Source organism: Lonchura striata, chromosome 15 (genome assembly GCF_050655825.1).
Source record: "Lonchura striata isolate lonStrDom1 chromosome 15, ASM5065582v1, whole genome shotgun sequence".
Lineage (NCBI taxonomy): Eukaryota > Metazoa > Chordata > Aves > Passeriformes > Estrildidae > Lonchura > Lonchura striata.
This window is the reverse complement of record NC_140717.1, coordinates 9055004-9296175: the sequence shown is the minus strand read 5'-3', so window position 1 is coordinate 9296175 and position 241172 is coordinate 9055004. Positions and strand designations below refer to the sequence as shown.

Below are 241172 nucleotides of genomic sequence, written 5' to 3'. Positions count from 1 at the left end.
CCAGGCAGCAGGGCTCAGCTTCTGCTCCTCAGCCCAAACCTGTGGGTGCCTGATTTGTTTCTAGAGGCTGCAGGGATCCCTTTACATAGGCAGAACATTACACAGTACGACTGAACCTGCTTTTCTTATTCCAGACAGATCAAGGTACAACTGCCCTTTGGTGAGGGATCCAGCATCACAGGCTGAAATCCACTTGCTGGAGAGAAGGAGGAATGCTTGGCAGGAAAGGACAGTGCCCCAGCTGAGGTGGCCCCAAGCCATGTAGCCCCACTGGCCACGGCTCTATGTAGAGATGCACTAGAAGCCCACAGCTCATGGGCTCACTGTCCCCCAGCAGCTGCTGCATGCAGAACACCTTTTCTACACCTGCTACAAGTCCTCGGGTCATTCCCCACCCTGCAAGCCACTGTTACACACACTGTAGCAGGAAGCCAAAGCAGTTGGTCCCCTGGCCATGGCCGTGTGTACGTGTGCTTGAGACTGGCTGAAGAGATGCCAACACCCCAGGATGCTGAGAGGCAGCTGCTGGGGACTACCTGCACAGTTCTAGCCAGAGAGTTATAGGGCCTCCCTAAAGACAAAGACTAAAGAGATCATCTGTGAAATGTGTAAAGAGTGTGCATGAACACTGCAAACACACAGGAGTTTCATCCCCATGCTCCTATCCTACATTGAATTGAGTCAATTCCACTAGCAAGGACAGAATAAAATCAAATGCAGAAAGCCATTTCTGAAAACTGCAACTGTCCTCAGTATCTGGGTTAAGTGATTAAGCAAAGGCCACCCTTGTTCCACCTGCATGGAACAAGGAACTAATCCTGGATTTATCCATTGAGCTAGGTGATGTGGTTTTCAGACCTCAGAAGCAATCACTGAACTCAGCTTGTACCCCTAGAAAATAGAGCTAGGTGGCTAATTTATTCTCTAGCCCTATTTGGAAAAGACAAAGGATGCTTGTAACTTCCACACCTGGGCCTGTTTTACAGGTGCTTTTAAAAACACACTTTGTGTGCAAGTGCTTTGTGTGACTTGAGGTAACCACAAGTGGAAGTATTGCCTGGAAATGTGGCCACCTTCTTTCCTAGAATGTGCCATGGACCTTGGTGACAGCATGGGCTGAATGAAATTTAACCAGACATGTAACCAAATCATACAAAATCATTTGTCAAATGAATCTACAATATACAGATAATGCATAGCCTATACATGACATATCCTGACTAACAGGCTGACAGGTAATATGACATTAGAATGTTACAAATTTTTCTGTGATTTTCAAAAGCCTTCTACTAGTCAATCTGCAGCAATATGGGGTTTTGTTTATTTGAAGTGGATTTTTTGTTGGGATAGAAAAATAACCCTTTTTGCTTTCCATATCTGTAACACTCCCATCCGGTGAGCCAGACATTATTATGGAAGGAGGGACACCAGTCAAAGCCCTGAAGAATCTTGATTTAAGGATTAAAACACAACATGAACTAGACTGCTAACATGCTTTAATGTGAACATGTCTAAGCACCTTGCATGCTAATGGACTAAATGCATGGTTAGAAATACCATTTTCTCAGACTGTAGCTGCATGCTCTCCTTCCCATTCAGCCTCAGGACTTCAGCAGTGGTTCTTTAGCACAGAACACAGAGCAGTGATCCTGAGGGCCCACTACCCACAGCTTGAAGTTCTGTGATTTTATCTTCTTCTAACAAATATAAAATTGAAATTCCTACAATCAAGGAAAGGATCTTGAGCCACTTTCATTAAGGGCACAGTTTAGTCCTGGCACCCTGGGTCATTCTATGCGTGTTTGAAGAGAACAGGTGCTTATCAATACAAACAGATCTGTTTTCACCTGGGAGCCCCAGCCTTGCAAACTGTTGTACTGTGATAGATTACCACAACCATGGGCACCTGTGGCAACCAGGGACAGAAGAGAAGGAGCAATCACCTGTGGAGAGTCACTGTTTGCTCAGAATAAGAACTCTCCTTATTTAAATAACTGCATTTTGTTGGGGGAGCTTAGATTTCAGGGCAGACAAACTGACAAATATACACAAATAATCAAACAAGAAATGAAGGAAAGAAAGAAGAGGAAAAATATTTATAAATGTCACTGTCCAATGTCTTTTCAATTGAAATAAGATTATCTACATATATCTACAAATATCTACATGTATCTACACTTTGCAGATATGATTCTTTGGTTGTCTTCACTTTTTTTCCTACACTGCAACTATCAAGAAAAAAAAAAAGGGTTTGTATAATCTTTTAAGGAAATAATAAATATAACAACTTCATTAAACATTTGACCAAAGCTTTGGCACTAATCAGTTTACAGATAACAAATCATACTGAAAATTCTGAAATAACAGCGGCAAAGCAACAGAGCACATCCAAGAGCCATTTCCCACTGACTAATAATAAGCACAAAGCTATTTTACATCAACCTTTCTGAAAACATTATGCTTTAGTCAGACACTAAGAATCTCACAATTCACTGCAAATGTCAAATAAAATACATATTTCTTGCACGAGTCTTTTTTATGGATCCAGATATATTTTTAACAGAAAAAAAATTACATAAAATATTTATGGTAGCTTGTATGCCTTCTTAAACCTTTCCAAAAAGGTTTTGGAAGCCCAAAGCCCACTGCCAGAGACAAAATAAACATTGCTATTAACACTGCCACCTGCACCAGGGAAAGAACATGTTTTAAAGAGTTTGTGAGTGAAAATGCACATGGATGAATAGATGACTTTAAAAGAAACAACTCCCATCTTTTAATGGAGTCATGTGGAAGAATTAGGAAAGTGTTCATAATACTGTACCCCAACACAGCTGAGGAGCTGCTCAATACCTTCTCTGAACACAAAGGGACTGCCTTTGGTGAGCATCCAACAAAACACAAGCCAACTATTCAAAACACATCACTGGAGAAACTCTGATGAACAGGGCCATCTTTTTAGCAGTGAGGAACGACTACTGAATGAAGACACTAAATGAACAAGAAACAGTACTTACCAGCATTAAGAGGGAAGATGCAGCAAGCAGGTAATAGATGCTTTAGAACTACTTGAGTTTGGGTCAGCCAAATATAAAGGGTGAGCCAGTTTGAGAAAAAGACCCTGAAGTCCCTTTAAAAGGCACCTCCATGAGAGAGTATTCAAGAGCTCAGGAAAGGATGCAGGAACGCAGAACTGTTAAGGCTGCCTGAGAAGCATGTGGGAAACACACAGCCTGAAATCTGCAGATATTCCCCCACCCACAGGCTGGTTTTTAAACCTTTGCAGGTATTGTTGAGAAAACAAGATGCAAACACAGCTGCACATGCTGTGCTCTTGGCCTTCTCAACAGCTCCAGAAAATGCTGCTATGGCTAAGGCACCCCAGTGAACCCCGAAACCTGCGAATGGGTCAGGGCAGAGGAGAAGTGGGAAATTTGTTCTGGCAGTAAGGATTCAAAGCAGTCCTTTAAACTAAACTCTGCTTCCCCAAGAATCTCCTCAAAGAACCACCTGAGCCACCTGTGAACCAGCCCTCGGTGTGCCCCGGGTTGGGAAAGGCTGACAGCGACAAGCGCAGGACGACACGCGGCTCAGGGCCCGGCCCACAGCCCCTGCCCGGTGCCACGTACAGGCCCGCGGGCACTGCCCACGCCGGCGGTAACACCAAACCTCCATCAGAAGACCCGGCGGGCGAGTGAGAGGGGACAAGTCACTTCACCGCTGCCGCCTCACCGTCCTCCCACCGCATCCCAGCCGCCCGACGGTCCTCGGTGCCCGGCACGAACGGAGGCGCGGGGGAATGGGGAGATAAGGACATATGGCTTCATTTATCAAAGTGCAGCCGCGGGTCACGCCGCGATGGAGCTCCCGGCGCCGCCGCCCTCACAGCCCCCACAGGGCGGGGCGCGGGGCGGGGCCCGGCCGCCGGCGATTGGGCTGTCTGGCTGTCCATCAGGTCACGCTGGCCAATCAGCTCACTCGTAAGGCGGGAGGTGGGGAAAGGCGGGAAGGGGGCGGGCGGTGTCTCTCGTGCCGCCGGTGCCCCGTTACCGGGGCCCGTAGTCGTAGCCGGCGGGTGCTCCTGCCGGCGAGTACATGTTGGCAGCCGCCGCCGCCGCGGCCGCCGCGTTCATGTGGTGGTGATGGTGGTGGTGGTAGCTGTGCCCGCGGATGCTGGGGAGGGGGTAGGGGGCGGGCCGGCTCTTCGCCCCCAGGTAGTGGTCGTAGGCGGCGGCCGCCGCCGGCGGATACTTGTAGGGATGGTGGTGCAGCGGCTCCGACGCGGCGGGCTCCAGGCGCAGTTCGTGGTGCGGCGGGCTGGGCCGGCCGCCGCCCGCCCCGGCCAGCGGCACCAGCCCGCCGCCTCCGCCCGGCAGCGCCGGGCTGAGCACGCGGGACATGAGCTGCTGGTGCGCGGCCTCGGCCTGGTGCAGCGCCGTCCCGCCTGCCTCCCGCTCGAACTCCCGCCGGCTCTCGGCAGCATCTACGGGGGCAACGGAGTCAGCGCGGCCGCGCCCGCGGGACGCGCACCCGCACACACGGGAAAGAGGCGCGCGAAGGGAAGAGCGCGGCTGCGAGCGGGGCGTGCAGCAGCGGCATGCGGCAGGAACGGGGCTGGCGGGACGGGACCTTCTGACTGCGATAAATGGAGTTGAGTTGACTGACAAGCTAGTACACGCCTGACATTTTTGCAATTGTGTAACACTAAACAAACACAGACTTCCCTTTATTTTGCAGACCCGCAGTGCGTTGGAAGAAAGGCCTTCGGTTGTCTTTGCAGTTGTTTGCTCTGGGTAATGGAAAAGCAGTCAATGGGCAGAGGTGCTGTTCGACCTGACTGCAGCTCCTGAATGGAGTGGGTTGGCCCTAAGTGCACTGCCGAGGCGCATTAAAAGGGCAATGCGAGAGGGAACCTGTGGCCAGCACTGCATCTCTGCCTGAAAAAGCTGAGTTTGTTGCTAAAAAGTCGAAAATGGGACTCTAAAGGCAAGGGGCTGTGTTTTTTAAAGCAGCAAATTTTCTCAAGCACACAACAACAGTAAATGTTGTAGTCCAAGGAAGAATTAATTAGGCTATGAAGGCAGGTATTTTTCTTTAAAAAATAAGTGGTAGCACAAAGCTCATGAGCTATGGGCTGTGCAGCACCTTGGTGAGCAAGGCTGGCCTCAAGCATGCATGCACAGGCTGTGCAGGCCAACAGGGAGATGGGCTGGCCCGGCCACTGGGGGCTCTCACCTTTCTCTGTCCCATTCTGGTGGGCTGGAGAAGAGACTGGATTCCGGGATCTGGCAAAAGCGCTCATGAGAGGAAGAGGCCCTGGCCTGTGGTTCCTGGGCCTGGAAGAGGAAGGGGAGAAGTGATACAGAGTTGCTGGTCCAACAGAATGAGCAACTGGAGTATTGCTTCTCTGAGCTGCAGCTGGCAAATGGGGCCCGATACAGTGTCCCCCTCCATGAAACCTTTGTGCAAATGTAAGCTGGGCAGATGCATGTGAAATAGGGTGAGTGGAGTTATTGCCATAATCAATAAAGGCATATCCTTACCAGTCCTCAGGGTCACAGTCTCTGAATCCTTTGGCAAAAGGGTTGCTTGCAATCTTCAACTGCGTGATCTGTAAGAAGAAGTGGCAAAATGTTTCAAAGCAGCACACAGGGCTCCCTGGCCAAACAGCGAGTGTGTCCCTGAGCAGGCTTTGGGACTCAGCAGTGCTTGGTGTAACAGAGGGGATCCAGGTGGCTGGTGGAGCTAGGATGTTCTCTGCCACAGAGCACAAACATGTGCTTTCCCTCTGTTAGAAAATGCAGGCTAATATGCTACCTAATATGAGTTCAAGGTGAAGGGAAAGGCAGTTTGAGTTGGCTGCAAAAGCTGAATAAATGCACTTGTAAGAAAATGCCACATTATATGGGTCACCACTGGAGCAGTTAAGACAAATCACTGGATAAATCATACTTATGTATTTATTTAATTCACCAGGGAGAAGGCAGGACATTTTCTATATTTAAGCAAATCCACGGATAAAGTATGTGATTGTGAGTTTCCGGAATGGGTTGAAAAACAAACTTTAAGCCCCTCAGTGACAGTTCCAGCCTTAGAGGTCAAACTGATAGAAAGCAGGAGAGAAAGAGCAGCTGTCCGGAGCCATCAGGCAAATGCCAGCTGGGGAGGGACTCCAGAGCCCCTTAAAGGCACAGCCTTTCTCTGGCCTCGCCGCCTCCACCGGGGCGAGGTGCGGCCCGACCGCAGCATCCCGGAGAGACCTCAGGTCTCAGGTCCATTTGCTCGGACACACTGCACAGGGTGACACTTGAGCCGGTTGCTCAGGGACAACCCCGGGACACATCCCCGGCCTGTGCGGCATCGTCGCGGAGCGAGGCGGTTCGGAGCAGCACTGAAAAGCCCCCGCTATGAAATCCTATTTCCACTCGCTGCTGGGATTCCTGCTCTTTACATTACAGTGATGCGATTTAAAGGAGTAATTGGATTAACTGCTGCCCAGAGATCCGCATTAGATTGGGGTGGGGATGTTGTGTTTCGTTTTGTTTCGTTTTTAACGTAAAATTGTATTCTGAGGAGAGATAGACCGCTAGGAGCTTAAAGAAGTAAAATCGCCGATTTATCCAAACAATTTGTGAGTGACATTTCACAGCGGGAAACCTGTAGTTTCCCCACTAGCCCCAGTCTCGGCTTTACATAGGTAATGAAGTCCCCCGGGCGGGGGGGAAGCTGGCGATGGGGCTAGAGCCCACGTCGCCTCCTTGCCGTACACCGATGCAGTTCCGCGCAGCTCCCCGGCTATCGGGTTCCTAGCGCTGCCCGGAATGGGTTTAGCAGATGGGGAGGAGGGGGTGGGAATCCCGCCGCCATCCCCGCCGCCGCCGGACACCCGGAGCCGGACGAAGGGGCTGAGCCAGCACCGGATGCACCCGCACCCATGGTACCTCCGGAGCGACCCCAAGCCCCGCTTTCTGTTGCCCCGAGCTCCGCTGCTGCCTCACCCGGTGGTTCTGGTAGGCGGTCACTGCCGTGAAGCGCGTCTCCTCGAAGACGAAAGTTTTGAAGTTCTCCTCCGCGTACTTCTCGCTGTCTTTCCGGGGGTCCACGTAGACCACGTGAAAACGCGGCTGGTATCTGTGCATGGAGTTCAAAATGATCTGAATGATAAAACGAGCAAGGAGACAATGACTGATCCAGGCGGAGCATGGAGAGAGGAGAGCGCGGCCCCGGCCCTGCCGGCTCCACTGCCCGGGACAGCCGCGGGGCTGGGGCAGAGCCCCCGGCGAGGGGCGCGGGCAGGGTCACCCCACGGGAACCACAGCGCGGGGAGTTCCCACCCCGTGCAGCCCCGTGTTGGACATCTTCTCCCGGGAACACTTACATGCCCGTTGTCATCCAGCAAATTGTTGGTTAGTTTGAGCTTATCGAAGGAAACGATCTGCTTCATCCACTGCGCCCCTTTGGCCGGGGAATCCGGGTGGTAATGGACTCTCCCGGGGGTGGCGGGGTCGGCTTTGCCGGCCACCAGCCAGGAGGAACTGTGGAAGGCGTACCTGCGGGAGGGGAAGGCACCTCAGCCGCGGCCCGGGGCTCCCGCCCGCATCCGTGCAGCGGCGCTCCGAACGACTGCAGCACCCCGCGCCCCGCAGAACCCGGCCCGGGACAGTCCCCCTGGCCCGCCGAGGGGGAAGCACCGCCTCTCCATCACTCCCGCTTCCTACGGCCACGAGAGGAACGAACTCTTTTCTGCAGCCAGAATTGCTGCGAAGGGGATATACTATTTTATCAGGTCGGCGATGGAACTGTCGTGAGAGAGATCTGCAGGACGGAGGAAATTTATAGCTAACCGTGTAGATTTGGGAGAGAAGCCACAAAAGCCTCCCCCTTCCTCTAAAAAATGGGTGAAAAAGAACCCTCTATACAGTAATATTCTCGCTTTAAGTGAAGAGTGGAAAGTTATGCGTAGATTAATAGCAGATTCAGAATTTAGCAGTCTTGTTTCATGCTTTCAAAGTACATATTCAACAGTAACATTTAAAACAGAGAAACCAATCTTCTATACACGTGTTTACTTTAAAAGCCAGTGTTTGCACAGGGGGAATTAGACACCATTGGACTTGAGCAGAAACATTACTTTTTAAAGATATACTCAATTGGATGTTATATATCCTACTTCCCTTGACAAGCAAACATTTCTAGGACGCCCTGAGAATTTGGATATCTGTCTAAATATTTATATATCAGACCCTGCGATTCCTATGTGGGCTGCCTGCTCGGCGTCATGATCTGAAGCTAAATACATAATGCGCTTTTCACTGTCTTAAAATTAAAGGGGTTCCAAACCAGACCACATCGCTGCCTTGTGAGTCGACAGTTTCCAAGGCCTTCCTACACTGCCGCGGGAAACAAGGGCAGGGTTTTGTGGCTTGGGTGGCTGGTGCCTTTCCAGAGCACAAAACCCACTCTCTTCACCCAAGCACCCAGGAAGCTCCCCAGCAAGCATGGCACAGCTTTGGGACATGCACTGAGGGGCTACAGCATTCAAGGAGCACCGAGGGAATTTTTGTTAAGTGGCAAAGGGTGTTTGCCGGTGGAGACGTGTAGCAGTACAACAAAGAGAGCTTTTCTGGGCAGGACAAGGCAGCTCCTGCCCTGTGCCCTGTGGAAAGCTGTCCTTCTGCCCATGCTGGTCTGGCCCCAGCCACCTGTGAGCCTGCTGCAGAGGCTGAGGGGGCCCTGCAGTCCCGTGCAGCCGCTCCTGGCCCCAGACTCATTGCAAGAGTGTGAAACAGACCCCAGGTCAGCTGCATCCCGTGTCCCCTCCCTGTCTCGCACCGACAGGTGTCATGCCCAGGGGCACATCCCGAACTCCCGGAGGGCAGGAGCAGGGGTAGGCAGCGACCCACCAGCCCCTACGGCTCAAAGAACCACGAGACAGGCCAGGTATTTGTTACTTGCCGGTATCGCTTGTCATCCACCGGGACAAAATCCATAAGGAGCATGTAATCAGCCATAGGGTCCATCCCGAATATCTTCACCTGGAAGGTGGGGAACATGCGCCTGGCACAGAGAGGAGAGACAAGTGCTATGTTGAGGAGCAGCAGGGAGCCCCGAGGGGCCGGCACGGGTTTCTTCCCCTCCAGCTGCTCCGATACCCTCCCAGTTGTGATGATAAGTCCTCTCGCAGAAACCACTGGCTAGAGGAAGAGGCAGATATGCCCAAGCTGCACGGGGAGACCGGCTGCCGTGTTCCCCAGCACTCGGCAGCATCCCGAAAGGCGAGCCGGGGGGGTCCTGCCTCTCCCACTGGCTCCGGGACCCTTCATGTCAGACACCCGAAATGCCCCACCGCGATGGAACTGAGAGGACAGGGGGAACAAGAGCATCCTCGGCCTTTGCTGTGTGGAGACCAAGTGAAAATAATTTCTTTCCCATGGTTTCCCCATCATTTTAGCTGACCTGACTGGAGGCAAATGCAAGGCATTACTCTGTCTGCGGACCTGCACTCAAGCCTCAGGAGTCTCAGGCAGCCCGTGGGGGTCAAATCTAAAAACTCCAGCCAACGGCACGAGGTGATCGAGTTCCCACCTGTGCCCACCAAACTGCCCGTTTGAAAGCAGTGGTTACAGCAGCAGCCCCTAGGGCCAGCAGGAGACCTCTCCCAGCCCAGGGGAGCAAACGCTCTCCCTCGGCGGGCAAGGACTAGAGGGCAACAGGGGTGTCCCAGAAAGCTCTGTCCCAGATCCACTTCATTGCAAGAGCCCGGTCGGGCTCCCGCCCCCCACACCTTTGCGGACGAAAAGGAGAGTGGAAAGGAGCCCAGGGATCTGGAGCTGGGCAGGCCAGCCCCCGCGGCTGCTCCCCCAGTTCTTCTCTGCACAGCACCCCCGGGAACCAAAGCTAAGCCCAAACGTGGATCCCACGCTCAGGGAGGGCACGATTCCTTCAAGGGGCTGCAGTACAAATATGATCGGTGGTGGGCTAAGGGAAGGGGCCGGGATGGTCCACCCATCCCTCCCTCCTGCATCTGCACACACCGCGACCCGAGCCTGGCCCGCAGCTCCCCGGCTGGACATGCCGAAGGTGTGCCCTGGAGTCGGGGCTCGTTATGGCTTCATTTTGTTTTACAGAATAGTAAACCAAGTGAGCGACTATGGGCAATATTTCGTGAAGGGTGTTTGCAGCCATTGAAAAACCAAAGTCCCAGCCGGCCCCTGAACAAACAGCCCGATCAAACCCGGACACAGAGAGGCCCCCCGGCTCGCTCTCGGGGCACATGGCCGGACCTGCACTTATGTGCCTCTTCCCCTCTCTGAGGGCCGATGGGTCAGCGCGCCTCTGGCTCCGCAGCTTTTCCACATCGGGCCCAGCACTGCCGGGCTGCATCGGGTTCGGGCGGCTACGTCTCCTTCTCTGTAAGGCTTTTAGCAAACTCTGGAGGACGTGTTCAGTCACTAACTCTGTTACTACTATTTTTAAATGTGCAAAAGCCCCCATTAGCTCCAATTCCGGTGTTTCTTGTTCTAAAACTTAGTTTTAAAACAAACAACCTGAGATGATAAGACCCATCTAGACAAACAGCAGGACCAGCCCAGAGGTGCTGGAAGAGAATAGGCTTTGCAGTGCCCTCCCCGAGCCTTTTCCTGCTGGTTTTACCCCGTTTTCTCCTGTTTTTACTCTCCTGTCTGGAGTTTCGACTGTGTCATAAAGTAAAAAAATAAAAGGGTGGGAGGAAAGCCCCCGATTCAATTCGAATTGGTTATTTCCGAAACATTTTGAAATGGGGTATTTGCAATCTTTTCGCTCTTCTTGGAGAGCTAAGAAAGCCAGATCGAAGAACTCCTGTTTGCAGAGAGCCTCCGCCTGGAGCCTGAACGACCTTTTCCGCTAAGGAAAGCAACGCCGAGCCCGGCGCCGGGCTCAGGGGCCGCGGCCGGAGACTGCGGGCTGTGCGACCCGGCGCCGGGGCAGGCACCGTCTGCGGCAAATTCCGCCCGGGTCCCGCAACGCAGCGCCGGCTGCTTTTGCACTGGGCACCACTGTGATCGTTTTATTTTAGGAAATTGCTAATATTAAAAAAAAAAAAAACCAAACAAAAACAAACCCAAAAACAACTTAAAAGGCCACTGCGTACATGTAAGTTTTTGGTTTTGTTTTTGTGTTGGTTTTTTTTTTTTTTTTGCACTCTCGGGACCCTCAGAATCGCTGATGGGAGAGCGGGAGCGCACGGCCGCGGTCACAGCTTTTGCCAGACCGTTCGGAGCGGAGTCCGACCCTCTCCCGCGGCCGGCCATCCCGCCGCAGTCAGCCCCAGAGTGAAGTGAGAGCGAGCAACGGGGGATTCCTTAATTTGTTTGTTTTTCTTTTCTCCCCCGCGCCGGATCGCTTTAAACCAAGGGAGGACTCAGAGCCTGGACAATTCGCAGCTCTGCCGGAGCCTGGCGGGGAAAGCCTCGTAGCTCTGCCCGAACCACCGCGGCCGCGGCGCTTCCCGGGGATCTCCATTAAATGCAGTAACTAACAACTGTAATTGGGACTCCTCTTCCCCCCATATGTTTTGCTCGTTCCTAACGTGATCGCATCAGCCGCTTTCTTTGTTCCCTGCCCAGGAGCGGGGTCCTGGCCCCGGAACCGCGCCGCAGCGGCCGGAGCAGAGCCAAGAGGAGCTGCGTTCAGCCGGGCTCCTTACTCAATAATTGGGAAACGCAACAGCCCTAGAACACGTTTCAAGGTGCAGAATTAGGGTCTGTTCGAATCTCTGCCGGAAGGAAAACATCTGCCCGTGCTAAGAACGTATTTAGCAGGTTTTGTACAGTTTGTGTGTTGTTTTTTTCCTTCCCCCGTATCGTTGCTGTCCGCCCCGGGAACACAAACTGTTCTCCGTAAACACGGAACGAAGTCCCGTGTGGGGTCACAGCCGAAGGCGCCTGGAGGAGCACAGCGCCCTTTTAAGCGAGAGTGAAACACAGTGCCCTGCCTGCCGTCCTCCGCACGCCTTCGCCGTCAGCCCGCAGCAGCAGCCGCGCGTTCTTCCGCAGCACCGAGGCCTTCGGGCCGCAAGAGCTCGCAGATTTCGCCCCAGGAGAAGCGCAAGGATCAAATGACGGCGACCGCTGGGCCGAGCCGCTCCGCGACTCCCCCTTGGGCAGCAGCTTCAATCTCCCCCCAAACTGATAATTCAACCACTCGCATCGGACTCTCCCGCCCCGACTGGCCTGGGAGCCCGGGTCCGGAGGGAGCGGCTGGAGAGCCGGGGCCGCTCGGGAGCTCCGCACTGACCTGCCTGCCTTGGTGACGATCATCTCGGTGCCCAGCTGGTTGAACTCGTCCCACAACGCCTTCATCTCTAGTTGGACGCTCACGTTTGCCACCTTCGGGTTCTTCTTCACCGGCGCCTTGGCCGCGGCGGCAGCCCCCGCAGAGCAGCCCGAGACTGCGTTCGGCCCGGCAGCGGCTCCACCGGCGCCCTCGGGCTGCTCGGGGCCTGGGGGCGGCGGGTTGGTCCCGGCCGCCGCCGCCGCCCCGCCGAAAGGATAGCCGTGCTGGGGCTGGGGCGGCGGGTGCGGGTGCTGCTGAGCCGTGCAAGGCTCGTAGTGCGGCGGCTCATGCTGTCCGTACGGGTCCCCCGGGGAGGGGGAGAGGTGGTACCCCCCGGAGGCGTTCAGGCTGCTCAGGCTGTTGGCCGTGAAAGCTGCAACATCGCAAAAATGGGACAGCTGGGTGAGCCAGGGGCTGGAGATAGCTGAAATCATTCCAAAAACAAGCGGTCAGGGCTCCGCTCCGGCTCCCGCTTTTCCCCCCAGCTCCGCGCCGCTCCGCGCGGCCCCCGCCTCCGCACCGGCTCCGCGGGGTGCCCTCCGCCTCCTCTCCTGCCCCGCGCCCAGCCCAGCGGGGCGCCTCCCCCTTTCCGCTTTGCTTGGCCCCAGCCCCGCTCCCCCCGGGGCAGGCGGGGAGCTCGCTGCTCCCGCTGCCTGCCTGCCTAGCTTCTTTTTTTTTTTTTCTTTTTTTTTTCTTCTATTTTTTTTTTTTCTTTTGCAAACCCGAGAGGTCTGCCAAGAGCCTCGGCGGTGCAAAGCCCGTACTATCTCTGCAGGCCTCCCTCGCCACACATCACTTGGGAGAAAGCAATCTCCCTCCTTTCACCCCCTCTTCAAAAAAAGGTAAAAAATAAGCAAAACAAAACAAAACAAAAAAAGAGGACTGGAGAAACGCAGAGAAAGAAATCGGCTCTTATTTCCGTGTAGCTACGCTGCTGCAGGTAACGTCCTTCATTCTGGAGCCGCGGGGCTGCGGCTGACAGGGGAAGTTGGATCTGTTTTGGCAATGCCCCATTCCTTCCATCCCCGAACGAGAAAGAGGAAGAGGCCGGGAGCAGAGCAAAGCTCCGGGTCCGCGCCGAGGAGCACCGGGACGAGCCCGGCTGCGCAGCCCTCGGCCGCCGGCCCGAGAGGGCCCTGCGGCTCATGACAGGCCGTCCGAGGAGCGGCCGGCTCCTTCGGATCCCCTCCCATGCTGAAAAGCTTCTCGAGGTCCCGGGGGTCTCTTGCGTTATTTCCGACGCAGCCCCCAGGCCGGACAGGTGGGGACAGAGCCGGTGGGAGCCGAGCCCCGGCCTGCCGGTGCCTCAGGCACGGCCGGCGCTGTCGGGGATGCTTTCAGCACTCCTGAGAAGACGCGAGTCCCAGCGGCGGAGCCGTCGAAAGCAGCTACCGGGCCACGGGCAATGCCTTTCTCTAAGGGAGGGCTACAGGGGCTCAGGCGTGCCGGGAAGAACGGCACAGCGTTCTCCGACCGGCTCCGCGGGCAGGCCGCGTTTTGTGCGCTGCCCCTGGCCTGGCTGCCGGCACGGGCCGCGTGAAAACCCTCGGATACGCGGTGGCCGGTGGTCCCGTCCCCGCAGCCCTGCGGGGCCGAGCACGGCACTCACCTTCCATGTCCCTGGTGACGGTGCTGAAGTGCATCTTCTGAGGGCGGCAGCCGGGGCGGGCGGGCGCGCTGCGGCCGCCGCGGCGCTCCTCCAGCTCTCCTTTCCCTGCTTGCTCGGCGGCGGCGACTGAAATCAGAGAGGCGATACTGAAAGCATTTGCCTTGGGAGACAGAGGGCTGTTTTCGTCCATAGGGGAGACACCAATGCAGGAGCAGCAGGCGCGGCAGCCTCCCACCACGAGCCCCCCCCTCCCACCCCCTTACTCCCCTCCTTTCTACCGCACCATCCAGGGAGGTGCGAACGAGACCCCCTCCTTCCAGACCGGGGGGGAGGGGTGGGGAAGGGAAATAAAAAAAAAAAATAAATCAAACAGAAAACAACCTAAACCCTCTGCCCCCTCGGGAAGGGCGTTGGGGAGCAAGAAACTTCCCCGGGTCCTTTTGTAGCCAGCACTGACCACAGCAACGGCGGACCGAGCTCTGTCAGCGAGATGGGACCGGGGGGCAACAAATAAATAACCCCACGAATTTCTTTCCCGAAATGTCCATTTCTCACCACCCCCTCCCCTCCCCGCAATTCTTTCCCTGCGATTTATTAATTAATTTTCTGTCTTCCCTTCCCCTCAACCACCACCTCCTGCTTCTGCCCCCCTCATCCCCTCCTTTTCTCCTGCACGAAGGGAAAGTGTGTCCCTTATAGGCGCTTTCCCCATTCAGTGGCTGGGAGGCGTCACATGGAAGCCGGGGGTGTTTGCCTGCAGAAGTGGAGGCGACGGCGGCGAAAGCGAAGTGAAACTCCTGCAGAGACGGTGTCAAAGGGCTGGGGAGGCCCTTCCCCGCCTCCCGGGCACGGCGAGCGGCCGCCGGGGAGGGATGGGATGTGCTGCGGGGCGGGCGGAGGGGCCGGCGGTGTCAATCACGGCGCCGGGAGCCGACCGACGGGAAGGGAAGAGCCGAGCCGAGCCGAGCCGAGCCCGGCGTCACGCTGCGGATGTCCGGCACCGAGAGAAGGGATTGCTCTTTTCCTCCAGCCCGCATGCACCGTGGGTCTGGGGGCGGCCCTCGGGGCTCGGTGGCCGCGGGGACCCGCAGTCTGAGCCGCCGCAACGGGCGGGGTCTGGGCACGTCAGGGTGCACAGCGGGTGCAGGTACTGCCGGCCGCTTCTCTCGGATGGGACCCCCTTAGCCCCGGGCCACCAAACTCTCAGCCAGCGCCCGCCAGCGTTCCAGCATTTCCTTCGCCAAAAAAAAAAAAAAAAAAAAAAAAAAAAAAACAAAAACACAAAAGCGGACAAAACGGAAAGCAACGAACGAGGTGGCAGGCGAGCTCCTGCCCAGCCCAGCGTGAGAGCCCGCTCCGTCGGCAGCACCTGCACGGCCCGTCTGGGCCGGGAGCCGCGCCCGGTTCCCGTCCCTGCCCCGGCGAGGACGAGGCGCTACTCACCGCCCGCTACCGGCCCCTCGGAGCGCCGCGGCGTTCCCCGGGCCCTTCCTTCGCATCGGCGCGGGGCACGGCGACGCGCCCGCCCCGCCGGGTCCGGCCCGGCCCGGGTACCAGTACCAGTCTCGGTCCGCGCCCCGGTGCCGGTCCCTCCGGGCGGGTAGCTGCACCGAGGTCCCGGGGAATTGCCCCGACGGGGCGGGCGGAGCTGTGGGGCGCGCCGGTGGCTACCGTCGCGGTGGGGGTTGCATAACCCGAGCGATGCGCGGAGAGCCGGAGTGAGCAAGCGGGTTATATATAGCTGCCCTGTCTGTAGCCTGCGGGGCTTGATTCTTCTGTTGAAATATTATCTTTGGATGTGGTAAAAATATTTGCAGAGAAAAATCTAGACTACTCTTACATATTTGAGCATATGTTCCTGCAGCTAACGGCATAAGGGCAGAGCGTGACACGATCGCTGTTTTGTTTCTTTGCTGCTGCTGCTGCTGCTGGCAGCGCGGTTCCTGGCCGGGGCAGCTTCTGTCGCGAGCTCAGGGACACGCCACGGAGAAGACAGTCCCGGTACTGACCCGCGCTGCTCACCTGGCGGCAATACAAGAAGGAGGGGAAGGGATTTCGTTTGGGCACCCCGGGGCAATATCGGAGGAAAGCGAGGAGCCGCGGGTGTGAGCTCCAAGTCGCCTCCGGGAACTCAAGGGTTGATGTGAGCGGGACGCTGATGCCCCTTCCCCGAGGTGTGCTTGGCTCTGGACAGCCTGTGCTCCAGGAGGAAAGAAAATATTCCCCCTGGGAAGCAAGAAAACCCCCGAAACCAACGCCCCAGCAGAGTTTGGGGTTTCAGTCCCTGCCTTAATTGCCCGCACCGTTTCCCAGGTTTATTCCTTTCTCCTTTCTTGCTCCTTACATAAAGCTCCAGCTGTAAGCGGCGCCACGCTGGGGACAGCCCGGGGGCAGACCGATCCCTCGGCCTGTCCACCCGGCCGGCGGAGTCGGGGCTGAGCGGTGTCTACCAGGAGCAAAGGACCCGCCAGGAATCGTTGTCATCTGGGCGGCAGCGGAGCAGGTCCTCGCCAAATGGCGGGGCTGAATCCTCGAAACCCCAAATCCCTGGGAGAAGACCCCACCGCCCCCCTCGCTCATCCCTTGCCCGGCCTCGCAGACACGCAGGGTTCTCACACGCGTGAGCGGCACTGGGCAGAGCTGAGACAACGAAGGGGGAAACCAACCCTGTCTGACCTGCAATAGGGACCCCGCAGGGACAGAACCACCCAAGGGAGAGGGTGGCACGGCGTTGTGCAGCAAGCGGGGTCTACCCCTTTCCTGCACCCCGAAAAGGGCCTATACCCAGAGGTCGCGTTTGACAGAAGTCCCCAGGATACATGTCCCGTTCCTAAACCGCTCGGCATTGGCAAAGCGCTACAAAGCGCATCCCGTCTGGACGCGGCGTTGCTAACCCCGCCGTTAGCCATTACTGCTGTGCCCCTGGCTCTGCATTCGTCTAGAAGACGGGTGTGTTTGTTAGGATCGAGCCCAGAGGTTCTGCTCCTCGCAGCTCACATTTCGCCCGAGCAGGTGGGAACAGAGGTCGAGGGTGTCCCGCCGTCTCTCCGCTGGAACGGCTCCTCGGTGAGAAAACGCCAGGAGCTCGATGCGGAAGGGTTGGGAAACCTCTCCCCCTTTTTCCTCATCCTCCATGGGCACACACATCTGCCTCGTCCCGAAAAGATGTAGCCCAATGGCTCAAAAGTCTGTGGTGGCACCGAGGAATGCAACGCGTGGCAACGATCACGCATTCCCCACGGCGGCAACCCCCAAGTCCCGGCCCTCGAAACCGAGCATCGCCGTGTCCCCGCCGCTCCACCACCTTTCCCGACCCCCCCACAATAAATATCTGCCGCAACCCCCTCCCCTGTTTGGGCTCCGCACACCATCATCCCCCAGACCTTTCAGGCGAGACGGAGGCGGACACCAGTGGCTGCTGCCTTCGTCCTCCCTCGCACGGGACTCCCTGTCGGCACCGTTCCCCACGGGCCGGGCTAGGTGCCCATGGTCACGGACGCTCACACTGAGCCGTGGCCCTGTTACTTCAGAGGTGCCCGGGTCCCCCAAGCCGGGTTCCTCCGTGCACCCCGAGTCCAGGCTGCGATAGAGGAGCGTCGCGGCCCCGATGGGCTCTCCCCGCGTCCCCGGGGCCTGACTGAGACACAGCCCCACTGTGCCGCTTTCCCTCCGTCCGCTCTCCGCACTCACCCCTCCGCCAGCATCTCTCCACTCGTCCCTCCCGCGATCCCTCCTTTCTGCCCGCTCTCCCGGCCCCTGCCCGGCCCCGCCGTCCCTCCCGCCCCCAACCTCTGCACCCCGGCTGGCCCCTGGCGAGCCCGGGCTTTCGGGGGGGCGGGGGTGTGGGGGGGACGCAGACTCTGCAGGGGAGCTGGGGGCGGCCTCGCACGGCCCGGCTCGGCTCGGCCTTGGCACGGCAGCCCCGACTCCCCACCAGGGAGTTATTTGCGGGGCAGCAAATAACTATCGGGAGGACGACGGCAACGAGCCGGGGCCGGGAGCCCGCGGGGCCGGGAGGCGGCCCCGGACTCCGCGCACACAAGCGCGCTCGCCGCCCGCCGCTGGCGTGAGCAGCCCAGCGGCGGAGCCCCGGGCGGCCTCTGACGGCCGGCCCGGGAGAGCGAGCCCCGCGGCCCCGCCGCCCCTGCCCGCCGCAGCAGCACCGCCCGAGCAGCACGGGAAAGGCTGGCGCTGCCTCGCTGGTGGCGATTCTGCTGCAGAAAAAAAAACATTATTCGTAGGGATTCAACTAACGGGAACCGCGGACGTTTACGGATTCGTTGGAAAGGTGGAAATAAAGAGGACACCGGGGACATTTCGGCAGGTGAAAAAAGCCTGAAGTTCCCGCGGGTCCTGGGAAAAACGGGGATTTTCTGGCGTTTAGAGACCGTTGTCGATGAGTACTTTTTTTGTATTTACAGCCATTCTCGTTATTACTCCGATTACGGCGGCTATTAGAATGGTTGTGCAACTGACGTTTGTACCGAAATAAACGAATCTCTTAAAAAAAAAAAAAAATCAAATGCGTGAATCACGGCTCACCGAAAAAGACAGACAGTGAAACAGAAAACAGGGCAAAACAGATGAAAGACAGAAAGACAGACAGACAGAAAGACAGAAAGAAAGAATAGTAAGAAAATAATAGAAAAAATGAGAAGAGAAAGAAAGAAAGAAAGAAAGAAAGAAAGAAAGAAAGAAAGAAAGAAAGAAAGAAAGAAAGAAAAAGATAAAAAGAGAGAAAGGAAAGGAAAGGAAAGGAAAGGAAAGGAAAGGAAAGGAAAGGAAAGGAAAGGAAAGGAAAGGAAAGGAAAGGAAAGGAAAGGAAAGGAAAGGAAAGGAAAGGAAAGGAAAGGAAAGGAAAGGAAAGGAAAGGAAAGGAAAGGAAAGGAAAGGAAAGGAAAGGAAAGGAAAGGAAAGGAAAGGAGAGGAAAGGAGAGGAAAGGAAAGGAAAGGAAAGGAAAGGAGAGGAAAGGAGAGGAAAGGAAAGGAAAAAGGAGAAAGAAGAGAAGAGAAGAGAAGAGAAGAGAAGAGAAGAGAAGAGAAGAGAAGAGAAGAGAAGAGAAGAGAAGAGAAGAGAAGAGAAGAACGGAAAGACAGCCAAACCGATAAAGATGAACGAACGAAAAGCCAGGCAGGGAGAGCCCGAGCTCCTCTGCAGCCGCTTTGCCCACCGGGGCGGTTTGGGCTGGGGGCATTGGCACCCACGGCCCGGTGCCAGTCGCCGTCCCTGCGCGGGGCCCCGCGGGGTCCGCCGGGGTTCGCTGTCCCTCTGAAGCTCGCTGGTTTCTCCGGGCCGCCGGGTGCCGAGCGGGGATTTCACTCGCCTGGCCCGTCCGGCGGCAGCGCGGCAGGTGCGCGGCCCCGCGCAGCGCGGCCCCGGCGGCGGCAGCCGCGGGCGGCACCGGGCACCTGAGAGCGCACGGCAGCGGCGTCTGCCCGGGCCGCCGCCGCCGGGGCAACCGTGCTGTGCTCCGCCGGTGGGCGTGTGAGCGAAGAGAAGAGAAGAGAAGAGAAGAGAAGAGAAGAGAAGAGAAGAGAAGAGAAGAGAAGAGAAGAGAAGAGAAGAGAAGAGAAGAGAAGAGAAGAGAAGAGAAGAGAAGAGAAGAGCATGAGAAAGAGTGAAAGAGAAAGAAAAGGAAAAAGAAACGAAAAAGAAAAAGAAACGAAAAGAAAGAAACTAAAAGAAAAAAAGAAAAGAAAAGAAAAGAAAAGAAAAGAAAAGAAAAGAAAAGAAAAGAAAAGAAAAGAAAAGAAAAGAAAAGAAAAGAAAAGAAAAAAAAGAAAAGAAGAAAAGAAAAGATCCAAACGAAAGAATTGTATAATCATCTCAACCCTCATGAACAACAGTGGTTTTCATGCCAATAGACAGTGATGTGTCAGTGAAAACTGGGACTTGTGGGACCCCATGGGCTGCCTGACTGGTGGGGAGTCAGTGGGGCTCCATACAGTCCAGGGGAATGGGACTGGGCTCCCGTATCTCTCACTCTGCCCACACCCCCCACTGGTTCCTGCTTGCCAGCCTTGGCTCCATGTTATTTGCCATGGGGATTTCAGGCTGCTTTTACAGGGTCACTTGCCTGCAGATCCCAATGTAGAGATCACGCACGGGGAAATTCTCAGAAATAAAACTGTCAGCCACTCTCTCCCAGCACACAGCCGGTGGAGTTTCTCCCTTTCCCTTCCTTTTTCCTTTTACCTCCCCCTGCCCCACCCCCAGGCCCCCACCCTGACAACTGCTCATGCTTCTCCAGTGAGATATCCATGCTCTCCTGCAGTGCAGCTGCCCTGTGTGGTCCATGGTTTGGGGCTATAAAGTTTTTGGGACCCTCGCCCAACCCCAGAATGAAGAGCTCCCTTGAGAGCTCCTGGGGTGGCCTGGGCAAGGGGACCTGACAGTTGGGATCATTGCCTGGAGCTCTGCCAGGAGCAACCCTTTTGAGTGCACCAGGAGCTACCTCTAAAACCAGTCACTCTCTGTCACTCCTGTCCTCATTATTGTTCAATAATGCTTTCAAAAAGCTCTGTACAGGGATGCTACTCTGCTGCCTGGGGCTGACACACACATCTGCCGCTAATAATGTGAGAGAATTAGTGCCCATCCCCTCCTGCCTAGGGAAGCTCTTGTCCAACTGCCTGTGCTCCCTGGGTGCAGGGAAATGGGGCTGCAGATACAGGGTAATGAAGTGCTATTAATTTAGTTTGAAAGAAGGATTCCCCCCACACCCCAGAGTACTGAGGTACCAAAAATGGCTGAGTTGAAATGTATTCATTATCTCAGCATAAATTTGGGGGAAAGGAGGTGAGAAGTCCCATAGAGAAGAGAAGGACACTTCTGCTATCTGCATCCAAAAAGGAAAACAGCTGCCTCACTGCTTCTTGCTAGATCCCTTCTGTGGACACAGAGCCAATTTCAAGCCATCCACTTGCAGTCATGTCGCTAGAGGGAAAGTCAGGCATTTATCCACAACTCGGTAGTGGTTGTTGTGCTGAAGGTTTATATTCACTCAGTGCCACTGCAGCATCCTGTGCAGACATTTATTTTGGCTAAAGGCAGCCTGGTTCTCATTTGGATGCAATTTTTGTGTCCTGACCCACACAGGCACCGAGTGCCAGCAGAGCCACTGTGGCCGTACAGGTTTGTCTGTGTGCACTCATTTCACACAGGGGGGCCCAGATGGCTCCATCCCACAAGAGGCTCCAGTGAGATGAGCACTGTGCTTGCATGGAGAGGGCTTCATTGCAGAGCTCAGTCATTGTCAGGACATGAAAAGCTCCAAAGCTCCCTGTTTGCAGTTGCTGTAGACTGTCCTGAAACTATTTTTTTCCTTGCAGTAACTTTTCTCCTTTTCTCTTAGGCAACTAAATAGCCTGGACATTCCTTGTTGTTCTACCTTGTTTCCTGGCAAAACAAAGAACAGATTGACATCACTTGTTCTGGAGCTCAGATGTTTTCATGGGGTTTGGTGTGGCAGATGATGATATATATTAATCACTAACATAACACAGTATGTTAACATAAACAAATGAACACAAACAACAAACCACAGGGCTCAGCATGCTAATGGGAGGCTGCACAATTCACAGGAGATCCCACTGGGATAAATCTTCTCCCTGCATTGCTGGATGTTACATCAGACCTGTTGCAAACTAAACCCAAAGGCCATAAGGAGTGGATGCTTCAGCCAATGTCAGCTGCTTCTTCAAATCCAATCCAGCATAAAAACTGGCTACATCATGGAGATTTTTCTTCTTGCGTCACTGCTGGAGCTGAACCCTCTGGATTGCGTCCAGCTGAGAGCCAGCAGGCTGTGCACTGCCACTGAGGGCAGATCACACATGTTAAAGTCATATGGGGCAGTGCAGTCTATGAGAGCAGAAATCAGACCTGATGAGCCCAGGACCCTTCTTGGAGCTCATATTTGTCTGAAAAAAGCAGAGGTGCTTCTACCAGCCTGGTCTTTTCTCCTTTGCCTCCTTGTCACTTTACCCACTTGTGGATGTGCCTGCTAAGGCATTTTGTGATCTGTCCACAGTTCTCAGCTCCACTTGCTATTTCCTCATGCCCCGTGGGAGATCTTGTCCCTTTTCAGAGTTCTGTGGCGGGGCAGGTGAGACAGGAGTGGTGGTCACTTCTGCCTGCCCGCAAAGCCCCAACAGTATTACTGACAGCACATTCCTCTCCCAGGCAGAAGGATTTTGAGGATTTCAGAATATTGCTCTGACTCCTAACCCCACCACCCAGGCAGATGCCCTGCTGAGGGTGCTGAGGATGGGCAGGTTTTCTCTGCTGGAGACCAAGGCTGCTGCAAAAGTCAGCACTGCAGTCAGAGCCTGCCAGGCACAGAGATCAGCAGGACAGGTGAACCAGCGCTGCCTGGAATGTGATGTACCCTGCACCCTCTGTGCTCCTCCCGGCCTGCAGAGCCCAGGACAGAGACCTGGCACCCCTTAACAGCCATCTCAGGGAAAGGAAAGAGCAGGGACTTCAGCAGCCCTTAAGGAAAACCCTTACAATACGCTTTGTAATCCCTGCACAAGCCCTGCTAAGGACAATGGTGTGTTACTAAATAAGCACGGTGAAGCAGAGCAGAGCAAGCCTCAGAACTCCCAATCCTGCCACTGTGATGTCTCAAGCAAGTTCAACATGGGGTATCCAGGACTGCTTGGCACATCTAAATCCCTTTGCTGTTTAAATCTCAGTGTCCTTCTGTGCAAACAACAGTGATGATGTTTAGTCACCTTCAGAGAGCTGTTTGGCATTGAAAGGGATCCAGGATAATCTTGGCTTAGGTTTTGTATATTTTATTTATTGTATTTTTAGGTTTTGTTGTACAAAGCAACAGAGCACCATTTCCAGCTCTTCTCTTATGACATCTTGTCATCAGAGAGTCATCTCTTCTTCCTACTCATTAATTCCATTCCCCCTTTTTTTAGTTGAAATTCCAGATTGGAACCATTCAGGAATCCACACTGATGAGGATTTTTTATATTTCTTGTGATTTTTTAATATAAAATTTTTAATGTAAAGGGTTGTTCAAATCTAACCAGTTCTCACACAAGTGGCTGCTGCATAAGGAACATCCTCCTTCTTGTCCTACTGGGCTCAGAGACAGGGTTTGGAAAAGACATTTGAAGGTGCACTGTCAGGCTCCCCAGAGGTGAGAAGCAGCAGAGTTGTTTCCTTCCTCATGGCTTTTGCTGGGGAAAACCTGGCCCTGGTGAAGCCAGCAGTGGGATCCCCATGACATGAGAAAGGCACATGTGTAAGAGGACCCATAACACACCCGGGGCCTGAGCTGTGCTGGCAAATGTCCCTGTGGAGCCACTGGCCCTGGAGGCGAGGGCTCTCCACCTCCCCCACGCATGACTCGCTGCGGTCCACAGGCACTTCCCGTGGGCCACGGCCTGGGAAACACCTCCATCCTTGCAAATAGCACGGAGCGACTGGCACCGAGGGGTGCTTCAGGTTCAGGAACTGCCAATGCTCACGCCTTCCTCTGCGGAATTAGCACAAGGACAGATTAAAGAAAGTCAGTTTCCTTTCTCATCAAATCAACTCCTTCTGGGGCAAACAAAGCCACGAGCACAGCGCTCTTGTCCTCCCGTGATCTTGTGGTTTGCTCTGGTTGGAAGAGGCAGCTTTGGAAAACCCAAGCCCATTTCCTGCTCTGCGTGCTGCGGTGTATATCCTCGCCTCAGCCCTGGAAATGCTTTGATGGATATTATTAGGCCCGGAAAGCATTTGGAGCTCCTTTCTTCCGTACGAGCTGAACAAACTGCTATGGGATGAAAGAGGGGCAAATTGGAACGGTCTGTGAATGCTGCAGGCAGGCTGCCTTGTGAAGGGAGCCCATGTTGTGCTGCCGTCTGTGACAGGGACAAAGCAGCCTTGGGGCCAGGGTTGCTGCCAGCCCCTGGGAAGGGGGAACATCTCTTTCATACTCTCCTGCCAAAAGGCAGAGCTGTAGTGGGGCACCACCAAACTGACGGCAGTAAAACCTGACCCCTCCTAATTGCATTCAGCCACACCCAAGATTTGGCCTCTTCTTAAATCCATATACCAGGTCCAACAAATCCCATTGCCTACCCCAACATGCCCTCATCAAATCCTGCAAGCGAGGGGAACCAGCTTTTATCCCCTCTAACAATGACCATTGCTCGCCCCATGGCAGACTTGCTCATTATTTCTCAGTCTTCCAGACACTGGGAGCAGGAGTCTTTCACTGCTCTGAAAGTGCATGAAAAGCAAAGCCAAACCAAACCTTTGCTTTCCAAGGGACCGCAGCTCTGAACGGTGTTTTGCCACTAACACAGTCAAGAAATGACAGTGTGGAAATCTTGGGGAGTGAACAGCACTTGTGGTTATTGGTGAAATCCCATATTAGTAGAAAGGTCTGGTAAATGGAAGCAGGAGTCGCTCTGACTACAGCATCTGTTGGATGTGGAGAGTGGTTATGACTCTCTCCAAATACAATGCACATGTACTGGAGAAAATGACTGCTACAATAACAGGAATAAATCTTAATAGAGACTTGGGTGATAACAGACACCATAGGGGAGTTATCAAAATGAAAAACATATGGCAGCGTCTCTGCCAGACCTGCATGGAAACCCCTTGGAAGGACTAAGCAGAGCTTGTACCTGAAAACAAAAAAAAGAGCAGAAGACACAGTGACAGGGGAACAGGGCTGAGGGAACCACATGAACTCTGTCATCATGCCCTCCTCAGAAGAGCAATGATGGTTTGGTGTCAGTGTCCTACAGTCTCCTTACTGGACAAGTCCAGGTTTAAAAGCAGCCTGGTCTGACAAATTCTTTCCCACTTCTCTCAGGTTTGGCAAGGCAAAAGGCTGCAAGTCAGGCTGGACAGGGGCCATTTTTGATTGTGTTCAAACAAGATCTTGACCTGAATTGCTTATTAGCATTAGATCCCATTTTCTCTGCCTTTTGACAGCAAGTAAGGGCAAGGATGGCAGAAAAGGAATAGTGGAGGAGCAAACTCAGGGCCCTGGAAAGTTCAGGCACAGCCCCAGCTGTGAGGGCAGGATGGATTTGTTTTCCTGCAGTTATAGGAGCTCAAACTGAGCCCAGACTTCATGGTATGGCAAAGAACAAGCAAACGGGAAGCTCGGCTGGAACTGACAGTTTCTTGGCAGGAAGCAGCAAGAGACAGGACAGAGCAACGTTAAATGAAATTGCACCTTCTCCCCAGCACTTCAATGTTTTCAGGAAAGGTGAAACCACAGATTAGCCAGAGTACAGAAACCCAGCTTCGTTTTGCTCTTCTCAGGAGCAACCTGACAGGTGATGAGTAAACATAAGCACAGCAGATACAGAGCAGGCTGATGTGAGATGTGGGTACTGTTTGTCTCTTTGGTCTGCAAGAAGGGAGCAGGAGGCATTCCCAAGATCCCTAGAGCAAGGGGAGGTGTCCAGCTTCTGCTGATCCCATACTTTGGATTCAGGAGCAGGATATGAGGATTGGTTCCTGAGTACCAGCCACTGCTCCTTGATTCTGTTAAAAGGCTGGTCCCACACCAAACTCTGACGGCACTGACTGGCCATCCAGCACTAAGGCAGAACCCAGGGGCAGAGGGAGACTCCTGAGCAGGGACCATCACATCCTCTTCTCTCTCAGAGGTGACTGTGTAGCCTACCATCGTCCCATCCAGTGCCAACTTGACAACTGGGGATTATATAGTGGAAAATTCAAAAGACAGTTGAGGATGGAGTTTATATTAGTCAAGACACTTGGGCAGCTAGCTTTAGATGACAAGGGTCACCAGCAGTAAATAGAGATATTGTTATGGTAATGAAAACAAGACAGAGGGCAGGAGGACCACAGAGCACATCCTAAGTGCTAAATGCCTCTAAGCTGTCAGGGACTTTGCCCCTGGCTGTCATTATGTTAATTGCATCTTAAATCTGCAGCCACTGGTCAAAGCAGGTGTCTGAGGACAGGGGATGGATCTACTTTGGTGCCTGCCACAGCCAAGACTGAGATGAAGAGAGCTGGATGTGATATTTGTTACACCAAGCACCTACATTATATAATGTTAGCAGCCCTGAATGACTTGTTGTTTACAATCAAAAATCTTCCCTGCCCAGGGGATGAGCAAAGAGGAGCCTGAAGCTCTGAGATGGTCTATTCCAGCATCAGAGGGGCAGATCCTGTCCGTTTCCACAGGTTGGGACTCACTCATGCCCATGGCTGGTATAGTCACTGGGACAAGACCCAGGGAAAGGCAGAGACTGTCTGACCTTAGACGTGCTGCAGATGCCTTGTTTTGGCTCAAGCAAATGTACATCAGGCAATTTAATTTGGAGATCAAACAGTGTCTTTATGCTAGTCCTGAGCAGAAGGGTTGTTTTATTTCGTGCTTAGTCACAATAAACAAAACTAAAGTAGTAATAAATGGTCACCAAAAACAATTTCAGAGTCCATAAAACAAAAACAGAGTTTAACAAGGACAAATTAATTGTTAACACTCCTCCTCTTCCCTGTCCCATAAAACATGTCAGGTTTTACAGGTGATGAGGTGAATGCCAAGCTTCTCTGGCCTTGTGAGACTGGCAGTGTGATCATTGCTGCCTTTTGCTGTGAGCAAGGTGACAACCCCAAAATCCCATTGCTACTACAGCCCCAGTTCCCACTTCTGCTGCTGGCTGGGGACCCCTGCACAATGCTGTGGGCTGCCCATACCCGGTGTTTCCCCTCCATTGAGGCAGGGAGTGCTATGGTGCTGTCAGGAGCCTGACACTAAAACCATGGGATGCTGTGCTGAGCTCTCGCGCTGAGCAAACAAGGCTTTCTAAAGGTTTAGAGGACCACCTTCACGTGCAGAATGACCCCCCATGTTTAAACCAAACAATCTTGACCTCTCTATGAGTCTTAGCCACATAAAAGCTCACCTCTTGGACTCTCCATTAGGTTTTATGATGTGCTTCCATATTTAAATGGACATGACTCACACCAGGGTTTCTGCCGTGCATGTGAAGGAAAGAGAAGATGAATGCCAGATGTTATGTATTAGTTACTCCAGGGAAAAAAAAAAAAAGAGTAAAGGAAATGTTGGGCTGGGCTTTCCCAGTTTCCCCTGCTCAGGTAAGCATCAGACTAGTATTTGACTTTTCTTTAAAAATGCAGCCTCGTCAGCCTGGCCACACTCCTGGTTGCCCTGCAAGCACACAGCCCCCCCAGTTCACCCTCCTCACAGCAGGGGCTTCAATTTTCTGTCAAAAGTCTTCTGGCCAAACCTGGCAGCTGTCAGCACCTCCCTGTTTATTTGTGGAGCAGGAGGGGGCAGGAGGAGGAGTGGAGAAGGGGTGGAGGGCAGCCCCTCTTTGGGGTGACACATTCCTTCACCCAGAAAGCTCTGGGTAAGGCAGGCAGAACAGCCGGGTGATGCAGAGGAGCAGCACAGGTGGGGTGGGGTGGGTGGTGTGGGGAGAGCTCTACCCACTGCAACTGGAAAAGCACCTGACAAGCTGCCTGCCATCCCCATGGGCTTATGCTTTCCTTTGGGTGTCAGTGGCATGGGTAGGTAGGAAGGGCTGAGCAGCAGATTCCCTTTACAGCCTTGCTCCTGCCTCTCTGAAAGGACTTTCTGTCCCTACACAGACCCCCTGCGTGTCATTGCCTTGTCCACTCTGCTCAGTGGGATCATCTGGCACGTTCTCCCATTCCCACCTCTGAGGGACAATGGCAGAGGTCAACCCAGGCTAGCATGGAACTGGCAGGCCTGTGCCATAGGTCAGCCCTTTCCTGCACTTGGTGCTGTACACACAGAGCATGAAGCACACTCATGACCACGCTGAAGTCGTGACCAACAGGTCCTGCTCTCAGACTCAGCACCCATGGTGAAAGAAGGATAACCCCACACATTGCATCTGCTCCAGAATAGGGAGATACAACCTTAAAAACCTAACTAGCCCTTCTCAGGAGTCTCCTCCTGGGGGGCCCAATGTTCCATGTGGCCTCTTGTCCCCACAGCAGGCTGGGGGACTGACACATTGACATGAAAGGGGTCCTGCTGCTCCCAGCCAGGGTGGGCTGTCCCACTGCAGACAGATGAGGCTGAAACTCCACACTAAGCATATATAAGGACATTAAGCTGTTGGAACTAAAGGATAATTTGAAAAGTATTTTTCTTAATACTGGCATTAAGTTTCCCCAGCTTTGCAGTTGGTAAACAGAAAAAGAATGTCCTTACTAAGGAAAAGCAAGTGAAAGCTGAACCAGAGGGGAATTAGGGAGTGGTGGATGCTTGAAGCTGGGTCCCTTTGCTTAGCTCAGGGTGCTGATCATGCTTGGTGCAAGAACAACTGTTTCCACCCCAGACCTGCAGAAACAACCTAGGGGTCACTGGCTTTCCCTCGCTGGCAAACTACAACATGGCAAGAGGGAACTAACACAGTCACACTGTTCTGGGAGCAAGAGCATCCATGCTGCATCCTGCCTGCACCAAGAGTAGGGCTGCACTCCCACTGAGGCCCTGCAAATATTCAGCTTAAGCAAAACATCTATTTTTTCAGAAGTGATGAACTGAGAAACTTCATCTTTATATCAAACAGAAAGTCCTCTTGGGTACCTGCTGAGTTTTGCAACTTCTTTATACAGCTGCTGAGTGACTCAGTCATGAATAGAGAGCAGAGAAGTCTGCAATCTTTACTTCCATTTTTAGGTGTCTGTCTTTAGCTGGGTAGTTTAGTGCAGAGTTTATGAAAACAGGAGATCTACAGCTACAGCAGCTGCAAGTGGTGTCTGGTGAGTTATGGTAGTTCTCAGCACTACCCTGTTCCCCAGACTGCAGGGATGGCAGCTCTTCCTGATGCTCTGGGCCTGACAAGTCACAGCCTCATGGTGCAGCCTCTCCTCTGCCTCTCTGCATTTCCACCTCTGCCCCTGCAAAGGTCCTGGGGCTGCAGCTCTGCACTTGCTTCTGCTTCCTCTCCCTGCCTCTGCCACCACAGGCCAGCACAGCAAGTGAGATGTGGGGCCCAGTGCTGCATCCCAAGCTCCTGAGCGCAGGAAACTGGGAAGCTGGAAGCTCAGGGACCACGGGGAGGCATCAGAAGAGTCCATGTTCCCCACAGAGGAATTCCTGTGCCCTTGCAAAATGCCCGTGTGAACGGAGGCAGGAAAATTAGCTGCAATATGGCTTTTTGTGATCATAGAGATATTGCAAAAGGAAGGAAAATAAAAAAAGGTTCCGTTTTCCTCTCATTCCCCTTCCCCACCTCACTGGAAAGACTCAGGAAGTACCCAGCCATCAGGAACAATGTGAAAAAAACCTGGTACCATTTTCCCTGGTGAACCTGGCAGGAGCCCAAGCAGGGACCATAACAGCCAGTGGGAGTGAGGCTCCCTCATGTCTCTCCGCTCACTCTCAAACAAGTGTTGGGCTCCTTCATTTCACTTTCCCCCTCACCCTTTGTGGAGCCCTGCTGCCATGTCCCCAGCATGGCAAGGAGGGATGTCTCCCTCTGCCTGGACATTCAGGGTGCACGTGCAGCAGCTAGAGCTGGCAGGGGATCCCCAATGAGCTCTCTGCCTCTGGCCTGAGGGAGGAGCCGTGGTTTGCTGAAGGACACATGCTGGTCCTCTTTAACTTCCAACTTTCCCAAAAATGCCTTTTAATTGAGCATCAAGACTGCCCAAAAGTTTTCTCATTCCAAACCACTAGTGTAGATGCAGACTGTGACAAAGGCCAGGGCACATGCTTGGGAACATTAATCAAATTTTGCAAGACCTGCAACCACAAGAGTGTCTGGGCAGAACCAAATTTACCACAAGCCACGTTCCTTCCCATCCTGCCCTGCCCATCTGGCACGGCTGGGGGAGAGCACAGGCAGAACTGGCTGCCCGGGGTCACAGCTCTTGTACATCCCTAACAATGGGGTGACGGAGAGGTCTGTGGCTCAGCACATCCCCATGTTGGGTCTGGGGAAAGCCCAGGATACTGAGGAACATCTGTGCTTCCAGAGAGCACATTCCTAGGAGAAGACACCATGGCCTGTCCTCCTCCAGGGCCTCACACATGCCCTGGGCTTGTGTGCAAATGCTATGCTTCCCCAAATAGACACTTTTCTGGGAATGTCCCATGGCCCTGAGGAGGCTTGGCTGGTTGGCATCAGATGACCAAAGCCATTGCGTGCTCCCATTGTTCCCCAAGGCAGTTATTAATAGAGCACTGCAATAACAGGGGATATTTATAAAACACCTCTGTGCCTGGGAATCCAGAACAATCTGCAAACCTGTGCAGGTCTGTGTGTCAGCCCTGAGCCCCTCCGGTGATTGTTACAAAGAGAAAACAAACCCCATAACCCACAGAATTGTATGAGAAATGCATGGGCTGTAGGGGACACTGCAAAGGTCTGGTGTAAGATGTGAGCACCAGCACCGTGATCCTGCAAGGGCGCAAGGGACAGCTCAGGCCCAGTCACCTCCCTGGCAGCAGAGCAAAGCAGGGGAACAGGAGCCATAGGTGTTCTTTCTCTGCTCCTACCTTGTGGGCAAGAGAGATGTCACGAAAGAAATTAAAGACATGGTCCATGCCCAAGCTCGCCAGGATTACCCAGAGGATAAGGGTGCAGCTGGCAAGGGGCTGCACTGGTGCAATTGCCTTTTATGCTGAGTTTGATTAGAAGGACCCATTTGTTGCCCTTCCTGACATCTGGGCTGCAGAGACCAAGACCAAACTCTGGTGACAGGGCTGAGGATCTGTTCTTAGCGAAGTTTCACACTTGCAGAAACCTGTGCAAACCTACCAGGCCCTGTACAGAAGAATGCACACTTTTGCTTACCTTTATAGATGGAAAAATCAAAATGAGATGCAGGATTCAGTTAGAGCAAGGCCAGGCATCATGGGCTGGAGCGAGGTGCAGAGCCTCACACTGGCACCACACAGGGGTTCCACACACAGCCAGGGTGGGGATCGGACAGAGTAATGCAGATAGCCTTGCCTTTGGACTGCTCCATCAGGATCATAAAACCAAAGAAATCCAGTCCTCCCCCCAGCCTTGTTTGAGGAATTAGAGAAATGAGGCCATTTATGTCTTCACACGGGCGACTGAGCCTGGCAATGACCTCTGGTCACTTCGAAGCAGGGCTGGATTTGAAATGTGAACCAGAGACCAGGAGGTGAAAACCTCCATATCCCATTACAAATCGCTGGGGATGCTGAAGGCTTGTCAAGCCACAGTGCTTTGCTGCTTATTTATTACTATTTGTCTATGATTGTAGCCATTGCCAGGGCTGGTGTTACTGCTTGGGCAGTGGTCAGTTGCCAAGCTGCCTCCAGGGCCAGCCTGTCTCCCAGCAAAGCCGGAGACTGGGGCCCTGGGGCTGGAGTGGTCAAGTTATCACTTGTTGCTGTTGGAAAAACACATTGGTCCTTTTGTGGCAGCTAGCACAAGTACAAGCATCACAGTCCCCCAGCTGGTGACAGCCATGAGGAGGTGAATTCACCCTTTAAGGTAATGAAGTATACAGCCTTACACAGTAAGGGATCCAGGTAAAAAAAAAACCCTGAGTGACATTAATTCGACATATTGTATATTCAGCCTTGTAAACTGGCTTATTCACAACCAGATAGAACTTGCTGTTTGATTATTAGAGCCTCTAAGATAGGAAAATCCTCTGTCTGGCTTGAGCTTGTCCTCTGAAACAACTGCACAGGATTTGCTTTACTCACATGGGGTTTAACTGACCTAAGTTTTCTTTTATCCAAACAGATCTCTTACCCATCGAGTAACCCTGGCTTCATGAGAAAAGCAAGTTGGAGACAGCATGCATTTCTTAAAAAAAAAAATCCTACCTCACTATAAACAGAAAATTTCCTTCCATCTCTTCTAAGCCTGCTTCACCTCACTCCTCTCCACTAATCATCTTATTTCTACTTTTGTGGTCTAAGAGGTATCAGATAATTTTGCAGATCAGAAGCTAAAGCAGGCCCCTGGGTGGTCAGAGAGCCTCCCCAGAATGGCTTTGCTGGCTCTGCCCTCCAGACAAAAGGGCAGGTTCCCACAGCTCAACAATGGGATTTGGAAGATGTTTCATAGAAGAAGTTTTAGCACCCCTGTGTGGTATCACTCTGCTATGTGAGAGCCGAGCAGCACAGGGAAATTCTGCCTGAAGCTTCGATGAGTCCACAGCAGCCTGGGTCTGCTGATGGAAATGTGACTGTCGGGAAGCCAAGCCCAAGCCATTTCCCGATTACCAGTTCAGCCTCCAGGGAAAGCCACAAACCCATCTCCCAGCAGGGAGGGGGACCACAGGGCTCTCTCAGATGGAGTTCCTTAGAGGTCCAGAAACAGGAGAGAGAACAGTGTGCAGAGAGCACGCAGTGATAGACTCCCATAGATCTATGTGTCTGGCTGTGACATTAAATGGTTTACAGCAGAAGTGATGATAATTAATTTGCTTATGATATGGGACAGCTGATGGATGTGCTGATGCTGTCAGGATTCAGTGAGGCTTCACTGATTTTCATGCAGACTTGGGGGCTCTGTTTAGGAGACATGATGGGTTACTTCTCAACAGGACCACAGTGATTTAGGAGGTGGAGCCCCATTTTCAAAGGTGAGAAAGCATTTAAATGCATATTTGCTGAGTACCCACATGTTTGCCATCTGAAGGTATCCAGACCCTGGCTGGTGATGGGGAAGGAGACAGCAAAAACCAGTGAAAATTAATAAATCAGGGCAATACTAGTCCCAGCCTGCTGCCTGGTTTACTAGTTTCACCAGGCACTATCTGCATTTAATAGGAATGCTTACACACTTCTGCAGATGTGATGCAGGCTGCCAAAATGCTTGCACTCTCTTAAAAATGCTTGCACTCTCTTGAAAATTTCTCCCTGAATCTTGGGGGAATTTATGCTGTGAAGTCTGTTCTGGAAACACCAAGCAAGAAGCTGCATTTCTCCAGTGTCCAGCTGAAGTGCATGAACTCCAGGTGCAGGTAGAAGTGTGAAAAGCAGCTCAGCTGATGGGAGGGAAGGTGGTGTTGATGGTGCCAGATCCATGTCCATTTTCAGCCCTTTGCTATGGGGAAGCTCCTTTCCCCTCAAGGCTGTCCTGCTCAGTGCTGCAGCATGTCCTGGGAACAGTCCTGTCACTCTGAGCAGCTCTCCAAGTCCCTGCTGTCAGGAGAAAGGACTTGTGGGGGGTGAAACAGTGCCAAGTGCCTGCTGCTCAATAGAGCAAATATATTCTGAGGGTTATTCATCAAGAATAAAGCTACTGAAAGAGAAATATAGGACTGTAAGAAGTGCAGTGCAGGTCTAGAGCTGAATAATGGAAATTCCCAAGAATGGGGCTCGCTGGTGGCTCTTCACACACAGTTAATCCAATAAAGTGAATTGTCCTGTGCAACCTTTCCACTACAGCAGCCTTTCCTTCAGCAACAGGATTAACTTTGGGCTCAACCATTGTATGCAATGCTGAATTATTCTGTCTTGGTGCACTATCAGAGTCTAAATTTCCTATTTCTATTTGCTTTCTTTAGCAGAGCATTTTGTGGCCAGCCTGAAATGACAACCTTAGTGAACATAAGACAAAAAGTTTTGGGTTCCACTGAAACACAAATTAGTCAAGTACAAATAATGTGTATGCTGCTTATGGTCCTAAAACTTAGAATGGCTTCTAGTTAAAATTACATATGTGTTCCTAGTGTTTGTTTTTGTTACTTGTGTCAGGACTAGAATCCAAAATACCTAGGACTACATAACAGCTTTGGGAATATCACATTTTCAACCCAATGGCTGGGTTTTGCTGTAGTGATTTTAGGCTTCTTGAAAACACGGACAAAGAATAAATTGGCTAAGTAGAAAAAATTAAATGTAAAATCTCTTTGAAACAATCAGAGTATACAGTGGTTGCAAAATAATCCACAACTTCTTGGTGTTCCTGTACTGAGAGCATTTCTTTTTCAATGTCAGGTTTAGAAATTTCCACCTTATTTCATGCTGTGATGAACCTACAAGAGTTTTGTCTGCTCTGAGGTGTGCTGCATTGTGCTGTGCCTGAAGATCAAGAGCTTTACAGATGAGTAGAGGCAGGAAAAAATGCTCAGCTCTTACTGCAACTCTCTCTAGTTGCAAAGAGAGATCTTGGCACGTGACAGGTTTTCTCTATGGTTATTCTAAGTATAAAGGTTTGTCCAAACCTTGCCTTTGACATGGCACTTGAGTCAGCTTTGGACTTCTTTACTGAAAATCTGAGTCCTTGCAAAATCTTTTGTCCAAGACCCAAGGTTGTCACAAAACACCTCTGGGTCTCTGTGGCAGCCTAGGAATCAGCCTGACTTGTCCAGTTTGTGGAGAGAGTAGAGCTTTTGCAGGTGGCCAAACTGATGCTATCAAATCTAAGTGTCAGATTCCAGGGGAACAGCCTGCCCTGGCAAGGGCAGCAGGCCAGGCCAGGTGCTGCTGTCACTGAGAGCAGGTTTTTGGCTTAGCAAGTTCAGCAGGCATCCAGCAGGTATTCACAGACTCTGTGGGGGGCTGACCCAGACAAATTTGACCTCCAGCATGTAGAGAGCATCAGGGAAGGGTTCTGGTTTTACTGTCATATCCAGTAGGAATAGCTTAGTAGTTTTGGGGAGTGATGCACTGTGTCTCTGTGAGCAGGAGTTTGGCAGGAAGGGCATGGCAAAGAGCTGCTCAGCTGTCCCCAGCTTTACTTAGAGAGATTTTTAATTAAAAGAAATCCACAGGGACAATAAAAGCAATAAAGAAGCCATGCTGGCTGTGGCTGAAGAGAAGACTTTGTGGGAGTAATTTGAGGCCCCAAATAAGGGGTCTCATGCTGGTTTTACATGGGGTGTAACTGTCCCAGGGTAGGTTCCATCACAGCCCTTACAGTATTTTCCTCACAAGACCCTCACTGCAGATGATAGGAGAATAGGTACAATGTGGGATAATGAAAAATTTTAAGTGCATTTCTGAAAGGCTCAGTTTAACTTCTGCCTGGAACTGTCAGGGCATCTTTGGACACGTGACTCTTCATCTCAAGTGTTTGCACTGCCTCCAACAGGCATGGTAGGTGCTCACCACGGAGACATCAGATTCCATTTGAAGGCCAAATTGAAGTGTGGGTAATTACATTTCCCCATTTAAACTGCTGGCCAGTCTCAGCTGGATAAAATGTTCCCTTCCTAGCTGGAACTGTTGCCATGTCCTGGGAAACAGCTGCTGTGACAAAGTTAGGGGGCAGCTGCTGCATGAACAGGACTGACGTATCCGTGGCACACGGCCGCCCAAGCCCAGGTACCCAGTGCAGGAGCCACTGCTGCCAAGGGCTCGCCTGCACACTGGGAGCCCCAAGAGCCTTTCTGGGTTTTGGTCCAGCTTGAACTGGTGCCTGGCCAGTGAGAGAGTACAGGGATGGAGAAAGGCTCAAAGCCAAGAGCAAGTGGGATTTGCGAGGCTGGGTAAGGGGCCGCTGTTGCCCGAAGCACTGCCTGCAGTGCTTGATTTGGGACAGTGATACCTGTCTGGGTGCCCATGCTATTCACAGCACGCTGCCCCCACGACATGATTCTGACATGGCTAAGTCTGCAAATGAGACCAAGTCCAACAACATCTGAGCCAAAGACAAGCTGAGTCAATGGCCCAGCTTAGGAAAGCTGGTGAAATACAGACTTGGCCCTTTTCCTTCCCTGCAGCACTGGTGAAGTGCACAGTCTCTCAAGTAGGTCTTTATAGCTGATCAAAGCGTCTGTGTGGCTTTTCAGGGGGTTGAGCTTCCAGTCACAACCCAAGGTCCAGTTTAATAATGTAGCTTGTTAAATAAACAAGTGGATATGCAGAGCCCCAGCACTGTGACGATGGAGAAGATCCGGTGTTCTCTTCCCACTCCAGAGCCAGCTGTTGATGGACATCTGTCTGTAAAACATTGGGCCTTTTATTGTTTTTAATGCAAGAAATGCCTTTTCCTGGAGACCACCACTGAATACTGCTTTGCTAGAAAGGCTCCTTCACAATCCAAACAGAGAGCAAGTGAGCATAGAGGATCCATTACCCAAAAACTCAACAAAATCTTCCTCACCCATGAAAAGTGTATGCACAGCGGAGGACGATCTCAGGGATGGAGCTTGGAAGAGGGGGGAGCTGTTCCTGGAGGGTGGCGTTCTGGGACCCACCAGAGCAAAATACTTCCATTTTTCTATCCGATAACTCTACTGCCTGGCTAACAAAAATAATCCCTTATTAAAGATAACAGGAATCTGGCTTGTATAATGCATTCATTGAGATTGATGTGCTTCCAGTTTTCAAAGTTTCTATGCCTTCATAAAGACTAAAAGCCACAATATCAGCATGATGGTGAGGACTTTTGCAGACAGTTTGGGTTTAAGATTTTGTGTGTGCTTTTGAATTGCAGACTTAAATTTGATCTCAGCCATCAAATAGAGTTGTCAAGGTCTTAACCTGCCTGAACAGGTTACTCATTCAGCCTTGCATTGCAGTCAAGGGGTGCATACGTGTAACCACTGCTTTTTACCAGGGACATGGAGCCACCTATCTGAATTCTCATCCTTTTTTTAGACCAGAGATTTGTTTTACTAAGAAAACAAGGAAAATGCAAATGCCAGTAACATATTCCTTTAACTGAGCCAAATTCTACATTATCTTATGCTCTCAGATACCTTTACCAGCAGCAGCATTTTGTCTAGTATGCAGAAAGCACACTGGGCTCTTGGAGAAAGAAAGCTCAGCACGGCCACTGCCATTGTTCCCCAGGGGGCTGCCCCAGAGCCCCTTGTTGTGGGACAGAGGCAGCCAGAGGGTTACAAAAGCACTGATTCTGCCACAAGTCACCCAGAGTCCCCTCCATGCTGGCACATATCCCTAGCATCTGTTTTGTGTGGGAAGAAGTGATTTCAGCCTGACAGGTAAAATCAGGTGTTCTTGCAGATCAGTCCTAGAGGAGACGTCAGTGGCAAGATAGATCTTAATTGCTGATGAGAAATGGTCCACCAGAACTGGCAAAGGCCCCAGCTCTGAGGTGGTAAATAACCCCAGTGCCTTTCTGGCAGTAAAGCAAAAATCTGCTTTTGGGCAGTGGTCAGCAGAGGAGAACTCAACCGGAGCAATGTAGGGCAAGTAGAGGGACTCCCAGGGAGAAGGTTAATGCAGAGGCTGTTTTACAGGCTCACAGGATTGTGATCCATGCCCAGAAAAGGTCTACTTCAGCATAGGAAAGTTCCACCCATCTCAGAATAGCTTTGGTTTTCTGAACACAATTTGATGTCACCAAAGATGATTTCACCCTTTGTCTCTTCATGGGTGAAATTGCAGCTGAGTGACATTCTCACATTATGCAGGGACAAGTGCAGCAGAAATTCCCTCAGCTGAGGAGTGCTTAATTGCAGGGTCACCTCGTCAGTGTGGTGAGGACATCCCCTTTTGGCTCCCACCACAGGCAGGTTTGAGAGGGGCCTCAACTCACATGGTTCCTTCCCAGGACTTGGCTCTTCCCACTGAGCTTCCTGCAAATGGCAGGACCATGAAAGTGCAGAACCCGGATGTCCATCTCCCGGCTCCTTTCATTCCTGTTTTCCATAGATGAAAAGCATGGTTTCATCCTGCTAACAGAAGCGAGCACGTTTCAGCCTGGAGTTATTTCTTTTTTTTCTCTAAAGAGCAGTGATAAAAATAACCCCTGTGAAAAAAAATCAACCCTTGAAGGCCTGACGCAACCTTCACCCACAGGAGCACTAGGACCGACAATAACATAATAAAGATCTGAGGTATCACCAAGAAAAAGAGGAAGCAGCCAAAGAAAAAAAAGGTTACCACAAGCTCACTGTAAACACCCTTGCTTTGCACATATCTTGGCTATGCTGGTGTGATTGCTAGCAGGCCAGTGTGATGCTGCATTTTCACTGCTACAGGTATTTATTTTACACTCTGGCTCTGAGTCTGAGCCTCTGAATGTAAAAACAATCAGAAGGCTGAAGTGTAAATTCTCCCTGCTGATTTATTTACTGTTGTGTTTTTATAGCACCACATGGCTCTAAGTTTGCACTGGGCCCATTCAACCAAAACCCGTGTCATACACTTCCAGAGAAATGAATGACTTTATAAATTCTCTACAATAATAATCCCACGTACAGGAATGCATGCAGAGAACACCCAGACGGGGCTGGAATGTTTTAAGAATATAATATTGTGCTTTTTTGGTCAGGGAAACACATTTCTCTCAGGAATATGTGGTGTGGCCCAGGCTCCAGCCCTGTCTGCCTACCACCTGTAATAAGCCCTTTGGGAGATTTTAGTTCAGGCCACCCAAACTGTGAGCTGGGCAAAGAGACATCAGCACTACGAAGTTAACAGCCTTAATGAAGCCCGGCCCAGAGGAGACTCAAAACATCCACAGTAGGGGAAAAAAAAGGAAAGAAAGAAAAGGCTTTGATAGGAAAAACATCTGATCCATGCTCTCTAATCTTTGCTTTGTTAGCTAAAGCATCTTTAAAGGGCTTAATACCACTGGAACAGGGGTCTCTTTCTCTCTCCTTCAGGAATACCAATTAGAAGAGCAGGAAACTGCTTCCAGAATGAGGGGACTCTAAAAGAAATTAACTTTAGCTTGAGCGATCTGATTGCCTTTTTTTCACAAGCTATTTTTCCCCCTGTTGTGTGGGTGAGCAACCGTTTTCTCCAGGGAGAGAAACCAGCTCCATGTGCCAATACTGCTGATGGAAAAGGAAAGCAGTGAGGCAAGGAGAGGGGAAAATTAATCCAATAAAGGGACAAGAAAACAAGAGGGCTTACATTTTAAATACAACAGGAATGACACCCTTCTGGTGTGGCAGCCTGAGGAGTGAGTGTGCTGAACGCTGGCAAGAGGGAAGCACCGGTCACCAGCTGTGAGAAGGATCAGTGCACAGAGCGATCAGCTGGGCAGAGGTGGTGCTGATGGTGGCAGATTACATTGTCTTTGCACTGCTCCAGTCTCCTGGGGAAGAGAAAACCTTCCCCAGAGTCTCGGTGTGGGGAGCGCGTGGGCAGGCACGGTCCATGTCTGTGCAGCACAGCTGATGGCCGAGGGGCTGCGGCTTGGTGCAGCTCAGTACGGCCAGCCCAGTTTTGCTGCCAGCAAACCTGGTCACACGCTGGGGACTGTGGGCCACCCTTGCTCGTGCCCCAGGGTTTGGTGGTGGGAGCAGAGAAGCCCCTGCAGCCTGTGGGGCTTGGCCAAGGACAGTCACCCGGACAGTGGCGCTGCTGCCCCCGGGCTGTGGGGGTCCGTGCAGCCCGGCTGGAGCTGCGATGGCGATTGCTGCCCTCCCCCAGGGCAGCCCTCCCTGCCGGGCCATCCTGCAGCCCCACTCCAGTCACAGCTGTTACGAATGATAAACCCTCTCATCTCCATAGACCCGGCTAACCCAGAGCCTAGAAGGGAAACATCTGAATAAGCTCTTGGCTCTGTTCATGAAATTCCTGGACATAGTCCATGCTAAGATCTTTTTCTCTGTAGCTGAGTATTTTCTTTTGCACCTCAGGGATGTTACAACAGCTGTTTGTAAACAGTTTGCATCCAAAGTTAGCAGAAGGGTGAGATGGGGAATCATGTATCAACTTTGTCCCCTTGAACATCTAAAAACTGTTGCAGCTACATTGGCAGTGCCGTGGCAGATTTAAGAAGTCTGTTGAAAAGGCCAGTAGCCATCAGGGAACCACTCATGCCTGCCCCCACACAGCCAGGCTGGAGCAGGACTGTGGGATGCAGCCCTGAAAGTGCCTGCCTGCTGGAGGCACATGCTGCCTCTGCTTGGGGTGAAATTCATCTCAGAGCCTGAGGGCAGCTACAATCCAGGAGAAAGTTTTCTGGGGAAGGAAGGGGGCAGAGGCTGGTAGGAACTGCTGGAGCCAAGAAGCTGCAGGGCAAGTGTGTGCTGAGCGTTGAGCACTTTAGAAAACCTGGTGTTCCTCTGCAAAATGCTAAGTTTGCTGTGGGGTGGCATAAAGCTGGGCTTGAACCTAAGCCCTGACACTGCTGCCCATGCTCCCTAGTCCCTCACAGTATCCAGCCTTGGAAACAAGATGGTCCTTCCCTGTTCTCATTCCCACCAGGAGTCCCTGCTCTGAGCCAGCTGAGCTTTGTACTGAAAAGAGAAAACCTGCAAAAAACAAAAGAAAACAAAAACAAACAAAAAAAAACCAAAACAAAAACCAAAACCAAAACCAAAAACACACACGAAAAAACCCCATAAACACCCTGCACCATAATGGGGAAAGGATAAAATCTTGTCATTACTGCATATATGAGTTTCTAGAAGGTTTTTGCTTTCCTATACAGTCTGAAATGGGCTGGCCCCTGTGAGAGCTCAGTCCTGTTGCAGGAAGCTGTTGCCACAGCGATCCCTGGAGACCTCAGCTGGTGTAAAAGGGGACTCTGCAAGTCTCAGTAGTCCTGATGCAAGACCTTGGATGTAGGACAGCTGAGCTTGTCACCCTCAGGAAGAGCCACAGGTGCCACAGCACTGGGCACAAGAGGGCTGGGGGGCATCTGCTGGCCATCTGTGTTGGCAAAGATTTTTCTCTCTCTTTTTCTTCTCAGATTGTGTTACCTGTCATCGTTTCTGGGAACAAGTGTATTTTAAGAGACATCTTTAAAACTGCCCAGCGACAGGCTCCCATTCGTACATCGCTCAGAGTGCATTTGAATAAATCGGACCACAGCTTTTTCCAGGGGCAGTGTGTGAACCCTCAGGCTTTTCTCTCCGGAGATGCCTCAGCTGTCTGACTTCTGCCATTGTTGCAGGTGGCATAATGCCTCTGTGCTGATCCCTGCCAGCCCTGACTGACTGGTACCGTGTGCTGGCACACCCCAGCCGTCCTGATGGGTCCTTGAATGCTTTTCTGGATAGGATGGATTGGAACAGGCCAGCAGCAGAACCCAAAATTTTTCTTTCCATCCTTTACTGGCAGTCTTTCAGCTGATGTTGGGAGGATCTTATTTGCTTTTTTCTTCAACTAACACTTTCCCTTGGCATTAAAAATATCAGAAATGGCACTGACACTGGCAACAATTCCAGAGTATTTTTTCCAGCTCCAGTGAAAGGTGAGTTATGACTCATTGTGCTCAGTCTGACATCAAATAATTCTGGGTGTAGATGTGTGTAGGATATGAAAGTGGTTTTTGTGTGTGGCTGCTGAGGCTTCTGCTTCTTTCCTGATGCTATTGAAGCCAGCCTGAACTGAACCAGAAAGATGAAGTAGATGACCTCTGCAGACCTCTGGCATCCAACCAGCAGCAGGAGCTACCTGAGATGGGGCAAGAGGCTTTGTGGATTACTGCCCTGGTGTCAGGTTAGTGCCAGGCATTTGCTGTGGAGGGTCACTGCAGTTTTTTTTCAGTGCCAGATGCTTAGCTAAGGAACAAGCCCACAAGATCCCAGGTACAGCCCTGGCTGCTGGGGCTAGGTTAGGACATCAGCATGCGCAGAGATGCTTATGGATGTCACGCCCTGAAGCAAACTGAACAAAATGTACATTACAAATAATTGCTCAATAAGAGAGGAGAAGCAGAGGTTGGGATGAGCCCTTGGGCTTTCCCACAGCACAAGGCAGAGGCAGGGAATTATTTTTACTTGCAGTTGACCATGTCCAGCTCTTGTTTCCTCCTCTCCCAGCCAGAGACTGTGCTCGGTACCAGATGCACACTCTCCACTTGATGCTGCCTTGCTTTTGCAGCCTGACCCGTCAAACTGAAACAATACAGGACATATTTTACAAGGTACTTCTGCAGTGGGGAGGGAGAATTTGTAATTTTATGGAGCTTGTAAATTGAACTTGTAAAGTCCTTTAAAGCCCATAGCTTGGGCATTTCATCCTACTGATGTTTAGGGATAAAGGCCAGCAAGGGCAGAGGTGAAAGGAGCCAGATTCATTGCTGAGATGACTGCAGGCATTGGAGCTTACAGAGGGAAGGAGTTTGCTGTAGTTTAACCGCTAGCTTTACAAAATTAGCCTAGACCGACTGCCTTGCAGCTCTTGGGAGTCTTTGCGAGCTAGTTATAGCCTTGTGTGAATATGTGAGTACAAAAGAACCCAATCAGTGCAGCTGAGTCAGGACCCAAATAAAGTGCTTTTGGCTTGCATTTCACCAAATATGGCAGCATCTGGGGAGACAACTTACACCTCTGTAAAATTTGGTTTTTGTGCCTCAAAGGGTGGGGTAAGCACCCCTGGCTTGCAATGCCACAGGAGTATAAGGTACCTGCTGAAACAGCCCCAAAAAGGACTAAACAGCCATCTATTGCAAAATACCAAGCATGAATGTAATTGAAGGCAAATTATAATAACAGTGAGTATAATAGCAGGGCTTCTAAAAAAGCCTGTTCTGTGTCCTGAGCCAAGGGCTTTACCTGCCACTGTGGCTCTGCAAGGTAATTATTACATGGGCAGCCAAGATGATTGATGGAGATATTCATTAAACACAAACCTGACACTTTGCTCTCTAAGCCCAGATAATCCAACCAGGCTGTCCCTGAACAGGGCACCCTCCCCTCGGCACGTTTTTCATGGGGGGTTTCAAAAGAAAATCAGCAGTCGAGTACCAGAGCCCAGACCCAACGGGGGGATCCTGGCTTGCTTCTGAGGGCCGAGGGCAGGTGCTCAGGCTGGAGCCAGCTGTGCACACACGGACCCTAAGCAGCGAGTATTAGGCTGTGACAGCTGCAGCTGGCTCTGAAATAAGCACCAAGCATGAAGAGATTATGATAGATTTTACTTGTATTATGAAACTGATTTTACATCATATATGAGGCAAAAAATGTCTGTCTCTCAAAGGGATGGAAATCCTTTTGCAGAGCCAGAACCATCAACAGAGCAAAGCTCAGGGCTGCTGGTGGGGGTCAGGCTAATGGAGCATCCTCTCTGCACAGTGGCTGGTCCACAGCGTATGGCACAGGAAAAAAAAAAATCTGTATTTGATAATCTGACTTCAGTGTTGGGGAAAAATAGATTTCTATTCTTTCTCTCTTCTCTTCCCAAAAACAGTTTTCAAATTTCTTTACTATTTTTGACCCAGAACCAGGCTGCCTTGATCCAGCTGTTTTTGTCTGCACCATAAGTAAGGGACAAGCTAGAGAGGAAGGACTCATCTCCCTTCATCATCGCCAGTAAGAGTAATAATTGCCATCTGAGATGCACTTCTAGAATGAAGTGCACATAACATCCTTCCACATCCTTCTGGGCTGCTGGAAGGACTTGCCTATCTGTTTTAAACAGGCTTGGAAAGAAATGGCCTCAGAGCAGAGAGGAGACAAAGTGATGGGTCCCCAGGGCAGCTCTGCCCAGGGCCCTTTCTGTCATTCCTGTACAAGTGGGGAAGTTTGGTCTGCAGCCAGCAACTCCTTGTGCCATACAGATGTAAGTGCTAATTCATAAAGAGATCAATTTTACAGTGTTGAATAATACTAATGGCATAACTAGCACCACCTCATTAGTCCTCTAGTACCTGCCCCCCAGGACAACAGGGTATAGGAGAATAAAAACCCCAGCTTTAAAAAACAACTCTCTAACTCTTTTACTACTATCTCTGCAGCTATTAACATGTCAAAGCTGCTAGTAAAGGGCCTCTGTTACTGGTGAGAGGCTGTTAGCTGTGAACTACGTAATTTGTAAGCAAAAGAGTTATGTACTAATTTCTGAAGCAGATCATTTTTGTATGACTGAAATAGCACTTAATTCTCCCTCAGTTAATACCACAAAACAACTTCCATGTCAAAACTAAAGGAATGCTTTAGCATATGATTAAAGCAAGAGATTATAACTTCAAACCTTTTAAAACTTCGGTTCACGTGTCTTAACAAAACTTTCAATTTTGAACACTATAAAGTCCCTGCAGAAATGCTACTGATGTCTGCTACCTTCAGCTGAATTTTTTTTTTTTTTTAAATTCCTCTGCTGAGAACTGGAATGACTTGGGCAGTGACCAAGAGCCAGGACAGCTTAGCAACAGCTCTCTAAACAGGCTAAGGCCTGTCAGGAGCAGGTGAAGGGCTTGTTATAGATACTTGGGGAAGGAAACTGTGGGATCTCAGTTGAGCAAATAGGCAGGTTTGTCTAAGGATGGATGGTGCACCAGCACTAAGTCACTACTGCAGGCAGAGCTGTGGTTGGACTCAGTGCTATCTCTCAGCACCATGCCAAGCCCAAGTTCCCAGTGGGTGGGAACCAGGGTCTCCAGGCCATTTTGAAGGGCAAATACTCCCAAAGTGGATGTTTTTACTCTTTAAAAGCCAGTGAAAGGCTTGTGGTTCCCAGGGTAGATCTGACCCCCCCGGGATGGTTCCTCATTTCCTGCAAACCAGGTGTCTGCATGGGGAAGCAGGATGCACCACAGCTTCAGGCTCTCCACACGGCACTATTTAGTCATTGGGGTTATGGGAAATAGCCTGAACCATCCAGGAACTGACAGTGGACCCCATCCTGTTATCATGTTCTATGATGGCCTATCAGGAAATGACATAAATACCCTCGTTACTCTCTATTTTATTTTTCATCACTGTGAAGCATCTTTTTTGTTTTGTTTCAGCTGGCAGTAGGTGACCAATCACAGTGCCCTGGCTCCCCACATCCTGCTGGGCAAGGTCTGCCTCTGTCCCTCTGAGAATCGGGCAAAGGATGTGTCTGTTTGCTGGTGTTTTTTCTTGCTGCTCCAGTGATGTTGCCTAGGTCAGGAAATAAACCTTTTGGGAGGGGGCAGGAAGGCAGGCTTTTATTGAGCTGCCTGTGCTGAATGTCCACAGCAAGATGGGCACCGTGCGTCAGCTGCGACCAGTGCTATGAGAACGAGTTCACACAGGTCTGGCTGTTTTGATCCAGAGTGACTCCAGGTCACTGACCCTCTCCCTCTTGGAAACCTGCATCTGTCTGGAGTGACCTTTACAGCAACATTTTAAATTTAACTTTTACACTCTGCATCCTGCCTATGCTGAGAGGGGAAGCTCTCTTTCCAAAGAAAGCTTTCCATCCTTGGAAATACATTAAATAATACTGCCAGTGAATTCCCTTCTGAGAGTTACACACTGAACTCCTAATCAGGGGAGAGCCAGTGAATACAGGGAGCCATTCACCAGGTCAGTGCCATTGTCTTTCCCTGCTGTGGTCACAAGCTCTTTGAGGACAGCAATATGGATCCCATGGATACCATGGGTCCAACCAGCATCTGGCACTGAGCAGGCACCTAGGAGGAACCCTCTTACTCTTGTCTGCTTTTCCTGCTCTGAACTGCCCAACAAACATCCAGAGAGACCTGTCACAGGGTGATTTTCTGATTTACAATGGGACTGTGGTAGAGTATTTCTAGCTCAGTTAACAGCTGTTTTGTTAACTCCTAATTTCTCCCATAATCAGTATATTTTTGTCGCACCTAGGGCATGGTCTATAATATATGATGGAGAGCTTTGCCATTAATCATGTGCAAGTGAAAGTATAAACTGGTTTTATTAGTTTTTGGTGTGCCAGGTCACATAAATTAACTGGAGCATGTGTTTAATGTGTCCTGAGCAGTGTCTCCTACCTTTCCTGCTAAGTCAGTATGTCACCCAGGAACTTCCTCTATCTGTACCAGCAGCAGGACCACAAACACTCTTGTGCTACCCTTGGGGTGACTTTTGCCTACACTGCATTTAGGGCCTGCCTATCCCCGTGGAAGCGGTTTTTACTGTGACTGAAGTTTACGGGTGGGGGGAGCTAAGACAAAATGAGGTGACACAGTGGGTGTGCTGCCAGTGTTTGCAGCAGCAGGAGACCAGCCTGTATGTCTTGAGTGAGAATTGTGGGGCAGAAGTGTGAGGCCAATGAAAACTCCCTGAAACTATTTCACTGCAACCCAGGATGTTCCTACATCTAAACATCACCTGCTTAGGACAAAGCTATGAAAAAACCAGTGAGTCAGCTCTTTATGGCTCCAGTGCACTCGCATTTCCTGTGGTGCGCTGTCAGTATCACTCCAAGGGCTTGGGTTTTCTTGCAAGGAAAGTGTGTAACCAATTCATTAGCTGACCCTGGCATCCTGATTTGCATAGGATGCTTCTGCTAACTCTAGAATAATAGTGGTGATTATAAACACATGATGGAGAGGGCTGAGGGCGGTGAAAGCCATTGTAATCACACATGGGGCGACGTGCTGAAGGACGGGCTGCGGTTCAGGATCCGGGCTCTGGGCAGCCTGCTGAGCTCCCACACAGCGCGGGAAATCCCCCAGAGCAGCTCGGCAGCTTTCCTGCAGGAATTCAGCTGTCCCCACCAGGGTCCTCCCGACATCAAGCTGCTGCCATTGAACAACAGAGAAAATATAATATTGCCTCTATGAAATGCTGTCATCCAACTCCCGGATCAGAGCCTGTGATCCTGCACATGCAGTCTAGACAGCCTGTGTCTCAGTCCTGCAGCTCAGAGCCCCTGGATTGGCAAAGCCAGGGCAGCTGGAGCACAAAGTGTCTGTACTGTTTTTGTGTACTCCCAGCCCTCAAAGGATGCTGAGACTGATCAGGTTTTCACACAGACTCATTTGAGCTGATCTGACCCAGGGTGGGCTGTAAAGCCCCTGAGCTTGATCTGGTATCATAGGTGAGCCCACACTCTCTCCTGACCTAAAATATCTCTCCTTTCTTGATCTTATTTGGATACTCAAGTTTTGCTCAAAATACCTTCCATTCTTCCTAGTGCTATCAGAAGAACCTTGGCATGAGAACCAGATGTAGTACCTCCTCTCCTGGCACCCATTCACTTACACACAGACTATTAAAGTGCAGGAGTGTGTTATAAATTATTTGATATATATGTAAATCCCAGAGCCAGAGTGTACTTTTTGGCACCCTCTTCCACAAGCTGATGTGTAAACTCTTTTACTTGAAAACTGAAAATGATTTACTGGGTCTCACACTTTCCATATGAACTTGTGGGGACTTTGTGAAAGAGATGGACAACACCAGGCAAACGTGCACCTTGTTTTGGGGAGCTGTCAGATCTTTCTCCTCCCTGTTCCACATGAATGCAATCTTCTGGCTTGTTCCCAACACTCTGATGTTTCCAAAATAGCTACAGATAAGAGTCCAATGACTTGGTTGTCACGCTTTTCTGAAGAGTTTTCCCCATGATTTTTCTATTATTCCCTCATTTTGTTTTGGTTTTGTCTTTTGATTTCACTTGCTCAGAGAAGCAAGCTCAGAGGATATATAGCTTTGAGGGAAGAGAGAATGGTTTTAAACTCTAGACTCCTCAATGCATTTGGACTTTTCCATTTTAACTTACAAACACAGAAATAATTTACATTTAGGTTACTAAGCCCAATGCATTTGCAAGACAAAGACTCAGAATCTGAATGTACTTACAAAGCCAGCACTTATTTAGGCAGGATGTATTAGACCATTTATTTTCTAATTTAAAGTTTTTACTTTCTAACTTTATTTCTGATGCAGACTAGGATCTCCCATCAAGGGAGAAGACTCATTTTCTGGGTCTAAAAAATAAAGACCTGAAGAGTTAATATAGAAAGGAAGATGTCTTGCCTAATACTGGCAATTAGCAGTTAACTTTGAGGCACCAGCATTTCTAGCATCAATCCATACATAGCACGTCCTGTCTAGTGGTCTCTGCCCTAACTCAGTAAGTACCATTCTCATAGATAAAAAATGTTTGTGTTCTTGATAAAAAATGTCCATTTACTATCCTATGGAAGTCTAGTTTCCACTGTATCTTTCAGAAATTATTCCTGTGATCAAATTGCCACAATGAAAAAAAATTTCTTCTTACCATGTCCTTGTTCCTTTTGCCAATAGAAGTAACTAACCCCTCATGTCTTCAAAAGGTCTCATGTAGGCCCTTTGGTAACTGGTTTGGGAATTGTTCTTGCCATTTCCTAGCTACTGACTTGGCACTGCTGGATATTTTTCTGGTGCAGAAAATAACGGGGGGGAGGGTGTGCCCCTTTCATCAGGTAGAAGGGACTGAAGACTTGCTTGAATAGTTACTTGGCACTTGCTCCAGTGTTTAAAAACACTCCTGTTTCCCAACTGGGCCCTATTTTTCTCCTAAAAACATTCCCTGATTTGTGACCTATCTGCAGGTGCCTGGGTTTTTGTTGGCTGAGTGTCCACATCCAGAAGTGACATTGACTATTTGAGGATTTGTTTCTTGCCTTGCAAAAACATTTAGATTTCCAGAGCCAGAGTCCCCATGACCATGGGCTGGTGATTGGGTTTGTTTTCACACGCAGAGGAGAAGGGATGTTGCAGAATGACTGTTGCTGGAGGCTCACCCAACTCTGGCAGGTGCCTGGGTTGAGATCATGCTGGGAACTTGAATTGTTGCCAAGTTGGTGCGAGAGAGGATCATCTCATTTGTCCTTTTCCCACCCAGCCGTTTTCTGTCAGGTGTTTGTCCTATCAGCTCATACATAGCTCTGAGCACCAAAGCCATATCCCAAGTACGTCCTTCCCATGTCAGAGGCTCATATTTTAATTTTCACAAGCTGCTGTGTTAAGGATGTTAATGTAGAAAAATGTTAATACATAAAAGTGTGACACACAATGGAAAAGAGATTACAGGACAGAGCTCTGTTATCTTATTGATTTGCAATAAATATGGATTATGTGTTTAACAGATTTCTATTCTACTGTCCCACAACTCCTTCCAACAGGAAGACTTATTTTAACCAAGTGGATCACACTTTTATTTGTTTTTCTAAGAGCAAACCATCTGTGCACTGGTAAAGTTTTTATGGCCTATGAAAGAGTACTTATAGGTGCAAAATATCAACATTCCTGTAAAATTAAATCAATTACCTGTTTGGTAACAAGGATTCCTTTCTCCCTCGTTTAACTGGAATTCCCAAGTCTGCCCTCCAGTTCCCTTCAAAACTGGGAACCCAATCAGATTAATCAAGGCGAAAGGCATTTCCGCTCCTATTCAAAACATTGCGGCTCCCCTTTGTCCTTATCATGAAGCTGTTCAATCACTCACTGCCAGAGAGGAATGGGATTGGTTGGGGATGGGGACAATGCATGTGCTTCCTTTGACTCAGATCTACCTTCCTTCCCTTTAGAGTCCCTGTAGTACCTTCTATTGCTTGGACCCCAAAAATAAAAGCTGCTCCAGAGGGATGCACTGAGATGGTCTGAGCAAATGTACTTGCTGAGGTGAAGGAGTCTAGATTATAATTTCACTGGCTCATCTTTCCTGAGTAAGAGGTCTGTGTTTCATTTTTTGCTCTTTTTCTCTGTGAATGATTACATAACTCTGTTTTCCTTTCTTTATATTTCATGTGGTATCAGCTATGCCACATAGTTTGCCATCACATCTTTTTCTTTTGTTTGAAAAGAGTGTATAATATATCCCAGCAGACAGCTACACTTTGGCAGGAATATGCTTAAAATTCAGCGATGAAGCATAAAGGGTAATGGATAGTATGATGTGGAAGGAAGAGATGCAAAACAGACATAGCGCTGCAGGAATTTGCATAAAGTAAAGAAGCAACTTTAGTGTAGATCTGGGGAGAACTTTCATTACAAAAATCAAGTGATTACTCAAAAAATAAACTCTCCCACTTCTGAAAGCAATACACGCTCAAATGCCCAGTTGGCATTTACCCTTCTGAAAACCGTTTTAAAGGCAGAGGAATTTCAGAAGCAGCCTATCTGTCAATTATTTTAATTCTCTAACTATAAATATGGAGAAATCATAACTGCAGTGGTGGAATCCCTAGCAAAAGCCTTCCTAGCTACTAAAACAATTTAAGAATCTCAAAGCAAAAATTTCTCCAGTTTAACTTATGTAGTGCCCTTCTGGTTATAGCCTTCACAAGTGTGTCTAGGAAACCTGCATATGAGAATATAAACTGTAAAGATGGGCTGACCACAGATATGTTCCATATCCTGGGATAACACACTCCTCCATACTGTGTTATCCCAGGATATAGATATGTCACTGGAGAAAACTCTCCATGCTCCTCGCAGAAATTGGGATTTAAAACCATTAGAAACAGGCAGAGGCAAAACAGATAGAGCTATAAGTCATAATTTTTTACATTCTTACAGTTGGCTGTGGAGATTTCATGTAGTTGATTCAGGAAACCACCTGCATTAGAGATGGAGAAGATTCCTTGTGTACCCCAGAACCCTTCCTTACAATCCTGCATGCCACTGGTGCCAGCAGTTTTTAATGTCTTGTACAATTGATTTCTTTCTCTCACTTCTCTTGGAAGGCGATTAGAACCCATCAGCTGAATGTCCTTTAGTTTTAGGTTATCATTTAGCTTAAGCATTCTCATGGAGTTTGGTATCAGTACAAGTCCACAGCCAGATGTATACACAGATCTGAGCTGGCTCAGCAGGAATTCCCTGCTGGAATGGTCTAACTGGGAGTGGACAGTGTATGTTGGCATGTGGAACTCGGCACCTTTAAGACAGTTCTGTGGCTGTGGTCATGCCAGAGGAGGAGTTTCTCCCTTTCTCTTTGTCCATGTGACACACATTGAAGGATGTCTGAAATATTAAAATAAACACAAAGCTTTACTTGCAGAACCTGTCTGCTAAGCCAGGAATCACATTTCTTGCTGCAGATTCAAACTGCCATCCAGAGACTTGCAAAACATTGACAAAAAACCCTTTGCCCCCAGAGCTTTCAGAAAAAAAACAACAGCCAGTAATCACACCCATCCCTGAAAGAGCAAATATATTAAAGTCAGTTTCTGCTTCACTCTCCTTGCTTTTACCCCTACAAAAGAAAAATCTCTAAGCATATTCTCCTTTGTAATTTCATTTTTTTTTCCATTCCTGCTATTATAGCTGATTTAAGGATTAGAAGGCCCTAATGTGCCAGATGTGATGGAAGCAGGCTTAGTGGATATAGTAAAAGAAATGTAAGGAGACCCCCTGATCTAAAGGCCCATTTCCTGCTCCCTCTCATCACTGCCTGCTTTCAATGAGGAATGAGTAATCCACAGAGCAGTGCCAGCTTGTAAGTGGGACTGCTCCAAGGCTGCCTTACTACTGCAAGGTGTAGTAAAGCACAGGGTACCCATGAGACAGAAACCTCTAAGCAGATTATTGATGCATCTAAGCAGATGTTGCATAGATGGCTCTGTAAGCTCCATTCCTCAGAGACATGTTGGACTCAACAGTCACCACACACACACACACACACACACACACACACACACACACACACACACACACACAAGGACAGTGGGTGGGGTTAGTTTGCGATTCACCCAGGAAGCCCGTGGCACTGCTAGGAACTACACATTGGTCTGAAGGATGAGTGTTTATATTCTGCATGGTAGATCTGCCTGTTTTCCCAGCTACATTCTAATAAAATGTCTGTTTCCATCTCTATTGTGAAGAGAGGGACTTCTCTAAATGACTTTGTTGAAAAAGAATCTCAGTGAATAGAAATAATGAAGAATATTCATGGCTGAGGTTTGAGTTTCATAATAACAGAACAATTTTTTATCCCCTGACACTTCTTGGTACTAAATACATACTCAGAAGGATGTTAGGAATGTCTTATTTGACTGAGACACTTGTGAATTTATGTAGAGTTTTTAGGTGATGATGTTTTATGGAATATATCCCAGAGCCCTCTGTCCTTGTGTTTGGAGAGAAGGTTCAACTTATATGCCACCCATAGGATCCACCAACTCTTCAGCTGAAAAAAAGAATTGAGGCATTGTCAAAGGTGCTTGGTGTTCTTGTCTATCCTTTGCTCTTCTACACAAGCAGTGGGACCTGAGAAGATATGTGAAGTGAAAAAGCAATTTAACTGTATATCCAAGCAAGCCAACTAACACTATCCCATCCCTAGGACTGACATATTTCATAGCAGCTGGGCAGAGTATCCCAGGTTAGGTGTCCAGTGCTCCTGGTAATCCACAGTCAGCAGCCAGTTTGTAGCTGGGTTTTTTTGGTGAATACCAATCCTACAGACAGATGTGCTTTTTCCTTCTCTGGTTTTCTTTCAGCTGTTTGGACACACAGATCTTGCTCATCTCAGAGTAAGGAGAGTGGGGATAGAGAGCATCCTCCTCTCATCTATCTGCCCTGCTGGACTCAGCTGGGGCTGCTGAGGAGAAGCAGTGCCCAAAATAAGGTCCCTCCACCCTTTCAGCCGAGGTCAAGTTTGAAAACAAAGTTGGAATGTTCTATACATGCAGAGGAGACCTCCAGTCCTCCTCTAGTCCTTTTCTGGTGAGAGAAAAGATGAAAAGGTGCCAAACAATAGATAAAGCCTTTCTAAAGCAGCAGAGAGGGAAGGGGAAACTGTCTGGGCTGCTGTGCTCTAGGTGATGGGAGACAAAACCATCCAAAACACCATCCCCACGGATGAATGGGAAACCTTGTTTTGTCTTGGGGATGTTCACATTCAGTTTAAAAGAGAGGTTTGCTCATATAAGCCCCAAGGACCAAAGAAGCCAGGAAAGCACAGACTTAACATCTCAACAACTCACAGAGAAGGTGATAGAGATGGTGAAATAGGGAAAGGTAAAATTGTAAGCTTTTATTAGGTGCGGATGATAACAAATACACCAAGCAACCACTGTGTGTTTGGCATCCCAGGAACTCTGACTCCAGAGCTGGCATCTAGGGAAATGAGCTCTCCGAGCTGTGAAGCTCAAGAGCTTTGCTGAAAATGTATGTCAGCTCTTTCTTTATCAAATGCTGCAGGAGATCAAGTGAGACAATTTGTTTCACCTGAAACTGCAAATCATTGCTAAGTCATTGGACTCATCTACACACACAGCAAGAGCATCTGGCTGGCTGGCTGGCCTCCCTAAGTGCTGGCTGAGTGCTTTGCAGCTCTTCAGCCACAAGCCTGGGAGCAAGGTGTGAGGTGCTGAACTGAAATCGCCAACTGACAGCTTCCAGGGGTGCTTGGGAAGCTCCCTGCAGCCTGCTCCCTCTTACACTCTCTGACTTCCATGACCTCTCCACAGATGTGAAAATGGCACCTGAGAGGCCTGTGTGCAGAGCTGGTAATTTGTCCTCACCCAGTCTATTCCAGTATGCAGAAACATGCATGGTGTGAGAAATGTGTCCATGGCATAAAGCCAGAGCCAAAACAGACAAAGAAATAATGTTTACCCTCAGGGCCTTTCTGACAAACAATAAAAAAGCAATAGAGTCAAGATAGATTACGTGTCAGCTAAAATATTACCTCTTCCTGCCAATTCTTATAAAAGGAGGCAAAGCTTCTCTTCATGCTGAACCAAAACTTCTGTTAAAATACTCAAGGAAAACAATAATTTAGACAGCATCTTTCTTTCTAGCTAATGACAATAATATTCCTGTTAAATCTTTATTGTGACAGTTGGCTTTATGGGATGCATCAGGCAGCTTGCTTTGACTAGAGAACTGCACAAAGGACTAGAGAACTTAAGAGCCTGAGATGAACACTCTGGTGACATCTTTGCAAGCAGAGAAATTAACTAATTACACCTTCATAAGATACAGAAAGCAGCTTTAGGTTACTTGTTGGCTACTTTCTGCCCTGTGCAAAACCCACTTTCAAAGGCATCAAGAAAATGATTGCCACTTGGGACTCAGAGGGAATGACAAGCAGGAATGCCAGCCTGCCTCACCTGAGCCAGCAAACAGCAGCTAGCTCCTGACTGGATGCCTGTGCTCACCTGAATGGGTCTGAACAACGTGGAGATGAATAGGGACCGTGTGAATATTTTATTCAATAAACTTGGCTCTGCTGTTGTGTGGTGGGTGAGGCATGTGATTTATTACTTACAAGAATTTGGACAGCCCCTGGCTTAATGTGAAAACACTGGCAAGTGTCAGGAAATTCATGAAATTTACACACATGATTATCGATGACTTGTATTAGCAAACAGTTCTGGATCCTCCCTTTTGCAGCAATGCCAGTGGCCAAGCAGAGCAAAACACCTATGTGGGCCTAAATCACACACCATCATCTGCAAATAGCCCACAGTCAGAGATTTGTCTGTCTGACATCAGCAAGAGGCAAAGGCTCTGCTTAGGAACAGATTAAGAAAGAAGAGTTTACCCACTTCTGCAAATCCTGGGTAAGTTTCCAACAGGCACCACCTGTAGCAGTGAACAAGACATAGGAAGCCATACATCTCTCCATTAAATCTGATGGGCATTACTCAGAGTCTCTGTGGATATCTATGCCATAACGTGAGCTGATAAAGGAGACCCACGCCTTTTGCAGTGAAAAATATGATCAGACAGATGAGATAAGCTTCAGACAGCTTTTTTGGCTTGGCAAAATGAAAACTTCCTGTTACAGAAAACTACACTCTGCACTCAACAGAAACAAATTTTGAATACTGGGCTTCCATGTTGTTTATTGGATGAAAGTACATGTTTCTGTGAGTCAGACAGATCCTACTCACACCTACCAATACTTGTCTAAACCCACAAATCTGGCAGTGGGACAAGTTGTTTATGCACAAGCATTTGTACCTGAAATGAAGAGTGCAAAGTGGCAAATATAAAGTACTTAATTTATAAAGTAAGATCTATTTCAATAAAGGTAATTGAAGCATGCAGTTCAGGGGAGATCAGGTAATATGTCATGCTATGCACAGACAGACACTGACAATTAAGCTCTTCAGAAAGAACTTGTTCTGCTGTGAAAAATCAACACTTGTCTCACTTTAGAGTAGGGAGATTGTTCAGATTTTAATGAAGTACTTAAACATATGCTTAATCAAACCTATTAATGGACAAACTGTAATGGAAACCAAGCCCCTCCAGTATAATGGTGCTTAAGAGTGAAGTTAACTGGGATTATTAATATAACCACTCTTAACTGGATGAAAGGGAAACTCAGAATGGCCTTTCAAGTAAGAATAGCAAGAAAACTAAGAAACATATCCAGAGGTAATGAACCCCATTATAGCTAAGAAGGATGAGTCCTCCAGATACTGTATCAAGAATGAAACTCTGGCTTGTTTCATCAATATGCACTCAAAGTTGACCAAATTGTTTGGTTGTTTGAAAAACCAAACAACCAATGTGAAGATGGAGGTCCCATTTCTAAGATGTGAAGTTCTAAAAACATTAGAACGGTGCTGGGGAACATAAAACAATCAGTACAAAACTCTGGCTAAGAGTATTTGAACTCTAAAAGAACAGACTATCAGGGGAGATGAGAATTGTATTTTCTTTGCCTGAGGAATTAGTGAGACCACTTCTAGAATACCTGTCCTGCCTTGGAGCTACTCTTCAAAAGGATGTGGAAAAATTCAGGATACACTCAAAAATTTATGTCAAAATGGGACAAGGTTTGGAAACTATACCAGAAAACAAAGGACTTGTAGAACACAATCTATGTCACTTATTGAGGAGAAACCTAGAAGAGACTTTGAGGAAAGCTGCAACTTTTTCTGTGTTCATTTTTGCTTGAAAGGAAACAAAATTTTAAAATCTGACATCTTTCATAAAATGGATCTCTTGGTCTCTGAGGTGTTCTCATCCCAATGATCCTAAACTCTAACAAATCTTATGCCAAGGGTAACACAAAGCTGAATTTTAACTGGAGATTGGTTACATTTCTTTATAGATAAATAATTTGCTGGTGTGTGCAGCTCCAGAATTACACACCCCAATGGCATGAACAAGTTTTCCTTGCACCCAGTGAGACCAGGTGGCTGAGAAATGGTTAGTGAAGGCAAGGACTAAACTGTAAGCATCCTGGGCTCTAATCCCACCTAAGCCCCTGCCTGATATTTTGAACCTGAGCAAGCATTTCACCCCCTCAGCCTCCAATCCAGCTGTAGAACTGGGAAAAAGTCAAGATCTTGCTGAAAACCATATGTTGCACCTCAACTAAGATTTATCTCCAAAAAGTAACTCAGTGAAAAGACTTGCTGGGGAATGCAGGCAAGTGGATGGGTGGAGACTGTTGCAAATACTGTAAATTCACACTATTCACATGGATATTTAGGAGTAAATAGGAAGAGGCCTTTCCCTGATGATCAGTTTATAGGAGTAGCATTTACAGCCTCAAATTCACAGTGGTAGCACATGCAGTTCTGCCAGCAGCCAGCTTTGAATTCTGTGGACTGGCAGCCTGGAAAGCCCCACTGCCTCAAGCAGAGGTGGTGGGCTGTAGGCATTTGCTTGCTTCCATGGTTTGGAGGAGGGCAGTGAACCCTGCCCCTGGAAAGTCCTCAGTTTCAGTTCATATTTATTCATGTGCTCGTTTTTCTTGTTTGGTGATTGTTGCATGTCAATATTTAGTCACTGCTGTGGGAACAGCAGCACACATGCAAAAGGAGAGGGGGAAAAGGGAAGGAAAAACTAGAAAACTGTTTTAAGGCACAACCAATTTGGCTGGTTTTGCCCTCTTGTCTCAAGAATATGAATTTGTGTTGCCCATGTGCCTGCAAAGGGAAACAGGAATCGAAAAGGGAAGTGTATCAAACTGTTTACTTGAAACTATGGGCAAGAGTGGGAGCCAGAACGTCTGGGAATCCCATCAGGCATCCTCTGTGTGTGCACAGCTCCCTGGAATTGCTGCCTGGGGCCAATGATGCAACAGAGCTGTTGTGTTTTCAACCACCTCCTCCTCTCACCAAACCTTGTAGAGGTACCCTGAGCTCCTCTTGGTGGAGTTTTGTTCCTGATCCTGGGGCATTGGGCAGGCTGGATCAGAAGGTGGGCAAGAAGGACCAGAGACAGAGCATCCAGCCATGCACTCCACAGCAGCTAAGGAGCAATGGAGCTCTGGAGCTCCTTCCTTCCTGCTCATATGCAACTTGCATTGAAAAAGCAGCAACAACAGAAGGATAATACTCAAAGGACTTTTGTTGACAAGACATATGAAACACTAATTGCAATAAAGTTTTACCAAGTAATATTACAAATTGCCCAACATTTAAAAAACTACATTTAAATTGCTGCTGATAATATGTATCTGCTGTGTAGTAAAACCAAAATGACATAGGAAAATTCTGGATTTTAATTACAAGAAAGGACAAAGCTCTTAGGTTACATATTTCAGTTACATTCAATTTGAAAGCAAAAAAAGGAAAATGTGGTGACTGTGATCTCCAGAAAATATTATTTTCTGCATATTTACCCACAAATTAAGGGAAGCCTTCTTTTTTTCTGTTGTTGGAAGTGGAAGAAGGATATCTAGTTGTGATTTGGAGGAAGTGCCATCAATACAGTGAAAAGTAGTTATTATATGTTGCACTTGGCAATGGGAACATCCTGAATAAAGATACAGGGATGTGCATACAGAAACCTGAGGAAAAGCCTAACCTGAAAGGGAGGTCATCTGGTGCTGCCAGTTAGGGCTGCAGGGTTTGTTCTGCTCAGGCTCTAGTCTTTCAGTATGACATTGCCTGCTGTCAAAAAATGGCAAGTCTCAGTGAAACCCTGGAGAAATGGGAGACTGGAACACCCCCCCAGGCTTTGGCAATTGTTATAGAAAATTTGTGTGTGTGTTTAGATCCTTGATTGCAAAAGAAAAATGGCATTAAGTTGGCACCAGCAGGGAATTTTATACCTGTCAGTTTTTGCACGGGTCTGTAAATGGCAGAAACTTTCAACTTCTGCCAGAAAAGCATCAGGGCTCCCACATACAAAGCCAAAGAAATGATATATCTATACCAAATACAGGAAATTTATTTTGATTTCAATACAGTCATTCTGATATAAGAGCTGAATAGGTTTGTAGAGGCTTGATATAACCTAAAATGGAAATAGGTGTGGAGTCACATCTCGCATTTCTGCAGTCAGACCAGTCTGTAGCATATAAGAACCAACATAGACCTCTCTAGGAGATGTATCTTAAAGCTACATTAACTCTTAATAAAAGCCTAATTTGTCCTCTCAGGAGCTAGAATGTTGGAATTGCAGATCAAGTGTCATTAAGTACAAAGCAAAAGTTGACCTGCAGTTTTGTCCCACTCATGTCAGTGCTCTCCAGATTCATACAATGGTATTTTTGTGTTTTCTGCTCTCTCATGTGGGCAGGGACTGGTGGCCCTGCTTGGGCCAAGTGGGGAAGAGACCCACAGCTGTTGGCTCCAGCTCTGCAGTGCATGGGGCCTTTGATGCTAGGTCCTGGAGTGGCCTAGTGCCACAGAGAAAGACACAAAATTGCCCTGCAGCAGACAAGTGGTGGGATGGCTTTTACATGGACCTCATTGTATATCTCATTCTAATAAATGCAAGATTGGTCCAAACCTCCGTGTCCTTCCGCAATTCAACACTTACAAGTAATTAAATATAATCTTCACACAGGTGCCAAGCAACTTATGGGTCTTTCTAGGTTTAAAACTAGTGTTGCTGGGTTCCAGGTCCAAGGTGATGTGTGGATCAGGCTCCAGGCAGGTATGTATGATTGCTGGTCCCCTTGTCTGCTTTCTCCTGTAGCTTTCTGATTTTCATGAAGAAAGTGCTGAAGGAACCATTTTGTTGCTTTGCCATGTTCCCATCCAGACCACCAGTATCCTTTCTTGAAGAGGGTGTGTATCTTGTGCCAGGTCCACACCATGAATGTTGAGTACATGCAGTCCCTTTTGAATCGCAGGAAGTATGTAGGCTTTGGAGATTATCAGCCCATTATTAACATTTCAGAAAAATATAAAGTGGTTTCCGCTTTATCTGTTTACTCTGTAGCTGATAAAATATTAACATTTTTCAACCTCCACTGAATAATCCCTGGTCCCCAAATTCCCAGACAATATGGTGTGTGGCTTAAATGGATCACCCCAAATGAAGCTGTTTCTCTTGGCTACTGTCATACAGGAAGCTGGTGAGAAAAAGGTTGTTTGCACAGGATTTAAGCATTTAAAAAAAATTATGAAAAAGTGATGCTGAGGAAAACATCAGGCAAGTAGTAAAAGTGCTTTGCATGTGTGCAGCTGTTTCCTGGACATTTCTTTCTATTGCAGAGGCACTTGGTTCACAGGAAATTCCAGCTCACATACAATGCCAGTCTCCCAGAAAATGAGCTCTGGGCTCAGCTGTATTGATCTGCTTTGTGCAACTGGTGGTGCTGGCGATTAACACCATGTGCACACTCACAGACAGCAGAAACTGTTTTGATTTGATTCTAAATGGGTTTTAGGAAATAATAGTAAATTTGCCTTCATCTGTTGTATAGTAGGGCTGTTTCTTCTCATAGTTAGTTTTGGACCTGGCTAGATTAGATATTGGTACAGATATTACTTACCACCTTAGCTCTGTGGGCAAGCAGCTGTCTCTGGGCTTGTAGTGAGCATCATGTAGAGTTGTGCTTTTTAGTGAGATGTCCAGCACAAAGAAGCAGAACTGCAAATCCACAGCCTGATGCACAGACTGAGAGTCTCACATCAGCCTTCTCTACACATCTAGAATTTGTACCAAGTTTAGAGGTCCTGAGAAATTAATTGTTTCTACTAGCTACTCTTTCTAGACTGTTTTTCCAAGTTTAGAATAGTGACAACACAAGATGGGTACAGACTCCAGCAAGCCCAGATAAACTTTACATGTTTAGCATTTTCTGTTGGATAGAAACCCTAACATGTTGCAAGCTCTGGTATGGCTCATCTCATGGCAGACCCAGCAATGTTTAGTTCTCATCCAGAGGTGCTGGGAGCAAGACAAGTGCGAGCAGGGTTAGCTGGAGTTCCCATTCTGCTGAGTTGGCAGAAAGCCTCGTGGCAGCAGATGGAGGGGACCTGAGATGATAAATGGACTTTGGAAAGCAACCCAAACATGTACATACAAATTAGTATTTAACATACAGTTGCTACTTGCAAATTACGGCCTTGTGATTTAGCTCTTGAATGAAAGCAACTGTGTTAGCTGAACAAACAGTAGCAGAGGAGGCCACAAAAACGCAACTCCACTCCCACCCACAGGCGTATGCTGGTGAGCCCCTGGGCCAACCTGCCCATGTGTTTACATGAGGCATACACACCCCTTCCCAAACAAGCCATGAGAGCCGCCCAGGCTTGGTCTCTTCTCCCAGTCTACCAGGCACTTTGAGCCATATGAGCCACCCTTAACCAACCACTAGCCTTGAGTAAGGACCTGAGGCTGTGAGGAAGGGGCTGGTGGCAACATACACTGGGAGCATGCAGGTCGCTGGCGAAGGGGAGGCAGGAGCTGGGCTGTTTGCCAGGTGCTTTGGCGGAAGATGAGCTGGGTCACTATCCCATGTTTTTAATGGGAAGTGATGTTATGGCAACACATGAATCACAAACAGTTTGATACCAAAAGGAATAAGCCGCGGTGGCCCAACACCTGAGCACCCGCCCCTACATCCGGAGTGACACAACAGGCTTGATGCAACAGGCCAAGCTGTGACGTGTGCTGTGAACGCTCAAAATCCCAGAACTCTTCCAAACCTCAACAATCAAAACCAGACCTTCCCAGTGTGAGTCCTAATGCTGAGAGCCTGCTCTACTCCTGGGCTTCTTGGAAGGCCCCAGGGCAGAGGGAAGGAAACCAAGGCTGGGGAGCATAGAGCACCCTTGGGATGCAGTCAGCTAGTTAGTCTGCAAGGTGTTGGGACGCCACAACCCAGCTAAGGAGACTGCTTGCCTCCAGCAAATATAAGGAGCTGGTGAGTAGCTACCTTCTGCCATTGTTCCTGGCACAGCATGTTCAGGGCTGGCAGCCTGAGCGCCTGTCCAGACGAGCTCTGCACCAAGTGCAGAGCTGCACCAAGTCTGCAGGACTACCAGGAGCAGCACAATGCACCATCCTTCCCCTGACCCCACAGCAAGGCTGGAGTTTGGAGGTACCAAAAAGGTGGTGTTACTCAGTGGCCTACATTTTGCAGGTCAGGTCTTTCCCAGCCAAAAAAAAGAGGAAAAGGATTACATTTCAAAATACTTTCCCTTCCATTTGGAGGGAGAAGTCAGAGGTAGAGCCAAACAGCTGCTACTATGCATGATTTAAGGAGATAAGAAGCAGCAGCAAGAGGGAGAGACTGAGATTTATAATATCAACCCTAAAAATAGTTGTTAAGAGAAAACCTAAGCCTGGCAAAGCCTCACTGGGAGTTGCCCCGTACACAATTGCTAAGCTCCGCAGATGGCATCTAGTGGGGGAAGATTTCTCTTTGAGAATTAGTCTCCACCATCACCACTTTCACCCAAGATATTCCTTTACACTTGATGTCCGAGTGGCTCAACCCCTTGTGTGGATGTCCCTGGGAGACAGGTCACACTGGAACAGGCTGAAACAGAGCTGTCAACACAGCAGCTCACACAGGCTTGTAATAATAAAGTACAACTGAAGCCAATACAACTTCCTCTTCAACATCTCTGAGCAAGGAAATGACTTGCCCAAGCAGGTTGGTGGCAGACACTAATGTGGAGAGGGGCTCTCTAGGCTGCATTCGAGCCGAACTCGAATGACATGCCCAAGTTGGCAACCAGACCTGGAGAGATCGTCTGCGTGTCGAGTCTAGCCCTCTGCAATCGCAGACAACCGTGTCATATAAAACCATTTAACTTTGCTAACTGTGCTGCTCATCCCTCCAAACCTAGCTTGAGTGTTTTCAGACCCTCTCTTGTCTCCTGGCGTCGTCTTTGCTTTCCTTGCTAAAAGTCCCTAGGGCAGTGGGACCAATAAATACACATTCCACACTCAATTGGGAAAGCCCCAAGAAAAGAAATAAATATAAAGACAAACCCTAGTGAGGCTGAGATCAATAAGTATCAGACATGTCAGCTCTTCTGCTGGAAACGAGCTTTCTACTTGCATTTGCACTGAATGTCACCCACACACAAAAAAAGACACTGGTGCTGTTGCACAGGTATGTATTATGTATTCTACACTTAGACGAAAAATGTGACTTTTTAAAGTGGTTTAGAAGTTGTTGGGAATTTAATTTACTGCCCAAGAAAAAATACCTTTTTGGTTTAGCTTTAAAAAAAAATCAAATTAATTTATTTTTATTGATGGGAGAGGAGCAGATACTTTTTAAGGGAAAGGTTAAAATAAAAAGATGCTGTCTCTGGGGATTTCCAGCTAGATGCAAAAAATTATTTTTTCCACTAAAAGGTAAAATGTCTGATCTATTCATTGTTTGGTTGTCTCTCCCTCTCATGGTGCTCATGATGCTGAGCACTAGGCAAACCCAGTCTGTGCCCTACCTGGCCTGACTCTGCGGAGCCCATGACAGTGTGCCTGACATGGCTGCACACCTCGTCCTCTCTGGCAGCAGTGGTAGAGGCACTCACTACTGGTTTTGCTCAGAATGCCCACATGCTGTTTCTAATAAAACCTGATCTCCTTCCTTTTGATGCAGATGACAGGAACTGGTCCTGGTTTAAGTCACCCAGCCAAAGAGCGCACACCACAACTGGCCCACGATAACTCTGGAACTGGAGAGAGGGACTCAGGAAGCAATAAATCAACTATGCTGAGTTATGACATTGGAGACAAAAGAATGGTTTCTCCTCCTGCAAGCCCTGCTGAAGGTCCTTGGGCTCTGAAGTCACTGTAGGGGCTGGGCTGGCAGGCCCCACAGAGGAGCAGACGGTGTTTATTTGTTCTATAAGCACTCCAGAAACAACCAGTGCTGCTGTGGATAGTTTACATACAAGCCTAACAAATAGCATCAATAACACTGAAAAATTATTACTTTGATAACATTTTGAGGCCTCACTGAAAGTTTGCATGTCACTACACGAGGAATATATAACTTCCTAATAGGAACTGGTTCATTCCTAAACAGGGAAGATCAATGAAGACTAACAGAGGCAGCCAGGGTAGAGAATGGTGGAAAGATGTCCAAGGTCACACAGCAGCTTGTTGGTTCACCAGTCCTGGTTCAATGTGTTATTTGCTGCTCTTCACTAATCCTTCTATAATTATTCATACTACAAAAGTATCTTTGAAGCCTCTAAAATACTATTTGACCATTAAATCATGTGATGGAGCAAAGGTAGGATCAGTGAGACTCAGGGAAGCCAGGACCTGTGTCTTGAAAACTACCTGCTGGTAGAAGCAGCCCTTCTTGCAAATGTGTTCCCAGAGGAGGTGCAAGCCTGGTGCTGGCTGGGAAACATCTGAACTTTTAATACACTTTGGGCAACCACATCCAACAAACATAATTTTTCACTACAGCCCCACAGTACTCCCATGGAGGAAGCACTGTGACAGCAGTAACTCATCACCCATTCACTGGGCAGGGAAAGGAGCTAGGACTCCAGGCTGCCAGGCATGTTTTCTACTTGAATTACCTTCCTACCCTGATCAAGTAACAAGAAGCCCATATAGTGCTGTGTGGCATCAGAGGCTTATCCACACAGGGGAGTCTACAACCAGAATGAGGAATCTGACTGGGTGGAAACACTACAGAAGAGGGCCTGCACACAAGCACAGAGCTACATGGCTTCTGGAATTCAGGGTGATCCCCCCTTCACTCCCCTTTTTGAAAACCTGAAGGGTTTGAGCCAGTGTAACACACCCTGGCCAGGCTGTACAGAGCGTGGCTCCCCCCAGGGGCAAAGGCAAACAGACCATTTGTTCAACTTGTCTAGATTGTCTACAGACTCCAAAGCAAATAGCTAAGCATGCAACTTGTAAAAATGTCATGTCCCCCTGTTTACAAGAGATTTCTCTGTGATATTTGCTCAGACCAAAGGTAAAGTCACACCAGTGAAACAAACAAAAAAGGAGAAGGAAGTCACACAAAGCAGTGAAGATTAAGGCCCCACTCTGCACTGGCAAATGGAGGCTGCTGGACACGGTCACGTCACCTCCCTTCCTCTCTCCATGCATCAAGTTATTTGTGGCTGAGGAAAGGGACCATTTTAACAAAGAGGGAAGCCTGGTCTCAGCCTGCAGTGTGTGATGTGATCTCTTGGCCACACAGGATTATCTTGTGGATCAAGGAGGTTAGGATGTGTCTTGTCCGCTCTGGAAGAGGCTATTATGAGGCTATGATATGCAAATCTATGCACAGCACACCAGGAGCCCCTCCAATGTCCTGAACAGCTTTCAGAGGGATGGATGGTGCTGGTCTCCTGAGAAAGGTGGCAGCATCTGCAAGGGGGAGCTGACCAATGGCTCTGCAGATCAGGACTGCTTTCCATTCCTGCTGCTCCCATTACAGAGATTCTTCTGCCACTGGGAAGTGAGTTGTGGATTCTCCTCTTCAATCCTGTCTGCTCCACAGACAGTAAAAGATAAATTGAAGATATTTGACACTACAGAGAAATTTTGGAGGTGCCAGAAACCCCAGTGTGGGTTATATGTTGGGTGAATGTTGGTGAAAAAAGAGGTGTAATGGGAAAGGGCTGTGATGTGGCAAATGGCAGATACACAATATGTAACTGACCCCAGACAGAAGCAGTTCCATCAGTTCAGGAACTTGTTTATAAATAATTTTAAAAGCAAGCACATGGGCAGATAGAGATGTAGAAGAGGCACCTCTGTCCCTCAGGAACTGCTGGCTCCTGTCCATGGGATTTTCACAGAGAACTTCTATCTCATTAAAATCGTTTCTTCATGGGCCATGAAATGATTTTCCATGCATGGAAAAGGTTTGTAATGCTCTCAGCTCTGAGCAAAGGAACACACTGAGGATGGATTGCTTGGAGAAGTTGACATTACACCTGGCCCCAAACAGAAAAAAGGGAGCAAGATCAAAGTCATCAACTCTCTGGTACCCTGAAGGGAGATGCTAAAAAAAACCAACGTCAGTGGCAGGATTTGGGATCACCAGGCAGGCATCACTTACCCGGCTCTGGCTGACAGTCCAGAGAGCAGCTGCAGTTTGCTTCCCACAACAGAAGCCCCTCCCTTGCCTCGCCCTTTACCAGCATTTTTGGGTGAGCGCTCCCCAAGGAAGGAGCACACCCAGCTGCCTCAGCAGGGTGACAGCCTATCTTCTCCTTAGGGTGCACCTGGTTCTCAGCCCCCTGTGTGTCCCCTTGTGCTGGGGGCTGGCAGTGTTGGACAGAGCCTGGGGCAGAAGGAGGGAGCTGCTCCATACCCAGAGCCTCTCTCCACCCCTCTCAGCCATCTCCACTGCAGAGCCAAAGGCTGCTTTGCAGTGCCCTGGAGCTGCAAAGCTCTTGAGGCCAGAACCTGGGCCTGGTCTTCAGCTTCTGAGGCTCCAGGAGTCTTCAGCCACCTAGCAAAAGGAGTCTAAACGCTGCTTATTTGAAGGCACAGGTGGGAGGAGTGTTTCTTCCCCACCCCCTACACAAAAGGATGCTGATGCTCACTCCCTTGTGCTGCTTGCCAGCCCCTTTCTCCCCTCTTCCAGCTCTTTGTTCCTTCCATCTTTTCCTTTTTGAGAGGGTTGGATCAAGAAACACAAACACTTCTGATCAGCTCGTAGTAAAAGAAGCAGAGTATTTTAGCTTCAAGAAACTTTGGAAAGGCTCACAATTTGGCTTTCATTCCAAAAGCCAGGCTACAGAAACCCCCCCTTGATATAATTTTGCTGATACCTGAGTTACTTCTTCCCCCTCCTTGGCAGGAGGCTGCAGCACCAGAAAGTGTCAATTTACTCCCTCTGTTGGGCCAAGAACATCTCTGGTACAAATTTATTGCTCTTAATAGGCTGGGCCTTTAAATCCTAGCACATACTTGTGAAGAATTTTGGCTTGTCACTGAGGGGTAGGAATTATTTTCCTCTCTACAGGTACAGGCAGGTCCTCCTTTTGCTGAGGGCTCTGCACATCCCAAGAACAGCATTACTGCAGTGCTCCCATAAAGTGGATATGAAAACCCCATAAGCACCTGCTTGTGCTGAAAGCCAGCAGCAGAATGGCTGCTGTTCAGTACATGGGATTTTTTCTTCTTCCTTTCCCCCTTTTTATTGCTCTTCTACTAGTGCTACTTGAGATAAATCTGATCCCAGTCCCTTAGGGAATTAGACAATGGAGTAAAAGGTTCTTATAATGAGGACAGGGCACTTTTGCCATTAAAGTCACTAGCAGCTGAAGCTAGGACTAAGGTTTCACAGCAGATTTTATAACTTCTTCCCATTTGTAAAGGAATCTTGTTTAAATACTTGTCATGCTCAGCTGACTGGGGTTCCTGTCATGCTCCTTTGTGGACAGTGCTGATGTTCTCACTGCTGCAAAAGCTGCTGCTGGTGGCTCCCCATCACTGATGGGGCAAGTGGCCACCAATGATGGCAGCCCATTAAATATTATTCCCTGAGGGAGGCTTGCTGATGACTGGAAGGAATCTCCCTCCTGCATTCCAGTTCACTCAGTGCCTGTAGGGCAAATCTGGGATGAATACAGATTTTTTAGCAAAAATCAGCCCCAAGGAAAACCAAGAGCAGAAATGAGCACACTGCCAGCATGTGCCAAAAGTCCAGACTACAGCAATGTCCCTGGCAGTGCGTGTGGGAGAGATGAAGAGACCTCTCTGAGCAAATGCCCCTCAGCAGCCCAGAGGGCAGCCAGGCTGGCCAGGCCAGCAGCTCTGCTCACTGCTCTAACAAACAGCACCTGAGAGCACAAACAACAGGGACCACTGAGGGATGCAATTCCCTTAAGTACATCAGGCTACAGCTTCCCATGAAGACCATGTGAATTCAACCAGCAGCAAAAGGCTCTGATACTGCAGTTCTGTAGGGTGCCTCTGCACCCAGCTTGGCAGCAGATGCAGTTGCCCATTACCACAAGGCACCTTGAGTGCTGTGTCCAGTTCTGGCCCCTCAGTTTGGGAAGGACATTAAAATGCTTGAATGTGTCCAGAGGAGGGAAACGAGGCTGGTGAAGGGCTTGGAACACGAGCCCTGAAAGGGACGACTGAGGGAGCTGGGGCTGTTTAGCCTGGAGAAAAGGAGGTTTAAGAGTGATCTTATCACTCTGTACAGCTGTAGTCAGTTGGGGGTTGGTCTCCTTCTCCAGGCAGCACTGACAGAATGAGAGGACAGTCTTAAGCTGCACCAAAGGAAATACAGGTTGGTTATTAGGAAAAAAGTTTTTTTTATGGAAAGGATGATAAAGTGATTACATAATGGAATGATCTGCCATTCCAGGCAGATGGTGGAGTCACCATCCCTGGATGTGTTGAAAAAAAGACTTGATGTGGCACTTGGTGCCATGGTTTAGTTAAGGTGTTAGGGCATGGGTTGGACTCAATGATCTTGAAGTTCTCTTCTGACCTAGTGATTCTGTGATTCTGTGTGATTTTGTAAACTTCATCCCAGTTTGCAGCAGATTCCCCTTTTGACATCTTTCTCAATAATACCAGTAACTTACTTGTTACTCTGTGAAATCAGCATCATGAGCATACAGTGGCTTGCAAAGTCAGTGAAAAGGGGATATTGTTTCAGTCCCTCACATTTCTGAAATATGAACAGGAGATGTAGATCACTTTTCTTCTGCAAGGAATAAAACCCAGACTCCATTATGAAAAATTGTCTTTGGATTTCAGCTAATGAGTGCCTCGGCCTCATCAGATCTACAAAGGAGGATTTGTGATGGTTGGAAAAGCCCAAGTAAGAACATATGGAAGAATGAAAAATTATGACAGTTTAAATGTCTGCCTTTACCCTTCTATAAAACTCTTCTGTACTTGGCCATTATGGATCACTTGTAGGTAAGTATAATAAAAAAGGTCACTATTCTTACAAAAGAAAATGATGCTTACTGGAGGTCCCCAGTCCCCAGATCTGGGGCCTTGGCTGATCTGCCCCTTTCTTTAAAAATCCATTTCTGCTTTTTGTGACTCTGCATGCCTAATGATGTTTTGTGTACATCTGAGAGTCTGCACAGACACTCAACAAACCATTTGCCTGAGGCCTCCATTTCATGGGTACTATGTGAACTGGTCTCCAGATAAATGAGGTTGCAGAGGTTAAACAGCTAGTTACAGCACATAAAGTTTATATCCACTGTGACTAGATGAAGCTTTTCCCTTCTTTTAAGTGCCTTTCTCTTTATGGAAAAGAGAAAGAAGACTGCAGTCATATCCCAGCTTTACAGCATAATCCTATTTTAATGGTAGTAACATGCAAAATCCTTCCTACTTTACATCCAAACACCTGCACTGCACTTCTGTAACAGTGAGAGATGCTGCTCAGCACGCAGGGGAGATTTGGTGCCTGCATCTTGACAGTCTCTGATCCAACACCCCTAGAAGTCTTCTATTACAGACTTCTAGTGAGATGAGCAAGGCTAAATGCAGTGGAGATCCAGAACCTGGCCCAATAAATTGAGTTCTGCAGGTAATTTTTCCTTTCTTTTATAAATTGTGTACAGCAACAATATCCTTCCTGCTGTGAATTAATTTTCTACCAAATTTCATAGAGAAGGTATTTGGAAGATGGTTGATTGCATATTTCATTTAATAAAGTTAAGAATACTTAATGAAATAAAGAAAAATGCCATTACCAGATGTTCCATGCTGGCCCTTACGGAGCTAAATAGTCCCAGGCAAGTAGTGCCATAATTTCTTTCTCCATCATGCCAGGAAATGCTGTCTCTAGTACAAGCTGGATACATCCCAGGAGGAATGATTCCTCCAGGGGCACACTAGTTTGGTGACCTGTTCCTACCCACCATCTTGTCCTTATTTGCTCTAGGGCAGAAAGTGAGGAATTTTTAAATGACCCATGAGATAGTCAAATCTAATTTCAACCTTGATGCAGTCTGGAATTCCCACTAACAATCTTCAGCCATCTCCTCCATGAAAAGTGGTTTTTTTTGATCCTGATCCGTCTGTGCTCTGTCCCAGGCATCTCCCAAAGCAGTGGCTGTGCATGGACATCACTCTCCTCTGTAAATAGATGTGAGGAAGCAAAGAATTGCAAGGCAGGAAATGGCCACTTGGTCCAATGAGCCTGGCCCTTTAAGTTTATCTCAAATGCACCTCCTTGCTTTGTCTTTGCATCTGCAAATCTCCTTTCTCCTCATAAAAATGTCTAGCTGTCTCTTAAACCCATTCAAACTATTTGCTTAAGTGACCTAACTTGGCAGCAACTCTACAGCATTTGGGCAGGCCTGAGTGACATAATGCTGCCAGAATTCCCTGTTTATTTTTCATGTTGCCTGCAATCCTGCCATACTGGGCTAGGCTGTAGCAGACAAACAAGTCCTGTACAGCCCACAGGAACCATACAAGGAAAACTCAAAGCTACCAGAAGTGGCAATGCTGACTCAGCATTCAAAATGCTTGCCATGAAGTAACTCGGGAGCCTCTTTGGACCTTGTGCTCATGGAAGAGCCATCTCTGGGTGGAGCTCTGAATTGGCTTCAGCCTGTGTTCAAGAGCAGATGGGAGAGTTCCTGCCACTCTCCCATCTAAACTTCTCTTCACTAAGCACATCGAAGCATCTCCTGTTCCAAACTAGCAGGTAGCTAATTTTAAACGTACGTACAGTTAAGTAGTAAAGATTTTGTGAAGATTAGCTGTCTTTTCTACTTCTTATAACTTTTCTTAGGAATGACATTCACTTGCTTGTTTTAACTCTAGATGAGCACTGCCATTTGGTTCACTCCTTCCACCATGGTGAAAGATCAGCTTCATTCATCTGGTCAAACCTAATGTAATTCTGCCTCCCACTGGAGTTTACAGTTTCCCTGTATCTGTTCTTAAATTGCTGTTACTGATGCTGCTGAACACGAACACATACAACCCCACAAGAGGCAAGTTCCAATGTATGCAGCTGATGCTGTGTATTCCTATCAATCCCACTCAGTGCTTTTCACACATTTTTGCTTGGCAGCACCCCCAGTTCCCTGTGTGGGACTGTACACCTCATAGCACAGTGAACTGAAGCCAGGGAACTTGTCATCACATTTTCCTAGCTACCTTTCCTGCATCCTGGGAAAGATCCCAATCTGAAAATCATAATTACAGAATAATCTTTATCAGAGGACATGGATCCTCATCCACATGCACCATTACATGCGTACCAATGGTTACACATAATGCCTAAAGCCTTAAAATCACTGAAGTAAACACTGCAACATCCAGCCTTCATTCTTTTGTTGTAGTTCATACTCTAGAACATGTTGTGAGTACTGTCAGTACTGTTCTTCATGAGCTGCCTCAGCATTTGTCAACTGAACTGCAGCAGCAGGAAGGCAGGAATAAAAACCTCCAACTGTAACTTTTCCATATACACTGTATACTTAGGTTACAAAATAATCCTACATATTCATACAAATGTAACCTCACTAAAGCAAAGGGACCATTGATATGAAAACTCATCTGGAATATTAGACTCTCTCCAGTTCTGGTTACTTTCAAGATGCTGTGAATAGTTGGCACATGGAAAAATCCCTTTGGGCTTGATACAAATCCCATTCTCATAAACACTTGAAAATTCCAGTTTTGCCAATAAGAACAAAGCATGTAGAAACATAATCAGGTTTTTAATGAGCCTTTTTGCTCCTCTCTAATTACTTTTTGTTGCACTTTAAATGGCAGGGTTCCTGATGTAACCCTTCTGCAATCTCTAAGAGACCATTGTGATTTGATTTTTTTGTTTAATATATTTTGAGCACTGATCATGTATTTTATATTGAATGTTGCTATCCATCTAGAGGTATGTGCCAATTTGGTTTTTCTTCTTGTTCTTGGGTGCACACATGCACAGGTAAGAAAGGTGGCCAGATAGTGCTCTTCCTGGAAAGCTTAGTTCTAGCTCATTTAATTTGATCTGTAACAAAACATTTTTTTCATTTTCCCATCTGACTCCTTCAACTATTTAAGACCCCTATGTGTACTAGGTTGTGCTGACTTTTGATTTCTTCATAATCAGTCTGTGTACAGAATGTTCTGTATTCAGAGACATATATGCAAAAATGCAAAATACATTTCTCTGTTGAAAAGTAAATCCCAGTCTGTGAGAGACATTATTTGCCACAACATCCAGCTTTTCCCAGAAACTGCCTTTCATTTCGCCCTGCATCTGCATTCACTTCACCCTGCCCCTTCCTCAGCCTGGCAAAGCTCGTTAGCAGCTAATGCTATATCAAAGGATGTCTAAACCCCATTTAACTGTGCATGGGGGGATATGAAAGCTCTCAAGAAGAATAACAACACATAGCTGGGAGTCCACTGCCACAAGCCTGAGCAGTCCCAGCCTCCCCACATCTTTCCCACAGTAGGAGAGCTGCAGCTGGTGCCACCCCTTACACTCAGCCCAGCCATCCCAGGATGTGTTACTGCTTTCCCTGCTGAGCCAATGGGACAGCAGTGACCAACCCAACCAAGGCTCACACGTTCTGCCAGCTCATTGCACTCAGACAGCTGGAGATCATACAGAGAACAAAAAGAAAGACAAACCTACAAGAGAAAACTGAAGAGAAGTCCCCAAGCAATGGCTGTGTTGGAGTATTGCTTCTCCTGTTTCCACACCATCATTTTTTGCTTTCTTCTCAGTGTCTAAGTATTTTAAAGCAGAAATCTGATCTGCCCATTTGGGTTCAAAACAGGCCAAGTTCCTGCTGTAGTATTGCTTGTGTTTGGTATCCAAATTGGCATGGGATGGAGGCTGCCTTCCACAGCATGGGATCTGAACACCTCTTGTTGATTTAAACATCTTGCCCACTTTCATGGAGAACTGACTGTGGCTTCACATCCTGCACAACCCAACTGCTATGGGCTAAAAGCAAGGGACAGCCTGGGAGAAGGGAACAGCTTTCACAGAAGATCTGGAAAATGAGAGAGGCTGACTGTGCCTGGTTGGTACATGCTCTTTTCACTGATGCTGGCAGATAAATCACTGCCCTCTCATATCCCCACGGCAGGTGTGCACAGAGCAGCTGTTCTTTGGGCTCTGTTGCCTTCTAATGGCACATGTATGTTCTACCTACACCCTTGCCACAGCTGCTGTGAAATAAATCTCTTAACCCACTGGAAGGTGGATTCCCCCATTGTGTCATGGGGAGAGGTATTTTCATGGTGAGAGGATGGGAGGAAATAGGGCTTTGCAACAAGAAGCATACAGAACAATATTCAAAGTCACAGTCCTGTCTTGCCATCCAGATGTTTCCAGAGACACCAAATCACTGCATACCAAACTCTGGGCTTCTCATTCCCACCAGACAGGCACTGCATGAGGAAAGGATATGTGCTCTGTTTAACCTCATTTATTCCTTAGCAACCAAAAGCTCCCTGTATTTTCCCATCTTGGAGGCTTATGTGTGGATCCCCATTCAGTGACATTCTCCCACCATGAATGATTAAGGAATCTGAATCTTTAAAAATTGCCAGATCCCATTTCTATTCCTAAATACAGCCCTATAGAGAGAAATAAGCCTAGGAGGCCAGGGGATTTTAGTTTATGATCCCTTTTTATGGGGCCAAGAAGCAGTGCTATGAAAAGGAGGTCTGGGGCCATTTCTCCCCTCTGTGCCTGTGCTTTGCAGAGATTTATGCAAACATTTTTTTGTGCTTTACCTAACTGTGCTGTGTTTGCTGGGAAAGCAGCTAGGCTCTTGCCCTGGGATATATGGCCCAGACATATGCCAGGTCTTAGAAGGCATGTTCAGCACTGGCCAGTGCTAATGGGAAGTGAGGATTAACATCTTAATCCCTGGTGTAGCTGTGCCACCAGCAAAGCCAAGGCAGCTACTTAAAGAGGGCAACTACCTCAAGGTGCAATGAAATTCAAGACTGATTTGAAAAGGGTCCTCCTGAGAGAGCTGCCCATAGCCTTGCCTTCCTAATTTGGGAATGAGTGGGATTTTGCCTCTCATTCATCAGTAAACTAGTTTTATCCTAATGAGGGCAAGTGCAGAGTGTAAACTTCTTAGGAAGCTCTGTGCTGCACAGGACTTTCCTTGCCTAATACAGCTCTTGAGGACAGGTTTATTTGTGTGGTTTATTTCACGTACCTGCAATATTTTCTTTCTTGCACAGGGCTGAAAGTACCTGTTTAAATTTATGCTCAGGACCAACTCAAAGATCAGTCACTACACATATGGTATGTAAGTTTCTCTCTCTCATTACCTGTATTTTCCTAAGAAGAGGTGGGATGACAAACCAAGGAACAGGAGACAACAGCCATGGAACATGGAATGCCCCTAGCAGTGCTGCTTTACCTTAGAACCTGCAGGCTTAGGGAGAGGGGAGTATAACCAGCAGAGTCAGCAGCTGGAATTCAACTGCCCCAGCAGGAACTGAAAACAAATGAACAGACTAACTGAAATATACCTTCCCCCTGATCTCTCTTTGAATCAACACCGTGCTGTTTACAGTAGTGTATAAAAATATTGAATCAAGATTTGCATGGGACAATTTCTGTGCCACAGCACATGATAACTCTGCAATAACTTTTTTTCATGATGCAAAAACATTTACTTTCATGATAATGAAAATAAAGTCAGTAAAATCCCTTTGTCCTGTTGTTTTGATCAGATAAACCATATCTACCAACTGTTAGAAGGAGGATTAACTTGGGTTGACAATTTTTTTTAATGTACTATGAGAAAAGCCCTGGGGCCAAAACATTTACAGGCCAGGTTTTAGTGTATGTTGATCTAATAGTTTCGCTGAAGAAAATGTCTTTAGACCTGGCAGGTGTGTATTGGTTTTCATTACTTCAAGTGTCTACTAGCAAAATTTTAATTAACACAGTTGTACACAAAATATTTTCAGTGATGCAAGAGTGAGGAACTTGGGAGCAGAACTCCTGGGCCCTCTTTCCCGTTGCAGAACTGGGCATGGTAGACAGGACTGTAGAAGTTTTTGCTGACTATCCCATGGCTCTTAAATTGGTAGGACAAGTTCTCCAATATCCAACTGCTCCTCTCATGTACTATTTGCAAGACCCCAGTCCTGCTGTCAGGTATTGAAGAAATTGTCTCTGCTATGGACTAAAGGCAAATACAGGAGCAGGGAGGTGGACAGATTTGGCTGAAGTCTCCCAGAAAGTCTGGGACAGAACCTGCACAGGCCCCCAGGTGTCCCTAGATCTGTTCCTGTGACCTAACCATCCTGAGCTGGCCATTTGCCTCTCCCCATTCCACCTGGGGAAATGCCCACTTTGAAAGAAAAGGGAACAAGCTTAGCAAGCTGCTTGCCTACTACAAACATAACAGGAGAAAACACAGCATTTGCTTTGCCTCTTATCAGAGACGTTAGGCCATGAGAGATAAGGTTATTAGCAAAAACATAGCACTGGTGCTCTAGTCAGATAGCAGAAGAGATAGAGCACTTATCTTATCAGCTCCTTTATGAAGTCTCCCTCACTGTTATTATAATTTTCTGATAATATTATATACAAAATTGATAGCATTTTATTTTTCCTGGACAGGTTCTTTTCACTTGCCCTTTTCTTAACAGGTTGTTTTTTTTTCCTCCTTGAGTAAGCAGATTTTCCCTCTGAAGTCCTAAATTTAGCTGCTCCATTTTGCCTCTTTTAGATCCATTTAATCCTAGTTTCAGATTGCTTCAATTGCACTTCTTCTACAGTCCTTTGTCTTCTGCTACCTCTTTCCACTGAGATGCTGCTCTGGGGATAGGTTTTTGACAGTGACAACAGTAAATGGGATGATATGCACTTCATCCAAAACTACACTCCTTGTCTGATGAGCTTTTATTTATCATGGATGATAAAGTCCTTTTGTGTACTTCGGAAAGAGCAATTTCATTATTTAGCTGTGCATTTCCATGGGTTCCCCCATTACTTTGTCCCTCTGCAGTATCCTGAATGTTATGTAAAGGTTTGCTTTTATTAAATTTAATTAAATCAAAAGAATCAGTGATCATCAAAGAGTTCTCTGGTGATTGGCCTGTAAAGGCAAGCTCCTGCTGTAGGCTTATTTTTTTGACATTAAGGTTCACAACTTTGAGAATGTAAAAGTACCTTCATGAAAACAAAAATTAGGCCTTAAATTATGAAGTGCTGATCCTATACCTCTAAAATTAGTGAGAGATTAGTCACAAGTTTCAAAGGGCACTGGGTCAGGCTCTACCAGAAAAACACAGTCCCTCTGATTTATTGTGCACATTTTCACAGGACAGCCTTTGAGATGCAGCGAAGATCTCAACATGGCCAAATGAAATGGTATGTAGAACCCCCCTCCTCAGAACCATCTGTATGCTCCTTATTGTGTCCTGCATAGTCAAGCTGAAAATTTGGGTCGTTACCATGCAGATTATAACTAATTTCATACATATGATTTTGAAAGAGATCACTTTACAGGGCCTTTGCACAGGGATTACTTGCAATCCTTCTTGAGGGGTGATCTCAAAAGTTTTTTCTCAGTATGATAGATTGATTTTTGTTTTGGCCATTTGTGATGATTAAAGCAGAGATCTTGACAGGTCCTCCTACAAGGGGTCAAGTCCTGCTTCTGGAAAGATGGGAGTTGGCATCTGGTAGCCTGAAACTGGGACAGGCATTTTAAAATCCAAACACTTGGCCAGGCATTAATTCAGACTGTCTGGATGGGACGACGTTCGTCTGCCCACGTGGTTCTCACATCCATCGTTTTCAGGAGTTGTCCTTCCTAGTATAACATAAATCTCTGAATGATGCTGTTTGGCTGCCCTAAGAGCACCTAAGTGCACCTCAGTGGAGCAGTGCATGTTGTCTTAAATCTAATTCCTTCCTTTCTGTGGTGTTATAAAGGTGGTGTTATATTCTGTGTACGCTGCTCTGGCAATGGGCCTCTGCCTTGGAGCCTGGTGAGAGGCTGCATTATTGTACTCCTTAGGGGATCAACAGCTTGGCACACTGTTGTGATTTCTAGATCTTCATCAGTATCTGCTGCAGCATTTTTCTTCTGTGATATCCAGATACATTTAAGAGCATGTGTGAGACCTATACTGCTGGCAAACTTAACATTAACTGAAAAACACAGAGCAAGATTTTTTTCTTTACATCAACTGAGTTTTTCATTTATAAATCAAGAAAGGGCCAGGCCCTGCCCAAGAGCAGAGCTGGGCTATTCTGTTGCACTGGCTGCAGTGCCCCACCACATACTTTACAATCCAGCCTGCTTCCTTTTTATTCCAGAAAAACAGTGCAGCCCTCAAAAGCTTGACTTTGTCAGTGGACATGGTTTCTCCATAAATGCTGGCTTGGTTTGTGATGGTGTAATACTGGATCATTTTGTCTGTGTTTCATATGAAGGGTTTATTTATGAATAACTGCTAAAAAGAGCGTAAATGCCTAAAGTCATGCATTTTATAACTATAAATATGGTAAATTATGAATGAGTATGACCAGATGAGAGGAAGTTGTCACAGAATGTTTTGAAGGGCCTCTTCAACACTACTGTAATCACTAACCATCAACTGCCCTATCTGTCATTTAGTAACGACTTGCTTTGCATGTGTAAGTGAAAAATACAAAATACAACTGGATTTGCTTTTTGGTGATAATCTTGCAGTCTGAGTAATCCTCTATTGTAACATGCTGGATCCCCTCAAAGATCCCAAGACACACAAATAGGAACAACAACTCTGACCTGTTTCTGTTTGCACAGCCCAAATCACAACTCTGCAGCAAAATAAGTCTGAAACACCAAGCAATTTGGGGCCTTTTTCAGATACAGACAGAAATCCAGATAACCTGGAAAACATAGGTCAAAACTGACTTACTAAATTTACAGACATGTCTGAGACAATCAAACATTTCCTGGTTTGAAAGTGCAAGTAGACTGTGAAGTGACATCTGAAGAAGGCATCTGAAGTACAGTGCAAGTCCTTTAACTGTTGAAAGTATTTCTTTAACTGATAATGATGCAACATCAAAGTTTCTTAATACAAACTGCACTACAGATCTCTTTTCACTGAACAAAACAGTAGGAGAGGGAAGCAGAGTTGCACTACTTGGTGGAAGAAGAAGCCAGCAGCAGTGGGTGCTCAGGGGCCTGCCAGGCCAGCTGCCTTCTCTGTGGGGCAGAGGAGATGAGGTCTTGGTGTGAAAACACACCCACACAATCTCTGTGAGTCCGTGGTATTTTGGTCTCTAGTGAAAGCTGAATCGCTTTGACTCAGCTGCAGAAACACTTAGGAGTTGTGTGGGAGTCCCCCAGAACACACAACAAATCATGAAGTAACAAAGGGAATTAAAAGGTAGTAATATGATACACGATTTAAGAACCTAGATTAAATATTGAACTAAGCCCTGCTCCCCATTCAGCCTACAGCCAGTCTCTTTGCTATAAAATGGCAATGAGGGCCAAATTCTGCTCCTGCTTTAATGGGAATGAGGAGGAATTGCTATGGAGTTATGTCAGAACAAGCCTGAGATGGCGAGAGGAGCCTGAAGCCAGGGCAGCAATGTGGTCAGAGCATGCCCAGGAGGGGATGGGGTGGACGGAGCTCCTGACACAGTTGTCAGTGTAGGCAGACAGGCCCTAATTGGTCTGATCTGATTACTTTTTCCAAAAGCTTTGAACTTTGCACAAGATGCCTTCGTCCTGCCTGCAGGAGCCCTGCTCTGGTGGGGAATTAGCACAATGGCTGGGCTGACCTTCCCCCACCCCAACTGAATTTTTTATCTAACGGGCAACGGTTGGTGATGAACGACTGACAGGTGTGATCAGCTGATGGGAATGGCTGGGGATGGTACACATGCACTGTGATTTTACCAGACTATAATGTGTTCTGCAGTGGGCAAAGGATAAAGCTTGTAAAACATTTGTTTTAAGTCTTAAAATATCAAATTCCTCATAACTATGGGCTTCCTAAAACTGGCCCTGGTAATTACAAGTGTTGAGCCATGAATAATTTCACGCTAGGAGGTGCATTAATTTTAACCTCCTTCCTCCTCCTCCAGACATTGTGAAAGCACATTACCAGTGAGGACAAGTTTATGATCTTATCCAGGACAACTGGTGCAATAATATGAAATGAAAACCAAGACAAAAATGTCATTGTCTGCACACACTGTACAAAGGGATCCTGCAGAAAGCTTCCTTTGCAGCCTGAGACCAAGAGTGCTCCAAAGGTGCAAGTGAGATTTATGGAACCTTTCCAAGTACATGGCTCAGACCTGGTCAGATCTGACTGTCATCAGCCTGGTGTCTAGGGATTGTTTCAAGGAACAGGGAGGAGTTTTGACATCCCTGTGTTTTGACTGTCACTATGAAGGTTTTTATTTCAAAAAAAATCAAAATTTTGAAATCTTCAAGCATGCTTGCACAAAAGTCCACTGAGATCTGGGACCACATTGATCCCCATGCAGCATGCTTGGTCCCACAACAATCACCTGCAGTCTGGAGTACTTGGGTTTCTAATCTCACTGTCATTAAATTCAAGGCAGTAGCATAAGGATGTATTTGGCAAGCCCTCCCTCCTTAACATCTACATGTTCCTGTCTGATCACATTTATGACAGCAGCCCCACAGTTTCACAACTCACTCAGAAGTTACACCTCATTCAGAGAGGAAACAGGCAAGTCTGGCTGGAGGAAAGATCAGAGATTTCTATCTTGGGCAGGGCACCCCACAGAGTATTTGCCATGCAGGCTGTGTTGAGGCTGCACTGTCAACACCATCCTCAAGAAGGATGTATAATACAGATGTTAAACACCAATTATCCCACTAAAGATCAGGTAAAGTTAAATAATGGCAAGGGTGTGATGCTTAACGTTGAACAAATTAGGGATGATATTCTCTGCTTAAGGTTCCCAGGTGCCCCTGTGGTAGCTCTCCCTCACCTTGTACTACATCAGATTGTGTGCGCTGTTACAGCAATGCCGGGTTGCGAAGTAAAAAATTGTCTCGATGCAGATTTGAAAGCCTTGAGGTTTGCTTCACAAACTCGGTGCTAACATGCTGACAATGTCATTCTCAATTGCTTCTCAGTCCCTTTAGACTAAGCTAAATACCTTGAGCTAAATATATAGGCAGTCCTGGTTTATATCAAGACATCACAATTCACAAGTCATTAATGTTGTTGGTCTGCACAAGGTAGAATTTAATTTCTATGTTTCATCTATGATCCTGAAAAAGAAAATCTTTGGGCATATTAATTATTGTGCTCCTTTTGTCCTTTATAATAGCATAACAGCACTGAAGCCAGCTATAGGTTATTTTCTTGAAATTTTTCATGCTTCCTTTTTACTCTTTAAGAAAAATGTATCAGTGTGTCATTACTACTAGGATGAAATTTTCCTCTGGAAATCAAAGCACAACAAAAACTCTTTATCAGTTTCCCTGTTCTCTTCAGAAATCTGTGGTAGCAAATGCCTTAAACTCTCGTGGGTGAAGGGGAAAGGTTGGATTACTGAAAAAACAAGGCAGGCTTCAGAGTGTGGAGGAGGCATTAGGAACTGCTTAGGATCTCAAACCTGCAACACCTTGAACCCATCACCAGCCAGAACCGTGATGGATGGGAGAGGATAAAGGGCAGTCTAGCTGACCCATGATGCCTTCCAGTGCCCTCCAAGAAACAAGAAGAAAAGAGATTCTTATCACTCTGTGAAAGAACAGAGGGGAAAATTATCATTAAAATGCCTTCCTAATAAAACTAACAAACAGGAACTTTTTTTCTTTCAAACTCCATTCTCTTATCCCTTCCCTACAAGCTTCAAGATGGCCATGACTTGAAGAATTTTAGTCTTTGAGTGAACCTTTCCTAAGTAGAGGTCACATCCTTCTGCTTAGACTTTAGCTTTGTTAGACAGTCTTCTTTGAAAACCTCAAGAATATAAATAATTTTGTGTATATCTTTGCAGTCATCAGAGCATCAAATCACTATGTAGAATTATAGTGATACACATAATTAATATAAGTAATAGCATTATGTATTTGTGAATGTGAATTCACATCCCACATCACCTGCCAGAGAATCACTGATGAAACGTTAATGAGTCACTTTATTTTTCTGTTTGCTTTAGGTCTGGGAATTTTGCTGTCTCTTTGTAAAGTGCTCTAGGATGATGTCAAGTGGTGGAGAAGTTTAGGTGTGTTATGGAACTGAGGCAATTAAAGACCTTGTAGCAAAGAATTTCTAATACAAAGCTGGCCATTGGAACTTAATTTCCCATCATTGCTTTCCCCATAGATATTTGCAGCCATGAATGTTTGTGCCTCTCCCAGCCAGCCAAAGAGATCTGCAGAGCTCATGGGAATCTTTAGGAGTCAGATCTCCCCAAAAGTGGCATGATGCTGCCATACATCATATCTTCCTGGTGGTCTTAAGGGCTGGCAGAACAAGGCTGCAAAGCTGAGTGGATCTCAGGTTCAGTACAGGGCACCTTGCACAACTTGAAGTTCTGGAATAAAGAAATGACCTGTGGAAATTCACTTGTTACAGCCCAACACCCTACCCACACACTCTCAGCAGACAGCTGGGGAATAGAATCTCTTTTTCCCTGTTCCTTGAAAACTGCATATAGGATTTGAAGCAGGAGGGCTTGGAAACAATTTTTTAAGTTAATACTAGGATTCTGAGTATTTTGGGGAGTCATATGTGTCTCTGACTATTTTCTTAATCCTGTGGGGTGAATCTCAAGGCCAGGAACTGCATAACAGCCTGTGTCAGGCAGAGGGCTACTAACATAGACACTGTCTTGCTTTTGGCTATGGAGCTAGAAATGTTTCCCAAAAGCTGCTGGACTGGTGTGTCCCAGGCTTTGCCTACCATGGGACATTGCACTACCTCCAAGGAACTGGTTTTGGATATGAAAAAAAATTCAAATTATATAGACATGCTGGCAAAAGACTTTTCAATGTAAAATCAGGCTCTTTGGCCTCTGTGCTGTCCATCATCCAGCGCCTCGGCCCAGGCATGACAGCCCCTCCACCTGGGAGAGCTGCTCCAGTGAGCCAGGGCAGAGGAGCTGACATCAGACACTATAAAAATGTGTGATTTAATGAGTGCCATGCATCACATGACTCAGGCCTTTAAAACAGCCTTGCTGCTGAGTGCCTGATGTACTGAACCGCCCCAGATCTCTTGTAAATCTTGTCTCTTCTCCTCCAGAGCCTGCTAAGTTCCCATGATCACTGAAGGAACAGGGGTAGTTGGAACCTTTCTGCATTCAGGGTTTATTCCTAATCCTGTTGGTTCCTATCCCACAATTACATAGCTTGGATCCCCCAAACATTCCAGTAATTCCTCCCTTTTGAGCAGGCAGCCGAGGCGCTTCCTTGGCAAGCAGGCATCCCACATTCCTGGACTCGATTCCCAAGCTGTCTTGCCCACTCTTCAGGAATGGCTCCCTGCAGGGACTTATTTCCTTAAGGATGAGAGGTTTTCATACCCTGGCATGTTTCCCACTTCCTATCATCACATGTATCCTGTGCAAAGAAGGAGCAGAGAAGTGCAGGTTTCTCCTCAGTTGTTTTGAGTGCCCAGACACCTCAGGATGACAAGCAGGTGCTTGCAGAGTGTGTGGTCCCTTGCTCCAAGCTGGGACACTGCTGGAGAGTTGCTAGGGGTCCTGGGGGAAACTGCCTGAGCTATGACAAAGCACAGCCTTTCAGATGTGACACATTAAACTCAGGGGCCTGCTGAGAGGTGCTCCCAGGTTTGTGGCAGAGACCAGCTCCCAGCAGTTACCAGCACTGACAAAGGTGATGTATGAGAGCTCTGCTGCTATGTGAGAATATCACAGTTTCTGAGCATCTTTCTACCTCAAGCTCAGGTGAGAGTGTCTGAACATTAAGTTTTTCTCTACAGTCACCAAAGGGTACCTGGGTTGAATTCACCAATCTCTGTGTTGTGTTGCCTTCTACCTTGGTGCCTGCATGTGCAGTCCAGCACAGCAGCACTTCGCTTTTCATTATCTCCCTAGGCATCTCCCTGACTGCCCAGAACTGTGCTGCTCACTCACACAGCCCCTTTCCTCTCCTCTGCCCAGTGAGCTGAGACCTGTGAAATACCCTTTCATTGGCGTTCTAGCCACTACTCTCTTTATGAGCCAAAAGAACCTGCAAGGAACAGGATTTTTTTCAAGCCTGTTTTCCAACACAGATACACAGAGGTGCATACAAGTTCGATACAAGTCATTGGGCTGGTTATCACAGGTCACCAGCTGACAGGCTTCATAGTTTAATTTCTGCTTCCTAATACTGTTAGCTACTTATTTTCTCATTTTCTGTCCATCACTGGGCTCCCAGGGGTGCTGCCAGCATTTAAATATATTTCAGTATGAATTCTAGTTCTTTAGGAAATAAATAAATTCCTTCTCATTACTGAGAGGCTGGGTGTTCATGTGATGGAGGCTCTGCTTAACTCCTGTTCTACCAACCTTCCTCTACAGGAAACATTTCTGCTCGTTCCACACGAGGGTCCTATGCGTGTTCAAGCAGTGGAGCCGCAGGTACAGCCCAGCAGTCCGCGGCACAGCCGCGCTCCAGCCCTTTCCCTGCTCCAGCACCGTCCCCTCTCCAGCCGTGTCCCTGCCCCTGCCGTGTCCCCGCTCCAGCCCCTTCTCTGCTCCTGCCCTGTCCCGCTCCAGCTCTGTCCCCCCTCCAGTGCTGTCCTTGCTCCAGCCGTGTCCCCGCTCCAGCTCTGTCCCGCTCCAGCGCTGTCCCCGCTCCTGCCCTGTCCCTGGTCCAGCCCTGTCCCGCTCCAGCCCTGTCCCGCTCCAGCCCTGTCCCTGCTCCAGCGCTGTCCCGCTCCAGCGCTGTCCCGCTCCAGCCCTGTCCCTGCTCCAGCGCTGTCCCCGCTCCAGCCCTGTCCCGCTCCAGCGCTGTCCCGCTCCAGCCATGTCCCCGCTCCTGCCCTGTCCCGCTCCAGCCCTGTCCCGCTCCAGCGCTGTCCCGCTCCAGCGCTGTCCCGCTCCAGCCCTGTCCTGCTCCAGCTCTGTCCCCCCTCCAGTGCTGTCCCCGCTCTAGCCCTGTCCCGTTCCAGCGCTGTCCCCGCTCCAGCGCTGTCCCGCTCCAGCGCTGTCCCCGCTCCAGCGCTGTCCCGCTCCAGCCCTGTCCCGCTCCAGCGCTGTCCCGCTCCAGCCCTGTCCCCGCTCCAGCGCTGTCTCCGCTCTAGCCCTGTCCCCGCTCCAGCCCTGTCCCGCTCCAGCCCTGTCCCGCTCCAGCGCTGTCCCGCTCCAGCGCTGTCCCCTCCGTCGGTGCCCGGGCGCCCGCGGCGGCCGCAGCGCAGCGCACGGAGACACCTCGCGGCGAGCCCTGTGACTGCACAGGGGCCGGAATCCCCCTGCCCGTCCAGCCCCACTGACCCAAGAGCCCCAGGCCACGGCCGAAGAACAGAACACAGACAACCCCGGGCCAGCCTTCCGTTCCATTCCGTTCTGCACAGATAGGGTGTAAAAGCAGTTTTCTTTCTTAACGCTGACAAAAGGAGATGATGCAGGACACTGCATCATAGCTGAGGAGTTCTCCTGTGGAGAACAGGCCCCACAGATTTGTACTCCATCATGCATCTGCCCAAAACCTGCAATTTTTCCCCCAAAGGGCTGAGGTGATCACCCACTATATGGCTGGAGACAGAGCCTACCTGCTGCCTACTGGCCTCGTTGCACGTCTGTGGCAGAGCAGAGCTTTCCTGTGAAAATGAGAGGCTGGCAGCCTACGCTTCTGATGCTGAGACACTGTTGGAAGCTCGCTCTACTTGGGGGCTTTGGTTTCCTTGACTTGAAAACAAAGTAGTAATATAGGACCTGCAAGGGTGTCATTATCATAGCAGAGATCTTGGAGTTGCTTGGAAGAGAAGTGCTGGAGAAATGCAACCTATTAAAAATGAAGTTTTTTCCTTGCCAATTCTATTCTGCTTCAAGGAAAGGGGCTTTTGCAATGACAGCTGGGATGAGCTGGTTTTGACAAGTCAGAGTATGCAGGTATTGATGGAAGATTTAAGTGAAACATGACTAAAAGACTACATGGTTTACAGTACTTTTGCCTTCCATGCCCAAGTGCTTCACCTTTCCTAGAAACAGTCAAGGCAGTGGGCACTGAAGTGTCAAGAATCCATGCCTGATTTCAGGGTACCAGCAAGTCCAGAAAATCACAATTGTCCAGACAAGGTCTTCAGCATATTCTCCCACTGGGCTTCTTGCTGGACAGCCTGGAACTGAGCCAGCCACATCCTGGCTGATAATCTCTGCTCTTGTAACTCATAGTTCTCAGGTAGTGAATTTATTACAAGGCATATTTTCACACCTACTTGCCATTTTCTGGAATTTGGTTTTTTCCTGCTAAAAATTCTTCTGATTTTATTTTAATTTTACACTGAGGGAGGGATTATCCTCCAACAATGACTGACACACACACCTCCTTGGGACCTGCCCAATGCTGCCCAGGGCCAGCTGGAAGGCCAAAGCTGCATGTGTAGATTTTCTCTGCAGTGCTTTGGGCAATGCTGCCTAGACTGGGGGCTCAGGCAGGCTCTGCCTCCCCAGACCAGGGGAGAGGAGCTGGGAGGAGAGACTGAGTGCACCTCACCCCTCCTGATGTGCTGTAAAAGCTACGCCGGATGCACCAGCTGGTCTCAGGGCTCTGCTGGCAAGTGCTGGCAAGCACTTCAGCCTGCTCATGTGTGTGGGGGAAACCATCAGGAAGGTCTCCTGACTTTTTAGCATCAGATCACATTTGGGGCCACAACCTGTTCCAGTGGAGTTAAGGCAGAAGAGAAAGTAGATTTTGCCAATGTGTTAACTTTTAATTAAATCTTAATGCCTTAATTAAAGCAAGTAGGGCTTAATTAAGGACTTAGCTAAAATTTAATACTTTAATGGGACTAAAGACTTTAATTTATCACCAAGCTGAAAAAGAAAAAAGCATTAGGGCTCAGTCTGAGATGCACAGATACACACCAACCAATTATGAAAGAATCCTGGGGTGTCAGGTTCATCCATCAGAGCATGCTGTGCACAAGGGCAAATCTGTGGTTGTTCACATTTCCAGGTTACCTGCCTAAAGCATAATCATAACTTGAGATCTTTGTATTAAAAGGTACATGGTACCTTTGTCTCTGTTTAAAGACTTTTCTAAGCTGATGAAGCCGTTCCTCTAGGCCATCCAATTCATGCTGCTGCAGCAGCTCAGGGATGAGGCTGGAGGGGTCCTGGTGCACCTGCAAATGCCCAGAGTCTGAGCCCATGAGCTGCTGATTTGTGGCAGTGTGTGATTTGAAGATGCCCCATCACTGGCACATGGTCCACAGCTCTAAGGACTGGAAAGTCCTGCCCAGCATTACTGTGGTGACAGGATTGCTGCAAGGCATTTGACTGGCTTTTAAAGGCTGAGTTTTCACGGAGCTCAGAGCTCAGTGCTCAGCATCTCCCATCCTCCTCAGATGGGATGTTTGTCAATATTTCTTGTGCATGGGAAATACAAATACAAGCGACTGCATCTCACTTTCAGCTTTTCAAGTGTGATGTCCTTACACTATAACACCTGTACCTCACAAATAAGTGGGTTTTAAGGTGCTTCTGATTACAGATTCTGACAGATTTCCTACATGCACTGATCTTTCAAAGGAATAATTTCCAACCACGTGACTTTTCAAGCTCAAAATCCAGTACACCAATTAATACAGTTACATAGAGAGGAATCAGAAATAATGGCAAGCACAGAAAATCTAACCTTTTACATTTCTTTACACTGTGGTTTTGCCCTGTAAAATTTTCTGCAACTGATCTTGAAAACCTTCTGAAAGGTCAGTAGGTATCATTGTGAATTTACCAGCAGAGAAGTTGAGGTATGGATGGGGCAGTAAATGACTAATCCAAGATCAGACAGTGACCTCACAGATATTTTGAAGACAGTTCCCCATCAGGCAGTGTGCAGCTGCACTCCTTTGAAAGGAATTGGAGCTTAAATAGAACGTTAGGTTGAGAAAACTCAGCCTTTCTCCTGGGTGTAATGTGATACTATGTGGGGCTTGGCATTTTGGTCAGACTGTCATTTCTTCAAACAGAAATCTGCCCAGCCTCTGGAGAAAGGACACATATGTTTCCTATAACAAGACTGTACGTTATTTTTTATATGCATAGGAAGGCTATAATATCTGAGAAGACTCATTACGTGCTAACCATTCATATCTGCAATTCTCTGTGGAGTCACATAGGCCTAATACATTAACTGCATCAGACACACGGAGGGCCAAAGCTTCATCTCTGTCCAAGGAGCACAGTGCACAGTGCAGCAGGACCGGCGGGTCAGGATGCAGAGACCTCTCTCTGTTTCTCTACCAGCCTTCATTAGGAGCAGAGCAATCCCCCAGGAATTGCAGCAACACTTATGGCAGTTATTCACTGCCAGAGGTGGGAGCACAGCTGGGAGCTATGGGACAGGATGTGAGGGTGCATGTAGCCCAGACACATCCCCTGGGCTGATTTGCTACCTGGACACCAACATACAGGAACTTTCAGGAGCTCTGACTTTGCTACCTCCAGGATGTGCACATCCATGTACAGAGTAGAGACAGTGTAGGGGATGCAAATGTAAAATATTCCCCAAACCACACTAGCCATTTCTCCCATAAATCAAGAAGATGTGCTGGGTTCCGCCTGCTTGCAATCCTCCCCAGGATGTGAGGAGAACCACTCTCGTAGCACACCCTGGCTTGCTGAGTCTGCGTGCTCAGCCTGTGGAGGCAGCTTGGGGGTGAGGGGCTGGGGACTTGCCCCATGCACTACTAGTAATTATTCTACTTTGATTCTTGCTCATCTCTGGCCCATGAAATCAAGGCCAAACTTTGGAGTGTGTGTGGGGGGTGAGGAGATGGAAGCTGGGCCCAAACTGCCTTAACTGGTTCCACAGAGCTGCTGCTTTCCGCAGCGAGCAAGCCAGAACAATGTCATCTCAATACCCCGTGCTAATCTGGGGGAAACTGAGCGTGACCAACTTCACGCATGACAGCCTGGAAGCCAAGCATGGGAGGTCAGCACCAGCCTCGCTCAGAGCTCCCTCGCAGTCAGCTTGGAGAGATGAGGCACATGGATAGGCACATCCCAGTGCCCTGTCACTCTCAGCATGCACTGCCACAGAGCTTGGCCATTGCTCTGAGACCCTGGTCCCCATGCTGACAGCCTGAACTTCCAGGGTCTCAGCTACCCACCAACAAGAAAGGCTGGTGCACGTTTTAGGCGTGCTGTCATTAACAAATGAGGCACAGCACTTGATTAATTCCACAGGTTTCTTCCATTAGGAGCCACTACATCATTGCTACACGAGAGCCTTCCTCCCCTCAGCGCTGACCTTCCTCCCACAGCTCGCCCATTTCCCTTGGCTGTGGAAGTTATTACAGACTGGTTATTTGAAAGACCTGGAAACCGGGGCAGCCGCTGCTTCCTTTCATCTCCAGCTCTGCTGCTCCTCACTCCTTGGCAGTTTGGAAGGATGGTGGAAGTAATTAATGGTTGGGGAGTGGAGGAGGAGGTGCTCCTAAGAGGAGAGTCAAAAATTCCTCTTGACAATGACCACATGTCTGAGGCTCGGCTACTAGTTCACCTGACAGCAATAAGGGCCTAATAGTCATTAGTCACCACTGCAGACACGCTCCATGCACTTCTCCATACCCTTTTTTTCCATGATGAAGGCTGGAAGTAAAACAGCATCAACAACCCTAATGCTTTCAACAAACTTTTGTCACCTTGCAGGGAAAGACTGGGGAACTGATGGCTCAGAGAGCTTTGTCAGCATCCTCAGCCACAGAAAGGGAAAGATCTTCAAGCACTGAAATAAAGCAAATAAAACAAGATTTTAAAATGTCAACTAGAATCCATCAGGAAACAAGACAGCTGAGAAGGGACAGAGAATACCCATAGGGAATTCAGGTTGATCAATATGGAAAGTTTGTGTGAACTCATTCCATGTGACCTGCAACTCCCAGTTTACTCTTCCTGTCTCTCTACCTCAGCAGACTCTCCCCCACCATCCTGCCTTTAATTTCTCTGCACCTGATCCTGGGTTATCTAAGGGCTTGCATTCAAAGAACTTTGTTTCTGTGGCACAAGAAGTAGGCATAAAAATACAGTGGTCATACCATAGCCCAAAAGCAAGTAGAGAGCTTGGCTCTGCAGCACTGTGCTTAGGGCAGTAGAGAGCAAGGGTCAGATCCCAGTGCCTTGTCTCCCAGCCCCAATCCTGCCCAGGCTGACATGCTGAGGCCAGGAACCTGTGTGCTGCTCCCCCTGCTGCCTTTCCCACACACTCACACATGATAATATCTGAGGTTTTGGCTCAGAGTCACCCGTAATTAGAACAAAACTGGCAAATTTCTGATGTTAAACTTCAGATAAAATTGGTTGTGAATGAAAAAAATAAAAAAGAACGAGTGTTATAAAGTGAAAATGATATATCTGCAAATTAATCAGTATCTAGAAGAGCGATGCAGGAATGCTAATGCTCCTCCATAGAGGATTTGGAGATTATGTTTTGGACTGAATGCAAAACCAAAACATTTTGAAATGCAGGCAGGAAGGGAGTGCAGCTCTGGATCCTGGCAGCCATCTGCTTGCCAAACTGTCCCACAGCCACAAGTCATGGGGGCTCCCTTGGGCTCTGAGCCTGTCCTAGACCTGCTGACTGCAAGGCTGAGGTACAGACCTGGCACCTGAGCTGTGCCCACTCCTCGGTTCGGTATTGTCCCCCAGGTGTTCTAGCAAGGAACAAATGGGCTCTGTCAGGGCTCTGCAGAGATCCCTGCCTGGGGCCTTCCAGCCTTCCTTGTCATGGAGCTGCTTCAGAGTGTCAGCTGGATTTTGGACTCAAAAGCCTTCTGGAGCAGAGGCTGCAGTTTTGCTTTTCTGAGAATTCTTCAGATTTTCTACTTTATAACCCAGCACTCTGCATCACCTATCCCCCTGTACCCCTGCCAGACAAATTAATCCTGCCATTCCCATTTTTCAACAGGGAAACAGGGGCATAACAAATCACAGTAGTTGGCCCAGGGCCAGACAGAAGATCTGACCTATTCAATCCAGGTCACGCAGTTCTTCAACCAGGCTCTTAATTGCAAGATCATCAATTCCTCCATCCACAGCTGTCCAAGACAAGACTTTTTTCCCAGAAAAGTAGGTAAAAGACTCTTTGGACCCAGCTGCCTTTCATAAGTATCTTTGCCAAGCTTTTCTGCCCCATTTAAGAGGGCTCAGCCATGGTTTATAAAATATCAGATGGAGAGCTCTGAGATAAAGCCCTTTCTTTTTGTAATGCTCAATACAGTGCGTGATTTGGCTGCAGAGGAAAAACGTTGCTGTTTGGAAAAAAGTTCTCCTCTTTGCCTGACCTAGACATCAGTCATTATAAGTAATTATCACAGAGAGAAGAGCAGATCATTTCACTGGTGGAGCAGGCATGCTGCTTTTGAGGAAAACTGCAGTCTCCAAGGAAAGTCACAACCGGCTTGATTGGCACCCAGCTGCCATGCAGAAGTTAAACTCGATGAACTGTGTCAGCCCAGTGGAAGGCAAATGCATGGTAGCTGCTCCAAAAGCCTCTCTGCCCCTAGATTTGTCACTGACTGCATTGTTATCTGCAAGGGGGCAGAATCTAATCAGAAACACATTTTTGAGTGAAGGACTGACCTCTGCAGTATCACCAGGAATTTCTGAGGCAGTACAGCTGTGCAAGTGCCTTCCCATCTCTGTGAGGCACAGTCATGCCCACTTTCATTTCAGTGCTCCACTCATATGGTGCTGAGCAGCTTTTCTTTCTATCTTAAATCCATTCACTGTGTTTGAAATACAGCTGTGGAGCACTGAGATGTTTCAGAACATACCAACAAGTCAGAGAGGATCAACTGAAAGAATTTAAACACTTTTACAAGAACACTTGCATCACCCAGCATTTCATCATGGTTTTTCTATACAGTGTTCAATAGTGCGTGTTTGGCCACTCACCACTTGTCTTCCACAAAAGCACCTCCTCTTCATTTGAAGAAGCAAGAAACACAGAAATGTACATATACCCTTGTTCTAATGATTAATTATTCTCACTGTGAAAAGCGGGGGAAGTGTCTTTTATTTTATAATTATTTGGCTTCACCTTTCAGCCTATTTCTTGTTCTGCCTTTGCACTCAGATTAAAATGTTTAGTTCTTGGTATTTTTCCTTTTGAAAAGTTGTTCATCTACTGTAGCCAAGTCACCTCTCAGATTTAATTTTGGAAAGTCAGATGAGTTGAGCTGTTTAAATATTTCACACTGTTTAGCTTGAAATTGTTTGTGATGCTCCTTGTCCCCTGCTCTTCCCCCACCTCCATTTTTGACAGTGTGGAGCTAACCCCTCATACGGCTATAGAGGAAGTCCTAGCATCAGTCCCACCAATGTAGCCCAGTGTCAGATTCCCCGACTTACTGTTCCATCCTGATCTCTTTTCAGAGCCTGGGGAGAACCCTAAGACCATCCAAGGGCACAGTTCTCCCTCCAAAACTATTCATGTGAAGGCAAAAACTCTCTTTTTTTTGGTCAGGTATAGAAGAGTTGTGAAGACTCTGGGCTTGGTCTCCAACAGGAGCAATAGAAGAAATTCTACAGAAGCTAACGCCTTCAAAATATAATTAATTTCCTCCAGAGTATTTTATTAGTACCCCTTGAATTGCCATGCTCTCAGAAATATACAGTACCCAGAGGTGCTCAGCACTGGAGACCTCTGAAAGCCAGCCCCAGTGCTCAGCCTGGAGGGTGCTGAACACCTTCATGTTCCTGAGCACTGCACACTCTCCATGAAGCCTCCCTAAATGCACCAATTTCAGGCTTTGAGATGGAAACCCTGGAAAGGGTGTGCTGGCATACCAATGACAGAAGTGTACTACTAATTTCTGCTGACTTCACAGGATAAGAGAGGTTATTTCTTTGCTCTCTTTCAGCTTTGTTTTCAAGATTACATCAAGTAGTCCTGAAAAAAAATCAAGTGCAAAAATTCTTTATACCAAAACTATAAGGATAATAAAATAACCAGAAAAATACAATACAGAAGAACAAAACCACTCAGTCAACACTCTGTTTCCTTGTTTTGTTCTAATCTACCTGATTTTTCCCTAAACCTACTCACAAACTTTAGGAGAAAGGCTACATCAGTAATTCTAACAAACATGCCAATTTTCCAGTGATTTGAGGTCACAGTGGGATCAGGGAGGAGATGAGATGAACACAAGTTTTTTCCATCTCATTCTGCACGTAAGGGCAGGACTCACAATTCTCTTGCATACATAAATCCTATAAATGCCTGTGCACCTTGTACGTGGGATTAAGACCTTTTCGAGGTGAGAAGCTGTAGCCACAATGATATGGTCGGAAAGTTGAATCTTCACCTGGCATTGAGACAACTTATTCACAAGTTCCTGCCCTTGACAGCTGGCACTCTGCTAAAATGCAAGTGGAATATTTTCAAAAGCACTCCTGAAAGTTAAATCTTCCATTTTAATAACAAAATAAGAAACAGCCCTTCCAAAACACTTGGCACTGCCCATCTGAAAATCACCAGTCATGTCTGTGCTTATTTTATAATATATGGCAACTTTCTGTCATGCCCCACTGCTGGGTAATAACCTTGGTGACTTTTTGGCAGCTACATTATTAGCGCATTTCAATCCCAAAGCTCAGGTACTGGATTGAAGACCTTGAACAGCAAAGTACTGAGCTGCTCTTCATGGTTACTGGGAAACACCTAAAAATGCAAAACAAACATATCCTAAAGGCTCAGATGCTAAAAGGAAGATTATATTTTTTAACTCATGATTTTTTTTGGCCTGCTGCATACGTTTTGATCACTGAGGGTTTTGCAATTATGCAAATGGCTGAAGAACCCTCTGAAGCTGGGGCTGAGCTGGAGTTCAGAGGCATACCTGTAATAAAATCCCATGATGACTTAGGAGTGCCACTTCAGGCAAATACCCCTTTCCAAGATAAAGAGCAACACACTATTGCAATACGCTGGGTTCTTCTCATTCTTTCGCCTTCCCGATGTTTGGCACAAGTCCAAATCCTCTCTGTTTTCCACCCACCCATCATACATATTCTGCTAAATATCCTGTCCTCTTGTCGTTTTGGCAAAAATAAACTATGCACGAGAAAGAATTATGCCTGTGAGGCTCTCATAAAAAAATTCCTGTGAACGATAAATCAAAACAAAATAATAATTATCACCAGCCACAGGACCACATTTATGTTTCTCATATTTTCCTCTTACTTTTTGTAGATTATCAAGTCTACACAAGAGCAAGAGGCAGATTTTCTTAAAGATACTGATACACCAGTAATCTCCAACTCCAAAACTGAAGCTCACCTTGTCTATAAGAGAATTCTCTATGCTATTTACAAAAAGGTTTAAAATTTTCTCATAGAATTATAAATGGTACATTTCTGTCCTGGAAACAAGATGCTTTGTTTTTTCCTATGGCTACATAAATCTTCCACAGTCCCTGTGCTGCTCCTGACTTGCATTTAATAAATAATAAATAGTTACAAAGTGATTTTTTTCCTAAGGCTCTCAAAGGCACTGACATGGACACATACTCTTTAGATGGGTAAACTGAGACACAAGGGACTTGCCCAAATTCCCAGTATGGCTGGGTGTAGGCAGCTGCCTGATCTCACCCAGCAGATGTCCAGCTTTCACTGGCACAGCAAGTCCAGATCAGGCTCGGGGGCATTTCCCTCTGGGACCACTGAGCACAGGGATGCAGGAACAGCACCCAGCTCAGAGGCGTTCTTCAGCCATGCTGGGGTTAAGGAATGCAAGTGGGGCTGAGACAGGAGTTTCCCACTCCTGCAGAAAGGGTTGGGCTGCTGGGAAGGGCCAGCGAGACCAACTCTCCTGTCTGCTGACCAAGTGCTGCCCAATTTTTGGATGCTGGGCTTCAGTGTGACATGGACCGAAGGACTGAATGGAAAGGCCTAGAAGGGAACATTCTCTAAAGAAATGTTGAAAGAATCAGCATGGTTCAGTCTAGAAAAGAGAAGGAAAAGCAATACTCCACTGTTTTCCCCAGCTTGGCAAAGTACTAAAGGCTCCAGACCCTGAAACAATGTGGAGCTGTGGCAATCAGCACTCAAAGCTAAGGTGTAGCCTCACCTTTCCTTCCCCAGCAGCCTTGGAGCTTGAACAGAGCCAAATCCTTCCAAAAGCCCAAGAGCAGATGGAATTAATGTATGAAGCCCCACCAAAATAAACGTCTATTGGACTTTTTCTAACACCTCATGGGAGCTCAGACAGCTATCCAGTCTTTGTGTCAGCACCTGTCAGCTTATTCCCATTCCAGCAGGCATCAAGACTTGTGCCTCTGTGCTCTTACAACAGCAATTAGGCTCATTAGAGAGCAATTAACACTATTACTTATCAGCAAACTTCAGAAGTATTTTTAAATTAGTTTGTAAATACATTTGCCCACAGGAAAAAATACCATTTGCTGGATTTCAGCATTCCTGGAACTTAACTGTATCTTTCCCTGTGAAAAACCATAAATAAAAAAACACAGGTAATTCCTAACCAAATCCACTGAGAAGGGGCATTGAAATAATAATTTTTTTATGAGCTCTTATTGTTAGGATTAAGGAGGAAATTATGGCAATGCTTTTATCTTAATACCTGAACTTTGGTGTCAATACTTCAGCTACCCTAGTGTCAAACAAAGTCCTGACTGCAAAGTGATGCAATGTGCAAAGGTGCAAGCCCAGCCAGACACAGCATGGTGTGAGCAGTTACCACAGGGGCTGCCTAGGGATGAAGCTCACTCCCCACACAAGTAGCACATGTAGCAATACGGTTAACAAAAGATAATTCAAGGCACTGGACATTTACAGAGAAAAACAGCAAGGATCTAAGGTGTGGCTGGGATCTTCTGGTGAGTTTGCCCTGTGAAATGGAGCATGGTACACATATGGAAAACACAGAGACACAAACGGTAAGCTGAGGTTCAGAACATCACACCACCTTGATATGTTGCTTGGGTGAGCTAAGCACTGTATACAATCTAGTAAAGGCTGAAATTTATCAGACTAATGCAAGCAGTTCGCATCTGAATCCAAGCTGCAATAATTTCCTCAACCCCACAGTATCTTTGCCTACTCATCCAGTCTGCAGCTATCACAGTCTCATTCCTCTGGCAGACACTAAAACCTTAGTTATAATCAGTGTTCACTGAGGTGAAATACTGAGGAGAAAACCAAGCCCTCTGAGAGTACCCACGGAGGATGGCTGATCATGCGCAGGGTGAATTATAAATAGATGTAGTCTGTAAAAATGAACATGCTGCGAGTTGTGGAGAATAGGCAGAGGGACATTGAGATGGGATCCAAATGTTATCACTGGAGATCAACTGATACCACTTGGCAGCATGGGATGTTTCTGCAAGACAGAGTGTGCTAGGTAAAAATATGTTTGGAGGGTCCGAGATTTTATGACCAGGCTGACATCTTATGTCACTTGGGCCAAAGAGCTCATCCTCTGTGTTGTCCACCCAGCCATCTCTGGCAGGGTGTTAGGGGGAAGACTAAGGCACTTGTACCTGGTAAGCCTGTTGGTTTTATTTTCATAACTACAGTCTCCCAAATGTAAATGCCAAACAAGCACATCACAGGCCTGGCAACATGAGCCACAATCTTGGAATGTGACTGCATGGTAATGTTGAGGACAAATTTCTAAACACTCCCCACCCTTCCCTGAGAAATGCAAAGACACAGGCTATTAAATAATCTCTTCATTTTAGTAATTTAGTTGCTGTTTGTACAATGTTTTGAACGTGCATGGTGCCACAGCACAGAAATGCTAAGTACTGGGTTATTTAGCTGTAAAGCCTGTGATAATCCCTCATTATGAAATAATAATTAATCATCATCATTTTATTCAAGAGCTCCTCACCCCTACCCCCACCCAAGCCCTACAGGCACTGACCAAACTCTCTCCTGTCTGGACAGGATAGGTTGGTTATGGATGCAAAGTTCAGGTATGAACTTTCCCAAAGTTCAGGGCTGTGCCTACCTGTGTGTCTCACCCAGCCCGGCAGAGGGACAATGTTCCCTGATCTCCAGCTGAGGATCAAAGCTACCGATACACCCAGCCCAACCATTCCCATCATTCTTACTAGTGCAGAGAGGGAAATTGAGACATTCAAAGGGTAACTGAGGACTTCAGGAGATTACATCTAAGGGAGCTCTCTCTTTTCATGAGGAACTGAGTACCTGACTCAGCTATCTCTGTTTTCTGTATAAAGATGGGGCAGATCTTCAAAGCCTCCCTCCCTGGAGGCAAGGAATATCCTGTTCTTAGTAACTGCCCAGAGCAAGATGCAGGGCAATGTGAGGCTGTTTGGTTTCAGAGCTATCCGTATTAAAAGCAATTTGGCATTTATAATATTAAAAATTAGCACAAAAATATAGTCATGATGGCTGCAGGCAGAAGACAGAACAGAGCCTGGACATTTGAGAAGCCAGAGGGGACACACTATAGCAAGACTGGGACCTTGAACTGGCCCCCAGCCACATCCACCAGCTGTAAAGCCCCAGTGCATTTAGAGCCTGGGCAAACACTCATGAAATGAAGAGGCAACAGACAGGGCTTAGTCATCAAAGATGAAGATGCAGGTGTCCCCCCCTGCTTGGGACCCTGAGCTCTCTGCAGCAGTTAGCAGTGCAAACAGTAAATGCCTGCTGTGAGTGCCACACCTCTTCCCCGCTATCCCTCCTCTGACCAGACGTGAAGGTGTTGTATTTCTTGTGGGAGCTGCTCTGCTTTGTACTAGATGTTTCAGAGCCAATGTAGATGGTCATGTACCAGCTGAGTGGAGATGTGCATTCCTACATGAGTTTGAAGGTCTAAGTGTTTTGAATTATCTTTAACTTGCACAGCACAACCCCCCCTCAGCATTACAGACATTTCTACAGCTGGTAGATCTCCTACCAGCCCTGGTCATCCTGGAAAACCATCCCTCAGCCTTCTCCCAAAACTTTACCAAAGAAATGTCTGCAGCTGCTCCCATCTGCTTTAAACTTTAATAAAACTAACGTGGAAAACCTTGTGAGATGGTTCCTATTCCATCATGTCTGGGGAAAATCTAAATTTAATATCCTAGATACCAAAAGCAAGCTTAAGGTGATCTCAGTTACACCTGACTGACAAACTAACATGAACAAAGTTTCTTGTGCATCCTCCCTGACAGGCAGCACTAAAAAGCTCCTAGTTTAGCAAGTTGTCATTAAACTGAGCTGTAAGAGGAATGACTGGGTGGGGATGGCTGCTATGAAGGGTCAGTTAGACACAACACTAGTATCGATCCCTTGGTATGAAAAAATAGAGTCAAGAGCCTTGGTCTGCTCTGGTGCAGAACTCTGGAGGTGGAACTCAGCTGATTTGGGCTCTTCACCTGTGATAGCTCCACAATAGCTCACTGTGTCTTGGCTAGGGTTCAGGTATGCTTTAAGAACTGATTTTCTTATTAAGCTTTTCTTTTGTAACTAACTTTCTTCCAACTTTGAAATCAGGCAACTGAACTCCTTTTGATGCAAATTAAATATAATTTTAGGCTAGCTCAGTATTTAACGTGGACCCCTTCCTCTTTTGTGGAGGTAGAAAACCTAAATAAATCAGAATTGTCGACATTCCCCTTCTGCAGCTGAGCTAGGAATGATGTGAGCACTGGTGTCAGGCAGTGCCAGGTAAAGGGAGACTCAAACCCCTGAACAGATGTCACACAGCACCTTTTGCCACAGAGCAGACAAAGCAGAGCACCAAACTGCTCAAGCAATGTACCCCTTATCAGTATCTCTAGTTTTGTGAGGTATTGCAGTGAGTTCTTAATGATATTGTGAGAGAAAATACTAACAAAAATATGTGCAGGATGCATTAAATATCATTTCAAAGACAGAATGTGAAAAGAATTTTTAAGAGGGAGGAATTTGGGGAGTTTTTGGAAGTATTCTGGACAGATGTATTCGTGTGCTTTTAGTTCAACAACCTTTTCACTATTCTTTTTCAATAGCATGGAAGAAAACATAATACCAGCAGTGGAAAAAAATTACAGAAAACACTGGCAGAGAGTTGGATTATCCTTTCATTCTTGCAGGAGAAGGTACCCTGAAATTCACATTATTTAAGCTCTGAGTAGTTCAGTTAATATGAGAAATAAAACTTTCACCTCTAAATGTGAGTGGTATTCACAACTGGAACTGAGAGGGGCTTCTTCAACAGTCACACTTAAAACATAGAAGAGATCTTTCTGCAGTAGAGCAGGGGAGCTGTTACCTGTCCATAGATATTGCTGGGTATCTTGCCAGTGCTGAAGATTGTTGGTCTGTAGCTACACAGCAGGTCTCTTCTGCCCTTAAAGTCTCTCTAGCTACATTAGACCAGGGCCAAATCTTGCTCAGAGTTATACTGAATTTAATCCACAGCAAATCTGTGAACCTGTTTAATATGCACTAGCTTTACACCAGCATAAGGAACAACATACTTATGAACCCTCATGTTTAGATTTTGACTTTCTCAAAGGAAAACAGATCATACCTAAAACAGTCAGGCAGCTTTCTTTTCAGGGAGCTGCCTGCTAAATATTAGTAAGATACTTTCCATTCTGGGACTCTCGCTTTGTCTTTCTCTTCACTCTTCAGCAGGTTTCCATTCAAATCAGGTTGTTTGCCTCTTGGCCATGGATATTTCTGCAAAGAATGACTTTCAGATGGGATGACATTTCCAAAGCGCTCGAAGGGACAAGTCTGACCATGCTGTTCTGTGGCTGTGACACATTATCAGATACTGACCCAGAGGGAAGGTTTTTTGGCTGAAAACTGAGATAGAAATAGATCCTTTTGCCTATGTCACAGCTTCTTGACAGTGAAGATGAAGAAATGGGCTACAGAGGGACACTGAGAAAGAATAACTTTACCACAAAGTTTTTCCTCAGCCAAGACTGGCAGTGGATTCACTAAGGAAAAGCAGAGTTTCCAAAGCACACAGCCCTATTTTCATCCTACAATGGCAGTAAAACTGGATCCAGGTTTGACAACTCAAAGGACAAGAGACAAGATGGCACAAACAAACCACAGGACCTGACTTTGCTCTCACTAACATGGCTATAAAACCCACATGGCAATGAAATCACATCATTTTAAAGAAAAAATGGAGCACAAATTTTATTTTTGAGAGACTACATTTCCCTCTTTGTTACAAGATTATGATCATGTTATGCCAAGATCAGTTATGAACCTTGATGTTTCCAAAGGCGTAATGAAATACTAATCCTAGAATTTTGCCCTTGTATACCCACTGAGTGAACAGCCATTCTCCAAAGCTCTCTGGTGATTACACCATGTCATTGGCATCTCCTCTTTTTAAAAAACACTTGAGAAAATAAAATAAAAATCATGTTGTTAGCGTCTTCCCATCAGAAACCTCAGGGATCTTTAACTGCAGAAAGGAAAAAAGCCTTCCCTAGTGCCTGACAGCAAGTTGCATTCTTTGCTGAATGGGAGGTCAAGAGGTGACCTTGCCCCTGCCCAACTTCCTGATCCTCCCTGGCTGCCAGCGCCGTGCCTGGGAGCCCTGGGCCGCTCCGAGCTTCCTCGCAGTGCAGGCCGGCACCAAAATGGCCTGACAGGGCTGGAGGGAAAAGGAAGCTGCTTCTATTCCCACAGACTGTTGTTTGTTTTTAATGGTAAATGGCAGCTCCATCACTGCATCCCACAGGTCCCAGGGAGGGCCACGGGCTGCACAGGGATCATGGGCACAGGTGCCACCACAGCTGGGACTCTGCAGGGGTTCAGCAATGCTGCAACAGGCAGTGAGTGCCAGGGAGGGATGAGACATCAGCCTCATGAGATTTACTTACCTCAAGACTCTTTTGTTTTGTACCTGATTTTCTGACTTGCAAATTATACTTCATGCCTAAGATAAAAGTATTTTCACTTACATTTCACTGCACGGCTGGGGACAAAGAGTGCCTTTGCTCATAGGTTTGTTGCCATCTTGAATTTTCTTTTGGGCCAGAACTGAGAGCTACTGCTCAATGGGACACTGCAAGGCCTTCAGGAATGGGAGCTCCATCAAAAGAGGAACAGTACCAAAGCACATCCTGTGCATGAGACACAAATCCAAGCTTTTTTTTCTAGTTACAGACATGCCACAGAGTGGAGGCAGCAGTTGATCAGTGCTTCTCAGTGTCTGTGTTACAGTGACCATCATGGATGTCTCACTCCTTTGGCAAGAGAGTTGTAGCACCACAAGAAGAGTCAAGCTCCATCACAAATGTTTTGCTCTGAGCAACCAGGAGCACAGACAGTTCCTTTTGCTTCTGAGGAAGCGTCTGTGAGTGTATGCAAGGGAGATATGCAGGAAGCTCAACACCAGATCCAACCTGTCTTTCTCATGTTAATCACTTGTCTGTCATAACACAACAGGTAAATCTCATTGTACAAGCAGGCACTTGGAAGACAAAGACAGCCACCCATATGTGAGGCTTAAAATGACTGGCAAGTGCAGAAACTTGTCCTACCTGAGACAATTATGTGCCATTCTGTGAGTGAGCTTGTGGCTCCCCTTCTGAGAACCTGGCCTTCAGAAGCATTGCAGACATGCAGCATTTCTTTTGCAAAAAACAAACATATTTTGCTAAATAAATTTGTGCTAGCTGTATCATCAATTCTTTGAGACTGAAATACTTGAATACTCTTTGGCTTTACAGGGGTAACTTTTTTTGCATAGGGCTGTAGTAATACTGCTGTCTCATCTGACACACAGCTTACAAGAACATTACATTCCTCCCTGGTAGCTTCTGAAAACAAAACTTCAGAGGAGTTTTCCAACAGCACATGTAGCAGTATGGGGGGACTGTGGCCTGCTTAGTTTTTCTAGTTATCACTTGTTTCCATAAAAAAGGAATAAATTGTGACTATCATAACATTCCTAAATTATTCCAAGGTTGCCTGCCTCTGCTTCTCTCAGCAAAGTTTTATTTGTGCCAGCTCTGCTGAGCTTTTGCTGATGCCACACAGTGACAACACATGCACAGCTTCACGGGCAAGAGGAATCCTTTTTGGCCATATCCACCATGGCACTGACTGTTGTTAGATAGGTTATACCCATGTCCCACAGTGAAAGTTATTATACACTCACTCATGGCTATTGCTGTGTAGCTGCTCTACACAGCTATTGTACCCTGAGGATTTAAACTGTCAAGCAAAGAGCCTGCTCTCTATTTTCTTTGCTCTTTTTCTGTGTCTGCTTTACATACTGATGGAGGATTACCCTGGTTTTACCTGCTTGTCAGATAGCTATACCACTAAGTACTAATTGTATTGTTCTAAATCTCTCACATTTCTTGACTAAAATTCAATTTACTTTTTTTTTGTCACAAGAACCGCATGCCTGATTGTCCTGGGCTCATTCTCCTTTTCTGGTTTCCCTTGTCTTTTCAAAATGAAAAGCTTGTAGAAAAGCTTTAACTGAGCTAATGGAAGGGGAGATTGTTGTTTTTAAGGCAGATGTGTGTCTAAGAGCATTTTGGCACTGTTGAAGGGAAAAAAAATAGTCAAAGCAAAGGCTTCAAAGAAAGACTGCTGTCTTTATTCTGCATGCTATACCGCAGTTGGTGTTTTGCAAAGGCATGGAGCACAATGACCACATAGTGTCTTTTCTTTCTCTGTACATCTGCTAAACACACACCTCACACCCGACAGCTCTTTACGTCCCCTTTGCCTAAGTCACAGGATAGACCCTGGGTGCCCCAACTCTTGGTAAATGGGGATGGGAAGAGAGGCAAAGAGCAGCTGAGACTTCTGGATCATGTGCCATAACAACATAAGGGTTTGTTGATGGGGAGGGATGACAAGGTGAAAATCTGGAGCCAAGTTCTCAGCCAGGTTGAAGTAGCAGTGGGTGGGCTGCGAAGTTACAGGGGGACATGAAGAGACTGGGTGCCTGGCCAGGGCTCAGTGACACTGAGGGGCTGGAGAGTGCCAGTCACCCAGCCTGCTCCTGTCCTCTGCAGCTGCCACTGCTGGCTTAGGGGTTTTGTGCTTAAAAATTCAGCTCAGCAGGAAGGGGAAAGTGTGGTGTGGAGGCAACTGCGAGGGCAAAGGGGAGATGAATATTTCATTTGTTACGGGGCCTGAAATAGCTCTTAGCAGTCCTGAGTGTGAGAGTCATGTTGCGAGGTGGGGGGAGAGGTGGGTGCCAATTTGTCAACAAAACTGCTTTAGAGTTACACCGAAGATTTATGAGTGTCTGCATGATCCTTCTAGCAACCAAATCCTGCTCAGGGTAGGTGAGCCTCATGCTCTGGAAGGATAACAGAGCTCAGATGTGTTCACTCAGTCTGGCCTGGCTGGAGAACGCCGTTACCTGCACTTCTAAGGCAGCAGCTATGACCTTGGAGCTCCAGTGTGTCCTGGGAAGTCACTTCTCCCTGGACATTTAGTTGCAGCTGGTCATTAAGTGCCTTTTAACATGTCACCCAGAGGGTTAAGAGACAGACCACATCTGTTAATAGACCCAGGGCAGAGCCAAGACAAGAATCTGACCTAAGGACTGTACAGACCCAGCACAGTGGGCTAACACAGAGACCCAGCTGTGAAAGACTACTGCCCACAGTTTGACTCACGCTGCAGTTTTGCTATAAAACATCATTTTTGATCAATCAGTTCTGAAGCGTATCCTAATGGAAGGAATAAGGCACCAACCTGCAGGATAGAAGTCCCACATTTTGGCCCTAAACCCTTGATATTTCCAAATCAGAAGGATAAAACTGAAACGAACAAGTTTCAGTTCAGCAGCTCAGTGCCATCTTACCTCCTTATAAATCCTGACAGCTATCAGTGTCCCAGCCCAGCCTTCACAGGCTCTCACTTGCTCCCCTGTCCCACCCACTGTACCCAGCTCCTCACTGTCACAGGTGGAGCCCATTCCTGACAGTCCATTTGGAGCTTTGGACAGCAGCACAGAAGTCTGGTTGTGCTCCTGCGCAGGCTGGAACTGGCTCAGATTATTGGAACAGCTCTAACTCTAAAGTTCATGAGATGTGTTATCATCCAAGAATACAGATGTAGTTCACTGAATGCATTTAATAAGCTTAGCTAAACCAGATTGGTTTTAGGACATTTACAATTGATTAAACTGGGCCATGTGACAGAGCTTCAGGTGGAGATGAGACCTTAAATGATTATTTTGCCTCTTAACTCTAACAAGTAACCAAAATTTCCAATTTTTGCTGCTGACACTAAAGCATTTATTACTGGAATAACTCTGGAATAAACCTGGAAATGCTTTAAAAATATTAACTTATTCTTAAAGGGAAATACTCCTATTGCTATTCAAATTCAAGGTGGCATTCAGACTTGAAGCTGGATTTCCCAGTCACAATGTGGGATTAATAGAGCTGAAGTCAGTCAGAGGAAAGGCAAGAAACAGTGCTTAGGTGCAGGGCAGCCTTCCACGTCAGGAAAAGGAACACAGGCACAGCCTCTTTTGGGAATATTTCAGGAGTTAGAAGTGGACACAAATAGTTTTATTACACGATTCCAGAAGAGTTTTTAAACCCCCTGTTTCCTCCTGTAACACAAGAGGCTTCTGAAACACTGATACTCCTCTTAGCTCAGTCACTGAAGTTTGGGCAAGAGATAATAGACTGTGTTCTTGGACATGTCTCAGCACTGAGTGAAGGGTGATCTTTGGAAACACTTGTTCTAACCCACACCTCAAGATTTTCCCCTTCCCCACACTGGATACTAACCTGGAAGACTGTAACTTTCCCCTGAGAGCACCTTTCTCTTAAACACCAGCCTGTGCTGAAGCTGGGGGTCACAGCATGCTCATTCAGCAAACTAGAATGTTGCAAACAGCATCCCAGCCCCAGCAGAAACACCAAAATCATTATCTTCCAAGGAACAGCCAGCCCTCAGGCTGCAAAGAGGAGGGGGTGAGGGACCCATAACCCTGCACAGCTCCCAGTGCAAATTTACTGGCCTCCTGTCTCGTTTTAACAGAGTGAGGCTGGGGGAGAGAAATACCACACATAAATTTGCACAATCAGTCATACAAGGGGGAGAAAAAAAAAATCCACAGTCGTCTCCAAGATTTACGAGCCCCCCTGAGCTACAGCACAGAAAAAACAAAGACACACACACATACACACAAGGAGTGAGGGGAAACATGATCCCACTTGCAGCTTTATTCCTTTATCATGTTCCCTGACAGCAACCTGGGCTGTACAAAGAGGAAGCATACAGAAGGTGTGGCTGTGAACAGCAGAGAAACAGCCCCATGACTAGTAATGTCCATGTCATAAAAGCTTGGCACTGCTCCTTCTGGGTGATCTTGAAGCACCAGAGAAATCCTTCCATCCCCTCTGACCTCAGTTTAACTGGAATAAACTGAGTCCCAGTCAATGGAGCCACTGCAAACTCACCTGGTGTAAGCTGGGACAGAAGTATGTCCCACCATTGTTTACATCCCTGGGATGTGCCCATTTGGACAAGCGCAGTCTGCACTGCCCACTCACTTACAGTTCTTCCACAAGTTTTAGAAAAGCTTTGCTTTAACAAGGAAGAGATCTGTGGATCCAGACCCTCAAACATGTCCTCCTATTTTAGACAACATGGCACGTGTAGAATTTAGATCACTTTAAATTCTCAGTTTGAGCATTAAAAATGAATGCATTAAACAACACCATTTTTTGCAAAAAAACCACTCTTGATTACGGAATCTTCCTCTCTCAGAGACAGTAAATGGTACATCAGTAAATGATACACTTAAAACAATCTAAATCAAGTGAACATGACAAGAGCTTATCATCAATGATCAATCACACTGCTTGTTGCTACATTCCACCCAGCTCCTTATAATATTATATCATCCACGTAGGCTGTACAGTGACAGAAACATTCTGCTCTTACATGTGTATAGAGCACCTAACATACACCTCCAGACCTAGTCCTGGGCTTTGACCACTGAGAAATGCTGGCTCTGCTCATCTGCTGGTAGGAGTTAAGAGAGGATCTCTCTGTGTAAATTAATAAATTCAATAAAGATTTCTATGGCCTGGTCATTGTCCCTGAAGTCTCCTAACTAAGGTGCTCCCACCCTTTTGCACCCCTCTGTTTCTGCTTTCTAACTAGGTTCAAAACCATCGATTTAAAAATTCAATAAATCAGTAAAGCTCAAAGTAAACTCAGAATCAGATCTCAGTAGCCTATTTTAGCAGTTTCTTCTTATAAGTTTAGCTTTAACAACCTCCAGCCAAGGGGTGGTTGGGTACAGCTCACCAAAGCAATATAAGCAGAGGTATGGTGCAAAGAAGCAGTGCAAAAGCACTATTTCGTTTTCTCCCCACTGGTCCTGACTCCATCACAAAAGCAGTGACTGGTTTACATCTATTTCCTAATTAGTTGACATAAGCAGTTTTATCTGCAACCTGCCCTACTACATAGACTTAAAAGCCAGTGATTCCTTCCCTTTTCAGTCACATCATATGACCATGGCCAAAAAATATGTCTGAACAGCTCTCCCACCTCAGGCCACTTAGAGGGACTTTTTGGGCATGTTCCAGTTCAGATGCTTTTTCTGAAGTCAGTCTGTGATTTTCACGTTAGTAGTTCTGCTACAGCCCGAGATAAGTCACAGAGTCTGCAGACACTGATGCTCAGTCCTTAGGAACACCTGTAGAAGGGCAATGGCAGGTGCAGGTGAGAGAAACACCTGGCCCACAGACCTGGGGCCCATGTCCCCCATGCCACCAGCTGACAGCCAAGTAGTGCCAAGTTTTTTAAAAATGACATGACTCGGGAGCATGAGCTGTCTTTGTAAAAGTCACTGATGAATTTTGAACTCTCAAGACCCAGTGCCTTTCCTAAAAGTCTTGGTTCCTAAAAGCCCTAGCAGGGCAGATGGGTACAGACTGGCGCCAGGAGCGCCAAGTAACAAACAACCTGATTGCATTTGCAAACAAGAGTTTTAGCGGAACTGGAATTGGTCCTTAATGACCAATGCTAAAGCCAGAAATTGAAATGATCCTTTTCCTATACTGCCAAATACACAAACATTAAATTTATGTTGTATCTTTATGGTAAGGAAGCTGTAGGGCATGCAGTGTTTGGGATTCATTGCTGCATGGCTAAGGGACAGGAGGCTGTGTCAGGCAGGGGCAGGGCCAGAGAAGTGCAAGTCAGCTTCCTTTGAGAGATGGATCCGAGTAAGAGAATGTGGGAGCTGTGCCCCAGCCCATGGGATGGTTTTGCTTGGTCTGTAAAAGATACTGCCTCAAACAGGATTTCTTCAAGGGGACAAAGCAGGCTGGAAGAGGACTAATGCAGTGCCTCACAGGCTGTGGGATGATGTATTTGTACCCTGCCATCACACCTGTTAAGAGCTCAAATGCACTTTGGAAAAAAAGTCCAAACCTCACTTCAGCTAGATCTCATGCAATCCAAATCCTCCAGTCTCCCACCTCCCAGAGCTTTTGTGCTGCACTTTCAGTGCAATTACATGCTAAATATCTGTCTGTCAGTGTGCTGGATCCCCTCAATTTGTATGACATGCTTTAACGCAGGCCAAGCCAAGCCTAATGGAATGACAGCTATGCCCTCCAACCATAGACCGAGTGCTGCTGGGAGAGCTTGCCCGGCTCCATGAGGAGCAGGGGAGGGGGAGGACAGAGGAAAACCAAATGCCACCAATTAGCTGCAACACTTGGACCCCTGGCTCAAAGAGAAGGCACCTTCTTCTGTTGTTGGCTCTGTATGAAAAACCAGCAAGGGAATGCCATGCTGTGTGTGTTCCCTGGCCCCAGACAGACACACAGCCTCTGTCACGAGTGGTTTGCCAGCAGGTGTAAACATGGGGAGCTCGTAGTGAACTTTACTGGGCAATGCTGGTTTACAGCAGCTGAGGGTTAGATCCCTCTGTCTTTGCACTGATCCCATATCATGGTTGTTTTAGTCATGCACACCAGGAGAGAGTCAAACTGGAAAAAAAACCCAATTCTTTTTGAAAGAAATCCTTAAACTCCCCGGCTATCGATGAATCTCTCCAAGCTTGTTTTTGTCTTTATGTCCAAAACAGCTGGGAAGGTCCTTCGAAATTACCAAATCCATCACCCTCTGGTAGGAAACGAGAAAAAAGGGCCAGGAGAGCCGCTTAACAACCAGAGAGAATTCTATTTGTTCAAAACCTGGTATAAGGGGGGGGGGGGGGGGGGGAAGATAAAATATATCCCAACTGCACATTATCAGGAGGGGAATGAAAACTGATGAGAGGGACACGGCACTAAAAATAATGATTTTTCAGCCAGCAGCCAGACAGGCGTCTAATCCCATCTGAATAGAGACATCACTGGAATAGCACCCGTCAGGGTAACTGCTGATGCTGATTCCAGCTGGACAGGTCTCATACAGCCCAATGAGCATACCTCGATCCTGTGTTTCTGTTAAACCTTTTCTTTTATTCTTTTTAACTGCTTTCTTCCCTCAAACCTTATTGTCTCTATTGTAACCTAAGAGGGCTTTTTAAAAGCTGTAATGAAAAAAGTTAAATGAAATCCATATATCATTAACACTGGCATTTCTAGGGACCATCCTGGCATTTGGTTGTAAATGTGTTTGTAGCTGGGCTGTGGGACTGTTCCTTTCTGGGATGTTTGACAGCTCCATGGTGCAACATCTCATTTTTACAGACAAAGACTGATGACATTTTCCTTTTCAATATCAGAAGTGTTTAATAAACACCTCCATGTAACAAATACCTATTCCTTTGCCTGGACTAACAGCTCTGGACAGAGATTCAGCTATCCTGAATTTCCCACTCAGTAGGGAAAGTTTGTTTGTTTTAAATCAGTGCAAGAATTTCCTAACTTATATTTATGGAAGAGAAAACAATAAATCAAATTAATACAAGCCAATTCTTGCCTCTGGTAGGAGCTGTCAACTTGAGCTCCCAGCCTTCCTCAGAGTCCTTCTTGCAGGAGCCACTGAGCCTCCCTCAATCAAAGGCTATAGAAGAGCTGCATCCTGGATAAGTAATGGATACAATACTTTAGCTGTGGGATTCCTGCTCTGCAATGGCTCTGCAAGCAAGACAAACACTGTGAGTTGGTGGTGCTAGAGCCCTCTAGGTGAGGGCAGCAACGAGCAATCTGCAGCTGGATTCAAGACTCACACTGGGCACAATACTCTGTGATACCAGGCCTGGCCAGCCTGCAAGGGGAGCTCCTCATTTCAAGACTCTCTTCATCCTGGCCTAATGTCCTGTCAAATAGCTGATGTGTTTTATTGCACATTTCAGCAGTGACTGAAACACAAGTGTGCGAATCAGCATCCCAAACAAATTGTGGCAGGGCACCAGCTCAGTTCTCTCATAATCATTTTTATAGCCTTGAAACACAGAGGTCCTGCTGGCTAATCACCACAGGGCACCAAGGATGGTGCTTTCTGATTTAGTGGTCTTTTTCTTGCCTTTTGTTAGTGTTTAACTATGTCTATAAAGAAGCATAAGCAAAAACCCTCTACTTTGCCTTATGACAAGAACCAGCAGCACCTGAGAACTACCATTGCTGCACCTTTTGTGTCTTCTTCATTCACCCTCTAAAGCTGATTCCTAGATTCTGTTCCTAATTCATTATTCCTCCCCTATGTGGACCTTCTTGCCTTGTTAATTCTGAAACTACAACCACCTGAAAGAACAAAGGTTACGGGTAAAGGTTTAATTCTTATGTTCAATGCATTTTGACACTTGAGCAATTATTCGCCTATCTCAGTGGGTAAAAAATAAAGACAACCCAGACTAAAATGTCCCATAATTAAAGCACTGAAAAAATAAAACTCGAACATGGTTCAAAAGTGCCCAGTAGACTGCTTTTTATAGAGGACTGAAATGGAATTCTGTTTCCAGGTTTTCCCTGGAGCATTCCAAATCTGGACCCGTGGCACCATTACTGCATTTTAAGCACATTTACTGAAATATAGAAAACACCTTTGCTCTTTATGACTTCAAACACACTCTAGACTAAATGACTCAGAATGAATACCTGAAGTAATGTCAGCAGAGCCAGATGGTTAGCATTTGCAGGAGTTAGTACAAAACAGCTCAGTCTGTACTTTCCAAATGCTCAGAAGCAAAATATCCCAAAATATTTCCAAACATGTCAAAATCAGAATTTCTTCATATGCTTTGTGGAGAGATTTTTATTTTAAAGTCAGCTGTATGTTTTTTTCCCTAGGCTTGAATAATGATGCAAATCTGATGAGAATTAAGACAGTAAAGGAGCCTATGAAATCCTTTGGCTACACAGCAACAGAGAGGGGGTCTCCAGAGAAGGAAATTTCATCCGTCTGCTTTGCTGACAGGAGAAAGCTCAGCATGATAAAAGAGATCTTGCCACTTGCTCTGAGAAACCCCAGCAAAACTCTGCACTGATACATCTCTCTGACACCTGCTCCAGCTGATCCTTCGCAATTTGACAGGGCTGGAGGGCTGAGGGCTAAAGAGGAGGTGGGCCAGGTCCTGAGAACAGGCAAAACATTTCATGTGTCTGATTTGGCTCTTGGCTTTTGCAAAGGCTGAAAAGGAAAAAAGCCAAATATATGGGCACCCATTCTGTTATGTTGCCAAGGCTTTGCAACCTATTCTGTGAAGCTCATCTCCTACTTGAAGTTCATTTTGCAGGACAGTATTGTTAGACACTTTTTTATTTTGTCTTTTAAATGTTTTATCTCACAAATCAATCCTTTCAGCTCCCTATTCCTTATCCTCCTTGAACTTTTATCTGTGCAGGAGAGCACTGCATCATTTATCTAGTCCTCCTGGGACTTCACTGAAATCCTCACCTTGAGAACACAAAAACATTAACTGCCCCTGGCTCGAGTGCACAGCCAAAAAGTTTTGGAGGTTGCAAGAGACCTGAGGCAACGTTCCAGATGTGTAACACATCTTTCTCAACTTACATGAAACATACTCACGTGCAAATATTGACAACACACAAACTCCTGATAATCTACATGCCACACATTACAGACACACTTGCCATAGCATGACAACATCAGCTAACATAGCTTTTAGAGTCTTAGAGAAGAGCTTTCTCTCACAAAGCTGGCTTTTTAGCTTTGTCTCCAGAGCTTTTCCATGAACATTATTGTTTGAGGTTACAATTTATCTCAGTTATTGACTGGGAGGAGAACAATGTAATGGTCTCAACCGCACAGAATTTCTCAATTCCATGTACTGGAACTGTTTTTCTTTCTGGAGTGAAAGAGTGTTTAGTCTGTTTAGCCTTTGTAATTAGTGAAAAAAAATAAATAAATAGGTACTGGTTATGTTACCAGCTGCAAAACCCAGCCAATTTGCTCTTTCCTTTACAGATAAGATGAAGCATCTTTTCCCAGTGATGAATAACTGAGTCAGACCACATTACCTGCAGTCAGGTTGCAGGTGCCAACCAGCTGCACATCTCCAGCCCCCTTCCCCTGCTGCTGTGGTTTGCATTTCTGTGACCTGCTCCCAGGGACTGTGCAGAAACCAGGGAGGGGGAGGCTGAATGCACTGTTTCCACTCATAGAAAGCATAAGCCTTGCACAGCAGTGGCTCCTTTGTGCCTCTCTTCCTGAAGGAGGAGTCTGTGTTTGGCCTCTAGAACTGAGCATGGGCAGAGATTTATTCCCCAGAAATGGTGTGAAATTTCCCCATGTTATATAATTTTCATAAAGTGGTACTATCACAGCAACAAAATATGCTGCTGTCCTTTAATTTCCTGTCAGTCCATCTGTGTTTACAGTCCATTCTGCAACCACTGAACTTGAGTTTCCTCTGGTAAAAAATCAGTACGAACAAAAGTCAGGAAGGATTACACAGCAACAAACTAGTTTAAAAGCCCACTCTGGTGGCACGTCTTAAAATCTGTGCCAGATGGAAGAATTTCAACTAAGAGAAAAACTTGGAAAAGTCTCACGTCTTCTGGCTGAACTATGAGAAACTAAGTTCCACTGCACTGACATGAAAGGCAGTAAGAGGCAGTTCATAAATTACACTCTGCTGCTGCCATCATGAGTTACCAATTTCTAATTTTGCAGAGATATTACACCAAAGCCATGGGCAACATCAACCTGTCCTGAGCTCTCAAACTCTCATTAAGACAGGACAGTGTCACTCCTAGTGGCACAGGTGAAGTTACAGTGTATATCCCCTCTTAAGGAAGCACAGTCCAGAGCAACACCAGCCACACTCTGAAACCCAGAGCTCACCTGTGCACAGAGCAGTGTGAGGTTTATGAGCTCACACATAATAAGACACATCAATTCACATGACTGCAAAGTGGATTTTCACCTATTTTCCAAAGTGGATCAAAAAAGCAGAAGTTTTTAACACTTTAGTAAAGTTTGATCCAATCCCAATTTTTTTTTTTTTTTTGAGTCGTTGGTGACTTGCCAAATGAGCAAACATGGAACAGCTCCACAAACACAGAGCAGCTCATTGGAATTCAGAGGGAGCTTGGAGAAACTGCAAAACCCAAAGGTACAAAGCCCAGCCCATCCATTTCTCCCTCTTTAGGCAGCACAGAGCATTCCCATACTGAATTTTCCTCATGAAGGGAAAAAAAGAAGGGAGCGAGCTGGTGTCAGATGAGGATTTCAGGATCTGGCTCATCAAATTCCAGGAGAATGACCACCCTCGTAACCCAAAACAGCTGCTGTGTTTATAGTAAACATACGCGATAACTGGGTGGCCTTTGAAGCCACCATGTCCAGTCCTGGTAATTATGGACAAGTGGATACAGTAGTGATGATCCAGAGCATTTGCTTAACATTCAGACATCATTAAGGCCATTATCAAATTTCTGCCCCTTCAGCAAAAAGGAGGAATAGGGTCAATCGTCTGATACCACTGGCAGAAAAGCAAGGGAGGAGTTTCTTCCCAGAGTAACTCACACTGGATAAAATTCCTGAGTACCACCTGGTGCAGCAGAGGCCTTCTCTTGGATGGAGGTAGGTGATGATGGAAGGCCCCTTGGGCACACCAGCCAAATGGATTCAACACCAGGGCCTCCCACAGAGTTGTCCCAGCCCCTGTCCCAGGAGTCCAGGAGACAGGGTAGTTCAAACACCAAATGCATGTCTTGGAATGTCACTGCTTGAGTGAGGGGAGGGGGCAATGGCAGCATTACTAATTGCAAGGAGGTATTGCTTGTGTGCACTGGGAAGCACAACTCCCCCAATGCCACCCCCATCCTGGCTTTGTGAAGGATGCTCTCCTTTCCCAGACACTCCAGCTTTATGGCAGAGGGAAATGCCTAGTTTGCAAAGGGTTATTCCAAACACCAAAGCTGATGAAAAGGTAACAACACAAGACCTTTGTGGTGGGAAATCGAAATGACCCATAGTGAGAATTATCAAACAAAATCTAATAAAGTATGACAGTGAGAAAGGCTGGAGGGATGGGGAATGAATTTTACCTTTTCAATGTTGGAGACCTAGTGCTAGGATCTATGTAGCATGTCTATTCTCTAAATAAAACCATATTATTATAGTGCATCTAAAAATTCTCCAGAAGATGGCAGGAGCTGCAAATGCCCAAACTGTCAAAACCACACTTCAGTGACACTTCAGTGAGATCAAAAGCACCATCCACAGATACCTGGGCATCCCAGTGGCCTTTTTTATTGTGACCTCACAGCATTAGCTTTCTTTCCCCCCTCAGAGGGAGAAGACTACAGGTTGGGAAGTAGACTGAGACATCAAAATGTGGCATGGAGATCCTGGAGTAATACCCCTGCAGAGCTGCTCTGCACAAACATAACTTGTTGCTGAGCAGTCTAGGTGTGGAACACCATCTGTCTCCTCACTTGCAGAAGTCCCTGGCCCAGACTAATGCTGCCAGTACCTCTTGCTCCATCCAAGGGGATGTGGCTCTAGTAGGCCAGAGGGGCTGGAGGGATGGGGTAGTTGTTCCCTTGGGAGCTGCTCCCTAAGGTCAGGGCTGGGGCACAATGCCAGAGCAGCACTGAGAATGCTCAGAGCTCTCTTCTCAGAGGATAAACAGAGGGTTGAAATCTCTGGGGTTGTTAATCTGTCACCTTTCCCCAGCATTGAATTAATTTTTTTAATGTGTTTTTAAAAGGAAAGTAAATAAAAAGAAAAAATAGAAGAGATGATAAATGGAGCCCTTTCTATTCCCTTCATCACTGGGCAATACCACCCAGATGTCTGGCAGGGACAAAATATTAAAAGTTTTTTTGCCTTGCCATCCCCAAGAACCATCTGGATTCACAGAAGCGCTAATAATCTGTCTATTCCAGATTTACTCTCCTCTCCCTCCTGCTACAGAAGCTACAATGAAGTGGCCCTGCTTTTTCCAATTTGTAAAACTCTGGACTGCATGAACAGCGCTGCTCAAATACAAACTGATTTAACACCATGCTAAAGTAGTCCAAAAGGATCTTGAGTTTCCATTGTGCTGCCTGGATTTTCATACTAAGAAGCTGGAAGAACACATCACATAACCTGAATCTATTCTGTGCAAAGCTTGCAGCTGTTAAAACAGCAAACAGTTTCCCAGAGTGTGTCTGTCTTTGCTGCAGAAGGGAGTGTGTGAGGCTGCTGGCCACACTGGGAAGTGAATCGGCCTGGGACCCACGGGACCTGGCCCAACTCTGACCTGCTGCGTGACCTTGACCCTGTTACTCTACTTCTTTGTGCCTCTGCTCCCTTTGCAGTACTTTATCTGGCCTCCCTGTTTATCCTGTCAGCTCTCTGTGCTGGGTTTGTCTGCTGCAGCCTCGTACCCATGACACAGGCAGGGGCTGATACCATGATATTAACACTTGCTAGCCAGGTTCTGTGCAACTCTTCATCCTAGAGCAAGGGACTTCTTTACACAGCAGTGAAACATGGTAAGAGCTAGTGCAGACTCTGCCATCACCCATAAACACAGACTGAATAACACACAAATCCTTACAATTGTTATCGTCAATCTCTAAGAATCACTGCTTCCACCTCAGGGAAGGCCTTCTCCTGAAAGCCAGTGACTTGCAGTCAGGCGCTGTTGGCCTTTTAGATGAGAGTTGCTTGAGGAAGCATATTGCCACAGGGAAAATGTACAGTTTCATTCCATTCATCTTCCTTGAAAATCTAACTGAAGTAAAGCAAGCATTAGGCAGCATGTAACAGGAAAGGAATATGCTCCAGAGACTGCTGGAGTGCACATGGTCCTGATGACACCAGTGGTCTTTGCTCAGCTGGATTGTCTGCTTTCTTCCTAACACAGCTGCCATTAAGGAGTAGGAGATAGACACAATTCAGCCCCTGCAAAGAGCACTTGCATGTGTGCACCATCTCTCCAACTGTCAGAGCCAAATGTTTACTTGAGGCTCAAGCCAATCACTGCTGGAGACACACAAGCTGAAGAGCTGGTTCAGTGTGAGACATGCAAATGCATGCTGGGGTTCCCGTGAGGGTGTGAAAGCTGCAGCCCATGTGCTTCTCCTCTGAACACACCTGTAATTGCTTCTAGCCCAATATTTACCTTCCTGAAGAGAGCACTGACCAACCACCCAACAGCACCTGGCTACTGTACAAAGCCCCAGTGGAGCTGCTTCCTCTGTTTTGTGTGAAGGAGGAAGTGAGGGCAGCTAATAATTTCTTCTCTGTAGCTGTACCACACAAGTAATCAAACAACTGTTGACAGCTGGGAAGAGAAGTGTTGGGGGAAGGGGTGGGGGGGGTGGAAGGACCATGTGTTAACTTAACTGATAAGCTTTGCCCAGCCACAGCTCAGCCTGTCTTGAAGGTGGGGTGATGGGCATGTGGGTTTGTTCTTAGCAGTTCACCTGCTGCTGGCTTTCAGCACTTTTTATTCCGTTGTTTTGTTTACCTTCCAGGCCTATTTTCATCACCTCTGCGCTGCCAGGGCGGGCCTCAGGTGCGAGCGGTCCACGAGTGCTCGAGGTGCAGCCACCACAGGATCCTGCTGGTTGTGAAAATTGCTTCCTTTGCTGATGGTGATAACATCAGGCAAACAAACGCTGTGCGGACTATTGAGCTTGTCTTTCTCCTTGGGACTTGAATTGCGTGGGGCATTCAAAGCAGTATAAATACACCTAATGTCCAGTAATGAAGCTGGAGCAGACACGAGCAGGTCTGAGTACCACTTGATGACAGGTTCTGTTGTGGGATTATTGGATGAATGGAGGTGCTAAGCATAGATATTGTTTTCAAGTAAGATTCAAAAAGAGTGCTTCCCATCTTTTGTGCTCCCATTTTCAGCTGTAAAAATCCTGCCCAATAAAGTCCAGTATATTTTCATGGGATTTTTTGCCACTGTCCCAATTACACACACAACACAGACTGAGGGAAAGGCATCCTGCCTAACTCAATTTTGTAAATTTTCTGCAGATTGGGTGTGGGTGGGTGAGTAATTGGGAAGAACCAGTGGATGTGCCAGATTGTTACAAAAGTGCACAAGAGGATAAAAAAGCCCCATTCAAGGGTCTGTGTCCAACTCATGTGCTCTTGAGAAGGCTTTCACTAAAATACAGCCCACCAGCTTTCAGCATTAATGAATCACCTGCTTCCCTTGAATTTACTCCCACTGTACTCGCAGAGCAAAGCCACATCCCCCTGTTATTTATTCTGCTACACAAAATAAGCCAAATTTTGTATATAAAATCCATAAACAGCACATTTTCCTGATCATTTTAGGAGGTCCCCTCTGTACTTCCTCCAGGATCAATCTACGTCTTCTGATTATGGGTCAACCAATATTGAACACAGCATTAAAGATGGGACTTCCCAGATCTCCTAGATGGCATTGAGAAAGAGACAGTACACCACCAAGCACTACAGTCATAACCAGTATCTTTAATGGTACCTCCATCACTATTTGAGCTCTTCTCCCCCCTTTCCCTGGCACTTTCCCTATTCTGATCACACAGCACAAGGGTGGCTGGTTCTCAGGCCTCCTGCTCAGAATCCTGCAGCAGCCTAGTCCACAGCTGCTTAGCCACTCAGGGATATGGTGTGCAGCTGCTGAGCCTCAGAGCCAACCTCCGAGAGTCCTGGCATGGATTTTAGTGGGATTTACTGCACTGAAATACAGAAAATCTTGTTGCCTTTAGGATTAGCCTCTTCATTTACACATACAGTAGTGCATGCTGTCTGGGTCCACTGCATTGCATATGGTGCTCAGTCCTTCAATTACCACCAAAAGCACTGCTTACAAGACACCCACAATTTTAATTCCTTCTATCAGCAGTCATTGCAGTGGGGCAGCTTCCAACTTTTACTGGAGCAAGGACCATCAGGAATTTCATCACAGTCAACCTAACTCAGATTAATTTATACTCATTATGAATGATCCCAGGTCATCAAATACAGATTAGTGATACTGCAGTACAGGAGTTTTACAGTGCTCTTGGAACTAAAATGTAGTTATTTCATTAGAAATGTTCTAAGTTTCCATTACAAATGGTAAATAACAAGGCTGGAGCAAGGGGGACTGAGGAAAGGCTGCCCAGGCAGGAGCAATGCAGCCCTCAGCCTCCATGGCCCCCAGAGCCTGCTCAGGGAGCACAGCTGCACTGCAGGGTAGCATCCCACAAGAATAACAGATAAACACACTCACTTCACAAGCCACTGGGCACTATATTTCTTCTGATGAGAGCCATCCATTATTCTTCCATCCTCCTCTGTGTGTCACATTAGTGAGCGGTTTCACAAAGCAAGTCAGGGGACAGCTTTATTTACTCCCAGCCGCACTGCATGGCACCCAGCTCCAGCGGTATTGGTTACACATGACCTCAGGTCTTCCATTATGGGCTAATGTCTGCAGCCCTCTGACCTCCGGAAGTGCTTGAGGAAGAGCTGCAGTAAATCAGAGCAGCACTTAGAGGTGGAAGAAAAAAGTCCCTCCTTATCAATCTGCCAGCGGGAGAGGAAGGACTCCGGCTGGGCTGCTGCAGGGTGATGTGCACTCAGCTGCTCGGAAAACTCCACAGACAGAAGCAGCCCTTGCATTGCACATTGCCACCATGGACTGTAGGAGTGAAGCAGAGCAACATGAACCTGGCTGTGTTCCTCTCTCAGCCTGGACTAGCAGGGGCAATCCCAGCCACTCACTTCACAGGGCAGGTCTTGTCTGTGAACATCCCTGCTTGGCATGCACAGACTCTTCTACTGCTTCTCCTTGAAGGATACCTGGTCTCACACACTGACTCCATGGTAAAGCCAGGGCAAACCCAGCCCTAACCCTAACCCTGCACAAAGGTCTATAATCAATCCTTACCACTCAGCTTCTTACCAGAGGCATGAGTAGTCTGTGCAGTCTCAGCAAATTCATCATCATGGAGTTAACCCAAGGATGCTATTAAACACCCTGTGTGGCAGAATATGAGAAATTACAGGTGGAAGTAATAATTTAACCACAAAACACCATACTTGCAAATCATCATCAGTACAAGCAGTTCTTCCCGTGAGAGTGGAAACAGGCAAATTTGCCACATCCTGTGCCGACAGGTGGAGCCCCAGAAGGACACAGAGTGGGGAGAGCATTAGGGAACAAAGCTCCTATCTCTGCTGGTCCTGCAATTAGTAGGAGATTTCAAAACTAGTAACAGGCAGCTATCAGGGAGGCCCAAAGAACATTGGGATGGGACCAGGTACTTCTCTGTTCTGGATGGGCCTTGAACGGGAGAGGATGAAGATCTGCCAATGAAATGCATAACTTATCCCTTACAATCAAGGCAAGAGGACCTTGGAGAACAAAAAAAATCAAGGTGGCAATATAATTTTCCCTTCCCATTTATCTCCTACACAGTTCAAGTCTTCATCTCTTTCTCAGAGTGCCTGGCTCAGTCAGAGCTCTCTATCCCAAAGACAATCCTATACCTCATACAGTTTGTTTTTTTTAATTTTAATTTTGCTGTCCAAGAAACAAATGAAAAAGCAGCTGATGAGCTTGATCAGATCTGGAGAAGGCTTGAAGATCCAACATCCCATCTCCATCCTTCACTCTGAGAGCAAGAATCCTACCCAACATAAAAAGCAAGGGAAGAAGAGGGAACAAAAGGATTTTTAATGTAATCAAATGTGTCATATGTCTAAAAAGTATTCTGCTATGTCATATACATGCATACACAGGTCGCTTTGTATGTGTTTATTGCTTCTTGTCTGTCTCCAGAACAAACACTGCAATTTTACTCTCCCATAACTGTTTCTTGGCTCCTTTTACACATTCCAGTACAGCAGCATCACAGATTCACTATAGGAAGGACTTACTCCCTCAGCTGATGTAGCTCACTGCCAGACCAGCATTATCCTCTTTGTATGAGGACTAGTTCTTTAGAGAAAGGCAGGGTGTAACATCTAGCAAAAGGAGAGGCTTCGCCCTTAGGATATAGGAAATACTATCAGAAAGAACACTTTTTTCTGACCAAGATTAAGATCCATACAAGATTCTCCAAGGGTGGGGAATCACCTCCTAATGACAACTCATTAGGTCACCTGGAGAGGTTTTTTATGGTTTATGTGCTTTGGGGTTTTTGTATTCTATTGCAAAAGGAAGTTTACAGTGGGGAGGTTTTTGCTCAGCTACAATTAGAGACAGGCCCAGACCAAAACCTCCTAATTACAGAATCCAGATCTTGGAAATGCCCACACATGTATTCACACTTCCAAGTTCAGACCAAATTTTCCACTACATAAAGACCAGTAATTGGGGTTTTTTAACATGTAAATATTAAAACTAACCAGCACCACAAACACAGAGATTGCAGAAGGAACAGCATGTTTCCATAAAAACAATGCTAGAAAGATTTTTTAAAAGAATCAGCAGCACCCACTGGGATCCTGGGAGCCTGGATTCATTAAGACAGCAAATGTGACACCCCTTTTTTCCTCACCTCAGTAACTATCTGCTTGCTGTTTACTTGGTGTCTCAAAAGTACTAAGCCACAAGATCCTGTCCTGTCAATTCTGTCACATTTCATGTGACAGCTGTCCCTCTTCCACATGATGATAACGACTTTGAAATTAATTTGGCATTTCAGCTCCCTTCCTGCTTCTCTCAACAGCTACACAAATGATGTCAACACATACAGAACAATAATGAATCGTGAGCTGATAAGCACAAAGTGCACAGGAGCCTGTTTTCACAGGGTGATCACCAAAAAAGATTTTAATGCACACATTAAAAAAAATGTATAAAATAACTATTTCTCATGGAAATAAGGGAACCAGAATTTATTGCTCTGTTCATGTTGAAGGTCCTAGGTGTTGCTAAGCACTGATGCAGATGGATCTTATAAAACAGAAAGCTAAGCTAGGCAGACCCAAGCTGTCTCAAAGACAAAACTGAACTGTCCCACATGTGTGTCTCAGTCGTCACAGTCACTGGGGCTGTTACCTTCTGCTGTACCTGAAGGAAGAAGCAGGACCACAGCCCAGCTCCCCACACCAAATACACATTATGTGACATTTACATACATTTACACTGCCCAGCTTCCCAAACCAAATACACATTATATGACATTGACACTACAAGCCAAAGTTTCTCAAAGACACACACTACCAAATTAATGAGTAATGTTAGCTTATCACAGTCCTATACTTTCCCTACAAATGTAGCTAGGATAAAACACAACACATGGTGTTCTTAAGAGGTTTCTTGTTTTGTAGTTACTTCATCTTTTTCAGTGCCTAAGTTGATTCAAATATTTCTCTAACAAAAAGAAAGGGAAAAAAAAAGGCACAAATAGAAAGCCAATGTTATTTTTTGTGGTGCAGACATTTAATGTCAGTTTCATATTATGGCAGCTTAAAATCTTGTGAGTGCCACCTAAGACACTATCTGAAATAAAACAAAAATTGTGACAAGTCTGTAGCCAAAGAAAAGAATCACTAAGGCGGTAAACTCTGGACACAGTATCTTTGGCAGTGGAGATATCCTTGCCTTTTACTGCTTCAGTCTATTCCCAGAGTGCTTTTATAGAGCATTGTTTTAAAATCAGAATAATTCAGTGACCAGATTTATAGCACAAGTGGAAAAATCATGCCAAGGGTTTCTTCAGTCCTGCTCCATAAGCACTGCCTAAAGCCCTCCCTTTATTTTTTAACTTTTCTTGTTTTTTAACAAGCAGTTTTCTGTCATGAACACACCTATCTATCAGCCATTAACAGCGATAGGTGGGCAGTTAACATGGGCACTCCAAATACCGGGGCTACATCAGCTCGTTCTTCAGTTTTACAAGTCTCTAAAATAGGAATAAATGCAACTCAAGTGTGCAAAAAAGCTTTTATATAGATATGAATAAACTAAATTCGAGAGCTTTGAAAATTTGATAGTGCCAGTGAAATCTTGCTACTATGAAGACAACCAGACTTTGCTCCCTTCTGTACTAAATCATTTTGAAATCTGTTTGCTGACTGTTTTTATAGTTACTGTAAAAGTGAGAGAACTTCCAAATTCACACTGCCTCAAGTATTTTTACCACAGAGAATCTTACTGCAATTAGTCTGGTTTGTAATGGAAAACAGATGAAAGGAGAAATTAAATCAAAACCTTGCCTCATATCTAAGGTGTTTTCATGCCATGCATCCCAAGAAGTTTTCCCAAAACCAACAACATTAAATTAAAAGCTCAGATATTTCTACCAGACCCAACAAATGCAGATTAAGCTGAAATTTAAATGGAAAGTGAAAAGATTTTTCCTTCTCCTCACCTGCCAAGTCTTCAAAGTTCAGGGCTCTGTGTTTCTCTTTCAACACCTAGCAGCAGAAACACCTAGGTTTGAGTGGAGAGATTTCCTCCTCACACTGGCATTATTCATTATTTCTGAAGTGTCGACAAATGTCTTCAACACTACACAGCGCACACAAACAAGAGTCCCTACTCCAACGAATTTACAGTCTGAGGTGTTATCTTTGTTCTGTTTTGGTATATCACCACAAATTTCAACAGGGTACCAAGTGAGCCCAATCCACCTTCCACCAGCATTTTTTCACTGCTTTTAATAGGAGCTGGAACAGCACTAGTCAGACTAAGTTATAAAATTAGCTATTGCAGGAGAGAGCAGAGTTCTTGGCATGTCTGCAAACAGCAAAAAACCTGATTCTCAACAGTTTTGTTTGAAATTAAGTGTATATTTGAATGTTTTCACACATAATACATTTTGAGAACTTAAAGAGCTCCCTTTTCACTCTGTCTTTCAACCCCAGCAGTGCTACAGATCAAGCAGCAGCAGGCAATTTCTGAACCAAGGCAGGCTGGCAGCTACAGTAACAGCTCCAGCTGGTGGAAGTTGGTGAAAGTTTTGGTTTATTTTGTGCTAAGCTTTCTGCCAGGACATTTCACACACTGGAAGTGTGTATTTTCTCTGACATTTCTGAGAGCCTCCAAGTGTTCCTGCAAATAGCCCTACAAATTTATTTCAAATTCAAATTGGGGCAGTTTCTGCTTATCCAAACCTTTGCAGAGTTTTATGCATGCCTTTTCCCCAGCTGTACCCTGTGGAAGAGAATGCAGTCACACAGCCCTGTGCACTAACACACACAAAAGGCACATACACCTATTTATACCCAAAAGGTTTTACAAGGATAACACCAACTGGAGATGTTGCCCTTCTGCCTGGTGCTCTAGCTGGGGAATGGATCCTTGTCAACATTCCTATATAAACCAGATTGGATTTTAAATATTTCCATAATTAATTATTGCAGTTCAAGCAGCATTTCAAACCACAAGTGAAACAAACTTCAGCCAAATGCCAAATGCCACAGCTCACAACAGCCTGACCCCACCACTCCATAAACCACGTTGAGTTCAAAGACAATGTGAAATGATTGAGAAAACTTCACAGTTCACAGAGCATCTTCAAAGTCACATGCCCACAGTGTCCCCACCCAAAGCCCTCTCCAGCCTACCTGGTGCTGTCTTCTGATGAAAAGGGATCTGAAAGGGCTTTCCTGCTTCCAGCATTTCGCTGACCTGCTCTCCCTCCCAAACAGGACATGGCCAGTAACTGCTGTGAACATCCAGGTAAGATGCCAGATGTTTCTCTCCTTCTGTCCTCCAGCTTACAAGCACTTCTTGCAGTTACCCCTGCTTACAACCAGTATTTTCCTGATTTGCTCAGAGATGTCCTCCTCCCTCCAAGATGAGAAGTCCAAGGGTTTCCATCCTCTTCCTCTACTGCTTTGCTCAGTCACTCAGCCACTGTAGAAAGCAAAAATCAAGATCATGAGACTTGTATACAACAGAACAGACAACTTGTTTGCCATAAGATGTGAAAGTACACCACAAAAGTTTGCTCTGACAATTCTTATGTTCAGCTCAAACAAATTCCTCTATGATCCTTTTTAATGGAATTTTTTTCTTCTATTTCACTGATATTTCCAAATGCTCCAAAACAAACATAAGCATAAATAGCTTTCATCAGAAAGTATTCATTCTACTAATCTAGAAACACTGCTTGGGGATTTAATAAGGTAACTGCTTGTATATAGTGCATCAAAATACTTAATTTCTTGAACAAAACTTTTTAATAATTATTAAAGTTTTAGCTTGTATTTAAATTCTTTTGAAAAGCTTTCTCAGTTTTTTCCTCTGATGTAGCATCACCCCATTGATTACACACCTCATGAAGAGCTGACAGGACGCGACACACTGCTTAACTCTGTTCAGTGTATAATTCAAGATCATCTCTTTCCATCCTAAACTGACCTGTTTATTGTGGAACCACTCTGGGATACAAGCCTACTATCATATTGGTTATTTGGATAAGAAGGGGTTTTCTTGCCACATCTATCAGATGGAAATGGAGTGTTCCAAGATGCATTGGGTTTAGGCTATCGTGAAAATGGGATCCACTGTGAAGGCCACATGCAAGCTTAGTTTCTGAATGACTATAAAATTTTGGATACCCAGGCTGAAAGCACAAGTCCAGGTTTTACATAGAAGCTGCCTTCAGGTTGAATGAAATAAGAACTCCCAGGGAATGAAAGACTAGCTGATTTCCTTTGTAAACCCTGAAAAGTCTTTGGGGAGACTTGGACTACACTTTCAACATCTAGAAATAACCTCCTCTTGCTCCCTTGTTTCCTACCTTCCACTTGCCCATTTCCCATAAAGGTCGTTTCCAAACACAATTGATTTGAAAACTCAGATTATTCTGTTAAAATTGCTGACTGTGTACTTGGCACCCTGAGCCAGATTGGGACAATCCTCTCAGGTCCTTTTTCCAGCTAATTTATAGCAATTTTTGTTGAGACAAGGAGTTATGGTCTGTAAAAGGCTTGCTGTCAGCCTCTCATAACACCCCAGCACCCTGTCAGAGAAGGGACAGAGCCTGGGAAGAAAGTTTCAGCAATAATCAGCTGGTTTCCAGATGGGTGGCCTTCTACATGCTGTTCAACCCCATGGGTCCAATAAACCAGCCCTAATTTTGCACTTTAAAAAAACAAAGATACAAATCCTCCTCTACTCTCCAATAGGGTTTTATAAACACGGTCCCAGTCTCTATGTCAAATTTATTAGGAAGAAATTCATTCTGCTGTCTCTCTCTTTGCATGCATGTGGCCAGCCCCTTTTGCTCCAGTTTCTCATTTTTACATGGGTGGAGGGACTTGCATCATGATTTACACCCTTCTGGGTTGTTTTCCCATCAGAAATAAAGAAGGGGCTAAACAAGTCAGAAAGTTGAGGGATTGGCCTCCAAGGTATAAAACCACCCACATGAGGCAATGTTTGTTCTCAGTCTGGCATAAATTCTCCTCTTGTCTGTCCTCTCCACCTTAGCAAACCAGAAGAGCACATGATTCAAGAGGTACAAGGCTGATCAGCAGTGCCAGTAGTGAGAAAACAGCCCAGTTCTGAGTGGGAGAGCGTCCTGCCCCTGGAACAGCACTGCCACTGTCCCAGTGCTGCTGCTCCGGGGCCTGGGTCTGCCTCAGCACCAAACCACAGATCACACCAAACCTGCACCTACAGACTTTCTGTTCCCTTCTAAGTACCGAAACCTGCACCAGCCTCTACACAAATATTTCTTCAGCTAATATGTCTGTTTACATGAATTGTCGCATGCATAATTTTCCATGTATTTAGCCCAGTTTCCCCTTTTACTTTCAGCTTATTACTCTTACTGGCATCACTTCAGCAGTGCAAAGATTCACACTTGGCATTGCCCTGAAGACAGCCAGAAATGCTGCTGTCACTCTTTTGCCTGGTAGGTGTCTCAGAGCCAATATTCAGGCTTTGGACTTTCCTCATAAACTTCAACTTCAAAGCCAATTTTATTTTTCTCTAAACTCAGTCCAAGAAGCATTAGTACTTCTACATAGGAACCATTAGGACTGTTCTCTCAATTGTCCCATCAAGATGATGACCCTGATTATAACATGATCAGAGACTTCCAAAAAGAGCAAAAATAGAAAACATAATTGTAGGGGGAGACTGATGATCTTCACAAAGAGTGAGTAAATGTCATCTTTAATAAAGATGTCATACTAAATTTTTAGGCATAATAAATGTCTGCTCAATAAAACTCATAATTATGGATGATTCTGGAATTTGAGCATGTAGGCTTTTACTGAAGAAATTAGTAGAAACTATGCTTAGGAACATAATTAATTGTAAATATGTGATAATGATCTCACCAATGCCTTAGAGCGCCCTGAAGGATTCACTGTGTGTATGGATAAGAATGAGCCAGCTGACATTGTGTAAATATATTCTTTCTTAAAAAAACCCACCTTTTATGAAGGTCCCTTACAAAAGTTTCATAATGGTGTGAGAAGGAGACAATTGATAACCCCATCATTTCTCTGATATATCTATTAGAAGAAAAATCCAGATTTGCTTCTGTGACTTACAGCTCCATGAAGGCTTTGACCAGCTTCCCATAGACTTTGCCATGGCCAAGATTTCACTCTCAGGTATGCTAAACCTTAAAGAAAAACATGTCCCACAAACAATTACAGCATTTTTCATCAACACAAACCTCATTAACCTCAGCAGCACAGATAATATTTGTTAGAACAATGAATTTTTAGTGGGAGCCTACAGAAATCTCATGGAGTAAGATCAGGGTTATTATTACTTTTTTAGAGGTATAAAGTTCTCTCATTAGGTGCACTGAAAACCAGAGCAAAGAAAGAATGCTTCACATCCACTATTAATAAGCTTTCACTGCTGAGACTTATCCACAAAAAGTTAATATCAATATTTCCCGTGAAGCTCTGCCCATCTGCAGCATTTGGCACAGATTTTAAAGTACAGTAGACTTGAGTTTTCCAGGGAGCAGCCATCATTCCTGTGCTCCCTCTAGAGTGACTACTGGAAGCCAAAAGCATTTAAGCAAAGTTAGATAAAATCAGCAGCGCCCAATGTGGGTTCTTTCTGGTTTCCTGCAAGTAAACAGACATGTTTACAAGGGGCTGTACATTCACATCAATCATAAGGTGACTTTGTTTACAGTAGAGGAATTTCCTGCAGGCTTTTGCTGTCCTGGTTTCTTTCTCTTTGTATTTACTTTTGTTCAAATGCAATTTAAAAAAGCCATAGGTACTCCAGCTCAATTCAAAACGTGACACACTGAAATCTGAAGCAGGCTATAATTCATGCCCAGATTTAGTTGTTCTTTTTCTTGTTTGTTTGTTTAAGCTAACACACGCCTCTGCATTAAAAAGCCACTTTTCTCTACCCATCCAATTCATCTATTCCTGGAAAAAGGCAGATTTAATTTATCACTCCATTAAGAACTGCTTTTCTCATCAAACCTACAAAACAGTAGACGGCCACCTTATATAGGGATCAGGTTTATAATTCAGGCATCTAAGAGACAGATTTCTCCGAGGAATTAAAGTAAAAATGTTAGTGGACGCAACTGAAAGACTGGTGTTAATAACACCTGAGGAGCCAGGATTAAGGACTTCTGCTGCCATGAATCAGAGTGAACTATTTCTCCACCACTTCACTGAATAAAAATTTAATTTGAAGAAACGCTACAGAATTTGTCTGCAAAGATCAGAACTTGGACAGGGAACCATGTTGGTGATTTTGAGATACACAGACACTTTTGATAAAAAATCATGAACCTTTGTTCACTCTGCTTAAGCTACTGGATGCAGATAGGAAAAGACTGCAGCAGTCGGGCAGACATCACACCTACTATGATGGCACAGATCCTACAGCTGCTCCATCAGCCCCCTGAAGTGATGTACTCACTCTTCCTGTTTGTTCTCCATTCTGCTGCATGGTTCAACCACACTGTAGGTCACTCTGAATTATTAGCCCTGAGTGCAAGCGTGCACCAAGAGGTCAAACACAGGAAGGGCCAGGAAAGGACACTCCTTTAACACACAGGCTTTAGGAGGCAAAGCACATCTAACCCCCAAAGGCTACAAAAGAAAGATGCACAAGAATATGAAGAGCAGAGCCAGAGATTTGCCAAGAAGGAAGAAGTTTGGTGTTTATGAGTGGCAGAAGAGGGAAGTAGCCCCCTGTTTGCTACTGAGAGGCTCAGTTGAACAAATAGGAGCTCATATGAATATAAGACTTCTGGAATTTCTTTTCACTAGTTTCCAATGCACAAGCCATGATTCAGTATAAAAACCAGCCTAGTACAGTTTCTCTTTGTTAGCATCTGTTAGCAAGAATGTCAGCTAATCAATACATTTTTATTGCCAGATACCTACAGGGCTGGAATAGACACTATTTCTGACATTATGTTCAGTGTTCTTCTTACACCTCATTTTCCTGGAAGCTGTTTTCCTTCACCTTGTGTGGCATCATTATTCATCTTCACCGATGCTTATCTACCTCCATAAATTTGCAAAAGGCCATTCAGGGAGCTGAGTCCCTCTGGACAGGCTACCAAACTCATGCAGCTAACAGTCTCTTCCTCACCACTTCGTATTTTCAGACTGTCACATGCACTTGGGCTGGGTTTTGGTTCTTCATGGTGCTAGGGACCCTTGTAGTTAACTTGCAATGTCCCCACAGAGCAGTTTCCCTGCTGTAGGTGACAAGAGGCAACAGCCAGGACTTGGCAATACACAACAAAAAAATCTTCCCAAAGCTGTAATCCAATTTACAAGCAGCTCCTCTTACCACATTTGTGTGTCACAGGTGAATAGAGCCATGAGCTATATCTGTTAGCAGCTCCTGCTGCAACCAGACTTCTGCAGAACTATTTGGCACCCTGAAGAATACATTAGCAAGCCTGGAACTGCCTCCTGGAAACTTCCCAGCCTCTCTGTTTGCTTCTCCAGACAGACACCTCTTCTCCCATTCCAGATACCTGCATTTTTGTTTCCCATACACTGGCAGAGCCTTGGGTTCCTTAGTGCTTTGTGCTTTTGAGGAATCCTGGCTGCACACTCACAGGGCAGAGATAAACTGGCACGTGGTGCTTTTCTGTTCCACAAATGCTGTGTCCCAGGAGCATGAGCAGCATGAAGAGCAGGACACTCTGAACTAACTGAGGAGGCCAGTAATCGCTTCCTGCTGACCTCTTGGCAAGTCACTCATCTCTCAGGGTCCTGTCCTGCACCTCAGCTATTGAACTGTCTGAAACAGCACCTTAAAGGCACAAGCTTTATGCCTCTGCTCTGCTTTTCATGTTTCCTTTGATATTATGGCCAAGTCACAATCTTTGTGAAACTGTGTCCCACCTGGATGGAGGTTCTCTTTCAGCAAGGAAAAGCATGAAGCGTTGTAACATCACAGGGGAAGACAACACTAAAATTTTTCAAAGATGCCCATTGACATCATAGGAGCTACAGAGAGCAAGATCTGTCTTTTGTAACACGCTGGTGAAACCAAGCACCCACCGTGCTGTGCCATTTACACTAATGCTCCTCACTCTATAAACAATAGTTATTGGTGTGTGGGCCATAGTCAGTAGATTAAGTACCAAGCATACAGGATATACCACCACCAGGTTAGTGTCTGAAGGGAGTAAAATTAAAGTAAAATTCAACAACTCTCATTTCAAATCAAGTTAATAAGACGATATGATTAAAAGGAAGGGGGACATAGTCAACTGTGCCACGCACACTTTGGGAAACACATCACTATCAATGGTATCTTGGAATAATATACTTAAGAGAATTATCTTAATTCTGAATACTGTCTTGCCTCAGGACCAGTTTATATTTGTCCCAAGACATGTTGAAACAATAAAGAACATTTTCTCACCAAGCCCCTGCAAAAAATTTTCTCTTAAGGGTTTAAAAAATTGGCAAAAAGCCTTCTGCAAGAAAAGTGGAAATACTCCTTATTGCAAAATCATCACACTCTCTCAAAATGTGCATACAGATATTGGCAATTTAAAAAAAAAAATCACATTTAAAACAAGGTCCTTTTCTGGTAAATACAATGACCACTCTAATTTTAGAAAGGGACAACATCAAGCAAAACTTCCCAGCATAGTACACAAATAGATGATTTCTGTAAATACTTAGACTGATGAAGCATGTGCTGTATTTGACAGGTAGGTTGTGATATGTATGCTTAGCTGCAGGACAGCAAGATTCTGGAGCTTCTACATGCTAATACATTGTAAAGGATCATCAGGTATTTTGAAGGTTTAGAAATAACCAGGACATCACAATGAACACCCAAGTGTTTGGCATTTGGCCTTACATTAACTGACTTAATAAGTCATCTGAATAAACCTGCATGTACATAAAACTCAAATGAACTGATCAAAATGAGGAGCTACTTTGCATTGTGCCTGGCTGCAGCTTTAAATTCTTCAAAGGAAACTGGCTGAAGTATAAGAAAAGAGACTTATTTCTTCTGTGAACCTCTTTAGAACAGTATTTGCCACACAGAAGATACTGAGCATCCCATGTCCCAGTATTTTGGATGGGAAAACTAGGTGGTAGCCTGAAATTCATCAGACTTCAGAAGAAAAAATGTGAGTTACATCAAGGTCTTTTTTAAATTACTCTTTTGTTATAGAGAAGACCATAATGGCTGTTGAGCAATATACAGAGGCTCTATGGAATAACAAGGGGTATAAGGACTTGTTGTGGGTCTCTTTGGCAGTGTCTGTCACAGTAGCTCAGAGCTAGCCAGCAGTGGAAGAATGAAGAAAATTAATTTCAGTGCATCAAACAAAAGACCCTGCAGTTATTACCTTCCTGAGGCATCCCTGACACAGAGTGGGCTCACTGCAGGAAAAGAAAAAGCAGCACTGAACTTGCTCCCTTTGCATCATGCACTCAAAGCCTACACAGAAGCACAGACAAAGCCTCGATAGTGTGCAGGCTCCTAGAGGCACTCTGCATGCTAAGAGGAGGGGGTTCATCTATCCTATAGACAGGTACAATGTGCACTAGGGAGAGGGGTAACAAGGAAGAAAACTTACTGAACTCAAAGCAATGAAGTCACTGAGGAATGGCTTCCTTGTCCTGGCACCCCATGTGAGGATAAACAATGTCTCTTCCTTCCTTTATTCACAAGTATCCCAGTGAGCCTGGGTTACTTATTTCATCAGAAAAAGCACAACCTATGCCATGAAGATAAATGAGCTACAACTGGAGGTGTTTTTCATGTTTAAAGCACAGTGGATAGCAGTAGACACCTAAGTACTCAATATTTCTCCTCCCTGTAAGAAAAGGGTTTCTACAACATTTTAAGAAAAGCAGAGGAATCCTCAGCATTCCAATCTCCTTGTCATTGTTCACGGTGAATATTTGCGTAACAAATCCTGCATACCTGAAATTTCCTTACCCAGGCTGTGTGCATGCTCACACCTGACAGCAGTCCTGCTGTATTTGCTGCCATCAAGATTGCTTGGCAGACATCAGAGATACAGCAGCAAACTCAGCTATCGTTCTAAGGAATCCTATAAATTCTAATGTAAAATGTAGTCAAGTGTTCTTCCTTTCCCTGCTCCTGATTAAAAGTTGTAACAAGCTTCACAGACCTCCCACACCTCCCCATCTAGTAAAAGCATTTGTCTAATGTACTGGAGGGTGTGGCATAACCATTTGCATTGTCCTTCAGCATCAATTCACGAAAGTGTTTCAGCATATGATTAAGGTCCTCTGAGTACAACATCAAATGTAAGCAAATGCCCAAGGACACTGCTGACCTGGCTGTACCAGTGAATCAAGATTTTTAGCTGTCAGGCTTTGAATGAGCCTCTTGCTGGTGCACCCTGGTCCCAGGGCATGGAGAGCAAACAGAAAGCAGTACGAGGGCAGAGCAGTGCTGATGAGCATACAAGAATAGCATTAAAGCTAGGAAGGAAACACTTAAAGATTCAAATCACAGGATAAAATGTAGGTAGCAAGAGACATCACAGCTATCAGGAAATGTTTTAAAGCCTCCTCAGTATCAAGATAATTGGATTAGATTATACACTATGGTTCCTTCCAACCCAAAAAATTCTGTGATTCTGAGAAAGTGAGAAAAGAAAGTGCTGGTGGCTTGTTCAGCTTCTCTCAGGTCTTTGATCCCTGAGCTCAGAACAAAAACTGGAGTAGAGCAGGGAACAAGCAGTCCAGGGTGCTTCTAACCCTCATGTCCACTTCTAACCCTGTCCTGCTGTCAGCCAGACAAGCTGATATGGCACAAAGGCACAATGAAGCACAATTCAGAGGCAGTGTTGGACTCCTGGGGGCAGAAGATGACCACTCGTGCTGTGCTGCCAACCACTCCTGGGATCCCCTCCAGAGCTCTACTTGCCCTGTGGAATGAAGAAACTGATGTCTCTGGGCACCCCACACAATTCTCTCCATGTTTTGGGGTGATATGCCCTAGGAGAGCACACACCTGCAAATACACTCCTCAAGGAGGTAAACAAAATAGGAAAGCGGATCTCCACTAGAAAGCAAAAAACCTCCTGATAATAAGCTGTGACTGAAGTGAAATTCTCTTTATGTAAAGCCATGTGATATCCAAAACCAACGCAACTGTCCTTCATTTTGATCTTTACCAGGAATTATTAGCACCCCTCCAGGAGAAAATCCACCTCCTGTATTCTGTTTCCAGCTGGCTCCAATTCACTCATGTTCTAAATGTCCCGCTGGATTCTTCTAACATTTTATAAGGTGTCAGCTTAAATTCCTGTAATCCATGGCCCCAACTATGGCTATTAGCATACAGTATGAAAAAAAATATTTGGGAACAGGAGAGCCAAACTGTGAAAGTGCAGTCTCTAAATATGGCTGCAGCTTCAGAAAGGAGTTTGCAAATGTCCAGAGATTGGGCTGCTCTCATGTAAACCAGGTCACTTAGACATCAGATCTCCTGATCTGATCACATGTGTTGGAACTTAAAAGAAGCAGGGAGAAGGGGAATATGTGGAGCTACAAAAAGCCTCCATTTGCAACAACTGCCACAACAAATTGAATATGTCTCCAACAGAAGAAAATAAAAATAAATAATCTCCTATGTCTGCTTGGCTCAGGACATAACAAAAAGTGGCAAAATTTCTCTCTGTTAAAACAGACTATTAGGTTTCTTGTCCCAAGAAAATGGAGGATTCCCTGCTACATAAATGTTTGTTTCTGATAGCAATTGGACAGCTAAAAGATGGGGGACTGATTGAAGAATTATTTGGTGAAATCTGATGCCTTCTTTTCAGCTGAGTGCAGCCGAGGGCCAACTGGCTGGTACCTTAACTCTCCCCTACCTAAGCATCTCTAGTGCCTCTGGAGGGAGATTTTCTGCAAGAGAGTGCAGTGATAGAACAAGGGGGAATGGCTCTAAACTGAAAGGGCATGTGTAGATTAGATATTAGGCAGAAATTTTTCTCCAAGGGTGTGATGAGACATTTGCACAGGCTGCTCAGGAAGCTGTGGCTGCCCCATCCCTGGAAGTGGTCAAAATTAGGTAGGATGGGGCTTGGAGCAACCTGGTCTAGTGAAAGGTGTTCCTGCCCATGGCAGGGGGGTTAGAACCAGATAGTCTTTAAGGCCCAGTCCAACCTAAACCTTTCCATGACTCTGTGATAATAAATCAGGAAATCTTGTCTCAATTAACATCCGTCCAAACTGGAGGGGAGTGAGAATAGGGAGGAAGTTTAAATCTTGGAGAAGATCCAGGTATTATACACTCAGTGTAATACAACAGAGTGAGAACTAGATAAAGCTAATAATGAAGTACTCATTAATAACAAATCTGTTGCAGCCTCAGTTTAAAATGCTGGATGTACAAGCCCCTCCTGCATGCCACATTTTGATTTCTTCTCTCAGTCACATTCAAATGCAGTGGCCCCTGAAACTACCTTATCCCAAAGGAAACCACAACTTTAAAGTGCAAGCTATGAATATCCCTATGGCTACAATGATTCTCAGCAGCATTTGGCATTACAGCCAAGGTCATTTATTCACCAGCTAGTAAGGGATCGTTAGTGACCTATAAGTGCAAGTCAATTACAAACCTGTAGGTCTTAAATGAGCTAACAGCACATACCGTCTCCAACCTTTTAGGGTAAGTGTGAAGATGCCTCTTAGATCAGATCCTCAAGATAGCCTGATGCATTCAGGTTTGAGATTCGTGCCAAAACAATCCCAAATAAAAATGCTGTGAAAAAATCCAATGTCAAGAGTGTCTAGCTGGGAAATAAGAGTGCCAAAACCACTTACTTTGCCGGGAACACAGCTTACAGAAATTGCAGGCCTATTTAAGGAGTGTATGTGAGACACTGTACAGAAACACTCATTACCAAAGAGTAGAGAATTAATAAATGTTTCAAGTAGGATGAACTTATGCTTATCTCCATTTTTTGTTGTTGTTGGGAGTAACATGATACAGTGATCTTAATAGACACATTTCCCATGAGTGTCCTGGATTGCATCTTTATACTCTAGTGTATGGTTATTGATGAGTAGTACTGTATGTGCAGTTCTTCCCATCTGGGTGCAAAATTTGCACTTGCTATATTTGGAAGCTGAGTAGAAAGCCAGTTCGCCATCTCCCCTCCTTGCTCTCCTTGCTCTAAAGGATGCCCCTTTATAGACCAGCAATCACCAAGCACTAGGCTTTACCTTTAACCAGTCACTCCTCTTGACTCAAATGTTTGTAAAGTTTTCCATTAGCCCATTTTCCTCTGTTTCACACCACCAGTATTTGAGCTCCCATTAAACTGAACCAAAGAGAAATTCAAACATGACAGATCATCTCAGGATACTTTATATTTAGAAATCAGCCTCAGGCTACAACAGTTCCTGAGATTCCTACCTCCCTTCAGACCCAAGTTTATAATGTATACCCTATGAATCACTTTAATTTCAAATTAGCACTGCATAGTCCCCAAAAGCCACAGAGAGGAATGAGGCTTCCACTGAGCCAAAAACCCCACAAATGTCAGGAAAACATGGCCCTAACCATACATAAAATCCAATCAGAGTTGTTCTGGTCATTGGAAAGTTGTTCTCACAAATACTTAGGTCTTCCCCCCAACCCCATACATTTCATAATTCATTGCTTGCTTTTATTTAACAAAATACTTTTCTCACACTCTGCCTTCAAGGTTACCCTACTCCAGTCTAATGTGAGCTGGCAAAAGATAAACACGAGCTGCCTACAAAATAAATCTAGAGAGGAACACACTCCATAGTAAAATCCTCCACTGCATCTGTTCCCTTCACATGAACAACTGCTGCAATCTGGTATTTCTGTTCCAAGATATTTATGTGTTTCATACACCAGTGGGAAGCGATTAGGGAAAGCAGTCCCGACGCTGCAAAGTGCTCACCAGCTGAACCGTGTGTGTGTGGGACGATCAGCTGTCAGTCTGAATCCACATGGATTTTGTTACCTGTTGCCCCTATGCAACACAGTAATCAATATTAAGGGATTACACTCTAAGAACGTGAGTGGGGTTCAGTTTTCTCTAAGTGACCCAAGCACATGCTCAACGTGTTTGTATGAGGAGATCAAGTGAAAGATCCATTAGACAATAAAGCAGCACAAGCCCACGTTCCTGTGGGCTGAAATCAAGGGCACATTTTCAAGCACTGAGTAGGCTAAAGAAATTTGATGCTATCTGAAACACCCTTCAGCCAGTGTGTGCTGGCTGGATAGAAAATTCTTATTATCTTCTTATCCTGCTTTGTTCCTTGCTAGACTTCGTGGTCTCAATAATAAAACAGCAAAGTAACATCCCAGTCAGAAAAACTAAAGTGCCACCCCATGTTTTCTTTATGAAGTGCCTCATGTATTTGCCTCCAGTAGCTTTTTCATAGAAGCTAAGGATATTCATGGGGAGAGGCATAGCGAAACCAATCTGTGTCTGGAAAAGTTGATATGCTCCTTACTTGTTGTAACCTGAAGCCATTGCCTCCTTTTTCTCCCTTTTTTTTTTTTTTTTTTAATTACTGGTACATATTTGAGACCTGAGCCAAAATGATATAAGAAGGAATCCTGCTGTGGCTTTGCTGATTACTTGAACAAGTCCTTTGATGGCAAATGACCCGTGCTGATAGCAGAGTATAAGACAATTTCAAATCAGGCCATAAAGCAGGAAAAACAGATGACTGCTGAAAAAAAAAATCCTAATGTAAATGCATGTGGTGGTCTACTACTGCAGTGTAACCCCAGGTGCTCTGGTAACTCCTTCCTGTCAAGGAGGCTGCAGTGCTTTAAAAACTTTCATGAGCTAAACACTGCAACATCCCATGGAAGCAGGGAGGCATCCTTCACTCTGTAATCTGGTAGAGAGCTGATGTCTGCTCCCACCCCTGTGAGGCTGGAAACTCTGATCCCAGCAGGACCACAAGATGCCCAACCAGGAAGCCATTGACAGCACTGGGACCAAGCCTGCAAATCCCAGCCTTTTCCCCAACCAGGAACACAGTCCTTCCTCCAAGATGAAGAAAGAAAGTAGACAAAGTTAGTTGATAGGCTAATCTGATGACAGATGCTGTACTGAATTTCCACATTAGACAGTGATCACAATAATAATTCTCTATTGAATGCACAAAAATATTAATAATGTATTTCTTTTAGTAAATATTTAAAGCACAGTCACATAGTGTCCTACCTGAGCATTCAATTTTATGATTTTGTCTCCAAACCCATGACATTAATATTAGGGTATCATAACTTGTTGGGCTGTTGTTTCTTTTAAATTTGCCTCCTATTTCTGAGCCTTCAGTCTTGTTTTTCAGCTATTACTTTTTTTCCTATGACAAGCAGGTTACAAACTGTCTTGGTTTTCGAAGGCTGAGATTCCCCATTAATTACACGCATGGCTCTAGGAAATACAACAAATATCACATAACTTGACATTCTTACCATGTTTCATGTTTAAAGCACTTAGCAAAATTCAGTTAATGGGTCCTGCTAGCACTGCTGTATTTGGAGTTAGTGGAAAACAATTGCTCTGAGCAGGATTTGGGACCCTGACAAGGCTCTTTGGAGGACCAGGTCCTAAGCAAGATTTCTCAGGGTCATTGGAGAACTCATAACTGGGATTACAGTTTTGGATTCCTCCTGTCTTGAAAGCACATTTCTCTTACTAAAGATTTCAGCACTCAAACGGAGCCTTATCCATTTCTGAGCATCTGTTTACACAGTCTAGGTAAATTTTGATTAGTTTGTTACTGACATATGCCTCTAGCCAACCCCACAGTAATAAACCAGTATACAACATCAATAAAAACAAGGCACAAAAAAGGATTTTAAATTGAAATAACACACACCTCTGTAAGATCTGGGAAGCTACAAAGCACAAAATGGTAGCTCTTGTTACCACACCTGCCTTTCTTTCCCATCCACTCATCCAAAATTTTAACAGAAGTGTTTATTTGGAGAAAGAAAAATTAAAAGCTAATAGGTTAGAGACACACACTGGGGATTCAGAGGGCCCTGAACTAGGAACTGGGAAGGTCTCATTGTACCTGGAGAGCCCTTTTTCCTTTCACTGCTAAATCCCACTCTTGGACATCCCTTCTGGAAGGCTTTCTGAGGTTGGTAGTGTTTGCACTGCTTTGAAATGCAAGTCTCCCGCTTTGTTTGTTTTTGAAATGGTTTGAAAGGGAGGAGCAGACGTCCTTGGCTACTAAAGCTGAGCTTTCCCAAAACACAAGCTGCTGCTCTTTGTTTGCCTCTCGTTAATTAGCTGTGTGTCTAATTAGTGACAGGTTCCCTTTGGCTTTCCTGAAACCAAAGCCGCTCCGTGTCAGTAGAGGTCCATCAGGGGACTTGTCAGTGACCGAATGGTTTCCAGCTGCTCTGGGGCTCTCCTCAGAAGTACGATGCACACACATTGCCATTTACCCCGAGGGACTGCTGATAGCCCTGACAAAGGAGATACCAGTCCCTTTATCTGCACTGAACTCCTGATTTCAGGCAGGTCTAATCTGTAATATCCTAATCCACATCACACCCTAATTCACATCACATCCTAATTCACTGTAGAGACAGTTTCACAGCAGGATAGGAAACAGGGGATCATTTTCTAACCCTCTCCTCTAATCCACTTTCCCTTCCCAGTGTTTTGCTCTGACACTTTGGTTGAGATTCACCTCAGTTACTGCAGTCCAATAACACTAAGTTCACCCAAGGGTGAAAACTACTTTTCAGCTGCACAGTGCATCACTCAGCTTTCAGGGCACTCACCATAGGATACTGCTATTGCAGTTTGTTTATTTAAACTGAGGTGAGCTTGGCCTATTACCAGCTTTAAATGCACCTTTTTGGGGACTCATTGAAAAATCCCTTCAGCTATACACGCTGGTGTGAGAAAGAGGGAGGACACAGACTTGCACCATCCCAGGGGACCACTGAGACTGTTTCTCCCCCACGAACACGCTTCCTGCTCTTCTCTGCTCACTTCCCCCCTACGGGTTTCCATCAGCAGATCCCTAAAGAGAGAGGAGTTTATTTAATTCCCTACTGATGTAAGATCCTGTTGGTGCCAGAATGATTGATGGGCCAGCACCGTGACTGACGGGAAGATGCGCTTTCAATTAGCGCTGTGTGGGCCCCTTCCCTCTCTTCTCTCTCTCCCCGAAGTCCCTCTGGGGCAGTGCCCTCATTGCAGGGTTTCTCTTTGTACCAGAATTCTGTATTCCCTACCCGCTCTTGTATCAGCAGCGCCATTTTACAAAAACATGGATTATTTTAAAACTGGGAAAAGCTGAACATGGAATTGTCTTGGACATTAATCAGCCCCCAAACCCATCAACCCCTGGACACCAGAGAAGACATTTCTCCCAAGAGCCACAGGGTTCATAGCATTTTATTCAAAACCTCTCTGAAACCTAAGGTCTATGAAACATGGCACATGACAGCTCCAGGGAGTCATGGAACCAAGAGAAAAAGCATAATCTTTACATGGTTTTGACTCCTGTTTTGCAATAATCACTCTAATATGGACTACATACAAAAACTGGGATTACTCCTATGAAACACTATCAAATGCAACGGAGATGATAATTCATCCTATTCTCTTTTTTTGTTTCTGTAGAACTTGTAATATCTTAGCTCTTGCTCTCATTCTTCATTAACAAATCCAACCCCTGGCACAGACATTTGTGCAAATACAATGGCATAAGAACATCAAAAGAGCATTTTCTTTTCACTTTTTCAAAGGTGATTTGTGTTTCTTTCCAGTTTGCACTAGAAATAATACAGTTTCCTGGAAATATTTTCCTGCACCAAGACTTTCCATGAAGAACAAACAGTACAATCTAAACATTGACTGCAGCTCAGAAGACTGAAACCATTTTCCTGTGTCAGAGTTTTAGCAATAGCCAGATGTTGACGAACAGCAGGTGCCAACAGAAAACATCAGCTCTGAGCTCACATGCTCTTCACCAGCCAAGTCCAAAGCATGCAGCAAGGTTATTATTTCACTTCCCACAGTAAAGGTGATCTAGTCAGTAACAATGGTGTGGAGATGAGAGAAATCAGGGCACTAATGAAGAACTACACTATTACTGGAAAATCAACTCCAGAAACAAAAGCATCGGGCTTTTGAAGATGAAGTTGAAGAGATATGTAGAGAGACTTTGCTGGCGATGTGCTGGAGATATGAACATCTGAGACCTCCTCTACTGATCAAATAAAGCTGTTCTGAGGAACTTAACATTAAATCATGGCCAGATAAACTTATCTTAATCTAAATCCCCTGTAATTGGTTCTCTGTGCCCTGTCCCTCCATCTACAAATGAAGTTGGATCACTTCCAGTAGATCTACAGAGACCACATTAGAAAGCTCACTACTCCCAACCCACTGGCTCTATATATTTCCAGAAGCACTGTTGTCTTCTGGAGTTTACAAAGCATCTTGAATTCAGTTCTGGAAACACACATCTAGAGCATGCCTAGAATTTATATGTAATCAACAAATTTGAGACAAACACTTCTGTACTGGTTGGTAAAAAGATTACACAAACTAAACAGCATGCCAGTATCAATAACAATTACGTACAATTACAAAATCATCTATCATTACCAGCAATGAACCAAATCTTCCTTGTTTTAGACAGGCAACATAACTCAAAGTCAGTAACATTATGCTTGGACTGTTTGAGGAAAAACACTCCAGAAAACTGGAAAGAAATCACTTCTACTAGAGATCCTTTCCCACATTTCCACATGGAAAAAGAAACCCCAAAGTATGTCTCTACTGCAGCCTTCCAGCTTCTGTTGCTTTTCTAGTTCAAGTTAAAAAAATTCCACAGTCCACAGAAATGCATGAAAAAGAAATCAAGCACCTGACATACTTGGTTTAGGATTTAAGTGACATGTATAAACAGATGTGTGAGACTTTCCTGTATGACTCATTGCTCATCCTTGGTCAACTACAATTAGGAAAACAACAGGGGGAATTAAAACGGGACAGAAAACTATGAAGGAACAAAAGCTGAGTCATCAGTCAGCCTAACCCCAACCTCAGTTTCAGCATGTGAACCTGGAATAAGTCTGCTAAAATTAGTGCTATTCTTCCAGACTAACATACAGAGATTAGGAGGTAGTTCTGACAATAAATAAGATGTGCAGTATCATCACTAGTTTCACTGCAGCTGGTGTACTGCAACACATGTCTCTGATAGGGGGATGCTATAAACAGTTGAAATTTGACAGTCAGAACTGGACTGGTGTGGACTCCAAAGACTGAACTGCTTCTTATGGGTTGCACAGTGAGGGATGGCAGGCTTGTCTACACACTGCCTGCTAAACAGTCTGAAATGAACGGGGAATCTGGCTTTACACTCCACTAATCATCTGTTGGGAAAAGAGTTTCCAGGAAAAAAAGAAAATATATTTCTGCTTCACTTTCTATCAACTTCCCCTGCAATTACACGTAGCTTAAATCTAGTGCAAAGGAGGGAACAGGGAACAAGGAAATAGGGTTGTCTTTGGAGAAGAAACTTAAATGTGTGCAATGTGAAGCCAGATTCTACATTCTACAAGGAGTTCAGCGGGCCATGAGGGAAATAACAATTTGAGTTCTAATAAAAACAAGAGAAAAGGAATGTCTTTTTAGATACTACTTGCTTTCAAAACCAGGGTAAAAAAACCTATAATGCATGCCATTACTGCCAGCCACTGCAGCACGTCTGGCTTCAAAGCCGCCCTTGCAACACTACATGTGTTTTTTCATCTGTGTCAGTAGGAAAGAGCAGTAAGCAGTTCTAGCAGAGCTGTGTTTTGGTCAGATTTGGGATAGAGTTAGAAAATCCCAAGTGCAGTCCAAGTAGGGAGTGCTCACTCCAGAGAGCCAGTACTAACTCCTAAAAAGCTTGTCTCTTGATCTAATAGAAATTCACACTGGGAAATGCTGCACCCTGATCCAGAGATGTGTTCTTTGTGAAACACCACCAAGATCAGCTGTAACAAGAAGCAAAGGAAAGGCAGAAAGATCTAATCCAACCTCTGACTCTGCCAGCAACATTTGTTTCTGCTACCGCAGCAGAGATGAGCCGGACACAGTTCTGTCTGCGTCTACGAGCCTCATGGGCAGGAAATAGGATTCAGAGAATCCTTTTGTGAAGCAGCCCCTTGACCCATTCCCCCAGTCTGGCTGGCTGGAATGAGCAACTGAGAGGATGTCCCGGCTGGGGACATTTTTATCCAAATGTCACAGAAATCTGCCCCAGAGTAGGACGTTCCCTTTCCTCGCCTGCTGGCCCGACGAACCGGCAGAGCAAGCGTATCCCAAGGACCGTCTCCAGGTTACTGGTGCCCTCTGCCGACCAGCGGGAGGAGGAGGAGCCTGATGGGATAGTGAGGGGGAAAAAGATCCCAGGACTACACCATTTTTCGTGGAAAGGCCTCAAACAGAACGTCTAGACCATACTTTGGCATAAGAAGCTCCTCCCCTCTCCCCGGTCTAACTGGGTACCCCACGCAGCAACATATCTGCGAAGGGACAACATGGTCGATGTAAAATCACGTGCATGAGATGACTAAGGTTCGTTTTGAACCTCAGCCCTCCAACCAGCAAAGGTATTTTAAAAAATCACCACCATCTGCAGGTTTGTTGTCAAACAGTGAACAACCCCCTCAGAACACACTGAAATGCATCAGCCCCTGCAGTCCTGCACCACAATGGGGCAGGGGAAGTGCAGTGTGGCCCAGGAGCACTTTGTTTGTTCTGAGTGAAAGAGGGGATTATCTGAGTGGGGCTAGACAAGTGCCCTGAAGATTCAAGCGATGTCCAGAGACAGCTGAAAACAAGCTCTACTGCAGCCACTCTGATGGCAAAAGATAAAGGGGCTGATGGCTTAAAGAATAGGGCTCACTGCACAGGAGAAATGGAGGGTAAATTAGTCTTTTTATTTCCTGCTCATGTCAGCTGGTGATGAATTAGGAATAGAAGAACCTTGACAAAGCACTCCCATAGGCCAATCAGCAGGCTGAGAATTTGGGAGGCTCAGGTCTGCAGGGACGCCATGGCTGCCTTGTTGCACCTGCCCAGCTGTCTGTGGGCTTGGAGTTTGACTGCAGGGTGGCTGAAGAGGCTGGAGCTGCCTGGGGGCTGCTGCTGTGACTGGCAGAACAGCTTCCCTCCCAAGGCTGATGAAGGGGCTGAGGAGAGAGGAAGAGGAGCTCTTTGCTAACGTGTACCAGCCTTTTGTGGCAGAGCCAGAGAAGCAAGAGGAGTTGCTGAAACTTTGCCCCTGGCCTATCAGGGTTTTTTACAGGACAGAACATTGCCCCCTTAGCACAGATTCGGGCAGCACAGGACGGGCAGCACACAGGTTTCATGCCCCACCAGCTCCGAAGAACAAGCACTTGCTGGCAACACTTCAGCTCCAGCCCGTCCCTGTACCCAACAGCTCACGAGCAGCTGGAGCAGGCTCAGAGCACCTGCACTAGAGGGTTGTCCAAAAGCCCAAAGCCACATTACTGTTTGCCACACAGAAAAGGGTGAATCAGCTCTTCCAGACTGATCTGCCACTCTCCAGCTTACGACAGATTCAGCCCTTGGCCACCCACAGCAATTTTATATCCACTTTGCTTGTTAGGGTGTCACGGGGCTGAAGGAGCCTCTTCCCGGACCTGTCTTGAAGCCAGCCAACCTCAGTAAGAACCCTTCTTCCTCACCCGTGAGCCCTACTTCCTCACCTGCCTCAGTGCATGTAAGTGTGCATCATTTACTGCATCCCACACTTTAGGTGCCATAGAAGAGCACTGGCCTTGGCATCTGCTCTGCAGGCCCAGGAGGTATGAACTGAAAGACACCTGCTTTCAGGCTGTGGGAACAACCCTCTCAGGTCTCCATTAGAGAAGGCGATGACAGTTGCACTTATACAGGTGACTAAGTTTCACCCGTAAGAGACAGGCAGAAGAATGCTTTAACAAAGGGCACACCAAAGAAATGCACCTTCTCTTGGCTAACCCCTGCCCTCCTGGTCCTTGCCACCCACAGTGAGCTAAGGGTGTTCCTTGAGGTAGAGGAACCAGTTCTGGTGGCAAAAGTTTGGCTCAGAGCAAGAGCCAGAACTTGCAGTAAACTGTTCTTTATAGCCTGTTTTCCCTTTGGTGGCACTGCAGCACCTCCCCTTCCCAGGTGCCCTCTCCTGGACTGGACCTCAATTAACTCACAGCCTCAGGCTATAAATCAGGTCAATAAAAGGGGCTGTAAAATAAACATGAACAGATCTTCCCCTTTCCATTCAAACGTAGTGAAGTGGCAAAGACTTTTTCCAAGCAGAGCTTAGACACCCTGTACTTCACTGGCTTCACAAGAGGGAATCCAATGTGCTCATACATTAATAGAGGTGACCTGGTCACTGGGATGCAGGCAGTGCTAGGAAATGCCCCATGGCTTGGAGGTCAGCCTCAGGTCGCTTATTCAGAATTTCCATGGGGTGGACAGTTCTAATTTACAACTCACAAGAGTAGGAAAATATTTTAGAGAGGAAGGTTAAATAAGCAATATTGCTGGGTTTTATTAAAAGGCCTGGCCTACAGAACATAAAAGCATACATTTAATCCAGCAGACCTACCTGACATCTCAAATAAGGAAGAAAAGTAGATCTTCAGCACTGGAGCCAAAATCTGCTCCAAGGGATGCCCAGGAGGTCAGTAAAGTTGGCTGCGTGACACTGTAAACACAAAGGACTAAGTTCTGCTGTCAAAGCAGCAGCCATGAGAACTGTGACTTTTTCTCATAATTTGCTAAGGAAGAGATCAGAGGATATATAAACTATTGTCATTTGTAGTGCTCCAGTGTCTAAAGCTTTTAGCTGAAAACGGAGCCACAGCATGCCAGGTGCTGTAAGCCAAAGTGAGAGAAACACCCTGCTTAGAAGTAGTGGAATCCCTGTAGGCATGAGGGGGTACAGAGCTTTGGCCTGGTTCTCCCGATCAACCCAAGGCCCTGTATACCCTCACTGGACAATACAGCAGGATAACCCTTTCAAAGGCAGTTTGGAACAGTCTTTTAAAGTATGATGACCAAATTTAGGGAAAGTTCTGCCTTTCAACCAACTCTCCATGCTCTCCAGCAGCACAGCGGCCTCACTCATCTGGTCTACAGAAAAGAAACCAGCTTTATTATTCCAAATCACTGCCAGTTCCCTCCATGCTCCAGAGCCTGCATCAAACATTTTTATAGCCTTAAAAGCCATATGGAACCTTGAAATACATTATCCACCTTCCTGGGTCAAAGTAACAGTAATTCCCCAAATCTATGCACTACCACACCCTTTGGAAATCATCCATCTCCCTTGTAGCTCATAATCCAGCCCCAGGGAGTGTCTAACTCATAACAAGACTGTTTGCTTGGAGCTAAATCCTCTGCACGTTATCATTAAGAAATGGATGAGGCAACTGTAGCCTGTTTTCATTAGCAGAGGGTCCAAAGCCTGTTCAGAACTGAGCTGTTCTTTGCATTAGGGACTGATCATATGTGCACAAACCCACAGCGGAATGAGAAGGGTTAAAATTCTCAGGTCTATCCTTTTGTGGCCATTTTTTCTGTATTATTGTTGGTTAGAAAAGAAGTGCTCATTCAAAGAAGCAGGTGAGACATCTTTAGAGTCAGGAGATGGATCAAAAGATACAGAAAAAAAAGAGTTCAAGAGAGGAAGAAAAAGCTGAAGGGGACTGAAATATTCATTCAAGTCTTTGTCCCTCCTCTATAAATAGGGAACTATGACAATGCTCCTGTAGTTTGTCCAGTTAATTATAGAACAATAGGAGGACCTGGGCTGTGATGGATTGGTGATTTACAAGATAGGAGTGTGAGAGCAGAGAATGGCAATTACATGAGTGCTTCCACACTGGCTAAATGACAGTGTTTGACTAAGGAACTATCTGCCTTCCCCTGGTGATAAGAGCCAAATGCCTCACAGGCTCAGGTAAACAACAGAGTTGGGCTTCACTCAGTCTGGATGGGACACCCGTTATCCTTCCCCCCTGTCCTGGAGAGGCACCTGGGAGAAGGTGCAGCACTGGCAACTGCTCACCTTCCCTGCAGGGAGTGGATGCCCAGGACCAAGATAAGAATCACTGAGGTAAGGCCACAGGCAGGGGACAATGGCTGGGCTTGGGCCACAAAGCCATCCATCACCTGGGAAACAAAGCTGTTGTCAGCAGGGGTGGCTGCATCCTCCAGGCATGTCAGTTGTCGAGTGAGTTGGATGACAGGCATGTCAAGGACTGAGGAGGCCTCCGGGGAGATGCCAGGAGAAGAAAGACCATACAGTGACTGTTGCTACTCCACATCAGTGCCAGGAAAGGCCACACTGCTTCACAGATTCCTTCTAGGTGAAGAAAGCATAAATCTCTTGGTATCAGGTTTGATTTTTCTTAACTGAAGCATTTGTACAGTAGCTGAGTATGCAGCACTTTTCCTTGGTAAAAGGGAGCATCATAACTGCATAAATTAAGGCCCTTCATATTTTCTGAACAAAAAATCCAGGCTCAAAGTATTGAGGGATTCTTTTTTCCTCTTTTCTGAATGGTGTGAACCTTTCCCTACAGTCTCTGAGTACCCATACAATAATCCCCACCTACCTACAGCTCTGATACAAATTTGTTCCAGTTGCCCCATCATAAAATAGAGAAACATTGGAGAGCACTGATGGCTCCACAGAGGAGTTGCAAGGGAAGGGAGATGTAAGAAGGCATACATATCTCCTTCACAGTTCATGCATATCCCACACCATTACTTAGGACTTGCATGTTTATCTGATAAGCCCATTCAATGATTATTCTTATTTCAGACTAACAAAGTAGCTCAGTTTGACTTCCTGACCCACTCACATCTAATTGCCCCATATGGACAAGCCATTGCACAAGTAGCTTGGTATATCTGTAGTTCCACCAAGTGATCCACCTTGAAGGAACAAGCACATTTCCAGGAGGTCTGGCTTCCACATGAAAGTGATACAAGAAGAGTCTTTCCGAGTTCAGTACTGGCCAGAAGACAAGAATGAAACACGTGTTTCTGATCATTTCAGAAGCTCCAAAAGAAGTCTGGTTCAGAGAATGGGCAAGAGTTTGAAGGGGAATAGGGGAAACACATGTCCTGTTTGAATTTTAAGGTCTCATTTTTTTATTAAGTCATCTTAGCCACTCTTCACACATGCATGTGAAGTGTCAACCCAGGGCAACGTGCAGAGTAGTTCATGATGCACATATTAGAAGTTAAGACATCTCAGAGTTTGGAAACTGCTGAATTCAGCGATGTGGTTTGAGCTCATTGTAAAGAAAGATTAAAATGGAGATGAGAGTCTGAACTCAGACTCACAAGTACCAGGACTTAGAGCAGGGTATATCTCAAATTATAAGCTGGTCTCTCGCCTTCCTTTCTCCCTGTTGCAGCTCCTGGGACTTGCCTTCTCTGTGTCATGTTCGGTGACTTTTTGCTTATTTTTCTGCCGTCAGGAGAGATGCCACAAACCTGGAGCTGGGCCCTTCCACCCATTAATCAAAAGCTACAAGTGCTCTGCAGGGAGACAAAACCTCTGTGTGTTTTCGCTGATATTTCTGGAGCAAGGCATGGAGGGCGGGGGGGGCTGGGCCAAGGACCCCTAGTTAGATTAACATTTTATTCAGAGACCTATTAATCAAAGTCAGAAGTGGCGTGAAGCAGCACCAAGGGAGAAAAATAGCTGGACAATCAAGGCCCTTTGAAAAAAAAAAACCCAACCAACCAACCACCCAACAAAAAAACCCCCTCAGCTTGTCCTGATTTACTGCAACTCACTCACAGAACGAGGTGGGAAAGGGGGGATTTGCAGCCTCTATCCAAACAGGACTGGACCATGCAGGTAAATTCTGGCTTTTTTCACTTTAAGCAAACAACTCTCTGTATCCTGCCCTCAGCACCAGTCAAAAAGGTCCCTATCTTTCTTTCTCCAGAGCATAACGCGCTTTCATGCAAGCTTATACTTCTTAATTATTATTTTTGGAAGACCGCACAATTACACTCCTTTTTCTTACAAGGAAAGACAGGCACAGTTAACAGGAACAGGTCTGGCCAGCGTTCTGCAGGGCCTTTTGGGGAGGAGATAAATGACCTTAACAGCACAACATGGACAGGAGTGAGGCATGTATGTGTTGGGAGCCTGAACAACCCCGTGTTTGTTCCCTCTGGCACCAGCATTAACTCATCATGAGACGAAGCACAGGGACACAGGTGGTGTGAGCCTGAAAACACAGAGATGCACTGGGCACAGTGCAAAAGGGGTACTTTGTTTCAAGACAGAGATCAACCAGGGAAGAATTCAACCCTCAACTCTACAGTTTGCCTCAAGAACACAGCCATTGAAGCTCTGCATGTCTCAGTGAGAGTCCAGTTCCTCCTTGACTTCTGTCTCCTCAGACTGTTGGAGGATGGTACCTCAAGGACCTCTGAAACCTCAAGGCACAGAAGGGAATTGGGCCCCATGACCCCAAAGGGTGATGGCATTAAGAACATTATTCTGTAGGGGCTCAGCCAGTAGAACCACATAAATTAAACAGTCCTCAGAGGAAAACCTTGTGCTTTCCTCTGAAAGTGGAGCAAGCCTCATGGAAGACAGAGGGTAAGGACTAAGCTGGACAGCAACATTATGACCAGTCATGTTAATTGGGAAACTACAGCAGCTGCCTTATACAAAGACAACTTTGCCACAAGGAAGAGGACATGGGGAACACTGTATGCATGCATTCTCTGCCCAGAAGAAATAAAGGCATCTCCAGCAGCTTTGGGTTGGTATTCTCCCATGGCAAGTTCCTGGCAGCTGATGACAGCAAGGAAACTTAGGAAACTTGATCCCTTCTCTCTTCCTCAGGCTTCTGCTCCCTCCAATCCCAAAACACAAGTATATGGAGGAAGAAGCAGATTTTTCCTGTACAGATACACTAGACACCAGGCAAAAAGAGGCTTGTGGAATGCACAGTCCAATGGATCTAGTTTCCCAGAAAGACTGGCCTGGCCTTAGCAGAGGGTTAATTAACTCTGGCAGCTCAGGGCTGGAAAACATCCACTTCATGCACTGGAGTGCCTGGCCACGGGTGAAGAGAGGGCCAGGCAAACCATAGGGGCAAAGGTTCATCTGCAGACACGTATAAAAAGCTTGGCTGGGCTTGTGCCTAGGTCCTGCGGGAGGAACACAAGAAAGATTTAGCCAATTGCTATAGCCAGTGCAGGGTCTTGTGGGTGCAAGGGGAGAGCAACAAAACCACAAAAGAGCTAGAAAAATACAGCCATGCCAGGCGTAGGTGGAGACACATTATCATATGAGGCAGGCGTGCACTCTGCCCTCCCTTCTCTAGGCATCACAAATATCTTTGTACCTCAGCCTCCAGTAAAAATGGCTGAGGGCTTGATGGGGCTTAGAGACACATTCCTCAGTGGGTTTTGGGGTTCACAAGTAGGGAAGCCAAGTGCATCACTGCGGCATAACAAAGAAATGAAGTTACTCCAAGGCCATGCAGACCTGATGAAAGCAGGATTTGGCTTCCTTTGCACAGTGAAAGAGGACACTGTCCCATATCTCTGTGCACGCTTGAGTGAAGTGTGCTCAAGACAGGAGACTTCTGTTCCCATTGCTAGTTTTGCACATTGCCAGACTGCAGGATACATTTCATGGTCAACAAGAGTAAAGTCAGAGAGATCTTTTCCCAGTGTAGCAGCTCCCAGCTGCATCACACATGAAAAAATGCCCTTGTTCCCCAATATTCCTCTAGCACCCAAGATCTGAGTACTTTGAGAAGACTTCTAGGAGCATTTTACAAGACTTCTGTGAGGTGGCAGCAGCTGCCCACATAAGCCCAGGGTCTGGAGACAGACACTGTTTCCCAGACCCTGATGTCAATCTGTAACACCAACTCTTCCATCCTCTTACTGAAACCTAGAAGGAGCTTGGCAATTAGCTTCACCATGAAGAACAGGAGAGCATAGTGCCTCTTATCTAGTGTGCCAGTTATTGAGAAGGACGCAAGGAATAGCTACATGCAAGAAATACACCTTGGGCTGCACACCCTTCCCTCTCACTTCTGAGGAAAGTGGTGCAAGATACAGGGTTGTTCAGTCCCAGCTTTGCTGCTGATGTATTCTAGGAGAGCAGGCTCTCTTCCCCTGCTTTAGTTTCTCCATCTTTGCAATAGGTGCAACAACTGGTATCCAGCTGGGCAAAGCCCTCCAAGATCCATTGATGAGAAGGACCTATGAGACAGCTGGTATTATTTTACTAATTATGTTCCTCACACTTCCTAAAACAGCAGGTTCACCACAAGGTAGGGAAAAGAAGGAACAGTGGCTGGAGCTATTTTAAAGTGTCCCACCATCCAAAAGATAAGAGATCAAATCCTTTACCCGGTGTTAGGCTAGAACAAGGAGCAAGTTGGGAGCTTAACCTATCTGCCTGGGAAAGCCACTGGGTAGCAAAAGGAGGTTGAAAAATTAACACAGATTTTCTGTGATTCCTTGGCTTGCTACTCAAGATGAGTATCACAGCCATAAATATTTGAGGGAAATACTAAACCTAAACAAAGAAAAGTAAGTTTCAAACAGAATTGTTTGCAAAGAATAGGGAAGAAAAAGAGAAGGAAGACAGGCCAGGAGGTATTGGACAAGCCAAGGAAAACATTTTGAGAACACCATGCCACTTAGTGCAGTCAAATGTATTTCAAAAGCAAAGAAATAGTTTTTCAGAAGTTACTGCATAGCCCAGCTGTAGGCAGGAGGCATTCTGTTGCCCCTGCTTTGAACCAGACATATTCTCTCCTTCTGCCCAGCATTTTTCACTCACAAATTTCAAAGCACTTACAGATGTTCAAACTTAGCATACTTCCAAGATTAACCTTCTAGATTAAGTTTTTTGATAACTCTACCCAAGAAAACAGACTTCAGCTTTTTCCTTCTGCTCACACAGGTCCTGCAAATGCTGCTTTGCTATGAAGTATTCACGTCAACTCCCAAGTTCTACTGTTTTTCTCTCCGTTGTAAGTGCAGCAGCTCAAATATGTTTTATGTACAACTTGTCATAGACTGACTTAGGTACAGTGACTCCAACAAAAGAGCCTTCCTCTCCTGTGCTCTGAAATAGGGCTAGATTAGCCAGAAAGGTAGGAGGGCAGGGCAAGAGGAGAGAAAGTAAGTGCCAAGACAGGCAAGGGAATCCTGGCATTCCTCTCTGAGCCTGTAACCAGATCCTCCCTCCTCTGTTATTCTTGCCACCATTCTCTATCTGTAGGAATTGCTGAGGAGACAACTAGGCCAGCTCAGTAGGCGGTGATTCAGCGTTTGTAAATACTCAGTAATCGGCCCAGATCAAGCTCTTGTTGCTGGGAAACTGCTCATCAGGTCTACTCCTTTAGTCTGCTCACTCCTGGTCTTTTCCTGGTTGTGTGCACAGACTTCATCCTGAGGCTGTTTGCTGTCAGCTCTGCAGTGAGGTTCTTCCTTAGCTGAGTGAGGAAACCTTTTCCAGGCAGATCACAGCAGCAACTGAACAGCCAGCAGGGCTTCCATCCACCTGCCAGGGACCTCTTTATCTTTGTAGAGCTCAGGTCAGACACTCCTATCTCAGGAAAGCCAAGGGGAAACAGCCAGGTGGAGAGAAGCCCATTTCATCCCATATGAGGATCATGGGGGAATCCACTCATGGCCCAAGCATTCTGGGGAATTGCTCTCAAGAAGACAGTGCCCCTGTCATAAGCCACCTCCCCTCAGTAGCGGGCCATGAGGTCACTGGTAGTTGCACTCCCAAGGACCATTTACCCCACACAGAGCCTCCTGGCAAGATACAAAGCTGGTGGAAACCATTCTGTGAACTATTTATTTTTTAATATGAAACCCTCAGCTTGGCACAACCAAGGAACAGTTAGTATATGCATCTATTTTTAAGACACAGATTAAAAAATATATAAATCAGTGGACATGTTTAGCTGTCTGTTTTCCAGTTAACAAATACTGAGGCTCCAATTTTTGGAGGCAGGCGAATGAGCATGAAGATGAATGTACCAGTTGTATGTTCTGGGTTTCAGCTGAATTACTTCCAAGATAGATTTTTTTTTTTCCCTCTAAGATGAGAAACATCCGAGATAATTTCCCATCCCACATGGATTTCACAATTTCCCATCCCTGGGAACATACAGTACCTAGTACATGGGGCCCTACAGACATCTACAGATAAAGGCAAAGCAAGGTAGGAATGCTGGAAACGCACAGACAAACACGGATTGAAATTACATGCTAATTTTTCCACAGCTAATTAATCACTGGAACAAGTTTAGGGAATATAGTGCCCAACCTTCATCCCAATTTTCTTTCATTTTGACAGGACTCAGATGCTTTCTGTGGTTTTAGAAATACTTGCTTTACTGTACATAACTAATGTTACACTACCAAGACATGCTTAATCCAGTGCTCTTGCCCCAGAGCTGGGCCTCCCTGCATTGGATCTTCTTAAAGAGATTCCTCTTGGCAGTGTGTGTGCACAGCCCAGCACATGCTCTAAAGGCTGAACCCTGAGTTTTACTGAAGTTAATGGCACAATTGAGCAGAGCTAGGATTTCACTCCACTGCCTTCAGGTTTCACATGATTTCAGCAGATGCATCTCCAATTATTTTTTTCCTGCACATCTGGAACACAAAGTAGGGCACTGGATTATTGCAACACAGAGCAACTTACCTACAGCTGACTTCTTCCAGGGCAAAAGCAACTTACCTACAGCTGACTTCTTCCAGAGCATGAGCACCACACCAGAGTTCTGCACTTACTGAGAAGATTCCTTTCAGATACACACACAGGAAAATACATCTCATTCTATGTTTTCAAATTACAGACAATACAATGCCCTCTCCATCTCTACCTGCAAGCATATCTCTTTACTCCTCTCAACACAGAAACAGAAACCAATGCAGTATTTTTATTTTTTTGCTGTGCTGTAGGAAACTGCATGGGAATTTGCACACTGAAATTCACATGCAGCACTTGGAGAGAGTTTCCCTTCATTTAGGCAGCACAGAAATGACAATGCTGCTTCTTGTCCTTTGAAGTCTCAGGAAAAAAAGGAAAAGAAGCAAAGGGATCATTAAAATGCCTTTTTGTTCTTGATGGATAGTGGCAAGAGGGGATGACAGGAGAGGAAGTAATCAAGAACACCAAGGTCTTGCTTTCAAAGCTTCCAGCACTGGATGATCAAATTAATGTTTGGTGGGTTTGCTGCAGCTCAGCCATCAGAGAGCCAAACATTGGAAAGCAGCAAGCTATATTTTATGTACAACTTGGGAAATGCCAACAGCAGTGGGAAGGGTGTGGAAGAGCAGGTACAGACAGAATAGGCAGCAGGTCACAGCAGAGTTGAGGACGAGGCAAGAAGGACAAAAGCAGTTTGGCTGGGAGTGAGCAGCCAGCCCAGGCAAGAGGCCTTGGGCTGGACCTGGAGAGAAGTGTCTTAAGGCAGAAAAACACATAAACTGTGCAGGGAACTTGCCCTCCACTTTGTAGGTGTTAATGGGTACAAATTCCCTGCAGCACATGGGGATTTATGGAAACTAAATATAAAGCCCAACTCCCTGACTGTCATTTTGTCTCAGTCCCCACAGAACAAAGATTTCATCTTTTACTCTTTCTCTCTCTGCAGGAATCAAGGCAGCTGACCCAGTATGAAGATTCGCCTGTGAGAGGTAAAAAACAGCCCAGAGAAAAACCTTCATTTCACCAACAGGTTCATTCAGAGAGATCACAACACAGCACATAAGGGGCCCATTGTTTCTGGAATAAAATCTCCATTTGAGCTCTCTTCTTTGGCCATGATCAATGGGAGGGAATTAAAGTCTTATCCTGGGAAAAAAAACAGCTTGCTAACACTGTGTTGAAAGATCAGGTAATGGAGATGCAGAGCAAGAGTGGGCACCCACATAATCCATTGGTGAGCTTAAGAATGCTGGAGGTAAAGGCTCCACAAACACAGGCACATCCCTTATCATACCCTAAGAGAGACAACCAACTCAAGGGCTTGGAGTCCTAACAGGAGGTGTTGGTATTCCACAGTCCTTTGATCCAGATTTCAGCTCCCCACAGCTCCTCCCAGTGCAGGGGCATTTAAATTCCATGGGTGCTTACACAGCTGCCTGTTCAGCCTCTGCATTTTCTGTCCCACAGATGCACAGAGCCAACCCCAACAATTTTGAGCCCTCTGTCCTACATAGCCCTGGGGTATTCTGAGAGCACTTACCTCCAACCCATCCTCCTGACCCAATATGAAGATTCACCTGTGAAAGGTACAAAACAGCCCGGGCACCTTCCCATCTCCAACAGGCACATCAGTGAAAACCCACTGCTCTCACCACTCGGTGATGATGGCAAGGGTTCTTTCTACCACCTGCCAAAGGATGGATTTCCACCCTCCAAAGCTCATCAGACTAAACACCCACAGAGAACCAACCTATTTCCATCATGGCTACAGCATCATAATGACCACCTCCTCCCCCTCTCTGTTGCAGGCTGATGCTTTGAAACAACAACAAGAAAAGGAGCTTTTTACCTACTAATTACTGGTTCAAGAAGCAATGCCTGCTGCTTGGGACTAAGTCTGGAGCATCCCTGTCAGCCTCTGGCTGACATCACATTTGCCTTCACCCTCTCCCAGACCCAAATCTCATATGTATTTTACTAGTCAAAGCAAACAGGAGTTTAAAAGCGATTTGCTGCCCTCTCCTGTACAAGCCCCAGTGACTGTCAGTACTGTAATGGCTCCGGAGACACTTCAGCAAGCACAGCTGCTCCCATTCAAAAAGAATGGCACTGGTGTGGAAGCAAACAGCTGTGACAGGGCAGGTTAGAAGTGATCATCACCTGCGACAGATGAGGACGGCAGATCAGCTACACAGCCTGAACCATTTGGTATCCACAGAGGGCATTCCTGGCATTTTGGTTTTGTAACTCGCAGGTTAATTTTTCTCTGTAGAAATACAAAGAAATACCTCCCAGCATATTCTATTCTCAATAGTCACAAACATTTCAGAGCAAAAACAGACCATGAGATATAAAGAAATAGAAAAAAAAATTATTTGTAGATTTAATTTGTAGGGTAATTTGAGGAGGTTTTTTTGGACTAAACACACTTAAATCTTTTATGTCCTCCAGTAGTGCTCTATCCTGTCCTTCCAGGGAGCATGTAATTTTACCTAGACATACAGTATGTACACACACACTATCTTCAGAACAAAACACTGCAACCTGCTGCTTTCAATGCACTTCCCCATGATAACTAATCTTTTGCAGAAAACTGTTGAATTAAATTGTGCTCTCCATTAAAGCCCTCAAAAATAAGGCCTATGAACCTGAGGGAGCCTTTGTTTCCATATGCAAATAAAGACATGAAAAAAGTAAAAGTCACTTCTAAACATTTCTCAAATATTTGTTTTTTCTATGTACCCTAAGACAGATAAGAAGTCCTATGATGTAGAATCAACACTATTTTCTTGGCATTCTCTCGGGGATGCCCTTCACACTTCAATCCTGAAGAGAAATAGGGGTTTAGAGAAGGCTAGGCAGCCTTATATTAATGACCAAGAAAAATGCCTCTTAGAATTTGTAAACAATGCAACAAATCCCAGATCAGGCTGCCACCAAAGCACCCACTGAAAGTTCTCACTCGGGTACACACTCAGCACACAGCTCTGACTGCATGAGAGGGATGTGCCACACTCCATACTATCCCCAAGCACTGCCTAACCTCCAAGTGCTGCATGGAACTGGCCTGTCCTAGTGACCAAGCCCTGCAGTGGGTGACAATGAGTCGTTGCCTGTGTGTACAGATGTGGTATTTCCATGGCATGCCTGAGGGTGCAGAACCCATGAAAGTGTAAGTAAAAGAACAGGGGCAGGTTACCAAGGGTCACATGGACCCAGGCAATCTGTAAACAAGGGCCTGCAGCAATCTTGAAGTAAGACAGAACTACTATCACCATATGGTATGGGGACTGTGGGATTAGGGGTTAAAATTCTCTAGGCTCCAAAATCAGCTTGCTTTGCTTTCAAGTCTTCTTTTTTTTCTGCAAAGCATGCAGAAGTCACCATAAAGACAACTGAGAAACAAGGCATTTAGAAGAAGAAAAAAACAGAGTGCCTTCCCCAATGTCATTTGGTCCTTCACTTAGGAAGTGCTGATGTGCTTTTTAGACACCCCAGGTCTGGAGGTCTGCATCATGGAGACTGCAAACACCTTGGTCTTGTCTCCCAGGCTTCTTTAACCTGGTAACTTTCAGAGAAAGGAGCTGCTTGGAAGCATCTGAACCTTTGGCAAGGCAGCAGACTGTCCAGCATGCCTGGCAGCCCAACCCTGCATGGCATGGACTTGGATTGGCCTTGATACTAGAAAATTATTTGCAAAGCAGCTTAATAGCTTGTGTTTATTATGTTTGCCATATTTCACCACTGCTTCCCCTTTGAAGCATCTGTGCATTCTTGGACAGTGTCCTTTCAGAATGAAAGCCAGTTCTCCTTTCAACAACATCCCAGCAGATCCTGCACTGGGTTGTAGAGCAAGAAAGCATCTGTGACATGCAGATTCCAGAGCCAGGAGAAGGCAAGATATGCAGGCTCTGGATTTATGGATTAGACGTGCTGCCATGGCACACAAATCACTCTGCACTCAGTGCAATTCATTATCACAGTGCCATGGCTGGTCACATTTTTCACAGGTGCAAATAATGCCAAAAAGGCTTTTAAACTTCCATGTGCCAAAACTTAATGATGCAGTCAGGAGCCCTCCTGCCTCCTCATGGGAGCAAAACCAAAGTCAGCAGTTGCTCTGTCTCTCTGGACACACTGAGCCACAAAGGATTTTCAGCACCCCATGGCAGCGTTAACAGACTAAGCAGTCACAGGGCTGGGACTGTGCCTGCTCCCAGTGCAGCCTCTCCCAGCAACTGAACCTGTGGTACCGCCCACATGCACCAGCAGCATCTTCTAACGGGTAAATTCAGCTAAAAACCCACAGGCCCCAAACACACCAGGTGTTGCAGTGGAAAGCCCCAGGTGCTCGGGGCGGGCAGATGGAGGCCTGTGGGTCCCCTCACGGCACCTCATGGAGCACCAATTTGGACCTCTCCTCAGTGGACCTGTGTCCCTCCTTGGTCATAGTGATAATGCAGGGGATACTGGTGCAAGAGGTGCAGTCCCCAGAAGAAAACAGAAATCTGAGTTGGACCCCCATTTCCTTGGGCACCTTGCTGCCACATCCAGTCAGGCCAATGCCACAAGGGTTAGTGCTGGAGGGACACGGGGCACAGCAAGGAAATGGCAGGAGGCCCCAGGACAGAGCCCCATGTTACTCACCTCAGTCGGGCTGGCCCCGGTACACACAGCATGGGGAACGCACGGGCCCCACCCGCGCGCTGCCCGTGAGGGGACTGCAGGCCTCCATCTTCCCGCCCCAGCTGCTCGGCACCGCCGCCCGGGCACCCGGGGCTTTTCACTGCTGCCTTTGCGGCCAGCGCGGCCCTCTGGGCTGAGCCGAGCCGAGGTGAAGCAGCCTGGGGCAGAGAAGCCCCAGGACTCCCTTCTTCCCCTCAGGCGGCCCCGGAGTGCCCGGACCGGCTCCTTCAGCTCCTTCCCCGTCACGGCTCCCTCGGCAGCCTGGGGCAGCTCCAGCGGGCCGCTAGGGGGCGCTCGGCGCCGCGGGGCAGCGCTGCTGGCGGAGCTCGGTCACTGCCCCGGTCCCGCCGCCCCCGCCTGTCCCGAGTCCGGCACGGTCCTTACCTGTCCCGAGTCCGGTACTGTCCTTACCTGTCCCGAGTCCGGCACGGTCCTTACCTGTCCCGAGTCCGGTACTGTCCTTACCTGTCCCGAGTCCCGGTACTGTCCTTACCTGTCCCGAGTCCGGTACGGTCATTACCTGTCCCGAGTCCGGTACTGTCCTTACCTGTCCCGAGTCCGGCACGGTCCTTACCTGTCCCGAGTCCGGTACTGTCCTTACCTGTCCCGAGTCCCGGTACTGTCCTTACCTGTCCCGAGTCCGGTACGGTCATTACCTGTCCCGAGTCCGGCACTGTCCTTACCTGTCCCGAGTCCGGTACGGTCCCTGATCGCTCACCGCCCCCGCCTGTCCCGAGTCCGGTACTGTCCTTACCTGTCCCGAGTCCCGGTACTGTCCTTACCTGTCCCGAGTCCGGCACGGTCCTTACCTGTCCCGAGTCCGGCACGGTCCTTACCTGTCCCGAGTCCCGGTACTGTCCTTACCTGTCCCGAGTCCGGCACGGTCCTTACCTGTCCCGAGTCCGGTACTGTCCTTACCTGTCCCGAGTCCCGGTACTGTCCTTACCTGTCCCGAGTCCGGTACGGTCATTACCTGTCCCGAGTCCGGTACTGTCCTTACCTGTCCCGAGTCCGGCACGGTCCTTACCTGTCCCGAGTCCGGTACTGTCCTTACCTGTCCCGAGTCCCGGTACTGTCCTTACCTGTCCCGAGTCCGGTACGGTCATTACCTGTCCCGAGTCCGGCACGGTCCTTACCTGTCCCGAGTCCGGTACTGTCCTTACCTGTCCCGAGTCCCGGTACTGTCCTTACCTGTCCCGAGTCCGGTACGGTCATTACCTGTCCCGAGTCCGGCACTGTCCTTACCTGTCCCGAGTCCGGTACGGTCCCTGATCGCTCACCGCCCCCGCCTGTCCCGAGTCCGGTACTGTCCTTACCTGTCCCGAGTCCCGGTACTGTCCTTACCTGTCCCGAGTCCGGCACGGTCCTTACCTGTCCCAAGTCCGGCACTGTCCTTACCTGTCCCGAGTCCCGGTACTGTCCTTACCTGTCCCGAGTCCGGCACGGTCCTTACCTGTCCCGAGTCCGGCACGGTCCTTACCTGTCCCGAGTCCCGGTACTGTCCTTACCTGTCCCGAGTCCGGTACTGTCCTTACCTGTCCCGAGTCCGGCACGGTCCTTACCTGTCCCGAGTCCGGTACGGTCCTTACCTGTCCCGAGTCCCGGTACTGTCCCTGTTCGCTCGCTGCCCTCGCCTGTCCCGTGTCCCACCCCCGTCCTTACCTGTCCCGTGTCCCACCCCCGTCCTTACCTGTCCCGTGTCCCACCCCTGTCCACACCTGTTCGGTCGCTGCCCTCCCGTGTCCCGTCGCTGCTCCGTTACTGCCCTCACCGCTCCCATGTCCCATCACCTTCCCCCGCCCGTTTGGTCACTGCCCCAGCCTGCCCCATCCCTGCCACCGGCTGCCCCGTCCCCACCGCTGCCAGCAGCCCCTGGGCAAAGAGCCCTTCTCGTGGCCGAGCTGCATTTGTGTGTGAGCTGAGTGGGGAATGGACCCCCGTGACTTGGGTTTGGGGCTGAAGGGCACAGCTCGTTCACCCCACAGCTTGCTGGCCCCACCAAACGCCCTCCCCATTCCAGCTGCATCACAAAATAAGCAGCCACACAGTGGCTTTACAAGAAACACCTGTTTCTCCTGGCCCATGCTAGAAGCCAGCAGCTCCCAAAGTTTAACTGTTAAGGTGCACTGCAGTAATTTCTCCACCTACCCTCAGGATTTGTTTTGCTTGGCACAAACTCTGAGGGAGCACAGCAGCATGCAAGATATACAGTGCAGAATAGAAAAATAAGCCGTTTACATTGTTGTGCATAATTTTATTTAAATTTTGCTTTATTTCAAAAATAAAGGGACACCATAAACAGCAGTTAGCATATCAGTGGAGTTTGTAGTTTGAACCTCTCAAGACCAAATCTCTTGTGCCAGATGCCATACAAGCACAGTCAAACAATTCTTGTCTTCAGGATGAATTTCTCATAAAGATTCAGGGCCCCAGTCTCACTCAAGTCAGTATTAAAACTAAAATAGACTAAAAGGAATGCAGATAAGGTAAAATGAATGGGCTTCTAGACATACCCTTCCTCTCCCAGAGCAACATTGAAAAAGATGCATCAAGCAAGAAGACATTTCCTTTCCCTTTTACTTGGGAAACCAAGGCAGGAGAAGATTAAGTCCCTGGTCCAAAGCTCTTAATGCTGTCTGTGGTAGCAGAAGGAAACTCTATTTCTCCATTATCTGAGCTCAGTAGTCAAACAGTTCACTGCCCACCTCTGTCCTCACCTGACCCAGCATAACCAGAAGCATCCTGGGAAATAGGGCTGGAATACTGTAGGAGAGGAGGGATTGAGCACTGGAGTCCCTGTGAGCTTATGAGCTGTTTGAGTCAGTTCTGGTTGCTGTAGTTTATGACTTCCTCAGTCTACCGAACCACTTCTAGCTCAGACAAGCAGCCAAGATAATGCTAAAGAATTTAAAGCATTGAAAAAACATGAGATTGATTCTTTAGGAACACAGCAAAAGTCTGATCAGTTCAAGTTCTGCTTCAGACTGCTGTTAGGATTAGATGCTGTTCTAAACTGTCCTCTCTGGGTATCACAAACTACAGGACTTTGGCACAGCATCTCCCAAAGGGAGGAGGGTCTTCTGTCTCATAATGTTAATCATTGTTAGAGGGGTTTATTGAAGAAGATACCCAAGGGTCTACCCGCTAGTCTAGTTCTCGGGTGGTGCTCCGGGCTTCAGCGATCATTCTCCGAAATTTCTGCAGGTAGACAATGATGAGGATAACCAAGATACCCTGGAGGAAAAGGAGGATGAAGAGAGAGAACTGGGAGAGGAGAGCCAGGCTGCAGTACCAGTGCTGGCATGTGGAGACGATCTCATCTTCTGTCAGGTAGGCGATGATGCGGCCCCGCAGGTGCTCCGGGGAGCTGCACCTCACATCCCTGTACAGGCTCCGGTTCTGCTGCCACTGGAGCCAGGAGCGCAAGTAGAGGATGTCACAGGTGCATTCCCAAGGGTTGCCCTGCAGGTAGACTACCTGGAGGCTCCTCAGGTTGTCAAAAAGCCCATTGGGAATAGAGGTGAGCCTGTTCGAAGCCAGGTGGATGATTTCAACTGAAGGATGGAACGCAGAGGGCAGGTTTTCTACAGTCAGGTTTTTCAATGAGCAGTCAGTAATGTTGGTGGTGCACTTGCATGGCACAGGGCATAAGGGTGTCACAAGTGGGAGGAAGCCAAGGAGGGACAAGAGAATTCCACTGTTCATTTTCACCTGCAAACACTTCCCTGGTGAAACGGGATGAGGTGGAGACCAGACACCATGCACTCTAGGACTGACACCACAGCCAAGGTCTTTTGTTGTTTTGTTCTGAGGAAGAGTTTCTAAAGTCGGATAATTTGGTGTCCTTCACTGGAGACGCGAGAGCTCTGAAAAGAACAGAGTTAAAAGAGAGCAAATTCTGATCTCTTGCTATAGGTGAAGGAATTTTCATGGTCTTCCAGCCTGGATTTGAGGAGGGATATGAATACATGGCTACTGGAAGGCTTAGCTGCAGCCATCAAATACATTTTCACTAGTCCTCAGAAATGTACAAGAGCTGTTCGTGTTTTTACCACTACTGGAGGTGCATTATAAGGGTAGCCAAGAAAATTTCTGTCAAGGAATCAAAAACTAGAATATGAACTTTGTCATGCTTCATCATAGCTCTGGAGCAAAGTTTCGTTCATGCAAACTGCAAGAGGAGATTCAGAAATAAATCTACTGTTACCATGAGTAAAAAATAGCCTTTCCAGCCTTGAAAAAAAGTGATAAACAGTCTTTGGCTGCAGAGAAGGTGCTGACCACTGAGGATGGAGGCCAGTGGAGTTTTTCATGCTAGACATTGCTCCAGCAGATGAATAATCACCTGTGCTGGGAGACATTGGTCAACGAGCTTTTTTTATGTTACAGTCTCATGCCACTGCTGAACAGGAGCTGCTGTAACTTCTCCAGGAGAATAACTACATATACCAGCAACAAGGCAGTATTTTTCTGTGCTTGACAAATTGTAATTGTCAATCAATCAAATAAAATTTTAAAAAATAGTAGAAGGTAGCATTATTGACTTACCAGAGTAGTTCAATCTTGCTTTCTTGCTGGCTTTACAACACAAGAGAAAAGTCTCGAGGCAGTCCAGCCAGTGCAAGAGTGTGTGCATAGCTGTGTTCCCAGATAACCCCCTTGCAGCTGGCTGGCAAGATAAGGGTCAGGCTCATCCTAGGGACACCTCCCACATGAGGCCTTCCTGCAGTCTGCTGCATGTCACCAGAAGCTGAGGCTTCACTGAGCAAATCTTCCAAGAAACGGGAGCTGACACTGCTCACAAGAACACGTTTGCTGGGAGAGGCTGCCACTACTGATAAATGTGATTCTGGGCCCACAGGCTCAGCCCAATAGAAAAGTTACCAAGTCTGAAGGGCATAGTAACTCAAAATGCACTTCAGAGTGGAAGGTGGTGTAGGTTTGTACCATACTCCCCCAGCACTGTGACCTCTGGTTTCCCCATCTCATCAGGCGAACTTGGCAGAGTGGTGACACCTAGCACTTTCTGGGTGCTGACCCTCAGGTTTCCCTTGAAGCAGTGACACCAATCTAGTACTTATTAGTGAAAGATCTGCTGATACAGGCTAACAAACTAACATAGTTTTTCCTGCAGAGTCTGCTTTCCACTTGGGAGCAGCTCAACTACAGCAGGGTAAGTTTGTTCAGCAAACTCACCTCATCTCATGTATTCGGTGCTCTGTTTATTCACAGGCAGGTGCTCAGGCCAGGTGTGGCATGGAGCTGATCCAGAACCAGAACTATTGTGGCTCTGCATGCAGCATGGACTTGGCAAGGTTCTCCTGGCTACTTACAAACTGCATTTCCTGGGACTGGATCTTGCCAGCTGACCACTGATGATATAGATACCACTCCTAGGGGAAGCTTGGATATAAAAGAACCTTCAAGATCCTCTTGCTAGCTTCTGGAATAAACAGGCCAGAAATCCCATGCAGGAAAACTGCCTGAAACCTGCTCTGACTGAATTAGATAAAAGGAGAAACAGGGTCAGTTTTGCTCTCTCCTGCCTATAATGTATCACCAATTCTGCTCAAGGGGGATGAAAATTAAACAGAAAGAGGTTGGATTTTTGAATGTATTTATTTCACTGATCAATTCAGGTAGTAAACATTAATAATAATAACAATAATCATTTAATAAAATGGATATGTTTAAAAGGTTTCATTTTCTTTGTTCACAATGACAAAATGTTCAAACAGAAATTTACAAAAAAATATAATTATAATAACCCAACAGATGGACAGGAAACATAGAGCCTAGGAATGGAGCAGGGGGTGAGGAAGGTACATGGCAGGAGCAAGGCAGCATTAAAGCACAGCAGAGTTTGTGAGGAAGAGCAGGGAATGCCATTGCAGAGCACGACGAGTGGGAGCCCCTCCTTTGAGGGGAGGCATGCAAGGAGGCAGCAAAGACTGCACAGGCAGGACCAGCACAGCAGTGGCACACAAGGGGTTCATGCCATGGATCCATCCTGTCAGGCACAGGGGCCAAGATGTACCAACAGCCCCAGCTGCAGCCTGGCATAGCTGTGGAGTGGGACACCATCCCTGCAGCCACTCACTCAGCAGGGCAAAGCTTGGCAGAGACATGGGAATGTGCCAGGGGGTGCAGGGATTGTATGTGAGGCTGTGGAGGGTTGTGAGGGGAGGAGTTAAATTACTTTCCTATCCACACTTCTCACTGCCAGAGCCACATGGCTAAGCTCCCTGTGTTCAGGAGTCTCTTCTCCACTTACTGTGAGAACTGATGCCACAGTACAACACACTCCTTAAATGAACAGATTCCACCTTTCAGGACAGAATCTGAACCCCTGACATCCCCCAAAATCAGTCTCTAATCCCTTTCCAAGCAGTCCCTAAATTCTGGCCAGGGAACATCCTACAGAGACATGATTTCAGTGGTACCACCACCCCTCCGTAGAAGCCATCTCTGGTGCCTCACTCTTGTGTGGTTTTCCCTAAATGCAATTTGAACCATCTTTGCCAGCTGGTAGCCAAAGGCTTCAGCTCTCTGTAGAGGACAGGCTTGTGATCCTTGACTTGATGTAGGAGGCACATGCACTGAGCTGATGGAGACTTCCCCACGTGGAGGGATGGGCAGATCCACCCTCAGAAACCCTGCCTGTGACCAGTGTACCCTGAGCTTTCACCAGCACACAGCACCTCTGTGCACAGCCCAGCATGAAAGGTGTCAGCTGCTCTATGTCCATGCTAAAGGGAAAAGGTCTCCTTTATCTTCTAGGAATGAATCTGTTTGAAAGAGGAAAATCTCCAGGTAGACGAGGCTCATTTGCAACAGAACATCCTCCTCACCAAGATTAGTGTAAGAAAAGAGGGGACAGGTACTTCAAGATGTTTCCTTTTATGTTAGCACAGACAAAGCTGAGAACTCAGCTGTCCACCTTTCTGGAAAACCTGGAGGAAGCTCCTGTTTCAGGCTACTCCACTGCTCAAGTAAGCACATAATGCAAAGAAAGGTTATACTTGCTCTCAGGTGCCTCAGTCCTTCATGTTACTGAAATCAAGCTGAATCCTTCTGCTCTCCTAGAATGGCACTGCCACTTATGAGTCCAAAATAGGGGAGCATGAAAAAAAAAAACAACCCTGAACATTGTTGAACACTACTCTTGCTCAGCTTGCACAGTTGTGTCATCCTTACTTTGTCCTTCCTCACGGTGCCAGGGTCTCTCCCCTGCCCCTACAGTCCATGCTCTGGCTAAGCAGAGGCTCTGTACAGTGAATAACTGGAACCAGCCAACCTACTCACCAGTGACCTGGACAAACCCCCAGGGAGGAATCAGACAAATGCAGTGGCTAGTAACAGAATCTAGGGCCTGCCTATTCCTGGCCAACACTGTGCTTCCTACCCAGGGAGATCTACTGGGGAGATCCAGAGATGGAGGAACAGATACAAAAGGGGAAAGGGGGCAGAGGAGTCAGCCAAGGAGCAGAAGGGCCCAGCCCATGGCTGCACTCCCTGGACTCAGAGGGAAGAGCCAAGTGTCTCTCCCTCCAACAGCCCTGACTCCTGTGAGTGTGGCAGTGTTGCTGATGAGCCCTGCCCTGTCAGGCACATCACACTCCAGGGCTCTGCTCTGGCTGGACTCAAGTTAAAAATACTGCAGGAAACAAGAACAGGACAGGAGCTGCTACCCAAAGAGTGCTTTTATCTCTGCCCAGCAGACCCACCAGCCTTCCCGGCACTAGGGCAGGAAGAGCCAAGGAATAAGGAGGGGGAGAAGGGCTGAATGCCCAGGGGAAAGGCAGGGGAGCAAGAGCCAAGCCTGCTGGGCTGTGCTCAGCCCCACTCAATGACAGCTCTGCACCTGCCAGGCTGACCCAACACCTGCCCACACAGACTGCCTGCGGATCTTGGATACAAGCCTACAAAAACTGCCCCTTCCCCCAGGAGAAGCTTGGAGCCAGCAATGCGCCCGTAGGACTGTAAAGCCTGGGGGTAGGGGACAGGTCTGCATTTTGGGTTGGATTTCAGCCCTAGGGTTTCTACCCCCTCCAAAGCAGTCTCGGCAAGTGCTCTGGCTGCCACAGTGCTTTTCAGAGCAGACACTGAAGACACACTGCAGGTGATGACCAGAGCTAAACCATGAAACACCCTCACCCAGCTACTGCAGGGCATTAGGGTTCCTCTACCAATGCCTCCAGCCTGCTGTGGGAGGAAACCATGGCAGGGAAAGGGCTCACTCCAATCACCTCCTTGCAGGCAATAGTCAACAACTCAACCTCTTTGCCAGAAAGATGTAACTGAGAACAGTTTTCTTGTAACCAGCCTTGAGGCACTCAGTCTTTTGCTGTTCAGTGCAAACATCCTGGAGTTTTCTTGCTAGGAAGAACAAAACCAACCAACTAAACAAAAAACCCATAAAAACCTGGACAGGATACCAGGCAATCATCAGGACTCCTGAGCAGGTCAGTGCACAGAGGAACCCCCAGCCCCAGTTCTCTGGGCCAGCACTGTCCCCAGGCTGAGAAGCCCAAGCAGCACAGGTCAAACTCACAGGAGGGTATGGCTGCCTTTACAATGCTTGTGCTGGCCTCAGACAAGGGGAACAGGGACCGGGGCACAGCACCTCAGTTGGGAGTAAACACTTACGTGCATTGACACAGATACTCTAAGTCTGTACACCAGAGAAACCAGGATTTTAAATACCAGAGCATTCCCAAACAAGAGATTAGTACATAGAAAGGGGGGAGTTTTTCTTTTCTTATTTTTAGGATGCCTTAGAGATGTCCCAGGCTAGCTTCTTAAAAAAAAAAAAAAAAAAAAAAGGAAAAAAATAAATGAAAGAATAATTATTAAAAAAAGAAATACACATCAGTAAACTGTTAAGTGAACAGCCTCCTCCACAATCCAGCTGGTCAAAAAGCCAGCACTGCTGCTAATAAATTAGAGGGTGCGGGTGCAGCTCTTGCCCACAAGTCTCTATACAATTGGAAACCTTTTCTAAATGTTCACAGCTCTTGCCAGGTCTCAGATGGTCACTGGGGGATCCCTTTTGCCCTCCAGGTACCTGCCTCTCACTGGTCCTGCATCTGCTGCTGCATCTTCTGCAGCATCTCTTGCATCCGCCGTAGCTGCAGGAGAGACAGAAGAGAGAGTCAGAAAGGGACGAGTGGATCCAGACTTGGGAACTCATTGGAGCTGACAAGGGGATCCCTCAGGGAGTATTAACTCCTGCCTGAGCACAGAGGTACCTGTGTCTGAGGTGGAAGGGAGCTATGTTTCCCTGACAGAGAAGACACAGCTTTCAACCTTTTCAACAGTCCTCCACCCCAGGAGCCCACAGGAGTGGGAAGCCTCAGGACTGCCTGTATGGGGCAACTGTGGAGAAACTCCTGGGATTCCAGCTCCAATATCCAGGAGGGACAGGCAGAAATGGTACTCACCTCCTCATCCTTCATCTTAATCAGCTTCTCTGTCTCCGTATCTGGTGTTGGGAGAGGCAGGATAGGAATGGGGCTTTCTATCCTGTTGTCCTGAGTCAGCTTGCTAGAGAGATGGAAAGAGGGGGGAAGAGCAGTCACTTGTGGTCCAGGATGGCTGGCTTTGGTGTCACCACACAATGACTGATACTCCCCGTGGTAGAGCCACCAGCAATGCAGCATCACACACCCAAACCAGTGGAGGGGCCATAGGGCAATCTAGTCCAGAGCTGTGGCATGCACCTGGATGAGAATGAGACCTCCTGTTCAGGAAGTGGGGGGCACGAGACAGGCCAGCACAGCAGCATTGCTCTGAGGGCTGAGGTGCCCATGAATGCAGGTAGGGGACACAGGAAGGAGATGATTTTCTTTCAAAAGACAGGCACGCTCAGTAAATGAGGAGGGAATGGTAGTACCCAAAGAAGACTGGGCTGAATTGGAACTTCATGATGACACTTGCACGTATTCACCACTTGGAGTCACCATAGGCTCATTATTGAGAAAATTCCAGCCTTGGAGCTTAGGCTCTCCTACAAAAACAACTCCCCTAGAAATGGCCCTGTGCTGGTTTTATGGAACTTGTTCACTGGCAAGGAACTAATCATGGCATGAGAAATGGTACCAAACTGAAGCTTTCTCTAGGCATAGCAACCACTTTTTCACTGTGCTCTTCTTTTAATAGACACACAGCCTACCTAAATAGCAGCTATGACACTGTTCACCCAGCTCTAGCATTTAACATAGTTATTTTGGGATTCCATATACTTGCTGCTGAAAAAAACAAGCTTGTCTGCTATGCAAAAGTACAGGCATACACTGCGTGTCAGAAGACCATGCCAACCTGCACGTTGGCACACATGCAGCATTGCTCCTTGCTGAAGCACAGCCATTCTGCTCTGCAACGTGGCAGCACAGAGCTACCAGCCAGGGCTGGCAGGAAGTGAAGGGAATGGTTCACAACAGAGGAGCCAAGACCTACTTAAACCCAAGTTTTTTCACCAGTATATCCGTCATGGAAGGGAGAAGGAAAAGTAGAGGTCTCAAATGAGAAGCCTGTGAGTGCTCTCTCTTCTGTTTTCTGATCATTCTGACTAAAACCACAGAGCATCAAATGCAAAGGGAAGACAATGCAGAGAAATCTTTGAAGATGTGTTGCCTTACTAATTGCCTGGGCCCTGTTGCCTGAGAAACAGCAGCATCCCAAGGGTCATGTTATTATTTAGACATAACTGCAGACCACAGAATGCATTCCTGTTCAGCAATGCACACAGCTATCCCTCAGCAGAGAGATGGTTTATCCCATTTTATTAGGCTGGATGTATTTCATACACTGCTAGAAACAGCTCTTCAAAAGAATCTCCAGGCCTGTTTCTTTATATCTGCATGGGGAATCCTCAGACAGGAATGAGGATTCTCAGAAGCATTCCTGCCTTGGGTTCAGGCTGTGGGAAACATGCTTGGATTTGCTATTTTAGTTACCAGTGCCATTCCTGGAGGCTGCAGCCCAGCAAGTCCCCAGCAGATCCACAGCCTCCTGATCAATGAGCTGTTGTGAGAGCAACCCCAGCTCCACAGAAGGTGACAGACCTCTCCCACCAGAGGTGGGGACCCACCTGGTCATTTGCTGGATGCACTGAGCTCGGTAGTTCTCGTAGTGGACATCGCAAGTGACGTCCTTCAGGTCGTGCATGTGTGTCCGGATCAGCATGTTCCGCAGCTTCACAAAGTCGCAGTGTGCCTGGTTTTCCACTGTGGAAGCAACAGCAGGAGAGTGCCTGGATATCACATCTTACCAGGCCTCTCCAGGGAGCCCCTTCTCAGCTCCTGGACACATGGACTGGACTAAAACCCCACCCAGGGCTCCTTCCTCATTGTCACCTGCCTCTCCAGGGAGCCCCTTCTCAGCTCCTGGACACATGGACTGGACTAAAACCCCACCCAGGGCTCCTTCCTCATTGTCACCTGCCACTGCCATGGCACAGGCCTCAATGGCCTCAACACCGAGGCCAGGCTGCTGAAGGCACCGTGGTCCCAGGACCTTTTCTGTGTAAAAGAATTAATCAAGCACATACAGCAGAGCCCTGAGAGAGGATCACATCTAATGGGATGTCACTGTTATAACCACAGTGAGCACAGCTGGTACTGGAGGTAAATTACTTGTCTGATCAGAATCTAGGACTTATCAAGAGGCCCCTGTAGACAAAATCAGCCCCTGAGGGGCAAAGCCAAGAACAGGCAATGGAAGCTGAGAGCTGCTGTTGCCATGGGGAGCCTAGCTCCAGACAGCACTGTAGGAAGCACTGTGCTGCTGTGATGATCTCCATTTGCCTCTCTTCAGGGCTGGGGAAAACCAACTGTATCAGGCACAGAGATTCACAAAGTTGATCCTTCTGCCAAATGCCAGCATCCTAACAGGCACATGACCCTCTGGAGCCACTGAGGGAGCAGAGCCAACAGCTGAGCAGCCCAAGCAGCCAGCACCAGCCCATGAGTGCAAACACAAGCTTTTGGGATCTAAAGCTGCAAGGTCTTAAAGCAACAAACCAGCAAGGACAAATCAGCAACAGCAGCAAAAGCCATTCCAGGGTTATTCTGCCTAAAGGCTTTATGAAATTTCTCCCTTTAGAAGGAAAGAAAGTTGGAGACAAACACTGTGCATCAGCACAGCCTCCAGCCCAGCAATTCCAGCACTTACAGGAGCAGCAGCAGAGGAGGGAGTGCATGAGGGTTTCTGATTGTTTGGCTGAAAGAAACAGCTTCTCCCCAGAAAATAAACTTAATAAGAAGCTTAATAAGAAGCCATGTCCTAGTGCACATTAAAGCTTAGGCATTCATCCATTCACACTGGAGCCTCTCTTCCTCAGTCTGCAATGGGAGGGTTATTGATACACTCCCAGTAACACAGACCTCCTGAGCAAGTCCCAATGCCTCTGTCTCTATCCTACCTTGTCCCCTGCCATGTGCCAAAGGTGGCCCAGACAGCCCCAGCTCTCCCCTGGCCTCTGTGTTGGAAATTCCTGTCTGTCCTTGCCCCGTCCCTGCCTGCCCTTCCTCCCAGTGCTCCCAGGCTCCATGCTTACCTTCCACAATGCCCCAGGGATAGAGGCGGCCACGGACCCGCTGGCCTTTCGCCTCCACCACGGTGTTGCTGCCGATGACGGCGAAGGGAGCGCTCTCCTGGAACGAGAGGCACTGCTGAGCCCAGCTCAGCCCCCGCTGCCCATGGATCCCTTCTCCAGGGGCCAAGCTCAGGCACAGCAGAATAGCAGGAGGAAGGTGCTGGTAGGAAAGGCACAGGGACATCCACACATGCCACAGAGCACAGCACCTCAACTCAGTTGCAGAGAAAAGCCTAAAGCACTGGGATGTACACGCAGCCTAGTTCCCAGCCTGAGCTCAGCTGTCCTGAGGGAAGCTGTGTCTCTGCAGGTGCCTGCATCCCTTCATTAAGGGAAAGCTCTACAAGGAAGCAAAGAGGCTGGGACACCAAGCAAGGAACAATATACGCCAAGAGCAGGAATGTGGAGTCTGTGCTCCTGTCTGCTCAAAAGGGAGTCAAAGCCCATTGCCCTCCTCTGACAGGAGAAACAAGCCGTACTGCATGCACACACAGGCTTGGGAGGCAGTGAGGACTGGGCTGCTGGGGCCTCCAGATGTGCCTGTATGAGCATGTTGTGTCCCCCAATGCAACTGATGTGTCACAGTGGTGCCTAATCACTCAAAAATCTCTCCTGCTTGCTGATGGCATCATCCACAAACAGAGGCTCAGAACTGCTATACAACCCAGCTTTCATCTTAAACACACAGGCTGGGGTAGATGAAGGAAAGACTGGCACTGCCTGGAGGGAGAGCAGTGAGTTGAGAGAGAGAGAAGGACCATGAGTTCACGCCACACTTGACTTCATGGCACCAGCAAGGACATCAGCACCTTCCCCAGGGCATCTACCACATGAGCCAAGGCTATTCCCTGGGTAGCAGTAGAACAGGTCTTCAGCACAAGCAGGGCAGCTCTGGCTCCTTCTGCACTGACCCACATACCTAGGAGTCTGATTCCCCAGACCCTGCTGAGCAGATTCCTTACCTTCAGCTCTCTGTCTTGCTGCTTGAACTCCTCATCTTCATCAGAGTCACACTCAGGAAACTGATACACTTTAATGCCAAATTTGTCGATCTCTTCCCGGATCTATGTCCATGCAAGACAAAACCAAAAGGATGTAAAACTGAACAATACAGAAATGCTGGGTTTATTCTGTTTGTGCTACCATGGTTTGCTATAGCCTACAGATGGGCAAAAGGATTTGATGTTTCTTCTACAGTCATCCTCTCTGCTGAGAGCAGAGCACGGCTGCAGCTGTATGTGCAGACACTGCGTATGTGTACATATATACACACAAACACGCTGTACAGACACATAAATACATGTATGTCTACCTGCCCTCCCCCCTCAGCTGATCCCTGACACTACTTCAGGTATAACCCTGTACAGAAAGAGTATCTCACCCTCTCTTTCAGCTTCCGGATCTCGGAGGGGATCAGGCAGTCAGCTTTGGCAATCAGGGGCACAATGTTGACCTTCTCATGCAGGGCCTTCATGAACTCAACATCCACAGGCCTCAGCCTGCAGCAGGGATGAGGGACACTGTTAGCAAAGACATACTGGGCAGCTCCCCCTCCAGCCTCTCTCACCCACCAAGCACAAAGGGAAAAGGACAGCACTGTCACAAGAGCCTGCAGCAGCACTGGGACAGCCCTCAGCTAGGGCTGTACCTCCAGGAAAGCTGTCTCCAATTTTAGCTGCCGAGTGTCTCACACAGACACTGGCTGGGTATTTGCTCCCTTGTAGGCCAAATACTGCCCAGGTCACAGCCTGGGGTCTCCCTCCAGCTGTCCTGTAGCACAGGCAGCCAACACAGCCCCTTCAGCTGCTCCAGGCCAGGCTGACACATGAGCCAGCAAGGGGCAGGGACTGAAAGCAGCTTAAAACTCCCTTTCCTACACATCAGTCCAGCTTAGCTAGATAAGAACATACAAGTCTGCATGGCATTATTTCTTCTGATTTTCAAATCAGGCTCTAAGGCCTGAGGGAGATCTGCTGTTCACAGACAGTCTGTCCTGCCAGTGAGGGGAAGGGAGTGCTGTGATGCTCAGCAGAGGGAGAACATCCAGACATTGCTCCTTTCCTCTGCAAACAGCCCTGGCAGTGTAGAAGCTGCTACAGGGCAATCCTGGGGCACAAGGATCTTCCCTCTGGACTGAATCACTCCCCAGGCCCCGAGTGTGGCTCTCACCCGTGCCCAAAGGGAGAGATGAAGTAGAGGCAGCAATGCACTCGGTTGTCCTGGATGTTCTTCCGGTTCAGGCCGCTCTCATCACGGAAATACTGTTCAAACTGCTGGTCAATGTAGTCAGTGATGGGCTTCCAGCTGGGAAGGGCAATTCAATCAAAACAAAATCATCAGTAGTGTCCACTGTCTCCTAATGACTGTGAGGTCAAGGACAAAAAGGAAGGCAGCAATGCCCTGCTCACCACTCAGTGTTGTTAACAGCATCTCCAAAGCCTGGTGTGTCCACTATGGTCAGCTTCAGCTTGACACCCTTCTCCTCAATGTCCACTGTGTGCTTGATGATCTCCACTGTCTGGTTGATCCTCTCTTTGAACAGGAGCACGTGAGTTAAAGCCAGGCAGTATTGCTGGGGATCCCCACTACACCCATGACAAGCCAGCTCCCTTTTACCACTGAACACATGGAGTAACACAGGTTTCAAAAACCCCAGATCATGCCCTAAGGAGCCTCAAGGGGGTGGTACTGCAGGGGCCAGCAGCAGGCAGACAGACTCCAAGAAGATACACAAACCTCTATAGTGCCTGTAGCCCAGCTGTTCTCAACATTTTGTCCAGTCACTGGGGAAGAGGAATCCCTACCATACTCCAGCGTCCAAGAACAAAAGACAAATCTTAATATCTGATCCCAAAGGGCTACTGCTGCTCTGTAGCTTCATCTTCCCTTCAAAGGACAGAAATGCCCTACAGCCAAACCCCTTTTTTCTCAATTCTAGAGCCTTAGCAGACACAAAGAGCAGAGCCAAACAAGAGGGCTGTGATCCAGCCAAGCTTGTAGCTGTTGCTGAAGCAAGGAACCACAGTGTTAGTCCTTGGGACAGTCCCATTCACCCTGCTCTGCCCCCAACTCACCCTCTGCATTGAGGAGCTTTCTGTCTTTGTAGAGGTCTGTCAGGAACAGGCTATTCACCAGCGTGGATTTGCCCAGGCCCGATTCTCCTAATTGACAGAGCGCAAAGGGGAGGAGGAATAAGCAAGCAACATGACCCACTAATTGACTTACAAATGAAACTTTGAACAAGGCTTTGAATCGTGAGCCAGAGGAAGCAAGAGAGACAAACTGTCAGGAGCTGTTTATTGGCACTACATTTTTCCAGTAGTGGAAAGACTTTTGCTGCAAGATGTCTCAATCCTTGTAAAAATGTGATCTCCCAGCTCCCCATTCTTCCTCTCCTTCCTTTCCCTTGGTCCCTGTTTGGCCCTCCCTCCACCACCCAGAGGAGTCACTGCTGCAGGAAAAGCTTCCTCGAGTGGGTTATGAGGGGTCAGGAAGGACCTGTTCCTCCTGGGGAAACTGCCACAGGCTGGGGAGCAAAGCAGGGCCTGAGACAAGGACCAGAACAGAGTGAGGGGAGAATTCAGGTGCTATGGGAGCACCTAAGGGAAGCAAGGAGAGCTGGTTCCCCCCACATACCCCCACCATGTGGCCCAGCCACCTCCATCCTGTCTCACCTGCAACCATCAGGGTGAAGTCGAAACCCTTCTTCACGGATTTCCGGTGGACCTGGTTGGGCAGAGTGGCAAAGCCCACGTACTGCTTCTCATGGTCCTGCGGGGCAGAGGTGGATGGCAGCAGGTCAGAGTGTGCCACGCCTTCTGCTTGAGCCTCACAGTGACAAGGAGTGGGACTCAAAAAGCCCCTGGGCAGAGCCAAGGGCTGGAAGAGAGGCAAATCCCTGCCCTGGCAGCAGTGCAGGGCAAGGCACACACCTCCTCTGGGCTTAGGGACTTGTCCCTTCCCACAGGTGGGCACAAAGGGACATGTCCCGGCCACAGCCCTGCCTGGCTGCTCTCCTGGCAGCTTCCCAGCATAGAGACCACAAAGGAAAAGGCACATCCCACCACTCCCACCAGAGAGCACATCCAGGGCTGCTGCTGACAGACAGCTTTCCTAACTCTGCTTCATCTGCACTGTCACAGACTCCCTTCACAGCGGGGTCGCCAAATGTCACCTCTCCCCGGGTCATTTCCACATCCTTCCCTCCAGAGACACATGTGCTACATGATGGAGAGCTCTGTAATTAGCACCCTGGGGCTTGCACTGTCCTGAGCCATGTCTAGAAGAAGGTACAGTGGCTCAGCTTCTGCTTGACTTGAGATGGAATTATTTCTTGCTGTGTCACAGCCACTCCTGGCTCAATAAGAGGAAATCCTGAGTAATCTCTTTTGTTATTTCCGAGGAGACCAAAGTTCAAGGAACAAGGGAAGTGGAAGGATGTGGAAATATTGATAAAAGAACTGAGATGATTTCGGTGAGGGTATTACATTTAGTATTACTGGAGTGTTATCTACCACCCAACCACACCCCAGACAGAGCTCCTTGTCACTGAGTGCTCCCTCACAGCACAAAATCCACAGACACCTCACAAGCATGGCACATACTCTGTACAAGCACACTAAGCCATTCACAAATGCCTGAGCTAGAGACAAGATAGACTCTGCATTTCAACATCATTGAATATAATCATACTACTGGAATTCACAGTACAGATAAATCCATGGAGAGAGGAGTTCCTCAAAACTGGCCCTAGCTCCTATTCCATGGATGCCTTCAAGCAAATGACTGTCCTCACCCACTCTCCAGGCACAACAGGGAACACCTCAGTTCATAAGTTTAACTATCTCCATTCCTGGGCCACACACTCAAATACAAAATATGATCCAGGGTGCCAAGCTTAGGGCAATGCTGACTTGCACCTATTTCCACACTGCAGGTGGGCAACGTCACTCCCAAGCAACTGTCTACAGCTGCATGTCCACCTGTGTGAGAATCCCTGGGCATCCTCAGTCTGACAGACAGCAAAGTTCCACTGGGGACACTGAGCAGGAAGACAGAGTCTCCTCCTCCCAATTTATGGCTGCTCTGGAACTGCCCACTGTGATGGAACAGATATGGCTGACAGCCATCATGGCCCAAGGATTCTGTCCTTTAGCACTGTCACTACCTTCCAGCAATTGAGATTTGGTTTGGGTCTGAAACTTGGTCATTTTAGCCCTGAGTGATTGTGGGTTCTGATCTCCTCACCTCCCATAGCTGAAGCAATGTTGTTTCACCACCCCACCATCCAGAAAGGCGGGAAAGGACAGAGAAAACTAAGTTAGAGAAATGGGGAGAATTAGAGAGTGCCCAAAGGGCTCCACTGGCAGCTGTAATGACTGACCTAAAAGGCAGTGACATCCCAAGCAGCAGTGCAGCGAGCGGCAGCGAGACCCCGGGTGATGAGTGATGGCAGCTCTGACAAGCTGCATGCAGCAAAGCAATGCCTGCCTGGGGGACAGCTCAAACTGCCACCCAGAGGGCTCAGTAAAGGGCAAACGAGGTGTGCAAAGCAGAGTGAGAAACGGGATAATGGCATGGTCACAAAAACAAGGAAGAAAAGACTGCTTTCAGCCTCTGTCTCTCAGTACCAGAGCTGCCTCCCAGCTGCTTCATTTCCTGGTAAAACACATCCATGAGCAGAGCCAAAGTGGACACATAACAGCCAACTCCTCACAGTAAAAGGTCCAGTGTGTCCCAGCAAGCACCACAAATATACAACATCCTTCCCTTTTGTGCTTCTCCTGCCCTGATCTTCACCAGACTTTGGAAAGACAATGATCACCTGCTCTCTCCAGTGACTTGACATGTGAAATGGTACTAGTAATGTGCTAATGAAGCCATGGCTGAGGCTTGAGGTGTGTTTCTTGGTTTTTAACCTAGATGACTAAGGGCTGACAATGGAGAGACACTGGGGAGCTGCGTTCTGGTGCAACTCTACTTACTTCTGCCAGGTGTAACTGGCTGAACCTGATCTCTCATTTCTGTTCAGCCCAGCCAAGAGAGCAAGGATTTGCTATACCTCTGGTTGCCTCCCCATGGCTCTGTGAAATCACGATATCCAAAATGAGCAAATCCCAGCTGGTGCAGGACACTGCCCTTTACCCATGACTCATGTAGTCATTTCCCTTGCAGAAAGGAAGGTCAGTGCTGAGTGCAATACCAACAGAAGAGCTTCCCTCACTATGGGAGGCAGCCAGACCTGTGAGGGGAAAAACCCTGTCCACAGCCATGTCTCTCTCTGACCAGCCATGGACACACTGCAAAGCCCTGTCAAGGGTGAAGGCAAGAGATGCAAGGTGAGTTGGGAGGAGGGATCCCCTTCTTGTAACAGCCTTATCTCAGGAACAGCAGTGTGGTCTCTGCACCAGCCTTGGTTTGTGGTTCTTCACCTTCACTTCAAGACATTCAGTGTGTGCTCCTAGTCCAGTCATATCCAGGCACTATGACAGGTATTTACCACTACCTCTGATAGCATGGCATCATCAACATGGCACTTAAGAAGCCCAAGTAGCCTCTCAAGGCTGGTCTGTGCCTTGCCCAAAGTTCTAAACCACTCACCACCTCCAGGTACTGCCTGCAGAGCAACCACACATGGAGTGGAGAGGCCTGGGAGGGCTACTGACAGAGATAGGGGGCTTTCTGGGCTATGAAAAACTAAAATCCATTAATTAGACAAGAGGCCTGGATGGAGGGAGTTCCTAAATGCATCACAGCCCCCTCCTTGTGCTCTTGACCCTCACAAGCCAGGTCCCATCAAGCTGACAAAAGCCAGGACAGCTGGTTCCTGCACTGTGCTTCCCTTGCCAGCTCCAGCTGTCAGGAAAGGGCCTCAGCCAGCCAAGCCAGCAGCACTCTGGCACAAAGAGCCCCTCTCCCATCACCTGCTCCATGCTGCTGCCTTTGTTCCTGCTGGCATCCCGCAACCATGTGCCTGGGAACATGCCCCACACACTACCACAGAGGCCACTAAGAGCTGCGGCCAATCTTTGGGACCCTGTCACAAACCAAAGCACCTCAGGCCAAGAAAAACACACCCATACTCTCCCTTGGCACATGCTTGCTGGTTCACCAGACATTACAGCAACATGTCACATCCTCACATCCTCTAATACCCGGCCGGGGTGGACAGGGCTCCCCTGGCAGCCAGTGCTTTCCCTGGGAGTTCAAGCCAAGAAATAAAGCCCTGGGTGGGCTCAAGCTCTGTTCATGCTGGGGGTGTAGAAACACTTGGGATGTGTTGCACAGAGGAGAAGCTAGCCCGGTACTGAGGTGCTCACAGGGCAGTCTGCACCTCCAAGGCAGAGTACAGCCTCCATCACTCCTGTCCTTCCCAATTCCCTCCTCTCGTCTCTGGTGGATGTGCTGTTTAAACCAACCCAGATCTCACGTGACTTCATTCAGCCTGGGGATAAAAGGGGCCTTGCTGGGTATATTCAAAAGGGCTAAAATTAAACATTATGGGACCACAGCAAATTTGAAGAATAATTCGTGTCAAGGTCTGGAGCAAGCCCCAGAAATGATGGAGCTGTACTAGGACCTGGCGCCTCTGCTTCTTCAGGGGGAAGGGGCCCTCTCGGTGTCACAGCCTCTCGGTGGCACAAGCCATCCAGCCCTTCCCCAGCCCTTCCCCTCCGGCCAGGCACGGCCGCCACATCCGCGTCGGCACGGACCAGCACAGCCCAGCCCTGGAGGAGAGGCAGACCATTTGCTTCCTTTCATTGCAGAAAGCTGCATAAATTCGTAACACAAACAGCCCCCGAGGCATCTGCCACGGACATCTGCTCCTCGGGCCCGGGGCTGAGCACAGGAGAATCGGCAAAACCACTCGGCCACCAGCATTTGCTGAAGAGAAGGAATTCGGCCAGCAAAGCACAGCATTAACACAGTGCTAATTAACACAAATCGGACTGCGTGTGGGCATACATAGCGCTGACTCCTTGCCCTGAGCCCCCCATGCAGGCACACGCCATTCAGACGGGGAATCGCTGTCTCGAATAACCGCACAAAAGCGTCGCGCATCTCCCCGCTGCCCAGCGCCCCTCGGCGCCGCGCCCGCGGGGCTGCTCCCGTCCTTTCCGTGCCCGCCGTCCCTCCCTTACCGGCGTCCTCCCGCTCCTCTGCTCCTCAGAGGTCTCATCTTGTGCTGCGCGCGTCTTCTCGGGCACCATCCTCCCCCCTCCTGTCCCCGCTGCTCCCCGGCTCGCGCAGTGCTATAAATACATCGCTGTACCTTCAGCTTGCCCGGGTGGCTTCGCTGTGCCTGCGTCCGGGGAGACAGCAGCCGCTCCACTAACCGCTCCTGAATAATGATCGAATCCATAACCGCGCCTGGCAGGACGGACGGACAGCCACGGCGGGCCAAGGGAAAAAACCCCAACCCATGTGTTCCCTCCCAGCCTTCGCTAAATCCATGCGGCAGCCCCCCCGCCTACGCGTGCACACACACGCAGGGCTGGCTCGGCTCGCCTCGGTGCCGAGGCGAGGCGAGGAGAGCCGAGGGAGAGGCGAGGAAAGGCGAGGAGGCTCCCAGGCAGCTGCCCGGGATTTCCTGCCTCCGCCTGTGCCGCGGGAGGAGCCTGCCAGCAGGACAGGACAAAGGCCACCGCGGCCGCGGGCCGGAGGCGATGTGTCTCCCCGCCAGTGTCCCGCGGAGAGGCTGCGCACGTACCGGATGCTGTCCCTGCCATCAGTCTGGCTCCGCGTGACAGATGGGCCTATTCAGCTGGAGGATTTCTTACATACCCTGCCTGATGCAGCCAAGACAAAGGTTTGCTGGAGGAAACCTGCTCTCAGCAAAAAAAGTGCTGCTTCTGGCTGTATGGGTGAAGGTCTCAAGGATCCACAAAGACCCCAAAAAGCAGGGTTCAAATATAACCCCCAGATCGCAGTCCTGATTGACATGGATCTGTCCCCATATGATGCAGGCTGATCTCTTGTCTAGTCCAGGCTCTATTGCAGCCTCATCTCTGAATCCAACTGGAATAGCAGCAGATGCATTCTGGATCTTATAGCAACCATTCAAGCTCTGAAGACGTTTCAAAATAAGGAAGCATCTGTGTGTTCATTAACCAGATGAACCCAACCCAACAACAGCCCAGCACATCAAGAAAGTCATTCAAATCTTAAATCTGAGTTCTGAACCTATAAAATATGCCTTCCAGCTTTTCTGTGCAGCCATAGAAACTGAATGGGAATTTATATTAAACAGTCAAAAGCTCCTAATTTCATATAATCACACCATTCTGGAAACTGGGGGGTTAATACCACAGCATGTATAATAAAGTGACACCACCATAGCATGTATAATCAAGTGACAGATGACAGCACTGGTGGTGCTGGAGGAACCTGTCCCTTGCCTCACAGGTTCCTGAACAGCTTTCTCCTCACCAATGGGAAGGACACATGCTGCAGCCATACTCCTGCCTCGCTCTCAGCCACAGCTGCTGCTGCTTCTCTGGGATCTGCAGGACTCCAGCAGTGACTCCATAGGGTGCCAAACCAGCAAGGCCTGCCCTGGTCACCTTGGGCCACAACCCAGGGCCTCCACCATGTAAGCAGCTGTGAGTGTGCAAATGAAAGAAGAGGGGAAAACCCCCAGTGTTTTACCTACGCTGCTATCCTATAAGCTGACAGAGGGTGATGTCAGAAGTCAAAGGCACAAGGTCCTAAAGGCTGATAAAAAATAAATGGAGAACTAGGAAGCACTCCCAGAGCAGGAAAACCCCTGCCATATAACAGCTGTCATACCACAAGCAAGAAACCCTTCTCCAAACCACCCTGATCTGCCAGCAGCATCCTTAATTACACCCACTGAGTTTTGTTCCCAGTTATTTCTGTGTGTAGCAGTCAAGCAGATGGTCTGGACTGAGATCCAGGTGTGGCAAGAATTGCCACTGATCAGAACACGTCCCTGTTTGGCAGCTCTGCCTTCCCTCTGTAGCATTGCTCCATTCCCCAGGGAGCTGACAGCCCTGCATTGGTCTCCCTGCTCAGTGGTAGGTCGGGCCATGCTCATGACACCTCTTTTTCCTCCTAGATTCACCTAATCCTTGCTTTCCAGGACTGGGGCACTCTCCCACCAGGGCCTGCAACTGGCACAAGACTGAGGAGCAGTGACGGCACCACGCTGCCTGCACAGGGCAGCAAGAGCAATGGCTTGTGGCATACCCAAGGTGCATCGAAACCCTCTTAAGATAACAGGACATTTCACCAGTCCTTCCACACCATAAACCACTATAGCTGCAAGCAAACCCTCCCCAACTCCGATGAAGTCACATGGCTTGGAAAACTTGTTTGAGTACCACAGGCTACATGGCCACCAACCACAAGCATCTTCCAAAGGCACATGGAGACTTGCTGCATCCCCACGAGCCCACTGCACCAAATCAGAACATTCTTTTGGGCTGGGATCACAGATGAAGTCAACAACAATTTGGTTGCGACAAAACCACAGTGTTGTTCATGGCCCCAGGAGCTGTGCTGACAATGCAGAGAGAAACAAGGAACGACTGTCTCATGAGTGCCTTGAGCTCTCACACATCACACATGCTCTCAGGACTGGCAGCCAGGGAGGAATTCCAGTCAGAAGGCCATGCCTGACAACTCAGAGAAAAGATCAGGAAAAGAAACAGAAGAGTAGATCTTGGCTACAAAGATCATCTTAAGACTGAGTGGCCAATGCCATGGCTTCCAAAAGGCTGAAGGACAGTCAACTGGTTTCAGCCTCTCCTCTCCCTCCTAGAGACAGGAGAGATGCTCATCTGGCATCCTCAAAGTCACCAAACCATAAATGACAGACTCATTTCTGTCCCTCAGATATGACACATGACACACCCAGAGCTGTTGGCTCAGGCTGACCTGTGTCCAAACTTCCCCAAGACAGCCAAGTCAATCTTGTTTTGCCCCTGTCCTTTCTGATCACAATCCTCTTTCCACACAGCCCTTAGAAATGCCCAGTGTAAATCCCTCCAACAAGAAATCTGATGTACAACATCCTTAAAAGAAGAAAAACAGAGGACATCTCATTCAGTGTGCAGCAGAGCAGGGAAAAACTTGACACTTCCAAGATCTAGAGCAAATGCAAAGTGTTTTCTTCCACTGGCACCTCTAAGCTCCTCTCCAGGCAGGTACTCGCAGCAGCAGCTTGGGGGTCAAACTGGCTGCAGGATCCAAGTTTCTGAGTGTCAGAGCAGACAACCCCAGCCTAGCCCCAGTATACCAAACAGTCAGCAAGGGCAACACAGACTTGGGGTGCCCCAAGTCCTTCCCACCTCACAGACCAGCCCTTTGTCAAACTGTGAGAGCAGAGAAGTCCTCCACCTGCAGGGGAGCTGTTTTCTGGCAGAGATGCTGTGGCTTAGGGACTGCAGTGCTCAGGCTCCATCCTTGGTGAACAACCAGGAGCATGTCATAGAAGGAAAGATCTTCAGCCTGATCCAGACAGATGCTCTTGAGCAGCACAGAGCCAGGCAACAGCATCCCACCAGGGATGCACCCAGCCAGCCTGGCCTGCATGGAAGAGTGGTGAAACTGCATATCCATGGCTTGGCAGGGTCAGCACAGTCATGTAATAACAGCATTTATGTTTCTTCCTCTGAAGCAACTAAGCTATTTTCAGTATTCCCCACAGAAGGGAAATTTTCTTTCTGGCTGTTTTCTAGGACGAAGGGAAGGGCAGTTCCAGAGAAGCTGTTTGCTCAAACTGAATAGGAGCAGCACCAGGCACCAAACCCATTCCCAGCTTGACCAGGGCAATGGAGGATGAGGAACAGCCAATACCCTCCCCTCCATGCATGTGCATAGCTGGGAATCTCCAGGGCTCAGTTACCACCTTCTTCTCCTGCTGCCTCCTCTCTCACTGTAAGAAACATCAGTGCTGACTTCAGACAGATGAATCTCATGGGTATTGTAAGGTCTGAACTCTGCTGCTCCACCACTAGCAGAGCTGCACACTCACCCTGAGGCTTCTGCTGACCTGATCCAAGGAAAAAAACCTTGCTGATCTAAACTCTGATGAATAATTTAACCTCAAACTTGCAAGCAAGGCTCCATCTAAGTGGCTTCAGAGCCCTAACTCTTTAGCCAGGCTTCATCCTGTGATGCTCAGGAAAAAGCAAGATACCAAACAAGAAATGCAGAAATCCCAAAGCACAGGACTAATCCTCTGTATGTTCAGTGCCATAAGCACAATCTGCACAGGAGCCAGATATCATCTTTTCTTTTACCTATCCCACAGGTCAAACTCTTAATTTCCGCTCAAGGATCACTGTTGCTTTGTCACATAATCCCTCCAGAAATGTATCAAATTCTCTTTCAAAGGTATTTATGCTCCCTGCTTCCACTTGAAGTGCCTCGTGCTTCCTAAGAAGCACTGTGTGACTCATGCCATGCCTCCACTTCCAGCTCTTAAAAAGGAGCGACAACCGACCGTAATTTGCCTCCTGCTTGTTTAAACTCGTGACTTGCTCTGGAGTGAGTTCACAGAGCTCCTCACACCCAGCTCCTCATTTAGGGTAATCTGCACCATATAACAAACTGGGCAGACGTGGAGCTGGCTGGATCTCTTCCAGCAGCCCCTCGGTCTCTGCCCGCTCCTGTCCACAGCAGGAGCCACGGTGCAGTCCCGATGCAGTACTGGTGTGGTACCGGTGCGGTACCAGTGTGGTACTGGTGTGGTACCGGTGCGGTACTGGTGTGGTACCAGTGTGGTACCGGTGCGGTACTGGTGTGGTACCGGTGTGGTACCAGTGAGGTACTGGTGTGGTACCGGTGTGGTACCGGTATGGTACTGGTGTGGTACCGGTGTGTTCCGCACGAGGGAGAAGCCGGCGCACGCAAGAGCCGTGTCCGAGCGGGGAGCGTCCCGGCCGCTCCCCTGGCCAGAGCCACACAGAAATCAACGTCCAGGTCAAACCTGCCACCCTCGCTGCTTCCTCCAATTTCAAACATATTCCTTAGCATAGGACAGAGGTTTCCAAATTTAGCCTGTTAAGACAGAAGGAGAAACCAGGTGGTGGAAGAAGGTCTGTGGCAGTCTCAGCACTACTGCTGCTCATCTCTCCCTCTGATTCATCTTCCAGCTCTGCAGCACAGATCAGACTTAGAGGCTTCTCATCTCAAAGTTATAGCTGGGAAAACCAGGGAGAGGCAGAGCAGAGCCATGCCAGCTCTGGGAAGCCAGGAACAACAGTGTTTGGGAGACAAACAGGTACACATTCCTCTGGGGCACAGAAGCTGGCTGGGCTGAGAGCGGTTTGGTGGAAGAAAATGGAAAATAATGGTGATATATCCTCTGCAATGGAAAGGCACTGCTTCTTCCAGCTCTCAGATTCTCCATCCAAATGACAAGAACATCAGTTTGGAAGTTCTTGATGCATGTTAAGGTACATGAATAGGAAAAGGTTGGGGACAGGATCCTACAGAAGGTGCAGTTTAAGTTACAGGTAGTGGTCCCAGTCCTGCGATCCTTACTCACCGAGTAGTCCCTTTGAAATAGAGACGACTGCTCACGTGAGTAAGGGATGCAGGATCAGGCCTGTCTACCAAAGAGGCTGAATCCTGAACCGGAGAGGAGCATTGTGAGACACCTGGTCTATGCCTGGTCCAGCAGGAGCTAATCCAAGGGCATCACAAGGGAAGACAGTCCAGGCTGGGGCACCACACCTGCAAACAACACTGACCACAGACCATGGAGAGCAAGGTGGTGGACAACAAAGATGCTCCACTCAAGCAGAAATTCTCCCGATTCATTCCCAGTTCACCCGTCTCATGGATACTCCCAGGTCTGCAAGGAGATCTTTCTTAACCCTGCTGTCCTCCCAGCAGGCTCCTGAAAACTTTTTTGGGAAAATGAAAGCCAACTATCTTGGGAGAACTTCCAACCTCTATCTTCCAGCTACAATTAACATAACTTTAGGAGTAGCTGATGCCCACAAGGCAGGAGAATAAGCCCACTCAGCTCACCAAATAATTTTAAATTCCATTAATTAAGGGGGGAAAGGCAGCTCTCTCTAGCAACTTTCAGTTCTGGGAGGCACCCAAGGAGAGAAAAGCTGGCCTCAGACTGTGAGCAATAATCCCAAAAAGCAGTGCAGAACAAGAGGTAGAAGCACCTTCTTCTGGGTCTCCTGCAGGTCCCCCATCAAGGACTCAGATGTCCAGACTCCAGCCACACACCGTCCCTCCCTGATGTCAGCTGCCTCTGCACACTCCGTAACATGAAGCAGAGTCTTTGTGCACCTTGAGACAGCAGAGGCACACAGGGACCTGCACCTTCCTTCCCACCCTCACCTCTGGGCTTGCAGCCCCAGCCCACTTGACCGAGATGAGCCTGCTGAGAGGGAGCCATGCATTCACCCTCCTCCCTCTGCACCAGCACAGCTCTGCCTTGCTCCACCTTCATCTCCACACAACACAGCTGTACCTGTACCTGGCTGTGAAGAGCTGTCCCTCGGAGCCCAGCACGGGCCAGTGTTCCTGGAGGAAGCAGTTCTGTGCCTTCCAGTCTGCCCCAGCTCGCCGTGATGTGTGCTGCACCATCTGCTATCCCAGAGGGGTCCCCCAGGAGCTTCGTTTCCCAGCCCCACCACAAAAATACTCTGTGCAAACGTCACTGTCCACATCAGTCTGTTCAGGGCTGGGCCATGTGTTGGGACTAGCATGTCTTTGCAGATGGATAATTAGATTCCCTTTCCATTTTCTTTCCCCTCCTGATGGTTTCTCTGGCTGGCAGTTCCCCCACAGCCCTGTACAATCCAGCAGCATTAGTCAGAGGGAAATATTGTTCCCTTCCTCTCCAGGATGTTGTTCTTGGGTCAATATGAACAGCAGAATGAACTGCATAATGATTTGAGTGCTTCATTGCAATAGCATTTGTCCTTTTCAGTCTGGCAAACACAGGCTTCTCTCCCATAGCTGCACCCTGCCCATTTTTCCCAGGTGACACAGAAATCACAGTGTGAATTCAATGAATGTGATGTTGTTGGCAATTGGAAGCAGTTAGCTAATCAGCAGGAATATGCAATCAGCCGGACTAGGGTTGCAGCACACCTCCATTTATGAGCAGTGGTGCCCAACACTCCTTTTGGGCAGGGCCTAAAGAAGCGTACCTGATTCTCAGCCATGGTGTGAGATGCTCTCAGAAAAAGATCATAACACCCTCCTGCAGGAAACCTGAGGAAGAGATGGAGCAATGATGAAATTGGGGTAATTTAACATAGAGCTGTATCTCAGAGCTCCCAGAGAAGGAGAGGACTGTGTGCCCAGATTAAGTATCCAAAGAGATCCTCACTGAGCATACAAGATTGTCTGTCCTCCACACCACTAAGAAGTGGTTTTCTGGGAAGCAGTACTGATACCTGAAGCCCTGATGGTTGCACAAGCATCCTCAGGACCTGCAGAGATGCACAGACACATGAGTTCCACCTGACAGAGAGGACTTATCCTGCTGGTATCCACAAGTTTCCCACAGTTTCCCTCTCTGTACAGGAGATGTACAGACTGAAGCTTTCAGATTGTCAGAGACAATCTGTCAATTCTGTTCTCTTGTACCCTGTGACATCCTGTGTTCTCCATGGGCAATGTCCTGAATCCATGCAGAACATGGAGCTTACAGCCCTCCAGAGCAAACCATCAAGATTTCCAGCAGCTCCACAGCAGTCCCTGGGCTTGGAAGCTTCTATTCTGCACGTGGCTATAAAATGCAACTGCTGCCTTCTCCGTGCAAGGGGCTTTGAAATGCCTTTCAGAAGATTTCAGGAGCCTGCAGCTGACTCTCTCCCCTGTGATCCATGCCAGCCCACTGCTAGCTGCCCACCAAGAGCTGGGTACAGTGTTACCCAGCTGTGCCAGGCTCACAGGCCACAAGGCTGAGACACTGCAGCCATCAAACAGCCAGTGCCTCTTGCACCATTTGCAGCCTGGCTGAGCTTGCCAGGGCCTGGCACACACCAGTGCCCATGCTGGATCACGGCAGCAGTGAGGCACGGTGTTCCCAAAGGCATCACAGCCCTGGCTGCCCAAGGAGGTCCCCAGCACAGCTGTGGGCCACCTAAGAGATACACAGTCTGGCAGTTTGTTGCATGAATGAAGAAGAAAAGGTAAGGGCAGCAAGGCAGCTGGGGAGCAGGATTGTTCCCCACTTGCCTGTGGTTTTGCAGCCATCCAGCATTGACATTGGCTCCTTGTACCCTGCCATTGCAGACACTGAGGTTGTGCCTGGGGGACAGATGTCAGAATAATCAAAAATGGCATCAAGAAATGCTTTCCAACACCTTTCTCTCCCCTTCTCAATCACCTACTTGCCCCAGCAAACACCAAGCCTGGTTACACCTTCGCTGCACAACTCACTGTTTCCCTGTGCCCTGCAGTGTGACTGGAAAGTCACATTTTATGTGATGATGGGAGAAAACTTCAAGTCACTGAACATCTAAATCAAACTGTGCTGTCAAAGGGAATTTAAATGAAGTTTCTTCCAAGCTTAAGAGTAATATTCAGTAACTGCTGAATGTTGCTGCTCCTTTTCAGGGAGATGTTGACCGGTAGGGCAAAAATAAGACTAGTTAGTCTGAGTTTGTAGTGAAACAGAACAAAGAACCTTAGATGAAGAAGTATCTGGCTCAGAGTCTCAGCAGAGATTGTGTCAAATACTAAAGGGCTCCCCATGCCCTTCCATAATACAGGTGGGAATTGCGAGGTCTGGAACCCACAGTAAGGATGGACCACACAGATCATTTGCCAAGACTGGTGAACACTGACAGGTCCCAGTGGCTCTGCAGTACCCAGGTGAACACCCTGCCTGAGGCTGCTGCAGGACACAGCACAGTCTGCCAGGCTAGGGGGGGGTCAGCTCTTGTGACAGGGGGCAGTAACAGGCACCCCAGCACAGAGACAGAAGGCCAGCAGAGCAGCCTTGTCTGCTTCAGTCCAGCCTCAGACTTCATTAGCAGTTTTGCAGCAGTGAGAGATTCCTACTAACCGCTGAGATGGAGCCATCTGTTTCCATTTATGCGCTGGCTCACAGGAGCAGCTACACAGCAAAGGACTCTGGAGAGGGTTTCCTCTCCTGGGCACACAGGGAGTGAACAGCCAGCCAGTTGGGACAGAGGCTGAATTCACCCTCCTCAGTGACCTAATACCTCCCTTCTGCAAAATGAACACCTGGGAGGCACTGCAGCCCTTCCCCTTTGATTTTGTGACCAAGCTCCATCATTAATCCACCTACAGGCCACTTCCCTGAAGCCACAGAGGACTTGCTCCTAAGTGCAACTTACACCAAATTACTGCTCTGCATGGCACCACGGCAGAGGAGCGGCTGATAAAGCTGTTTCCACATCTCTTGGCCTGCCCTCTTAAAGCCAAAAGGAATCTGCCACTGATAAGCCAGGATCTCTAAATTAACAGCTACCAGGCCTTGTTTTTTTCTATATCAAGGTCCTGCAGAAACCAAGTTATGCAAAGAGATCTTTACTCAGACACCTTTTCCATGCATCTGTTTTTTGTGTACATGCTGCTTGGGCCAACCATGTACCCAGCTGCCTCACAAAAGGTCAAAATATGCTTGTGGTGCCTGTGCAGCACAAAAGGACAGAGTGGAGATGAAAATGCCAGCAGGTACCATGGGAGAGTCTAGGCAGCTTCCAAAAAAGGTAGCAGAAGGAAAGGGATAAAAACTGGGGACACCCTGTGTGGAGAGAGCTATGGAAGTATTAGTCCTGTCTGGCAGCTGAGCTTTGTCAGGACTTTGCCACCTTGCTTTACCAGTCACACCTGCTTGGGAGGGAAAATAGCCTTCTTGCTCAACAGGAGATTTCATACTATAAAACAGATTGCTTAATTCTTGGCAGTTTGTGTTCGGAAACTACCCTTTTCCTGTGTTTGCTACTTCCTCTCTGAGCACACATTTTTTCAGAGCCAGAAGAGATGTTATGCTCCTCTCAGCGTGTCCATGGGCCCTGCAATTCCCTTCAGAGATTCCTTCAGCTTGTAAGATTTGGTGCCTGTGGTGGACTCACAAAAACAGCAGAGAGCAGCAGAACATATCCTAAGTTCTCCTCTCCTTCACAATAAAATCTTCCTAGTCTTGACTGGAAAGAGTAGAACTGAGTGTTCTGGGAGAACATTGCTCTTAGGTAAGAAAGGATAGAATATCAGGACAGCATGAACAAAACACAGCAATACCCTGTGATACTGCAGTAGCAGAAACTGGCTGGATAAAACTGGCACAAAACCAAAATTCTAAAACATCCTACACAGCTTCTTCAAGGGATCCTTCCCAACATGGTCTTGTCTTACTGCCCCAATCCCACCACCAACTTCTCTGCCCCATTGTGGTTTTGGTTATCTCACCTCCAACCACACCCCTCTGCAGAGGGCAATTCTGGATCACTTGGCAGCCACCACCATGCTCAGTCCCACAACAACATGGAACTGATGCTGCAGGCAGAGGTGGGAGAGCAGCCAGACCTCAGGTCCATTCTCAATAGCTGGAAAAGAGCATTCTCTAATGTGTATCCTCCTGTAGCTCATGTGTCTGGTGTAACAGCCTGACCACAGGAGCTTCCCTTGCTTCTCCAATCTGCCTTTTCTTTGCTAGCACATATTGTCAAGCTGTCCCACTCAGCCCTGCTCTGCTGAAATCTCCCAAGGATTTCTCCTTAAAGCTCCAGATAGAGTGACATTGCCATCCTGGTCCATTACAGCCCTGTCCCAGTCACCCTGAGGCTGCTCTTGGGGACTTAATACATTGCAAAGAGCACACACAGCTTCAGGCCACAGAGGACAGGGCTGCTGAACCTGAGACCAGGGGAGCCCTGCCTCATGCAGTTCCCAGCCCACCGGGCAAAGCTGTGCTCAGGCAAGCAGGATCTGCTGCCAAGACCTCCCCCAGTGAAGGAAGAGCCAGTGACCCTGTCCTGAATCAGGAGAGGCCCTGAGTAGCACAGCAGGGCTGGGCACAGAGCCCTGAGTTCCCATCCCAGCTCCAGAGCTGACAAACCTCCCAGCAGAGGCTATAAAGCCTCTTCTGTTCCCAACACACGAGCCCGCTCCAGGCTGCTGCCGAGACACATCTTTATTGTGCCCTCCTGACTTCAGCAACAGGCAAGGCTTGGGGATAATGGTCCCTTTCTGGGATGCTGCTGGGGCTCACACACAGAGGCTGCAGATGCAGGGGCTGCCAAGGCCCTGAGCCCTGCCAGGCAGCCAGCACTGGCACCGTGCATCTGTCACCACTGACAGCAGCACAACCCTCTCCTGGGGCTCCACGGACCCAAACTCCTCCTCAAAGACATGGCAGAGCTCCTCTGCAACCCAGCCAGTGCCAGTCACCTGTCATTGCACTGCAGTGTCATGGGCACAGCTGTGGGATGCTGAGCAGAGAGGAAAAAAGGGGCATTTTAAACACAAAATGCCTATTTGTCTATGCCCTTTGGGACTGTTTCCTCACATACAGGCATGGAGATGAGTCTGAGACAGGAAGGAGGAAAATCTACAAACTCCTGTCCTCACTGTGACATGGTCACAACAGGATCCATTTTCAATCCCTGATCTCAGTGCAACAGGGAAGGGGCAGGAAGGCTGGAGAAAGTCTCTTGCTAGATCCCATGAATGGTTAAACTCTCCCTGTTTAGCAGTGGTGGGAGAGGAATTTATATCCAAGCCAGAGTCTCGATGCCACCTGGGACAAGGCCAAGAGAAAAGCAAATTCTTCCACTCAATTTATCCACTTCCAATACTGCCTACCCAGCTACAAGGAGTTTCTGCAGCCACACAGCCACAGAGACATGAGAAAAGACTGCTTTTATTTTCCCACCCATAGCCTACCACAGCCCAGCATCTCTTCAGCTTGAGCTGGAGCCAGAAGACAACTAAGCCTAAGGGGAAGTGGCTGGACACCCCCACACAGCTTGTGAGACAGCACTTGGAAGCTGTCCTTACTGAAAAACATGGACATTTACTGAAGTTCAGAACTGCACCTGAAAGACCAGCTCCAGCATCCAGGACAGAGCTGGGCTTGCTGGACACCAGCAGAGACCAAGGACTCCAGGCTCCAGCTGTGCAACTGAAAATCTTGGCCACCTCAAAATAGCAGACACCAAGGGAGGAGGAAGGGTCCTTTTCCATGTCAGGAAGCAGAATTATCTTGTATTTTCTGCAAGTATCATCTGTGGTCTCATGTGCTCCTCATCACTATCTGGACCAGCAGCTGACACCCCAGCTGGCTCCCACCCCATGCTCCAGATCCTCAAATCTCCCAGATTTCTCACTGACATCTTGGCTCCTAAAAAGCAAAACCTCCAGGAGGGCTCTGATCCCCAGGATCCTCAAATTCAAAGAACCCACAGGGACTCTTCCATCCATGCACGTACCTTCAGCACCTTTCCACACAGCACATGACCACACTTAGTGTGTTCTCCAGCTGGGCACAGCTCAGCACCCTGCAGGACAGGGCTGGACCTCTCATCAGGAACTAACTGCTCTGATATGTGACATGTCCAGCTGTGTTTTTTGGACTCTGCTTCTCCTTCCTACTTCCCCCCCACTCTAGCATGTAGAAAGATGAGAACAGAAAGATAAAACCCCCCACAGCCATCACCCACTTATCACCCCCTTGCACAGCTGTACACCGCTGGGCAGGAGGCACAGGGCTGTCCTGGAGCCTCAGCCCCTTGCCTGCATCATTCAGAGAGTACCACAAGCTCTGGCTGGGCCTCCAAACACTGCTCCACCTCAGAACTGGAGACAGATGAGGTCACCTCCAGTCTGAAATCACTTCCGTTCTCAAACTGCTCCCAAGACTTTGCCACAGATTAAAAAGAGTGGGATGGGTGGGGAGGGAAACCCAAACCAATGGAGCATGTTCCCCATTAAGAGCTCAACACTTAATTTATCTCTGCCTCCCAGTCGACTGCCATCCGAACCCTCCACCCTCCCTCCTTCCACTGCAAGAACAAATCTGGCAGAAACTGCTTTGAATTAACAGCAGGGTATGGCACAAGCTGCACAGGACTACACTCAACCCCCAAATCCCCAAATCCAAACCCAAGCAGAGCAGTGGGGAAGAATCACAGCATGGTGCTGTCAGATGAGCTCAGCCACACTGCTCTGCCTTGTGCCAGCTCCAACTGCTGACCTCCAACTGCAGCAGCCCAAATCTATCTGCCCACACACAGGGTTGGAAATGGTTTGTACTGGCAATGCAGCACTGTACCAGTCCCCCAGCTCTGTGGTTTCTTCAGCACAGCTCCATTCTCCACTGTACAAGCAGCCACACTGGCCAAGGTGGGAGCAGGATTCTCCCACCTGAAACAGACAGTGCAAATTCCTGAGGAACCAGACTGAGAAAGGAAAACGAAAACTAAGATCACCAGCATGGGGGAGTCCTAAGGAAAAGAGCCTTGCAGTGGTCACAGTTGGCCAGGAGAAACCAGACTGACAGTTCTGTAGCATTCTTTTAAAAACACATTGACCACAGATGAATCAGTGTCTCATTGTTGGAAGCTCTAACCTGACTGCAGTACCCAGCAGTGCCTCAGGCAGTACCAGCCACCACACATCACTGTCATACACACAGACTCCTACACAGTCATGGGTTTTTGCCCTCACCCCAGACTTTGCTCAAAACATCCAGGTTTTGTGGGTCTCTTCCAGAATTCCCAGTCTCATGGCAATGGCAGCCATTGGATGGAGCCATTTTGCCAGCAAATACAGCTGCTGTGATCCATACCCTGTTTGGAATCCAGTCCAGCTCACACATGCACATGGCCTTGGCCTCACTGGTGACACAGCAGCCACTGGGCATGACCCCACAGGGTGGTAAGAGCTATTGCAAATGCAGTGGATAGAGGAACAAGGGGCAGAGCATGCTCGAGTGCAGCCATCAATCACATGCTGCATAATTTTAGACTTCCTTCAAGCAGATGGAAGACTGGGTTGTGTGTGCTGCCAATCCTGTGATAGTTTCTTTGGATCACACAACAACCTTGGGGCTGAACAGCAGGAGAAATACAGCATGACTGCATCTCCCAGAGAGCACTTTGTTCCTCAGCCTCCTTCCAGAGGCCAGCCCTGGACAGCAACCAGCCAAAACTGCAATGGAAGTAAAACCTTTTTTCCTTATGGGCTTCAGCCCTTCTAGAAACAGTGGGCATCTGAGAAAGGATGTCTCTCAATTCCTGGTACCAGGCATGGACCTGGGCTGTTCAGGTAGCTCCTCTTCAGCACAGACTTGGAATACACTGCAGGACAAAGAGGTTTCAGCAGGTGAAGCAGCAGGCTGTTCCCATCTGGCTGCATTCCCACCAGCTTCTTTCTGCCAGTTCTGGCTTCCCACACCTGTAACTCAGTAAGATGCCTCAACACAGTGAGGACCTGGTGGGGAAGTGACTGTCCAACAGACAGGCTGCCTTGCTGGAGAGATGAGAAACCACAGAGCTTCTGCACAGCAGTGCCTGTGAGTCCCCAGTGGGAGGGCTCCAAGAGCAAGAGTAGAGCAGGGCATGCTTCACACCCTGAGAAACACCAACCACAACATGGAAGGAACAGGTCTGAAGTTGAACATTTGGGCTAAGGGGAATCCTGAGGCTCAAGTGCCTCTGGGAAGCTTTAGTTGTGGTGTGATTGACTCACAGGAGAGCAGAGCCACTCCTTCATCAAAGTATGCTGTGTATCCCTAAAAAATTATGACCTCCAGACAGAAATGCCTCTAGACAGAGCTGTTATATCCTGGACTTCAGTTCCACCACCTCTGAGCATAGAGATTTTCACTGCAAACTCACACCTGCCCTGGCTGGGCCAGGGCTGTCTGCTGAGCCCTTAAGGATCCAGTGCTGGCAAGCACTGAAGAAGAGTCATGCTCTTCACCCTGCACCCAGACACCCTGGAGAGCTCCAAACCATGTTCTCTGTCCCCTGCAAAAGATATCAACACTGCAAAAGATAAAAGATCTGCAAGAGCAAAGCCCGTGTGAGATTTCCATGCTGTGATGAGTCTGGGTGAAAAACAGACAGGCACTAAGGCCTCAGGGCAGTGCACTGCCTGGCTCCTCAGCCCTGGATTTGTCATCTAGAGAGCAGACTGCAGCCAGCTCCATGGTGCCAGGGAGCACATCAGGGTGTCAGGGTGCAGAGCTGGAGCACAGAGATGATCCCAGCTGCAGAGGGCCCATGCTCAGCACACAAGACAAGGCACACAGAGCAGCCAGAAAGGAGCAAAGCCACTGTGATAAACAGTGACTATCCACTAGCCAGCTCCTGCCAGGGACACCAGGGGGTTTAAGAGAAGTCTGAAGGAAAATAAAGAGGACAACTTTCAAAAGAAGGTGGGATGAGCTTAAGAGATTAATCCTCAATGGAACATCTCTGCTGCAGATCCCTAAAATAGAAGCAGCATTGTAAAAGTTTCAGTTCCAATACAGAAACCAAAATGCTAAATGGGTCTGTCATTCCTGAGCACAGCCTTGATCCTTTCATAGAGCTACATCTCTTACTGATTTTTTTTAAAGCAAAGATGAAAGGGCCATTCAGAGCAGCCTGGAACATACCTCTTGCAGTATTTTCCTTCAGCAACCCCTTTCCTGGACCTAATCCATGGACCACAGCACATGAAAGGCAGCTGTAAGCCTGGCACCAGGTGTGTAAATGTCGAGGCAGCAGCAGCCTCCTCACGGGAGATGGTGAGAGCTCTTGCTACACAGCAGCTTAGATCAGAGAGGGATGGTGGGGGAAGAGCAGTGACAAGGCTGCTCACCAGAACCAAATTTATAAAAATACAGGAGGTATCTAGCTCCTCACTTTCAAAGGAGTTAGGCACTTTCATCTGTATTAAAAGAAGGCGGTCCCTTGGTTCCTATTATTGCAAATTGCCTAAAAAATTTGCCTTTTAAATAACTACATTGTACAATGGCCTTTGTGGGAACGCTCATGTGGCAGCCTATTGCCTTTCATCTCCACACCACCAACCCAGACCAGAGGAATGTGTCAGCTCCTTGGTTAATCCAGAATGTGCCAACAGTTTCAGAGGCACTGCAAGCAGGATCACTTCATTTGTGGCAGAAACAACCCACAGTCCTGGACTGGCAGAGTGGGAAACTGCAAGGCTGTGGCCCAGGAGAGGCTCCACAGACACCACTGCCATGCAAACATTCAATAATTGCCATCTTACCACAAAGCCCCACTGAGCTTCGTACTGGAACAAGAAGATCAGAACTGCTGTGATCTTACAGGAAAAAAAAAAAAAAAAAAGCAATGGGTTTACAACCTAACTCTGCAATTTTGGTAAATCTCACCACTGATAACTCAGTATAAAATACTGCAGCCAGACCAGGCAACCCAGTTTGACCAGGACAGATGTGGAATATGTGTATTGTCCTGACACGGTCTCAGGGATGGTATTTTCTACTGAATTCAAGACTGCCATTCTGCCTTTCTCATCAAAAATTACAGCCTTAGGAACAAACCTTATCACCTAGCTGGACTGCAGGAGACAGACACTAAAGTCATACATCTTGCAGATTATTAAAAGACAGACATTTGAAAGTGAATTCTCTACACCACCTAAGATCCTTTCCACCTTAAGATAACAATTTCTTCCCTTAAAAACAGGGAGAGAAAGCAATCACAAAAGATTAGTGTCCCATGCTGAATAACTACTGCCCTTGCATCAGGAGCACAGCCCAACCATTGAACAAACAGGGTTCTCCTGTTCTTTGCTGATAACATCCCTGTGACACTGGTCTTTGCTGTTGTTTCAGTCTTGATTTCCACTGTAAAGTTTATCCAGCCAGAGTCATCAATACACTCTCTGCCTGCCCCGTAGAAAAAGCGTTATCAGCAACTCACTAATAGATTCATGATTGTTAGGAACAGATAACTGTGGAATCCTCCCTCCTGAGAATTTTTCTGTGGTATTGCTTATTTCATAAATTTCTTTCTGGGCTCATCTGAAAATAACAAAACTGGTGAAGTACATGAGATGTAGATGCTAACATAGCAGGCACTGGAATAGCAAAGTTCATGAAGATGTCACCTTTGAGATGATTACATTGGATTTCTAGAAGTCAGAATGAAACCAGATTAAAAAGATATTAGAGAAGACAGAAAGTCATTTGACTGTAAATGCTGTGGCTGTTGGACACACAAGGGGCAGCAACATGCAATGTTAGAAAGAACTTGGAATCAATGGAGTGGAAAAAATTGCATTTGCTAGGCTGTGTTTTCCTACGAGGCAACCCAAAGGAAATGGAAACAGCGGCGTAGGTGAGGCAGGGCAGCGAGGCAGAGTGGGGAGTGCTCATCTCAGTCCATGAGTTAGCAGAGAGCCAGCACCCCCATGCAATGTCAGCTCAAGTGACAGCCACAACAGGCCAAGAGTAATTTGTCACTTGCAGCCCTTTAACGAGAACTGGGTGCAAAATCAAATTAGATACCCATGAATAGCTCTTAGGATGTGCAGCACAGCATGAAGTTAAACCTTTATATGTTTTAGGAATCCAAAGATAACTATCTTCAAGCAAAGCCTGGAACCACTGTCACATGCGAAGTGAGGAGGGGTTCTCTTGGGCTTCTAGCCTGGGCTCTGACTTGCCAGGCCAAACAATAATCTCTTGGGATGTATTTTCTGGAATTTATTTTCTCAGATTTATTATCTGTGTGGGTTCTCATCCCACTGCCCCTCACAGGCTTTTCAGGCTCATTTATAAACCATTGCCTTGAAAACACAAAGCAACACCTGCTTCCTCTTCTGAAGAAAACACAAGCTGGCCTATTACTGCAGGATGCCAGCCAAATGGTGGGTGGATGCCCTAATTATTTCATTTTTTTGAAAAATAATGAAGAAAAATAGTTATTTGTCATGAAGGAAAATCCCTAATCAGCTAAGGGACAAACTCTAGGTATCTAGTACACATAGATTCACTGGAAGCTCCACAAGGAAGCTCTCACCCTCTAGCATACGCAGGGTATCTGAGGAAACGAGAGCAGCAATCTCATCCAGACATTTCCTGGATGTCCATTGCCATTAATATCATGATAAATGGGATCCGAATCCTCCAAAATGCCCAAAATCTGCTGTGAGTCCTACCTTGCAGGGACACACTTAAGTGCTAAATACATCCAAGTGCAAGATGCAGCACAGGAACAGCTGACGGGAAGAAGTATCCACACACTTTGCAAGGAAGCAGAAGATGCCTCATTAAGCCTTCAAACTAACAAGCCCCATGACATCCCTCATTAGCAACCCCATGCACACACTGCACTGCTGCCACACGAGGGGCAGCTCCAATAACACCATCACTTGTTTACCAAGAGAACAATTCTGCTATTGCCTGACACCTGCCCATGACAGTGCGACCACGGGAGGAGCAGGGAGATGTTCAGATGACACTGGGCATTCAAAACGCCTGGCACTGGCTGGAACCTCTGAGCAGCTGCTGAGGACCAGCCCTACCACCTCAAACAGAAAGGCTTTCACTGACATTAATGAGAGCTGCTGCAAATAATGCCATCCCACAGCTCTGAGATGCATGCAAGTGCATTTGGGGACTGGCAGCTGAACAGAGCCAGCACTGAGGAACAGGAACACTGGGCTCCCTCCAGTTGCTTCTGATTTACTCCAATTGCTGCGAGATCCAATGCTGTGAACCTGGTGTGAGCCAAGCATGGTAGGGCAGGGCAGATGAGGCTTATCCAGGTGACAAGAGGACACACTCCTGCTGCACAGTGATGGTCATCGGGGTCCTAAGCAGGTCCATGTGGCACTGCTGGGGCATATGCAGCAACCAGGCCTCTAGCTCGCTGACCTCCATGGGCTCTGAGCCTCTGGAGTGTCAGCCCCAGGGCTGTTGGCAGACCAGAGCTGATCCAGAGGGTGCCAGCTGCTCAGTGAACCTGGAGTGCTTCCCAAGCATGTACCTGGATCAACTGCTCAGTAAAAGCACCAAGTTCTGAAAATTACTGTCCTCCTCAATACCCACTTCCCTCATAAACACATGTGCTGCCAAGGACGCCTTTCAAGGGAAGGGGAGCTCTTTGAAGTAGCTGACAGCACAGGTATAAAACTTGGGATGAGACACAAGCAGTTTCTCTTCTGCTTGCTCCAGTACACTGCTCCAGCTGCATCACAGAAACCATCTCTGAGAGTCAGGACTGCAAGAACAATGGCCAGGAGACAAGAGATCATCCCTGACAGCATCTCTCATTGTCCCAATGACACATTCTTGCTCATCTTGGCCCTGTGCAATCATGGCAAGGCCTTGCTGCAGACCAGCTGCATCTCTTGAATTAACTCCTGCTGTCTTGATTCAGCTCACTGCCTACAAAGCAGGGCAAATACCAGCTTCTGAAGGGTCTGATGCTTCTTCCATTACTGCCTGATCCCAGCTGGCTCCCTAAGCAGCAGGAACCTCTGAGAATCTAAAGAATCTTAAAAGCCATAAATGTCCCTGACATTTTTTACAGCAGGCCTGGGGCAGGGGGAAATTACTATTGGTGAAGATGGGCATTTCCAGGACTTCATATCACTGGCAGACACTCAGGAGAACTTCAAACCAAAGAGAAAGCACAGCCAAGGAGACCATGCATAGGGCAGGCCTTTGTGATTCACATTTCACCTGAGTATATAATTAATGTAGTATGCAATTTATTTGAAAATAAAAGTGGATGTAAGACTGCAGGATCTAAAGAGACTATATGTGTGTACGTATCACAGCAAGAATGAGCTCAGTGCATCAGGAAGGATTAAAATAGTTCCCACGCTAAGGAAACAGCAAGGAGACATTACAAAAAGCTGAAAGCAAAGTGACTTGTCTGGGAAGTAACCTTAAAAATAATTGCAATACAAACTATAGCAGTAAAAGGCCTGGCTTGCCATGTGTGTTCACACAGCTTCATGCACCAGAGGTCTGCAAGGAAGAATAAAACGTAATCACTGGAGCCACATCTGTACTGCCACAGGCTTTGCCTCACAGAAAGCAGAAGGAAGATGTAAAGCCCTTGGAGCCTCTTTTCCCACAAGCTGAATGGATCTCTTTCCCCTCCCTTGCTTCTGCACTGAGAACGTCCCGAGGTCAGTGGGACGGGCTCACTCCTCATGGCCAGTCTCCAGGAGCTAGCACTCATGATCCTGTGCTTTATTTGCTCAGCCTGCACTCTCAGCTCCAGTTTCCCTGCCAGGAGTCATTCTGAGAGAATGGCACCAACTGCCTCGGGTGGGGTCAGGCAGAGAGGGGCCATCCCAGCTCCACACACACACCCTGGACACATTGGATAACAAGCTGCAAGACAAACAGGGCACTCCCAAAGATTCCCGGAGGAGCAAAGGGCTGAGCTGCACAAAGCTCAGCTCCCCCTCTCCTTGGCACCGAGTGGTCACACAGCACAGGCAGGGCCAGGCAGCCGCTGCCCCTCTCTCCCCAGCAGGAGTCAGGGCAGGCCGAGCACGGTGTTACTGCCATCAGCCACTGCCACTGTGCACAGAAACAGCCCAGATTTAAGAGCTGAGTGAACAACTGGAGTTAACTTCTAGTTAGGGGTTCCCACCTCTGACTGACTTACAACTACACTGGCTCACACCCCACAGAGCCCCAGACTCGCATGAACCACGGCCCAGGATCCTCCAGTGCTACATTTCCAAGCATTAACCCAGAGTCTCCTTCAATCCTGGCTGCCATGGCACAGCACCAGGTTGGGGCAGGCCAGGGGCTCCACGGCTGTATCCAGAGAGGTCTCTGACATCCTGAGCATCCTTGCACTGTCCTGTCCTGCCCAGTGCAGCTACATCACTCTTCCAGAGCTCAACTTCTCTTATTTCTTTTAACTTCAGGGTGGACAGTTGTACTCAAGCCAGAAACTAAACAATTCTCCTCCCCCTCTTGGCGTTACACCCTTACAGATGCTTGTGCAGGGTTTCACTTCCTCTTCAGCTCTTGGCCAACACTTAGCCAAGCTTTGCTTGTTAGCAAAACAGACTCTGCATCTTCTCAGCACACTCTCCCTTCCAGCCACCCCAGCACTTGGCTGCTGTGATGCTGCTGGGTACCAGCCTTGCAGGCAGGGAGTGAGGACTGAAGGAAGGGTGGCTGAATTCAGAACAGCTTAATGTTAGCAGGTTGTAACAGATTTCAATTAGTGCACTAGAAATACAGAAGAAAAGGAATGAAGGATATCACTCCATTCAGTCCTAAAACAAAAACAGCTCTTACTTAAGTCAGAAGCAACAGATTTGTTCTACTTCCTGCAGCCAGCCTCTATGGTCAGCAGTGTATATCCAAATCTTCCCTCTGTGTGCAGTGCTGCCTTCCCCTGTTCATGCTGAACAGTGTTTCTGGAAAGCCAAGTCATGGATGAACAGCAGCACATATACATACTGATGAGGAGCATATGTTCTGGCATCTGATCCCAGCACCACACACAAATCCAGCTCCTGAACACTTCTGTGGGAACAAGATGACTGCAAACCTCTTCACAGCTCCAGGGACAAATCTCTGGGAGAAAAGGAATGTGTAACAGCAGACAAACATTTTTTTCCTGCGCTTCAAGGCTAACCACAATGTAGACATGCGTGCACACACACAAAATCCAGCCCTTATGGGAATTATTCCAGTATGCCATGAAACAATTAGCATACACTTCACAAACATCTGAAGTCACACACATGTTAGAGGTGCCCCATGTTTCTTTTATGAGTAGAGCATTATACTGTGTGGTTTCACTGTCATAGGGAAACCTCTGCCTTGGGCAAGAAGGGGACAAACTCTTAGTGTTGGTCAGGAAAGAAAACTCTACAGGTAAGCAAAGAATGTGCCCTCCAGTTCATGCTCTGATATCCAAGAAAAAAGACAACACAGAGGCCACTTGAACTGGAAGAGAAATGGGAATGGGAGAGGAATCCTCTCAACTTAGCCAAGAGTTATCTCAGCAAGAAGTACCTGAAGTACTAAGGATGAAGCTGAGCTCCCCAGGCTTGGTTCCAGCACATATGAGCAGTAACTGCAGCATGGTTATAGGAGCCACCACTGTGGGGTATCCCAAAACAGCTGGAGAAACCCCTTGGACTGAACATTTAAAACTAATTTGGCAAAGCTCTTGAGATACACAGCAGGCACCCAGCCTGGCCTGGCACAGTGACCAACCAGCTGGCTGAGGTGGAATCTCCTCTGGATTTCCAACATGTCCATTTCACTGGGTATTTAATGAGCAGCACCTTAGACTGAAACTGGACAATATGGGTTCTAGAAAACACTGAACTCCACCAGTTGTTTCTCTTTCGACTTGCCATTCCTCAACTTTTCCAGGGAATGGTCATAACACAAGCCCCTTACATTTACTGCTAGAACCGTCAAATGAAGAACAGCATCAGTGTGAAACCAGTAACATTTCTTGAGAGCATAAGTGGTTGTAAGAGACTCCTTGACTTTGGAGACTAAAAGCACCCAGGGACTGTGTTTGTCCCTTGTTCAAATGGTGGCAACATTTTCCCCTCTGCAATTGCAAGCTTTTGCAAAGCTCCAGCAGTCTGGAACCCAGCAGCTGAACAAGTGCCACCAGCATCTCTTGAGGTTAAATGAAGGTTGTTCCTACTCCCTCAATATCAGCAAGGATCAAGCCCTAACATCTATTGAACTTACATATTTGGTTAATGTGCCTGGAACACTGGAACTGCCCTGTACAACTCTCACAAGTATAGCAGAATTTTGCAGTTGTGTACAAGTAGCTGAGCAGGGAAACTGAAGTGACAAAAATCCTGTGCAGGAAGCACTTCTCCTTTCCATAAACTGCAGATTGGTACTTGCATCAAGAGGGCTGAACTTCTCCCCTGCCCTGCACTCACAACTGTTTCATCCATTTGGAGCATAAATAATTGAGAAGAGACAGCAGCTGGAGACAGAATGTGTGCCCAGCTCTCCAGCAGTTCTGTTTCACCACAAAGCCCATGTACTGGCCTCTTTTTACAGCCCTTTTCCAAGTAGACAAGCATATAAAGAATGAAAAAAAAAAGTCTAAGTGCCCAGGATGAACTTCCCTTCCCAGCCCAGAACAGCCCATCTGTGACACAGGGCCTCCTGCAGCCAGGCTGTTTAGGCAGATGCACAGCAGAAAGACAGGCAGGGCTGAACCTCCTGTCCTGCTGCAGTCCCACCCGCTCCCGACACTGTTCTGAGCACTGAGCCACTGCCCAGACCAGAGGGCAAGGGACCAACGTTGTCTTTTGAAATGGGCCAAAAAAAATGAATGAAACACACAAGGCTTTTCACAGAGAAGTAAAAGCTTCCACTCCTGTGTTGCGTCTGGCCAAGATACACTGGGACATCAGAAAAACAAGCAGGGATGTGCTGCTTTAAGAGTGTTTCCAGTATTTACCTCCAGATTCTGTGACTAATTTGCTACTCCCTTCCTGGCAGGCGCATCTTGGTAGCCAGGATGCATGACCAGGGTTGGAAAACACAGAGGCTGGAAAGAGACCTTAATGTGGGGAGTCAAAGAGAAACAGCCTCACCCAGGGCAAGCTATGACACAGTGAGAGACTATCCAGCTGTGGTGAAATATCCCATTAGACAGCTGCAAACATAATTTTCTTTCTCCAAGGGGGGGAAAAAAAAGCCACCTCACCACAACCATCCTGAGTTGACACAGAGCAGGAACACAGATCCATATGGCTGCTCCCAATGACTCAAAGAATCACAATTATAAAATAATTGGTTTAATTCTGAGAAAATTAAAGAGTCTGTGGTAGTCTGTTCTCCTTCCAGATTCCATACTTTTCTGCACAAGCAAGAATGTTCCTCTAGCCACAAGACTACAAGATTTGTTACTGTAAGAAAAACATTCAGGTGAAAGATGGAAATGCCACAAAGGAACAGTGAAGGTACAAGTCCTCCAAGCTACTCCAGCAGAGACTTTGGGGAGATTCTGTAAAGACTAAGTTCTGCTTATGGTCTTTGTTGTACAGTTGCTGTACAAGAGGACGTACCACTCTGATGATACTTCTCATCACGTGTTTCACAAAACTGAGGGTCACATTAGGTCATATTCAACCAGCTCACGGCAACCACAAGGAATCACCACTTTTCCCTCCTCTTAATCTGTTCTTGGTCATCAGCAGCTGCCTGCACTGAGTTGTCCTCAGTGTGATGGGCAGTATCTACAAGTACCCCGGGTGTCTCAGCTCCATGCAGAGTGCAGTCTTTCAGAAGATACACTTACCTGTAGCCCATCTGGGCTTATTTCTCCATAAGCACAGCAGAGCAAAGGAGAAAGCAGCTCAGCACACATTAAGAGGGAACTGGGGGGTTTCCACCAGTGTTCTCTGGTAGGCAAGGCTGGGGTTGAAAGCTGACCTTAAAAATGATGCTCTGTGTTCGCACAGTTGCTATTTCAGATAGAAGGCATCTCTGCTGTTTGCAATATCTGCTGTTCCAGGAACAACAGAAATCTCTGCTCCATTTTTTATAAGAAAAAACAAAAGGAGTCTGAACGTAAGATTTTAACATATAAAACCCAGATTCTCAAAAACTGAAACACAAAGGCAATGAATTCAGTTCTCAATGACTGGCACTGAAACCATTCCTCCAATCAAACTACTTTTTGCACAGCATCTTCTCTATATACAGGCACCCATATATTTTTACTGACAAGCAGACCACTTAAAAATAAGTAAAAAAAAAAAGACTAAACTGAATGTAAAAGGCACAGCCCTGTAATTTCAAACCCACTGAAAGAACTGGATCCACCAGATAGTCTCTGCTCCCACACCCAAACAACTTTGCAAGTTGATGGGGTGGGGAGAGATCAACTTGGGAAGGAGAAGTTCCCATCCTCCTGATTTAAAAAGAAACAATGACTTCAAAGAACATGAGAGACATGAGCCTGAATGGGCAGGAGCCAGCTTCAGAGGCACAGCAAAGTAACACCCCAAACACACACACACGCCAACAACACGAGCTAGGAGGCATGTTCTGGAGGAGTGTGCCAGGAGACTCCAGTTTAACCAGGTACTTAAGAAGGTTTCACCTTTACTCCTCCCACAGCAACACCTCTGGCTTTGGCAGAACATCCATCTGCTGTACTTGCCCTGTCAAATTCTTGACAAATTGCTGTGTTTCCCTACATGGGGCCTACTCCTCTGCACATGTGACATTGGTCATTGCTTCATTTCCTACGCAGCTTCACCAAGAGAATCCCTCTTAGTGATCCAGTGGTAAATAAATTGCTAGGAAAGAAACCATCCATCTCTCCAAGAGGTGCTGAACTGAGGAGCTTGGTGTCACCAGGCAACCTGCCACAGAGCTCCACACCAGCCCAAGCTCTTAAACCACAACCCTTCCCCTGGGAATGCTGGATGCTCTGCACACAGAAACCAGGATGAAACCTCCACTGACTTCAGTAATTAAGAGGTCATTCCTTGGAAATCAGAGAGGTGGAGAATCTACCGTTATTTTTTCCTGATGAATGGTAGTAATTAGGAGCCCAATCTGCAAATCAGAGTACCCTGAACCCAGACAATGCATCAGCCCTGACCATGCTGTGAGGGAGGATGAACACACATTCTTTGTCACCACATTGTTCCATTCTATGGACACGGTAAGTCATGAAAATTATTAAGACCTTACCAAAGGCAACCCTACTTACATGCAATCTATTGTACTGCCCTCTAAGAAGCTCACTTCATTTCCCAAATATTCATTAAAAAATAGCTTTTATAATATTTTTTTTTTAAATCAATTCAGACAAGAACTATAGCTTTAAGTAAATCCTTTCAATTGCTCTCTTCTGTCAGATGCAAGAAGATTGGAAAAAAGTGGCACAGGAAGAAAAATCCTGCTCTTAAAAAATACTAAAGAGAAATAATTTATGCTTTTGAGTATTCAGGTTAATTTTAACAGATAGCTTTGTGTTCACAGCTTGGTTTCCCCTTTCCATCCACAAGTAACAGGCCTGGCCCAAATCCATAATGAACTGTGCTCCATCATGCAATACCCACTCTACACTCAGCATAAGACACGCAGATACACACACACCTCCTCCACACTGAAGGAAAGAGCTCCTCTGCCCCAGCAGGAACTGCACTGGCCTGCACACATGGGCTCTTGGGGTACAGACTCCAGCCCACTTTTGCCTATGCAGTGTGACAAGAGCCTTCAGGAGTTATGATAATATCTACAACAGACTCCTCTGATCTCTACCTCGCTTCTTCCCCTAGGGAATGCACAGAAAGGAGCCTTATACATAACCCGCTTCCCTCTTAATTTAAAAACATGAACTGTAGAACAGTATGGTTTGAGGGGGCATGTCACAAAGCTTCTCCCCAGTTCACAGCTTACACTAGATGTTCCACAGTGTCAGAAAACATTCTGGATTGCTTTCATCCAGAAATCAAACAATAATTAACTACAAAATTCACAAATAACTAAAAAATACTAGCAAAATTTCAAGTACCTTGGGAAAAATGCATCTGGTGATCCCATTATCCTATTACCCCTAGATTTACTTTTTTCTTCTCATCACTGCGATCAGCAGCTCACAAAATGCACAGTGCCAAGTCTGCATTATACAGGGAAACACCATCTCTTGCCATGGCCAGGTGAATATCCAAGCTGCTACGAAGGCAGTTTGCTTTTCTGTGGCCCAAAAAGGCTGTGCAGTACTAGGGTCTTAGCAGGCAAGGTGTTTGCTTCATACAGAGTTGGAGCCTCAGAGAAAGACTGCACTCAAAGGCAAGTGTAAGCCAGGCTGGGAATGGGTGAGATTCTTCCCATGCAGTGCTCTGCTGTGTTAACCATCACCCCCATCCCCACCCCTGTGAGACAGAAAGGCTCTTTCATTTACAGCAGACTTCCCTATATCATGATGATGGGTACTAAGGCACACACAAGACCCTGATAGCTCCTTACCTAAGCATTCAAGCTCTGCAGAGGAAGATTCCTCTTCTTTTCAAACATCCTAAATCCCTCCAAATACCAAATAGACAACAAAAAAACCTCTCGATGTCATCTGATTGCATCACCCCTGCTCTCTCTCCAGGACTCAAAGGCATGTCTCCAAATAGCTATTAGCTTTTCAAAGCAAAACAGATGTTTCCTAACACCCAAATCCTGGCTGCCTGCGAGGTGCCGGTCGGCTGCATCACCAAGGAGCGGCAGGACCGGGGCTGTGTCTGCGCATCTGTGCTGCGGAGGGGAGAGGGATGCGAGACGTGCTCCCAATACCCAAACGCCTCTGCCAGCCCCGCGCTGCCTTTCTCCATCCGAACCCGCTCGACACACCCAAAGGCAGCGACAAAAAAGAAACCCAAGCCAAAAGCCGGCGGGATGCGGCAGGCAAAGCGCCTATTTCCCGGATGAAGGCAGCCAAGCCGCCGCTGTGCGCAGGTAGCTGGCGCATCCCCGCGGAGAGCCGTGCCCGGCGGGAGCCCACCTACCTGCTTCTCCTCTGCGGGGCGGCGCGGCCAGGGCGGGATGCCCGCGGGGGGGACCGGCGGCGGGGAGAGAAAAGGAGAGAGAGTGAGGCGAGAGGGACGCGCCGGGCCGCGGGGCGGAGCGGCCGCGCGTCCCCGCCGCCTCACCTGGGTTGACCAGCTTGCTCTTGTACCGCATGCCCGTGCTCATGGTGCCTCCCTGCAGCGACAGCCGTGCCCGAGTGTGCGGCGCTGGGTGGGGGACTGAGGCAGTGCGAGCGGCGGGGCCGCCCCGCGCCGCCGCCGAGGGGCCGCCCGGGGCCGCCAATCCCGGGAGCCGAGCCCGCCCCGGGCCCGCCCCCGCCGGGTGACAGCCGGGCCGGGGGCTGCCGGAGCCGGGCAGGGCGGCGGGACCCGCCGGCCGCAGCACCGGAGCGATGCCGCCCCGCCGGCCCCGCGCCGTGCCGGCGGCTGGCGAGCACAGCTCCGGGCCGGGCTGATGTGCGGGAATAACCCCCCGCAGCCGGGCAGGCTACACCTCCCTGAAGGTTTAAACACTATAAAAGGCAGCACTCCCTGCTCTCGAACAGAAAGACAGCAGCGAGAAGGAGGAATACGGTATAGAAAAAAATACAAACCCCAAACACAAATGGAATATATAGGAAATGTGTTTCCAGATTTAGCGTCTCAAAATACAGTGGGAAGTCCTGAATCATACTGCAACCATGCTGTGTGAATTAGGAATGTGTGCTCTGTTTCCATTAAAAAAATTTAGAGGTTATATGGGAAGTTATTTTAGGTAAAAGCTGTCAGCATAACTCTTTAAGACGAGGCAAGAGAGAACTTAAATGAAAAGCAGCACTTGCACAGGACATGAGAATAACTCATAGAAAACAACAGAGAAGAAAGGAGAATGGGATGTGAAGACTAAGGACACCCAGATCCCTCCCCTGACTTCACGGCTGCAGGGAGGGGTCATGTCTTCCCCATTTCAAGGAGAGGCAAATTATCAGACCTGAAAGTCTTCTGAATACAGGACAGGATAAGTTTGGCAGGGTGATGGCTGCATAACTGAAGGGCACTGCCCTGCCTGGGAACAAACATGACACTGATGCCACAATATCAACTTTTCAAATCCTTGCAGTCATCACAGCATTTATCTTGGCCTTTCTTCCAGCTTCTCATTCAAAACATCCCTCAGAACAAGGAGACACTCCCAAGGCCTGGCAATCCGAGGCACATACATTTTAAAACCACATTAGCTCACCCTGAGCTCACTTTCAGCCATTGATTCAAAGCATCAGAAAAAAATGCATCAGGTAATTGTCAGCAAATTTCCTTGTTTTTAAATGCTAGAAAGCCCCAGACCATCAGAGACTCTGCACCACAATTAAAGGCACCAACGAGCCAATCAGCCTTTCATGAGTTGTTTTATAGTCTGCCACAGTGTTTTAAAACTAATGAAGGCTGAAAGGACTGCAGTCAAATACTCTTTGATCCTGCTGAACAGTCATTTAAAAAGTTATATGTGGACACTTTGCCCCATTGCTGGAAAACGTCAGTCTGGAGAAGGCCAGGATGAAATTCAGAGAAAGGGACTTGTCTTCCAAGTCCCTGGTACTGCCAACACCTAGAGGAGTTGAAATGCAAAGTCAGAAAGCAGCCTCTAGCCAGTGTCCTCTGTCCAGAGAGCTCCACAGTACAAAGACTTGGCTTAACAAGTCTATTCTCCCAGTCAGCTGTTAAGTATTTTAACAAAACCAAGTTCAAATGTAACTGAAAACTAACATCAGTCAACATCAAAGAAGTGGTAGAAAGCAAAAAAAAAATAAAACTACATTGAAAGGAAAGTACACACATATGGAATCAGCAGCTCTACAAGCCCTTCTTGGACAATTATTAAAATAGATCTCAAATTTTGAGCCAAAATGCTCCATCTGGAATCCACAAACCCAAAGAAAGTACAGACTATCAATCAATACTCAGTATCACCAAGTAAAAATCTTTTCACTGAGACTTCCTATACAAGAACTGTGACAGTGACTTTAGGTGCCTTGCTTTAAAGAGAGAAAAAAACTCCTCTAGATGCTTTTGATAGTCTGCTTCCCCATTGTCCTAGCTGGCTTTGAAAGGCAAAACTTTCATGCTACCTTTGCCCAGAGAGCTAATCTAGCTTGTAACTAAGGTCTCCAACTGAAGTCTGGGTTTCTCAGGAGGGGTGTGGCTGTACTGACTTTCACCAGAACAAACGGACAGCACATAATTAAAAGGGTTACAAAACATGATGCAAAATCCTGGAAGAAAAACAACAAGAAATGCGCAAAAAACAGCAAACAAATTATGAGAAAAAGTTTGCCATTAAATCTCTCACCTTGGCCCTCTGGACAGACATGGTTAAATTCAAATCTTCATAAAAATGGTAGAAAATTTGCGTGAATGCAAATCTGACACTCCATTTCTTCTTTCAACTTCATTATAGCAGCCACTGAAGTAACAATACAATGTCCATTTTATGCAGTTCAACTCCAAGCAAGCCAAATATGCATCCGAGTAATGCCAATCATTTGTGAATCCTATCCTGATTAAACAGTCATTGCTAGACAGCAAAATTAGGGGTAATCATTACATGAAAGACACCCCAATTTAGTACAAAAGACAAAGTGTCTCAATCCCATATTTGGAAAGTAATTTACACTTGTGCATATATAAAACACACAAGACTACAAAGGCATGCAGAAGAGAGCTGTAACTCAGCAATGACAAAGGAAATAACAACATTCTTGAACTTATAAAGTAAGGTGTGTGATCAGATTTTCCAAGATATTCACTCATTTAAAGACACCAGTAGGTGCTTAATGAACTTTGGAAAAAAATAGATGAGAAGTTTTGCCACCTAACTTACAGGTAAAACTCTTTTAAAGTTGTTTTGAAATGAAATCAACACAGTTTGCAGGTATACAAATTTTAGAAAACACCTTCATACCCCAGGGTAAACATCACAATTCCTTTGAAAATGCACTGTCCACAACACCATTACAGCATTTCATACATTAGCTTGAAAAGGCAAAATAAAACAAGAAAAACCACCCCAAAAAGAAAATCAACATTTTCCACATTCATACAATTTATTACAAAACTTCAATGAAAAGTAGTGCTATGGTATATATAAAAAATCAGTACATGCCATTGCTCAGCTGACAGATAGAAATGCCTGTGACAAATTTTTGCCATCAATTCTTGAGACCTGAAGCCAAACCTCCAGAGGCATCCACACAAGTTGTTGGTGTGTGGAGTGTTTATGGTGTGTTAAGGCACGGCAATTTAGGAAAGTCAGCTTTTTCCAATCACTGGTGAAATCATTAGCATTTCGTACATTTTCTCATACATCATACAAATGCAAATCACCAGAGATGAAGCTTCCAAAGCAACAAAAGCACAGAGGAAGTTCTGAAGAACTGATATGATACACAATAACCTAGAATGGCAGGTGAAAGTTATAATACTGTGCAAACACACATACGTTTACCATAAACAGGCCACAAAGTCTTAGTATTAACCACGAAACTGTTCAGAACAACCTAGCAGATAAATGATTAATTCCTTAAATCCACCACAATGACTAGTCCAAACAGTGTACTCTTGGCAGTTTCTGAATAAAAAGGAGGATAATAAAAGAAGGATAATAAAACCACATTGGTAAGTATGAAGACAGTGTTACGAAAGGAATCAAAAAAGATACATGGTAAGTTGAATAACATTGATTATATAAAACAAGCAATTTTACAACACGATCTTCAGACTTTGTGTTTGTTTTAACGCAGGTCCTGGTCTGTGGCATCCAGCTTTTGCATTTGAACGTTACCACTCGGGCAAAGAAAAGAGAGCACCCATCCACTTAGAGAACCGTATGCTGCTGGAACAAAAGTGGAAAACAGAGCATTAGAAAGGACAAACTCTCGGCACTGTCAGAGCACTGGGGCTGTTGGAGCCCCTCTGAGCAAAGCAGCATAATCTAGGGAATGGGGAGTTTCAGTTCCTGCAGCACAGGCACCTGCATTACAATTAGATCAGCTGAGCAGTTTGGTCCTAAATATTTATTCCAAATGTCCAATAAGAGCTTCTAAATGAGAACTTATTTTTAGCTACATAGTTTCTTAGGCACCCATAGGCTGCAAGAACACAAGGAGAGTGTTACAGCTCCTCTCAACAGTCCTGCACACAACACATCGACCTTGGCCTGTTCTATGAAACATTATTGCTTGCTGAGGGAAACAAACCACTCAGCGAAACAGGGCTAGCAGTAAACAGCAAACTTGACATCATGCACCAACGTTGATTGCTAAGGTAAAGCAGGAAAGCAGACATTTTTTTCAAGCATTCATACAGCAGTGTTCCTGTGACTGGAAAAAAAAAAGGGGGATACTGGTCTGTAATTTCAAAAATAACTACCAGTTTTGACTATTTCTATAGTTATTGCCAATCAAAAAGGCTGCTACAAAGAAAGCAGAATCCCAGCTTTCCCTGAAAGTTGAATCCTTCTTAAGAAGTTGTGTCAGATTTGGAACTCGGGGGATACACCTCAAATTCTCCAGTCCCAAAAAAACTCATTCCTTACAGAAAAAATCAGTTTAATCTAAATGCTCTTTTCTGGAGAAAATAGAATTATTCTATAAAACACTATTGTGCCAACTTATTTGTAAAATACACTGTAACACTCATCCAGACTGCAGTGGGGATAAAGAGCAACGTGCTTTGCTCTTTGCCCTTCTCACTGGAGTTCTGTTCAATACACAAATCCTTCTCATTTTAAGGAGCCCATCACTTTTAATAACAACTAAAACAAGCAAGCAAGCAATAAGGCTTTAAAGCCATAGTCCATAAATTGCTAAGCAAATTCAATACTCAAATTCAAACTCAGCCTGTTGTGCTACACTGCTACTTTGAGTTGGAAAGAGAAACTAAACCAAGTTTCTGCCACTGCCTGCCCAACTCTAATCTGTTACAGAAGATATCTCAAGAAAAAAACTGTAATTCATGTTTCAGACTCACAAAAAGACTGGAATTTCCAATAAACATGAAGGCTTGGGTTCTGAGCACAGCTGTGCATTGATGTTAGCAACATTAGCTACATGATACCCACATTTTATAAGCTGCAGAACACACTTGGGGCAAAGTATGCTTGTGTACTTTTAACGTGGATTCATTTTACTGCTCTTTCTTCCTCATCTTGTAAGGCAATATTTTATGATACAATTAGGTTAATACTATTCTTGACAAGTTTGACCTCTAGCTTTACTAGACCTTACAGCCCCCCATGTTCATTTCACCAACACAGAGTTAACAAATGCCTCCATCTGCAACATGAGGTCATACCATCATTGAATAAAGAGGGTATTTCTCCAGTGTGCCATTAAAACAAAACTCTCTCAGTAAGCAGCATAACTAGCAAGTACTACATACACCTGCACCTGATCCTGTGGTCACATAGCTCAGAATCCTGTATTTATGAAGATTTTGAACACCTTGTAAAGGAAATGGGTTTGTCTCCCCCTCAGCTCTTCCCAGAAGACCACTACAATTCAGAGTGACTTGGCACCCCTGTGTTCCCTTCTGAACTCCAAATGAGAGAAATTTGCTTGATAAGCAGCTACAGTTTCTCACTCAATTCAATTGTTTTTCTTCAAATAGCACCCATTTTATGATAACTACAGCCCTTCGAGTGTCCCATCATCAGCAAGAACTTTGAGAAATGGCATCTTTCCAAAAGGCAGAGGAGTACTGGATGACGCCAGTACTCTGCTGTAGGTTTTGACTCGGTTCATCACCACACCCCAAACATTTTGGTTTTCTGGTGTTTCAGTCACCCTCTGTCGACTTCACTGCTTCAAATTTGTTTCCTTTCCTTTGCTACTCTGTAGCAAGACCTCAGACTTCCCCACAGCAAACATCATCAGCCAAGTTCACAGTAAGTTACAAAATTGGCCTTTAAACTGATTACCAATGCTCATCAGTTAAATATGTCAATAGGGGTGATAACCAGAGTCACATCTACATACCAGGATCCAAGCTTCAAAACTATTACAAATATTCCTCTGTTTCTTTAGGAAAAAGTGGCCCTGATACATTTTCAGGTTCCCCATGTTACCATAAAATTTCCAACAGAAGTCTGTTCTGTAAAGGTGGAAAAAGTTGTGCCAGCCCATTAATGCAGGGCTTGCTGAACAACTCCACAGTCAAAAGAACTGAGGAGAGCTGGACACTGACAGCACTTTCCTGGTCTAGTTTCTAGCCAGAGAAACATCCATTGGCAGTGCCAGGCAGTTGTTACAAATACTACAAATTTGCCCAACCTTCACATTCCCTAGGTTCTCAATTTCAGCTGCCAAAAAACTACGACATCATCTCTACATCCTCAAATGACATTTGTCATCAGATCAATTCAGCATTCAGCAGCATCATTTTAGAAGGCTGGTTGCTATGACAGTGCTTTGTGTTGTTCTGTTAAATGATGTCAATTCATTGGTAGAAGAAAGGAACTGTTTGGTGTCTTTAGCACTGTTCTTATCAAGAACCAGTTAATGTGCTCAGGAGGCTTTAAAATACTTGTGGAAATCACAAGCTATACTAAAAGAATTTTCAACATCCTACAGATATTTTAAGCGCAAGATGCTTCGGTTTCTTTTTTGTCTGAACATATTTCCCTAACTATAACTACATTTCCAGATGGCTGTATTAGCATTCCACAGCCTGGCTTCTGTTACTGATTTGTCCCAGTATGATCTTGAAACTGAGTGAAGACAGACAAATCAGATTTGTAAGAATAACAAGAGGAAAACAGATTGCAGAGAGATACATTTTGAGAAGCACAGAAGGAAAAGGAAGAAACATCCACCAATAACCATTTCACTTGGTATAATTATTCCAGCTTTTCATAATAATTGCTCATCAAATTCAGAAACTAGTAAATATGCTATTGGAGTTACTGCAGGCTTATTTCAAAAGCATTTCATATTTGAGTACCCAAATAAAACTGAACATGTTTTAGGTTTTGCTATCTTATTCCTCCCATCTTTCTCTTCAATCCTTCATGTGAACTGTCAAATATAAGAACCAATATATTCCTACACTTTATAGCAGTGTCTTGTGTTTTACAAGAAAAAACAAAGCCGAGAAAGATTAGCAAGGGGAGTATATCAAAAGTCAGGGTAAAAAAAATGTTACTGCTTATTCTAAGAATATTCTGGTGTCTAGCTGTGCTCTCATTGCCTGCTCCACCTGCACTAGTTGCACACAGAAGCCATTAAATGTTTAGACGAAAGAGACAAAAGTGTAGGTCAACACACCTTTGTCAGGGCTGCACTCAAAAGATCTTAATCACCACAATCTGTTCTCACAGGCTTTTGTCAGAAACTGCAGTTGCAAACAGGAATGACCAGTGTGCCAAAATCATCTTCCTTTCCTACCTCTAACCCAGTCTTCACCAGCATTCATCTTCATTCCCTTTCAGGATTCTACTTCTCCACAGCATGAAATCTGTCTGCCATCTTTGGAAACTTTGAATGTATTTCCTGCATCTAATTTTTTGCCTTTGTCACTCTCCTTAGTCTTCTCTTACTCCAGCCTTGAAAGTAAAGGAAACTTCTTGAAGTGAACGCTCTCTTTGCTCTTTCCATAAAACCTTTAAAGATGACCCTATTCAAAGGGGATAAGGCAAACCAGATCTTCCAGTCATCCCATCTGTGTAGTACTTTCTGGTAACACAGACTTGTCAGCCTTTTTGCAAGAATTTGAGTTTAGCACTTTTTAATCATTATGCAATGCTCCTCCCAGAAAACCTCAAAGAATTCAGCAATCTCCTCCCCACTCCAAAATACAACTGAAATCAGAAGTGGGTATTTCACATATTTGGATATTAACACATTTCATTACCCTACTGTTTATTCTCCAGCTCTTAACTATGAAGGTCTTCATACCATACCACACCCCACTTTTCCCAAAATACCTGAAAACTGTGCTTTATGAAGGGGAAAATATTTTAAGATACTTTTGAAGAAAACACAAAAATTAAATATGTATCCAAAATAAAAGGGAAAACATTAATTTTTACATAAACTCTCTGTCTATAAAGTCACATATTTTTCTCAGCACAAAGTAAAGGTACAAAAGAGCAATGGGAGGAGAGACTGTGCTTTCAGTGATCCTTTAAATTTCTTGTAAAACTAGAACCTAGAAACTAGAAACTAGAACAAGAGATGTTCAAGATAAACTGCAGTAGAACAAAAATATTAATATCAACTACATTTAAATGTGTTGGTAGTTTGGCTCTGTTAACCACGGTGTTAATTACAAGTTTCCTGGTTTCTCTAGAAATAGTGATTTCAATAAAATATGGCAAATAAATCTGATGGGAATGGTGGAGGCTGAACTCATCACTCCTCCTAAGTTGCAAAATCAGTTAACATGCATGAGAGAAACTTCCCTAAGGCTAAGCTCTGGATGAGGATTCCTTTCCACATGCTGCCAGGATCATATAGCAACATCCTGGTTTAGGAGGACTGCATCTGCAGTTCTGACTGCATATGGGGTAACAATAAAAAAATCAATCTATCTTTCACTCTCTCTCTTAAGGGTAACAAAACTGGAACTTCAAAATCTTTCCTGAAAGCAATCTGTTAAACATGATTTTCACAGCAGCTGCAGAAATGTAGCTTAGCAAATTCCAAAGTAACAGCAGGACCTCCACGTATGAGGATCTCATTGAAATCCTTCTCAAAATCATCCACACTCAAGTATTTCAGCCCAATTAACTTCATCTCAAGGTTTAGTTCAAATCACAACAAGACCATGGGAACACTCGGTTAAATCTGCAAAGTCTCCTGCTTAACATACAGAGTGGTCCAAGCTGCACTCCAGATTAGCAGGGTGAGGTATCTACAAAAGAACATTTCCCTTGGACAGACATGAGCATGCTCAGGATTCTGTTTACTTACGTAGCCATGGCTGCAAATTCAGCCAGGGACAAACCATGCACCAGTTCCTTTTTAAAATTACCATATCCAGTATTGCCAGAAGCTGTGAAACACAGGGCCATTTCTGGGGCCATTTCTGGCTAACCATTAGTGGGAATACTACATCCCATCAACCCTCAGATACTGATTTAACAGCAAAGGCAGCACCTAGGAACTGAGGAAAGAAATCTCAATTTAATTGTACCCCTTGCCATCCTCTGCCCTGCCAACAACAACTGTGGACAAGGGTAGACTTATGGTGTGTTTTTCTTATTGAGTATCAGTTTGAAAGTGCCATGTGAGTTCTAACTCCTACAAAGAACTGAGCTCCTTAGCAAAAAATAGTAACAGTAATTTACACTAAAAAAGCGTTCCTACACCAAATAACCATTTCTACAAGTGGTAAGAATTTGGCCACATGACAACAAAATCACAGTGAAAACTTGGAACCTTCAATTCAGACTATAGTATTTAACAATATTGAACAGGCTGCAAAATGACCAGCTCCTGTCCAGGGAATGAGAGCTTTCTGTCAGACACTGCTTTCACAAACACCGTGTGGTCAGCCACAAAATTCTCCTCAATGTTTAGATTTCCAACTCTGGGAAAATATATCTTAGTATGGAAATTGGAAGACATGATGTGAAGACTCCTCCATCTGCAACAGTTGAAACTGTGACAGTAAGAAACCTGGGACTGAATTACTTATTTCCCCTTAAGTATTTCACTCAAAGATAACAGTGCCCATACCAGTAAAACCATCAACTTCTGCTTAAGCGAGAATCCAGTGAAGAAGTTTATTTCTTTATTTTTTTCTTCTTTTTATGTAAACAGGAAGACTAAAGGTTCAAATAAAGGCAACAAAAAATCTCCTTATTTTAGGCTTGGAATGTTGGCAGCTGACACAAGGTCATAAGGGATAATATAATCCATTTTATTCAAGCTTTACATTCCACAAGACCAGCAATCACAACTAGAGTATTAAACTGAAGTATTAAGCAATAAGACTTCTCATATCCTTCCATTTTTTGTTCTTGCATTTAAAAGAAAAATTCTACCAGAAGAAAGAATATGTGCTACAGGAATTTTTTTCTTCACTCACTCTGATCTCCCCTAATACATCATACATATAAAGGGAGTATGTATTCAATACAACTGAACAAAATTCTGTCTGGCTCTTTGAGAAAACTGTTAAAATCTCAGCAGCCTACATACTTCAAAACACTCTATCGTCTGTTTACGTATCAAATTAATTTTCTGACCAACTTGTGCTAACAGAAGCAAAGCCTGATGATCCAAAAGTAAGGCACTGAAGAGAAGGATTTACAGGTCTTAAAAACAGCTGGAAGATAACACTGGAATATATCTTTTCTAGTCTAATCATGACATCATTTTTTCCTATTACATACAGTAAATGCACGGCCAAAGTACAAAATTAACAACAATCATTGCCAAAATCTTCTGTAAGAGGTGAAAACAAGTCAGAAAAGCAATACCTGATGCATCCAGATGCTAAACACCTTAGTCATCACCAGGCTTCATCCTCATCTGGGCTTGCATCTGGGCAATCATCTCCTGCATGCGGCGCAGCTGGAAGAGAAAGACACCCCAGTGGTCACAGCAATTTCACGAGGAGCCCAAAAATCCAGGAACCTTAAAACTTTTTTTTTTCCCATGCAGAATACAGATCCTATTTTCCTCTTCACAGAAATTCACATAACTGAATACTTTGGTTTTCTCCATCTCATATCCTTCAGTTCAGCACATCTAACTTTCATGAAAGATTTGTAATACTTATAAGGCAAATTAAGCAACAGAATCCAAATCTTTTGAAGCCAGCTATGCTTGCAGACCTATGAATCAACATTTAACTCATAATAAGGAAAGCATGTCCTTTAGGTGTGCACAGAGCTACATCTGAGTGTAGCAGCTTTGTTCTGATACAGGTGCTCAAAGCATAAGATCATGTAGGAACATTCATCCTGTGACTATCAGAGAACTCTGCAAATTTTTAGCAGTAGTAACAGCAAAACATGAAAACAAGACTTAAAAAGCTATTTCAAAAGAGAAATAAAAAGATGTTTATAAAATTTGGAATGCCAGACTAAACATATTAAGCACTAATATTTTTTTCATCTAAACAATTACTTTTCCTGGAAAAAACTGTTTTCTTAAGGCATTTTCTTGTAACACTTAAAAGTTGGTTTCCATTTAATAAAAGGCCACTTATACATAATGCTTTGTTGCTAGTTGTTTTTCCTAAAAAAAAAAAAAATTAATCAGAACAAATGTTCCTAAGACAGAAGAAAGAACACTAATATGGATTTTCAAAGTATATATGCAAATACCTCTAATTTGCTTCACAAATGACTGGGTACTTCCTTCCAAATGCAGGTGGGGAAGCTCCACATACAGAACAACAAGAGCCCCATTTTACAAAGTGGGAAGGAAATGGGCTGCTATTTCCATGCACGCTATATAACCTATGAGTACACCTCAAACCAGAGATCATGTAGAAATCTGAGGATTGTATAGCAATTTCTCTTTTTTTATTTATGTAGAGAAGTGCTTTCGTTTATTTTCAAGGGGGAAACTGATAAAGCACTCTGTTTAAACAATTATACTCTATTTTCATCCAGTAAGCCACATTAACTATTGTGATTCTTGTTACTCCACCAGGTTCAATACAAATGAACCTGAGACAAATGCTAGAATATATGCATGTGGTGTTGAGCTGTTGTTCTGTTTTGTTTAAAATAATCCGACAAATGGAAAGAAACATCACAGAACAAGAAAAACTAACTGCAGGTGCCTATATCACTTTTTCTTGCCTGCACTTAGGTACAGATTTAGGAAGATTAACTAAAGAGTAAAAAAGATTGCAGCACAGCCAGCAGTACCAGAGCTTTTTAAAAACTCGCTGGCTTATGTACTTATCCTCTGGCTGCTGCAGCACAGGGTTCAGGAGAGGCTAATTCAGGTTCCTGTGACTGCTGCAGAGATGCCCTCTGACAAAAGGAAATTTGCACGGGAACAGCATGAAAAACAGCATAAAATACAGTTAAGTCTGTGAGGATTATTATAAACCCATCTGCATCTTTCTGCTCAGTACTTAAAACAAAAAGCTTCTGATCAAAAAGATGGCATAATGTTGCAGGAAGGAGGAAAAAGAAGAAGAAAGTTCCCCAAATGTGTGCTGCATTGATTTCATGATACAAGAAAAAAGAAAAGCTTCAAAGATCAACTTGTAAATATGTAAGACACCTGGTCTTTTGAACTTTCTCACTGCAGATCTACCATCAGAATAAAACTAGCTTTTTGTAAGCTCTCCTACTTGAGCTTTCCCAAGAGCACTCCAAGCTGAGCCATGAAACATTCCCAAAATAGAAACCATTCAGTAATCACAGGGGGAGATACTGCTGCACACATATTATGGTGATTGTTCAAATGCAGATTTTTGCTAATAGCCAACATTATATTTTAAGACTTAAATACAGAATTGAGAACTGAATTTCCTTAACTTTAACTGATAAAAATATGTCCATAGCACAAAATAAATCAGATGCTGCATATGACACAAAGATAAGGTAACACAAAAGCCCAAGGAAACCTACTCTGCTCTAGTGTTAAGAGTGTAAAAGATTTTCCTTTTCCATCCTCATGTGGTGTTTTTGAGACCTACTGGTGAAGTCTCAGTCTTTTCCATTAGGCAAGGAATGGCAAATTTCTGAAGCTAGTTTAGAATAATTCAGTAGAAAACCTTTCAGGCACAAGGTCTGTAAAAAAAATGAGGCATATTGTTTGAAAATTAAAAAAAGGGAATCAAGCTCTATTATACTCAAGTTGTAACCACACCAGTCTCTTCAAAAATTCATCTTTGAGTAGAGAACAGGATACAAGAGCTGTTCCTCCACATTACACTACAAAAAAAAACCAGCTCATGGTCCCCTTACTGGACCTACTGAATAGACAAAAAAACCCCTCTGCTCTTAATAAAGAAGACTGTAAAAGAATCACACAAAAGACTTAAATTGATCTCATATCAACATCTACATTCCCTTTGCTGCTGGGGACTGCAAGCAACAAGGGCAGAGAGTGACTTTGATCTTGCTCAGCAGAGTCCTCTCACTTGCAAGAGCAGCATTGATACATTTGTGTTCAGCCCCTAAAGAACGGATGCTACAACATGACAGCATAGGGCCAATGCATATCATGAGTGGAAGGAAACTAGGAAACAATGTTTGGAAATCTGTTACAACAAATAATTCCTGTGAATTCTCGGATAACAAAAGGCAAAAGAATAAACAAAACCTTGGTATAAATGACCCTTAGTTTACTTATGTCAGGTTTACAATTTAGTTCAAACGATCATGTAACTACTGCAGCAAATCAGAAAGGAAACAAACATTTAAAATGAGAGCTAAGGTTATAGACTTAAAAGTGAACCATACATGTGGTTAGTAGTCTCCACACCCTTAACAGAAACCACAGACACACAGCTCTGGGGTACCTACAGAATTTCATATAATACCAACAGACACTATTCCTGTTTAAACAACATGAACAGCTTCTCATTGACCAATATGCAGGTATCACAGGAGGAGAAATATTAATAAATTAACAGTATTTACTTCCCACTGATACGTTTCTCCTCTAGCAAGTCTGATTATTCCTGCCCATGCTTTTACATAAGAAAGGCATAAGTGAAGATGCTGCAAGAAGAGGGAAGATGGAAAACTGCAGACAAAGGATTTTCTAGCGAATGTTCCCACAAGAATTCTTTTGATTAAAAATACTTCCAATACCAAAGAACACAAGTAATTTTGCTAACTGAAAACAGGAAAAATATTCCTGATAATTTAAAAATAGGGCTACCATTAAGATAAATATCTTCCATAGGACACATTCACAAAGAGCAGAAGTAACTCAGGCCACAGTCATTGAGCTGTGCATGCACTGTTCCTTCAGAACAGTGAAGGAACTGTTCCTTCAAAAAACAGCTAAAAACAAGAAAAAAGCAATTGTTCAAAGAAAAAAAAAAAAGGCACCAAACTTTTGCATTGTAATTCCTCAGAGATTCCCATTGCTAACTGGGGTTTTCTTCTTAGGAAGTTCTCCAGGACTAAGACTGCACACTTCACAAGGCAAGGCTGAAGCATTCTGCCCCTGCACTGGGCAGTAACATCCCATAAAATATTAAACTTTAGAGCTGTTTTTATTTCCATCAGATCTGCAGGTCTTCATCAGCAGTCATGCTGTCTCTTCCCATGGAAGGCTGCCCCTTCCTCTCAAGACAATGCTTTCCCAAACCCCAGCAGCAGCAGGCAGTTACCTGCACACATTGGTCCCATCCTCACTCCCCACAGGGCCACTGCTGGCCCCCAGCCTGGCAGCCCCACTGCTGCTCCTCCTCCTGACTCCCACACTAACCCAGGGCTCTTTATTTCATCTACCAAGGGTTACACACATTCAGAAAGTGGAAGGACAGAGAGAAAACAAGGTCAACATTGTGTTCATTCTGCTACATACAGCCCACTGCTGACCAACTCCACTGGAAACAGAAGTGTGGAAAGATTTGCCCAAAGTCTCAGGGTAGCTCACTAGAGAAACCCAGAGGAGTTTATTCCTTGCTGTTTTCATGTAATCACAGCACTAACAATTTTCATGGAAGTACTACCTGTCATAACCTTCAAAGGTTTTTATTGACAAGACATCTTCAGAGTAGGAAAAATATGGCACAAAACTATAAACTTTAAGTTTGTGCCCATTACACTACAACATCAAAATAATCTGTTCTGCATCATATTTACAGTAAGGAGCAAGAACATCTTTATGCCTGTTTTCATTTTCCAGCTCTAAAAAAACAGGTTATCACTTGCAAATGAGCAAAAGCACAATGAGACTAAGCAATAAATCCAAAATGACAGATTAGCAATCACAAATTGGCTGAACTGGGGACCACATCCTTTGGCATAATAAAAGACCATTTAGCCAAAGTGATGCCTTGATAAAGATGATCCTGGCACTAGTTCAAGCATTCATTCCTTCCAAGGTTATATAAACCTCACAAAACTGTAAATAGAACATCAAGCACCGTTACTGATGGGAATGCAGAACAGGAGGGGAAATGGATATTTGTTTTCTCTGTGAAGGCCATGGAATGCAAGCCCATTTCCTCTGTGCCTCTTTCCTCCACAGATTTTTCCCAGTCTGAACCTTAGGGATGATCTGGAGATGAAGGGACTTCATACCAGCTTATCTACAGAAGATTCAGCAAAGCCTCTTGATTTCTTTGGAACAATAGAATGCAGAAGTTAAAAATGTATTTGTTTTTTCAAGTTCTAACCTAATCCCCCGCAACTTCAGCAGCAATTATTCAGAGATGATTAGCCCCAGAGGAAACTTTCAAAGTCTGTCCCCTGAGAAATTCAAAATTTCATCCCTTTAAGCCATATTATATAAAAGACACATTACATATTTATATATTGGTCTATTTTGACCACTCTGTGTCAATGCATAAATATTTTTAATATATATACACACATATATATATAGTGCCTGTCATACGAACACTTTCCAGAGAAAATATTTATTTATAAGAGACTTTTTTCAGACACAGGTCTTAAAACAAACAGTTCTACAAGAATACACAAGATTCTACTTAACTACTAGGTATGAATTTACATAGTTCAAATAACAGGAGAAACAGCTATGACTCAAATTGTTTAAATTTACTTTTCTGCTTGGAATCATTAAGAAAAAAATAGAAAAACAAACAATATTTTCAAAAAATGCTCTTGACTTTTTTGAGGCATTCAGTATTGCTGGCTATCAGCTGATGTGCTCCTGTTGCTTTGCACATGCCCCAGTAAATGGGAGGCAGTTAATTTGTGTAGAGAGCACTTGCAGAAGTTCCACTCTTGTATTTGCACAGTCATCAAGTGCGCTCATGCTGCCAAAATGCAGTTATATAGTGATAAATATGCAGCTCACTCAATTTCCAGTAATTCATATTATTAACTACTAATTATGGTGATAATCAGCTGCTTCTGTATTTCCTTATAGGAAAATTTTTTCCTATTTATATCAACTTGCAGGGTTAGCCAATAGCTAACCAGGGTCAACTATTTTTAAATATGGATGCTATAAGGAGAAAAGGAAATGTACAGACCAAAGTAAATTTCAAAAATTTCCATGTATGGGAGTCAATTTTCCACCTCAGAAACACACAAAACTATTTGTAGTTTGTTTTTTTTTAAATTACAAATCAGTGCACATGTGCAATGATCTTTCCTGCAGTTATGAATGTGGATCCAGGCTGAATTGGATAAAAGAAGAGAAAAGAGAAAAAACCCACTACCTTACAATTGGCAGCGAGTCTTCAGTTTTCACACTGAAAGTAGCATAAGCACTTGCAGCATACTGCTAGAATTTAAATATCAGGCTAAATTTTTCTGAGTCTCTACAACTTCAACATAAAAATACTAAGTTAAAAGGCCTAGCAATAACTTGGAAACAGAGTGAGAAATCAGGGCTTGAAAACAGCAATTTCATAAACTGACAGACACAACAAAAATCCTATGATGTAAGTCAAGGTTAAGATGAAAAACACATGTATTAATTATGGGTTTTTTAAGACTCAAGAGCCTACTTCTACTCCATAGCCACAAGACATAAGAATAAATTTACTGGTAATGTGCTTGCAGTAAGCACCTGCACATCTGAAATGACATAAGATTGTCAGTCTATCCCACCAAAGCAGGCAGCATGTGTAGCTGACAAACATAAATTGATTTTAATACTTAAAATAGCAAATATCCTTATGGAAAATTAGCACCCAAACAAAAATGATAAACATTCTGCCTACAACCAATAGTGCACACACTGCCTCCCATCCACAATGCAAGCGACTATAAACAAAACACTGTAAGGGCCACTTGTATGGTCAGGTTATGCCTGTCATTTTGCACAACTCCAATCCTACCTGCCACAGGCAGTAGATAATACAGAAAACTGAAATTGCAACCTAGCATGTTATATTAAATAACAAGTTGTAGAAAGTTCCTCTTACCTCAGCCTCTTTCTGCTGGAGGATTCTATCCTTGTCTACCACTTCCTCTTCAACAGGCCTATTGAAGAAAAGAATGCATTGACAGCATAAAATACAGAAGTAAAAATCTCCAAGAACAGATTCAAGACTTATATTTCAATTAAGATAACATCATCAAAGTCTACATTCTTCCATAAAGGGCAAATTAGGACATTTGAAAAATTATGCTGCCCTTTTGCAAAAGGCCATCTTTACCCCACAGACTCTCTATTCCTTAAAATCTGATTTCTTTACTGCTATATGGATATTTTTTTTTGTTTTAAATTTACTTTAATGAAGATATTTCCTTCACTATCTATGCATGGTACAAAAATCAACCATTAAAAAGCTGTGTAGGCTATTTAATTTCTTCTTTAGCATCAAAATGCTTTGCTGAATACTTGAAGAACAAGTGGAATGTAGAAAAGAGTAAGTTACTATCCAAAACGATGCAACAAAGGCTGTTGTGGGTTTTTTGCATTAAGTTGCCAAGCACAACCTTGCCAAGAATTTAAAAAGATATCATGAACTCCATAAAACACACAAATAATCAGAAAAGATTGTTTGGTCTAAACTTCTCTTTAGTTACATATGAAGGAGCAAGAAAAGCAATTCCTCCCTAAGCAGATAAACTGGGGCCTATTTATATTTGCCCACTAGAATTCATTTTCTTCTTCATCATTACATAAAACCTATCCTGCTTGCAGGCACCTTTTCTTCCTGCACATTCCAATTAAAATCATAGAGAAAAGGGGATTTAAGCTGTTTATAAGCACAGTACTTCACTATATATCATTCCTCTTCAAGAAGAGCATTTCATACAAATTTCTGAATTCCACAGATTGAAATCTCATCAGAAGTAATAGTTTAGAGGTGGGATTAGTTAGGAGGAAGAGCAAGTCCCCTGTCAGTGGGCAATGAGGAGCAGCAGAGCCCAGGGGCAGCACACACTTACTTGCCAGTGCGTTTTAGCCTCTCGGAACGGAAGTTCTCATAGTGCAAGTCTTGGGTCACCTCCTGCAGGTCCTGCATGTGTGTCCTAGAACAGGCAAAGGGCTACTGAACACTCAGCAAAGCAAAGAAAAACACCCTTTTATCTTTTGTTTCTGTTTAATCTAATGGATGTATTTACCAGAAAAGTAAATCGTTACAGACCAAGCCAGCCAGAACTCTGCTTTTAAGTTCATTGATCTTTAATTCATTCCTAAGTACCCCACCAATATTATTCAAAGACCCAAAATATGCTGTCCTCCTCTTGGTCATTAACTATTTCAGATGAGTTGTTTATACCAGTTTGCAGTGTTAAGAACAGTAATTCAGAAAGATATTTTAATTCCAAAAGTATTTTATTACTTTTAAGTCCTGTCAAATATAATTTGCTACTGGGAACTAGGTGGAGCTGCTTGGCTCACACAACAGCTGACATTGCTCAACAATTTCCAATTGCCAAGAAAAAAAAGGAAAACCCACTTGCTCCCAGTGCCCAGCAGAGGGCAATCCCTGCCCAATGCTGAAGGAATCTGGAATGACACAACGGAATTAATTTCCAACAATAGCCAAACATCGTCTTGAAAAAAAAAAAATCACTTAAAACCATTTACGCAGGCAGAATATCCGTATCAGCTAAAATCATAATGGGGTGGGGTATCATATTTAACAAAGGATTTCCCATGCTGCCAAGAAAATTGCACTTTGCTTTTGGAATATTCTTCACTTTGAAGAGTATTTTAAAAGCCTCTCTGCCCCACCAACTGCACAATAACAAAACTTCAGTTGGTATGTACAGCCATCAGATCAGTTCACATAAGGCATAAAACCATCACATATATCTGACAACATAAAATACAGAAAATATTTCCTGAATTGAGAGATCAGAGGGTACAGCAGGAAAACAAGCTGCAGGGGACTAAAATCTAACTCTACACTGGCATCAGGGATAGTTTTAAATAAAGGAATTAAGGTTGCTATAGGTTTTTAGTCACTGTGGCAGTTACGTCACCACAGGAGATGGGATCATTTTACCATTACTCACACCAGCATTGTGCGCAGCTTGAGGAAATCATTGTGCTCTGGATTTTCAACTTCAACAACTCCCCAGGGATACAGGCGGCCTCTGATTTTTTTCCCCTTCACCTCAATAAGTTGATTGGATCCAATAACAGCGAAGGGAATGCTAGCCTAGTTGAGACAGAAAAAACAAGTTACTGTTTTGATTTTTGGTTGGTTAGTTTTTGTATTTTGCTTTGTCTTTCTTTTAAAGAAAGCACAACAATTCAAGTAACAGGCAAGACAGGGGGAAAATAAATGTTGCCAAACACTCTCTACTAAAACCCTCTCGCACCAACGAATCCCATTCTAGGCAATGCAACCTCTCCTTATGAGCACCTGTAGCTGTGTTATGATCAACTTGTTTTAACAGAGGCCCAAAAGGAAATGACACTTCACTTTAGGAACACTGGACTGTTGTTAAAGTACAGTTTGGGCATAATGTGTCATCTGACATAACATGGAGAACAGCCAACAGAAACATACTTCAGATGCAGAGTGAAGTAGCTAGAAAGAGAATTTCAGACTCATTCTTCAAACACCTCTGTAAGCACAAAGAGGAAATTACTTCAGTAAAAGCTTGATTATCTGCTTTAACACGAGGCAAGTTGTTAATTAGTACAGCAACTGTAACACACACAATCTCACTCCTTGCTCACATGTTAAAACGTTTGAGTCAGAAAACAGACTGCAAATAATAGTTCATGGTGAACAGCGGTTTACATTTAAAAAGAGGAAAGAAGAGAAAGTCAAGACACACTACACTTGGAATTCTGATGCAGCGGAGACTGGAATAAAAGGGATTATAATTCAGAGTCAACACACAAAGGAAACTGAAATTTTCGACACATTGTAAAAAGAATAAAGTACCTTTAGGCATGTTGTAGATTGAAGAACTACAGCAGCAAAATTATAAACTAGGAGTGAAACTTGCCTTTAAAACTCTAGTTTGTTCTTTAAACTCTTCATCTTCATCAGAATCTGCATCAGGGAGCTGATAAATCCTAATGCCATGCTCAGAAATCTCATCCAGAACCTGAAAGTTTGCAAAAGAGAAAGAATAATACTCTTAATTAATTGTAGAGGTATTCAGTTAAAAATATATGAAATTGTTTAACTAGTCACCAATATTCACCTGACTCAGTGTCCAAACTGCAAAATAGCACAGGTTTGAAGATTTTTTAAAAGGCACAAAAAAAAAAAGTATTTTTGGAAAACATAGCAAGTAAATAATTTTAAAATTCCAGAAGATTTACAAGGCAAATGCAGAAGCCAAGTGAGGTTAATATGAAAAAAAGAGTAGAAATAACAAGAAGGAATTCATTAGTTACAGAATCAAAACCACTCACCCCATGTCAAAGTATATTTTTGCGCATTTGATACGTTCAAAAATGTAGAAGACAGTGCCTAGTGCCTCTTGAATCAAAAAAGATAAAAGCTTATTATCCACTTAAACTGGAGAAAGTCATTAAAAATCTACTAAGAAAAAGACCCTGTTCTTCAGAAGTTTTCTTGGTCATTAATGTCTGAGGGTAACATTAAAAATACAGTATCTGTATTTCTGGGCACATTCTTTTCCTGCAGGGGTGAGCAGGCAGCATAAATCTAGGCCTTTGGCAGTTTCAAAAAGTGGCACAAGTCAATTCCTTTTTCAAAACCAAGGAGAATATTTCTGCTGCCACACTACTTAATATACTTAAAACAGCTCGTCACTGCATCAAACACACTGACAAGAGTTACCTTCAGTAAAGGAAGTGTGGTGCTATAAGGAGAGCAGGAAGAATGCCGAGATTCTACAATGACTCTCTCCAAAGGGATCTTGGATGTTTCAGCAGACTAAGAGAAGAACTGTGCAAACTTCCTAGAGCAGCAACTGTAACCCCACCAACAGCATCTGAACCAAGCAGCTGCCCTGCTCAATGTTGCTCAATGAACTCTCAGCACAGAAAAAGTCTGGGCAAATTCAGGGAAAGTTTTGAAGTAATGGTAAAAATATTCAGAGGAGCCTATGTAAGGATTTAGGATGCTATTACTGTGTATACAACTGGAAATTAACTTGGTAGCATGAAAATAAGCAGACTTCAAATAGGGAGATCTTAATGAGCCTTCTCTGAGTATTGTTGGGCTCATCCATCCTCTGTCATTATGGCAACCAACAGTTACAGAATAAATTAAAATTGTCCAACCAGAATTTGGTTATTTAACAGGTGTTTAAAAGAAAACAATTCTCCAGACCATTAGCAGAGGAAATACCATGTATGAGCCACAGCTGTTCCCTGACACTGTTTTCCTGCCAAGTATATAAACATCCCCCTCACTCACACACGCATGCACACTGAGCAAAGTACCACAAGACCCCACTTACACAGAGAGCAATATTTTATAGAGAGAAAAGAAATCTGGGAGTAAATGTTGCCAATAGCAATTAAGACATTCACATGATGACATTTAAATCAATGTATATTAGTGTTTTGCAAAATGAAAGAGACCTGAATTGTCACCAAATTACAATAAAAGATGTACAGCTGGGATGAGTGGGGCAGCACTGCAGTTCCATGCCTTTAAGTAGTTGCATAAAACAAGAAAGCACATTTAACCTGGCTGAGATCTTTCAGATAAAATGCAAGTGGAACAATAACGGGAAAGCCAACAGCAAGGGGTGCTAGAATAATATATTACAGCTGTTAAACCTAGTGCTTTCCTGAAAGGAAAAAGAATTGCAATAAAAACAAACTGTATTTTATGCTCCTAACAATGAAACAGCATTTTGCTTCTTCAAATCTGAATTTTATTGGCCTCAGAGGATTCTGTGTTCCTACAGATTAGCCTTCCCATGGGAAATTAAAAAAAAAGTCAAAATATTAATTCCCCTCTCATGAAGTCATTCTTTTGAGCATGTTTCCTTAGCACCCTTGCATGGCACAGCTTGTGAAACTGTCGTGCATTTCTTCCCACTCAAGAGTTTGAAAAAATAACTTTGAATTCCAGAAAGCCCAAACAGGAATTACTCCAAGCTGGGTTTCCTTTGCAAGCACCACGAGCTAATCTTGCTGCTTAGTCCATAGCGGTAAAACAAAAACATTTTACTTCAGATTGACGGCCAAATGGCAGAAACATCTAAAAAAAGTAAGACTTCAAGCTGCGTCAGCAAAGCAGGACTTTGATTCCTATTCTTGATTAGAGACTCTGTTGGCCAAGATGCTTTGAGTTAGAACAATATACAGTAGCTTTGATTTTCAAAGCTTTGGAAGCACATTATACATTTGACTTAATATAAACTCAGTTTGCAGAGTGACCTTTGCCAGCACTATAAAAATAAGGAAAACTTGTTTACCTGCTCCCTAACCACTCCCTTAGACTACAGATGCCCTTCATCTTGTATTTTGCCAGTGCATAAATTTGGTGTTCATATGTCTAAGTCCAGACTGTTTCAAAGATTAGTTAGTTAAAAGTTAAATTCCCAGTGAATTCTATTTTTAAATAATTAATGTTCCACTTAAACGCCTCCTTCAAATCTTTCAACATTGTTCTGCTTCCAAATGCTGAACCAAAAAGTAAGCAACTACGGACACTGAGCCTGAAGCACACTGCTGAAAGGGTGAATTACAAGGATTTTACAAAAAGTAGCAGTTCCACAAATAATGCGAGATAAAGATCTTTCACAAAGTCAGTACAGTAACAGAAAAATAAAAGCAATAAAACCTACACAATCAGCCACATTTTTGCTCTATGATTTCCCTGCGAGTTCCTTCAATTTGAACACAGTGCACCTGTTGTTACCTTATAATATTTGTGGAGGAAGAAAATTAAAGTTCAAGAGCCTGGCCAGAATTTCTCCCAGCAAGATCCAAAGGTATCAATGAATTAACTTTTTAACATTTCCTCCCTCCTTTCACTTGATTCACCATAAAGCTGCTCATTTCTGTACAAGTATTTCCTCCTCTCTTCAGTGGATGTTTGCCTGCATTGCAGACAAGTTTTATACAGTCACACTGTCCCCACTTTTAACTTTCCCAGCTATGAAGAATTCATTCCATCTCTTGGGCAAGTTTTCTCACATCACTCAGCTTTATAGAATACAGCAGCAATGCCAGCAGTACCTCACCTTGTCAAAATGTAGCTTTTAATTTGCCCACACAAACCATGGCCACACCTACCACTGTGGCACTGGTTCACTCAAAAAAGTGCCAAATAAATCCTCTGAATTTAGGTGGAGTTCAGCCAATGTGTTGCTTTGCAGCATGATTTTGTCTATACTATTTTCTCAATAAATAAAACTGTAGTCCTTCCTCAAGAAAATAGAAAAATACTCCAAACACAAACACCCTTGGAATAAAGATCTAATAATCATTCTGAATGTCCACAGGAAGTCACAGGTTCACAATCAAAACTGCTATGTCACGCATGAAAATGTAATATAAAAGATACCTTATAAAATGGTTTGCTCTGGTGTAAAATACAGACTGCAATTTAGAAGTACTAATTATCCCTACACTACTCAAAGAGTAAAGCTTTAAAATTGTAAAAATTCATAGGCTTTGCAGGGTTCAAACTCATTAAACTTTATAAATTACTGTACTGGTTTTGAGTCAATTGAATGTGACAAAGCTTCTGATCTCAACAAATTTTACTGGGCCACCTCTAAGCATACATAATACAATCACACCACCTACACTTTAACAAGGTGCACAAAGTCATTCTCAATGAAAGAGAATAAATCAGAGCAGATTAAATATTTACATTCACTGCTCAGATGATGCAATAAAATGGAAATTCGATTTAAGGTTAAAGACTTGTACAACCACAAATATTGACATTATTCCAATTAATTCACTACAATGTCATATCTGGCAAAAGCTGGTCTCTCTTGGAAGTTTTGTCAAAAAATAAAATTTCAAGATGCTGAGTAAACCTTGCAAAGCAAAGAATGATTTTAGTACCACTGTCTGGAAAGACTACACTGTCTCCACTACAACCCTGACTATGTCCTGGTGTTTCAGATGAACACATAACCCAGCAGGAAAAATGTTCACATGTTCACACAACAACATGCATTTTCCTATAACAATGGAGCCACAAAAGCATCCTGCTCATATATTAACCCAACTGTCTTGTCTCTGTATTAGTGTTTTAGTTTGTTTGTACCATGGGTGCACTTATTTTAAGAGTTTCCAACCACATTTTACCACAAACCACACAGCAGAGTGCACAACCCAAGTACCTTCTGGATGAAACTGAAGACATGCCCTCAAAACACACCTAGTGCACTCCCAGCACTAAGGGGCACTTGGGCCACTGCTCTCAGACATCTCTCCACTTCTTCTTTCAGGATTGTCTGAACCCTTGTTACAAACCGAGTTGCTACTGGGTGCCCCATTTGCTTAGATACATGAAGCCAAGAACAGCCACATTCTTAGCAAGTGTAACTGGCAAAGCACATCAGAATTCAGTGAAGATTTCCCACCTCACACTTCCCCAAGATTAGGTCCTTGGCCAATATCATTCACCTCTCTTCAGTTTGAAATTACTTTATATTTGCCTTAATATTGTATGGGTTGCTCTGTTCTCATGATCAAGTGTTAGACCTACTCTTCTCTTCAGCCTCTCTCTCTCCTTCAGCGTCAGGGTGTCAGCCTTGGCAATCACAGGGACAATGTTGACCTTTCCATGAAGAGCCTTCATGAATTCTACATCTAATGGCTTCAGTCTGCCAACAAGCAGGGAAAAAAAAAGATTTAAAATAGGCATGGAATCTTGTGCTGTTTGTTTTATAACAGACCAAATGTATTACAAATTATTTATTTCAAGTGTCCACATAATATTATTTTCATAATAAACTATTAAGCCTAATGCCCTTGCTTATCAACTTGGTTGTGCAAAGTTTAAGTTGTAATTAAAACTGTCTCTATATAATGAAGTGGATATTAAAAGCATTTGTTTCTGAGTTACAAACAATGCAGTACTGACTGTCTTGAAACAGTATTAAATGCAAAAGGGGATAAAGTAAAAGAGAGCACTAATCTCCATAGACTGTTTTAATTGCACTGCTATTTGACAGCTTGGTAACTCAACATTACTGCTGAGTTACCAGTTCAAGTAACAAACAGACTTATGAACTGTTATGAAGGTACGACACCCTAAAGTACAAAAGCTCAAGCTTTTCCTTACCCATGCCCAAAAGGAGAGATGAAGTAGAAGCAGCAGTGGACTCTGTTGTCTATGATGTGCCGCCTGTTCAGACCACTCTCATCATGTAGGTATCGCTCAAACTGGTTGTCAATGTAGTGAATAATTGTTTTGAAGCTGTGGTATGGGAAGGGGGAAAAAGAGAGGCATCTTACATCAGCTTTAAATAATAAGGAAAGTATCATGAAAAGATAAGAACAGAAGGAGAAACACACTCTTATTAAAAACATGACTGTTACAGAAAATTCAACTTCCTAGCATTTTATCCAGTACTGAGGAAAAATATTTTGATAATGCAAAAGGGTGTTTTCACAACAATCGCCAAGTGTCAACTTATGCCTAGAGCCAATTTCAAGTGTTACTCTGTTCACTGGATAAAAAGTTCAAGTGCAAGCTCAGAAAAAAGCACTTGGTGCTGAGACAACACAGGAACAGAAGATTGAGGATTTTTCTGCCTTTTTTCTGGCGGTAGGGGCTGAGGATTTGTTTTTAAACTGGTTGATGAATGATATATCCCGGATATCCTCTTGATTTACAATCCTGAACCTAGAGCCAGGTTTCTATAGTTACCTATGAAAATTCTGATATTCTGCTTGAATTAAGTACAAATACATTTGCAAGTCATGCACTCAAGCATCACATGATTTATTAAGCTATTTTTGTTACCTTACAGAATTCTTTTCTGATGGCAATGAAAAAAAAAACCTCCTACTTAGTTCAAGGCAATTTAAAATATTCCCTACAAAGAAGTAAATGAGCACAAAATCTGATCACAGATTAAGCAGACACAGAGAGCAGTGACTAGAGAGAGAATAGAAAATAATGCATAAGAAGATCATTTTAAGCTATTCCAGAGTATGCAGACACCTGCAAACACCATTTACTTAAAAGGACACTTTATATTAGGTACTGCAGGGGAAGGGAAGTGAACAGCTGACGTAAATAAGGTTAGGCAGATAACTGTGTATCATGATCGTGTCTTAAACTACTTGAGAAAAAACTAAGCAGAAAGCTTAACTTGAGAAATAGGAACATCCATATTTCTGTTGCTGAGAAAACACAAACTTGATGAGATACATTTAAGGAGGAAACAGAGCAGATAACAGAAAAGAAAATTAATAATTTGGAAAATGAACATGGAATGCTGGCAAACACTGTGATAGGCAGCAACATTTGACCCAGAGCTGCAAGGCTGCAAAGGAGATAATAAAAGAAAGTAACAAGAATGATGGAAAAGATCCTGGAGGGAATTTGACTCTTCAAAGCTAAGTAAGCTTTTGGATTGAGAAGGAATAAATCCACGGTAGAATATATATACACACAAGTTTACATCGTTGCAAGATTTGGCTATTCTAAGTCATATTACAGAAGACAACAAAGCAAAAAATGGAATTCATTTGGCTTTGACCTTAATGCTACTCATTAGGAAATAGTAACTTAATACCTAAATGTGCTGAAACACATCAATATGGTTTTTGTTCCTATTAATCTTCAATATCTCTCTTAGCTGGTAAAAGGTAACAAGACTGAAGACATGCAAATACTAGGACAGAAACCAAACAATAACAATGGGAAAGAACTATCACACATTTCTCTGGTAATGTAATTAGTTTACGTGCAGTTTTCTAGGTCTAACAGCTATAATTTTCCCTATAAATATGGTGTTAGTGTCCTGTACCTCCTGACTTCCGGGAAACACCTGGCTTACACCACAGTGCTGTCATAACTTGGGAGATAGCACATCCTGTATTGTAACAGCAAACAACACAAACGCTGCATTTAAGCCCACTGGGGCAAAATTAATATTATCAAGCTGCCAAAACCCATAAAATGTAACCTAAGTCAGTTTAGGGAAAAAAAAAAAAAAAAAAAAATTAGCAGCAGCCAAAGAGCTGAGAGCAGCTATCAAAGAATGACCTGTGACACTGCAAGCAAGATGAAATAATGAGTGTGATCAGCAATGTCTAACAAGTTCACCTCTAGTCTGTTTTTGTCAACCACATTTTTGAGGTCAGATATCAAAGCAAATCTAAGCATTAAGCAATTTTTTCCTCCCCTGATTAGATCCCCTCTCTTCTCATGAAGAATGTTATTTTAAGGACACGCTTCTCTCATGATCCCAATGTACTTATACATGGGAAAGATGGTGAATGCGTCAAACCTCCCACCACAAAGAATTTTGCTTTTCTCCAAACACACCCCTAAACTGATGTCATGAGCAATCCTAGGTTTGGGTCTGGTTCTAGAATACAGAACTCCAGCCAACTTCACACAGAATCTTAAAAGCTTCACATAGAATCTTAAAAAAATCACCACCGTAAACTGTGGTTCACCTCCACCTTACCTTTCAAATTGTTTTAAGTACAGTAGCATCCAGAAAACAAAAATTACTCTACTTCAGAAAATGTGTTGTACTAAATCTACAGCAAATCATTTCCTAATCCAACACTGCTGTTTTTCCAATCCAGTAGACTTCCTGGACATACTCTTATTAGCAAAAAATCCTTATCAGCACTTTTTCTTTGACATAAAATACATAAAAATCTACCTCAGCTCCCATCCCTGAAAGTCAAACTCTAAAATTTAGCCCTTTCATCAACGCATAAAAGCCCAAAAGACTAAAAGCCATTAGGGAACCTACTCAGAAGAAAGATACTTGAAACACTGCCAGTGACTGCAACCTCCTAGAGACACCATGCCAGTTTGATTTACCTGTGCTTAAAAATAGCCTTAGTAAAATTTGGCACCTCAAAAAACAAATAGTCTGTACAAATTGCAGCCTTCCCAAAAAAAGGGCTTTATAAATCTTGGATCATGATCAGCACTATCAGTGAACCACAACTGCAGTAAATGTGCTTGAACACAAACATAAGTTCAAGAACATGAACTTGCTCCTTCCTCTGAACTACCAAGGAAGGAAGGTGGTTGCACTGGGTTAGTCTTCACAGATCAAAACAAAAAGTCTGCTCATCCAAGTCCCTGAGACATCCTGTAAAGATTAAGACACTTTGTCAAAATGACACTTACCACGGCTGAAAGGCTTTTCATGTGACATAAGTAGACTAAAGAGATACCATTAACTACATCTTTTTATTTTGTAAGATGTAAGTAGTATTTGTTCCTGTAGTGTATTTGATGTTTCATATTTGTCACATAAAATTACGTATAAATTGTTCTACTCAGCTCTGAATCACCATGCAATGATTCTATTCAGAAAGCCTCCAAAAAGAAAGGGGAAAATCTGAACACGTAGGTCTCTAAGAAACATCTGAGCAGAATAAACAAAGGGCATTAGAATACAATCAACAGGAAGAGCTCTCTGTAACACAATGCACAGGCTGCAGAGCTCTCGGCTCCAGCGGAAGGAAGCTCTAGTCAACAGTGCACAAAATAAGCAAGATCATGATGCAGCCCAGAAAGATGCCTTTGTGTTATTCCAAAAGTTCAATTTTTTTTCAACTTACTAAAGTAGGAAAAGTGGAAAGAAAATAGAAATCTCACTAGAGCTTCACTTTCAGACTTTCATTTACAGTGTTTTACAGAACTTCACTGCCTTGACTTTTACTGTGTTCCTACATCTACACCATAGAAAGAAGAGAAAAACCATCTGATAATAAGAACACTGCAGGTACATAATTCTGTCAATGAAAGATTACAAAACATTCCATTAGCATTATATATGTTTCTTTTATCTGCTATTTATCTATTTCCTGATCTTTAACTTACAGTGAAGGACTCAAATCAACCTGTATTATGTTCCATTTTGTATTATGTATTTATGTTCCATTTCTCTGCACAGTGATCCTTGTTTGTCTTGGCATTACCACCACCACCACAAATAAAGTGTCAACAAAATTAACAACTGAGTAAAATACATATTGTTGGCACTTCTTAGAAGACAATCATGTGAAAATTCAAAGTTTTAATCCATTGAAACTAGAAGCATCCCAGTAAGGAAATCTCATCTTTATTTGAAAAAATTAATCAGCTTTCCACAGTTAAAGAGAATTGTCTGAATGTGATTATTTGGAAATTACATTTATGAACTTATTTTGTTACAAATTGCATAGACTTATATAGATTTTTTTCTTCATAATCATTATGCTAAAGCAATTATTTTCCAGTGTATCTACAGACAATTATTTCATCCTTTTTTAGATTGTTGGTGATATTTGGGCAAGAGAGAGCCAATTGGTAACTTCATCATAAAAAAACACCAGCTGTACCCAAGATGCTGCATATAGAGGACAGGGAATGAAAAGAACTGTTTTACAAACATGGAAACTGGATGGGCCAGAGACACAGAAAGTAAAAGACAAAAAGTTTCCCTCCACCAGAATTTTGCTCTATTGGAATGGCCATAGAGACAAAAAGCTGACTGCAGTGCTCAGAGAAATTTTTTGAAGAAGAGGCTGTTAATTTTGAGGCAGAATCACAGACACACCCTACAAAACTTTTAAAAACATCAAAAGTGTTTAGAAAATTGAAACTGAAGTTGTAGAAACTACCAGACACACTAGAATCGTGTTTGTGTAAGACACACACTTTATTAACAAAGCAGTATTTCCACACATACCAGTCCTGGCTGTTAATGGCATCTCCATATCCTGGTGTGTCAACTACAGTTAAACGCAGCTTCACCCCTCGCTCCTCTATCTCTACTGTAGAAGCTTCGATTTGAACTGTCCTCTCTATTTTCTCTAAAATAAAGGAACATTAGGATTGTTATTTGCCTATCAATTCCTGCAGAGACCTCCACAGGAGAGAGACACAGAGGAGGAACTACAAGCTCAAGTGTGTTGTAACCTACATGACATAAAATATTTTATCAAAACACACAAAGCAGTAAGCAGAATTAAACACCATGTTTTTCTAAGTAAACAAGGAACAATTAACTAAAACATGGGTTTACTTATGAAAATATGCAAAAATAAAATAATACTCAATAGATTATTTGTCAAAAGGTTATTTACACCTCTAACCAGAATTTAATGCACTAAAGACAAAAAGTAGTAAGAAGAAATAGGGATTAGAGCAAAACCACATTTAGGTATATTGATACCTAAAATGTTTGTGAGGGTTATTTTTTTAATAGCAACTGATAAAGAAATAAAAGCCATGTTTGAAAGGAAATCTAAATAAGAAAATGACAGCGCTACAAAACATAATTTAGGAAATGTAAATACAGCATGATGAAGTGGTGTAATGGGTAAAGAATGAAGCAATATTAACTGAAAGAACGTGAAATTTTATAGGATGGAGTGTGCTGGAGGAACTGCAAACCACATTTACCTGCAGCTCCAGGAATATAACGTTCTGGATAAAGATCAGTCAGGAACAGACTGTTAATTAAAGTGGATTTTCCTAAGCCAGACTCACCTAAAAACAAAATAATTCAGGTTATTTAGCATATACACTTTTTACTCCAAGAATTTTAAAGTACCTTGTCTTTCTCCGAGCCCACATTATGGAGGAAAAATAATTTGTTCATCAGGATCCACCCTAGCTTTTGATATAAAAACATCAAAGGTTCAGCTAAGCACTTTGAAAACACCGGAAAAACAAGCCTCCAGTGTTCTCCTAAATGTTACATGAAAATTGTAAGTTTACTGTAACAGATGTCACAATAAAAGCTGAAAGGTTATATAGCACTTGGACTATAGATTTAGAGATAGCTCAGTTACTTGAGAGAAATTTTCATTTAAACTTACAAAATGCGGAGCTTCAACTCTCCTGCTGAAAATTTCTGAGAGTTTGAAGGTTTTCCTAAGCTACAAATTAAACTTGGAACACTGCGGGGAAGACAAATGAGTAAAGCAGTCCCAAACTAATAGTCAAGTTTTGCACCCTTACACTTAAGCTCATATAGGTTGTATGAAATTGAAAATCATACAGCAAATTGTTCAAAATTCACCTGAAAAATGTCATCATTATGCAACTTCAAATGATACAAATGTTGTGCTATATCTAAGTAATGAAGTTAAACATGCAAATTTAACTACTAAATCTGAGTTTCAAAAAATCGCTTGTTTCCTAATTCAAGGAATCAAAGGAGCCAGCATTTAGACCAAGCTGCCATATTATTTTAGATGCTACTAACATGAAATTAGAGATGAAAAAATTATCTGTATTTCTCATCACAAATGACACAACAGAAGAATTCTACAATTATCACAAATTACCTGTTTATCTCACAAACACTGCTGGATATTGTCACCAAGTAATCCCAAATGGTACTACAGAGCACATTTTCATTTTTCACTAGCTGCTACAAAAGGGTAACAGTACTGTGGACTCCCTTTGCACATGCAAACCATTAAACTGATTTAATGTAAACATAACTGAACATCACTAGGAAGAGCTTTGTGCCTAAAGGACTCTCCATCGAAAAGACTCAGAGGTGCTCATTGACAGAACAGGCAAATTACAGGTTTATCTCTGACACTAGAGTGAGTCAGTACAGAACAGCAGAAAACACAACAGCAGCATCACCATTTCAACAGCAAAACACTCACTGTGTGCATTCATGCCTTCAGTAGGGAAATAAGAGAGAAAGATTAAACAACTACCCCTGTCATCTGACGATGAATCAGAAATGGCAAAATGTCCTGTTGGCTCCAAGTCTTCCTCTTTAATCACTATAAATACTCCCTCCTACTAAACATGACAAAATAGTAACAGATGTAATTAGAAAGTGTATAGAGGTTCAAAGATTTTTCTACTGTGTAACAGTCAATTGCTAAGTAGGAAGATGTATACATCTATGTGAAAGAAATGTTGTTGTATAACAGTCAAAAATACTTAAAGAACTCACCAACCACCATGAGTGTGAATTCAAAGCCCTTCTTCACAGATTTCCTATGAACCTGGTTGGGCAGATTAGCAAATCCCACATAGCCTGCCGAGTCGGAAAACTGACAAGAAAACAAAGGTTGAATGTAAATGAGATCCCTTTCCCCTTAAAAAGTTCAAAAAGAGTTTACTTGATTCTACACAATAAAGTGAAGGGATATATAAAGTACAAGGAAGAATAGAGAATGAAACCATTTTTGCTGCAATGGTAAAGCAGACCTTAAAAAGGCTCATCTACCAAGCAGGCTGATATAAATAGAAATAAGTACCTTGAGCTACACAAATAAAACTCTTCCCTTGGATAAAATAAAAATAAAAATCAGCAAGCTTGCAAGAACACACTATTATTAATTTTAAGAAATAAATACAGCTCAAAATAAAAAATTCTGTTCAAATTTGGTGTCTGCTGCTACTATCTTCTACAAAAATAATGCATATGCTTACAGGTAAAAAACAAGAACATTACACTAATGGAGGGGTTACTGAGATACAACCACATAGAGATGTATCTTTTGCTGGTTAAGTTGCTCACCTATCTTCACAATCTTTAGCTTCTAACACAAAAGCAGGAAAAAGAAACATGCCTGAAAAACTTATCAAAGAGATTTGGACTATAAACAGGGCAGTCTGCTCCAACATCTGCTACGCATTGACTGAAAACCTAACAGGAGCCTAAATAAGAACTGCAGCCATCTGATTTAGGTACCTGTGGGCTACCTGGAACCAGATGTTTTCTATACTTGAGTTTATGATGAGAACAGGCTTTTTACAATGCCATACACTTCCAGTGGTGTGGGGGGATACAAGGGAAATCACTTAAAAGGTAATTATTTTTTTGCTAACAATCCTTTTAAAGCCCATCTAGGTGTGCAAAACCATTAGGAATGAAGGTTTGTCACATGACATTTCCTTAGGTGAAGGTACCATTTTAACTTTGTAAGCAGAGACTGAATGTCTGGTGGACACCATAAAATCTATCACTAGAATCACATACAACCTCTGTTTCTACTAAGAAGTTCCTTTTAAGAAACACATCTGAAGCAACAAGGTATAATTTATTCACAATTTTAGCACTTCAGTAAAATTACAAATGTTTTCAGAAGTTGAACTGACTCTAGACAAAACATTGGCTATGCAGCCATCTCTTTACCTTTACTTTTTCACCTGACTGAGACATGTTTCTTCACTTCAAGTTTCAGTCACTGGAAGAAAAAAAAGCCATAGTGCATGTTAGTGACTTGAAGATTACATTACTTTTAATTTTGAACTGATCAACTGCATGCAATAATCACATTTTATTCTAGTAGAATGAAGTGTTACATACTCAAGGATTACCAGAACAAACAAGCCATAATCAAAATGTCTTCCTTCTGAAATAAATCACAGGAGTACTTAATTTAAATACTTAAGAATTTCAAATCAGAAAAATTCCTTTAAAATGCAAAATATTAAAATTTAGTATCATAACAAACTTTCACCCATCCTGTCTTTGTAGAAGGATGGTTCACAGATAGGCAAATGTAATGCAAATGTTGTCCAAACATTACATTCAAGAATTATTACCACATCCAAAAATTCTCATGAGAACAGGACACCTACATGATTCCCAGGTAAGGGTCAGAACATAACATTATTTTCAGTGACATCAAAGTGCTATTGCTGAATAGGACACTACACTTGGCTAACCCATGCTGGATGCAAAATTCATGCCAGTGTGAAGGACTATCAAAAGAGATTTGTTCTTTAGTATCAGACACCCAGAACAGCTGGACTTTGGCAAGCCCTTATCTCTTTACTCAAGGATGTTAGCTGTGCTATAGATTAGTTATCAGGGCAATTGCAAAGCCCTTTCATTTAGAGCAGCCCCAGAGCAGAGACAGGAAACACAGAAGGCAGGAGCACTTCACAGCTTGGTTTGTTGACAATGCAGCTCTTGGCCTGGAAAAGTAGGAAGTGACCTATGCAGGCACCTGTGTGTTCAGACCTTCCTGTTGGGTAGCAGGAGTCATTTTAGCAGGATACAGTCCAGTTTCTGGCACTGGCAGTTTGACAGTCAAATCCTGGCAGAGACCAAGCTCTGGACCAAAGGAAAAGTCGAAGTTAGGATAATTGCTGCTTGGAGTTCTAAAGAAAACAGATCTTCAGCTCCCATCGTATTTCATTTGCCCTTCAGCAAGCATTTAAAATCCTGGCAGCTGTGCAGGTACCAGCTACCCTACAAGCAAGGACAGTTGTTTTTTTCCTCCTCCAACTACTTTTCCCCATACCCAGCTCATTTGCTTACTAATAAAAGCCCAATGCATCCACTGCCTGGAAAACAGGGAGGTCCTCATTCTAATAATCTGCCAGCCCCTACTTGTGTACTCCTCAAAACATTCTGGAAAGCATCCCTTAAGAATGGTTTTGAAAACCAGAGTTTCTTTTCCTTTGACCAGTATGCAAAAGCTCATTGCGGCCTCCAGCCAGCCATTGTCACATATCCTTAAAGACACAATCCAACTGACAGAAGTAACTCGTTGCTCTGTTGACATCTTGTTTCTAACTTTGGAAACCGCTGTTGTCACCTTGTCAATAAAATTAGTAACATTGTTCAAGAGTTTAGAAAACTCATAGCTACTGAGTGCTAATGTAGATACACTAACCTATTTCTTACAGTAATGACAGAGGAGAATTGGCCCAGGCTCACTGTCCATAGAGACAGGAGAATGATTCGGGATTCAATATGTATGGCAAATTCCCTACTTCTACTTTAAACTGACAGTATAGTCACAACCATTGTAGCATTATTCAAGTTACTTGATTAAAAAGCAGAAGAGTCAAAATTGCTGTCAACAGATTATGATACATTCAGCTTCAAAGTTAGTCTGTTATCGTATAAAGAACATTTTTTTCATAAAATCATCTGTTCCACAAGTACAGCTTACAAAACCTGTTTCCTACAAGGCAAACCACATCACATTGTGTCTTACTCTGACTGAAAAGTTGCTGTAGCCAAAGAAGCAGCCCAGCTGCTCTGATGACATCAGATTGCAGCTCGTACTTCCAGTTAGTAATTCCCCAATGTCTTTTGTTAGAATAGAAATGTGTTAGCTCAACAACAACAAAAAACCCCACAGAAACACCTGCTGTTCCACAACACTTAAGGTGCCGAGGCTCATTTGGGAGCTCAGTTGCTCAGCCTTGACATTTTGCAATTCCTTATACTGCCCTCATGAGGTTTCCTCGAAAATCATTCCACCAAACTTCCCGGATGTGCTGCCTTCCCAATGCTCTACCATCAAAAATCAAAACCTCAGAATGAACAAAATGCTACATGTTAAATCCTCTTATAGCACCAAACAAGCACAGCACTCCCAGCACTGCTCACTAGTGAGAGTTTGGTGCTGGACCAGTCCTTGCTGTGCATCACTGACCACAGAAACCCACAGCTCTGTCTGCACACAGCTGACTCAAACATCAAAACAACATGAAGCTGAATCTTTGACAATACTCTGGGTAGTTCACACACCTGGAAATTTTAACATCTACTTTCTTATCAATGGTCCAGAACAAAATGTATAAAAAAACCCCACAACTAAGGCAAACCAGAGCAAGAACTGTATCTGTTCTGTTTGCTTTAGATTTTCAAAGCACTCTTTCAATCAGTATGAGATAAGCAAAACAGCACATACAAAACAGTTCAAGGAGAAAGGAATAGATAAGATACATTTGCAACAACTTACAAAAAGCAGTGAAACTTTATCTGTAAATAATGCTGGGCCCTACTTAGGGCACTGTGCTACAGCATAAGAATGTCCAAATCTGGTTTTGAACAGTGGATAACACAACAAAGTTTCATTTTGGATTCCAACAAATTCCTATCGTGAACAATTTGATGTTGGAAATGTAGAGGAGAAAAGTGCCACCGAGTTCAGCTGCAGCTGGAACGTGCCATCCCACTGTCCTCTGCTAGGAGCAGTATTCCAGTGAGAGAGAAAGAGAGAGGAAGGAAAATGGGTCATTTCCTTTGTTCCTGTCAGGATGCAAGAAGTAAACTGTGAGGAACAGGCAGACTGGGAGCTTCTCAATAGGAACCAGCACAAAGAAAGCACTACCAAACATGTACAAAGAGCGTGTCCATATAAGGATATCAAACAACATTTTCAAATAAGCACTTCAGAGTGACCTTACAACCATCTCGACAAGCAGAACAGACCTCCTGATTTCTCAAATGAGGCTTCTTCCTTCCATCAGAGGCTGTATAACTCAGATACTTTTTTTGGCAGTATTTAATAGCCACTGGCAGGAGTAAAGACTTTCACAGGTTCCCCAGTGCTGGAAATGGTCTCAGCAATGTCAGCATTCTGAAGTCACTTTTCAGACTTAAAGCAGACAGAAACACCAAGATATGGCAGTAAAACAGCAGTATTTGTGGTTTCTCACTAAAAGAACTACAAAATTCAAGGAAGACATGTCAAATCTGAGTCACATCAATAATAATAGAAAAAATTGCATGATTCTGTGAATCACTGAGTCCTAACAAATGTATCCAGCACAGCCTGTTCTGTGTGCCATGCTTTGTTCCTGGCATGTCCTAACCTCCACTGTGGGAAACCCCCTCCAGATGAGCAATCCCAGGTGGTTTCATTTTCCTGATTAGAAATAGGTATTATCAATTGAAGGAATGCTCTTTTACACACTAACAATTCTGCCTTACTCCGATTCAGGAAAATGACTGTATCACTTCCACCAAAGATGAAATTTACAGCAAATGCAACAACCCAAGTGTGTCCTTTGCACACAGACCATGCTAAGTGTGAGCCACTGCTCTGGCTCGGAACTGACGTTTAGAGCTCAGAAATTCTACAGATTTCCTTCTGGTATTGCATTTGAACCAAGGAAATTGTACAGGTATTACTACTGGGAATGCATCAGAATTTGGAACATGCCTGTGACTCAACAGCACACATATGCACAGCAAAAGGAACATGGATTAAGCAAGAGTTCAACCACCTGTATGAGCACTATTCTTACAAGGTCAAGAAAAAACAACACACAAACCTAAAGCTCTAATCCTAAATATTTTATTTAAAGTTCAGTTACAACAGTAACGTATTACTCTAAACAACTTCCTTTTGTACTGTTTCATCAATGAAAACAGCCACTTGAAATGCACAAAGGAAGTAGTGACATCGTTCTTGTAAATGATCAGTTTTACGGATGATGTTTCTGTGCAAGCAGCGTTAGACAGTATTTTTGCCGAGTTACTGTGTCAAAAAGCACTGTTAAACGGACCTATAGTTGTGAAAAAACAGGGGCTTTTAAAAATTAAAAAGACAAACATATTAGCCACGATCACTCATCAGAAAACAGGCAGCTCTGCCTCACACCCACAGAGCTCAAGTATAATTGTGGACATACTGCCAACTCACAGCAAACTGGTAAGTTTGTATTTAAATCATTTCCAAGCCATGCTTAAGTCTCACGATACCACGAAGTCTCTGACTTAGACGTGAACAGTAATTAAAGACAAAAAGAAGCGCAGCACGAGTTCGGCCTGTTGCCAAAGCAGGTTCCCGTCGCTCCGTGCATCCCCCAGCAGCCGCAGTCCCAGGGTGGTGCTACAATTTTAAAAGCATCCGAGGAATGCCCAGCGGGGACAGCACTTCCTGCTCCATCCTCTCCTCGCATCTCCGGCTATCCCAGCACCGCGGCCTTGTCCGCATCCCAGATTAATCCTCGCCTTGCTTTAAAAACGAATCAAGGCGCGCACGAAGCGGCCCCACAGCGGCGTGCCGGGGCCGCTCCTCCCGTCCCCACACAGCGGCGGCACAGCCCTCCCCGCAACGGGCGGCGCAGGCAGGCCCGAGGCCCTGCGTGCCCGGGGGAGCCCCTGCAGCGCCGCGGGGCCGCGGTCCCGTCCTGTCCCTTCTCCTGGCTCACCTGAGGCCGCGGCCGCTCCCGCCGCCAGGCCGCGATCCGCCGCTCCGCCCCACAGCCCTCCCGCATCCCAGCGGCCGCCGCGGCGGCGCGCCGCCCACCCCGCGGCCCGCCATGGCGGCCCCGCCCGCCGCGCCGCTGGGCCGGGCCGCGCTCCGGAGTGCCGCGTCCGCACGGGATGCTTTGGTTTCTGTTTGCTACCCGAACATCGCCGGGTTGCGGGATTGCTCCACGTACAGCGGGTTTAGCGATACTACTCAGTGGTTGGTAGGATAACCGGGGGCGAATCCAGCTTGGACTTGGTGCTGTTTGACTGTAATGGAGTATGTAGCACCAGCCTGGTTGGTTTGCAGATGCTTGTTCACACATGAAGCAAATTCCTCTCCCGAACATTGTACAAAAAAAACCCGGTGCTTGTTTTACTCACACTGTTCTCTGCTGTCACGGCTTTCCCTCTGGTTCTGTCACCGCTGAAGGGCCGAGTGGGACTCTCCTGCGAGTTCTCTGCGGTGCCAGGGATTCCAGCAGGCAAACCTGGAGTGTCAGTGATACCCCAGTTAGACTGCAGACACAGATCACTTTCTCATGGGGACACCGTGTTACATAGCCCAAACTCTAAATTCAACACCGTCAAAACTAAAACACATATTAGCAGAAGTACCAGAAAGGCTTTTCCCAATCTTCCAGCTGCAAGAACTGTCTTCAGGAAAGCTCCTGGACATCTATCCACATATTTTGAGAGGGCAGGTTGTGTGTATGACCTAGCAACAAATCTTTGACTAAATATCCTGAATACCAAGAAACACATTTCTGTTATGTCTGTATTCCCATCCATTAAGTGAACAGGGTTCCAGCTCACAACAGGAAAATGTGGAAGTGAAACAAATGTTGCTGAAGGCACACTGGCATTATTTGCAATTCACATTGTGCTCATATTATCAACTGAGCATTGATGGGATCTGGGTACGAACAGGATAAAAGCCAGTGAAAGCGCAATAAAATTCCATTTCCTAGGACAAAATGTAATGTTATAACTTAAAGTTCTGATTCACACTTCCTTCCTGGAGGTGTTAAAAGATGGCATTTCAGTCTTCCTTCAAAATTAAGGTTTTATTTTTAATTATTCCATGGATTTCCATATAGGTGTTTCGTACTATCACCAGAGAAACATCTG

General features: G+C 45.9%; 4 protein-coding genes and 1 long non-coding RNA gene across 24 annotated transcripts; 1 reads left to right on the top strand and 4 right to left on the bottom strand.

Moving 5' to 3' along the window:
* Positions 1-2068: 2068 nt before the first annotated feature.
* TBX1 (T-box transcription factor 1) lies at positions 2069-130759 on the bottom strand. 4 transcript variants are annotated; one of them, XM_085592704.1, is made up of 9 exons: positions 120553-130759; positions 13925-14050; positions 12277-12739; positions 8956-9057; positions 7379-7550; positions 6999-7154; positions 5544-5611; positions 5236-5336; positions 2069-4483 (listed from the first exon to the last, which is right to left on the bottom strand). In XM_085592704.1, exons 1-9 carry the CDS (start codon positions 120605-120607, stop codon positions 4047-4049), a joined length of 1680 nt encoding a protein of 559 aa, XP_085448830.1. In that variant the 5' UTR covers positions 120608-130759; the 3' UTR covers positions 2069-4046. The 4 variants fall into 4 exon arrangements, with proteins under 4 accessions (XP_085448830.1, XP_085448832.1, XP_085448829.1 ...); XM_085592706.1 differs by lacking the exon at positions 120553-130759 and adding an exon at positions 17615-17638; XM_085592703.1 differs by lacking the exon at positions 120553-130759 and having other exon boundaries at positions 13925-15114.
* On the top strand, positions 39632-105666 carry LOC146766008 (uncharacterized). 5 transcript variants are annotated; one of them, XR_014958577.1, is made up of 7 exons: positions 40254-41244; positions 62182-65057; positions 67287-67451; positions 72726-72789; positions 74827-74874; positions 82033-82092; positions 83183-105666. It is a non-coding gene; the product is annotated as an uncharacterized LOC146766008 (long non-coding RNA). The 5 variants fall into 5 exon arrangements; XR_014958575.1 differs by lacking the exon at positions 83183-105666 and having other exon boundaries at positions 40255-41244; positions 82033-82267; XR_014958578.1 differs by lacking the exon at positions 83183-105666 and having other exon boundaries at positions 40261-41244; positions 62182-64711; positions 82033-82267.
* A 25347-nt stretch (positions 130760-156106) lies between the features above and the next one.
* On the bottom strand, positions 156107-159321 carry GP1BB (glycoprotein Ib platelet subunit beta). The gene is made up of 2 exons (XM_021544573.4): positions 158422-159321; positions 156107-157739 (listed from the first exon to the last, which is right to left on the bottom strand). The coding sequence occupies exon 2, from the start codon at positions 157576-157578 to the stop codon at positions 157018-157020; it is 561 nt and encodes a 186-aa protein (XP_021400248.3). The 5' UTR covers positions 157579-157739; positions 158422-159321; the 3' UTR covers positions 156107-157017.
* Positions 159322-159473: 152 nt separating this feature from the next.
* On the bottom strand, positions 159474-202209 carry SEPTIN5 (septin 5). 6 transcript variants are annotated; one of them, XM_021544538.4, is made up of 13 exons: positions 202067-202209; positions 201923-201933; positions 181621-181684; positions 170146-170242; positions 169546-169632; positions 168880-169003; positions 168641-168775; positions 167853-167970; positions 167434-167535; positions 166433-166529; positions 164966-165101; positions 163317-163419; positions 159474-163004 (listed from the first exon to the last, which is right to left on the bottom strand). In XM_021544538.4, exons 3-13 carry the CDS (start codon positions 181633-181635, stop codon positions 162948-162950), a joined length of 1071 nt encoding a protein of 356 aa, XP_021400213.1. In that variant the 5' UTR covers positions 181636-181684; positions 201923-201933; positions 202067-202209; the 3' UTR covers positions 159474-162947. The 6 variants fall into 6 exon arrangements, with proteins under 6 accessions (XP_021400213.1, XP_085448834.1, XP_085448833.1 ...); XM_085592708.1 differs by lacking the exons at positions 181621-181684; positions 202067-202209 and having other exon boundaries at positions 201923-202052; XM_085592707.1 differs by lacking the exons at positions 181621-181684; positions 201923-201933; positions 202067-202209 and adding an exon at positions 180942-181019.
* Positions 202210-205004: 2795 nt separating this feature from the next.
* On the bottom strand, positions 205005-240052 carry LOC110478099 (septin-2). 8 transcript variants are annotated; one of them, XM_085592711.1, is made up of 14 exons: positions 240002-240052; positions 236050-236156; positions 235230-235281; positions 234042-234141; positions 232520-232606; positions 231804-231927; positions 227210-227344; positions 226631-226748; positions 221976-222077; positions 221028-221173; positions 219951-220034; positions 218978-219035; positions 212403-212496; positions 205005-205811 (listed from the first exon to the last, which is right to left on the bottom strand). In XM_085592711.1, the coding sequence occupies exons 3-13, from the start codon at positions 235254-235256 to the stop codon at positions 212428-212430; spliced, it is 1050 nt and encodes a 349-aa protein (XP_085448837.1). In that variant the 5' UTR covers positions 235257-235281; positions 236050-236156; positions 240002-240052; the 3' UTR covers positions 205005-205811; positions 212403-212427. The 8 variants fall into 8 exon arrangements, with proteins under 8 accessions (XP_085448837.1, XP_085448836.1, XP_085448840.1 ...); XM_085592710.1 differs by having other exon boundaries at positions 205005-205808; XM_085592714.1 differs by having other exon boundaries at positions 236064-236156.
* Positions 240053-241172: the final 1120 nt, after the last annotated feature.

What these genes read in the sequence shown, in the direction of transcription:
- TBX1 (XM_085592703.1), bottom strand. Translation starts at nt 14,114, where the DNA reads ATGGACGAAAACAGCCCTCTGTCTCCCAAGGCAAATGCTTTCAGTATC. An exon ending in CGTCACCAGGGACATGGAAG is followed by an intron (nt 12,740 to 13,924) that starts GTGAGTGCCGTG and finishes GAATGATTTCAG; the next exon opens with CTATCTCCAGCCCCTGGCTC. An exon ending in CCAGAATGGGACAGAGAAAG is followed by an intron (nt 4,484 to 5,235) that starts GTGAGAGCCCCC and finishes TTGCCCCCGTAG; the next exon opens with ATGCTGCCGAGAGCCGGCGG.
- GP1BB (XM_021544573.4), bottom strand. Translation starts at nt 157,578, where the DNA reads ATGAACAGTGGAATTCTCTTGTCCCTCCTTGGCTTCCTCCCACTTGTG.
- SEPTIN5 (XM_085592709.1), bottom strand. Translation starts at nt 175,414, where the DNA reads ATGTCAATCAGGACTGCGATCTGGGGGTTATATTTGAACCCTGCTTTT. An exon ending in TGCATCCAGCAAATGACCAG is followed by an intron (nt 163,420 to 164,965) that starts GTGGGTCCCCAC and finishes CCATCTCTCTAG; the next exon opens with CAAGCTGACTCAGGACAACA. An exon ending in TTAAGATGAAGGATGAGGAG is followed by an intron (nt 163,005 to 163,316) that starts GTGAGTACCATT and finishes TCTCTCCTGCAG; the next exon opens with CTACGGCGGATGCAAGAGAT.
- LOC110478099 (XM_085592711.1), bottom strand. Translation starts at nt 235,256, where the DNA reads ATGTCTCAGTCAGGTGAAAAAGTAAAG. An exon ending in AAGCTGCGCACAATGCTGGT is followed by an intron (nt 220,035 to 221,027) that starts GTGAGTAATGGT and finishes TGCCTGTTCTAG; the next exon opens with GACACACATGCAGGACCTGC. An exon ending in AGGCTAAAACGCACTGGCAA is followed by an intron (nt 219,036 to 219,950) that starts GTAAGTGTGTGC and finishes TTTCTTCAATAG; the next exon opens with GCCTGTTGAAGAGGAAGTGG.